General features: G+C 46.3%; 1 protein-coding gene across 4 annotated transcripts; it reads right to left on the reverse strand.

Annotated features, from left to right (window-relative positions):
* Positions 1-7,177: 7,177 nt before the first annotated feature.
* On the reverse strand, positions 7,178-225,777 carry TDRD15 (tudor domain containing 15). 4 transcript variants are annotated; one of them, XM_078647719.1, is made up of 4 exons: positions 225,625-225,777; positions 196,556-196,634; positions 129,822-135,940; positions 7,178-7,980 (listed from the first exon to the last, which is right to left on the reverse strand). In XM_078647719.1, the coding sequence occupies exon 3, from the start codon at positions 135,933-135,935 to the stop codon at positions 129,861-129,863; it is 6,075 nt and encodes a 2,024-aa protein (XP_078503845.1). In that variant the 5' UTR covers positions 135,936-135,940; positions 196,556-196,634; positions 225,625-225,777; the 3' UTR covers positions 7,178-7,980; positions 129,822-129,860. The 4 variants fall into 4 exon arrangements, with proteins under 4 accessions (XP_078503845.1, XP_078503847.1, XP_078503846.1 ...); XM_078647721.1 differs by having other exon boundaries at positions 225,695-225,732; XM_078647720.1 differs by having other exon boundaries at positions 225,621-225,724.
* Positions 225,778-288,358: the final 62,581 nt, after the last annotated feature.

A 288,358-nucleotide genomic window follows, 5' to 3' on the forward strand; every position in this document is an offset into this window, starting at 1 on the left:
CTGAAGACTCAGGGACACATAGACCTCGCCCAGTCCCCCTGAACTCTGCTGCTTTGATTTCTGACCTGCCAGGAGGTGCCTTTTCCAGTTTTGGGCCTCCTGAGGTTGTTCTGCTGTTGGGAGCTGGAAGACACCCAAAGAGCTGAAGAAATGGACGCATTGCTCTTCTTGCTGCTGTTTTTCCGATGCAGCACCGCTGTGCTCGAAGAATCTCCATGCATCGCTGCTGAAACAGACGCAACGCCTGTCGCCGCTGCAAGAGCCGCCGCATCGAGGGAATGCTGCTGAAAAAAATGATGCAGCGCGGCTCGCCGCTGCATCAAACACCGATGCATCCCAGATTCCCACGCATCGTACCTGTGCAGCAAGTTTTCCCAACGCATCACCCTCGGACCAAAACCATCTTGGAGTCGATGCATCACTTCCTTCTACAGATCAGATTTGAAACATCACTTCTGCTTGCAGCAGAACTGTTGTATTGCCTCCCCATAGTCTCAGGAACTGACTCATCTGTTTCTCAACGCTTCCCCTCTCTGCGGCTGTTTGGCCTTGTGAATTTTGAGGCATCTACAGGTACTTTATGAGAAATCGCACATCCATAATCTTCTATGGACCAAGTTGTTTGAAACCTTTCTGAAGTCATATTCTTATTACATGTATGTTGGATTTTTGTCGTTTCAGCCTTATTGAGTTTAGATAAAGATACTTTATTTTTCTAAACTGGTGTGGTGTCCATTTGTGGTGTTATTACTGTGTGTTTTGAGTACACATATTTTACACGTTGCCTTTGGGATAAGTCTGTCTTCTAGTGACAAGCTACCCAGGAGATGGGCAGGGTTTATATTAAGAGTCTATCCCCCTTACCCGGACTAGAAGCAAGGGTCCCTATTCTGACAAAGGTACCTACCTCTGCCAATTAGAGACCCCCATTTCTAACAAGAAGCCTCTAGGGAATGTCCTTGAGCTGGGTGGGGTCGCTAGCGCGGTGTCTCCAACTAAAAGGTCCCAAAAGTAGTGGTGTGGGTTAGTTTAATCACATGGGGATCTATGCATATATGCAATACCTCTCAGAGTTGGCTCTGTGTGAAGGCATCTCAGTAAAGTGTCACACCAGTGCTGAGATATCATGGCATTCTCTCCATGCAGAGGTTTCTTGTAGTGTGTGTTTCTGTGGGTCAGGGACCAGGTCACCAGTGGAGAAGCGTGGCTCAGTGGTTAGAGGCGGCAGACCCGGAAGCTGAGATCGACCGTGGACCAGGGTTCGATTCCCCGCCTCGGCGGGTCTCGGGCCCAAAATTCCACGGACACGACAATTCTCGCTCTGGTGCCTACTCAACTCACGGGGTCACACTCTGCGACTCTGGGCAATAGCTTGCTTAATCTCCACTACGGCCCCACGCGGCGGGATGCCTGGCTTTCACCTTGTGGACACCCTGCCGGGGTTTCTCACAGGGGAATACCAGGACGGGTTCCCTAAGCAAGCGCTGGGACGCTTACGGGCAGCTGTGCGCTTTACAAGTCCAACACATTTACATTTACAACTACTCTACCCTGGCACACAACTCTGTGGAATTTGGTGGAGTTTTTCAGCAACTGTGCGAAGTGAAACTCCGCGGACTCTGCCCAGGCCGATTGAAAATGCTCAGAGGGGGGAAACTATATAATAAATGTTTTGCCTATGGATGTGATACTACATACTTGCATTAAACATTCGCTACTGCATCAGCGTTTTCTAAGAGGTTTTTGTTAGAGCTATGAAGTGCAGCCCCGTTAAAGCCCGCAGCCGAATTCCTCCAGTACACTGAAAGGTACATGGCATGCACCTCGTCATGAAAGACTCGAGTGAGCAGACTCTGATGGACGGCCTTTATTCTGTGTTGCTTATCATGGACAAAATAAAACATGTTAGAAGAGAAGGGCTGTGTGAGAACACTTTTGAAAGTAAAAATCAAGTTTTAAGTATCTTTTTTTAACTTTGTTCTTTTTTGCCATGGTTTTTGTAAAACTTTCTTTTTGGGGGACTTTCCAGACTGCTGGCATTATCAAAAAAATAAATGTCTAAAAGCAAAAATAGTTTTTGGTGTCATAAAGCACACACTGGCATAATAGTCCCTGTTACAGAATGGAGCTACTCTCTGTCGATATTGTCCTTGTGAAAGCTGGTGAAAAATCACAATACCATCACTCACGGTGAAGTTAAACAACGGCTGAAGTGAGCCAACCCTTTGCCCAATGCTGAAGTGGGTTGAAGAAAAATGTGAATGATATAACAGACCAATGGATGAAGAGGGTAAACTGAAAGTGTGTGAGTGTGTGCGTTTTAGTAAAAACCAAGAGGTCTGCGAAAGCCAGACCTAACAAGCATTGGCATAGCCAATAGGCCTCGCCTTTGGAAACTTATAAGTGTTTAGCCAGAGATATTGACTTTGCCTATGTCTTTAAGCTGTGCAGAAGTCTGCAGCATGCTGAAAAGTTATAATAATGAAGTGCCAGAAGCATTTTTGTTACCTTAGATATGACCAAAAAAGCATTATTTACAACTGAACAACCATATTAAAAAAGTATTAAAAAATAACGTCTTGATTTTTTTCTCCTTTCAATGCTAGCAAGTTGTATCTGCCTTGTGTCTTGTTTGTTATGGGGGGCATAAATAACAGGAGGGTGAAGGTCAGTCAGTCAGGTATCTATTGAGTTAGTGAGAGTAAGTGAGAGAGTCAGTCAGTGAGAGTCTGTGAGTGAGAATGAGTCAGTGAGAGTGTCAGTGAGAGTCAGTCAGTCAGTGAGTGAGTGAGATAGAGTGGGAGATTCTGTCAATGAGAAAGTCTGTCAGTGAGTGAATCTGTAAGTGAGAATCTGTCAGTAACAGTGAGTCAGTCAGTGAGAGAGTGAGTCAGTCATTAATGCAAGGCATTTGCAGTTAGGGTGAGTACTCTAAAGCTCAACTTTCATTGTGACAATGGTTCGAATATAAAACCCGTACATGTTTGCCCAGATACTGAACCTGTGTGCTGCTGTAACCAGGTGTTCATTGATAGGAGGACATGGTCACACTGATTTCAGTACAAGATTTGTGTGAGAGAGCAAGGGCCCAGAGCTCACCAGTAACGGCGTGCTCTGGTCAGCGAGAGAGCAACTGAAGGCGAGGAGGACCACAAGAGGGCTGGGGGTGTGGTTGAGCACACAGAGGAGTTGAAGGGTTTGTATCCTATAAAGATGACTACCCAGTGCACCATGGTACAGAGTAAAGTGCTTGTAGGTTATGCCATCAAAAGGAGACGGTGGCCGAACCAATATTTGAGACATCTTCTGCCAAAATAACAACAAGTCAAGTCAAGCAAGCTTTATTCGACGATTGTCATAAAAGCATATAATACAAATACAGTTCATTAAAGAATAAAAGAATAAAGTTAAAATTACAATCAGATAAAAGAATTCTCTTAATATATATGCAAGGTAATTATACAGAGTTATTCAAGGGTACTAAAGTGCATACACTGGGTTGGGGAATTTGTTTGTTAACCTGTAAGAAAGGTTGCCCTGACACCAATTTACTTCTTATTGCCCAGGCCCACCCAAAAAACTTCGCCACAGCTACAAACACAGGTTGATCAGTACAGGTACAAATTATTCTAGCAGCCACCATCCCGCTCCTGGTGCCCAATAGTTTGCACATGGGGGTTAACCATGGTCTGCGAGGTGCTGCCTACACAGGGCAAACAAACAATAGGTGGTCAATGGTTTCTCTAGGGGCAAGGCAACCAGGACAAGCGACCTCACCCCCACTAGACCAGCGATTAGTAAAATCTCTGACCGTTAAACTTCCGATTCGAAGTTGAAAATAAAGCAAAATAATAACATTGATATAACAGAAGACAAACTGAACGGGTTCCTGGCACTTAATAGGTGTGAATTACTACAGATTTTGAATTGAACGGCACTTTTCCAACCTCTGTGTCATTTAAATGAGCCATGTGGGATTCAAGTGGATGCCCCCTCCCCCCGCCCACCCCCATTTACAGGCATGTCTGTGCAGTCGGCTCAGACATGTACTCACTTATACAACCAGGATTGTAACTTGTAACCCGAAGGTTGCACACCAACCCTGCGAGCATCTTATGACGATTAAAGCCTGTGTCATGCACACTACACACACGTCTACAGAGGGAACTCAAACCCACTGAGGAAATGCAGCCAGTAAGTCAGCACAGTGAATTAATGTTCCTACTCAAGGTATGTTGTGGGGGCAAATTCGTTTTTCTTTCTCCTGCACTCAATAAAAAAAACTGCTGAAGTGTGAAGTAATGATATTATGTGTAATATTTACAGTGTTTGTGGCTGCTAAATGCTGGCAAAAAGAAACAAAATACAAATGTGTGCGTGTACCTGTTTATGTGTGAAATCATGTGCACTTTAATGTTGTGGGGTGTGAGAGCATGCAGGCAGCATAACAATTTCAAACGCAGGCCTCACTGAGTGACGGTGTGACATATACATTGCTTCTACGGTGTTGAAGGAAACCGAATTTAAACATGATTTTGTAAAATAGGGGTCATTGCCTGCGAATACTGGCTTAGTACATTTCAGAACGGAGCTTTCGGGTTGTGTTACCGAGAAAAAAAATAACACGATTCGTTGGTGCACTAAATCCCCACATAGGCGCTGGTTTGGCGATCACAACAATAGAACTAGAACCTTCAATTGTACCAGGTTAAATTGGTTTCTTTTCAAACAAAAACCAGTCAAAAATTAGGATACCCGATACCTCGATCACTGCCACCCAGAGTGCAGTAAAACTGAGGAAACGGCACACATTGTGTCCACGCAAGGTGAATTATGCTGCCAAAGGAGCCTTATATTTGAATCAAGGGTCCCTTCTGTATTAGGGGGCGCAATCATACACCAGTCTTCCCTAAAAACAAGACAAAATAAGTGAAAACTTATTTTTACCTTGTATACTCAAAAATAAGGTATTTTTCCCTATGAAAAGGAAATCAAAGCGTTTTAGATTACCACGAGGACACTGGGTATGCAGATTTTAAACAGAGGATTGTGGGCATGATGCACACAAAGCCCTCTCGTTCGTCTCTGTCCCTCGCTGAGGTCTGCGCCCAATGCTGAAGCACGATCGTGGGATGGTTCAAAGCACACTGCTGCCGTATGGGGAGCCAGGAAATACAAGTTTCCAGACAGAATTTGTGTACAATTATACGCATGCGCATGTGAGGCAATAGGGCACAAACAGACGGGGAGGTCCAACCAACGGAGCGTCTCATAAGTCAACAGTGGAAGCAGTGACTTCTGCAATCCCTCAATCCTCAGGGTGGCAGTGATCGAGGCATCAACTTCCAAGTTTATGCAAGATTTGATACTAAAGCAACCTTAACGACTTGTTTATGAAATAACATTAGGAAAAGTAAAAACTGATTCAATACAGAATTTAAAGCTGATTGAAAAGTTACCATATGTTTTCTAACAATGTCGCTCTGAATAAACAGGTACAGAATGTCAAAAGAAATAGATGCATTCTATATTAGTACAAATATTTGCTACACACTTTTCTACAAATGAATTGTGTTTGCCGCTATTTTGGCAGAAAAGCGCATTAAATACACAACAACCGCGCGCCTCGCGCTGACGAGGAGAGAGGAGGAGTCAGCAGGGGTAAGGGAAAGAGGAGGGGGGCAGCGGCTGTTTCCTTGTAGGAGCCAGCTTTGAAACCATCTGTTAATTACTAACAGATGGTTTTAAAGCTCGTTCTCCCAAGGGGATAGCCAAACGTGCACGCATTGCCATTAAAAGCAATGCAACGCGTGCACGTTTTTGCCTGAAAACGGCAATCCATGGCTTAAGGTCTTTTTCCTAGGCAGCGCAAGCGCGCTGCTAGGCAAGACCTAAAAATGAAACATGATCATGCGGCTACTGACCCAGTGCACTCCGGGGAGTTCCTGGTGCCAGAGCGGGCCTCTGAAGCAACTTCACAGCAAGGCATTGTATGTTGCTGGAAAGATTACATACTGTGTGGCACCTTAATGAAGCCACTTGCACAGCCTGACAGATGCAAAATAACGTTCTGCTCAATGAAGTTCAAGTGTTGAGAGTGGAGAAGGACTTGCGTACTCTCCTTCCTTAATGTGAAATCATATGTGAGCTAGCTAAATAATGTCACTAACAATGCCTGACACTGCAAGCTCCAAATGAGTGTGATTTAGGCTGACCTCATATGTAAATGACAGTCAATGGCTAAAGAGGGTGGATCTATTTCCAATTTTTTATGCATGCTGCCTTGTGCGTTGACACATTGTGAATGACACTTCAGCAAACCGCTAGGAAGAAACGCCAGCAGAGAGCTAGCCTAAATCCCTTTAATGGATATATTACAAAGTATAAATTACTATACGTTTGCCATGAATAATGCAAGCACCATTACATGCCAAATCTGAAGAAAAACAGGGCAGGGAAGCACGTGTACCCAAATTCAGGCAGAGGACTTTTCTCCGAAGATATGGGTGCTCAAGTCTCCAAGGGAGGGCCAGATTATATGTTGACAAATACGATTGTACGAGATTGGCACTGCAATTCGTACTTCTGCCTTTTGCTGTATTTGTAAGCCAGTGCATTGATAAATTAAGATTGCCAGAGATGATGAAAGGATTTGAAAATATAGTCATTTCCAAAAATATTGTTTCCATGCCTGGGCTTGCTTACCTGAATGAAGCCAATGGTTGCCTGGTGGTGCGCATACCAAAATTGGACAGTAAACCAAAGGCAGATAAATCAAACCATTTTACCACTATTATTGGCTTTAACATCACGAGGACCACTATTCTAATATTAGTGGTTTCATCAGCGACACAGCTAATGCTGGTTGGAAACTGGTCCCAAATTGTTGGATGAGTTTATGCTCAAATATGTGTGTGTAAACTTTCAGCATTCCATGATCTCATTTTAGTTCTATCCTTTTAATTCCAGTGACTGCTAAACATGCTCGTTCTCTTCCACGTAAGCTTAGTCTAGACAAGGACCACATCTTTGTTCTTTCTGAAAGCAGCAGTGACCATTTTTACAGGTATGTCCATACGGTGGGTATTCTAGGTTTATACAGTTACTAAACACACAAGTGATTTGCTGTAGGCATATAGTATTTTTAGTAACATAAGAGGCGTTTTCTGATTACAAATCCGATCAAACCATGCTTTATTTAACAAGTTTCTAGTTAGACTTGCGTTTTTTTGTTTTACAATGGAACCTGCCTTAGTTTTTATATTTAAACTTGATTCAATTGAACAATCGACAAATTTTAAATAATAAATAAATGTTAAAATAATAACAGTCTTTCCACAGCACTAATAGGAGTGGACTATGTTAGCGTATGTCCACCCAACAGTTCTTGTGAGATAATCTTTTTAGATAATCTTAAATGGTTACAATATCATACCAAAACATAGAAATTCAAACTCGTTCCATTTATCTTAACATCAGAAACATAAATTCCAATCATTTTGGAAACGCAGCTATTTAAAGAACATTATTCCTTCTCCAAATAGTATTTTACCATTCACAGTAACTTTGAAAGCTGAAGGACGGCGAATTAACTGAATATACACCTATGAACTCCTGCTCTTCACTGCCAGCATTTTTCAAAATCCACACCTAAAATGCCTTTGTGAGGTAAATCGTGTCACGGAGTCTTCAGAATTAAACCCAACACATATTTCAGTCGGAGGCCAACATCAGATTATGAACTGACACCAAATGAAATAACTGTTTTGTCGTAATAGAATGACAGTTTATGAATTCAAAGGAGTCACCAAAATCAGTATAATAATTTTATCTTCCCATTTTTTCTTGTTGAGTTATGCATTTATGAGGCAAACATTGGATCCTACTCATTGTTAAAATGAGTAAATCAAATAAAGTGCTAATGACACTCGGACTTGGTATCCACCGGTACTGCAAATGGATGTTGTCAAACGTAAATTCCTGGAAAACAAAAATAAAATCTACTTAGCAATTTCTTTGTCAAAAGCTATGTACTAGAAAATGATAAACACTGCGTTCTCAATGTTTATTTTGCGGTTTACACTTTGACTTCATGTGTTTTTTTAAACAGTTCAATGGTATGAAATTAATAGCACTAATTTCCCTTTTGCTACACGTTTGGTGGGATATCCAGATTGCACCACATACAATTCTGCTCACAACATAGGTTGTAAAATTCAGCCCCAACACGAAAAGGTCGAACTTCTAGTGATTGTGTGGGATGAACACACTCGCATACACCTCATTTACGGAAGGACTAAAGCACAGGCACCATTAAAAGTGGCTGTGTTGTCTGGGGAACAGTCAAATGACCACACATATGTCTCGAAGGGTGAAAGTGGAAGGTTTGTGCTAACCAATTTCCAAGCAACCAAGTCTGCAATAGAAAGATGGCTTCATTCAACGATTGTTGACCACCTGGGCAGACTGCGGTTAGCTGCAATGTTTCAGTCAAAGGAGATTTGTGGGGTGAATCTATGTACAGTGTCACACAATTATCACACTTGCAATAATGTAAGAAACTTCAGCAGAGGTTGTTTGCTACACCGCTTGTTCTCCGGCATCTCATATTCATGTAATACATTTACAGTGTGGAGGGTAATCAGAAATAAAATAATAAAAAAACAGCGGAAAAGAATTCTCCCCAAGCCATAAACCCTTCCCTTAGGAATCAGGCCATCATCATTAGCAGAAAACACTATTAGAGGTCCTATCAGTCACACCACAAGCAAATTCTCCAGTAGTAGAGGGAAACAGAGGATCCGCATTAGATCCACAGATAAAAGGACTACCAGGTCTAAAATACTGAACCAGGCCAGACAGGGCTAGTCCTTTGCATCGCAACCCTAATATCCTTTCCTTGAGCTAATTCAATAGCAGATACCATAGGCGCTAGAAGGATAAATTACTTACCTGTAATCCTGGTTCTCTTCCAGGGGTATACTCATCAAAGCCATAAGCACTGAATAGTCCCGCCCATTCGCAGGAACGCCAGAGCATTTACAATAATATAAACATATATACACACACACACACACACACACATATATATATATATATATATATATATATATATATATACACATATATATATTCACTGAAAAAAACATAGGTTATAGACCATATATAGTTAGGAATTAGCATTTACAAAACCTTATTTTACTCACACAAAACCATTGAAATTCCATATATAGTTAGTTGCACTAACTATATATCGCGCACCCGCAATCCACTGCTGATGATGTCACATATTACATCATTCATGACATGGTCAGTGACATCACTGATGACATCACTGATGACATCTCAAATGACATCACTGATGACATCACTGATGACAACATCCAGTGACTGTATGTTTCTGTAAAGTTAAAATATGTCTTACATATTGAAGAATGAGTGGATGTATAAGTGTCTGGATGAAGGATTTAGTAGGTGCATGACTGACTGTATAAGTGAGTGATTAAATGTGTCTCACTGAGTGCATGGGTTAGTGACTAAACTGTTTTAAATTGTGCATCATTGTGTCTGTTGTTCTGTAATCTGATGCATGTGTTGAACATTAGCTATATGACTAACTATATGGGTTATTGATTGGTTGGCCAAGTATTTGTATGGGAGACTGAGTGTGTGTGTGGGTGTCTGGGAGGTGTATGACTGTGCATAGATGTGTGAGCAGTTGATTCACTAGATGCATGGGTTCAAAAGTGCATGTGGAAACAGCTGTATGGGCGGTTGACTGTGTGCATGAGTGTATTGGTGAGTGAATGGATATCTCAGTGCTACATGTCAAAGTAAGTACATATGTAAAACACAGTACATGTGAGAGTTGACATATATAAATAACTGTGCATAAGAGCCAGTGAATGTGTGAGTGGCTGTATGGATCATTGTGAACTTGTATCAGGGATTGTATAACAGAGTAAATATGTGTTAGTATATGTTTCAATAAGTAAGGTGTGTATAACTATATAGTTGAGGAAATGGAGGTGTGATTGATTCTTTGCAAGACTGACTAGGTGTGTGAGTAACTCCATGGATGAGTGACAGTCTGTGAGTGTCTGTTTACACTGAGTGTATCTAAGGTTATATTAAGAGTCTGAAGAGGTTCATCGTATCATCACATGAATGATGTCATCAGTGATGTGATCAGTAATGTCAAATGAGATGTCATCAGTGATGTCATCAGTGATGTCATTTGAGATGTCATCAGTGATGTCATCAGTGATGTCACTGACCATGTCATGAATGATGTAATATGTGACATCATCAGCAGTGGATTGCGGGTGCGCGATATATAGTTAGTGCAACTAACTATATATGGAATTTCAATGGTTTTGTGTGAGTAAAATAACGTTTTGTAAATGCTAATTCCTAACTATATATGGTCTATAACCTATGGTTTTTTCTGTGAATTTTCAAGGTTTTGTAAATGCTAATTCCTAACTATATATGGTCTATAACCTATGGTTTTTTCAGTGAATTTCATAGGTTTTTTAATAGCAAATCTTTATAGTTTTAAAAAATAATAAATTTTAAAGCAAATTTTATATTGTATAATTATGTCATTTTTTTTTTATAATTCTTTTCGGTGCGCTCCCGGGGCGCGGACCGGTGAACGCACGGGTAAGCGCAATCGTGCGGCGCACCCCGGGGCGCGTACCGATGAGCGTCCCGATGGCGCTATTGCCGCAAACGAAAACAACATCGTGACGTATTGCGTAGCCACCACGCCTTGCGTCATAAGACACGTATCGCGTAGCCGCGAAATGAGTCTTATGACGCACCGCGTAAGCGCACCCGGAAGCGCAGACGATCGCGCAACGTAAACGCCCTGATGCGCTTATGAAACACGCCCCGGGACGCGCCCCGGGGCGCGTAGCGTAAGCGCGTCAAACCATGTGACTTTAAAATAACACTTTTCATTGGTTCAGAACTTTTTTTTTTCCAAATTGTGTGAAACCCACCCATTTCTCTCACTATTGCTTTGTACTTGGAGAGAGCAAGAGCTGTTCTGTGTACTGTCTTCATCTCCTACTTTCCCGATCTACAGCAATGGCTGCAAGAGAGTCATCCAGCAGTGATTCCGACGGATTTTTAGATGAGGACCCTCCTCGGCAGAAGAAAAAAGACCATTTCATCTGGAAATTCTATGACATCCCTGAAGGACAAAAAAAAGTCAACGCTCCAAAAGTAACCTGCAAAATATGTGGTAGTACTTTATCCAGAGGCAATCCTCTGAAAAAATATAGTTTTGGAAATGCCAATTTAATCAGGCATGTCAAAAGAAGACACCCAAACAACTTTGCCAGGGAGAGTGTCAGAGAGCTGGCACGGAATTTACCCACAGATGGCGGCAGCACCTCCACTGGTGGAGCAACACCTTCGGGACCACCCCGTGGAAGAATGGTCCCTAACATACAGCCGGTGTTTGCAGGGATCAAATTTCTGTGCACGGAGTGTGACGAACTGCTCTGCTATGGGGAGCAGAGTGTTGAACTCATTGCCATAAAGAAACAGCAACACCGCTGCACTGCCAGTCCCTAAATTTTCACATTTTTTTGCTCCTGTTGAGCAGTTTTGGAATCCCTGTTTTTGTTTTTCCCCTGACAAAAATCCAAAAAAAATATAAAATAGTTTTAAAAAGTCTAAAAAAATATAAAACAACAAAAACAAAAAAAAGTTCTTTTCAGAACTACCTCCAATTTATAAAAAAATGCTATATTTTTTTTTTTTTAAGTCTGTCATTTTTAATCTCCATGGTACGCTCCCCCGTACGCTCCCCGGTGCGCGTACCGGGCACTCCGCCCGCGAAAATAGAATTTTTTTTTTTTTTTTTTTTTTTTACCCGCGGGACCCTTTTATGGCCCCCACATCAAAACTAGGGGGTCAGGGGGGTGTACCCTGCCCCCTTTTGCTCATTTTCCCCCTTTGATTTTTGCCACCTCTTGTGTCTCAATCCTACCGAGACACAAGATGGCGGCCGCTGCGGACTGTTTCAAATGTTTACAGACACCCGAGAACCAATCAGCTTGCCGTGCGCAAGTCGCGTGGTGCGCCCGGAGCGCTCCCCGGTACGCGCACCGGGGCGCGGCTCTAGATATATATCTTTTTTTAAACCTAATTTACTCAAAATTCACAGGAGCACATATCTTGAGACCTAGCAAAGGCACATCGGGCAAACAATATCTACAATTTTGCCAAGTTTCGTGGAAATCCATTCAGCCGTTCGAGCTAAAAGTGAGTCCAACCGCCCTATGGAAAAATGAATGGCAAAAACACATTTTGGGACCCCCCTTTTTTCTCGGCCCCCCCTTGACAAAACCACCCCAAATTTTCAGGGGCTGCTCAGAAACAAAATGTTCCATTTTCCTGAGAATTTCAGCCAATTCCGTCCACAAACGCCAAAGTTATTAGACATAGAATTTTCAAAAATCCCATAGAGAAAAAATCCTAACTATATATACCTACTGGCGACCGCCAGTAGGTAATATATATATATATACATATATGTATGCTGTCGAAAAACATACGTAGTATCCTCAAAACAAACATACATATGTACATACACTTAAACATGCAGCCTAACACCATACAACAGGCTAAGATGCCAAAATTGCATTGCATTTTTCATTTAAAATAGGCACATGTTTACAAAGCATTATAATATATAAAAACATGCACTCCTTAGGGTTTGGACATAGCCCTTTATTTTCAAGGAAAAAAGAAAAGTAATGGCAGGCAACTAGTCCATAGGCTGCATAGAAAGAGTCACAACAGTAATCAAAACTGGCACCGTACCAACGGGGATCTGATTGGTGGGTAGACTTTTTTTTAAAACCTCAAGGAAGTCTGTATGCAGTAATAGCCGCTAAATTAACCTTTATAGAGGAAAACTGAAGGCCTGATTTGGCCAAGTGCAATAGATATGGTAAGATCAACTGCGCCTGCCTCTGAATGGCATCATAATTATTAATGATGCACCATAAGTAAAACCGCTTCCATTTGAAAGCGTACTACTCTCTGGTGGATGGTCTTCTTGCCTCCTTAAGGATGTTCATACAGTCTGCAGACAAAGCTAGATGCCCCTACTGGAGAACCTCAGGAGTCATGCCGTCAATCTCAGAGATGAGAGGTTGGGGTGGAACACCTTCCCCCAGTGCTTGGATAGTAAGTCCGGTCAGCACGCTAACCTCCTGTGTTGGGTCTCTGATAGTTGAAGAAGGTCTGGATACCACCACTGGCGAGGCCACTAAGGTGCAATCAGTATCATTCTGGTCTTGGCCCTGTAGAGCTTGTTGATCACTAGAGGAATGAGTGGAATTGGTGGAAAAGCGTAAAGTAATGTTGCAACCAGTTGATCAAAAGTGTATTCCTTCTGGAGCCTGGTTGGTGGAACCTGGACGCTATCGGGGCATTTTTCGTTTGTTGCGTCCGCAAACAGGTCGATGTCTGGTATGCCCTATCACTGGAAGGTGCTCTGTGCGACTTCGTTGTTTAGCACCCAATCGTGAGCTTCGACGAAGTTCCGACTTAGAGAGTCTGCATGGATGTTGAGAGTACCTGGGTGATGAATTGAACTTCCTTGCGAGTAGCCACTTCGATATGGTTGAGCCTCCTGTGAGAGGGCCTCAAACTGGTTCATCCCGTTTTTTTCAGGTAATACATGGTTGTGGTATTGTCCGTCTAAATCAACAGGGAGCGTGTGTGAATGGACAGGAGCAATGCCTTGAGTGCAAAATGAACGGCTCTCAGCTCTAGCATACTGATATGATAACTCTGCTCCGTCTCTGACCGCAACGCTTGTATTGAAGAGGACCCATGCGAGTCCCCAAATCCTGGAGGGAAGCTTCTGTGGCAATTGTCTGACTGGGACGATCCTGATGAAAAGAAACTTCTTTCCGCAGATGTGATCGATCCATCCACCATTTGAGTGAATCCCTGGCTGACTGAAGTAGAACCACACAGTCTTCCCAATAGGAAGAGACTTGCGACCACTTATCCTTCAGAGCTTGCTGCAGAGGACACATTTGTAGTCTGGCATTCGGGACGATGAAGATGCAGAATGCCATTGAGCCCAGAAGTGAGGACAGTTGTCTGACCCTGGGAAGTTGGGAGCTGAGCAGAGTGTAGCACTTGCCGTGTATTGAGGATAACCTCTCCACTTAAGGACACAAATTATTTACACTTACGGTATCCAAAGAAGCCCCCAAGTAATGAATCTTTTGAGTTGGGTTGAATATGGACTTCGCGTAGTTGATTTGTAGCACCAGATGGCCTAGCACAAGTATAAAGCATTTAAGGTTATTCTGCAGCGAAGTGGGTGACGAGCTTTTCAGTAAACAGTCGTCCAGATACGGGTAGATGAAGATCTTCTTGCGTAGAAAAGCCGCTACTACTGCCATGCATTTTAAGAAGGTGTGTGTGTGTGGGGGAAGGGGTCTGATTTGAGCCCAAATGGGAGGACTTGGAACTGCAGTGTTGAGATGCTACCTGAAAACTCTGAAAAGTTTTCTGAAAATATGTGTCTTGAAGATCTAGGGAACACATCCAGTCCCCTTGATGGCGTTGGGGAAAAATGTGGTGCAGCGCTAACATCCGAAATTTTTCTTTGCGGATGAACTTGTTCAAACGTCTCATATCGAGTATTGGTCTGTAATCTTGGGTAGGACCCCTTTTTAGAACCAAGTAGTATGGGAATAAATTCCCTGTCGCCGTTACAGAAAAGGAACTTCCTCTATAGCGTCTTTTATTTAGGAGAGTATTCACCTCCGACTGTAGCAAGTGATGTTGTTGGACATACGTTCCACGAGGTGGTACTGATGGAGGTGGGGATTTGAATCTGAGCAAGTAACCATTCTGCATAATATTGAGCACCGAAAAACCAAAGGAAACGATGGACGGAGCGTTGACAATACAAGCACTCACCCCCAGTCAACTGATCTGGGTTTAATCCATCACCGTTCTTTAGCCCACTCTGCCACCCCAGTTCAGACATGGCCATATGCAAATCAGTCTGACCCTGTGCCTCATGGGAACAGTCCAGCCCGAACTGCCAAGCCATGAACAAAGAAAAACCAAAGGAAATGCCGGAAATTTCCTTTGGTTTTTCTTTGTTCGCCATAAGTTGGCAGGGTATGCTCAGACGTGAGTCCCTTGCTCACTTTGCCACTGGATTCTAGCAAGCCGGGCTGAAGACGGCTGAAATGCCAGAAACCGGTCCTCGGTAGCTTGTTTCCAGTCCAGGGAAGGCATGGCTTGGCAGTTCGGGCTGGACTGTTCCCAAGAGGCACAGGGTCAGACTGATTTGCATATGGCCATGTCTGAACTGGGGTGGCAGAGTGGGCTAAAGAACGGTGATGGATTAAACCCAGATCAGTTGACTGGGGGTGAGTGCTTGTATTGTCAACGCTCCGTCCATCGTTTCCTTTGGTTTTTCTAATATTGAGCACCCACATGTCTTTGGGATCTTTCTCCACTCGTCCAGGTGAAACATGATACTTTCCCCACCGGAGTGGGCAACAGGGATAGGGGAAGCCAGTGCTCATTGTTTTGCAGGTTGCTTTGCCGAGGAAGGTGCTGGTCTAGGGGCTCCCCTTCCTTGTCGACGGTGGAGATTCTGCAACCTGGGCTGTTGTTGCTGAGTCGACCAGTGAGGGGCTTGAACCCTCGGTCGTATGATCGGTACTGGAGTCGAAAATCCTTATGCTTCTCAAGGTCGACCACCCCCAAAGTGTCCAAGTCAGATTCCATCTTGGACATCTCATCATCGGCATGAGCACCGAATAAGGAGGTACCACTGAAAGAAAGTTTCATAATCCTGTGTTTTGCTTCCGGTTTAAGACCAGTGAGCCACAACCAGGCTGAACGCCTAGCACAAATTCCGTGGGAGTATCCATGTGCTGCTGAATCAGAGTCATCTGCACCTGCACTGATTACCTGGTTTGCAACAAGACCACCTTCCTGCAAGATCTCATGAAAGTCTTGTTGGTCTTCCTTGGGCAGCTTATCTGTGAATCCAGCCAAAGAGTCGTACAGAGCCCTGTCGTACCTCCCCAGGAGTGCCGCAAAACTAGCCACCTTCATGAAGGATGCAGACGTATTGAACATTTTCTTTCCCAAGGAGTCCATGCGCTTACTCCTCAGGAGGGACAGAAGAGGATGCTGCTCCCGGATGTGTCCACCTGGCTGCCGCCACTATAAAATTATCTGGTGGAGGATCTGCTCTTAGGAACAGTGGATCCTGGTCTGGGGCCTTGTATTTCTTTGTGATGCGTGGGGGAGCGGATTCTGCAGTAGCTGGAGTTAAGGTCTGCAGTGCTGGTTCAGGCAGCCCAGAAACCAGAGGAAGCAAAGGCCTTGCCGAAGACCTTTGATCCTTGGTCTCAAATATTACCGATGAAGATGTAGTGGGCACAGGCATATCAATGTTCAAATTATTGGCACCTCTACAGAGGACTTCATTAGGTGATCATGTCGTCCACTGGAGACACCCTAGCCAAAGGAGTAGCAGACAGTCGGCGCATAATCTCTCACAGATGACTGTGATCGTCGTCTGCTTCTCCGTGATCTGGAGAAATGATGAGATCTCGATGGTCTAAGTGGTGTTCTAGATCGAGATCTTCGAATTGGAGGAGACCTCGTTCTCCTTGGAGACCTGTGTGGAGATCTTCCAGTAGACTTAGCAGGTGGAGAGCCAGCAGACACTCTGGAAGGAGAGTACGTTTGCGAGAAGTCTGACCCCGGACTTCTAGGTTGAACACTCCAATGCCGAACACTCTGCAACCATCTTGCAGACAGATTCACAGGAGGTGTTTGCTTTCCAGGAACCAGAGATCCCTCCGGCGTATTTTGCACAATCTTGATGCCTGGAGAAGAAGATCGTCTGGATCTCGACGTCTATCTCTGCCTTCCCAGTACCTCCATAAAGGACTAGGAGGGCCCCGACGAAGTGATGCTGGTCACCGCTGTAGGATTCTTGAACGGCAACGAAAGTCTACACCGTTGCTTCTCTGATGAACGCCGCAGAGAAACTGTCGAAATGTCTCTTGACATCGAACGTCGGACTGGAGTCGGTGACCCCGACTGTGACGCTCTCAACGTCAACCGCCTATGTGACTGTGGCAAGATCCTCGACATCAACATTCTGCAATACCTGCTGCGACGGAGGCGGAGTACTGGACACCGACCTATACATCGATGCCAGTGAATGGAGATGCAGGAGTTTCTTCGACATCGACCCAGGATCACTCTTCAACGTTGGCTTGCGCTTCTCAGGTCTCAAATACTTAGAGCCTGAAGCAATAGGTCTCCACGCGAACTCACCCTTTGACGGCGGAGGATATGACCGCCTCAATGTCGATCTGTCTCTCGACGAAGTCGCATGGCGTGTATGTTTTTCTGATGTTGACTCACTCGCCAAAGGGGAACAATCAGGTATTTGCTTCTTTTTTGATTTGGGTGAAGCAGAACAACGTCGTTTCTTATCTGATCTGCCCATGTGTTATTTTTCATGAGAGGAGGGCTCTTTAAGAGCATGACTGCTCCCAAGGCCACTTTTTGATCTCTTTCCACTCTCCAGCAAGGCATGCAGTTTGATCTTTTCTCTGTCTCGAAGTGTACTCTTAGAAAACTGCTGGCAATAATAGCAATTCTCTGGATTGTATGAGGATGGCAAAGACAGAATACACACAGAGTTTGGATTTTCTGACAAAAAAAGATCTCAAAATTGTCAGAAAAAACTTGTAAAGTTAACCAACAGCCAAAAAACGTCGAGTGAAAGTAGAAAAAAATACCAGGAAACCAGTTTTTGAAAAGAAACAATCAAAAACGGATGAGCTCAATGCAGCAGGATCCTCACAGAAGAAGCCGGAAAAAAGAACTGGCCTGTCAGCTATGGTGCATGATGGGAGCAGGGAGGTTTTGGAGGTCTTGAAGGCCAGTTTTTATTACTATTGCGATTCTTTTTTTGCAGATTATGGGCTAGTTGCCTGCTATTACTTGCCTTTTTGTTTGATAAATAAAAGGCTATATCAAAACACTGAGGAGTGCATGTTTTTATATATTACAATACTTTGTAAACATGTGCCTATTTTAAATGAAAAATACAATGCAATTTTGGCATCTTAGCCTGTTGAATGGTCCTAGGCTGCATGTTTAATTGTATAGGTATACATATATTTGTATGTATATATTATATATAGATTTAGATATATATATATATATATATATATACATATATATATATACACACACACACACACACACACACACACACATATGTATGTTTGTTTTGAGGATACTACGTATGTGTGTTTCAACAATATACATATATGTATTATATAAATATATGTATATATTGGTATGAACAATAGTTACTAAACTGTAATCTGTGGTTCTCCAGTATTGGTGTCTTTCATAGATTCACATGCCTGAATCATTCCCCGCCGTTGGAGTGGGAGTCCCACGGTACATAAAAAAGCATTATGCCATATTAACATAGCAAAAACCTGGTACTAACCAACCAGGAAGTAAAGTAGCCCAAGCTACAGGAGAAAAAACTTCCACACATGACTATCCTAGTCATTTTGTATAGCCCAAACTGCAGCCAATCAGGTGACAGCACACACCAGAAAGTTGTCCACAGAGGCTCAGGCTCTCAGATTTTCTCACACAGGAGTGATGGTAAACCAATCTAGCCCATGAGCCTCTGAGGGGAGGTGGGCGGCTTGCATTTGAATCTATGAAAGACACCAATACTGGAGAACCACAGATTACAGCTAAGTAACTATTGTTCTTCTCCAGTATTGGGGTGTCTCATAGATTCACATGCCTGAATCAGAGTAGATAGCAGTATATATATATATATATATATATATATATATATATATATATATATATATATATATATATATATATATATATATATATATATATATATATATATATATATATATATATATATATATATATATTACCTACTGGCGGTCGCCAGTAGGTATATATAGTTAGGATTTTTTCTCTATGGGATTTTTGAAAATTCTATGTCTAATAACTTTGGCGTTTGTGGACGGAATTGGCTGAAATTTTCAGGAAAATGGCACATTTTGTTTCTGAGTAGCCCTTGAAAATTTGGGGGGGGGTTCGTCAAGGGGGGGCCGAGAAAAAAGGGGGGTCCCAAAACGTGTTTTTAACATTGAGTTTTCCATAGGGCGGTTGGCCTCACTTTTAGCCCGAACGGCTGAATGGATTTGCACGAAACTTGGCAAAATTGTAGGGACTGGTAGCCCGATGTGCCTTTTGTAGGTCTCAATATATGTGCTACAGTGGATTTTGAGAAATTAACGTTTAAAAAAAGATATATATCTGTAACAGCGGACCGGGCAGCGCTCCGCTACGCGTACTTTTCGCGCAACGGAGCTTTGTGAAGCGAAGCTGATTGGTTCTCCGGCGTCTGTCAACATTCCAAACAGTCCGTAGCGGCCGCCATCTTGTCTCTCGGTAGGATCGAGAGACAAGAGGAGGCCAAAGCGAAGGGGCAAATGACCATAAGGGGGCATAGTACATTGTCGCTCACCCCCTAGGTTTGATGTGGAGGTTTTAAAAGGGCCCCGCGGGGCAAAAAAAAATAAAAATAATAATAATCGAACAGCTGAATGGATTTGCACGAAACTTGGCAAAATTATAGGGACTGGTAGCCCGATGTGCCTTTGCTAGATCTCAATATATGTGCTCCAGTGGATTTTGAGAAATTAACGTTCAAAAAAAGGTATATATCTGTAACAGCGCACCGCTTCGCGTACTTTTCGCGTTACGGAGCTTTGCGAAGCGAAGCTGATTGGCTCTCCGGTGTCTGTAAACATTCCAAACAGTCCTTAGCGGCCGCCATCTTGTCTCTCGGTAGGATCGAACAGCTGAATGGATTTGCACGAAACTTGGCAAAATTGTAGGGACTGGTAGCCCGATGTGCCTTTGCTAGGTCTCAATATATGTGCTTCAGTGCATTTTGAGAAATTAACGTTCAGAAACAAGATATATATCTGTAACAGCGCTCCGCTTCGCGGAGATAAAATTATATGTGTATTACCTAGCTGTTGCTAACACCAGTTAGCGACGGCTAGTAGAAGATAGCGACCATCTTGGGCCCCACTTTGCATGTGAGTGATATTTATCACTAATGACATGCAAAGTGGGCATGCCAAGATGTTAGCGACTGGAAACAGTCGCTAACATCGCTATCTCCTATTATCAACTTTTGGAAATATTCGAGATAAGGGCGAATATCTCCAAAAGCTACCACCTGCCCTGAGCAGTTCTTAGCCATGTTATCCAATGGGAGGTGGATAACATGGCTAAGAGCATTAGCTCGGTAATGCATGAATATCGCTGAGTTTTCAGCGATATTAATGCATTGCGGTCGTTTTTTATCGTATTTCCGATAAACCTTGATAATAGCAAGGTTTATCTGCGATAATTTCTGACGGTAAAAAAATCGTTGCTAAGCATCGTTAGGGATAAATATCGCTTAACTTTGGTAATATGCCCCAACGTCTGTTAACCTTCGATTCGAAGGAAATCAGGAAGTGTTGAAAAACATTGTCTGCGCCATCTTGTCTTTTTTCAAATGCCACACTTTTGTCGTGCACGGCAGCCATTTTAGATGCCTTGACCAGACCCACTCTGTGCACGCTGTCGATCCTTAGCATGGCTCCCCACCCTCGCAAGCATCTCCCCCAGGCAGTGGTCACCCCCGCTCTCTGTCTTATGCATGGGTAATAAACCTCCCCCATCTGCGCTGCTGTTCCCTGAGAATCACACCCTGTGCCCGCCCGACACCTCCCTTTCGCCCTATTCACTACCGCACCCTCTGACACTCCTTTTCCTCTGTGTCCGATTGTCCAGGCTGGTCCTAGGGTATCAGCTAGCCCTGCAGATGTAGTTTATGGCCACAGCTGTAAAGAATCACCCCTCTTCAAAGGAGTTATAGTAGATCAAGGCCCACACTCGATGAGATCCGTCACAGCAGAAGCGTTGCTATTATCTGAAAACCATCCTGTATTGTGATTGGGGAGGGGACCGAGCCTGAAGCGGAAGATTCCAGGGATGACTGTTTGTACATCAAAGTTTTTACAATTATGTGTCACATTAAAAATATATAGCACTCCGACAAAGTAGTAAGATTATAAAACTTTAATAATTTATAAATATATACAAGAAAACAAAAATAGTAATAACATATAAACATTTTTAGGGAAAAACAACGAAGTAGCGGTCGGCTGTGCGAATAGTCCCAACGCAGCACAACGTCCAGATTTCCGGCGTGGGGCGTCGCGGGGGGTGGGTCATCAGTAGCAAACTGTTGTGCGAATAGTTCCAAGGCAGCAGAACGCGCCGAAATCTAGATGACACGAAAGTGATGTCTAGTAAGTTGCCACCCAGCAAATAACGGCATGGGGCGTCGCGGGGGGTGGGTCATCAGTAGCAAACTGTTGCGCGAATAGTTCCAAGGCAGCAGAACGATGGCACCAAGGTGATGTCCAGTAAGTTGCCGCACTGGTTTTGGTATCCTACAATGCTGCTCCGAATAACGGCGTGGAGCGCCCCGGGGGAGGCGGCGTGATCGGGCCTCTCCAGGTGGAGTGTCATCTGTTGTAGTGGGGCGCCCCTTTACCGTTTCAGTTGCCATTCCGTCCGTTTTTGGTCCACTGTGTCAAAAGCCGCAATTCAGCTGAGTTGCGCCCACTCTTGCGGTGCAGCGATAGGCGGCTGTCACAGGACTCTCAAAATGGCGGCAGGCTGTTTCCTTTTTGGGCCTGGTCCACTGAAATGGCCCTGGGACACCTTGGAAATCGGACGCTTGTCTGCTAGGTCTTGGACCCCATTCTCGAAAGCGTCCCCTCCGCCTTGAGAATTCATCAAAAGTTTTGGGGGCTCCGACTCCTGCAGGCTTCTGGTGGGGAGCGGCTGCCATGATTGCTCGCGGAATGACCACGACTGAGCTACGAGATGGTGGTGCTTTCATGCTGACGCCAGCTTCAGTCTGAAACATCCAGAAACAAGGTGGGGCTTTCATCGTTTGGGAAAAAAAAAAGTTTTCATCCTATGAAAAGTGTTGTTTTTAGGTCACATGATCAAGCCTTCCATCATTAGGAAACCAAAAGTAAAATGAACCAATGAAAAGTTTTATAAACAAGTCACATGACCTGTTATGCGGCATAGGGTGTAAAATGCGGAGAAAATACGTTGGCACGTGAGGCGGCGTCAGTAGCGGACCGATGTGCGAATAGGCCGAAGGCAACACAACGCGCCAAGATCCGGATGGCACCGAGGTGGTGTCCAGCAAGTTGCAGCACTGGTGTGGCCATCCTACAATGCTGAAAGTCGGCGTGGGGCACCCCGTTGGCCTGTGAGTTTGCGTCAGTAGCGGACCGATGTGCGAATAGGCCGAAGGCAGCACAACGCGCCAAGATCCGGATGGCACCGAGGTGGTGTCTAGTAAGTTGCCGCACTGGTGTGGCTATCTAACAATGCTGAAAGTCGGCGTGGGGCGCCCCGTTGGCCTGTGAGTTTGCGTCAGTAGCGGACCGATGTGCGAATAGGCCGAAGGCAGCACAACGCGCCAAGATCCGGATGGCACCGAGGTGGTGTCTAGTAAGTTGCCGCACTGGTGTGGCCATCCAACAATGCTGAAAGTCGGCGTGGGGCGCCCCGTTGGCCTGTGAGTTTGCGTCAGTAGCGGACCGATGTGCGAATAGGCCGAAGGCAGCACAACGCGCCAAGATCCGGATGGCACCGAGGTGGTGTCTAGTAAGTTGCCGCACTGGTGTGGCCATCCTACAATGCTGAAAGTCGGCGTGGGGCGCCCCGTTGGCCTGTGAGATGGCGTCAGTAGCGGACCGATGTGCGAATGGGGCCAAAGGCAGCGCAACAATATTTTCTGATTTGAAGACACCACAAGGCGCTGAGATGCCAAGATCCGGATGGCACCGAGGTGGTGTCTAGCAAGTTGTGGCACTGGTGTGGCCATCGTACAATGGTAAAAGTCGGCGTGGGGCGCCCTGTTGGCCTGTGAGATGGTGTCAGTAGCGGACTGATGTGTGAATGGGGCAAAAGGCAGCGCAACAATATTTTCTACTATATTTTCGGAGTAGAAGACACCACAAGGCGCTGAGATGCCAAGATCCGGATGGCACCGAGGTGATGTCTAAGTTGCGGACCGATGTGCGAATGGGGCCAAAGGTAGCGTAACAAGATTTTCTGTATGGAAGATACCACTAGGCGTTGAGATGCCAAGATTCGGATGGCACCGAGGTGATGTCTAGCAAGTTGTGCCACTGGTGTGGCCATCCTACAATGGTAAAAGTCGGCGTGGGGCGCCCTATTGGCCTGTGAGATGGTGTCAGTAGCGGACTGATGTGCGAATGGGGCCAAAGGCAGCGCAACAATATTTTCTGACTGACACCACAAGGCGCTGAGATGCCAAGATCCGGATGGCATCGAGGTGATGTCTAAGTTGCGGACTGATGTGCGAATGGGGCCAAAGGCAGCGTAACAATATTTTCTGTATGGAAGATACCACTAGGCGTTGAGATGCCAAGATTCGGATGGCACCGAGGTGATGTCTAGCAAGTTGGTGTGGTCATCCTACAATGCTGAAACTCGGCGTGGGTCACCCCATTAGCCTGTGAGATGGCGTCAGTAGCGGACCGATGTGCGAATAGGCCGAAGGCAGCACAACGCGCCAAGATCCGGATGTCACCGTGGTGGTTTCATAGTTGAGAGGCACTTCATCTGCAGTGGGGCGCCGAGATCCGGATGGCACCGAGGTGATGTCTAGCAAGTTGCTGTACTGGTGTGGTCATCCTACAATGCTGAAATGTAGTGGGGCGCCCATTTACCGTTTCAGTTGCCATTCAGCTGAGTTTCGGCTGCTCTTGATGCTACAGCGACAGGCGGCTGCAAGAGGACTCTCAAAATGGCGGCCTGTTCTTTGGATTTGGGCCTGGTCCACTAAAATTGTCCTGGGACACCTTAGAACTCGGACGCTCGATTTTTTTTTCCTTTCCTGTACATGCAAAAAAAGGTAAATGCCCGGTATGTTACACGCTTCATCTGCCACGATGAACTCTCCAGAGGAACCGAAAAAATATATAGTTGTGGTAACTATACCATGCATCGTCATATGGAGAGGTGGCACCAATTAATTATAGTGCTGCATAAAAGAGAGATTTGGAGGAGAACCCCTGACCTGCTAGTACATTCATCAAAGAAGTGGCACTGAGAGCTTCAGAGGCAAGGGAAACGGTCCCAAATATTTAGAAGAACTTTGGAAAGATTAAAATGACATGTTTAGATTGTGGTAAATTAATTTCATGTGGGCAGATGAGTGTTACTCTAATAAATACAGCATATGAACATCATCATAGTCGATGGTTGGTAGAGACATTTTGACTATATCCTGGACCTGCCCGTCCTCGCCCAAAATGGCGCCGGAATGAATGGGACTCGTAACTCCTTGTTGTGTACTGGTTGCAGAACCTTGAAATCACGAGATACGTATGCAGTTTTGAAGCACATGGCGGGCGGGGACGAGAATTGATTGAATATTTCGACATCCCTATTGATATTAAGTTCTGATGTGTTATTGATTACTGTACTGTTGAAAATTCGAATTAACGTCACCCATGGTACTTGCCCGCAAATGTATATCTAGATAATTTTATTGTAACTGGCCCTGTCGTATTTTAATTATAAAATGTACGTCCACCGATTCCGTAACTGTTAGACACCTTAGTTTTTGCAACCTAATGGCCCGCCCGTTACGTTCCTCTACAGTGTAAATGTCTATTCATCATATACGATTACAGTTTGCTCCGTGGCAGGCCCACGTGGTTATAGGCTCGTATTTGTATAATGAAATTTTCACAATAAAGGTTTTTAAAAGAAAACATGGTAGTAGTGTATACATTGGTAAAGTTTTTAATAATAGTCACTGTTTTAGAATCATTAAAAGGCAAGTGAAATAAAGCAGACCAATTACATGAAGGGTAAAAGGTATAATACGAAGGAACGCAGTAAAGATAAATGGTCAAGGGCTGTTGTGTTTTCTATTCCTGCAACATAAAGTGATCGATAAGAATCTCATATTCAGGCGTATCGGCGACTAAGACAGCAGGTCGACCCTCTTTTGCTCAACGGCTCCGTCATGGGACGAAGAAACGCTCTTTTTCTCGAAAAAAGAATATATTTTACTTGCAGGACAGTTGTAAAATTTCCGGGAAAGTACATTAGCCTGGAACATTATAACATCTATTTAAGAGAAAATAATGTTCGGAAGTAATTAAAAGCGTAATTTTTAGGTGATATGACCAAGGCTTTCATCATTAGAATAAGAAAAGTAAAATGAACCAATGAAAAGTTTTATTAACAAGTCACATGACTTGTTATGCTTACGTTACGCGCTGCGCGCCCCGGATGACTTCCGGATGCGCTAACGCGGCGCGTCATATGACGCATTACGCGACAACGCAGGTCCAGAATATAGTCAAAATGTCTCCACCAACCAGCGGTCGGAACACAACCCCTTTCAGCAGGCTAAATAGTTCTGTTAAATGACAACAGAAGGGACAGGCAACAAGAACCATCAGTCAAAGAGGGGAGGGCTAGTTCTTCTCTACCGGGTTACATTGGGGCGCTACCGGAACTGATCGAATTGGTAGTCTACAGTGTTTCTGGATGTTTCAGACCGAAGCTGGGGTTAGCATGAGAGCAGCACCATTTCGGAGCTCCGTTGTGGCCATTCCGCAACCAATCATGGCAGCCGCTCTTTATCGTTATTTTGGGCGTGGTGGGTGGCGGAGCCGAGCTGTTTTGCAGCCATCATTGTGTGGAGTTCAGTTCATCTCACTAGTTTTGTATTTGTCATGAGGGGTTGTTCCTAATGTTTCTATTTTAGCGAGGTCAAAAAGAGATCCCATTAGTGGCCTACTGATTTTGCTCGATTCTTTTTCTTTTTTTTTACACGATTTTTCGTTATCTGCAAAGACTAAACAGAGTATTGCGACTCTGTGTTTGTTTGTAAATAGAGAATGAACCAAAGAGAACTAATTCTAAAACAGTAAATACTTGGATAACAATCAATCAAATGGAGAGAGAAGCAGGCACGACGGATTACAACGGGGGCAAAGGCCTGCGTTAACTACCTTTCACTATCTGCAAAGAGAGAGTACTCCTAATAGAAATGAGGGGGTGGGGGGGGCACCATTCAAAGCAGATCAGTGTGCATAAACACGAAAATGTTTTCACTTACCACGTACTTGACATTCGACAGCTTATGATATTTGGTATTAAAAAACCATTGAAATTCACTGAAAAAACCATAGGTTATAGACCATATATAGTTAGGAATTAGCATTTACAAAACCTTGAAAATTCACTGAAAAAACCATAGGTTATAGACCATATATAGTTAGGAATTAGCATTTGAAAAACCTTATTTTACTCACACAAAACCATTGAAATTCCATATATAGTTAGTTGCACTAACTATATATCGCGCACCCGCAATCCACTGCTGATCATGTCACATATTACATCATTCATGACATGGTCAGTGACATCACTGATGACATCACTGATGACATCTCAAATGACATCAATGACCACATCACTGATGATATCATTCATGTGACAATACAATGCATCTCCTCACATTTTAATATAACCTGTTTCACCTAGTGTTAAATACAGAGTATAATTTTTGAAACCATTGACACACCAATACTAGTTACTACATACGTACTCACTGATTCCTACGTCTACACACACATTCACTCATACAATCATTCATACATACAATCACTCATCTTTACAACACTATCATATGCACTCATACACCTATACAGACACTCACACTCTGCCACTCATCCATGGAGTTACTCACACACCTAGTCAGTCCTGTAAAGAATCAATCACACTTCCATTTTCTTGTCTATACAGTTAAACATAGAGCACCTTACATTTTCAAACATATAGTAACACATACTTACTTTCTTATACAATCATTGATACAAGTACACATTGATCTGCACAGAGTCACACACCTCCCAGCCAGCCACACACACACTCAGTCTCCCATACAAATACTTGGACAATCAATCAATAACCCATATAGTTAATCATATAGCTACTGATCAACACATGCAGTAGTTTACAGAACAACAGACATAATGATGCACAAATTAAGACAGTTTAGTCACTAACCCATGCACTCAGTGAGACACATTTAATCACTCACTCATACATTCAGTCATGCACCTACTAAATCCTTCGTCCAGACAGTTATACATCTACTCATTCTTCAATATCTAAAACATATTTAAACTTTACAGAAACACACAGTCACTGGATGATGTCATCAGTGATGTCATCAGTGATGTCATTTGAGATGTCATCAGTGATGTCATCAGTGATGTCACTGACCATGTCATGAATGATGTAATATGTGACATGATCAGCAGTGGATTGCGGGTGCGCGATATATAGTTAGTGCAACTAACTATATATGGAATTTCAATGGTTTTGTGTGAGTAAAATAAGGTTTTTCAAATGCTAATTCCTAACTATATATGGTCTATAACCTATGGTTTTTTCAGTGAATTTTCAAGGTTTTGTAAATGCTAATTCCTAACTATATATGGTCTATAACCTATGGTTTTTTCAGTGAATATATATATATATGCTTGGAAGACGCTATTTGTAGCATAAATTTGTACATATGAAAAACACAATCATATAATAAAATGTCTCATTTCTAAAAGCATGAGGTTTGCAGTCACATGAGAATGTACATAATAAGCATGAATAGGCGTCTGAAAAGCAATAAGAGGAGGAGGGAAACAGAGGCTCACCTTATCTGAAAAGATTCCGCAGAACTGCTTGACCCACTGAAGCATCAGTCTCGCTGGCTGCATCCAAACAATAGTGGTTGGTGAATGTATGCCTGCTGGACCAAGTCGCTGCGAAGAGAGCAGTAGAGGAAGACATGGCTCTTGTAGAATGAGCCCTTGGAGTTGCCTGTAAAGGTCTTCCTGCTTGTATATGGCAAAAGTCAATAGCTGCAGAGATCCATATAGCTATTGTCTGTTTAGACACTGCATGTCCTTGTCGAATTTTTCTATAAGCGACAAACAATTGATCGGATTTGTGTATTGCAGAGGTTCTTTGCAAATAGAACTTTAAACATCTCTTGATGTCAAGTATATGCAATGCCCTTTGCGCAGGGGATTGCGGGTTAGGAAAACATTTTCTTAAGTTAACTGGCTCATTCAGGTGAAAGTCCGAAGGCACCTTAGGTATAAATTTTGGGTTCGTGCAGAGCACTACTGAATTAGACGTGAACTGTAAGAAAGGTGGATGGACAGCGAAAGCCTGGACATCACTGACTCTTCGAGATGAAGTCAAAGCTAACAAAAGAGACACTTTCCATGTTAGAAATTTTAAATCCACTCTGTGAATTAGTTCAAAAGGGTGGCGCATGAGCTGCGCTAACACTATATTGAGAGGCCATGATGGAGGTCGATGACGTACCGGAGGAAACATTCTGAAAAGTCCTTTAAAGAACTGCTGTATTATTCTTGAAATGTAAAGAGAAGTGTACCCATCCTGACGATATCTTGAAATGGCTGCTAGGAAAACCTTTAGTGTTGCGTTAGATAAACCTGATCTTGCCAGGTGTAAGAAAAAAGGCAATATCTGATCCGGCCTTGCTTGAAAAGGATGAATCCCAGCTGAATGACACCAGATACAGAATCTTTTCCATTTAAGTCTGTATGTCTTTATTGTAGCAGGTGCTCTTGTATGTATGTATGTATGTATGTATGTATAATCTTTTATAGCGCGTATCTGTCACCCCACGGGTATCCTGGCGCTTTGACTGATGAAAATCCTGATAAAACATTCTACTGGAAATTAGGAATTAAGAAGATACAGTCCTAGGAAAAAGATGTGTTTTTAAGATTTTCTTGAAAGAGGCAAGGTCTTGTGTACTTCTCAATTCAAGCGGAAGAGTGTTCCATAATCTGGCTGCCGTAAAGCTGAAAGAACGGCCACCCAGCCGAGCTCTCAAGACTTTAGGCACCACAACAAGATGAGCGGAAGCCGAGCGAAGGGATCTGGACGGAGTGTACCAATGAAACATATTCTGAAGTGGTACTGGACCGTGTCCGTGGAGGGCCTTAAAAACAATACATACAGATTTAAAATCGATCCGTTGAAGGATCGGTAACCAATGAAGGTCCCTTAATGCCTGGGAAGAGGAGTCATAGCGGCGGCGAGCAAGTGCCAATTTGGCTGCAAGATTTTGCACCCGTTGTAATTTTCCTATCAGGGTGGCTGGTGCTCCAAGAAATAGGGCATTGCAATAATCCAAACGGCTTACAATAATGCTCCTCACCACTTCAGGCCTACTGTCCTTAGGAAGCATCGGGAGAACCTTTCTCAACATGCGAAGCAGTCCCATGCAAGTGCTTACTGTTTTATTAACCGCTGCATCCAGTTGAAGATTGGACCCAAACATCACTCCCAAATTACGGACCGAGGTGGTAGGCCCAATCGTACTTTGGAAGGAAGGTGGCCAGAAGTCCGGTGGAAGAGGTCTAGGGATGCGATCAGTGGTGCAGTGTAAGACTTCAGTCTTGGAGCTGTTAAACTGCAGCGAATTCTGGTTCAGCCAGTCCGCAGTTGCGAGCATACAGCGGTGGAAGGTGTCAAGAGTCACTGCTTCCTTGCCCTCAAGTGAGAAGACAAGTTGAGTGTCGTCTGCGTAGTTCGTCACCGCTATGCCAAAGGATCTGATCAGCGCAACTAGGGGCCGCAGGTACAGGTTAAAGAGGATAGGGCTAATGGCCGACCCTTGTGGAACACCTTGCGCCACTTTTTTGATGTTCGATTGAAACGGTGGCAGTGCCACTACCTGGTGACGGTTTCCAAGGTAAGATGTCAACCACTGTAGGGCAAGGCCAGTTACCCCTACTTCCTCTAGTCTTTGAATCAGAATTGCGTGACTGACAGTGTCGAACGCGGCCGACATGTCGAGCAGCACTAAAAAGGCTGCTCTTCCATGGTCGGCTCGCGTTCTGAGGTCGTCAAGTACAGTCACCAGCGCTGATTCCGTCCCGTGGGCCGGTCTAAATCCGAATTGGACTTCATCCAGACAGGACCCAATCTCCAGATGTTTTGATAGGTGTTTTGTAACCCATTTTTCCAGAATCTTTATTGGAAACGGGAGCAGGGAGATGGGTCGATAATTTGCAGGATTAGCCGGATCCAAGGTGGGTTTTTTAAGTAAAGGGGATACAACGGCAAGTTTCCAGCAGTCTGGTACCCGTGCTGAAGCCAGGGACTGATCGCAGATGGTAAACAGCGGAAGGAAAAGTTCATCCCGAAAAATCTTCCAATACTTATGCGGTATTGGATCTAAAGGAGATCCCGACGATACACTGTTGGCCAAGGAGCAGAATTCCTCAAAGGTTGGGGAAGGGAAGCAGTCCAACTTATCACTGTTGGAGGTACCGTCTATGATAGACCCAGCGTGCGTTTCCGTACGGCTCTCAGGATTACCGCTAGATGTTGTGCCAAGACTGTTCAAAATGGCCGCAATTTTATCCTCGAAGGCCTGTGCCAGTGAGTCGCACAGGGACTGAGATGCAATGATGGTATTTGTCGTACTAACAGGGCATGACAGGTCCTTCACGATCTTAAATAAGGTCTGTGATTTATTAGCTGCTGCCCGCAGGGACTCTTCCAGAAACCTGGCCTTCGCACATTTGATCTGTGCTTTATAGATGGACAAGGCTCGTTTGTAAAGGTTCCGGTCTGAGTCCAGATATTTCTTTCTCCATGTGCGCTCAGCCCGCTTGCATTGGAGTTTTAGCTGAAGTAGCTCCTCGGAAAACCATGGCATCGCTGGTGTGGGCCTATTTCTTAGTTTACGTATAGGGGCCAAAGAGTCGAGGGAGGACACAATCCTTTGACTAAGTCTTTCATAGCTCAAATCTACGTCTTCCTCTAAAATGAAACCCTCCGAAAGTAAAGAGGGTAAGGGGGACTGGCGCAGGAGTTTAGACCATTGTCTGGTGCTTTTAGCTCCACCTGAATTCCTGTTTCTCCCCTGCTCCAACTTGGGCGTAAAGGAGAAAAGGATTAAAGCATGGTCCGTCCAACACTGAGGCAGAACATTTTGGACAGTTGCAAACTCTGGGTCGGCAAAGATGAGGTCTAATATATGGCCCTTTTGATGGGTGTGAGTAAGGACCAACTGCTGCAGTAAGATACTCTGACAGGTCTGGGTCAGGTCTGCAAGTGCGGTATCTCCAGAGCCGCCCATCCAGAGATTAAAATCGCCCAAGACCATTAGCCTTGAATGCGAGGTGGATAAGTCGAGAATTAACTCAATCAGCCCCGTCACAGCAGATAAAGGGCTAGATGGGGGTCTATAACAAAGTAGACCAGTGAATAGGGCGCCCCCCTGTCCATTCAGAGAGAAGGCAAGTAATTCATAACCGGGAATGGTCTTAATATCAATAAGAGAGAGATTAGTAGACTCTCTAAATATAAGTCCTAGTCCACCCCCTCTAGCACCAATTCGAGGGCGGTGCCGGATTTTGTATCCCGAAGGGCAAGCCAGACCCAGCTCTACAGCACAGTCCGTGTTCGTCCATGTCTCCGTCATGAGTAGAATATCTAACTCATGTTGTTCGATCATGAGGGCAATCTCTTCATGATGTGAGCAAAGCGACCTAACATTCAAAAGGCCACATCTAAAAGATTCTGTCTGTGATGTAGCAGGTTTCCTAGACGGGAGACTAATATTAAGGCCTAGCAGTTCGTCGCGAGTATAAGTATAGGTATCTTGCGGACGGGATCCAAAGATACCGGCCTCCGGCACGCCCGTTGCGCGAACGGGCGCAAACGGGCTTACCTCTGGCGCACCTCCGGCGCCCCTACGGCGCCCCCGCTGCGCACCGTTGCTGCGCACCTGTTGTGCAGCCATCTTAAATGATCAACGTGAGAATCACGTGGGTCCTGGCAGGGCGAGTGGCTCTCCCTCACCCAAAATGGCGCTCCCTGAGGAGAAAACCTTCTCCCCACTCCAAAATGGCGCTCGAAACCGGCGCGATGCTTGAGCAATGCCCCCGAGTCCCTTCTATCCCACAAGATGTGGGAGTGCAGCAATTATAGTGAGGGTAAGTGCTCCCTAAAATTCCCCCTAAGCGGCAAATACAAATTAAAATACAAAGCGCGATTGCGCGGCGCAAATCAAGATTAGGATAATATTTTTAAAAGTTTAAGATACAGGAGGATCGATTTTCACGCAGCGCTTAACAAGAAGTTCAGAGTCAACCTGAAAGAGGTAGGAGGTCCTACTTTTATTACCTCCTCCTCCAATGCGTGGGTCCTGGCAGGTCGAGTGGCTCTCCCTCACCCAAAATGGCGCTCCCTGAGGAGAAAACCTTCTCCCCACTCCAAAATGGCGCTCGAAACCGGCGCGATGCTTGAGCAATGCCCCCGAGTCCCTTCTATCCCACAAGATGTGGGAGTGCAGCAATTATAGTGAGGGTAAGTGCTCCCTAAAATTCCCCCTAAGCGGCAAATACAAATTAAAATACAAAGCGCGATTGCGCGGCGCAAATCAAGATTAGGATAATATTTTTAAAAGTTTAAGATACAGGAGGATCGATTTTCACGCAGCGCTTAACAAGAAGTTCAGAGTCAACCTGAAAGAGGTAGGAGGTCCTACTTTTATTACCTCCTCCTCCAATGCGTGGGTCCTGGCAGGGCGAGTGGCTCTCCCTCACCCAAAATGGCGCTCCCTGAGGAGAAAACCTTCTCCCCACTCCAAAATGGCGCTCGAAACCGGCGCGATGCTTGAGCAATGCCCCCGAGTCCCTTCTATCCCACAAGATGTGGGAGTGCAGCAATTATAGTGAGGGTAAGTGCTCCCTAAAATTCCCCCTAAGCGGCAAATACAAATTAAAATACAAAGCGCGATTGCGCGGCGCAAATCAAGATTAGGATAATATTTTTCAAAGTTTAAGATACAGGAGGATCGATTTTCACGCAGCGCTTAACAAGAAGTTCAGAGTCAACCTGAAAGAGGTAGGAGGTCCTACTTTTATTACCTCCTCCTCCAATGCGTGGGTCCTGGCAGGGCGAGTGGCTCTCCCTCACCCAAAATGGCGCTCCCTGAGGAGAAAACCTTCTCCCCACTCCAAAATGGCGCTCGAAACCGGCGCGATGCTTGAGCAATGCCCCCGAGTCCCTTCTATCCCACAAGATGTGGGAGTGCAGCAATTATAGTGAGGGTAAGTGCTCCCTAAAATTCCCCCTAAGCGGCAAATACAAATTAAAATACAAAGCGCGATTGCGCGGCGCAAATCAAGATTAGGATAATATTTTTAAAAGTTTAAGATACAGGAGGATCGATTTTCACGCAGCGCTTAACAAGCTTAACAAGCTCTTGCTTTGGCTAGTACCTCCTTACAATCTACAGAGATATTCAGATGAGCGAATTCAAGGTACTTAGGCGCCAAGCCGCTAATTTCAGAGAAGCCGAATGGGAAATCTGACCGTCCTGAATGGAGAGGAGATTCGGTATTGGTCAAAACTGAATTGGTTCGCACTCCGATAGGATAAGGAGCTCTGTGAACCAGTATTGTTGAGGCCACCGGGGGCGACGAGAATCAGGCGACACGGTTCTTTCTTCATCTTCCGGAGAACTCTGGGAACCAATGGTATCGGAGGAAAGGCGTAAGAATATATTTGAGACCAGTTGATCGAAAACGCATTCCCCTGAGAGTCTTTGTGGGGATGCCAGCTTGCAAAGAACAGGTATTTGCTGTTCTTCTTGGTCGCAAACAGGTTTAGATCTGGATGACCCCACTGTTGAAAAATCCGATCCAACGTTGGTTGATGAAGTTCCCATTCGTGGGTGGACACCGTTGACCTGCTGAGGGCGTTCGCAAGAACGTTTGCAGTTACTGGTACATGGACAGCCAAAAGATTGATTCGGTTTCAGGACTTGTGCAGGGCTTATACTTACCTTGCTCGCTTTGCTGTTGGGTCGTTGGGCTTCCAGATCCCCCCTCCAGCCGCCGCCGCCACTTCACAGCTGCGGCCGCTGAGAGGAAATGAGGACTACGGGTCCCAGGCTCCTTTGCGGCCGAAGCCGCCACCGCAATTTCCGCGCCGGGAGGCACCTTAAATTACAGCGCAGCCCATGCGTCGCGGGAACGAGCGTGGGACGAGCCGGGCAGAGCCCGGGCCAAGGTTGGGCCCATCTGAGCCCGTCCGAGTTCGATCTGAGGACGGGACGGGCCATCCTCTATCACCGACGTGGCAAGGTCGGTAATTTTCGTATCTTGGGTTCCCCTATAATTTGTGCCGCGTAGTACTTAATCGACTGAACTAACTTTCTTCATCCGGGTTACGTACTGAAGGAAAAGTCTACCTATTGGAAAATGCCCTCAAAAGTACCAAAGGGAGGGAAAGCAACTGCCACAGGTTCCTTTATGGGAACGATAGACCAGTTTATTGTGCCATCCTCGTCTATCGTGGCTCACGAAATAGATAGCACAGAAAAAAGACTCTCACTGGACCCATTATTTAATAAAAGGTCTTCATTAGGAAGGTTGGCAGGGGCGGCATCCCCTTCTACCCTCCCAGGCTCAGATGCTCCCACAAGTGATGGTGTAGGGGTCCTAGGGGCCTATGGGGTTCACCTAGTACAAATCCATTCCGCCCAGGATGCTTCTGGACGTTCAAGTCCCGTCGAGGGTAATATGTCTGATGCTCGAGATGGGTCTCCCGAATGCAGTAGTGTTACTCCAACTTCGAAGATTGCTTCGGATATCACTGCCAGGGCCCCACTTACTTGTGGTGTGAAATCTGGTCAACCGTCAATGGTCACTAAAAGGAAACGGGGAGGTGTAGCCCATACTGGTAGAAAAGCTAAAGTCAAGAAGATCCTTCTGGAATTGCATCGAAATCACAAAATAATAGCATAGAAGATATGACTCCAACGGTCGTTGAGGAGGGCTCAGTTTTGCTATCTGGGAGGGAGTTACCTTTGGAATGAAGTGAGGAAACGTGGGACAAACTTGAACAGCTTTTTTATAGGTCCGGTGCTCCCATTTATAAAAGATTGGACACTATCGAAGAGAGACTTGTAATTTTGGAATCTGAAAGTTTAAAGTCCAAGGAAATTAGTAAACCTGGGTCTGTGGGTGGGTGCTTGGGCAGAGCCGGGAACGGGGGTGATTCTGTGGCCAGATCAAGCCCCATTCCACCACCACAACCAGTCAAGTCTGTGGCGCAGAAAAGTAATTCTACCACGACAGCTAGGGACCAAAATGCGCAGACCAGTAAAAGTGTTACATCTGGTGTACGGCCTATGTGTGATAATGGAGACAGGGTGGGAAGTGTGGGTCCAGGGACACATCACCCAGATAATACTAATAGGGCATCTAAAGATTTATTTTTAAATTATTTGCCATGTATAGACCTCCCCCCAGCATCCGAACCATATGTGTCTATCTTAACAGGGGTTCCTCCACTGAGGCCTGACAAATGTGAAACCTATGCTGAATTGAAGAACAAATGCATTCACGCTAATCGGTCCCTACCCCCTATGGTGTCGTCAGAAATTTTATTTGTAAGACGGGTGGACTGGGTCGGACCAAGGCGTAAAACTGCTAAAGGTGACAGTGTCATTATAAATTTTAGGGATGTTAGGGCTGTTGAATATATATGTGGGTGGGAATACCAAGGTGCTAATTCCCAAATTAAATCACTCCCCTGGACATATTTTTATCCATCCTACTACCAAGTTCTCTGAATGCTCGAGGAGGGGAGAGTGGGCTTGCCTCTAGACCTTGGGGAGGTCCCGGTGTCTGCACAGGGAACAGGTATGAAGCCCTATCAGGTCTAGAAGAGTGCGATTGACATCTAACCATGCGTGATAATAACGCCCCCACTAACGCCTGGAAAACCCGCATTCCCCATAGCTCTGGAAGTAGATCGGATGCTCGAGGATATGGTGATTCTATTACCCCTATCTCTCCATTTGGTAGAGTTCCCTCCCGCACGGAGAATGCGGATAAAGCCTGTTCGGATTGGCCTCTATCACCCAGTAACTAAACTGATGCTACAGTTCTTTTAAGCAAAAGGGGGGGGGTGTGGGAGTTCTGGTTCACCTCCTATGAGGGATGGCAGTTCTGTAAGATCGGATCCTGGGATAATAAGGTCCAATATTGTGTCTCTCTTATCTTGGAACATAGCAGGGCTGGGTTCCAAACTGGCGATTCCTGAATGGTCAAATGTTATAGAAATAATTGACATCTGTCTCTTTCAAGAGACATGGGCGGTAGCTCCCGTACACCGCCTTGGATATCTTTCGTTCCAGGTCTTGGCCGAAAAACAAGCCAAAGGCCGACCATCGGGTGGCTTAGTGATCTGGGTTCGGCAGGCCTTACGGGGCAAAGTATCCCAAATAGCTACAAACAACGCCGATATTCTTGCAATAAGAATCACACCGGAGAAGGGCCATGGTATAGACATTTATAATGTCTATGCCAGGGGCTTACCTGGTGGGCGGCGCTCAGAAGTGGTAGCAGCCGTAGAACGGTTGCTGGACGATATACCAAGTACCAATCGTTCAATAGTTGGGGGGGATTTTAACACCACGTTTGAACCCCTAGTATACGAGGACAAATGCCTTATGGAGGAGGTAAACGTAAAGTGGTGCGTTCCCATTCTTGAGCTTGCCCAATCAAAAAATGGACCGAGGTGGCCATCCAAATGAAGGGGATGTGTATAGGCCACCAACTAAGGGCCGCAAATGGGCGCACACCGTCCGATAGGAGGGGGGCTGATACTTACAATAATGGCCACAGGTCTAGCCGCATTGATTACGTGTTAGTGAGCTTATCTCTGTGGCAGTCCCTTGAAGATATGGTGGTCGCCACTCGAGTTGAAAGTGACCATAATCCGCTTATCACCACATTGGCTGGGCTATTAGATAAGGCTCTACCTAGCACAGTAGAGACAGTGGGCAGTGACCTGGTGCTGTCTAATGATAGTCAACATCTGAAATGGGGCCACGTTATAGAACATCCCGAAATTCTGCTAGCTATGAACAATGAAGTAGATAAGGTACTGGATGCATGGGGTACTAGAGAGGGAAATCAGACTCTAATGCCACAAATAATCGAGAGCGGTACAAAAGGGGGTGGTGCTGGACGGAGCATCTGAACCAATCAAACACTCACACCCAGTCAAAAGACTGGGTCTGATCCATCACCGTTCTTTAGCCCACTCTGCCACCCCAGTTCAGACATGGCTATATGCAAATCAGTCTGACCCTGTGCCTCATGGGAACAGTCCAGCCCGAACTGCCAAGCCATGCCTTCCCTGGACCGGAAACAAGCTTCCGAGGACCGGTTTCTGGCATTACAGCCGTCTTCCGCCCAGCTTGCTTGAATCCAGTGGCAAAGTGAGCAAGGGACTCACGTCTGAGCATACCCTGCCACACTTATCGATGCATATTGAGCTCTTTGAATGTTTAAAGCTATTTTTTTGCAAACCTGGTAACAGTAAGAAAGGCATGCTTAAAAAACCAGAAGGATGGTTCAATAAGGATTGTCGCCTCTCACGAACGTCTTTGGGGATAGCCTTGAGATCGGGGGACTCTGATATTGTAAGATTGGCACGGGACCGGTATAAAAAAGCTGTCAATGAAGCTAAAAAGCATTCGGACCAGGAAAGATAGCGGGAGCTCAAAGAAGCATGCGAGTCACGAAATCCTAGGTTATTTTGGAATACGTATAAATGGGACAAGGGAGGGTGTCCAGATCTCCCGCAGAATAACGTAGCATATCATTTGTGGGTGGATCATTTTAAGCCACAGTATGCTTCCTTTGAAGAAGAGCGGAATATTGTACCGTTCGATCACACCTTTTATAATAGTGGAATATTCACCTTAATGGAGGTAGACCGGGCTTTAGAATCAATTTCTCCAGGACGTGCTCCTGGAATTGATAGCATCCCTGCGGATGTTTTTTTAAATTATAAGTTATCTTGTTATGTTATGTTATGTTAATTTGGATTTCTATAGCGCACGGCAACTCCATTGGAGTGTCCCGGCGCTTTTATTGGCAGCTTGTAAGCAGTGAAACATAACACAGTACAGTAAAAGAAAAACAGTAAAACAGAGAAAGAAACATGCTTGAGGGCAAAAAGCCAGGTTTTCAGGCCCTTCCTAAAAGCCATCAAGTTAGAAATGCCACGTAAAGCCAGAGGCAGCGCATTCCAAAGCTGCGGTGCCTTCAGCCTGAAGGAGCGGCCCCCTAAAATGGCCCTTTTTACTTGAGGGACCACCGCAAGAAGCAGAGATTCGGATCGCAGAGAACGAGCCGGACGATAAAAGGCAAGCCTCCGTTGCAGATATTTCGCGCCAGAGGCATGAAGAGCCTTATGAGCCAGAGTCAAAGCCTTAAAAGCTATCCGCTTCCGGATGGGCAACTAGTGAAGCGACTGCATCTTGGCGCCTTTATATTAGACATGTGGCAAATGCCATTGCATGTGGCGCACTAATCCCGCCTTCCTGGAAGGGGGCGGAGATTATTCCAGTATTTAAGAAGTGTGATAAATCAGTGGCAGCAAATTACAGGCCAATTAGCCTTATAGATTCTTTCCAAAAGATCATGGGCAGGCTGATTTAAAAAAAGCTCCAGACATGGATGGAAGAAGAGCAAATTTTGTCCCCATTGCAGGCGGGTTTCCGAGCTCTGACAAGTACCATAGACCAGGTCTTCCGTTTTGTAACTATTTATTGGAAGACAGTTGTCTTAGGGAAAGGGTCGTTGTACGCGGTATTTGTAGATTTGAAGGCAGCCTTCGATCTGGTACCACGTAGTAAGCTGTGGTGTGTCTTGAGGGAGATGGGGCTGGCTCCTGAGTTGCTTTCCCTTATCGTCCGCTTACATCAGGACAGCCACGGGCGGGTTCGGTGGGGGGCCAGAGGTGAGGTTACAGAGTCATTCCCCGTGAACAGGGGAGTGCGACAGGGTTGTGTGTTAGCAAGGACCCTGTTCTCTTTCTTTGTGAACGGGGTGGCAGAGTAACTTTCATTGGTCCCCTCCGATGCCCCCGTGTTGGCTGGTGAACATATTCCTATCCTCATGTTCGCGGACGATACCCTGATCATCTCGAGGACACCTAGTGGCTTGCAAAAACCCTACGTAGGTTCATGTCTTTTAATGAACATAAGTCATTTCGGGGAAAGATTTAAATGGACAACGCACACCTCGAAAAAGTTGACGCCTTTACTTATTTGGGAGTCACGCTGCAGGCTGACATGAGATGGACAAATCAAATGAACGTGGCATTACTAAAGTATAAACAACAGGTAGGGAACCTTGCAGTTAAATTTAAAACATCCCTCTCCAAACCGATAAGTCCATTACTGGAGATTTATACCTTGAAGGTTTTAAGCTCTGCGTTGTATGGAGCCGAGATATGGGTTTTTTTAGAAATATAAGCCCCATTATCACAGCTGAAAATTCCTTTTTAAGATATGCAACCATGGTTCCAAAGAGCACCCCAATGCATCCGTTATTGCTAGATCTTGGTAGAAGATCAGTAACGGATCTGGCAAAACTCCGTCCCCTAATGTATTGGCGAAGATTATGGAGTACGGTTGAACTGTCGCATTACGCAAAGGGTCTCAAGGATGTAATGAACGCAGATCGCTTTCATAAGGTTAAATGGTTGAGGGAGATCAGGGCATTACTGGCAAAATTGGGTCTGAGTGATTTATGGGATGACCCTCTTAACGCTGTTTTTCCCTCTAAGAAGTCCCTGAAGGAAAAGTACTGGGAAATGATAACGATTACTGCAAGTATTAGTGGACCAGCAAATCACTTAACAGGCCGGTTCCTAGATATTAAGTCAAGGCCTGCTTTAGAATTATACTGGGATGCCATTGAAAAACCCTTGGATAGGAAATTGTATTTCCAGCTAAGGGTTGGTACTTTAACTGTTAGGTCCTTCACCAGTAAATGGAGAGGGGCCACCAAGCATGCGTGTCCCAAATGTACAGATAGTCAGGAAACGATTAGTCACTTGTTTTTTGTTCCTTGTATAAAAAACCTCGCTCAAAATGGGTTATACCCATCTGTAAGCGATTAGGCTTCAGAAGACATGAACTGGCGCTAAGAGTCCAAACTGCAGACTCAACCCTTCCAATAGCAATCGCATTGGCTAAATTCTTGGGATGGGCATGGTGTATTCGATCCTGGGTGCTCCTCCAGACATGTATTAATTGATTATTTTATGAATAGTCTATTTATAAGGTAACTGGTGACTGTGATCTTTGTAATGTGTCGGAGGCTCATGTGTATCCCATGGTACCTTGTATCTTTTTTAACAATTGTAGATTTTTCTTATTCGACATATCAATTGTTTAATATTTTCTTAAAATCTGTTTTTAGGCTTCTCATATTTATATTTTTAATGTCTATGTTGTATTGTGTATGGTTGTGCTTTTATGACAAACTGTCGAATAAAGCTGTTTGATATGATTCTGTGTCATATTGCCCATGCCCATATTTCCTGGGCTTCTTGAGAAAGACGCACCGACCGGGTTCCTCCCAGTTTGTTAAAATAATGCATGCTTGTAGTATTGTCTGTGCGAACCAATACCGTGGCCCCTTTAATGATTGCGCGAAAGGACTTGAGGGCTAGGAAGATAGCTCGGAGCTCCAATAGATTGATGTGCCAGACTTTCTGTTGAGGGCTCCATCTCCCGCTGACCGTCAGCCCTTGAAGATGTGCTCCCCAACCCTCGAGGGATGCGTCTGTGATGATTGTGAAGTTTGGTGCGTCTTAAAGGAACGCGCAACCCTGTTGTAAATTTCTCTCCTGAATCCACCAGAGAAGAGCTCCTCGGATGCGAGGGGTGATTCGGGTGAGATCTTCGAATGAACCGGAGACCTGCAGCCATTGCAGGTTGAGTTCTTCCTGAAGAGGCCTCATCCTGAGGCGGCAATTCGGTATCAAAGGAATGCAAGAAGAAATCATCCCCAGAAAAGACTTGAACTGTCGGACTGAAACTGACTTTCTGTATAGTAAAATCCGACCCTTGTCTTGTATCCTTTCTTGTCCCTCGTCCGATACGAAAGCTCGGACCAGTTGTGTGTCCAAAGTTGCTCCCAAGAAAGCTTGTCTTTGAGACGGTTCTAGCTGTGACTTGCTGAGATTGATGGAGAGACCAAGTGATTAGAAGAGAAACAGACACCGTTGGACATGGTTGTCTGTGTTTTCGTAAGAACTCGCTTTGATAAGGCAATCGTCCAAGTAGGGAAATATTTGTATTCCCTCCAGCCGGAGGTGTGTTGCTACTGGAGCCAGGACCTTCGTAAACACTCTGGGCGCTGAACGCAGCCCAAAGGGGAGGACCTTGAATTGAAAATCCCTGCCAGCCACTCTGAAACGCAGGAACTTCCTGTGACTAGGTAAAATGGGAATGTGGAAATACGCATCTTGAAGGTCCAAGGTGGCCATGTACTCTCCTGCCGAAAGAAGATGCAGTATTTCTTGGAACGAAGATCTAGAATTGGACGCCATTCCCCAGATTTCTTCTGTATTAGAAAGAATCTGCAATAGAATCCTGTTCCTCTCTGAACCTGAGGGACTTTTTCGATCGCTCCTTTTTTTAACATCAGATTAATCTGGGAAAACAGCTCTTTGAGATGCGCTGGCGGTGGGCCTTTTGGGGGAACATTTGGAGGAAACTTTTTGAATTCGAGGGCATAGCCCATGGCCACAATGTCCAAGACCCACCTGTCCGACGTGAATGAGGACCATTTTGAGTAGGATTTTGAGATTCTTCCTCCAATTTTTATGTAGGAATGCGGCAGCAGCAGTGGCAGGTGATGAAACTCATTGTCTTTTATTTGAATCATTTCCGCGGTAGACAGGCTTTCTTTTGTTTTGGGAATAATTTGTGTTGCGCTTGCCGTAAGACTGGAAACGTTGAGATTGGTAACGTTGATTCCCTTGTCTGTAGGAAGATTGCTGACTATAACCTCCTCTAGTAGTGGACGATCCACGTCCTCTCGCACCCCGAAGGTCGGCTTCCGAAATTGTAAGGTGCCAAGGGACCTGGCTGTTTCCGTGTCCTTCTTGATTGTCTGCAAGGCTTCCTCTACCTGCGGGCCACACAAAAATTCCCCATCGAAAGGCATGTCCAATACCTTAGCTTGCACCTGCTGGCGGAACGAAGTCGCTCTTAGCCAGCCTTGCCTGCGCAGGACAGCAGCCCCCGCTAACTGTCTGAATCCAGTCGAAGCCACATCAACTGCAGAGTCAATAATCTCAGCCGAGATTCTCTCACCCTCCTGCAATATTTTAAGAGATTCCGCTTTGGATGGTTCTGGAAGCATGTTGATCTATGGCGAGATGTAAGACCACATTTGCCGGTCGTATCTGCCCAGAATGGCTAAAGAGTTGGCAGCCCGGACTGTAGTTGCTGCCATTGTAGACACACGCTTCCCGATAGCATCCAGACGCCTGCCATCTCTATCCGGTGGGGCTGCGATTAGGGAGGAAGGATTTCTGGATCGCTTCTGTGCAGCTTGTACGATCACTGAATCTAACTTCGGGTGTCCTGTAAGGCAAACTGTGGACTTTTCAGGAGCCTTATATTTTGTATCTATTCTTGACAGTACTGGAGGGATAGATGCAGGAGTGGACATCACCTTAATTCCCTCTTTCCAGATTAAATCAATAATTGGTATTGACTTAGTCTGCTTCCTTGGCTGGTCCTTGAAATCATAGAGGAAGCATTCCTGTTGTGTAGTTTCCATCTGAATATGGAAACGATGTGTAGCTCTTTCCATAAGAAGATGGAATCCTCCAACATCCACTGGAGGTGAATCTGCGGTAACCGGAGGTGAAGGAGAATGTGTTTGGACCTGATAATCGTCCCAATACGACAAGGATCTGTCATCAACTTCACCATCTTCTCTCTCTTCTTCGTCAGAAAATTGGTGTTCTTCAGCTACAGGCGGAGGAGGCCTTGGATGCCTGAAATCAGACATGGACGTTTGCACCACAGGCGTAGGAGGCACAGAGTCCGCTGACTCAGAAAATGGAAAACGCCTGTAATAGTCATACAGCATGTGCTGTAAATTCGTTAGCAGTGCTACAGGCATCTGAGCTGTGGGGACACTAGTAATGGGTGATGTCACATGCTCAGGTGAATGTTGGCCATCTTGATCGTCCTCTTCTTGGTACTTGATGTGCAATTCCGAAGGACTTGTTGCTGTTTCAAACCTTTCATCCAGGTCAGAATCTTCCTCTCTATCCCCGGAGTCCAACAACTTGTCAGGGACCTATAAGGGTACTGTTTGAGGTGACAGGTGTAATGGAGATAAAGGTTCTAGTCCAGAACCGTGAAGCAAGGAAGGCTTCGGCGTTGATGTAAAAGCCGTAGAAGGGGACCAAACCTGCATGGTGGTACATGTAGACAGCTGCGACGTCCAAGTAGGCACCATCGAATGGCTCGTCGACGGAGGCTTGGATCCTGACGATAAGGTCTTCGCCGACGATAAAGTTGTCTTCGCCAATGAGGAAGGTTTCGTCGTCGACGCCGGAGTCTTCGTCGATGATGGAGTCTTCGTCGACGATCTTGTTGTCAACGGTGTGGTTGTCGTCGACGAGCTCGTCGACGACAGATGGTCGTAGATGACTATGGAGCAACCGTCGACGGTGGCATCGACAATGAAGCCATCGTCAACTAGATATTCTTAAGCTTGGCCGTCAACGGGGCGCTAACTATGGCAGATGAAGATTCTCTCGTTGACGAGATAGGCTTGACTGAGACATAGACGAACGTCAACGGAGAAGACGCTGTTGACATTATCATCTCTAGTTTAGGCGAAGAGAAAGTTACCGTAGACGCAGATGTGGCGTCAACGGAAATCTTCGTCGACAAAGGAGTCGTCGACGACAGGGTCTTCTTCTGAGGTAAAGTCTTCTCAGAAGTTGATTTTTTAGGTACATTTTTGGTCGCTCTTCTCGGGGGTGTGGATGGCAAAAGTTTGCTCTTAGCAGGGGGTGTAGCCTTAGCAGTAGAAGGCCTCTCAGTCCCCTTAGAAGATTGTTGCTTCTTCACAATCTTGGCCCCAGGAGAAGATAACACCTCTTCAGCAGCTCTCTTCCAAGAAGCTGTAGTAGACCCAGAGGCAATACTGCCTACCTCAGAAACAGGAGTATCTTGATCCTTGAGCTTTTGTAGCCACAAAAGCAAGCGGCCCTCCCTGTCCCTGAGGGTCTTCTGAGGGAAGGCCCTACATATCTTGCAGTCCTTCACCTGATGGTTTGGGTACAGGCAGTAAATGCACTTCTTGTGGGGATCTTCTTTGAAAAGCCGGTGCTTATCACAAGAGTCACAAGGCCTGAATAAAGATTTTTTAGAGGAAGACTTCCTAAAATCCAGGATCTTGAAGGAAAAAAGAGAAGTACTGAGCAGAGCTCAGGGAGACTCCCTTCACACGACGTGCAGTAGAAAATCTGAGAGCCTGGGCCTCAGGGGAGAACTTTCTGGTGGGTGCTGTCGCCTGATTGGCTGTAGTTTGGGCTATATTTGGGGCGCATTTAATTTGAGGAAGTCTGTGCTTGATTTGCAGCCCGCCCGCCTCGGTCCGACTCGGTAATTAGTACCGTAGAGCGGAGGGCGGACAGGCAGAGCCAGACACTTCCGCTTGGACGAGCGGTCAGCGCTCTAGTTGTTTTACAAGAAGGGCTATTTAGGCAGCGAGGAGCTGCGGGTCCAGCGCGGTAAGGGAGGACGGTGGCAGTGTCTCCCCTGAACCGCTTGGATACTTGTAAGCACTTTGAGATTACAGCATTATATGAAAGTGTTTAATTGATGCCTGAAATCACGTTTTAAAATTAGAAAACATTTTAAATTGTATCGTCGCTTATTTTTTAAAAGTACTCACTATCACTGCAATCGCGGTGCCAGTAAGGATATTTGGGGCGCATTTAATTTGAGGAAGTCTGTGCTTGATTTGCAGCCTGCCCGCCTCGGTCCGACTCGGTAATTAGTACCGTAGAGCGGAGGGCAGGCAGGCAGAGCCAGACACTTCCGCTTGGACGAGCGGTCAGCACTCTAGTTGTTTTACAGGAAGGGCTATTTAGCCCTCTCGTCGCTCTGAGCGCGCAGCGGTCGCGCGCAGGGGTGCACCTAAGGGCGCTCCTAAGACGAGCCAAAGAGGAGCCCGTCTGTGCCCGTCCGCGACCGGACGTGGCCAGGGGCTATGGTTCCTACATCTTTACAGGTCCTTGATGGTCATTCTGTGAAAAGGGTGAGTTACTCTGCGAAAGTTGTTAGATATATATATATATATAGCCCCACAGATTGGCTGTGTGAGAAACGAGGGCCTACCACCGGAGGGACAGTTCCCATGCCGTTATTGTAGGTTTCAAACCCAATATAGCTGTGACAGCATAGAGTTAAGTTTAGAAACGCCAAATAGAAAAATACATCAAAGGCAATTAGGGTGGAAAAACCTACTTTGTAATGTAAGATCATTATCTAAACATAATACGGAGGTTTGGGATCTTATTTCAACTCATGATTCTGACCTCTGCTTTCTTACGGAGACATGGCTCAAACTCCACTCAGTCCCTGTTATTACTCTGGGGATCCCGGGGGGGATATAAGATAGCAAGATTAGACTGCCCCATTAAGATAGGAGGCGGTGTAGCTATAGTATATAGGAATGATATTACCCTCACTATTCTTGATCAATATTGTACTACAGATCTAGAGATGATGATTTTTAAGATTGGCACCTCTGAAAAGAACAGCTGGAAAGGGGCCTTAGTATATTGCCCCCCTGCTCCCTGCTCCAAATTTTCTATCAGCTTAGTAGAAGCTTTGGTCCCACATGTCGACCCAGGTAAAGATTTCCTTTTGTTGGGAGACTTCAATATCCATAGCGAGTCTAAGGATAATGTGGAGACCCAATCTCTTAACAGACCTTTCGCGGTTAGGCCTCACACAACGTAATACTGGTCCCACCCATCAAGCGGGACATACTCTAGACCTGGTTTTCTCCAACTTTCCTGCTATCACATGTTATACACCAAAACAAGCTAGCTGGACAGATCATTTTATCTTAGATTTTACTATGCACAACTCCTCTAAATCCTCTAATAAACCTTCTCTATTACCAGAGAAGAGAAGACAGTGGCATAAGGTGACCTATGAGACATTTAAGGAGGTTTTTATCGCACCAAACATAGCACCCACTGAAAATATTGAAGCAGCCTTACACAAGTATGAGTCAGCTATTCATATAGCTGTGGAGTGTATTGCCCCTATGAAATCTTTTAAACCACGTTTAGCCCAAAAACAAGAAGTTTGGTTTTCAGATCACTTACGAGCCCCCAAAAGATCAGCGAGGAAGTTGGAAAAGACCTGGAGATCATCACACCAGGAAATGGATAGAATGTGCTATTGGAAAGCACTAAGTTTCTATCATAAAGCGGTTAGAGCAGCTCGCAAAAACTATATCGCCTCCCAACTTTTAGCTGCTGGGAGCACTCCCAAAATATTACATCAGATTCTGGAGACTTTTGTTAAGCCAGTTGCCTGCGAAAGCGCGGATATGTCGTTGCAGCAGTTATGTGACGACATTTCATGTTTTTTCACTGAAAAATAGACAAAATCTATGAAAAAATTATAGACTCCAACTTATCTAGGACACATGTCTGTCAGCCTGAAATACCAACTTCTGATACAGAAGGGGACAGATCTGATATTCTCACAAAATTCCCAAACATCTCTCTGAAAGAGGTGGAGGATATGGTGAGTCAAATAAAAAGTGAAAGCCCTCTAGATCAGATTCCAGCCAGAATTATGCCTATGGTTGCTAGAGTGCTTGATCTCAAGATTCAGGGCCTTATCAACCTCTCATTTGGTGCAGGCTGTGTATCACAGGAGTGAAAAAAAGCAATGGTGAGACCAATTCGGAAAAACACCTCCATTCCATGGACGGTCTTATCCAATCTGAGGCCTATATCTCTGCTCCATTTTCCGAGTAAGATCATGGAGAAATATGTGAATAAACATCTTTCAAAATTTATCGAACAGACTGGAAGCCTGGATTTTTCACAATCCGGCTTTAGGCCAAAGTACAGTACTGAATCGGCCCTCTGGTCGGTAATGGACAATCTCCGCATGTACCAGGACAAGGGTTTTTCAGTGGTCCTGGTACTGCTGGATTTATCGGCAGCGTTCGATACCATAACACATAACATCTTAATGGGACGTCTTGCAGAGATTGGGTTAAAGGATAGGGCACTGGCTTGGCTGAAGAGTTTTCTGTCTGAGCGCACCCAATGTATTAACATTGGTGACTTTCGATGTCAGAGGTTAACATCACCAAGGGGGTACCACAGGGCTCGTGTTTGAGTCCAACTCTTTTTAATATCTATGTGGCCCCCCTGGCAAGGATTATGAGAACCTTTGGCTTTATACCAGTGTCCTATGCAGATGAAACCCAGCTCCTTTTCCAGTTCAAATCTCTGACATCAGAGGTGAAACAGTCTTTCTCTGATGGTATGAAGGTTGTCTCCCAATGGATGTCATCTAACTTTCTCCAGTGTAATGTGGGAAAAACGGAGGTCATGCTGTTTGGAGAGGTTAAACTGCAGTGGAATCCAGACTGGTGGCCTTTAGCCCTTATAATTTCCATGTTGTTTCATAGTCAGCTCCGGCTCTAGACGAACCCCCAGGTTCTTGATTACTAGTTTTGGTACGGGGACTGGTCCTAAATCTAACGGCCACCAGTCAGGGGACCATAATACCTTGGCCTCATTGAAAAGCATCACCTCAGTCTTACCAACGTTACACTGAAGAAAGTTGGAACACTTCCACTGGGATACTGCTTTCATCCCCTCGGAGAAAGATTGTATAACCTCCGGGTCAGTGATTTAAAAGGAAAAAGCAGCTGGGTATCATCAGCGTAAGACACTGGACAGAAACCAAAGGCTCTGGTTATATCTGCCAGGTGTGCCACAAAGGTGTTAAAAAGAGTTGGGCTCAAACATGAGCCCTGTGGCACCCCCTTGGTGATCTTAACCTCATCCGACCGGAATTCGCCCATGGTGACACATTGGGTGCGGTCGGAGAGAAAGCTCTTTATCCAGTCCAGTGCCTTGCCACCCAGTCCATTCACAGTCAGTCGTTCGATCAATATCTTATAAGAAATAGTATCGAACGCTGCCGATAAGTCTAGTAGCACCAGGACAACGGAAATACCTCTGTCCTGGTACCTACAAAGATCATCAGTTATCGACAGCAGGGCCGTTTCAGTACTATATTTCGGCCTGAAACCAGACTGTGAAGGATAAAGGCTTCCCGATTGTTCCAGGAAGTTGGACAAATGCTTATTAGTATGCTTTTCAATGATTTTACCCAAAAAAGGCAGCAGGGAGATGGGTCTGAGATTGGACAGGTTAGTCCAGGGGGTGGCGATGTTCTTCCGAATAGGTCTAACTAGAGCCTTTTTCCACTCCCGTGGGACACGTCCCGTTTTTAACGAGAGGTTTACTAGGCTCTGAAAATCCGGGCCAAGCACTTTCCCCACCGCTCTCATTGATCTTGCTAGTAATAGATCAGAAGGGCTCCCACTTTTGATGTTATTGATCAACATCTCTACCTCTGGCAGCGTGATATTCGGAAAGTTAAGGAACACATCCGAGTTAGCAGCAACTGCTTGCCCCGGTGTGTGAATATCATGATTATTATTTTTAGATGGAATAGATGCCTCAATTTTTTCATAGATGACGTTAATCTTATCGGTGAAAAAACTTGAGATGTCGTCACATAGTTGTTGGGACGACATATCCGCACTTTCACATGCCACTGGCTTTAGAAAGGTGTTTATGATTTGATATAACACTTTCGGATCGTTACCTGTCCCCTCCAATTGTGAGGTAACCTAGCTCTTCCGTGCAGCTCGGATGGCTTTGTGGTAAGTGCTTATTGCCATCTGATAATTGGTTTTATCCATCTCCAGGTGAGACTTTCTCCAGACTTTCTCAAATTTCCTGGCAGTACGCTTAAGGCACCGCAGCGCTTCTGAAAACCAGACTTCCTGTTTTCTTGCAGGACGGCTTTTAAATATTTTAAGTGGGGCGATCTGCACCACTGCAGAGCGAGTGGCAAATTCATATTTAAGTAGGGCAGAATCAATGTCTTCAGCGGGTAGAATTTTCGGGGCAACATACACCTTCTTAAAGGTTATATCAGATATTTTATGCCATTTCCTTCGCTGAACCGGAATCTGTACAGGACGGTTAGAAGATATATCAATTTTAGGCATTGAAAACTAAAATAAAATGGTCTGTCCAGTTCGTTTGTTTGGGCACATAGCACTTTATGTCTGGGAAATTGGAAAGAATCAGGTCTAAAGTATGACCCGCCAAATGCGTGGGCCCACTATTACACTGTTTCAATCCCAGCAAAGAAAGATCCATCAGGAAGGATTGAGCCTCCCATGCTGTCTTTTATCTCGCTATGGATATTAAAATCTCCGAGCAATATAAAGTCTTTATCTGCGTCCACATACGGAGCAAGTGCTTCCACCAACATACTAGAGACTTTTTTTTATAGGGCCTGGAGGGCGATAGACTAATGCTCCCTTCCTACTATGTTTGGCTGACGTATCAATTTTAAAGACCATCATTTCAAAAGCAGAGTTGCACCACTGATCTAAAACAGAAACAGCAATGCTGCTTTTATGCACGATCGCTATACCCCCTTCTGCTTTCTTCGGTCGATCTAATCTGATGATTTTATACCCTTCCGGGATCCCAAGAGTGATGGCCAGGATAGAGTGGGGTTTAAGCCATGTCTCTGTGAGGAAGCACAGGTCAGGTTCATGTGTAGAAATAAGGTCCCAAACGTCAATGTAATGTTTGGGAAACGACCTTATATTGCACAACAAGTTATTTCCGCCCTGAATAGTTTCAGTGGTCATATGTGTAACATGATGTTGAATTTGGTCATTCATCCTAGGACATATATTACATACAGCCTGAAAATGGCATTGCCTGCATGAGAACGGCCCTTCGGGAGGGGGATGTTCATCTAACCCACAGACTAGCTGTGGATAGGGTCTTAAGCACATCAGAGCCTGGGAAGTATAGCTCACCATAGATTTATTATGGTCACTTACTCCAGAACATGTTAATGTCATAGCCCCTGGCCCCGTCCAGTCACGGATGGGCACAGACGGGCTTCTCTCTGGCTTGTCTCAGGCGCGTCCTCTGGCGCTCCCCTGAGCGCAACCCCTGCGCGCAACCGCTGCGCGCTCAGGGCGACGAGAGGGCTAAGTAGCCCCTCCTTGTGGGAGACTAGACCGCTACCGGATGGACCTAGCGGAAGTGTAGTGAATGTCATGCTCTTACCTGTCCGCCCTCCGCTCTACGGCACTAATTGCTGAGTCGGACCGAGGCGGGCAGGCTATACCATTGAGCGCGGACTTCCTCAAGTGCAAGTGAGTTTTTATCACCCCCAATACACCAAACAGCGAGTGAAAAGATTATTAAAAATGTATAGCAAAACTAATGCGTTTTAAAATGATGCAAGTAGCGTGAATATTAAAACCTCAAATTCCAGAATTCAGAAACAGACTGGTCATTCCGTTTTAACTGACCTGGTGAAAACTGTCTGGCGTTAAGCGGTTCGGGGAGACACTGCCACTGTCCTCCCTAGCCGCGGTCAACGGGCAGCTCCTCGCTGCCTAAGTAGCCCCTCCTTGTGGGAGACTAGACCGCTACCGGATGGACCTTGCGGAAGTGTAGTGAATATCAGGCTCTTACCTGTCCGCCCTCCGCTCTACGGCACTAATTGCCGAGTCGGACCGAGGCGGGCAGTCTATACCATTGAGTGCGGACTTCCGCAAGTGAGTTTTAATCACCCCCAATACACCAAACAGTGAGTGAAAAGATTATTAACAAGCATTGGCATAGCCAATAGGTCTCGCTTGTGGGACCTTATAATTATTTTGTTTTGCAGCACAATATCCTTGTAACTAAATACTTTTAAGGTCCCACAAGCGAGACCTATTGGCTATGCCAATGCTTGTTCTGCTGTAGCTTCTGTGTGAGAGTGAAGAGTGCTCTGCTTCTGGGTGTGCTGTAGCTTCTGTGTGTGAGAGAAGCATGCACTGCTTTTGGATGTGCTGTAGCTTCTGTTTGCGAGAGAAGCGTGCACTGCTCCTGACTTGTACCTGCTTTGTGAGAGAAGACTCCACTGTCTGTGTCTGCTGTAGGTGCTGTGTAAGCATTAAGCTTGCACGTCTTCTTTCTATGGTGTAATTGCTGCTGCTTTCTGTGTTGTACCAGTTCTGTGAGAGAAGCATGCACAGTTTTTGTATGTGTTGTACTTGCTCTGTGAGAAGCCTCTGCTGTTTGTCTCCTGTAGCTGCTGTTTGAGAGAAGCTTGCACTGCTTCTTTCTATGGTGTACCTTCTCTGTGAGATCGAGTCGTGCACTTCTGCTCTCTGCGTTGTACCTGTTCTGCGAGAGAGGGAGGCTTGCATTGCCTCTGTTGTACCCGCTCTGTAGAGGGGCAAGCCCCCACGTGTCTGTTGTATCTGCTCTAGGAGAGCTTCTGTATGTGTGCACCTCCTCTGCGAGAGGGATGTGGCTCTGATATATCCGTACTCTACACCTTACTTGATAAACCGTATCCCACTGTGCGGCGGCCGGATGGATTGGCGCTGGGTTTCACTAGTGTCGGAGGTCAGGCCGGTCACCTGTGCGGGCGAACTTGAAAGCACTGTGTCCCCGCTTGCACTAAAGGAGCCTAGTCTGCGTTGGGCGAGAGTCCGGCCCCCGCCTCCACTCGCTGCCTTCCCTTCCCATGTATGGATGTCTGTACATAGGCAAGATGTGAGCGCGCCTCCATGGCCCAAAGCGGCCTGCCAAGCTCTCGGAATTCCGGACGTCTTTTCGAGATAAGATAGTGTAGCTCCGCAGTCGGGGGGCTTGTGAGCCTTCGAGCATTACAACGCGTCCCTCCAAAAATTACAAGTGAGCATGTTACAAAAGCAAACGTTACGTTACATGAGACAATAGTGACAGTTGTGCAAGTATCAAGAGCAAACAAAATACAAGAGGTAGCAAACGATATGTTCTTAGAGGAAACAAGCTTCTCGGCATTGCTGGTTGGGGGAGTGGGGGGGTGGGCGGGGGAGCAGCAGGCAGATGCGAGTGGAGCGCGCGCTGGAGAGGGAGGGGGTGGGAGGACTAGGCAGCGGGAGAGAGGGAGAAAGGAGCGCGAGGGAGGCGTTTTTAGATACATGAAGCCAAAATTACAAGTGAGCATGTTACAAAAGCAAACATTACGTTACATGAGACAATAGTGACAGTTGTGCAAGTATCAAGAGCAAACAAAATACAAGAGGTAGCAAACGATATGTTCTTAGAGGAAACAAGCTTCTCGGCATTGCTGGTTGGGGGAGTGGGGGGGTGGGCGGGGGAGCAGCAGGCAGATGCGAGTAGAGCGCGCGCTGGAGAGGGAGGGGGTGGGAGGAATAGGCAGCGGGAGAGAGGGAGAAAGGAGCGCGAGGGAGGCGTTTTTAGATACATGAAGCCAAAATTACAAGTGAGCATGTTACAAAAGCAAATGTTACGTTACATGAGACAATAGTGACAGTTGTTGTTATTGTTATTGTTATTTTTAATTTATACCGCGCTCAATCACCTACAGGCCTCTAAGCGCATGGGACTGGATGGTAAACAACAACTTAGACAGTACAGAAGTCTCCACTTAACCTGAAGTGGCTCAGAGGGCTCTCCTGAATAATAGCGTTTTCAACCCCTTTCTGAAGCGTAGGAGGTTTCCTTCCTTACGTAATAGCTCAGGTAGTGTGTTCCATAGATGAGGAACCAGCACCGAGAACGCTCTTCCTCCCTTGGTGGTAAGTTTGTAACGGGGGCACACCAGTAGCTGAGAATTTGAGGATCTGAGAGCTCTCTTTGGGCTGTACACTGCTAGACGATCTTTAATGTATGCTGGCGCCATGCCGTAGATGGCTTTATGGGCAATGCACATATTTTTAAATTCCACTCGCTCCTTAATAGGGAGCCAGTGGAGACTCTGCAGCAGGGGGGATGCTCTAGTACGTCTTGGCAGCCTGAAAATAAGACGAGCAGCATCGTTCATCACCACCTGTAGCCTGTTTGTCAGGGTTTGTGGTAGGCCAAGGTAGAGGGCATTTCCATAATCTATGCGTGAGATTACAGTATTTGTGACGATGGAACGTAGCATAGATTGGGAAATGATAGGCACTAGTTTCCGCAGCTGTCGAATAATATTAGTGCAGCTACCCACTACAGCGGAGATTTTGTTGACCATAGTGAGGTCACAGTCCAGTTTGATTCCCAAACTCTTCACAACCAGGCTGGGTTTTGGAGCTGGACCCAGCTCTGCGGGCCAGTAGAGGTCACCCCAAGGTGAGGTGGTAGATGAAATCACCAGGACCTCAGTCTTGTCTGGGTTGACTTTTAAGAGGTTTCCTGTCATCCACTGGACCGTGTGTCTCAAAATGTTCTGAGTGTGAAGTTGGGCGGTGTTTGTATTATCAACACTCAGCAGCAACTGCGTGTCGTCTGCGTAGTTGTATACTGTGCAGCCCATACTCGCCAAGGAGGCAATCAGCGGCTGTAGATATAAATTAAACAGCAGTGGGGATAAGGCCGAGCCCTGGGGCACCCCACATTCCAACTCTCCCACTACGGAGATTTGTTCTCCCAGTTGTATTCTTTGTGTCCTTCCTGACAGAAAGGACTGCAACCAACTAAAAACCAGGCCCTTGATACCAAAGTCACCCAGCCTTTCCAATAGCAGCGCATGGCTGACGGTATCGAACGCCGCTGAGAGGTCTAATAAAATCAGGGCGCTCGGTTTTTTTCCGTCAGCCAGGCCTCTCAGTTCGTCCAGCACCGAGAGCATCACCAACTCGGTGCTGTGATGTGCTCGGAACCCTGCTTGTCGTTCATGAAGCAGGGAGTTGGACTCCAAGTACATAGACAGGGTTTTTAGTACGTGTTGTTCCAGTACTTTTGAGAGGAATGGTAACTGGGAGATCGGCCTGTAATTTTTTAGTATAGCGGGGTCTGCACCAGGTTTCTTCAGCAGCGGTCTAACACGCGCTTCCTTGAAATCTGTCGGTAATTGTCCTGTTTCCAAGGATCTATTTAGGAGAGAGATGACATGCTCCTCCAATAGAGGGCGGGCTGCCTGAAAGACTCTAGGTGGACACGGGTCCGCTGGGGATCCAGACTTAATTCTGCCCATCAACTGCTGCAGACTCAAGATGTCAATCTCTGGAAACAGTGTGATGGAACAGTCAGTTTGAGTTCGGGGGCCAGTGGATGTGGCCATCCCGTTTGGCATCCCACTTTTTATGTCTTGGATGATGGTTTTTACTTTCTCCAGAAAATATTCTTGGAAGGAGTTGCAGTTTATGGAGGACTGAACACTGTCCGACTTTTTAGTCAGCTCCGACAGGATCTTAAAAGTCTCTTTCTGCACGTTGGCTGCCATACTTAAGCGGGATTCGTAGTACTCAGCTTTGGCCAGCGTAATATGTTTTTTGTATGCAGTCAAGGAAGTTCGATAGAGGTTTCTAGCTAAGTCATGTTTAGTTTTCCTCCATCCTCTTTCTAAGGCTCTTAGTTTCTTTTTGTGGTCCCTCAGAGCTGGCGTGAACCAAGGGGCATCCTTACCCGGGCCTTTTAACACCTTTGTTTCCATTGGTGCTATCTGGTCAATAGCTGATATCAGACAATGCGTTAAATCCGCATATTGCTGATCCAGAGAATGATCTAGGCTCAGGAGACAGTCTCTTGGCGGGAATACCTTGGACAGGGTCCTCAGATCGACCTCTGCCCATTTGCGGGTTTGTCTAGCCGCCAATGTTGGTCTAATTGTTTGGCCCTTAATACGTATCTCACAAGAGATTAAATGGTGGTCGGACCAAATACATGGGGCTACTTCCTCCAGTGTTAAGGAGGGATCTGTAGTCCACACCAGGTCAAGAGTGTGACCTTTGATGTGCGTGGGGACCTGCACAATTTGTTTAAAATTTAATGCTGACATCAAAGTGTCCAAATGACGCATAGGGGCATCCCAGTGGGGATTATCCCAGTGCAAATTAAAATCTCCAGTGACTACAATTTTCGTATAGCGAGAGCAAAGGTCTGATATAATGGGGGCAAATAGGTCCTGGAAGGTAGGGGTTGCATTGGGAGGGCGGTAAACCGCTAGCACCACCCAACATAGGCTATTTACTGTAATTTTCACTCCAAGCAAATCAGCCAGGTCAACAGTCTCAGATAGTAAAATTTCCACTGACAGCGTTTTTTTAAAAATCACCGCTACCCCTCCTCCCCGTGTGCTTCCTGGTCGATTTTGCCAAAAAGCATCATAACCATTAGGAAGAGCAGCCAGAATGTCCGGCATTGAGCTCTCACTCATCCAAGTCTCAGTTAAGGTCAATACATCGGTATCAGTATTTTGCAACAAGTTATAGACCGCGACGTGATGACAGTGGAGTGATCTGGTGTTTAGGCTTACTACTTTCAGGGTGGAGTATGGGTCTAGAGATATCGTGTTTAGCGGTTTATATAGTGCATATGTTTGTAGTTTCTTCAAGGTATCAATATCCAGGCAGGTCTCACCTTTATCCAGGTTGCGCAAGTCTTCCGAGGTATAGGAGCGCATTTGTCCGGGGGACCCAGCCCCCGCGCCCGTCCAAGCGCGGACGGGCGCAGACGGGCTGGACTCTGGCGCGACTCCGGCGACGCTCCGGCGAGCCCGCCGCGCGTGCCCGCTGCGCGTCTGCATGGATGCCTTAAATACTGTTCTAGCGTCCTTCTGACGACTAGAGCAGCCAATCCTTGCCCTCACCAAAGATGTCCGCCGTTCTGGCGGTGTGGTGCCCTTCCTAGCTGACAGTAATCCGCTCTAAACGCGGTAGTGTGGCGATTTCGAGTGCAGGTATGCGGTCAGATTCAATTTTAAAATCAGGGTATAATGTAAAAAATAATTACAACAGTTGTGCAAGTATCAAGGGCCTCATGCTCCCGAGCGGTTGCCGGGTGAGGTGAGGTCGTCACCCACATAATGCTGGGTGAGTATCGCTGTGAGGAAATGCCTCTAAGTGATGAAGCTACTATGCTTATTTCAAGAAGCAGAATGTCAATTATTCTGCTGGTGTGTATGGTCTATTCTGGTTTTCTGGATTTAGGGGGTTGTGTATGTGCTACCCAGTGCTGTTGGCTAACATCTTCTTTGTTTTGTTTTGTTTGGTTTGTTTTGTTTGTCTTTATTGATAGGAAGAAGAAATGCTTCTCTCCCTTTAGTGGACGTCTAACCATAAATGTTCTTGGTAGACATGTATCCTTTTACTAGTAATTGCTTTGCTAGTTATCATCTCTTGTGACTGTTCCAGTCACAGCGGCAGTAGCCTATCCATTTTCGAGGTCCTGAAGAATGCCGGGGAAATCCCCCATGGGCAGAAACATGTCGACCACATTTCACTAGCGCCAGAGGGTAGTCACACTACCTAGCGCTGTTTTTATCCCCTGACACACGGACTGTTATATACATGCCCTTTCAGAGCCAGTGTAGTAATTTTATTTATCACTTTCACTTGAGCACTGCGCACTATCTAGTCCACAGTATGGCAAACATTTTGACTAGTCTTCTGACAGCCACTTCAAAAACTGGCACTATATGGCCGGCCAAGAGATGGATTGATCAGCAATTCCCACATGACGTTTATTCCACCAAAGGGGTGGTCTGATGGGATTGAGACTAGCTCTTTTTGTTTCCCAACGAGCACTGGTTCGCATTTGCAGCCGGCTGGACCCTAGTTACTGTTATAGTCACACACCACTATCCTGACCTGTTCCACTCTTCGTGTTTTTTGTCTATGAATTGGGGAGCGAGTGGACAGGTCGTTAAATATTCCCTCTGACCCTCCACACATCCTGTTGTTTACTAGTATTTTGTGCAACTTTCAAGTTGCGGGTCTTTATAATAAAAAGGATGCAAACACAATGAGTTTGCACCATGAATAGCTCACCAAACTGGCCTGTATGTGTGATCCTCCTGGTCGCCTAGTCACCAGTATACACTCCTCTTTTTACATTTAAGAGAGGAGAGCACACGGAATCTCTCCATTTTTTACAATTGTAATAATATCGATGTTTGTCCTATGATAGTTCTCTTACTGTAAATTGACATGTCTGTGACTGTTTTTCTAGTTAAGTAATTGTGAGTCTGGTATTGTGCCATTCACTCAATGTCAGGGATGTGCAATAGTATTCTCCATTCAAGTCAAGGGTGCTTCTTTAGTAAGGAGTGGACAGGCCAAAAGACGGTGTCTGTTCATTTTGGAGTGAGGTAAGGCTGCACATGCGTCCTTTTCCTGAGTGCCTTTACCGATGGCGATACCGATGCAAGGTGTTTTGAACACACTAATATTTCTCTATGCCTCTGATTTGTGTGCGCATGCGCTATGGAATAGTGTCTCTCTGGCGTTTTGTCCGTATAGCTTTGCTGGGGCTAGGCTTTGGTGAACATTATATCACCAAGGTTCGCTGTGACTAAGCTTTAATAAACACTAATTAACGCCAATACTACGGAGGGAGGCTTTTTTATGAACATTTCAATGTAAATGCGCCATGCAGAGTATGCGCATGCGCAATGGAGTAGTAGCTCACTTCGCGTCTACTACTAACAGGTCCATGTTCCGGAAAGACTCTTGCTTTGCCGCCCCCCCTGGCGGGTACATAAGAGCAGAGGGCGGACTTATGGGTGCCTCCACTTCCGCTCGTCTGATCTACCGAGGTACCGACGGACAGGTGAGTGTCCTCACGGACTCTCTGATATTCAGCCACAACCTGCATGCAGACCAGTCCTGACATGTTCTCTTTAGGATAGAGGTGGCTATATTACGTTTTTTGAGACCCCTCGATCAATCAGGGGTCCGTATTGAGGTTAGCATGGTGATCTGTTCTCATTTTGAACCCCTCTTACTAGTGCTTATATACTGATTTGGGATATTAATACAAAATGGATCCTAGATATCGAAGGTATCCTGCTTTCAGGCCCATCTAGCCTATCCTGATTAATTTGCTTTAACCAGCGCGACTAACAAACTGAGTGTTGGTATCTGAATAAAAGATTTAAGCACATACATAGGACGTCTTTTGAACCAGCGCCAATTTATTGTTTATAATGGGGGCAACTTTTTTACAGAAAAGGTCTATACATCATGTGTGGATGTTTTAGAGACATTTTTTGGAATGTCTATACTGTGCTATCCTTTATGTAATACACGGGATTTGTTGCTATATGTGTACTTTGGTAGATCAGCTGGGTACCTATCACAAGTCTGTTTGGTTTTGTGTGTAGAGCGATTGGCTGGGGCACTATAGGGCAGTGTGCTCATTGTGTTCCTTTTTCTACACCACAGAGCGGGGCCTCATGCTCCCGAGCGGTTGCCGGGTGAGGTGAGGTCGTCACCCACATAATGCTGGGTGAGTATCGCTGTGAGGAAATGCCTCTAAGTGATGAAGCTACTATGCTTATTTCAAGAAGCAGAATGTCAATTATTCTGCTGGTGTGTATGGTCTATTCTGGTTTTCTGGATTTAGGGGGTTGTGTATGTGCTACCCAGTGCTGTTGGCTAACATCTTCTTTGTTTTGTTTTGTTTGGTTTGGTTTGTTTTGTTTGTCTTTATTGATAGGAAGAAGAAATGCTTCTCTCCCTTTAGTGGACGTCTAACCATAAATGTTCTTGGTAGACATGTATCCTTTTACTAGTAATTGCTTTGCTAGTTATCATCTCTTGTGACTGTTCCAGTCACAGCGGCAGTAGCCTATCCATTTTCGAGGTCCTGAAGAATGCCGGGGAAATCCCCCTTGGGCAGAAACATGTCGACCACATTTCACTAGCGCCAGAGGGTAGTCACACTACCTAGCGCTGTTTTTATCCCCTGACACACGGACTGTTATATACATGCCCTTTCAGAGCCAGTGTAGTCATTTTATTTATCACTTTCACTTGAGCACTGCGCACTATCTAGTCCACAGTATGGCAAACATTTTGACTAGTCTTCTGACATCCACTTCAAAAACTGGCACTATATGGCCGGCCAAGAGATGGATTGATCAGCAATTCCCACATGACGTTTATTCCACCAAAGGGGTGGTCTGATGGGATTGAGACTAGCTCTTTTTGTTTCCCAACGAGCACTGGTTCGCATTTGCAGCCGGCTGGACCCTAGTTACTGTTATAGTCACACACCACTATCCTGACCTGTTCCACTCTTCGTGTTTTTTGTCAAGTATCAAGAGCAACAAAATACAAGAGGTAGCAAACGATATGCAATAGCATATCTGAGGGAACACGGCCTGGGGGAAGCTGGCTGGGGAGGGGGAGGAGAAATGAAAGGAAGGCTGTGTTTGCGGGGAGAGAGAGGGGAGGTGCTGGTGTGGGAGGTGCTGGTGTGGGAGGAGTGCTGCTACGGCAAGGCTGTGTTTGCGGGGAGAGAGAGGGGAGGTGCTGGTGTGGGAGGGGGGAGTTGCTGGTGTGGGAGGAGTGCTGCTAGGGGAGGAGAAGCCCTGGCCGTGAATGCTCGTGCATGTTCACGTGAACTGCAAGAAAACGCCGGGCTGAAACCCCTTAGTTTGAAGAGGATTTTGCCGACATGAATTCGATCCTATCCATTCCTGCGGAATGGGACAGGCTCGACCTAAAAATGTATAGCAAAACTAATGCGTTTTAAAATGATGCAAGTAGCGTGAATATTAAAACCTCAAATTCCAGAATTCAGAAACATAGAATGGTCATTCCGTTTTAACTGACGTGGAGAAAACTGTCTAGCGGTTCGGGGAGACACTGCCACTGTCCTCCCTAGCTTGTAGCTGCTTGTAGCTGCAAATGAAGAAGTACTAGACAAACTTCAAGTAGTCCAAAATACTGCTGCCCGACTAGTCCTGAATGTCCCCCCCAGAACTCCTTCTAAACCGCTCTTGGAAAAGCTGCACTGGTTGTCAGTCCGCCAAAGAGTGAAATTTAAGATTGGTTGTATAGTCCATAAGAGTTTACATGGACTTGGGCCTTCTTATTTGACAGAGAAATGTGTCCCGTATGTTCCTGTCCGCACTCTGAGGTCGAGTGATCAGCTTCTCCTGCAAGTTCCTAGAATAAGAAAGGTAAGACAGGGCGGCAAGGCCTTATCAGTAGTGGGGCCAGCACTATGGAACACTCTCCCTTTTATGTTAAGACAATGTCCTGACCATTTGATGTTTAGGAAAAAGCTGAAAACCTTTTTGTTTAAGGGGTAATATGATTTTATTCTGCGCTCCAATATTTCCTTACTTATGATTTGCTGTGCTCATATGTGTTTCTTTGTGTGTCCATGGCGCAGAGATACTCCTCCGGGAGTGGATTCAAGCGCGTTACAAACCCACAAATGAATAAATATACAAAATTACTAGGATAGCTTGGGCTACTTTACTTCCTGGTTGGTTAGTACCAGGTTTTTTCTATATTATTATGGCATATTATTGCTATTTCATGTACCGTGGGACTCCCACTCCGACAAGGGGAATGATTCAGACATGTGAATCTATGAAAGACACCCCAATACTGGAGAAATACTATTGCTAATATTGTTTATGCTCCAGGGTCCCTGCGAATGGGCAGGACTATCCAGTGCTGATGACTATCGATGAGTATCCCCTGGAAGAGAAGTAGGGGTGCAGCACCCCCAGAAAGCATTTTAGTTCAGAAGTTGAATGAACAATACAAATGCCTCAAATTATGTGCGTATCTTGTCACATTTGCTGCTCCTTCAAAGATCAAATAGCAGGCTAGATCTATTGACAAGTTGCTACTGATTTGGAAACTGGAGTGCAATTTTATTTTTCTGACTGCCAAGTGAGATGATTTTGTAAAAGTTATCTAGGCGGCAATCTTGCTGGTGAACAGGAAGCAAAAGGAAAGGCTGTACCATGTCAGTTTTTTCTAACAAGCTACAACATTTAAAGATCGGGCAAATAACTATATACATTTGAAATTATAGCAGTAATTCGGGAAGTACAAATGAAGCGTCTTTTCTAATTCTAAAGTGTGATGGAAACAACGATTTTAATAGGATCAAAAGAAATCAAGGCACTTTACTCGGTGATGTGCAAATGATAAATATTAACAGAAACCAGATTTCCATGCATTCATTTTAACTAGTAAAACTGCATGTCTATGCAAATATATTGGCCATTTCAAAGGAAAATGGAATGTTTGTAAATGAGTGTGCTACCTCACCAGTGCTCCAAAATTCACCGCCTGCTACATGCCACATCATTATCGTTCTCCTGCTGAATACGTATGGCAACATTTTCTACACTTGTTTTTTTGTAGGACTCTTGGGTCTATCACAGTTCCTAGGATTTCAGCAATTTAACAATAATGGCAGAACGCCCACTCTGAAAATTGTTCCAGCATCACTGGTTGATAAAGGCCGGAAGCAGTTCCCATAAGGCTGAGGGATTTAGCAGAACATGCACATCTAGTACAGACTTGAGCCCGCAGCCTCTACACAATGCAGAGGTGATTTCCTCTTTACCTATTGATCACACACCTGCTTACAAAACAGACTTATCACCTTACATGTAACTGCTAAGAGTAATCATTTTGTGGTGGGTGCAATATCAGGGTCTATGGATGTGTCCCAGAATCGAGAACTCGAAGAGTGAAAATCTCAGGATGCCGAATCCCTGTTCCTGTCCTTCTTGTGGGTGACAGATGGGCTCAAGCAGTGCTCATAACAAATATTCCTTGTGGTTTAAAACTACTTTCAAGAAACTACAGTTGACTTCTGGTTAAACAGCCAGATAATAAATTACATGGTAGCATCTTGTAGTGTAGTTCCTATTATCCCAATAGGCTCTGTGCATTGGAATAATATCTTCAATAGTATAGACGTAGGACAGAGGTTAACTAGGTCTTCTACTGACGATATTAGACTTAAGTTTTGTGTGCCAGCTAGCTCAGAGTTCACTAGAAACTTTCTCGTATAGGCGAGGAGGAGTTTAACCTCCCTGGATAGACAAGAAGGGATTTAGTTTCTGACAACCATAGAACATGACAACTTTGCTCTCCCTGATCAAGAGTATATCTCTAGAGCCGTGTGAAAACAAAAGACAACTATTTTACTCAGTCAATACGTGCATACTTAGTTTCACCAGATTGTAGAGAAAAGAAGAGACGGGCGTGTTCAATAAAAGGTGTTATTTATTAATCAGTCTCTTTTCTCATACAAGAGAAATGTATCGCTACAATTGCAATACTTATGGTTAAGTAAAGTGCATACAGTAAAAGCAGGATTATAAAATAATACTGTAAAAGCATTGATATGGTTTCTTAGCCATATGATACCTTAAAATGGATAAAATAGATACATACATATATACATTGACTAATCGTACTCAACTGGTGCTTCTAACTACGCCTACCCCGGTGTACCTGACCTAAGCCTAATACATGGGAGGGAGTAAGTAAGTAAGTAAGTAGCAGTTTAAGTTAAGTTTGTTTTGCCAAGAATCTGACTCAAGAATTCTCTGTAAGGGTTTAGTCAGTTCAGTACCTGGGGATTTGAAGGCAGGAGGGCTGGTATCTCTCTCTCAGAGCTCGATATCCCAGTTCACCCGCAAAGGCAAGCTGGAAGCGCTGGAAGCTGGATTTCTCGGCAAGAGAAAAGACAGCGTCTCTCTCAGCGCGTCAAAAGGGAGGGGCAGCGTCCGTGGGCTCTCATCAGCTGGGCTCTCCAGCAAGTAGTCGCTGCTCCAGGTTCACCACCACCGTGTGTTTGCTTAAGGCAACGTGGGTATATTTATACCTGAAAGGTGCCGGGTTTGACGTAAGGATGGACATAAGACGTCAATAAGATGTCATTAAGAACTGGTCGTTCTTGCAGTGCTTTCTTTACAGGAGTTCTTGGACGAAATCAAAACAATAGCAGGCGGGGATTTCCCAGGTTGCTGGAGGTTTGGATTTGTTTAAGAACTCGGTGTGCTTTCTAGGGGGCTGGAGGAATAGTGCTTGCTTAATGTGACAGCATGCGCTATGACTAATTTATGAAACGGGTTTCTATGCCGTTGTAGGGATAGTATTGATTTATAACCGGACAAGGGCAAAGAATAGGATATTGATTCAGGTACCTAGATAAAACACACTACACCCACTCCACGAATTCATGTCCATAATTACTAAACTAAGCAATAGTAAACATATCTAACGGTGCATGTGTATACCTATCCACCCCAAAATACATTAATTTGCATCTGAAATGGTATATGCGAAATACACAAAAATGAGTATAGGTACTGTATGCTTTCAAGCAGTGTAATCATTCAAAAAGATGCACAGCTATATCGGCATGAATGATTTGCGAAAATTACACATGAAATGGCTCTTAATACAGAAAGAAAAAAAAAGAGGTGCAAGACCATTCCATCACATATAAATACAGTTTCTTGTAAATATGCAAGAGGTTGAGTTTAATTTATTGTCTCTAGAGTTCCTAATAATAGAAGGTCTGTTCTCTAATAATAGTTCTACTTTAAGCAGAGGAGGAGTGCCAAATAAAGTAAATATTTTGGAATCGGGGAAAATATAATTTCGTTTTCAGGAGAAGAAAAAAGTTCCAAATAGTCCCAGTAGCTTTTGTTTTGAAAAGCTGAAGGCCAAATTCAGAGTTCAGGGAATGCTGTGTGTTCGTTTGCTTAAAGTTATTCTCTTTGTTCGGGGGAAAACATCATTTCAGACAGACTTTCAAAAAAACAGTCTACTGCCTCAGGTGAAAGTTCGACCAAGTTGGAGAATGCTGCTACCATGCAGTCGTGTGCATGATTGCTTTCATTGATGTTTTGATCAGCATTGCTTACAGAAGGTCGTACCTGTCTGATGCTGCTCTCATCTTGTACTTCACTACTCTTCAATCGTAGTGGTGAAGTTTCCACGAATGCCGTCATCAGGATAGGTAACCGCTGGGGACAACACAATGCATGAGCCTTTACTGGACTGAGCAAAGTATCTGTATCCAATGGTACTTCTGATTGTAGTGAAAGACAGGTGTCCAACACGCATTCTTCGCGGCACAGCATACATCTTAACACAGGTAAGATACAATTCTGCCAGGTGGGTCTGAATGAAAGAAACCAGGTCATATTCAGATCTCGTAGCCGGGCTAATCCAAGGACTTTAGTTATGCGGTCCCGATAGCGTATAGCTAGGATCGTTTCTTCCATTGATGCTGGAGTCTTGTCTGTGACATGGCTTGCCATAGCGAAGCAGGAGTAGCAAAAATAAAATGCCTGTTACGAGTCCCAACAGGAGTGGAAGTCCGCCAAAGACAGAATGGACAAAATTAGGAAAAATACCCAGGACTGCTTTGAAGGGTGTTAACAGTCCCGAAAAAATGGTCTTAAATACACTCGCGATACCATTCGTATCAGAAATGTTTAAAATTTCGTTTAGCATTTCTGCGAAGTGTAGGGGGCAATTTGTTGATAATAATGCATGTATCTCTGTCGTTGTCCTTGCAACTTGGAGATCATACGTTTCTTTCGAAGACGTCAAGTGCACTGGCGTCTGTAAAAGAACAGACTTCATTCTGCTTAAAGTATCAATTCGAATAGAAGAGATTTTCAAACTGGGCCAAATATTTCCGTCCCTATCTGGAGTGTCGTTTGGAAACAATACTCGCTCACAGCAAGTGACCATGGAACTCACGCTTACCAGATAAGTTTTTCCTGGCAGCAAGCCACAACATCTGTAGTGCTATTACTGTCAGGTGTTGGCTTTGGAATGGACGGTTTGTTCAAGTCTTTTATTTTGGTTAAGCCAAGACAGGTTGTCTGTTGAATTGTGTCATTCAAAAATATAATTTGTTCTGGGATCATGCAGGCTCTAAATAATGATTCTATACCTTGGACCTGCCAATCTTTGGTACCCCAGATGGTTTTCGTTTCAATATTATTGTTCCAGAATTCAAAACCAAATGTATTCATTTTTTCAAAAAATGTTTCTGAATAGATTAATTTTGTGTTTGTCAGCATGGTTTTCATTCCTGTCTTATTTAACAGTTTGAAATAAAATGTTTCTGCATCACTTGTGTTAAACCCTGAGAAGAATGAGAATTTATCATAAAATGTTTTTGAACTGCCTTTTGGTGGAGTTGCACAATGTTCCCATTGATTATAATTAAAAACATTTCTAGGTTGAGCAGATTTATGCAAATAATGGTTAGCATAGTGATTGTAACAGTACATCTGGTCATAATTAGACGAACCCTGTAAATAATCATGTTTTTTAAATTTTGCTGACATAACTAAGTCTGACATCATATCATTAATACTTTCAAAGTCCTAATCATCAGAAAATGTGCTCGGTTTTACAAAGTCACTTAAAGAAATCTTACATTGATGAGGATACTTCAAGAGCTCGACCGGCCCATATATGTCATAGTCTGTTTTGACCCATGCTACCCCACCGGGTATAGGATTGGCTGTGAAGTTTACTGAAGAAAGTTCTCTTTTCTCGATGTGTGAAGACTTGTGCGGCTTTAGGACCAAGTTGATATTCTGACTTGCTGTGTCCATTGTAACATATTTTCCCTCAATGAAATGTCCCAAGCATATCACCATGATGAGCCAAAGTATGAGGACAAATACACCTTGCGCCACCCAAAATTCAATCCATGGGGAAATCAGATAGGTTGCTTTGAGTTGATGAAAGAGTTCTTTTGCTTTGTCTTTAAAAGTCTTTGATGTTGTCGGCTGTTCCTCAGGTTCACTTGGATCCTCAGAAAAGTTATCGAAGTTGATGAAATAGCCTGATGCAGTTCTGTCAATTGTTTCAATTGCTTCTGGATTTCTTTTTGCTTTTGGAATTTTCTTTAGCATAGTCCGTGGCTACATCATTGTAGACTGGTGTTTCTTGATGCATTATTGCGGTTTGGGTTTCAAGAGGTTTAAGTTCCATGGCTTTGTTGCATAGTCCTTGTTGATTCACTGTATGTTTATCAAATGTGATTAGTCTTTCAGTTTTAACCTCTTGTTTTGTAGCAAACTTTGGTGTTCTGCTACTTCTTGGGAGTCCACTTGGCCTACTACTTATTATTGGCCACATGATTGTGGTTTAACCAGGTCGATGGATACAACTCGGTTCTCCTTTTTACCAGCAAGGGGCGGTAGTACAACTGATCTTGTTCCGTTGATAGCTAAGACAGGTACTGCTTTTCCGTACGAAGGCCCAAATTCCTTCTTCACCGCGATTTTCTCTCTGACCAGATCCCCAATCTTTGGAATCTAGACAGGCCTTGCTGGGACAGGTGGTTTCTCTTCAGTGGCTGTTGGCTGTTGTTTCAACTTTATGTTGCTCAGGTTTTTTCTTTTTTCATTTAAGTCCTGTAAAATAGCCAAACGATCTTTGATATCAAAGCATTTTTCTTTCACCACTGAAGTTTGACTATTGAGGTCCTTGATTCGCATTCTAGTCCCGAACAATAGTTCGTACGGACTGAGACCTTTTAGAGAATTTCTTGGCAGATTATTAAGACTACGTTGGACACTTATTAAATGTTTGACCCACCCAGCCCCCGAACCTAATACTTTTGCCAATATAGATTTGCTTTATGCCTCGGTTTTTTCTTTCCACCATCCCATTTCCCTCAGGAAGGAAGTGATCAGAGTCCCGCAATGCAATGCCCATGCTGGCGATTGCCTCCCCACAAGCTCGAGAGCTTAAAAGCAGGACACTGGTCAGAATGTAGCATGCCAATCGCGTATATGCCGCTATAGATTCGCGAATCTTTTATAACAGTTCTGGCGTCAGCCGAGAGCTGGGGTCTACATTTTAAGTGTATCTAGTCTCTATATGTTAATACGACGCACTATTCCTACTGGGTTTTGCATGTAGATAGCCTTATCCTATTTTAAGCGGAATGCCATGGTAGTACACCGTTTCGTTCGCCACTGCGATCTCTGTTGCAGTTTGGGCAGTTTATTGCGAATTTGGTATGTTGCAAGCTCATTCCTGGCCACCAGTATATTGATTGTAATTCTTCCAGAGATTCCTTAATCTTAAGGTGTCTAAGACCCTCACCCATGTGTGCGTCTGCTATTAACAAGACTCTCCTGTTCGTGTTTGGAATTACTCTATCCCCCACTCCAGGGATTTGAGCAAGAGAAACGGAGTTTGCATCGATTATGTATGTATAATTGAGTGGATAGTTGACGGGTAGCGCTGCACAGTCGCCTTTTGATGACGTTTTAACTTCCAGCATTGTTTCCCAGTCTATGTATTTTCCTGAACGCTTTTTTGTAGCTACGGAAGCCGATTTAGTTGCTTCCGCTGTGGCTGTCTCAGCCAATGAATTCCCTGAAACGTGAACGCCATCACGTGCATGACTCAGTGAGTGTATCACGTGAGTCTTTTGTAGTTCTTTCTGTAAAAGAACTACTTGTTCCCAAAGCGATTTTTGCTCGATTGTGGCACCTTTGTCATCTTTGTAACCGTTTTCAACCCATTTCTGCAAGTCGTTATAGTATGATTTGACGCAGTAATGCGAATCGCACACTATTAGTGTCGGGAATTCACGATCTGCAATATCTAGCGCCATTTTTAACGCTATTATTTCAGTTTGTTGTTCTGAATTATTTTCTACCGAGTGTGATTTTGTTACCAGAGGTCTCAATTTACCTCCGCGCCACACGTTTTTTATAATCTCGCATGTGGCGTTATAGGCTTGTTTTCCCCAAACCGAGGGTTGTGCATGTCCGGCTGTATATATTACACAGGCGTACTGTTGTATGGGCAGAATGTCAATTGGCAGAGGATATTGTCTTTCATATTCTAGATTTTTTAGTTTTTTTCATGTTCAGGTCAAAATAGTATTTCACTTTGTCTGTAGCAAGAGAATTTTCCCATTTAATCCATTTTGGATTTAATGCCACGTTAGTTAAGTTACATGGGCTTGTTAATGCCTCAAAGGCTGATTCTGCTGTTAGCACAGTAATTCGTTTGCCTTGGGCCTGGGCTCTTTCTTTTACTATAGCTGTTTGAACCGCATGTACAATGTTTTCCTTAATACTGAATGTTTTTTCAGCTTCTGTGTACAAATGTGATTTGTATGCTATTGGTACCGTTTCTCCCTCATTAGAGGTTAGGTATGTGAATCCGCATCTTCCTGGGATGACTCGAATCACAAGGTTGCGTGTGTTATCACGTGTTTGCAATTTTGTTTTAGCTAACATGTCTGTTTGCAATGATCTCAAAATTTCTGTGTGTTTTTGAGTCCAATTGATTGTTTTAAAATCCGGTTTTATTAGTTCATAGAGAGGTTTAACCCTCTCCGCATAATTTAGAATGTAAGTTCTTCCGAAATTCAGGAAACCTAGAATTGATTGTAAGTTTTTCAGCGTTCTTGGTGCTTGGATTACAGCACATTTCTCTAAGAAATTGTCTGCCAAGCTTTTGCCTTTACTTGATAATTCATATCCTAAAAACAGGACTGTTAGATGGGCAATTCTTGATTTTTTAAAGTTGAATTTGTAACCCTCTGCTGCGAACCCAAGTATTATGGTGTTCACTCTTTTCAAGTGAGTATCCAAGTCATCGTCTGTTAGATAGATGTCATCGACATAAGATAATGCCTCATCATCATACATTTGTAGTAACTCTGTTACTCTTGCTGAGAATAATCCTGGGCTGTTCTTGAACCCCTGTGGCAGTCGACAGAAATTTCCTGTGCGAGCCGTTTATTGAGAAAGCGGTCAAATATCTGCTTTCAGGTGCTATATTTTGGCAAATGAATCCATTAGAGATGTCTAATGTTGTTTTGTATTTTTTGCGCACAATGTTATTCATTAATGCTGCACTGTGCGAGTTTTGTACTACAAAAGTTTTGCAACATGAGTTTAGATGTCTGTAGTCCAAAACTAGACGATATGAATCGTCTGGCTTGGAGACAGGAAACAAAGGATTGTTCATTTGTAAGGTGCAAGTTTCAATCACCCCCTGGTATTCAAGTTGATCTAAGATCTCCCTGACCTGTTTTTTAGCTTCTTGCTTAATTGGGTGCTGCCTTTGTGCAGTTGGTTGGTTTTTTAACTGGATTTTGTGAGGAGGAGAGTCCTCATCCCATCCAACATGATTTTTATATAATGCAGGAGCCTGGGCTACTGCCCACTTTCTTGCAAGTGTATATTTTTTTTTGTATTGGAATGTGATTTGAGAAGGCAGGCATAATCATTTCTTCGCCATGAGGGCACTCCCTGACAAACTCCGGTGGCCAGTCTTTTTCAGCTAAAAGTATGTCATAGCCTTTGGAGGTGTTATCCCAAAATAGACCCTTTATTTTCCTAGTCTTATCTCCCTCTATACGTAATGTTATTTCGTATATTTTATGAGGTTTGCTAACTCTGGTATCTGCAGTTTCCACCTGAATGTATTCATTCGTGTCCACTGTCTCCAGATGATTCATCAGGATCTTGCGAGCTATGCTCACTTCTGCTGCGCTGTCTAGCATTGTCTGTGCCTACTCTCCGTTTTTCAGCTGTGTCCTCAGTATCCTCGGCATGTTTGATTACTTTAATACTGGCTACCTTCTTTTTGGAAATTGTAATTTTTTACTTTGATGAGCCGGTTCCTTGTCTTTGGACTTGACGTGCTCTTCCCTGTGTTCTGACCGTCCTCTTCTTTCCGATTTCTGCGAGGAAGTCTGAAAAGATCGAGAGGGACGTGTATCAATATCTTGCTATCTATCAGGTTTTTTCAAATTATCCCTATTTCTAAGGTTATATCTTTTCTCAGAGGGCTCCCTCTGGGGAGACTTGTGTCCTTGGTCCGGAGATCTTTCTCTCCGCCGAGGAGACCTTCCTCTGGACTGGAATATTTTTTTCTTTGGGAGTGGATTGTTTATTTCCATCCCAGCTCTTTTTTGGAGTGTTTAGATTATTCTTAATAAATATCTTTTCAGGATTTTCAGTTAGTTGGGGTTTTACTGGTTTCCCACCCAAACTATCTCTTCCTAGTTCTTCATAGGATTTTTCTATGATTCTGGCAAGTTCAAATGGTTGTTCTGCTATATCTGTCTCTTTCAGTTTCTGGCGGATCGGCACAGATGCCGCTTCATCTTTTATATTGGCTAGTAATATAGCCGAGACCTGCTTGAAGTCTTTCAGTAATTTCATATCTAGAGTTAAAGCAGGTTCTGGACTGTATTCATTTTGAATCTGTCTTAGCACATCTGGTATTACCGCCATGGACGGAACACCATGTGTTTTTGTGTAAATGGAAGCAAAGACTGTGCCCCAAGTGTCACAGTCCTCCACATGTGGTGCGATCCCCATTGGAAGACAGATAGTCAGAATTCTGTGTTTCTCAACAGGGGTAGTATCCGGAAACACCGCCTCTATTTGAGTGATTTTTTTGTGCTAACCAGAATGGAATTTGTTCCAGTTTTATGGGTACTTTACCTAGACATGACTGTATGTTCTGTGGTGTGATTTTATTTGTGTTCCCCTGATGAGGGGTCAGCTGTGGAATTTTAATAGCTGGTTGGACTGTTGAAGTCCGCATTACATATTGGACTAATTGTCTATGTATTTTAATCAGTTGTTTTAACTGTACCAAAAGTTCTGGTATTGACATTTTTTCAATGTCGGGATGTGATGTGTAGCTGGCTAGAACCGGCCACGTTGCTCCTGGTCTACCTAGTGGACCGAGCCTGGTGATGTAATCATTATGTTTTAGGGCGCCTTCAAACCAGAGCAGGTGCTCTTGGTATTTTAATGGGATTTCCACCTCCTCGAAAGGAGTGTACGCATCCGGTGGTTCCTCTACTTTGTAATAGTGGAATTCATGTGTGACAGCGTTTGCTGCTGGAAAGTTTATCCATGAATAGAATACCTCTGTCTGCCGATATTCGTGTGCCTCAATTACGAATATGACTGTACCACCTCTCGTTGTCAGTCCATTTTCTATAAGTTTAATAGTTATAGTTTTCCTTATGTTGACCGGGATGAGTATTGCGTCCGGGTCAGTCTGCAGGAGACTTGTGTCATCCGCTAGGAGTTGAGCTGCTATTCTAGCTGCCTCCCTTTCTTCCTCATTGTCTGACATTTTACTGACAGGAAGGTTTTTTGTTGCAGATCAGGTTTCCAAGGAAACAAAGATTAGGTGCACAATATTTTGGAACACTGTATCCTTCAACGTTGAATAAACCAAAAACTATACATAGAAATCTCTTCCTACTAAGTTCCGGCGGATTTTAACCTTTGACCCACTCCAGACGTCTTTGGAGTATTTATGGGAGAAAGGGTCTGTGTGAAAAAGCACGACTGAGTTACTCTAATGCCTTGCGTTAGATTTATCGCCTTACCAAACCGTTGGGCGCCATGTAGTGTAGTTCCTATATTCCCAATAGGCTCTGTGCATTGGAATAATATCTTCAGTAGTATAGACGTAGGACTGAGGTTATCTAGGTCTCTACTGACAATATTAGACTTAAGTTTTTGTGCCAGCTAGCTCAGAGTTCACTAGAATAGTATAGGCGAGGAGGAGTTTAACCTCCCTGGATAGACAAGAAGGGATTTAGTTTCTGACAACCATAGAACATGACAACTTTGCTCTCCCTGATCAAGAGTATATCTCTAGAGCCGTGTGAAAACAAAAGACAACTATTTTACTCAGTCAATACGTGCATACTTAGTTTCACCAGATTGTAGAGAAAAGAAGAGACGGGCGTGTTCAATAAAAGGTGTTATTTATTAATCAGTCTCTTTTCTCATACAAGAGAAATGTATCGCTACAATTGCAATACTTATGGTTAAGTAAAGTGCATACAGTAAAAGCAGGATTATAAAATAATACTGTAAAAGCATTGATATGGTTTCTTAGCCATATGATACCTTAAAATGGATAAAATAGATACATACATATATACATTGACTAATCGTACTCAACTGGTGCTTCTAACTACGCCTACCCCGGTGTACCTGACCTAAGCCTATACATGGGAGGGAGTAAGTAAGTAGCAGTTTAAGTTAAGTTTGTTTTGCCAAGAATCTGACTCAAGAATTCTCTGTAAGGGTTTAGTCAGTTCAGTACCTGGGGATTTGAAGGCAGGAGGGCTGGTATCTCTCTCTCAGAACTCGATATCCCAGTTCACCCACAAAGGCAAGCTGGAAGCGCCGGAAGCTGGATATCTCGGCAAGAGAAAAGACAGCGTCTCTCTCAGCACGTCAAAAGGGAGGGGCAGCGTCCGTGGGCTCTCATCAGCTGGGCTCACCAGCAAGTAGTCGCTGCTCCAGGTTCACCACCACCGTGTGTTTGCTTAAGGCAACGTGGGTATATTTATACCTGAAAGGTGCCGGGTTTGACGTAAGGATGGACATAAGACGTCAATAAGATGTCACTAAGAACTGGTTGTTCTTACAGTGCTTTACAGGAGTTCTTGGACGAAATCAAAACAATAGCAGGCGGGGATTTCCCAGGTTGCTGGAGGCTTGGATTTGTTTAAGAACTCGGTGTGCTTTCTAGGGGGCTGGAGGAATAGTGCTTGCTTAATGTGACAGCATGCGCTATGACTAATTTATGAAACGGGTTTCTATGCCGTTGTAGGGATAGTATTGATTTATAACCGGACAAGGGCAAAGAATAGGATATTGATTCACGTACCTAGATAAAACACACTACAGTTTAACATATATTCCTTCCTCTGCACTCTTTTTTGGCATCTAAAGGCGCGCAGCACTGCAAAACTTTGCTGAGCTGGTAAATCAACACATTGGTTTATTTTGGATGTAAACATAATTTCTAACTCCGGCTTAATGAGTCTGTGGCCTGCTCTCCCCTTCTTTCTCACACACTCTTTCCTCTCTTCTACCTGGATTTCATTCACCACTTTAAGCACAAACTACTTATCCCTCTATCTTTTCCTTGCTAACTAACCTATGTAGCTCTCACACCCAAGTGTTCCCCATAATACATAATTCCACTACACAAATACACTACACACCACACAATTCCACAACTAACAATTCCAATTCAAACCAAATAATTCAGCTACACACCACTTACATCCACCCCACTCCAAAAAAACATGGGTAAAAGGCATTATCATTTACAACGCCAATAGCTCTAACTCTCCCAAATGTGAGACCTATTGCATTGCAAATGCTTGCTTTTTTACACTGGATTTAAATTACAGAGAAGACAGGATGTTTTAAATATACCTGCTTGTGACGGATCCTTGCAAACGCAACATGATGATGGATTGATGGAGTGTTGAAACTTTTCAACCACTTACCCCCAGCCAAGAAATCTGGGTTTAATCCATTGTTCTTTTGCTCAATATGCTACCCCAGTTTGGACCCAGCCATATGCAAATCAGTCTTGACCCTGCAATCCTGGTAACAATCCTGCCCGAACTGCCAGGCAAGGTGCTCCCTGGACCGGAAACCAGCATCCTGGGAGCGGTTTCACCACGAATCAGGCTGGCTAGCTTGAATCCAATGGCACAGCGAGCTAGGGACCCAAGTCTGTGCATACCCTTGGCCGCTTAGGGTGAACGTAGCAAAATCAACAAGATATTGGACGGAGTGTGGAAACCTTTCAAACACTCACACCCAGTCAAGAGATCGGAGTTTAATCCATCATTCTTTTGCTCCCTATGCCACTCCATTTAGGACCCAGCCATATGCAAATCAGTCTTGAACCTGCTCCTCATGGGAACAGTCCAGCCTGAATATCCATCATACTTGGCAGGTAATGCAGATTACAGATCTGGTTCTATCTGGATTCCATCTGGCTTGCATCTTGTGTGGTTCTAAACATTGTGCAAACCTGGTGCTTAAAGTCACTCTCCACAACAAATTAATTCTTCATAGTGCTGGCACTAGTAGACTTGGCATCCTTGGCGTGGTTTCCCCAGACTTTTTGTCTCTACCTCATGTATTTTTTACTGTGTGCTGGATTTCGTTTTTGCTGGCATGGAGTCTTAGGGCAATTTGCCACAGCTGACCAGTGCCAAAGTGCAAATGCTCCCTGTGTAAATTGTTATTTTAGCTATCCATGATTGACATATTTGATTTACTAGTAAGTCCATTCCCAAAAGTAGAGCACTGTGTGCACCCCCCGGCCATGTACCTCGAATGACACTAGTCATCCTGCAGCACGGATTGTGCCACCCACGCCAGTAGCCTTTCAAATAAGTCTCAGACCTGCCACTGCAGTGTCTGCGCGCGCAGTTTTGACATCCATATTGAGCTGGCAAGTACACCCATTTGCCAGGCCCTAACCTTCCCTTTTCTTACATGTCGGTCAACCCTATGGTAGGCCCCAGGTATCGTCATGGGTAGGGTGCAGAGTATGTTAAAGGTAGGACATGCACTGGTGTTTGTTATATGTCCTGATCGTGAAATACTGTGCATTAAGTTTTTCACTATTCTCAGGACTAGCTCCCACATAGCCTATCATTGGAGCTGCACTGAAACATTTTACATGTGTAACTTTCAATTGGGAACAGATAGAGAGTTGGAGTTTAGGCTCTCTGAACTCAGAATTTAATAACACATATTTTAATAAAGGTGATTTTTAAATTGTGTTTTTGAAAATACCACTTTTAGAAAGTGGGCATTTGTTGTTTAACCATCCTGTCTGTCTCTGCAAGTTTGTGTATTCACAGTCTGGTTTTGGAGTGACAGGAGCTGGGGATGTGCATTCACTCTAGACAATCACAAGGGGGTGGGGGGGTGAGGTGTGCCCTGCCTTTCCTGGGTGACTCAGCCAGGCTGAATAGGCCTTGCTGCATTGAGAGTGATGGGAGTTTTCACTAGCCCCTGAATAGGCTGCGTCTGCTCTGCACAATGCTGCCTCCACCTCCTGTAGTGAAGCTGGTCTGTGTCCGTCTGAAACCCGACCGTGACCAGACCAGGGACTCTGGTCCTCTGACCCGCCGCCACTTCACCTCCAGCACTCTTCACAAACTCAACCCCGGAAGCAACAACTGCCAGCTCTTGATGGCGAACAACACCCATGGCCCTCTCTCCTGTCTACACTGCCGCCGCACCTTCACCCACCCCTGTACCCAAGGAGCATCCTTCTCGACTTAAGTTCCATACACAAGTAAGCCATAGAAATCTGGGACATCCTCAACACCTACTCGCCCGAGGTTGCCTTCCTCACAGAAACCTGGACCAACGGCAACCCTGCACCCAACATAACCACTGCCATTCCCTCGCATCCAGTGATTACATCCTATTTGGAGACCTAAACTTCCACCTGGATAACCACGATGACTCAAACACCACCTCCCTCCTAGAGAACCCTGGCAAAATATAGGTGAAACAACTAGTCATTGCCCGCATGCACACAGCGGACCACATGCTTTTTCCTCCGGTGAAGACGTGTTCAAGTATCTCCTACACCACGAAACTCTCTGGACAGATCACCACTGCATCCCTTTCTCCTTCAAAAAAACCACCGTCGACAAGCATGTCCACTGCCTCCCCCGCAGGAGCTAGAAAGTTACTAAAGACCAGCTCTCCTTCGCCCTCGTCAGCAGCCCACCAAAACTTCATCAGACGCAAACATCGCAGCACGCAAACCACCACCGCTGGATCACGAACTACGTTGAAACACTCGGTCCCCTCAAGAAAGCCACCAGAGGGGTGGCAAAGCTTGGCAGCAGCCAGGGTGGCTGTATAACCGAAGAGCTCTGTGGCGGCCCATCCTGCATAATTCTGCCTGATTTTGCCTCACAGAGAGGAGCGGGGTGTCCAGTCCAACAATCAACTGCCAGGAGGCCGGTGCTGGGTTCGCGATCCCGCTCTGGGATGGCAACAGAGACCGGGGCCTACACCAGCACTGGATGGCACTCAAGGAGCTTCGCTGAGGGCCGCAAGGTAGGCCGAATGACGACTGCTGGGAGCAGGCTGCCGCTATCCGGACTGGTGCCTATGGTGTCCACTGCCTGGGGCATCGACACTGGGCTGGAACAAGCTATCTCTTCTGTCTCCCCCGGGGTGCGGACGAGGAGGGCCGTGGTGAAGACGCCTAGAGCGGGCTGCAGGGCATGACAGCAAGGAAAATACACTGGCTTGGAGGATTGGCTCGAGGGACCGCCACACGAGCAGGTGAAGAGATGCCCCAGGAGGCCATAACAGCTGAGGGATAAGACGGCTGTAGAACAAGGATGAACAAAACCCTGCAAGACCAGGAGAACAAGAGCCAGCAAACAGCTAGAGGTTGAGGCCTATTGGGCCCAATCTGTGATCCCTGGGTGGGGCAGTGAAGCCTGGTGACAATGAATTGGTGGTTTGGAAGCACTGCATAAATGTTAGTCTACACTGGAAGTGATGAGGCCTGGCTGGAAGCGGGGCTTCTATTGCAGAGTAAGGAAATTAAAGCCTGGGAAGAATCATTCTGGGCCCTTCGGTTGAGCTGCCCTGGTGTCTAATCAGCAGGTGCTGCGGATTCCAGTTCTTAGACCCAGAAGGGCGTATTGCAGGGGGCAAGCCCAGAGGTTAACAAGCTCCATACTAGGACCACCAACATGCGGCCGAAGGGAGTACCCCCTGCCCCCACCCAGTCCAATAAATTGGACAAATAGGCGGAGCCCACGCAGGCGGCTGCTGACGGATACGCGGCTGGATGGCAGGAGGAGGTGGCAGAACCCTTGCTTGGGTCTACAATGGCAGCCATTCATGAACTAAGAACAACCCTAGAAACGAAAATGGACAAGGCCATAGAGAAACTGAAAGATCAGGTACATCGGTTAACCCACCAGCATAAAATAATGGACGTGAAACTCTAAGATCAGGAAGGAAAGGCCGCACAAACAAAATTAGGGTGGTGCGGGTCCCGGAGTGGTTAGAGGGCCCATCCATGGATCTCTTCTTGCAGGATCGCATACTGAACCATCTGAAAGGCCTATCGAGTTTTTTCTCAGTCGAACGAGCACACAGAGCAACGGTACCTACGCTGAGGTGAGGAGCCCCACCCATGACAATTATTGCCTAGACCCTGAATTACTGAGATCGCAACCCTATCCTACAAGCTGCACACCTTAAGGGAGATCTACCCTATGAAAAGGCATTGATCCGGTTTTTCTCCAACTTTACACTACTGGTGCAACGACAGAGACGCACACATGCGACGAAGGCAAGAGGACACTCTGGCCCGAAGGCCTAAAATACAGGATGCTGTTCCCGGTGAAGCGCAGGGTGTTGGACAATGGCAAGTCTTGGTACTTTACAGCGCCCAGGGAGGTATGAGACTGGCTTGTAGATGGACGAGGAAACAAGCAACAGCGACTGCACTTCGGGGATCAGAGTGGCGATGTCCCTCATGGGGCACAAGATGATATTTCAGGCGGAGGTCTCTCGCCAGGTGAGCGTTTTTGGAATCAGAGGACACTCAGCCCTGCTTGTAGGATGGGGCAGAAAAGAAACAAACTTTGCTGAGCAACGAGCCCCTGTTGATTCTTGGGCAAGATTAACTAGCTGTGGACTTCTCCACATTTAAAGGTCTCATAAGTGTTGAGGTTCTTGTGAACAAATGTAGGGAAAGAAAAACTTTGGGCACTAGAATTCCAGGGAAGATGGGAGAGGGCTGCTAATGATCTACAGGAAGTGGCGCCAGCTGACCCCAGCATATAGTGACAGTTTGATTGGGCGACAGGTGCTCTGAAAATTGGGGATGAGGGTAGTTTTAGGCCTACGGAGCCGGATAGCAGGGTGAGGGGGTATTATGAGGGTACTTATTTCTGGTATTATGTTGTATGAGATGCATGTTTCCTTGATTTAGCTTCAGAGACATCAATATGTAACATATGTGATATTCAGCCAAAGGACGACAGGGAAGATGAGGGGACAATCGGAAGGACAGGAGGGCTGTGACCTATTCCACTATGGCTATGACATCGCCACATAAAACGGCACTGAAGATCATTACCTGTAATGTCAATGGCCTGGGAGATAAAATCAAGTGTTGATGGTCCTACAATACCTACACAGACAATCCGTGGACCTAGTTCTCCTACAGAAGAAGCATTTAAAGGGCAACAACTACCTGGGAGAGAATCAGTTTGGATACACACTTCTAGCTCATGCGGGATTCACATCATGCTCTAGGGGATGGCAATCCTCACCACAAACACAATACCTTTCCTACCGCAGCCTACGTGGCAGAACCCAACGGGCAGGTACATGGTGCTCACAGGGTCGTGGGAGGGCCAGACTCACAGAGCACAATAAAATCCTATTAGATATGCCCCAAGACGTCCTCATACTGGAAGGGGATATGAATGCCAAAAGGTCAGTAGAGAAAGATAGGGCAACAATGCCCCATCAGGGTACAGGCACACAGTCATTGCAAACATTTGCTGAAGAAATGGGGCTTTCGGACTTATGGAGGGCTCACAACTTGACTGCTAGTTAATACACGTGCATCTTGGCGGCACATGGTAGTGGCTCCCGTCTAGATTACTTCTTCACTCAGACCATGTATGCAGGGCAATTTCGTGAAGCATGTCACAGGGCAAGGGGCATATCAGATCACTCTCCAGTCGAGGTGCTTCTACAGGGTCCTGCTCAAGACTAAACTCTCCCACTGCGCATAGACCCCAGGCATTTTAGAGATCGCGAATTTCAAAATAAATGTCGGGAACTAGCAAAACAATACTGCGATGAAAATACAGGCTCAGTGAACTCACTTAGCACTCTCCAACAAGCATATAAAGTGGTGGCCCGGGGTTTTGTAAAGGCAGTGGCTGGGGGCAAAAGAAAAAAGGGCCGCGCTCCAGCTGCGATAAAATAGAACAAGAAATATCAAACTTGGAGATGCTGTTGGGGCAGGAAGGGGCAATCGACCCAGCACAGACACAAGTTGTGTCAAACAGGCAGAGCTCATTGACTTGGAGGAGAATGTGGCACGTGCGCATACGGTTGCCAGGCAGAGACGAATATATGATGTTGGTGATAACATCAATAAGTTAATAGCATGGCTAGAAACGTGAGATAGGAACCGAAACTGGGTGTCAGAGCTCCGAAACCCAGGTGACTGCACCAAAGAGGACCGGAGCAGAAATAGCAGGGGCTTTTGCAGCCTACTATGAGGCAATATACCATCCGGTCTCTAGCAGGTCGGGAGAAGATGGCGCCAAACTGCTCAAATACATTCCCCTACCGGTGCTTACCGCGGAGGATAGCGAAGCAATTGATTGAGACTTGACGACAGAAGAGATCGTGGGGACCACCCGGGATTTGCAATCCGGGAAGGAGATGGGTCCGGACGGTCTCCCCACAGAACTATATAAATGTGTAGAACAGGGAGTGGCCCAGCCAATGCTAAACATGTTCACTGCTGCAGGTAATGAGGGACAGCTGCCAGAAGATCTAAATGAGAGGCTGGCTTAGTATATGGTGCTCACTTATTTAAGGGAAGCACCTTGCACTAATCCAGGAAACCCTTATGGTTATTTTAGTTGTCTTAGACAACCTTAGAAAGCCCTCTAAGTGGTAGCTGTGGAGAGAAGCCTTCAAGTCTTAGTCCAGAAAGACTGCTTGTTTTAACAGTACTTAATCTTATGGTTTAGGTTAAGTGAAAAAGAATCACACAGTGTAGTTATAAAAATGTGTATTTAATTACAAACAATCCCTAACATATTGCAATATCTCCTACCCTGAGATATATTCACAATACACATAATACTATGAGAACAGAACACATAAGTAGCACAAATACAAAGTGGTCTCTAGGGGGAGACCAAACCATATAATGAACCCAGAAGACGTAGAAGTGTTGGGGACCCACAGAACTACCCAAGGGAAGTACCCATGAACCCCACGGAAGCCCGGTGCAGCACGTGAACACAACCGCTTGATCAACACAAGTCAATGGGTAAGTCGCGGATGCAGTTTTAAAGAAGAAGGACCTTTCCAAGTGGACCCTGAAGAAACCCTGTGGAAGATGGAAGAATGGAGAGTCAACCCACTCGTGGATACCCCAGGAACCAGTATACCTACACCAGGGAAGCCAAGTGCATGAAGTGACCTCAGAAACCGGCATAGACCACTATGGAGGACTTCAGGAAAACGTGCAGCTGGAGAAGAAAATGAAGGAGTCCGGAGGAACCCAAAGGTGGATTCGAGATGAGTAGAACCTGCAAGCACAGGGGACATAGTCTATGCCATACAGGAGTAACCAGGAGGCACGAAGACGAATGCCCGTGGGTGTTGATAGATGCATGAAATTTGATGGTGTCCTTGAAGTTGCAGCTGTGCGGACCAGGCGCCGCTTTGGAAGACCAGAAGCCATTCACGACCTGTCCTACGTTGGATGTCAGAGCCAGGAAGGGGGGGGGGGGGGTCAGTGTCCGGCAGGGGAACCAAAAAGCTTTGACAGCAGCAACCAATGTAGTCGTCAAAAATGGTGCAGTGTCATGGCGAGCAAGGTCCAGGTGACTGACCACGAGCAGGTAAGACAGAGTAGGCCCCAAGCAAACAGGGGAGCCCACTGGAGCCAAAGAAGACTCAAGTGGAGCCATGGGCCTAAGACACAGGAGTGGCAAGAGGACCTTGAGGAGCTCACCAATGAAGAAGGCCCATGCAGCAGAGGAAGCGGTGAGGGCAAAGATCTTGGCTGCAGGAGTTGCTTAAGGTCGAAGCTTCTTGGAGGCTGAAGAACTTTGGAGGAGAGAGTCAATAAAGCACAGGGGTTATGTTCCAGTTGTTCCAATGAGGTAACTGGTCGCAAACTCAGTATGAAGACAGTGCAGGCCCTGAGGGAATTGCAGAACTACCACCTGTGTTGCTGAGCCTTTTGGTGTCTGTAGGAGCCCAAAATCAGAAGACCAGTCAGTTGCGTTGCATTGCCTGTGGATGCATGGGAGTGACTCTTTCACTCCAAGGGAGATTCCTTCGGGTGTCTTGGATGTTCACGGGCTTGGTAAAGAACCTGTAGGGAGCACGGGCACAGATGTTGCAGAAGACCGCAGGACAATGAGACCAGGAGCAACAGGAATCTTCCTGTTGCAGTCTTGGTTCCCAAAGCGAAGTCCAGACCGGCGAAGTTGAAATGGGTTTCAAACTGAATCTTGTCCCAAGACAAATCTAGGGACCCACCCACAGGTAAGCACTTAAGTAGCCTTAGGAAAAAGTTGGGACAACTAAGGGGTCCCTCTCACAGGAGGGGCAGGACAGTGGGGAGGATACTTCCATGTCCTTTGTCCAGTTTTGCACCAGAGTGGAAGCCAAAACTCCCTGAACTGGTTTGAACTGGAGTATGCAAGGAGGGCATCAAATGTCCCCTTCAAGTAGTCTCAGTGGCGCTGTTAAGTGCCCCCACCCTGCCCCAATACACTAAACCTTGTCTGGGAGGTGGTCACACCTCCCTGTGACAGGATATCTATTGTTCTGCCGTCCCCTGCTAAAGCTTGGATCAGCAGCAGGAAGGCAGAATCGAGTCTCTAGTCGGCAGGAGCCCTAGTTTGCTGTCTGGTTCTCGAAGACTGGTACTGGGAGCACTGAGGGCCTCCCGAAGGAGCTTTATAGTGCATGGAATCATAACTCCCACACGGTTTACGGTGTGGGGGTATGATTCCAACATGTTCGATACCAAACATGACAGGATTCATTACAGCCAGTTTAGAGATGGTCATTGCGTAATGACGCATGCCCACTCTATATGTTGTAATGGCTGATGCTCTAACGTGGTAGAATGGACTCAGAAGGTTGTAGTGGTGCTCCGCTAATGCAGAGGTACCCTCAAACTTCAGACTCAGCACCCTGTCTTCAGGATTGAAATACCTACCTTAGGAGTTACTTATGAGTTTTAAGTGTCACCTCAGTTATAGGGAAACCTATATTTGTCTTAAGTGGCGCTAGCACCAGCTTGCACAGGCAGCAATGGCAGGCCTTAAATCACAATTTGAAGGGTCATCAGCCCATGGGGGACCCCGGTGTACATATGCCTTAGGTATTTTAGTACCATTTACTAGGGACTGACAAGGGTACACCAGTAGCCAATCTGGAGTGTACCCAAGTACTCACTATGTCCAATTTAGGGAGGAAGCAAAAGACACACAATTGATGGACGGAATGCAGAACAAATCAAAACATTCACCCCCAGTTAAGAGATCTAGGTTAAATCCATCATTCCTTTGCTCACCATGCCACTCCAGTTTAAACCTGGCCATATATAAATCAGTCTTGACCCTGTGCCTCATGGGAACTGTCAAGCCCTAACTGCCAAGCCAGACCCTCCCTGGACCAGAAACAAGCATCCTAGGACTGGTTTTGGGGAAGCCCGATAACAGTGCTCCATAAACTGCAGCGGGGGGTCTTTGAGGGCGGTCTGGTAGACTCGAATATTAGGAGCTACTAGTTGGCATCACAGCTTGTCAACGTAAATGACAGGGCCTATGCAACATACAATGAACCCGCCTATCGAACAGACCGCCTCATCATGGGAAATTGTGGATGCCCAGCTGTGCTGTACAGTAAAGGCCAGATAGATCATCCCAAGTACATAGAAGGACAGTAGGGCAGACATGACACAAAGCCACAAAACTATTGGGATGGGATCTATTTGGACCACTGCGGCCCCTACAAACGGACGGGGCTTACAGGTGCATTCTGGTGGCAGTGAATTATTGCTATAGATTCCTGTGGGTTTAGCCGCAGCTCTCGGCTGACGCTCAAATTGTTATAAAGGATTTGATAGACTTTATAGGGACATGCACAATTGGCACATTAAATTCAGACCGTGGACCTACGTTTAGCTCTCTGGCTTACAAAGAAGCTATGGGAAGTTTGGGTGTGGTCTTGTGGTATCTCGCTCTGTATCATCCTGAGGGAAATTAGATTGTGGAGAGGAGAAACCGGGACTTAAAGCAATCCTTAACAGCAAGGGTATTCGGCTCAGGTGGCAGTTGGGTCAATTACCTATATGGGGTCCAGAGGGCACTTAACATGCCAAGAAGTTCCCCAGGGGCCGTGCTCCATATGAAGTCCTGTTTGGGACTAAAATGTGGGTACCCAACCTCGATTGTGGCAGCGCAGTGGCAGATGAAAAACCATTTGACATCAATGATCGTTTGGCTGTTTAACTGGAACTCAATGAATTCTGGGCATTACAAAGCAACGTTCAAGTAAAACGCACAGCCATTGGGGAAGTGAAAGGCAGGATCTGCCTGGGTCCCAAAGATTGGAGACCTTGTCAGAGAAAAAAACTGTGGCAAAAAAAGAATTTGGGCCATCTTACAGAGAACCTGTACCTGTCCTGGCTGGCAAAGGAACAAGAACAGTACTTAATCTGCGCCTTGCTGGCAAGAAATAAAAGAGATTTGTGTCCATTGATCTGATCAAACCACTATGTGGCTGATACCGAATAGTAGGCTGCATGGGCTCCTGGGTAGCCGTCGATCGCCTCTTGCTACCATCCAGGAAGTTCAGACGGAAAGATGAATAACCTTTGAAGATTCAACTCTACGCACTGAAGAAGTTACCAACAATGGAATGGAACTTGTGCCTGTTGAAATCGAACAGCAAAACAATTCAAATGAAACACAAATCTCAATTCGGCCTAATACCGGCATTTATGTTAATATATCTTGAAGGGGGAAGTACACAGCACAAACTACTCATCCCAGGCACGAGGGGGGCTAATATGGATAAGGGCAGGCGCCCACACGTCGTAGAGTAGAGGTGGTTACAGACCCGGAGGGGAGATATGTATTAGTGAAAGGCAAACTGAATGGGCTATTGCTTCTTATAGGCTCTGTATATGCCCCGAATGTGGAGCAAACCGCATTCCTCAGGAAACTTACAAGAGTACTGGCCAGATAGAGCGGGCTCCGCAGGCTTATCGGAGACTTAGACTCAGTCTTGAATGTAGGCTTAGACAGGTCATATCCACCCCTAATAAGCACCACTGCAACACCCAACGCACAGGCCCCGTTGGCATGGCTAACAAACTGGTCGCTGACAGACGTATGGCGGACCCTGAACCCCATCACACAAATGTGCTTGTTCTATTCCCCAGTGCATTACCTCCAAGTCCGACTTAGTCACAAAGTTGGACCGCCCACCCTCCTCCCCCATATCAAACACACTGAATACTTGGGATGCACACACTCCGATCACAACCCCCATTTTCGGCACTTCACATGGGACACAGGACACCCCCTGGTAGCCACATGGCGCCTACAACCAACAGTGATGGAAGACCAGGCATTCCGCTCCTCCCTGTGGACAACCTTACTAGAACACTTTGAGGTAACCGATCATCCCACAGAGGACTCCCTCCTTGAATGGGATACCTTCAAGGTGGCCCTGAGCAAATCACTGCTTGGGAGCCAGCTGGAACACACGTAAATAACTGAACACAGTAGATTGACAGCTGCTCCATCCAGAGAAAGCAGTCAGCGAGAAGCAAGGACATGAGAAGGCTAGACACACTGCGGGCTGAACAGGCGGACCTGTTAGAGCGGCTCCACTGCCACACCTATGAAGCACAGTTAGCACACACACATGCCACTGCCGACCGCACAGGTAAAATGCTAGACTGGCTACTGCGCCAGGAGCAATAACACCATCCCATAGGCACCGTAAGGTCTGAAAAAGGACAGGTTGTGTACACACAACATAAAATACACCGAACAATGACACGCCGTTACACCCCACTGCACCAATCCATGAGGTCCCATGATGAGAGGCAACTTACGTTTCTAGAGTCTCTGCACCTGCCTGAAACATCAATGACAAAAACAACAGTTGATGGTCAGAATGCAGAACAATGTCATACACTCACCCCAGTACAGAGATCTGGGCCTAAATCCATCACTTTTTTGCTCACCATGCCATTCCAGTTTGAACCCAGCCATATGCAAATCAGTCTTGACCCTGTGCCTCATGGGAACAGTCCAGCCAGAACTGCCTGGCCAGGTCCTCCCTGGACTGGAAACAAGCATCCTAGGACCGGTTTCGGGGTTTCACCCCTCTTCAGCCAGCAATGAAGCACAGGCGTCTCCTAAATGAGGATATAACACCTGTGGAAATCTGAAGCGCAATAAATCAGGCTAGAGAATGGGAAACCCCTGGCCTCGACATATTCCCAGCGGAATTCTTTTAGGCAGAAGTCAAAATACTTACTCCCTGCTTACATGCGCTGTACACAGAGGCACTGAACGAGCAGCAACCCGCCCATCCATGTGAGAGGCGAATCTGGTGTCCCTGCCCAATCCAGACAAAGACCCCACCGAATTGGGATCATACAGGCCGCTAGCTCTCCTTAACGTTGATTACAAAATACTAGCAAAGCTACTAGCAGACAGACTCACACAGGTGGTCTCCAATCTGGTGGACGCAGACCAAAATGGGTTTGTGTCCATGAGCACCTCACTAAACTGGAGGCACTTCTTTAGATACGTAACTTACTCAAAAACCCACTGGCTACGCGCAGGGTGCCTGATACTAGGTCTCAAGAAAGCTTTTGACTCCTTGGAATGGGGATTCCTCTTCGCGGTGCTGAAGAGATATAGACTGAGTGATTCCTTCCTAAGCAGGGTAAGTTTATTGCATGATGCCCCAATGGTACTTGTAAAAACAGGTCCTTACATATCGGACCCGGTGAGTGTACCGAGGAGGACTAGGCAGGCAAGCTCCCTCTCCCCGCTGCTATTCTTCCTAGCTATTGAGCCACTGGCAGAGGCACTTAGATTGGAGATGGGGGAGTGTATCACACTCTCTGCTATGGCACGCACGCAATCTCTATACTGAGACGATCTCCTATTATATATAAAAGACGTCCACCACATTCCCCAACAATTAGACGGTGAACATCTCCAAGTCCTGCCTGTAGTAATTTAACAAACACTGTGAAGACCCAGGCTATACATTCAACGGGGTGCAGGTCTGATGGTGCATGGACATAAACCCGTCATCTAAGAAATCGCATATACAGGAGCCCGGCGGACCTGTTAGATGGGGGGTACAGGATATAGAAGACTAGTATCGTGGGGTGCACTAACCTTGTACACTACGCAGGTAGAGGAAGATTAATTACCCCCTGGCCAGATTCTATTTCACCGCTTCCTCCAGGCAGTGCTTACTGCCAAATGGGGCAACATGTCCACCGAACCAGCGATGCACCTCACTGTACAATACATATGAGTCATGGGACAGTGGGGACACCTAACCAAATGGTTCCCTGCCTCGTTTGGACACCACACAGTGACCAACTTGTCGCAACTCCCGCAACACTGGGAGAATGAAATGGGCCGGAATGGCCCTCGGTTCGGACGAGCCAAATACAAATCCCCAGGAACGCATGCCTACGCCAAATTCAACTCTATATCGCCCACAGAGCATATGCCACACCAGCAAAAATCTATCAATACTTAAAGTGCAAAGACGCTGCATACCCTACATGCTCATTTGCTGAAGCAGATTTATTACATAAAATCTGGGGATGCCCCGCCATACTAGACTAGTAGAAAGCGGTAGCAGACACCCTGTCACAACGCACTGACCTAGCCCTCTCACCTGAATAATATACGTACATTCTACATCTGTACCGGAGAAGCCGTAATAACAAAGTCAACTCCCGGTTCCTGGGGATGGCGGTAGCAAAAAGTCTGATCACCAACCAGTGGAAAGCCCCTGACCCCACCCAGCATAATAATGTGGAGACGCTCGATGCTCACTTGGGCCAAAACGGAGAGCGCCACACTCCACGGATAATCCACGCTGGGCCTCTGTAAGGTCTCTATAGCCACCAACTGTGACACAATCCTGGCTGTACTGACCCTCATCCACAACAACACACTACCCCTAACCCCAGTAACAGTTGTGTCTTAAAAAAACTTACACCGCAAGCAGACAGCGACACAGAGCAAGACACGTTATGGAGAAAGTAAACAAAAAGCACTCGCATGCCTACTCCACAGCAGACCAAGAATCATGACCAAAACGCAAGTCACTCACACTAGTTCACAGAAAACAGCAACCAGGGTGACAACGTGCCAGCTTTGCAGTTCAGTTTTATATCCTATTAATTTGTCATAGTTCCATTATAACCCGCCTCCAGTTTATGCTGCTTTGAACACCATGCAACCAAAAAACGGAAGTAGAGTGCATACCTCAACAACTCCAGGACAGTTGTATTAATCAATAATTTGCATGATAGTTAACCAATTGTAAATGTTATGAACTATATATATACTGTGACTGTAATGTTATGCAATTGGCGAACCAATGAACAACCTGATAAATGTATGTAATGTTGACATGATCGCTGGAAGATCTATGTAATAAGCAGCTACGTAACGCAGCATTTTATCTAATCTGCATAGCTCATGTACATCTGTAAAAAAAAAAGCAAAGAAAAACAGATTTAAAAAACCAAAATAACTTGCTGAGCTACCAAAGATAGATTGAACTGCATCTGGCTACTTCATCCATTTTGATACATTCTCGCTGGATCCAAGAGAACCAGCTCCTGTTTCCCACAAACAAAAACTATGTAACTTCTACCTTTGGCTGAAAAAGACTCACTTTGTTACTCCCTGGCTACAGCTCTGGATTGCAATTGGTCTATTTTTCCTGGTGCTTTGGATAAGAATAGTCGCTGTCTTTTTCTTGCTCCTGAATGGACATTATCTCCCAGAACACTCTGCAGTACAACGTGAACTTGGTCCTGAAACTGCATGCATTATCACATAGTGAGCAAAGAGACCTGTGAACATTACAGCAGTTCCAGAGGGAATAGTTTGGGATAGGGCTGCATATGATGTATATGGTCCAACTGATATTTTTAAAATACCACATTAGTTTAACATTTCTTCAGTTGAGATCATCACATCCAGTACTTTCTCTGATGATTGAGACTTTGAAACTGTAAATACTATGCTGTCAGATTTAGAACAATCTGCTGCGTTTTCAAGTATTGAGTTGTATGAGGATACATCCGATTTTGACACCATGTATTGTTACCAACACTCTAGTCATCTTTCCTGCACAAAGCAAGTATCCCAAATAATATTTTCTCTTGCCACCAATGGGAACATTGTCCAACACCACCTAAAGGGAGTTCACATATATTATGCTTCCTTCATTTCCCAGCTGTCTTTACAGGGTTTGGACTTTTGGAAGGACACCATAGACACAAAATCTGTCTGGAGGACTAGAGATTGGCAAATTGAGGGAACTGAGACCTTATTTAGTGCATGCCTCATACCACAGTAAATTATCTTCCTGAATAATAACTTTTGGAAGGACACCATAGACACAAAATCTGTCTGGAGGACTAGAGATTGGCAAGTTGAGGGAACTGAGGCCTTATTTAGTGCATGCCTCATACCACAGCAAATTATATTCCTGAATAATACAGTGCAACAGACTTCCGATCTTGGGTTAGCCAAGATAAAGGACTTGAACACGCCTTGGATTCCCTCACTCATACACTTTGAGGGGTGACAAAACTATACACAACATATTAAGATGACCTAGATGACCTAGATGACATTCTACGTGATGGTTCATACAATTCATCAGAACTCAGATGGAAATGATGGTTGCTTTGGCCTATCGACACAAATAGGTATCATTCAAGATTCAGGGGTACCACTGAAGGATTTAGTACCCATAGGCCTGACCTACGCTACGTACAAACAGAACACTCGGGAAGTTATGCTTAGAGTGGCCGAGACCTAAACACTGCCCCAGGTGAAACACTTGTCCTTGCTCTCTGATGACATGTATCTAAGGATTTCTTGTTAGGTCCCAGAAGCCACGTCAGAAACGCTTCTTATGCGCTATTTACAACGAAGTATGGAAAAACTCTCAACAAGAGGCTGCTGAGAGATTGCGCGAGATTGACAGGGTTTACCTAGAAAAGGCTTTGGCAGTTGTCAACACAGCTATGAACACACTGACCTTCAGGATCTATTCACTGGGCAACAATGTGTCTTCTGCGATAGCTATAATGGAACATGATCTGTCTAGTCTTCAACATGGGCAATTGCAATTCATTCAATTATTGAACTGGACGCTACAATCACTGTGTTCTGGTCACGTGCTCTGGCGGTATATTAACAGTTCGTCTCCGTTTTCTGCATACAACTTAACAGAAAGACAGACAACAATGGCACTAAGGGATGCAAATTATACAATGCTGCACATTGAATAATTGGACCAATTACCTATTACCGTGGCTGAGTCACCGTCCACAGAATGATTAATCTATGACTATATTACACTGCCAGTCACGACATTCCAATGTTAGTACTGTCTGCAGTATCACCAGGTAGGCAGGTATGAATATGAAGCATTGGGAGAGGGGTACATACATGAATTTTGGGAATTGCCATACAGATTTAGATGCAGGAATGGGGACACTTAAGTTTTTCTCAGCCATTCAGACTGTGAGAGATCCGTAAGTAGGTCTCAGGAAATTGTGCTTTACGGAGCATGTAATATTTCGGTTGCAAACCTATTGTGTCACTTGGAAGGATCCCCAGCTGCTGGGAGTTATCCGGTGTTCAAACTATTCTCAAATCGAATAAGAGCTATTTGATGTAAAATGATCAAGGTTGCTGTGGGATGCTGCCAGGCATTGTATATCTGGTGACAGTAAGTTCCAGGATTACTTGTTGTATGCAAGTATTGTTTCCACTGACCCAAATAGTAAGGGAAGTGCTGTTAAGGCCTTCATTGAATGTTTCCCTTATACGGTTTGATTCCCTGAGCAGGCTGACAGCCATGCTTTTACAGAAGGATGAGGCCTTAACCTCAGCCCGAGAGACTTTTTATCTCCAGGTTGCATTGTCTTTAGCTGAAATACAGGCATTAGTCCGAACAAACATCCCGCTCCATTTCGGGGAAATGGTACATCTTATCTTTAACATGTCTGATAGATAGGTTCTGGACTATTGAGCACCATTCGGATGATCTTCAGAGTTATCCCTTTATTCATACACTCCATATTAGGAAACACGTTTGGAGGGCTTCCACTGGTCCTACACCTTGCAGTGGGTATCCTGGTTTTAATTTTCCTGCTACGCAAACAGCGTCCCAGCATCCAAAGAGATGGAGAAAGCACTCCTAGTGCAACAATGCCGTGAGCGCATTGTACTCTATCTGGGCACACCTTGGCTTTGGGAGCTAAGGGAGCATTGGTTCCCATCAATCAGATAGGTCTGGGTTAAGTCGTACTTGCCTGTGCACCGCTGACTATTCTGCGGATACGAATGCGTGTTAGGCATATGTCTAACACTACCATCGGTTACGCCATCGGACATAGACGTCTTACTGGACCTTTTAAAGGCCCACGTATTAGTGTTGTCCGCATATTCCCATGTTGATTCTTAGAGCCACCACGGGTTGCTTCAGTTCCTGTCGGAATGGGCATCGGGTCTCTGCAACAGGCTCACAGGTGTTGAGAGCTTCCTCAGCGGCTGCTGTGGGTACCGGAGACCACAATTGCTCCACTGACCTGATCCAGGAAGTGTAACAGGGACCGTGGTCTGCGAAGGCAAGCAGCAGTGATGGTGAGTCTCCCACACAGGACACAAACATTTGGCTCTCCGTGTGAAGCGAACAATTCGGCCTGATTCTAAAAACAGGCCAAAGTGGAATACGGAAACATAATTTTGTTGTATTTTTCATTCCTTGCTCTCACTGAGCACCATGGCTTTCGATCTGCTCAGTTAATCTAAACAGTATATTGACTAGAGGACATCTAGGTTTTTTCCTTTTTACATCATTTTTACATATACCATGTTTTTTTTAGATGTATTTACATTTGTTTTTTAACAATGTTTTTATACTTCTTAGACTGGCATTTTTTATCATTTGTTTATCTTATCGTAATTCGGATGAGAAGTGGGTGTTATAAGACCCCATGTACTCATATATAGGCCAAATTAGCTGCACAACCTTTTACCTACATTTGTCCTAACTTGCTCTACATAACGGCTCTGGTGCAGACCGTTAGTCTAGTTACTTCCTGAATAAATGTTGTGTGGTTTTCTACGAAAACTAGCCTAATTGATTATGCATGAGGATTCTTAGTATCACACAACAGGATTAACATCTTCTATAAAAATAACTCTGTACATAAGTCATCAATATCGTCATCCTTAAACGACAGGCCCACAGTATCATTACACATCTAGGTAGAACCCCGAGGGTACCTTTTGGGTATATAAGCACCACATCTTCACTGGGCTAACCAGAGGAGAAGCTTCCATGCTGACACGAGACACTGAAATACCTGCATGCAGAAACTCCAGCATGAAGTGGTCTACCATCCCTTGTGGGGTGTCCTTTGTTCTTTCCCATCAGGTAATGGGGTTGGCTCTTTCCTAGGGGGATTCTTGGATTAACACCTACATACATGCTAGGTACAATTAGCTAGGATTTGCATCTTAGGAGTACTCTTGATTACTGCTATGTATTCATATGCCTGCATATCCTCACTGTTTTAACACCATGGTAGAATTCTACCTTTTATTTACTCTGTAGGTGCTTGCAGTCGCATATATCTGTTTCTGGCTCATGGTTGTGGCAGCCCACGTACGTTGTACTAGAATGACCCTGGTTCAATAAATGCTTATTGAAAACATCCCCATAATTTATTCAGTGTATTTCTCTGAGACTAAGTGAGTACGAGTGACTGAGCGAAAAAATAGTACACTGTTTCCATGATCCCTTAAGGATCAAGGGTTGTCATGTTCGATAGTTGCTAGAGACTATTCACTTCTTGGTAAAGTTAGGGGGCTTATCATGGCACTGTGAGCTAGCTGGTCTAAAGGCTAATATATCTTTCGGAGGTGTCTGGAATTAGTCTGGACTCCAATACTGTAGTTTATGTTATCTAAACGTGCAGATCCAATATAAATTTATAGGAACTACATAACACTACCTCGCTACCTAAGCCTGGAATACCCTTTCTCTTCCATCTCCGGCAATCTCCCACATTGCCCCAGTTCGAAAGGACCTCAAGACCTGGCTTTGATGACCCCAGCACTCAACGCAGCACCCCCCCCCCCCCGTGCCCTTAGACCCTCACAAGTGAGTAGTTGCACTTAACCAATCCTGATTGATTGACTGATTGACCATGAGAAGAGCTGAAGAGCTGCCAGGAAGAGTACTGCCCCTTTGCTGTGCGTTGCTTTGTTGGGTTGGTCTGCAGTTGCTGCTTCTAAAAGGATAGAAAAGTTTGCCCTGCTGTGGTATCCTACTTAAAGTAGATCTCCAAGGGCTTGATGCAGAGCATGCCTCCTGTTCTAAAGTCTCAGGGACAAAAATATTTCACTTGCAGCATCCATTGCTGGGAGTTCGGACCGGCCTTGTGGCACCAACTCAAGTTCTGGAGGTTGTTCCTGCTGCAAAGAACTGAAAAGAACTAAAAGAAACCTGAAAAATTGACTCATCGCCCTTTCAGTGCTTGTTTTTCTGATGCGGTACAAAAGGAGGTGGTGATGGACGGAGCACCTGAACCAATCAAACACTCACACCCAGTCAACAGATCTGGGTTTAATCCATCACCGTTTTTTAGCCCACTCTGCCACCCCAGTTCAGACATGGCCATATGCAAATCAGTCTGACCCTGTGCCTCATTGGAACAGTCCAGCCCGAACTGCCAAGCCATGCCTTCCCTGGCGAACGGTGATGGATTAAAACCCAGATCTGTTGACTGGGTGTGAGTGTTTGATTGGTTCAGATGCTCCGTCCATCACCTCCCCCTTTTGTACCGCTTTGGCCGCCATAAGTGTGGCAGGGTATGCTCAGACGTGAGTCCCTTGCTAACTTTGCCACTGGATTCAAGCAAGCCTGGCTGAAGACTGCAGAATTGCCAGAAACCGGTCCTAGGAAGCTTGTTTCCGGTCCAGGGAAGGCATGGCTTGGCAGTTCGGGCTGGACTGTTCCCATGAGGCACAGGGTCAGACTGATTTGCATATGGCCATGTCTGAACTGGGGTGGCAGAGTGGGCTAAAGAACGGTGATGGATTAAAATTCAGATTTGTTGACTGGGTGTGAGTGTTTGATTGGTTCAGATGCTCCGTCCATCACCACCCCCTTTTGTACTGTTTTACTGATGCAGCACCACTGTGTTGAAAGAATTTCCTTGCACTGCCGCCATGAGGCCAAAGAATCGATGCAGCATCTTCCAGCAGCTGAAAAATCCATCCACTGCATGCAGAGTCCGGGCCACGACCTCCAAAGTCAGATGTCACCACACCGACTCAGACGCAGGCCCTGCTATGCAGTTAAAAGAATGGACGCACCTTGGTACCGCGGCTGAAGAAAATTGACGCAGACCCAGTTTGCTGCCACATTAACCTCCAGTGCATCTTGGATTTCCAAGTCGTGCCTGGGCACCATACATCTCCAACGCAGCACATGCAGACCAGAACCGTCTAAAAATAGACGCCTCACTTCCCCCTACTGTCCAGATTTGACACATCACTTCTGTGTGCAGCAGAACTGTTACCACGCCTCGCCTCACAAAGGACTCAGGAACTGAGGCATTGCTGTGTTTTCCAACGTTTCCCTCCTCTGCACCTGTTTTACCTTGAGGAGTTTGCCACATTCGAGGAACTTTGTGTAAAAATTATGCATCCATAGATTTCAATAGACAGATTTTCTTGAAACCTTTTAAGTCATATTTTGAGTACGTTGTATTTTTGTAGTTTTGGTCTTGATTGGTTTAGCTAAAGATACTTTATTTTTCTAAACTGGTGTAGTGTCCATTTGCAGTATTTTCACTGTGAGTTTGGGTACAAATACTTTACACATTGCCTCCGAGATAAGCCAGTATGCTCATGCCAAGCTACCAAGTGGGTGAGCAGGGGTTAGCTAGTTGTGTGTAAATCCATTATCCTGACTAGGAGGTAGGGTCCCTACTTGGACAAGGTGAATAACTATGCCAACTTGGGACCCCAATTCCTAACAGGCACAGATTGTGGTGGCCACATGAAGACTGGTAATGAATGCCCACTTTTGATTTCCGGCATAGCTAATAAAACTGACTCATATGTCACAGAGTATATGATTTGTGTATAAATTAAAACCCTTGATTTAGCATCCAGATCAGCCCCCCAGCCCCCAGACTAGAACTGCCTTTGAATTTTCCGTTGGATTCCGCATACTATAAACATAGGTTGCATCTAACTCATCTCATATGCAAAGCGTGTTTTCAATGTCAGTTTGTTATGGTTCATGTTGTCTGCCTGTAGATCTTTCATTATCCACAGGAGGGCATTTTTTTTTTTGTAGAACAAACTCGGCTGGAAGGTACAGAAGCACTTTTTATGAGCACAAGATGACTTACAAAAGGAAACATTCCTTTTTTTGGTAGGCACAGAGAGAATAAGTAATTTGCCCAGTATCACAGGATGTTGAGCTGGCACAAAGACTCAAACCCGGTTACCCCATTCCAAAGTCAGCATCTGGGACCGTTAGGCTACATGCTCTCTAAGGGTGGGCTTGGTCTTCAGATCACATCTGCAGCATATCGAGCGGAGGTGTTTATCACTATTTGGGTATCAGCTTAAACTAATATGTGAAGCAGCTAAGCTCAGGGCCATAGATTCCCACTATGGACACATCACATGTATTCTTTTATCCCAACGTGCATACTTTCAACGCCAGTATTTTGTGACTAGAGCAGAGATTTTTTGGGGGCATAATTAGCCCATCTCAGTACAAGCCCAGGGTGATTGCTCATTACAACAGACTAGTGTGTGCTTTTTTTTCCAAATAGCCAAAATAACAACATGTGTATTCCTAATGTGGCATGGCACAAGACATCAAACGGCAGTGATACACGATGCAAAAAACACTAAACTTAAATAATACATGACAGAATGTGAAGTAAATGCAAGACAAATGGTAGATGTTCATGTTGACCAGTTCCAAGGGATTCCGATTCTTTTATATTGGTATATGAACCTCTGCAGAGAAAATGCCATTTGCATCTTAGAAAATGCTTATTCGTGTCTATTGTTTTCAATTGGTATTTTTTTACAGTAGAGCCTACCCGGTTTTGTAGCATATATAATTCTGTGTCCAATTTCGCATTACTATGACCCAGGGGAACCAGTTTGCACAGCAAAGCTGACCTTCTACCGGTGGTGGCAGCAGTAGTGTTCAGCAGGACCAGATTAGAGGCTACAGTTCCACCATGCACACGACAGAGTGTGTAACATTTTTAACAGGCAGGAAGGAAAAGAAAACAATAGTGAAAACCCAATACATTTAGATTGTTTCGGCAAAAGAATGTTGCATAACACCCAGAACTGCCGACTTTGGTACAGGGAAACCGCTTTGAATCTATGCACTCCCCTGCCAACAAAAAAAACAAGCAGCGACACCAAAGAGACAAGCAGGAAACACATTTCTAAAAAAAAAAAAAGTTTATCAAATCTAACCAATAAACAGAAAAGAGTAACAAGACCAGTAAATGTGGCGGTGATCTTGGGAGTAAAAAAAGTCACAAAGGCTGGACAAAAAGAGAGGTATAACCTCTAGTAAGAAAGCATTTCTAAAGAAAAATGGATCAGCCAATTAAAATCAATGGGTGGGCTGTAAGACCACATAAGAGATACAGTATGTCTCGAAGCCCGCACATGCGCTGCCCAGGCCCGACCTAAAAAATAGGAACGTCTCGCATTAACTATGCTATCTTTTAAGCTTACTTGTTTAACATGTTACACATAACATTTCACTGTAACCATTTACCTCTTGTGGACCACTCTATAATTTGGAGATGTAAACAATCAATCAATCAGGATTTGTAAAGTGTGGCAAATGACAAGTGAGGCTCTCAAGATGCTTGAGTTGCTAGATGCTTCACAGTGCTCTCTGTTCATTCATTCAAACAGCCAGGTCTTGAGTCCTTTCCTGGAGTGGTGGGGCGGTCCTAAGGTGCAGGGGAAGGTCGTTCCAGTCTTTGGCACTAGGTGAGAGAAGGAGAGCCCTCTGCTATTGGCTTGGCAGATCCAAAGGGTGTCTGCAAGGAAGGAGGCGGATGGCAGGTGTCTGGCTGGTTGCTGGTCTTTTGTTGTGCAGGGCTTTGTATTGTGTGGGTCAACATCTCAAACTGGCATCTCTTCTGGTTCCGGATCCAGTGTAGCCTCTTGAGGTGTGGAGGAATGAGAGTCCATCTGGGGAGGTTGAGGATGAGTCTTGCAGCTGAGTTTTGTAGTGATTCCTATGTACAGAGTGTTCCCGTAGTCCAACCTGTTAGTGATGAGGGCCACAGTGACAGTCCTTCAGGTGTTTATTGGGAGCCACCTGAAAATCTTATGTAGCATGCATAAGGTGAGGAAGCAGGCAGATGAGAATGCATTTACCCGTTTCTGCATAGAAAACTTGCTGTCCAAGATGATGTGGAGGTTGCGGGCAGGGTCAGTCAGGGTAGAGGAGGGCACAGATCAGCAGGCCACCAAGCACCGTTGTAGAGCAAGGTTTTGTTCCCAAAAGGGAGGACTTCCAATTTTTCCATGTTGAGCTTGAGAGAGTTGTCCTTCATCCAGTCGGCAACGTTCATCATACATATGTGAAGTTGGCTTTAGTAGTGGAAGGGTCTTGGACAGCGAGAGGATGAGCTGGGTGTCATCAGCATGTGAGATGATGCTAAGTCCATTTGAACTGATGGTGTCTGTCGGGGAGGGGGGGTTATGAACACGTTGAAGAAGGTGAGGCTGAGGGACAATCCTTGTGGGACACCGCAGATGATCTTCTTGGGTTCTGAGGTGAAGGGTGGAAGATGGATTCTCTGGGTTCTTCTAGAGAGGTATTAGGTGATCCATTTGAGGGCATCTCCCTAGATTCCGATTTGGTGGAGTCTGCTGATCAAGATGTGGTGGGAAACAGTGTTGAAGGTGGCTAACAGGTCCTGAAGGTTAAGGGCTGCTGTTTCTGCAATGAAGGCTGTCTTGGTCCTGTGGTTGGCTCGAAATCCGGTATGAGAAAGTCCAGGAGTTAGTGGTGTTTCAGGTGTTTGGTGAGTTTAAAAAAAAAATTACATTTATACAGAGTTTTATATAGCACAAACTTGACCCGAAGGTGTCGGGTGTCGGAGCGCTTAACAAGAGCACCAGTTGCGTTACATGAGGACACATTCATTTTTGTTCAGCACAGTGAGATTAAGTGATTTGCCCAGAACCACAAGATGTTGCGCGTCCTTGCCAAGACTCAAACCCAGTTCCCCGGATTTGAGGTTGACTGCCCTAGCCGATAAGTCAACTCCTCTCCCCAGTTGCTGGTTGACTGTCTTTTTGACAACCTTTGCCAGAAAGGGGAGTAGGGAGATAAGCCATTAGTTATTTGGTTCTGCTGGGTCAGAGGATGGTTTCTTCAGGACTCAGTTTACATCCACGACAAATTGAATGCGGCAAGTGAGGAGTGGGGCTGCATGGGGGTGGGGGTATGTTTGGTAGTTTTGCTTGAAAAGCCAATAAACATATTTCAGAAATAAACCTTTCCCAAATATATTGTCCTGGATGTGGTGGAAACCCCACAAATGAAACCTACTATTTATGCAAACAAAGTCATGCAGAACAATTTTACTATTTACAACACACAAACAGAAAACGCTGATGTGAGGGAGACAGCAATGCAGCGAACAATTACATATATAACGAAGGTTAGGGTGGATGGTGGGGGTTTATGTTAACGATGTTGGTTTGTTGTCAACATGCAAAACTGAAAATGGCCCAATGATTAATAAGCTATTAGATGCCAATAGCATACTACAAAGCACATCCAAAAACATAGGATTGCAAAGGGTTCTGGTGAACATATGTAACCGATGCAATAAAAACATTAATAAGTAATTACAGCCATCATTATCCTGACTGCAAGTGACACCGTATTACCAGATCTGAACACTCAAACCTGCACACATGAAAAAAATTGAACAATTCCCTGTGATCGATACCACATGTACCAATCGATGCTGCGATATTATGTCTTAACAAACCACATGCACTTGCACACTTTTTTTTAGTTTTTTTAAGATGCCCATATGATTTATAAACTCGAAGTACAAAACAAATCATACATGGTTCAATCACTCATTTTGTTTTGTACCTGGACCCTCATAAATATTGCATGAAACAACTTCATTACTGAATTGGTTTGCTCTATCTGACCCCGACCACCTCCCTTTATTTAGGAATGAGATATGAACTCCATCAAAGTGTTCAACCATGAAATGGATAACATTAGGCATGAGTTCCATTTTATCTAGTAGACAAGTGCCCCATGCCACAACAGGATACCCCTACAGTATGACTTTGGTCCTTGCACCAAATAAAAAAAGGTACAACCATTATCAACAGTCATTCACAGGGCAGGATCCCTGCACCTAATTCATAGGGCAGGATACCTGCACCTATTACACAATAAAATGAAGAGATGATGTACCCCTCCGCCGGTCTAAACTTAGCATCTGATGTTTCGTCTTTAAAAACCCTGCAACCAAATTGGGAGTACATAATGGGATATGGTAATAGTGAAAGAAATCTTCATCAAATACTATGCTAAAGGATATGAGGAATGAAACCTCTGATCCACAAGCAAGCTTCCGGATAATATCCATAACGCACATGGCATGGCCAATGGCAACAAGCAAATCTGACTAATACGGAGCCACTTCATCGCACCCGCAGGAGGGCCGCGACATCATGGCATCAGTGCACAGTGAATCAACGGCAGAACCTCTAGAAGGAGCTCAAGCCCGAAGCTCAATTCCAAACAACGCCGCCAACTGAATATAGACTGGGTACACGGGGAAGAAAAGGGAAAGGGGTACACAGCTAAGCCTCCACTCAAAAAGGCCCCTCAGGGCAGCTGCCAACAGCGGTCTCAAAGCTTGGATCTTACTGGAGGGCCCATATGAGTGTAGTACTCAATCCCTGACCAGCCTCGACAGCCAGCTGTAACAGAGGACCATTCTGTGGCGAAAGTGCTGGCAGCTTTAATGGGAAAAGCGACACACCAGAATCTATGGAATGGGCATGGAGGAGAACGTACAAATTACAAAACTAGGCCGATTTGGGACACACCGCTCAATGAGGGAAACCAGGCCCCATTGATTAACGACTGCTCCAGCTGGCAGCATGCCCGCAGCCCAGGAAGTACAGAACATTGTGCAAGCCTCAAAGCAGGCATGTTCGGGGCTAACAACCACCAACACAAAGCCAAGGAATGCAATATCGAGATCAACGATCAAGGGAGCAGAAACCCAGCCAAATGAAGCAATTAGCGTAATTCGCCAACCTGGAATAACGGCATTAGTCATTGCATTGACCAACCACAGCGAACCATGCAGCAGGAAACACAGGCTACGCTTTTACAGGCTAAGCTTTTTCACCCTACGCTTTTTCACCGCATGTATATTTCCAAAGGTCACCAGGATACTCTGAATAGAGGTAACATCATAAAGCTATTACAAGCAATACCAACCTTGCTGGCCTGAGCTCAACTGACTTACTCTGTATAGAGTTCATCCGCACAGTGAACCCTTCAATGCCAGAGACCACTAAGGCCACAAGGAAATCAACTAAAATCACTGAGAAAATTCTAGCAGAACAGTGCATCTTTCAAGCCTGGGGCTTTGACATAATCCCATACCAAACACCGGGGTACCTCCTAGCCCCTACCCCTTTAAGCCTGCAATACAAGGCCTGCATCAACACAACCACACAGATGCACAAATTCTGTGCTTAGAGGGGTGCTGGGAAGAACTCCACAATTGAGGGCCAAGGTGTTGGCGGACCTACAAGATAGAGCTTGGCAGCACAAGCACCTCGGAGCAGATCGTCATATATTGGGCCAATCACACGGACCAAGACCACCTCCGCGGAGGTGTATGGACGTTTCACACAGAACGAAGGCGCTACAAGTGTTAAGGATACCCCACTCCACCTATGGTCATGGACCAATAACGGCCTATCTACAAAAAATAAGGTTCCGGATTTCCTGCAATACGTCAAGGCCTTTGACATAATCATGCTTCAGAAAACCTTGGCTCACCAACCCACACCACTTTCAAGGTTCCATGTGCTTCACCACATCTGCCACAAAGGGAGGCAAATTTAGATACCACTCTGGGGGGCTGGCAACATATGTTTCCACGACGAACATAACATTGGCAGCACTTGTGGGCACTACTTCAGCAGCTATCACAGCATTTAAGCTTACCATCTCCCTCCAGGGAAAACAAACAGAGGTGGTTTTAGTCAACTCTACATTCACCCAAAACAAAAAGCGAAAGATTCAAAAAGGTTAACTGACCAAGTATCAAAGTACGCAACGGAGATGGAAATCTCAAAATGTATCCTGCCTGGAGACATAAACCAATACCTCTGCAGTACATCGGGGGCAAGGAGGTTTGCATCCAATCCGCAATTTTTAACATTCTGACCCAATGCGCACCAACACACGGAAGCAAGAGCCGCAAAAAAAGTCGTCACCTGGAAGACTTAAAACACCTAAACCTCAGAGCTCTCAATGGTAGATTCCCAGAAGACTAGCCTCCTGTTTCATCATATTACTCCTCCACAACAAGCTCCATATTAGATTATATGTTTGCAAGCCTCTCTCTGTTTTCAAACATCCTTGGTTTCAGAATGAGGAACAAGGAGGAAAGAAATCACCGTCTACAAGAAATGCTGCTAATATCCACTGTACCTATCTCCATCCAGCGAGAACTAGCCCTGGGGACCATTTACACCTCAAATTTAAGGAGGATCAAATGTGCAGCATTTAACGCAGAGTCTCTGTCAGGAGCAGCAACTGAACTCTTCAAATCACAAGCAACAAGCTTAAAAGACCAAATATCCCAATAGAAACGTTTTACAGCCACATTTCTGGAATGTGAGGCTGCACCCTCAACTAAAAAAGATCACTCCCAGGTTTCAAGCCGGAGAAATAGGATTCCGAAAGCACATAGAGACCATCTCAAGCTCCTCTAAAAATCAATAAACAGCACCTTAAGTACGTTGAGAAGACAGCTAGGAGCCTCAAGTACCCGGTAACTTTTGTGGAATCAAAGGATCTCACTCAAAAAAACTGAAATGGGAAATTATCAAAGAGCAAGAAATTGCAACTTGGGCGAAACTTCTCCATGACCAAAACCATAATGCTAGCGCCAACTTCTGGAAAATGGTGAACGAAATAATCCACCTTCACCATGAGAGAATTTCGGCACATATCAGAAGAAATCTGGGTTGAATTTTTAACTAAGCATTATAATGAACAAATGGGAGGCGCCGGCATACTGGACATTAACAGATGGCCAAAAGAAAAACACTCGGGAGCGGGCCACAATGAGACGCCAGTGCAGAGCACGCCAGATGCAGACGTCAAACCGGCTAGTGAGGCAAGTGACTCACCGCTACTCCTAATAAAAAAGCAGACCGTAAAAGGGAGAAAAAAGGGGCTCCGGGAACGAATGACATTCCACCCGGACTGTTCAAAGCTAAGGTGGCTGACTGGGCAGACATTCTGCAACCTCTTTTCCTGGGGGTTAGGCTACTAAGCAGACTACCAGAATCATGGAAGGGCTTGACAATTGTTCCGATTCACAAGAAAGGAGACAAGGCCCAGCCGAGCAACAACCGTCTGGTAGCACTGATTGACAATGAAACAAAATACTTTGGGGGCACTGTCTTAGAGGATCTCACAACCTGGGCAGAGGAAAATGAGATATTACCGCTAAACCAGACAGGCTATCACAAAACTGCAGGCACAACAACAATATCCTCGCAATCTCCCTACTCATCGACAAAGCCAAGACTGCCAACCTCTCACTACATCTATGCTTCATCGACTTTAGTGCTGTATTTGATAACGTTGAAAGGGGCAGACTGTTGGGGAATCTGGCGCGCTGGGGAATCCCACAGGCCATTCTAAACATCCTGTCACTTCTCCACACAGACACCTGGGTTCAGGTGAAACTGGGTCGGCAGGACTCACCCCTCTTGAAAAGTCCCTTCAACCAAAGGTTTGAAGCAGGGTTGCGTGGCTGCACCCACCCTGTTCATTCATGGCTGACCTTCTGCAAGCTCTTAACACCTGCACCTCACATGCGACTAGGCGGCAAAATACTGACCAATCTTATGTACGACGATGATGTAATGCTGCTCAGCCATATCTATGTTGGTCTCCAACATTTACTCATCAAAATGCAGAACTATGCTACAGATAACTTAAAAATGAACCTTAGTAAGACACTGACAATGGCGATAAATAACAAAAGGAATCGGCAGAGGAGATGGCACGTGTGAGGCAGACAGCTTGAACCAACAACTGAATACAAGTACCTAGTAGTTATCAATGATCAAGAAGGGACCGTTGCTCGCCAGAAAGAATAAATCAGAAGGAGAGGGTTGGTCATAGAGATATCGAGGAAAAATCTCGCAAATAAATTGACAGGGCCTACACTGAGCCAGGTCCTGAAGGTAGCTCAAGCCAAACTACTCCCTACGATAACCTATGGCAGTGAAGCAATGTGGGGTAGAGATGCCAATTTTCTTGACAGCACGCTGGTTAAAGCATACAGAACTATGTTTTGCCTTCCGTTCTACACCTCACTAGCTCAAATAAGGCTGGAGTTCGGCATATTAAAACAACCCCTGGCTAGGCATGGATCTTATATTATTTGCTGGAACACAATCAGAACTTCCACCTCAAACACCTTAAATCAACTCCTATGGCAAGAATTCCAGCACAGAGAAACATCCTGCGCAAGAAGTTACCTACAGGAATCTCTGGAAATCGCCAGCCTCACCGAACTCTGGAACACATAACTTCACCATTTAACTTTAAAAATTGGTCTGGAAATGCGTAAAACAACTCTCACTGGTGGTCAAGGCAATATTCTCAGCCATATTTAACACCTGGATGACCCTAAATTCCTATAAAACACTCACACCTCAAAAATACTTCAATCAGGGTTATCCTAAACCAATAAAAATAAAATTCCTAAGGCATAGATTGGGCATTCTTCCTTGTACTCGGCACCTTCCACCTTGGCTGAGGTTTGCAGGCTGTGCAATACGGAACAAGGACTTAATCTGCACATGCAAGAAGCTGCAGCAAGAGAGGTCACTGCTGTTAAAGGCCCCCTTCAAGCAGAAAGGAATTTGCACCAGGAGGCAAGAGGTGCTGGCATGTTTTGACATGGGGGCCACACAACTGAAATGCAGAACAGTAAAATTTCTCATGCTGGCCGAACAAAAAATGCCTAAAATGGCAATCCAACTTTAGCAATGTTAGTAATAAGCTGCCTGTGTAGCCATTGGCTCACAAGCCGGTCGCTGCATCTCTTTGTTGCAAGAAGAAAAGAGCACCTTAACACCGTCTATTTTAACCACTTTACAGCATTTTTAGTATGTAGATCATTGGTTTAACAGGGGGTACAACACCAGCACTATTGGCTATTTCAAAATGTTGCAATGGTTTTCAGTAATATGCAAATAAAAATAAACTTCAAACTCATGAAAGACTCTGATGTTGAGTACTGGAGTCTTTCTGTACCAATACCTAACACCACTGGTCTTGCTATCTTTAATCAAAGTAGGTCACAAAATTTAGATTTTTTATTTTATTTTGCAGAGTTTTATATAGCGCGAACTGTTATACTACAATTACAAACCACTTTATTTAAACACTGAGCAGTTTATTTCTCTTCCCACCAGTTCTGTATGATTGTTTCACATTTGCAGTGCTTCACTGACTGATAGTCATAGTATTCTGATGCATATCTTTGGGCACAGGTACCACAATACATCTCTAACGCCGTTGTTTGTAACATCACAAAAGGAGAGTTTTTTCTGGGGGTCTGTGTGACTCCATGGCTGGCCTGCGCACATCGCAGTCAGTGGAGTATTTGGATTTGTACTCGTCACGACGTCGTGATAGCCTTAGTGGGAGCTATTGTTTTCTGAGAGCTAAATCTTTGCGGTGTGTATTATGCATTTTTGTTGTTTTGGTCTTGTTTAATTTAGATAAATATTCTCTATTTTTCTAAACTGGTGTGGTGTCCAAGTGGTGTTTTAACTGTGTTATTGTGGGTTATATACAAACACTTGACATATTCCCTCTGTAGTTTAGTCTTTCTGCTCTGTGCCAAGCTACCAGAGGGAAAGCATAGAAAAATATATGTGTGTACTTTACTCATCCTGACTAGAAGGAAGTGCCCCTACTTGACAGGGTGCATACTACTGCCAACTAGAGACTGTAGTGAGGGCTGGGCCTTGTTGCCATATTGCTATGTTAGCATAGGCTTATTAGAAGTTTAAACGCCATTTTACCTTTCTGCTGCTTTTGCACACAACACTGCATATAACTGCTGTTTTTAATTAGGCTGCATGAAATGCTACACATGAGAATGGCTTGTTTTCAGCATCCCTTGACTTACATTGTGACTCTAGTCTGCACACGGAGTGCTAAAGCCTCCAAGGTTATCATAACAAGGTAGCTGTTGTTCGGGCTGATCGGCTCACGTTTCAGCCATAACATACATGCACTGCAGCAACGTGATTCTGGTGCCTTTAATATTGCACTGTAAGCATGATATCAGACACTTGAAAGAATCCCGTTTTTCCAGAGAGACAGAGAGCTTTTGCAGATCCTGATGTGATTCACACCTGCTGATCTTGGAGCCCCAAACAAGCCTAAGAGACCTTCTATATTTTATAAAACATAGTTCCTAGGTAGGGAGGGTGATATACTAGTTACGATAAGACCTTTTTTCACCATCATTGTAATATGATTTCTCCGTTTGTGTTTTATGGAATTGTAACAATGCTGATCATAATATTTCTAATCATATGTCTGCTTATGTTAGCAAAGGTACTGCATCCTAGAGCATGTCGTTAAAATAAAATATTGTAACCTTTCCCGTGTCTCTTTTTTACTCCTGTTGTGGACTGGTATGAGAGTATAACGAAAGAGTGTTCTTGCTTCCCACCATTCCGGAGTATAACCTAAGTCGCAAGTTCTGGGTTGTCTAATCATTGGTTCCTTTGCTATAGGACGAAGAGCTAATGTGACACTGATGCTAGCTGGTTAGGGTTTCTAGGCACTAAGGTGAGTTCACTGGGTCTCTGAGCACAGTTCTGTGTAGGAGCAGAATCCCTGCAACAAGACCTCCATTTCCAACACTACTTCCAGCAGAAATGCAGCTCATTTTCTCAACACCAGACTGTCGGTCAGAAAATGTTCTGTAAGGCGACTGGATCAAGAGTGTCTGCAGCTCACTCATGTGACAAACTGATGTTATTGGGACCAACATTACCATTTTCAAGGGTCAAGAGGCATAATGGACAACTGTGAATTGACTCAAAAAGGGGTGCACATTAGGAAAGTGAGAACCCAATTCAAGTCCCTCTGTGGTATCACAAAAGGTTACAACAGAAGAAAACAAGTTACTTACCTGTAACTTTGGTTCCCCAGTATTGGTAACTTTCATAGATTCCCATGCTTTGTATCATTCCCCGTCGTCGGAATGGGAGCCTCGGTAGTATAAAAACCATAGAAACAAAAGAGAAACCTAGGCCTAGGCCTAGGCCTCATCTCATTTTGTATCCCATCACCCTCCTTTTTGTAAAAAGAGACCAGACTTTTGCCAGGACCAATCAGAGCAGCCTCACCCTCTAGAACCTTCCTGAGAGAGCTCAGAGCCTCAGATTTTCGTAGCCGTTTCCCCGGGGAGGCGGGTGGACGCATGGGAATCTATGAAAGTCACCAATACTGGGGAACCAAAGTTACAGGTAAGTAACTTGTTTTCTTGCCCCAGTATTGGAACTTTCATAGATTCCCATGCTTTGTATCAGAGTAGCTAGCAGTAAATTATCAAGAACACATTTTGTAAATACATGGCATCACATAACCATATAAGCAATACATATAGCATAGCAAAACAAACAAAATGTGCTCACCAGGATGGAGGGATCGTAGGGAAAGCTCACCTCTCAATGAAAAAGATTCCGCAGGACTGCTCGACCAACAGCCGCGTCGTCTCGTCCTGCAGACTCCAGGCAGTAGTGTTTCGTGAAGGTATGAGTACTGCTCCACGTTGCTGCCCTGCATATGTCCTTAATGGCAACTCCCGAAAAGAGAGCCACTGATGATGCCACCGACCTCGTGGAATGCGCACGGACTCTTCCGTCCAGCGGCTTGCCTGCTTCCTGATGACAGAATTGAATCGCACTGGAGATCCAGCGGGAAATGCCACTCTTTGTCAAAGGCAACCCCTTACGTGGTGCGCTGTAGGACACAAACATCTGAGTTGACTTCCGAAAGGGACGTGTGCGCTCCAAGTAAAACTTTAAGCATCGCTGAACGTCCAAAGAATGTAGTGTGCGTTCCGCAGGTTTAGAAGGGTGCGGAAAGAAAGATTTCAGAATCAAGGGTTCATTCAAGTGGAACTCAGATGGCACCTTTGGTATGAATTTGGGATTGGTCCGAAGAACAAGACCCTCTCTTTTAAATTGCAGGAATGGATGCACTATGGAGAGTGCTTGAAGCTCACCCACTCGTCTTGCTGATGTTAGAGCCACAAGGAGGGCTAGCTTCCAAGATAGGAACTTTAAATCTGCTTTGTGCACAGGCTCAAACGGAGCCTTCATGAGTTGCGCCAAGACCAGGTTGAGCTGCCACACTGGTGGAGGAGGACGGACTGGCGGATACATCCGGAATAATCCCTTCAAGAATTGTTTAACAACCCTAGAGGACCATAAGGAAGGACCTGAAGAACTGCGTCGATACCTTGATATGGCTGCCAGATGTACCTTGACCGATGAATGTGCCAAGCCAGACTTGGCCAGAGATAGCAAATATGGCAACAATTGATGAGGTTGGGAAGTGTAAGGATGGAGACCCTCCCGTTGACACCACAAGCAGAATCTCTTCCATTTTGCCTTGTAAGTCTTATTGGTACTTGGTGCTCGGGCTTGAGCCAAGACCTCTCTGCATTCCTGAGAGAGTGTTAGAGGACTGAATTCTCGGTGTTCAGGAGCCACGCCGTCAAGTGGAGCGATCTCGGGTCCGGATGGTAAACCTGCCCCTGACTCCTGGACAAAAGGGACGGAATGGGATTCAAATGAATTGGAGGAGCTTGGGAGAGCCTCAGAAGCTCTGTGTACCAGAATTGTCTGGGCCATGCTGGAGCAATTAGAATCAACTTGCAGGGTTCTGCCTTCAATTTCTTGAGAACTCGAGGAATGAGGGGAATTGGAGGAAAAGCGTAAAAGAACGCGCTGTACCAAGCCATCGAAAGAGCGTTCCCCAGGGACCCCTGATGGTGAACTTTGCTTGCGTAGAACCGGCATTTGGCGTTCTCCGGCGAAGCAAAGAGGTCGATGGCTGGCGTCCCCCAAACCGAGAACACTCTGTCTAGAATGGATTGATTCAACTCCCACTCGTGAGTCACTTCCGTCTGTCGACTCAAGGCATCCGCCTTGACATTGAGAGTTCCCGCCAGGTGCTCGGCTCTCAGAGTGATGTTGTTTAGAATCGCGAAATCCCAAATCCGTTGAGCTTCTGCGGACAGAGTCTGCGATTTGGTACCCCCTTGTTTGTTGACATAGTGCATGGCCGTCGTATTGTCCGTCCAGACCAGCACTGAATGGTTGCGAACTCTGGGCAGAAAAGCTTGCAAGGCCAACCGAATGGCCGTCAGCTCCAGGAAATTGATATGGCACTGGCGCTGTCCTGGACTCCAGTGGCCACTGACCTGAAGCTCTCGGAGAACTGCACCCCAGCCCTCCAATGAAGCGTCTGTGGTCACTACCATGGGTGAAGGCGAAGTCCTGAATGTCAGACCTTGGGCGATATTGCTTTTTAGAAGCCACCATTCGCTCGCCTTTCTCATTGCTGATGTCACCACCACCTTGTCGTTGAATGACCCCTCTGCCTGGCGCCATTGCTTGTCTAGCTCCTCCTGCAGAGGACGCATTCGCAGCCTGCAATGTGGTACCAATGGTATGCAGGATGATATCGACCCGAGAAGGGATTTGTATTGGCGGACCGACAGGAATTGTTTGTGGCAGAGTAGTCGAGCTGAAACCATCAACTTTTGTTGTCGTTCCGCCGAGGGACGAGCTGTACATTGCGTGGTGTCCAACACGGACCCCAGGAATCTGGCAGTTCTGGAGGGCAGCAGGACTGACTTGCGTTCGTTCAACTGAAGGCCCAGGCAATGGAACAAATGGATGCAAGTAGAAACTGCTTGAGAAGTTTCCTGGAAAGATGGTGCCTTGACGAGCCAGTCATCCAAGTAAGGGAAAACTTCCAGAGATTGTTGCTAGGTGTATCGGAATATGGAAATATGCGTCTTCTAAATCCAGCGACGCCAAGTAGTCGCCCGGATTCAAGAGAGGAAGAATTTCCTGGAGAGTGACCATCCTGAATGAGAGCTTTACGAGATAGGTGTTGAGCTCCCGAAGGTCTAGGATGGGACGCCAAGTTTCTGCAGTCCTCAGCACCAGGAAGTATCTTGAATAGAATCCCCGGCCCCTCTGAGAGAGCGGTACCGGTTCTATCGCTCCTTTGAGGAACAATTGATGGGCTTCTAGATGGAGTAATCCTAGATGTCCTGTGCGGATGGCGCCCGGAGCTCGCGTTGGAGGAAGGTTGTGGAACTCCAACGTATGGCCACTCTCTACGATATTGAGTACCCACTGGTCCGATGTTATTGACTTCCAACTGTCCAGACAAAGGGATATCCTGCCCCCCACTGATGTGATTGGGAGGGGAGGAACAGTAGGTAGAGCCGGGAGGCCGCTATTGTCGTTTGGTGTTGTCACGACCTTGTCGATGTTGACGGCCCCGCGGAGGGTTGCGAGAGAAAGACGCTGATTGCCCCTGTCGCTGATTTGAGTATTGGGGTTTATAGGACTGGGAAGACTGTGAGGAATATCTCTGCTGGTTTCCTCTGTAAGACGTAAATCCTCTACCTCGTGCGCCCCTAAAGGGGACCTTGCGATAGGTGAGTGAGCCAAAGGACTTTGCCGTGTCTGTGTCCTTCTTTATATTTTGCAGGGTATCGTCCACATGTTTCCCGAACAGCATCTCCCCATCAAATGGGAGATCTAGGATTCTGTTCTGGACCTCCTGACGAAACCAGGTGGCCTTTAACCAACCCTGGCGCCGTAGCACAGCGGAGCCTGCCAAGGCACGAAACGCCGTGGAAGCAATGTCCATTGCACAGTCAATTACTTCTGCAGAAGACTTTTCCCCTTCTGTAAGCACCTTCTTGGCTTCCTCCTTTGTGGGCTCTGGTAATAGTTCCACGAAGGGTTCCATGTTGCACCACATCTGGCGGTCGTAACGGCCTAAGTTGGCAAGAGCATTTGCCGCTCTAACTAACAAGCTGGCCATAGAGGAAAACCGTTGTCCAACATTATCCAGACGTCTGCCGTCCTTGTCCGGGGGTGTGGTCAACGGTGTGGATGGATTCTTCGACTTGCTTGGGTTGCCTAAGAAATCACTGAGTCAGGCTTCGGCTGACCAAGAAGGCAAGCTGGACTGCCTTCCGGAGCATTATATTTCTTTTCCAGCCTGGGGAGCACTGGAATCACCGTGGCTGGACTTTGCATGATCTTCATGCCCTCCTCCCATACATGCTCAATGATGGGAATAGACTTGACAGATCTCCGGTATTGTTCCTTAAAGTCATAAAGGAAACATTCCGATTCCTCTCTCGAAATAGGTAAGCCAAACCTCTTTGCTGCTCGCTCCATCAGATGATGAAAACCCCCTATATCCACCGGAGGGGAGACGGACGTGTCACGACCAGAGGCGTCCGGATCTTGTGGCCCACTGTCCCCCTGATCCAAGTCTGGGTCCTGTAATGGATCAACCAAAGGATCCACCTGCATCACTTCCTCATCCGAAGAGGTATCTTGATGGACCGTCTGAACTGGTAAGGGGTCTGGTGTACGGACCCGCACCAAAGGTGTCACTGGCGGTGGTGAAGAGGACACCACTGGAAGACTAATAGTTGGCTGCACTTGTGGCTGGATTTGAGATGGAGGAAATGCAGATTGTCCAGGCGGTTCCGACGGAAACCTTTGACGATAATCCTGAAGCATCATCTGCAAATCAGAGATAAGCGAAGAGGGCATGGCCACCATGCCCTGTCCCAAGACCGGCGTGAGTCGCTCATCCGGAACATACGGATGTAACTGCTGGCCATCTGGCTGCTCACAATACTCTTCCGTGTCCGTTTCCTGCATCTTGACATGCAAGTCTGAAGGACTATATGCAGGGCCATAATTATCATCATCCTCCATCTCATCCTCCTCAGATTCATCATCCAGCAGCATTGTCGGTGGATGTGAAGGAACTCGTCGTGGAGAAGTTATCTCCGGCGTAATTTTCATCTTCTGAATAGGAAAAACTACTTTTTGACCAGTCGACGGTCTCGTCGACGGTGCCGTCGTCGCCTGAGCAGCCGTCGTCGGCGGAGCCGTCAGCGGAATCGTCGACGGTATCATAGTCTTCGCCGACACAATCTTCATAGTCGACGTCATCGTCGACGGTCTCGTAGACGAACTCGTCGTCATCACCATCATCGTCGGCGTTGAAGTGGTTGTCGTCGTCGACGTAGTTTGTCGTCATCGACGCGGCCGTCGACAGTAGTTTGCCTGTCATCGTCGTCGACGTGGAAGACGTCAGCGTCGACGAACTCGGGACCTTGAACGTCGACGAAGTCGTCGTCGTGGACAAAACTGCCGCCGTTGATCCCGTCGACGGCGGAACAGAAACAGCGGGAACTTTCACAGATGCAACTGTCGTCGACGTACCTGGTGTTTTCGTCGTCGACGGACGCTGTTTTTTGTCCTGACTAGATCCTGAAGTGACAGTAGAGTGTTTGTCCCTGGATTTACTCTTTTTAGACGGAAGAGAAGGGAGAGCACCCTCCTTTTTGTCCTTTAAGGCTGTAACACCTCCAGCAGCCTGTCCCTGCCTCTCCTTTTCACTTCCGTGAGGAGATTGAAGGGGACTAGCCTTCTCAGACCTATCAGAGATCTTGTGAGAGGCATGAAGAGGGGCCTCAGATGTAGAAGCAGCAGTGGGAGACCTACCCCTCTTTCTTGATCTGTGAGAGGAAGCAAAAGATGTGGAATCCTCCTCATCTGAAGAGATCACCTCCTTGCGAGTCTTCATTTTCTGCAGCCAGGTTAACAGCCGACCTTCTCTGTCACGAAGGGTCTTGTTGGAGAAGGTCCTGCAAATCTTGCACTCTGTGGCCTTGTGGTCCGGATATAAGCAATAAACACAATTCTCATGCTTATCTTCCACAAACAGGCGTTTTTTCCCCACAAGAGGCACAGGGCCTGAACAAGGCCTTCTTCTCCTTGTCAGACATATCGATGTTTTGAAGAAAAAACTGAAGAAATAACCAGAAAGTAGAGAAAACTGAGCAGAGCTCAGTGGAGACTCCCTAGCACAACGTGCGGTAGAAAAATCTGAGGCTCTGAGCTCTCAGCTCTCTCAGGAAGGTTCTAGAGGGTGAGGCTGCTCTTATTGGTCCTGGCAAAAGTTTGGTCTCTTTTTACAAAAAGGAGGGTGATAGGATACAAAATGAGATGAGGCCTAGGCCTAGGTTTCTCTTTTGTTTCTATGGTTTTTATACTACCGAGGCTCCCATTCCGACGACGGGGAATGATACAAAGCATGGGAATCTATGAAAGTTCCAATACTGGGGCAAATATACGCAGGTTATATGAGCAAACAAGAATTATCCCCCCACCACAAGAAAAAGCTGGGAGAGCCAACAAGTAGCCTTTAACCGTGTGCAGTGCAAGTCTTTACTGGGCCAAGGCTAAAACTAAAGATAATATCCAATAGATTGGCTTGTAATGGGTCCATCAAACAGTTGCTGCACCAATCTAAACGTGCCCCAGCATCTGGCATACACTGACTTTGCGGAAGGGCATCTAGCTGCCTGTCTAACTTCAAACACCATAGAAAGAGAAACACATGAAATTAACTGCTGCTGCTCAATTACCACTCATGGAGGTGCAGGTGCACATAACCTGCTACTGTGACAGAAGATACTACGGAAGAGGTAGCTTGATCAGATGACAGATGTTCATGGAAAAACTCTCCTGGCCCAATCCGGAACCACTAAGATGACTTGAGCCCAGTCGTTCCTTCACTTCTTCAGAACTTGAGCCAAGAGAGGAAACAGTCCCAATCAATGAGAGAGAGAGACAAAGAGCGATAGAAACACAGAGAGAGGCAGAGAGAAAAATAGTGTAATTGTGGGAACATCAACACGCAAGTATTGACATTGCATGTTCTTGACTTTGGCGAAGACATTGAGCCAAGGTTCTCCTTGTATCTGGAAGACGTCATACTCCATTGTTTGGTGTAACCACCATATGTGATCTGCTAAGCATTGGCCGCTGAGTTGGCCTGCCCTGGTGTTTAAAGATCCCGCCAGGTGTTCCATGACCAGAGAAATGCCCCATCAATACAGCCAGGTGCAGAGGTGCAGAGGTGTACAGCACCCAAACTGAGGGCCCAAGTCTCCACCTAGCCCCGCTTGTTGAAGTACCACAAAGCGGCGGGTTGCCTGCGGGAACATGTACTAGCTTACTTTTGCTAATTGGCAGGAAGGCCTTCAACGGCAAGTGGATTGACATCAACTCGAACAGACTGATGTGGAGTAAGGTTTCAGCCGGAGACCAGAGTCCTCTGATCTCCACCTCTTCCAGAGACCCTCCTCCCAACACAGCAACGAAGCATCCATCACGACCCTCAGCTCTGAGTGGGGTAGGGAGAGGGGCCTGTTCTGGCCCAAACACGGTCGAACAGCTGGCACTGCAGATCTTTCACAGTCTCCTCCAAACACCTTGATGTAATACAATAGATTACCCTGGCATTGCACTCATTAGGACTTCATATCCCACTTCAGAGCCAGCATGAGCCATCTGGCGCAATAGACGAGCAGGAGACAAACAGGCTCAGTAGCCTCAGAAATCCTCACTGCAATTTAGGGCATAGGAGGAAATTTAGGAATGATACCCAAAATGCCTTGGACTCTCCACGCTAGGAGAAAGGCACAAAAAGGCACTGCATCCAGGATGGCTCAGATTAACAGGGGCATCTGTCAAGGAGTCAGGCGTGAATTTAGCACATTGAAAGTGACCACCAATGACGTTAGAAGGTTCAATGTTGTCTGGTGGTGGTCTACAGCAGCCTGGGGCGAGTCTCCATTCATTCAATCATCAAAGTAGAGGAAGACTGGAAAACTCAACTTCCAAATATGTGCTAGAACGACAGACATCTCTTTCGTGAACACCTGAGGGGCACTGGTCAGACTAAAAGGGAGCACCACAAACCGAAAAGTCTTATGGCTCACTATAAACCACAGAAACTGCCTGTGAGCCTGCAGGACACAATTCTGGAAATAAGCATTCTGCAGGTCCAAAGCTAACAACCAGTATCTGGGTTCAAGGACAGACAAAATGTGGGCTAGCATGAACACCTTGAATGCATTATTTCACAGGGCAGCATTAAGATACCAAAGATCGAAAAAAGGACAGGTACATTCATTCTTCTTCTGCACAAGTAAGTAGTAGGATAAAGTTAAGTCCGTTGTATCCCGAGCAAAGGAAGAGGTACAATTGTTTATAGTGAAAGTCCAACAAAAGGTTTAAGTCCACACATCTACTTTTTCGTCTTCTTTTATTTTTTTGATAGCAGCATTCATGTGGATCCTAGCCAACACGTGTTTTGTCTAATACCGGTATACGCAACAGACTTCATCAGGGCAATTCCAATAAGGTGTGTTCGTACACCGCAATGAAATGCCCATATCGAATAATAAATACAGTGAAATAAAGATCTCCAATCCGGTAAATCCGAATTCCGACCCCACGTAAGGGGCTTAGGTCTCAAGGTCCTGAGATCATAAGCGTAGCAGTAAATTGTCACTATCACGAGAAACCGGCGTCTAGTAAGTAGTAGGATAACACCTAGTTCCTGCTCCCAAGGCCAGAACCCTCTCTATAGTGCCTTGGGTCAAAAGGTTCTGCACTTCCTGCTGCAAAACTGACATGGCATCCCAAGTCAGCTGCCCTGATGGGTGTGGAAGGTGCAGTGGGGTAGACAGAAATAGAAGGGCACAGGCACATTGTACAATTTGGAGGGGCCATTTGTCGGACATTATGTCATGCCACCCCTGGAGGAAATGGCGGATTCTTCCTTCTACAGGGTGGTTGTGTGTCATAAAGGGGATACATAAGCTGTAAAAAGGTTGTGATTCCTTGGAGAGACTTATCTGCGTTTTGCCCCAATGTCCTGGATATTGTCTCTGGGAGCTGCAGCCCCCAACATCGAAAGGACTGAGTAGCTTGGTGTTTTATATATGCCAAACTTCTAGTATACCAAAAATAGGGTCAATATTTTGGAAACTGCCTGGCAGGTGTGGAGAGAAAGGACAAGCTGTGGTGTGTCTCTTTGAACCGTTCAAGGGCAGATTCAGATCTCAAGAAATGAAGATATCACAGAAATCAGTCAACGGATCACACATAGCTGTTACACAGTACTAGCATGAAGGCATTAACCTAAAGAAGAAAAGAAGCACCAACAACAGAGATCTTAGAAGCACCTAAAAGCCATGAAAAGGAGCAGACTATATTGAAATGTGTACCACAGAATCTAAATGGATATCCTGCCAAAGTAAACTGAAAACAACTGTTGAAAAAGCTGTTGCAAAAGAAGCAAGAAAGATGAGGTCCAAAATGTTTCTTCCAAATGTATTTTTGTTGGTTTCACCAAAAAATATAACACAAACCCTGAAAGCCCTATTCGGACCAGTGTTAATCTCCGAATTACAATGATACACATCACCTTCTATCCACTTCCTAACACCCTCAAAATAAGGAAGAAACATTTCCAACTGGAGCTGGGTCTATTAATAGGTTTTCCAAACTTTGGATGATAGAAGGCAGTCGGGAGACACCTTCATTCAGTTCAGAACTAGGTCTCCCAGAAGAGATGAAGGGCTCTTGGTGATCTACAACATTTACCGTTGTGAATTCGGCCAGTAAAACTAGGCGTTTTATACCACCATTGCCAACAATGCCATGAATTATTAAATCACAAGTTTATTGTGTGTAGAGCAGTGCTCTCCCATTTACAGTCTCCAATTCAGCTGCTAATATTACACAGGAAAAACAGACTGAAACCAGTCAAATAGGGAGATTGCTTCACAAGCGTTATATACATATTAGAGATGGAAAATAAAGGGGTACTTTTCCTTTATCATAAGCCTGCAGTTGGCATGAATACATCACTTCACAAGGGCTAGTTGCATATTACAGATGGGCAATAAAGGGGACGTTTCCTGTTACTGTAGACCTGCAATTGGCTGGGCTGTGAAAAACTATTCCAAGACTCCAAAGTCACTGTCTCTCACACATGCAAAACGGATCTTACAAGACATCTAATGTGTAAGCTCATTTTTAAACAAGCATCGGCGAAGTCAACTGGTCTTGCTATTCTGTAAGTTAAAGTGCTTCTTTATTGAATGGAAAGTTTGCATGGTTGTAAATATGGGTGGGTGCATAGAAACATGGCTCAAGCTTGGATTGATTATTGAGTAGATGGATGGATAGAAAATAGTTTCCAAATGCATGAAGTTACTGGGTGAGTGAGTACATAATGTAAATGTACTGGTTCGGAGTCACTCAACTGAGGATTTCTACATGGTACAAACAATTCTTGAAAGATATTTTCCACAGAATACATACAGCTCGATAAATTAGCTATTTTATTAAACATATGAAAATCTGAAGCATATCAATGAATGGTTCAAAACCTGGTTATGCACATAACTGACTCCAGAAACTATTAGCAGGTCTAAGCTCTTCTTCGTCTTGTCATATCATCTCAGCTGCAGGCACTGCTGTGTTGTCCACTCTATTAAGATGATACCTTGAGAGGTCTTAGAGGAAGGATTCAATCATAGTACTTTTCTGGAGCTAATTAACCGTGTAAAAAATTACAAATAAAGAGTTTTTTTGATGATTTATGATCCTGGTGTGTAAAGCACTAAACAACAGCTATCAATCACATGTAATTCGCATGCCATACAGTCTTCAGCTACACACTGAGAACAATAAAATGGCAGGTAAACCAGAACAATGGGCTCTGGTAATACTTGTTCGTATATTAGTTTGATACCATCAGTACACAAACCGATGCTGTGTTCCATGTACCTATATGCAGTACTCCTAGGGGTGTTCTGGACACCGCTGGGGAGTCCGCTCTGGATATTTGTTCTTGCACAGTTTAAAGAATTAATAGATAATAGCCTTGTTCCATTTTGGGGTCGCTTGGAGCACTTGGATACTGCAATGAGTAAACTGATTAGCCAAAAAGAGTCACCAGGGAACGCTGTAGTCACAGGGGAGGGTTTAGGCCCAGATGTTCCTCATATACCTGCAGGCGAGTATAGACCCCCCCAAGGGAGGCACTTTCAAACATACCAATGGAAACTATCAGAATAGATGCCCATAACTGAGTTAGCAGTAACCACTGTTCCCCATCAAACAGGGTCTGACTCATCGGAATCAAGCATGGAGGATTCCTACTGGCCCCAGGGGTTCTATTACTCTGAAAGGGACCTATGACCCCGTCTCCCACATGATGTACCTAAATGCTAAAGGGCCTGTCCAAATAGTGCTAGGGGTGGATGGGGTACGAGGGGATTCTCTGGTGGCTATTAAGGAAGGTACTGGAGCTGTGATGCTTCCGACTATCAATCTATTCCCAGCCTCACTTCCATATGTCATTATATTAAGTGTCTATTCTGGCTGGCTAGATATGAGCAGTTTTCCTACGACTGTGCAGGAGAGATTCTAATGGTTCGTAGAGTTGGCTGGGTGGGCATCAGACCCAAAACAATGCAAGGGGACTGTATTGTCACTAACTTTAGCAACCCACAGATTGCTCGCATCTTGGCTAGTCACATCCTGAGCTCACAAGTGCTATCAACAAGAGTCAGGGCCCACACTTTGGACTATTTCTATCCCCACAGTCGCAATCATAATAGGCCCACTAACATTGGTGTCCCAGTCAATAGGTTCTTAGGGCAATCTACAGTGGCCCATTAGCCCAGACCTCTCTTCTTTACCATCCCAGTGGCGAACAGGTATGGGGTTTTAGAGGAGGTGGATTGAGTTACGTGGAATGGTGGATCTGATCAGAAAAGTGGGCATAGGTAGGGAACCAAGGGGCTCCAACAGTGGAAAGACGATTCAGGTTATTTTGTGTGGTGTCAGGGATGCTCCAGGGGTCCTGCTAACTGATTACCAGCAGGGAAATCCACAGTCTGTTGTGCACGAGTTTCCATTCTCTGGCACATCTAGCAGCGGTTCCCCTAGGGAAGGAGTGGAAGCAGTCCCTTTGGCCCGGCATGAGAATACCCTAGGCCCAGATTTTAATAGTCATCTCCCCTCTGGTGAATACCCTAATTCTGACCATAAGTTGCGGATCCTATCCTGGAACATCGCCGGAATTAAAAACAAACGGGACTCCCCAGAATGGGGGCTATTCTTAGGTAGATATGATGTGTGTATGTTCCAGGAAACTTGGGTCAGGACTGATATTATGAGGACGGGGTATGCAACCTTTACCATCTCAGCTACAAAGGGGGGGTGGGGAAGGAGGTAGACCCTCTGGGGGCCTCTGTACTTGGGTTGCTACACATTTGGACTGCAGAGTGGACCACTTGAACACCTTGTCTAATGACATCCAGTGCCCCATACTTACTTTTCCACCTAGCCTCAAAATTGCCTTTATTAATATTTACTCTCGTCCTGTAAGTATTTGCCATTTATTTATTTATTTATTTTAAGGTTTTGTAGAGCCCGTAGTAACCCTAGAGCATCCCAGCGCTAGAACCTGAACTCAGGGGGGGCTAGCAGCGGAGGGGGTTAAGGGTCAAGGGAAAAGAAGGGTCTTCAGTGCCTTCCAGAACTGGAGGAGATTGGGTTCGGTTCTCAGTCTCCGGGGGAGGTTGTTCCAGTGTTTGGCCGTGTGGACTGAGAAGCGGCGTCCTCCGGACCGGGCTTTTTTGACTCTGGGGACAGTGATGAAGTTCTCTCCGCTTGAACGGAGGGCCCTACTCGCTTTGTAAGGGATGATGAATTCCTTGAGGAGGGGCGGGCCTTTGTTATGGAAAATCTTATGGGCCAGACAAAGGGCCTTGAAAGCAACCCTTTCTCTGACTGGGAGCCAATGGAGGAGCTTCAAGGCTGGTTTTGCCGAGGATCTGGCGGGGGTGTCGGTGAGTAGGCGGGCCGCGGCGTTTTGAATTTTCTGCAGGGTATTGAGTGTAGTTTCAGGGGCACCCAGGTAAATTGCATTACTGTAGTCAAGCCTCGCCAGGATGAGGCCCTTAATCAGTAGTTTTTTGGAGGTGGCGGGAAGACCTTTCTGCAGGCCCTGAGAAGTCCGAAACAGATGCCTGCCGTCTTTTTTGCCTGTGTTTTAAAGCTCAGGTCCTTATCGAGCCATATGCCCAGGCTCTTGACCTCCTCCTTGGGTGCAGGGGGGTCACCTAGGCAGTCGGGCCCGATGTGGGGCGGCAGGGAGGGCCCTTTGTGTCCGAGCAGCAGAATCTCGGTCTTGGCCCCATTTAATTTCAGTGCTGAGGAGTTCATCCAGCTGTGGATTTCAGTGAGACAGCTGTGAAGGTCAGAGGGAGATTGGTGCGGATGTGAGAGGGTTACCACCAGCTGGGTGTCATCGGCGTAACTGATGATCGAGACGCCGAACGGGCTGACCAGTTTCTCCAGCGGGGACATATACACGTTGAACAACGTGGGGCTAAGGGATGAGCCCTGCGGTACTCCACAGCGGAGGGGGATTGCGGGGGAATGGCTGTCATTCTCCCAGACTTGAAAGGAGCGATCCTCTAGGAAAGAATTTAGCCACTTCAAGGCCGTGCCCCTTACTCCGATATCTCCCAGTCGTTGGATTAGGGTGTGGTGGCTCACAGTGTCGAAGGCCGCACTGAGGTCCAGGAGGATCACTGCCACTGATCCTCCTGTGTCCAGAATGCTTCTGGCCTTCTCCACTGCTGCCAGGAGGGCGGTGTCGGTGCCCTGGTCTGGCCGGAACCCTGTCTGGGAGGTCCCGAGTAAGTTGTTGCTCTCGAGAAATAGTGATAGTTTTTTATTCACTAGCTTCTCCGTGATCTTACTGTTTCCTGGGAGGAGGGAGATGGGTCTGTAGTTGGCTAGGTCTTGGGGGTCTAGAGAGGGTTTCTTTAGGAGGCCTTTGACCACTGCCGCTTTCCAGCTGGGAGGTACTAGGCCCTGCGAAAGGGAGGAGTTTATGAGGGACGTAAGGGGGGGGATGATGGTGCAGGCCACTTTTTTCAGATACCGGAGAGGGGCGGGGTCGGGAGGAGAGCCACTTTTGATTGTGGCCAACATCGCGGCTACCTCTTCCGTGGACACTGGGCCAAAAGTGTCAAGAGAGGGTGAGGGGCTATCGGGGGAGTGAGAGAGGTGGGGGGGAAGGTTAGGGGGATCCCCGTCCATGAGGCCGGTAGCGATGGGGGGTAGGGCCGCGAGAATTTTTTGGATTTTCTCGTCAAAGAAGGTGGCAAGTTTAATACATTTGCTTTCCGCTTCTTTGGGATCCAAGGGTTTTGCTGGGGGGTCTGGGGCATGGAGGAGTTCTTTAAGAACGGCAAAGGTTTCGTGTGCCGAGCAAGAGGCGTTTTTGATTCTATCTTCGTAGAAGGCGCTTTTGGTATTGAGGAGTTCCGTTTTATACGATTTTAAGGAGGCCCGAAATAAGTCTTTTTTGTCTGCCGTTTTATCTTTCCTCCATAAGCGTTCGTTTCTCTTGCATTCCTTTCTCAATAAATTTAGTTTGGGGGTGTACCAAGGGGAGGGATTGACTCTCTTGGTACGTTTAAGTGTGCTGGATTTCGGGAGGATGTCGTCCAGAGATTGGGTGATCCATGTATTGAATTCGGAGTCGGCCGTGGTAGTGTCTTGAGAGGGGGAGGGGGTAGCTTCACTTAGTTTGGCTGCCCATTCATCTGGGACCAGTTTGTGCCAGCGTCTGGTGTGGGTTCTGATTTTGGGAGGTTGAGGCCATGAATCACAGACCTTTGAACAACTGAACACCTTCATTGGTACTGTTCCCCCGAATAGAAGATTGGTTTTAGGGGGTGACTGTCAGTTTGAGCCTCTTGTTGCCTCTTCTGATGCACTCTAGTGCTGAGGATCGGTTATGGTCAATCCCCGACCCTCAAATTCAAACTATCAAGACCTGGACACCGCTGGCACTTCAGATTAATGCAGTTACACTAACCTACTCTCTGATAGCTTGTAATGGCAGCACCAAGTCAGACAGACCAGGGACGTGAACCTCTAATCAACCTGAACAATCCTATTTGCTCGATTACATTTTAGTTAAAACTAGATCAGGGAAATGGGTGGCTGAATACTGCCACAGCAGCACAGAGATCATAATGCCTTGAAACTGGAGCAACGGCTCCCAAATTTCAATAACCCTATGGAAAGTAGTACCCCTGTAGCTAGCAATCTAATTCTCGCTAACAATAGGAGGAGAATTAGATGGGGGGGCTGCGGGGAGGGAGACACTAAAGCAGTCTCCTGACAAGATAGCTGCACTATTCTCTAACCATAAAGCCCATTCAGGAAATGGGGGAGATTGTTAGGGAACTGAAACCTCCACAATCTATCGACAGAATAGAGGTGCTGCAGATAGAACTAACAACTAGTTTGGTTAACATATTTGAACCCCTGTCACATCCCAAAGCAAAGCAGGGTTCCAAATCAACCTGGTACAATGACACTTGTCGCAAGGCTAAGAGAGCCCTCCTCAATGCTATCAATAGTAGTGAGAGATACCTGATTAAGCAAACAAGGTGCTGCTATCGAGATTGCATCCAACAAGCAAAGAAGGTCTGGGAGTCAGATAGGTGGAATGCTATCAGATTACCCCTTTCAAATAGAGACATGAAGCTGTTCTGGTCACACGTGTACTCATATAGCAACGAAGGCCAGCCAGCTCTAGAGCCCAATATTGCTGCAGCGGCATGAAAGTCCCACTTCCAAGCTTTATACTCCACGGAAGTAGGTACTGATCTAGAACCTGGCAGCTTCTCAACAATCCCCGGGATAGCAGCTGATGAGGACTAAGGGATCACCCTAGCTGAGGTCCTAAATGCAATTAGGAAGCTCTAATGGCATATCACTGGGTTTAGACAAGATTCCAGGGGACTTATTTAGGCAAGAACCAACAATATGGGGACACTACCTCTGGGTAGTCTTTAATGCCATCCTGCGAGGCATGGTGATCCCGGACACCTGGCTGGGGGCTGAAATTTTACCTGTTTTCAAAAAGGGCTCCCCTCTTTTACCGACCAACTATAGGCTGTTCAGTCTGATCGATGTCACACAGAAACTGGTTGCTAGGGACCTCCTCGATCACCTTCAAGTGTGGATGGAGGAGTGTGAAATCCTGAGTCCCTACCAGGCAGGTTTCAGGAAAAACATCTCCACTATTGACCAAATATTAAGGTTACATCTATTATATTGGAAGACTGTATCAATGGAGGGTGGCAGCCTCTATTTGACATTTGTCGACCTGAAAACTGCCTTCGATTTGGTACCTAGAGACAAATTGTGGAAGGCACTGTAATACATGGGGCTGAGCTCTGGGGGGCACTGCCACCCGGGTGGTCTGTCTAAAACTGAGAATAGCCTCTTGAAGCAGTTGCTGGGTCTTCCACAAAGTACCCCTCTTATTCTTTACGCATGGATCTTGGTATTAGACCCATAGCAGAGGAGATCGGTCTCCGACCACTAACATTCCGGCAGAGACTTTGGGCTACCTCAGAACTCGCAGATTATCCGGCAACCATTCTACGCTCCGACTCAGCGGTGACAGACAGCCATTGCTCTATAGACGGCATTACCCGCACGTCTTCCCCTCTCAAAACTTTGGACCTAAGACGATATTCTCCTGAGAAACGACTAAATCGGTTTGGTTTTAATACGTAAACCCGACTTGGACCGGGTTGGAAGTATCACCGGTCGCCCGCCCTGAAGAGTCATGGATAACTATCCGCTGACGAAACACGTGTCGGTTGGCAATTTTCCCTGGTTGATCTCCTTCTGATAGGAGCACCAGCTGTGAAAAGGAATAAAAATCTTTGAGAGAATACTTTCTGGTGACGATCTCATCCTTTGTTGCTGTAATATGTGATACACTTCACAATATTTTACCCTCTTTGTGTGTGCTCTGGACTTGGCTTGACATTAGAAACATTGATCAAATTCAAAACGGCCTGCCTTTCACAGAAAGTGGGAAAAGTGGGAGAAGGTGTTGCAATTGTGCATAAAGATGGGTTTAAAGTCTCCGTTATTGACTCCATCTCCAACACTGAAATGGAAATTTGTATTTTTTTAAATTGGCTTAACCCCCCAGAACAATCTAAAGGGTGTTCTTACATACCGCCGTCCTGGGCCACTTAAAGATTTTAATCTAAAGATGAAGAAAAAGATTGCCCCTCATACAATTACCTCTCAACACTTTCTGTTACTGGGGGATTTTAATATCTATGGCGAAGACAATGAAAATAGAGATACAGCTAGTTTCCTTCCCAACATGGAGGCATTGGGCCTTGTAAAGATCAATACGGGCCCTACCCATTCGGCAGGTCACACGTTGGACATCTTTCTCACTAACTCACCCTATATATATTTACCGATTCCCCCCACCCTGTGACTTGGTCTGACCATCCTTTGAATCCATGTCAGATTAAGGGCTGTGTTAGTACTCAAGGCCCTGCATACTACCAACACAATCATAAAAGACAATGGCATAGAGTAAAGCTTGACGCCTTTAACAAAAACTTTGAACCCCCTACATCTGATGAGCATATGGACACTGAAAAAAAGCTTAGGGTCTTTTAAGAGGCCTTAACCACAGTGATAGATACTCTTGCCACCATGAAACTACAACAAACTAATAGTCATAAACAATGTGCAGCTTGGCACACCCAGGACGTACGTAATGAAAAACCTAAAAGCAAAAACCTTGAGAAACTCTGGCACAAAACATATACGAAAGAGGAAAAAGCTCTCACATCGTACCATAAGAATTTAAGAAAGGCATGGAAAGCACATATAATTTTAAAGCTCAACAAAGCGGGCAATTCAACCAAGTAATTTTACAAAATTCTAAATACTTTCACTAATCCTACTGATTGTAATGTACATATTCCCCCTTCCCAAGCACTTTGTAATAACATAGCAAACTATTTTGATGAAAAAAATAAGCCTTATATATGATCAATTCCCCCAGGTCTCTAATTCCTTGGATTCCCTAAATTTGCTGCCTTCTACCACGGGATTGTCTGCAACTGGCCTTCAACATTTTAACTACTTGGATGCTATGGAATGTCCAACGATTTCATGTAATTTCCATTGAAATGAATGGGCACTCCATGACGAGTTACCCTTGTCATTAGCATTAATGTGATGCAGATATCCCAGGCAGAAGCCATGCTAAGAATGGCTAAATCAGGCTCTGCTCTTGATGTTATGCCAGCATATGTGTTTGCCCTATTTGCCCCTGTCCTAGCTCCCATAATTTTTAACATTCCCTCACTTCTTTGAGCGAGGGGGTACTCGCACTTGAGTGGAAGGCCTCTCAGGTGCTACCTATTAAGAAAAAAGCCCATATACCCGCTGAGATGATTGCTAACTATCACCCTATCTTTCTTTTGCCGCTTATGAGCAAAATGGTGGAAGGGTACGTCAACACCCAGCTGATGGGTTACCTTGAATCTTAAAGAACCCTTGACCCCTTTCAATCTGGATTCAGACCCCATCACTCAACAGAAACCACTCTCATTGATGTCACAGACTATATTATAATGTCTCTGGATAACAACAAGGCACTGCTGCTCGTGACAGAAGCCTTTGACACGGTCTCTCACCAGAAACTGATTCACCAATTGGGAGAATTGGGTCTGCAGGGATAGACACTTAAATGGCTTGCCAGCTTACTGGATCAAGGTACACATACAAATAACTTTGGTCCATTTCGTTCCCATACTCTGAAACTCACTAAGTGGGAGGTGCATGGCTCTTGTTTGAGTCCTACATTGTTTAATATTTATGTGGCCCCCCTCGCAGACATTGTTAGGGAATATGGTAGAACTCCATACTCGGATGCGAACGACACTCAACTACTGCTGTCCTTCGATAAGGACACAGAATTAGTTGATAAACGCTTCGAGGAGGGCATGGTGGCCATATCGGACTGGATGACTGAAAATGTCCTTCAGCTTAATGCATCTAAGACAGCGATTCTTTTATTTGGCTCTGCTCAATCCATTTGGTCCCCTAATTAGTAGCCCACAACGTTGGGCCCCGCTCCTACAAAGCAAAACCAAAGGGGATGAACGGGGTGGCAGAGTGAGCTAAAGAATGATGATGGATTAAACCCAGAACAGTTGACTGGGGGTGAGTGCTTGCAATGTTCAACACTCCATCCATAATCCCCTTTGGTTTTGCTTTGTTTGCCCTAACTTGGCAGGGTATTCCCAGACGTGGGTCCCTTGCTCACTTTGCCACTGGATTCAAGCTAGCCTGGCTGATGACGGCTGATTGGCCAGAAACCGGTCCCAGGATGCTCGTTTCCAGTCCAGGGAAGACATGGTTTGGCAGTTCGAGCTGGACTGTTCCCATGAGGCACAGGAAAAGACTGATTGCATATGGCCATGTCTGAACTGGGGTGGCAGAGTGAGCTAAAGAATGATGATGGATTAAACCGAGATCAGTTTAATGGGGGTGAGTGCTTGCAATGTTCAACACTACGTCCATCATCCCCTTGGTTTTGCTTTGGGCCCCGCTCCTACTCCATCTCTTACAGCAAAAAATGTAGGGGCCCGTTTGGATAACTCTTTGTCCATGAAAGATCAAGTCAGGACTACAACAGGGACTTACTACCACACCCTGAGTCTCTTGCACAGAGTGTTTTAGTGGTTGCCCTTATCAATTTGTCTCACTCTGATTCAGGCTTTGGTTATTGGCGGACTTGATTATTGCAATGCTCTTCTAGCATCTGCAAACAAATCACTCTTGAATAGAACGCAGACTGTCCAGAATATAGCTGGCTCTCAAAATGCCCTCCCCCAACTCATCTAGGCCTCTGCGGAGACAGCTTTGCTGGCTGCCGATTCGACAGTTACATTTAAGCTATGCTGCCTAGTACATAAATCACTTTATGGCAGATGTCCCAGCTATTGGTCAGACAAAATGAAATCCTACCATCCGAGTAGGCTTCTTAGATCCGTAGGGAAAGGGCTGCTAGTGGTCCTCCACTACAGGAAACTATGAGCAGGACCTTCGCTTATCTTGCTTGAAAATATTGGAAAACTCTGTCCGAGGACTTGCACAAATGTCCCAGTCTTCTCCGATTCAGGAAACTCCTGAAGACTGAATTATTCCGGGACTGATTTGAGCTGACAAGCATTTAAACCATATCTATGTGCCTTGTGAACCTTGTTTCTCTACTGCAGGTTGCTAAATGACTGCTTGTCTTGTAGTGTGTTATCTAGGTACCTGAATCAATATCCTATTCTTTGCCCTTGTCCGGTTATAAATCAATACTATCCCTACAACGGCATAGAAACCCGTTTCATAAATTAGTCATAGCGCATGCTGTCACATTAAGCAAGTACTATTCCTCCAGCCCACTAGAAAGCACACCGAGTTCTTAAACAAATCCAAGCATCCAGCAACCTGGGAAATCCCCGCCTGCTATTGTTTTGATTTCGTCCAAGAACTCCTGTAAAGCACTGTAAGAACGACCAGTTCTTAGTGACATCTTATTGACGTCTTATGTCAATCCTTACGTCAAACCCGGCACCTTTCAGGTATAAATATACCCACGTTGCCTTAAGCAAGGACACGGTGGTGGTGAATCTGGAGCAGCGACTACTTGCCTGAGAGCCCAGCTGATGCGAGAGCCCACGGACGCTGCCCCTCCCTTTTGACGCGCTGAGAGAGACGCTGTCTTTTCTCTTGCCGAGAAATCCAGCTTCCGGCGTTTCCAGCTTGCCTTTGAGGGTGAACTGGGATATCGAGTTCTGAGAGAGAGATACCAGCCCTCCTGCCTTCAAATCCCCAGGTACTGAACTGACTAAACCCTTACAGAGAATTCTTGAGTCAGATTCTTGGCAAAACAAACTTGACTTAAACTGCTACTTACTTACTCCCTCCCATGTATTAGGCTTAGGTCAGGTACACTGGGGTAGGCGTAGTTCGAAGCACCAGTTGAGTACGATTAGTCAATGTATATATGTATGTATCTATTTTATCCATTTTAAGGTATCATATGGCTAAGAAACCATATCAATGCTTTTACAGTATTATTTCATAATCCTGCTTTTACTGTATGCACTTTACTTAACGATAAGTATTGCAATTGTAGCAATTCATTTCTCTTGTATGAGGAAAGAGACTGCTCAATAAATAACACCTTTTATTGAAAACGCTCGTCTCTCTTTTTCTCTGCAAATCTGGTGAAACTAAGTACGCACATATTGACTGAGTAAAATAGCTGTCTTTTGTTTTCACACGACTCTAGAGATGCACTCTTAATCAGGGAGAGCAAAGTGGTCATGTTTTATGGTTGTCAGAAACTAGGGGCCTGATGTAGGTCGGTAACGGCCGAAAATCGGTATTTTCGGCCGTTACCGACCGGTATCAGAGAAATGGTATGTAGGGACAGTCATTTTAGAGAATCGGTAAATTTACCTATTGGTAAATTTACCGATTCTGTAAAATACCGAATCGGTATTTTTACCGATTCGGTAAATTTGAAATGTAGGTAGTCCCACATGCCTTACCGAATAGGTATTTTACCACCAAATCAATTTGATGGTAAAATACCGATTCCGGTGTGCATGCACATGTGTGCATGCACACCTGTGCCATATGACAGGCAGACCTGCCCTTAGGGCAGGTCTGCCTGCCACATGGCACCCGAACCTGTTTTGGGGGTGCTAGAGGGTGTCAAAGTGACACCCCCTGCACCCTTGTGGAATTCGGTATTGACCGATTCGGTAAATACCGAATCGGTAATGCCCATTCATTCCTATGGGCTTCAAAGCACATAGGAATGAATGGGCATTACCGGTCGGTATTTACCGAATCGGTAAATTCAGATTTTTACTGATTCGGTAAAAAAAAAACATCTGGATGGTCCTACATGTCCCCCCTTCATATTTACCGATTATTAATTACCGAATCGGTAAAATTCGGTAATTAAGAATCGGTAAATAAATCCTACCTACATCTGGCCCCAAATCCCTTCTTGCCTATCCAGGGAGGTTAAACTCCTCCTCGCCTATTCGAGAAAGTTTCTAGTGAACTCTGAGCTAGCTGGCACAGAAACTTAAGTCTAATATTGTCAGTAGAGACCTAGATAACCTCAGTCCTACGTCTATACTACTGAAGATATTATTCCAATGCGCAGAGCCTATTGGGAATATAGGAACTACACTACAGTCTGTTGCTCAGAGGGCCCCTTCTCCCAACAGCTGTGGTTCAACATTCCTACCAGATATTTCTCAAATTGGTTTTGGGATTATATGTTGATTATTATATAAAGCCTATCACATCAGATACACAGGTGTTACAGACGGTACAAGGGTTCCAGATAGAGTTCTAAAGGATGCCACATCAGGAGTCCAGACCACATCTCATCTGTATATCTCAGCATGCCATCGAGCTCATAGACAAAGAGGTAGGAGAGCTCTTCCAAAAAAGAACCATATGGTGCTCAACCACGCATCCCAACAGCTTCATCAGCGACATATTTTTAGTGAACAAAGCGGATGGTGGGTTGATACAGGGAAAAACCTTAAGGAGAGCGACAAGTGGCTGGCATACCCCCACTTCAAGATCAACAGCATCCACCTCCTCAGGAATGCTCTCCTGCCCGTGGATTACAAAGCCTGATCACTGCAAGAGATTTATTTCAGTGTGGAGTTGCCGAGCAATCTTTTGGGGGCATTGGGGCTGCAGTAAAATGTCATCCAAATAGAAGAGTCGTATACCCAGGGCCTGAAGTAACTCTATTATTGGTGTGCGGACCTTCGTGAAACACCACGGGGCAGGCGAAAGCCCGAAGAGGAGGGTGGTGAATTCGAAGGTCTGGGTGCACCAGACAAATTGGAGAAACCAGCAGTGAGGAGGGAAAACAGCAATAGTCACATAGGTGTGCCTATGTGATGGTGCGCCTGGATCTGAAGGACACCTATGAGACTATTCCTGATTTCCCTCCTCACCATTGGTTTCTCTAATTTGTCTGGTGAACCCAGACCTTCAAATTTACCACTCTCCTCTATGGGCTGTCGTCCGTCCGTGGTGTTTCCTTCCTCAGCTGCAGCAGGAGTTAACACTAGGCACATTTTAATATTATTATTATTAATGGCCCTCTCATTCTGATCTTTGACTCCTAGGTTTCAGATGAAAAGCTAATAAATGTAAGAGGATATGATGACAGACCTGCAGGCGATGGAAATTATGAGAAATTATGAAACTGGCAAAGGAAAAAGTGGGAGAGGAACTTGAGCTTCAGTAAAAAAATAAGATTGGAGGAAATGTGGCAGGAATGATGTAAGGTAAGGAGGATAGAAGAAAGAAAATTAAAGAAAGCATGGAATGATGGACAAATGTAAGTAAAAAAGAAAATGAAAATAAAGTTGGAAGAAAGGAAATTAAATTAAAGATGAACTCTAACAGGAATGATGGACAAATAGATGGAACAATGGAAAGAGGATGTCACAATGGAAGGAGGGACGGAAAGAAAGATGGAAAAGAGACATAAGTATTCAAGAATCGAAGGAAAAAATAGATGGCTGGAAGGATGGATCAGTGGAAGAAAAGGTGGAACAATCAAAATTTCCTTTGGGTTGACTCACAAACTCTTCTTCACAGGTGGATGCTGGTTACTTTACTACCATTCAAGATGTGGTTCATGGTGGGGGTATTTTATTTCTATGGCTACCCCCTTGACATGGATTGTCCCTACACCCAACACATTTTAAGACCTCTTTTCACCATTACTGCACTGAAAGTCAGTGCCGCTCTTGCTGCACTGGTTTTGTTTGGGCCATTCTCTTAAGTTATGTATCTACTTACTGTGCCTTTCTCCCCAACAGAAAAAACTCTATGGGTTTGCCAGTTACTTCTGAAGGATACTGATTTCTGTTTGTTGGGTGCATGGGTAGTGCAAAACATACCACTTGAATTCAAACAACTAGATGTCAATAGTTTTATATATCAGAATTTAGTACGTCTAAAATCAGTAAAATTTACATGACCGGCTGTAACAACACAACAAATCCTATAGGGAAACTCAGCTTTTAGATATCCGTTGATGGCTGAATAACATCGAACTCTGAAATGCATACAAATGTATTAAGAAAATGATTACTTACAATTTGAATAAACATTTACCAAACTTCTCCATTCTCCTTTTATGTTCTATTTGTTCTGATCATTGCTTTCGAAGGGCCAGACAATCCACGAAAGGTAGAAGCTTTAGCTGGGTCTTGAATTCTTTCTTTATTTGACTGCTGAGGGCAATTAACACTTTCACCATCTTTTTTACTGTTGTATGTGCTACTTTCATCTCTTAGATTCAAAACATTTAAAGTGGTACTACCATGTTTCAGATTGTCCAGCCGGGAATTCTCTGAAAGGTTAGTCTTACTAGTGCCATGTTTAATATGTGAAAGTCTTAAAGCAGTATTTTTTGCCCAAGTCATCTTAACTGGCTTTTTAGAGTTATCACTGGGTTTTGTGCCCACAGGTGTATCAAAATCAGGGGTCTTTCTTTTTGATCGGACAGCATGCCCCGCAGCTATGAGGTCATCAGCTAAATTGCTTCGTCCACGCGAAATATCCACATCTAGTGTAAGACCATGTTGGTAATTCTTAAATTGTATCTGAAGTTCTTTTTCTTTCAAGTAATTTTGAAAGTAAAGGATTGCTTTTTCTGTCCATTTTTCTAAATTAACAGGGACCACTTCACTTAAGGTGCATGGATAAGCTAGTCTTGGTAAACAAGCAATATTTTCGGGAATAATTTTCAGTTGATCCATGTCCTTGGACAGTACTTGAACAGAACATCCAAAGTCGATAAATGTTAGTAACACAAAGTCAGCAGAAACATTAGAAACCTCTGCTCTGCACCACTGTTCTTTCAAGTCAGATGTTATTAGGCAGTGAGAACCAGGAGTGACCTGTTCCAATGGTAATGTTGGTAAGTTGTCTGGTAAGTCACACAGTAGCAGACACAACTCAGTCATGATGTCAAATGAGTCTTCCAACTGAACGAAGAAATTGAAAGGGTCTCTGGCTTCACTTACAAACCCAAGGTATGATTTAGCGCTGCTGCGTGTAATCCATGGAATAGAATGAACAGGTTGAACTGGAAATGATTGAGAGTCCTCCAAGTTGAGTGGTTCATTTTTCGCTGTAGGATAAGGAGTCACACCTGAATACTGCATAAGTAGTTGGTCACCTACCAGAATCTCAACTTCCCATGTAGAAATGGCTTTAGAGTATCGTAGAAAAAGGATTTTCAAAACTTGAGAGGATAAGGAGTTCATTACAGATTTGAAGAAACACCTCCCAGTTCTTTTAAGCCATACCCATATGCAAGCAACAGTTTGTTTGGGTATGCTTTTCAGAGTCCCGTTTAATATCTTTGCATTAGTCATGGACACCTTTTCAGTTCTACCATTATCCACATACTCAACTAACATCATCTTCTCTTCAGAGAATACTTCCTTCACTTCAGCCCTGAACCATTTGAGGCTTTCTTCAGATTTTGTCAAACACATGATTCCATCCTTGATGTTTCCAACAGGCAGTGAATTTTCTTTTAACTTTGCTGCATTATCAAGGAGCACAGACAAGTATGTTGATTGGTTTTCTCTTGCCAGTAATGTCACATAAAAAGTTCCACAATCTGAAATACTGCTCAATTTCACTTTTTCTAACTGTCCAGAAGGTACTGTTTGATTTGGAATATAGCAGACATTGATGTGGTCGTCACTGGCCACCTGCAGATTTGCTTTGTCACATACATCAGGCAAAGTGGACGTGCTGACTTTGGCCGATTTCATTTCACTCTGCTTTAGCACAAACGTATTTTCCCTTTGTTCTTTGGTCTTACCTAATGGAATGTTCTCTGGCACTATGTCTTCTTGGAAGGACAGACATTCCTCACCAACAATCATGTCATAATTTATGTTAACTTCCCACCCATGTTCATACTCCTGAACAAAATGAAAACGAACAGGTTCATTGCTGATGGGCAATTTTTGGGAATCACATGGCACATTATCCACAAAAGCAGAGCCATCAGGATTTCCACACCTACTTCCACTAAGAAATGCTGGGTGTGCAAGTCTTGGAGTGGTTAGGAATTTCACTGGAAGGTTGTACAATTCTGAACGACTTACAACTGATGAATTTCCATAGTCTATAAACTCTACATCAAACATTTCATCTGATTTTACTTGTTTAACAACTGCTCGATATAAAGCAGCATCTTTTTCATACTCTGCTAAAACCAGATCGCCTGCTTTAAATGTTTCTTCCTTAGAATGTATTAGAGTGAGAGACTGAGAATTAAGCTCTTCTGCTATTTGTACTATTAAATGTTCATCCTCCGCAAGATGAATGTAGAAATTTGATGGACTATTTACGTGAGACACATAGCCTAACGCCTCAGAATTTGACTTAACATTTGGCTTAGGAAGATTTGTATATTGTGGTTTTGAGGAATTCCTACAATCTTGCTGAGACTTGCCACATTTCTTTGATGTAACCATGTTTGTATGTGAAACACACTGTTTTCTAAAATTATTGGAATGCCTGTCTGGTGGATCATTGAAAGAAGCATTAAAAGTATCCATGCCAGTGCTCAAATTCATAAGATTACTCTTATATTCACCATCCTTGCTTTCATCTTTTTTTTCAAAAGGGTCTACGTTTTGTAACCCTTCACTTTCACAATCTACTGCTACATACACTGGAAATTGAACAACATGTTTTATTTTAGTAATTGAATTACTATTGGTTTTTTCCTGCACTTCCACACAACCGGCCGAATGCATAGTCATCAATTCTTTAATTTTTTTATTTATGTTTAGACATCCATCATAAAGTTCCAAAGACAGTTGCCCATCCATTTCCCTAGATATGATAACTGCCTTCAGAATCTTCCCCAAACAGTTTTCTTCGAACCACTTCACTACTTCTAGAGGAGGCAAAGTATCTGTGAAATCTGCGAGGTAACATTTCAAAGCTTGCATTGGTGTGTATAGTAAATCTGTGGCTTCTTCTGGAATAGGCAAGACTTCGTGTCTTTCTACTGTTTGCTTGTTTCCAAAGTCTACAAAGTATACCATTAAATGTGAAGATGATTGCACCGGGCATGCCAGTGCTCTGTAAAAGTTACCATCTTCAAAATACTTTGCTATACAGAGTCTTAAATTGCTGTCTAGGGAAGAACCAGCTGAACTTCCAATCTGTGCAACTCTACTCATCAAAGCATCTATAGTTTCACTGTTTCTAACAAGTTGACAATAAAATTTCTTTGGGCTGTATATGTGAGTTATATATATTTCCTCTTCAGTTCCCATTTTAATGTTGAAAGAGGAGTACATAAAAGTAAAATTAGAAACAGAAGGTGAACGTGGTTTTGAAGAATCAAAAGACTGAGCAAAGCCTTTATCTATAAGAAATTCTTTTGCACTATGAAAAGGGGTCTCTAAATCAACCACATTGCATAGGAGTTTAGGTGTCACAAGCATCAGGGAGTAAATTGTGCACTTCAGCGAACCACTACTTACTGAATCAAGGAAACTTCTAAAACCTGCACATGCCTCTTTAGTCCAATTCATAGGATCTGAATTTAGGGACTCTACTAGGTTGTAAAGACTGCAACGGAATGCCTGGCCTTCCAAAAGAAGAAAATCAGGGATGACACTTTTCAGATCTTCAACTTTAACTCTTTCTTGGAAACCATAATCTATGAATATTACATCTACTTCTTTTGTTGAGATGTGTTGAATTACAGATGCTCTGTACCACTTCCCATCCACTAATCGCTTAGCAACACAGGCCATCTTTCCAACTTCATATGGTTCTCCTTGAACTCTATAGTGACTTTGTATTTGCTTCATTAAGCTTCCCAATGCTTCAGATTGAGCCTGTAATTGACACCAAAATACTCCTGGTGAGCACACATAAGAACAAACAACTTCAATAACAGATCCGGGTTTAAAAACATGTTGATCATAATGGCATATGGGTTCTTTATCTCTTAGAGTACTGATCTTTTTTGAAAATATATTTCCTGAACTTGGAGGAGAAGACAAAGGCTTTTCTGATACACAAACATCTTCTGATAATATATTTTGTTTTTTAGTCTTTGTGATATTGATTTGGGCTGATGTGTTCTTTGTGGTTTTCACTCCTTTTAAGTCGGATATAGATGTGTGTTCAGCTTTGGACAGAGGAGGACGATCTGGAGTGGATTTCCAATATTCAGCATATCCAGCTTGAACCATCAGTGTAACAACATTAGGTTCCTCAGAAGTGTTTGTAAGGTGCAGGTCTACAACATATTTTTCATTTTGTTTTCCAAGTACATGAACCATGAGTGATTTTCCAAATACTGCACTTTTAAAGAAGTCAGTTGCACTCTTTACCCACACTTCTTCAAGAGAGCATGCATGGGCAAGTGTGCAACACATAGCTACTGCTGGGAAGTCCTCAAATTCTTCAAACAATTTTTTCACATGACTGTCAGGGATGGTTTCGGTGTTGCCAAAATCTAAAAAATAAACTGTAATTTCCATATCATGCACTTCAGATATGACAGCTCGGTAAAAGTTCATGTCCTTGCTATACCGTGCACAACAGAGCATGCCAGGCTGTGGATTTTCAAGAAGCATGTCACAAGCTTCACACACGGCATACTTTTCTCCAATATTTTTTATCATTTTTAAATATGCAACTTCCTGTTCATCAATCCGAACCCAAAAGTTAGAGGGATTTAGTACATACTGAACATAAGCTATATAGACAGAATCTACTTTCATTTTCATTCTGGGATACAACACTTTTAAACCCATTTCATTTTTATTTGTGCAGTCTCTTTCCATTTCTTGAGGAGCAACAATCTCCACTGCAGAAGGTTTCTCAGAACAGATTTTCTTTTCTTCCTCATTAGAGAAGATTTTATATGGAGATTTAGGGGACCGCAATGGGGGCAACTTATTTTCATGCCTAACTGGAGAAGGAATTGGTACATTCTTATTCAGTAAAGTAACATGATATAAATGTTCTTCCTTACAAAACTTGTCTACATGAACTAAAACAGTTTGCCCTAATAAAGCATGTTTAAATTCGCCAAGTTGGAAAATTCTATGATTTTCATCTTGCAAAGTTAGACAAGATAAAGCACATGGAAATGACATCATTGGAAATAAACGAAATTCAGGCTCAAGCTTGTGGACAGACTTGGAAGGCACTGATTCACTGTACCCAAAGTCCATAAACCACACTTTCAATTTATCATCAGAAAGCAGCTGTTGTATAACTCCTCTGTGCCACCTTCCATCTTTCCGCTTTGCAGCACACAACAATCCAAAATGGTCACATACAGCGTCTTTACTAATTGCTTCATAATGTAAGAGCATAGCTGATGTTAAATTCTCTAGCTCTTGAATCCATGGTGAAATTCGGCAGTGAAACTGAAGTGGACTAACAGCAGCAGTTATCTTGACTTTCTCTGCTGTATCAACAGAAAGACAAGGTCGTAAATGATCCACAATTTGTTGAAAGGTTGGAATAGTCTCTATGTAATCTGCTTGAATATGTTTTTGCTGAAGCAAATCTGGTATTTGCTTTTGGAAGGACCCTATTGGAAACTCCTTCAATATTTCTACAATGAGATTAAATGTATCTTTGTCAACATACTCTGCTAAACTCAATTTGACTACATCGCCAATTATTTTTGGTACTTCAAGGAGGACAACTTGATTGGGTAAAATAGCTTGAACATGGCCTTTCACATGTATTCCTAGGAGTGATGAAAAATAATTTATAGCCTTTGAGCTCCATTTTTCTTCAGGTGGAAGAATGTTGGAAAAAATACCACAGACTATTTTTGGAGGCAGCTGGAAAATTTCACCACAAGCGGATGCAATATGGGTAATATCAACCTTCAAAACATTTCCAGTATCTATGAGGAAAACCTCAAACATTTCTCCTTTCTTTTCCAAAATTCGTCCTCTGTGCCATTCCATAGAATCTTTATCTTCCACTAAGCAGAAGTCGCCAGCCACAACACTGTCCTTTACCTTGGGAACGTTTTGTATCTCTTTCTGTAATATGTGGTAGTCAAATTCAAATTCAGCATTGTATTTGCCCTGAAATTCTACTAACACCTCCTTTGGTTTGCACTCTACTACAGATATCTTAAGGTCCATATCTAATGGAAATTTTGGCAGCAGAGGTACGGAATCCATGAGGTCTGAAAGACAAAACAAAAAAAAGTAAATGTTTGAAAGACTTCAGTCATGAAATACAAACTACAAAGATGAGTACAAATGCTGAAACATATCAGAAATGCTGAAACATATCGGAGAAAGTTACCTAGAATAGCACCCTCCAGGGTGTGTGCGTTTTAAAAAAATCCCTATTGTCTATGAACTGTGCTCTTCTTAGGGGCAGTTTACCTTTGTTTTTACCTTTGATACATCTGAAGTCAGAAGGATTCTACATGACAACAAATTCAAAAATGTATCCCAACGTGTTACAAAATAAACTTTCATCCTAACGTGAGCCACGGCTAAATTGTTGACACTCGCACTGGGAAGGAAACCCAGAGTTCAAATGTCAAGAAAACACTGTAATGTCACAAGGTTTTGCAATTCTTATCTTCCACAGGCCCATGAAATAAGAGTACCAGCGTGTGGATCTCCAAAAAAGTGCTAGTAATCCTTTCTGTATGTCAGGGTCACCTGCTTCTTTTTAGACTCTGTTCAAGGACTCACAGGTACAGTTGTCTTTTGCTGTGACAGGTCAAGAAGGGAGTTATTAACGGGGTTAACCCTAAAAACTCTCTGACCTGGGTCAGTGATGTAGGTACACAAGTATTGGTCAGAGTCTAATGATTGTTACACAGATTATATCATAAAAATCTTCACATTAATGAATTATTTAAAGCTTCTTCTGTGCAGTACAAAAGTATTTATTCACACATATTCAGTGTTCGATATCATTATCATAAGAAGTGTTAAAAGTAGAAAGTTAACGTAGGCCAATTGCTTCATTGGGTCATACATATACTGAGGAGCATGAGTCTCAGTTGGATCAGTAATAAACTTTCTAGAAAATTCACATGTATTATCCACATAGTGACATTTCGACGCGCTCAAAGTGACAAAGAAGGGAGACAGTTAAGTGGGATAGGTGTGATTGGGAAAAGGTGAGGACTGGGTAAAGGATGTTGTGACCATACTACAATCCAAGTAATATTCAGTACAGCCTTTACAGACTAATTTAGTTCATTAGTTCCAATAAATTCTTTAACACAGGGTCCGTATTAATCCATAGGTTGCTTCCTATGTTAAGAAGGTGGGTACAATCCGGTGTACGTTTCGACCCCTGGATTAAGGGTTGATTGAAGCCTCATGCTGGGGTCTTCATCAGGACTTAAAGGTGCGGGAGCGCTTATTAAATGGCCGTCCAGTGGCCTTTACTGTTGGACCGTCATCGGTTCCATTGTGGCTGTTAATGACTGGGAATGTTTAGGTTTTTCAACGTTGTATGATTGAGCGGCTCGGCAGCGCTGATGATTACACGCGCCCTGGAGGGGCTGTGATGAAAGTACTTGTTTTTTTTTTTTAAATATTCCCCACATCTGAAGTAAAGGCTGTACTGAATATTACTTGGATTGTAGTATGGTCACAACATCCTTTACCCAGTCCTCACCTTTTCCCAATCACACCTATCCCACTTAACTGTCTCCCTTCTTTGTCACTTTGAGCGCGTCGAAATGTCACTATGTGGATAATACATGTGAATTTTCTAGAAAGTTTATTACTGATCCAACTGAGACTCATGCTCCTCAGTATATGTATGACCCAATGAAGCAATTGGCCTACGTTAACTTTCTACTTTTAACACTTCTTATGATAATGATATCGAACACTGAATATGTGTGAATAAATACTTTTGTACTGCACAGAAGAAGCTTTAAATAATTCATTAATGTGAAAATTTTTGTGACAGGTCAAGAATCAGTTACCAAAGATACAACTGTAGCTTTGACCCCAATAAGGTGAAGTAGATGCTTAGCTCAAGCAGAATAATCGATCTGATCTAGAAAATAGGAGGTACTTTTGGAGTGGTGTGGCAGCATTGCTTTGTATGCACAACATGTGCAGTATTATCAAAGCCAAGCAGCCGCAAAGCTCAGTCTAACATTTATTTGGCACATTAGCTGGCAAGTTAAGACCCAACTCCCAAAAGAAGCAATTCAAATTCAAATTCAAATATCTTTATTCGGCACTTAAAAAGATACCATTAAAGAACATGAAAATACATACATACAATGTTTAAAAACATTTTTTTAAAAGGCATGTTAAGAACAATAAAAATAGGTCTAAAAAGGGGCGAAACAAACCGTAAATCATTGGGAATTTTGTACAAACATTCATTCAGACTATAAATTGATGTGAGCCGATTTTCCCCTGATATTCCTTAATCTCGTGGCCACCTTAATAAAACTTATTATACATAACAGAGTATATGGGTCTGAGGCTTTTTGTAAAAAAAGGAGGGCTGCTTTAGCATGTCTCAGTCTTTTATTTTTCAAAATCCTTACTAAAAACCTCCGTCTAGGGTCCGAATAAAAAGGACATAATAAAACAAATTGAAGGGTATCCTGCGGAGACCTAGTGTCGCAGCCGCAGGTACCCTTCAGCTCTACCGAGCATGTAAATCCTGCGGGAACAGCCAATAAATGGTGGAGAAGATTAAGACGGAACCTAGTCATATAAAATCTTTCCTGTGCATTGTGCATCACCGCTAGATATGGTTCCATACCAGGCTGTGTTTTTAGTAAACTATGGGCCACCACGGATGTTTTCCCGGTTTCAGCGTGGGCCCTTCTGGCGGTTGCCCGGGCAGTGAAAAGTTTTTTTACCAGATTTTTATTCAGGCTGGTCATAGACTCCGGCTCAAGGAACAGATTCTAACAACCAATTCCTTCCAGGGTGTCTTTTACATATTTGAGCCACGGAATCTCTCCCCCTTTGTCCCTGCTCAGGCAATCCTTAATAATCTGTCTACTAAGGCCGGCCTCTGGATTAGCCCAGACCTTGATCCAAGCCAAGATAGGTCGGACCATATTTCTATCCTCAATATATGGTTCACCCAATTCCATATGTGTTATATATGAAGGGGTACTATGCGGGACCTTTAATAATCTTTAAAAAAAATTGTTTTCCTCAGCTTGTATCTGATGCACATAGTTTGCTTTGCAGCCCCAGACTTCTGCCCCGTATGTCACCTTGGAGCAGGAAACCGCTCTATATAAGTTTAATATCTGTTCCGGTGACCATCTGCCTAGCCTCCTCCCATATGCCATTATGGCACCCGTTGAAGCCACCAGTTTAGCTACATGCTTTTCGGCCAAGTCTCTGAATTCCAGTTTCTCATCAAAAAGTACACCTAGATAGGAAAAGGACTTAACTCTTCCTAGTCTATGTGATCCTATGCCGTGTAAAAAATCCTTTTTAGGATTTGTGCCTGTAGACATAACGTAGGACTTATCCAGGTTAGCTGAGAGGTCCAAGGAATTCATAAAGTTGACAAAACCATCAATTAATTTTTGTAGACCTAGTGGGGTGCGGGCTAGCAACACTGCGTCGTCCGCATACAAGAGGACTGGTACCGGGCGCTGGCCTATTTGGGGGGAATCTACACCCAGTTTCATAAGTTCTCGGTCCAAGTTGTTAATATAAAATGAAAATAAAAAAGGAGCTAATATACAGCCCTGTCGGACTCCGCTTGTACAAGGAAATGGTTCTGTCTTCATTCCTTCCTTGTTGTAGCGAACTGAAGCTGTAGTCTCCCAATGCAGTGCCTTCAATGTGTCCACTAGCCCTTGATCCACCCCCAGAGAGATCATCAGGGCCCATAACTTCTGTCTGTTAACACGATCAAAGGCCGCTGAGAGGTCCATAAAGCCCATGTGGATGGTCTCTTTGGCGGCAATAGTGTATTTAGCAATTCAATTATGACCTAATATGTAGAAAGGAGGGCGCTTGAGAAACTGCCACAATAATTAAGGCTCTTTACTCTAGGTCCATCACAACAAATCGCACAAACAGTCAAAAAAAAAAAAAGCATGAATTCACTTCTTAATACAGCGACTGCTGCAATTTCAGCCAGGTTGTAGGCTAATTAGTAAATTTCAATTAATGTATACTAATGTACAATAGCCCTTCTCAAAACCATTCTAAGATGCAGTAAAAAGTTCTACACTACTAGTTTAAAGTCATCTGTCAAGGTTATGGATTTCTATGTTCATGCGATATGTTCCCAATATAAAAATCTATTTTGTACATCTTACTTACCTTTACAAACGATGTCTGAACTACAAGCTAAACTAGACAATGCATTTGCTGCCTTTGATTCCTGAAATGGAAACCTTGGATCCCGCCTCAAACCAACATCACTCAATAACCTGCCCTAACAGACACCAACTGGATACTCTTGTTAGTTCAACAGTGTTAGTAAATTATTTCAAACCACTTTTCATTGTTAGGAAAAAGAGGACTTTTAAGACTGAACACAAGTTCGATAATACTGTTCCATTATCTTTGAAAATGGGCATTGCGTCACATGTAATCCAGAAAAAACCTGTTTTAAGTCCCTCCCCATAGATTTTTTCACCTATGTGTTTAAGCCAGCTAGTCATGACTCTGATACATCTAAAGAGAGGAATGGTTTAGCATCAGCTGCATTAAGGTTGTGGATGTTCATAATCATTCTGTTATCGCTCAAATTGAGCACTCTGCATAGTTGTGCATTTGAGATGATCTCTCACTGCCTACAAGGCATTTCGATTCTACATTGTTCTCAACTGACCTCACCACAATCAACTTGCAAAACTCTTTAGCAAATCTCCAAATACCTAATAAACAGAAAAAGCTTAATGCTAATTAGATTAAAACAGAGTTGGTGAATAAAATATTCAATTTTGGAAAGTCTTTATGTCAGAAAGACACCAATAATACAGCAAATAAGGAGTAATATTTGATACTCTAACATGATTAAAAACATGGTGTTAGACCTGTCTGGATTTTTTTGCGCAGTCCCTCCTCATTATTATTTATTTTGTCCCCTTTTTGCCCCTCATACCCTTAATATTTTTCTGTCTACTATTTTTTTTAGGTGTTGGTCAAGGGGATAGGTGTTCTTTCTTCCCCCCATAATCTTTTACCTCAGGCCCAGAGGCCTGTTCTGACAGGAAAGTTGGAACCACACAAAATGGTGGCTTCCAACTGCCCCAACTGTCGCACCCAGAACTTGGCCATAGCTTAACATAGGGCATTCCAGAACCTTTTGGTCCATGCTGGACCATTGAAGGGCAGCCTATAAAAGGCGGAATGCGGGGCAGCCATTTTGTCTACCTGTGGAAGTCAGCAGGAGGACAGGCTGTAGCTAAGGGTGGGAAGAGGTTAGACTGAGAGGTGATCTCCTGGACTGGAAAGCTGCCTTATTGGTCCACCTCACTACTCCCCTTTTGGGTACTTGTCCTGGCCCCGCTGTGGGAAGTTACTGGAGAGACCCTGGGCGCCTAGCTGGCCCCCCTGTCTAAAATTATACAGGGACAGCTTTAGGAGAAGGAGACTGCCGCGCTGCGGAGCGCAGTCCTCTGCCCAGTTTATGAGACTTATTAAGGAGTGCGTCTTCTTTTACCCCCAGCCCCTGTCCAGGGACTGGCAACTGCCCCAGGACTGCTAGTCGCCCCCCCTGGGGTTGGTGTGTGCCAGTGGGTTTTGATTAGCCCAGCTTTTCATCTGCCTTTCCCTTTCACCATCTGCCCCTCACCTGCCCTTGCTGTCGAGTGCTCGTTATCCTGGTGAGGCGTGTGAGGAAGGAGACGCGATCGCCTTGAGGAAGCTGCTGGCCTTGCAGCCCTCCTCCTGGTAGCGCAGACAGGGGGTGTTTGATTCACCGACTGAAGAGGGAAGAGAGCGCCTGCACGGGATACCGACTGAAGAGGGAAGAGAGCGCCTGGAAGGGATAGCGGCCCGGAGTCTGCAGCGGTAGTGTTGTGGAGCCGCTAGCTTCCCGCGCATGCTCCGTGAGTAGGCCAGCGAGTGAGAGCGAGGCGGCGCTTCCTCAGAGCCGCTAATCCCCTGCGCTTGCCCCGTGAGCAGGGGATCGGTCTGGAGAGAGGCGGCGCTTGCGTAGAGATTCTATCTCCCGCGTTTGCCTCGTGGTGCGAGCGACTGAAACCCCCAGCGGCCCCCCCCCCTTACTGAAGAGCCTGAAACCCACAGCGGGCCCCCCCCTTACTGAAGAACATCAGCGGGAGCGGATCAGCGCATATGTGAAATCCTGTGTGGCCAGGCTGGTGAGGAGGCGACGCTGACAGAGAGAATATCAGCGGTGAGCTCCAGCTTCCCACACTGTGCCACAAGTAAGGTGGGGATCTGGGGTAGTAGAGACTGGACCACGATAAAGGAAGGTCCCACAGCTAAAGTACTACAAACAAGTCCATAGTGTGAAATCAGGGACAGGTTTGACTAGACTGTGATATTGAGACTGGGGGAACTCTCCCAAAGTACTTAAGCATAATACCAGAAAGCCTCATTGGTTATTGAGGCAAGATAAAGTTGCCAGATTAATTAACTGGGTAATATTGTTGGATATGCTGTCTGTTTCCTTTACAGAGGGGGACAGGTGAAGAAGCTAGTCAACAGTGGCTATAAGTAGCCAGAGTTAATTAATGCTGGAGTCTCATTATACCTTTCAGGAATATTTACATAATTGAATACAGAATACTAATGTGGGTGTCTGATGCAATGTTCTTTTGATAATAGCTCCTGAAGCAGATTCACATTTCTGGAAGTGGCACTACTGTTGTACATGACATCCAAATGTGATGAGAGTTACTGTTAATGTGGATTTTTAATGCCAGTTAGCACTGCTAATTAGGTTGCTATTAATTCCATAACATCTGCTTGTGCTTATATTGTGTGATAGTTTTCTCTCCCAAAACTTTAGCGGATTGTTTTCACTTGATTGATTGTAAAGTACTGAACTGAAAATTCTGAAGTATAAAAGTATAAAAGAACAGAGTATATTATTTTTTATAAAGCAGTACTTATTTTTCCACATTTTTGGTGTAGGATTATTTTTGTGTGATATTGCGTGGATTTACTTTTGGGTGGTCTGCAACCTTAACACTGTGCCTCTGAAATGTATGACTTGCCCTAGGCCAGGCTACCCCAGGTTCTAACATTTGGTGCCTAGCGGTGGGATTACTGACTTGGTTGCAGCTACTCACTAGTAATTCAACGCAATACACTAACCTACACCAGGAGTTTTCTCCTTGCGGCCCTCCTAATTTGAATTTTGTTTTTTTCTAAATTTATTTCTGTGGTGGGTGGAGGTTAACCTGAGGTCACTTCGTGGTTTTCTAATGTGAGTGATTTTAGTCCATGGCAAAGATGGAGTTGAATTTTAAAGAGCTGGAAGCCAATACTGTGGCCCAACTCAGAGATTGGTTTCAGCATCAAGGGGTATTTTTTAATAAAGGTGCCAAGAAAGGAGAGTTGCTGACAAGCATAAGGGCATGGGTGGAAGCTCATTTAAGGGAGGAACCAGAAACTGAAGAGGGTGACGGGGACACTGTCACTGAGGCTGCATTGTTAAACCAAGTGGGAGGTGGGAATCTGCTGACAGGTCCCAGGATACCTTCAAGGGCAAGCAGCAGCGTCTCAGACAGGGGTTTAACTGAAGCCGAGCTGGAAGATAGGAGGGAGGAGAGGAGAATGAAGCTGGAATTAGCTAGGATGGATATGGAAAGGGAGGAAAGGAGGTTAGCTCATGAGCGAACCATCAAGGAGATGGACCTACAAGCCGTCCTAAGAAGGTCTCCCAATCCTGATAATGGTGGCAGCGAAAATAAAGTGAACACCAGGGAATCCAGACCCTATTTACCCAAAGATGTCATTGCTAGCTACACCCCAGGTGATGACATTGCCAAATGGTTGGCCGCCTACGAGGTTTCTTTAAGGGCTCACGGGATCCTAGAAACTCACTGGGGAGGTGGGCTGTATAAATACATGCCACCTGCTGGCAGAGACACCTTGTTGGCTCTGGAGCAGGATGAGCAAACCCACTACCCTGCCATGAAGGTGGCACTGGTGAAAAAGTTTGGACTTACCCCTGAAAGGTACAGACAGAAATTCAGGGAAGTCACAAAATGAGTACCCAGAATTGGGTAGACTTTTTAGACTACGCCAAGAAAGCTTTGGAGGGTTGGGTCAAGGGCAGCGAGGTAAAAGACTATGAGGGGCTGTACAATCTATTTTTGAAAGAACACCTCCTCGAGAAATGTTTTCCCGAGTTGCGCCAACACCTGGTGGACAGCAAGCTGACCGATCCCCGGAAGCTTGCAGAGGAGGCGGACACTTGGGCAAGTACCCGGGTGTCCTCCAAGGGGACTGGAGGGGATTCTCAAAAAGCCGGACAGGGCGCCCCCCAGAAGAAAGAGGGAGGAGATAAAAAGAAGGAGTTCTCCAAAGGTCCCCAAAATAATTTCCAAGGTAAGGGAGCAGGTTTCACCCCTAGGGCAAACCCGCCCAGAAACCCTAATCCTGGCCAAAGCCAGCAGCCAAGGGTTCTCCACTGTTTTGAATGCGGTGGTGTTGGACATTATAAGGGAGATGTCAAATGCCCAAAGAGACCACCCCCTCCCACCGGAGGAAAGTCACCGGGAGTAGCTAGTGTAGCGCTCGGGGAGGAGTTGCCCTTAGATAAGGGGGGTGAGTGGGCGGGTGTCACCTTAGTGTCCCTGGGAGAGCGGGAGATGGTACCAAAGATCCAGGTGCCCCCAAATACTACAAAGTATGGGCAATGGGTTACCATCAATGGCCAAAGAGGGGAGGCTCTGAGAGATACAGGAGCCAGTATGACTATGGTGAGAAGTCAACTGGTGTCTCCAGGGCAGGTTGTTCCTAATGTACTCCACCCCACCGCGATGGCTGACGGCAGAATGGGCCACTATCCAGTGGCTGAGGTTCCCTTTGAGTGGGAAGGGGTTGCAGGTTCACTTCGAGTTGCCGTAAGCCCTGCCGTGCCAGTTGATTGTCTGTTGGGGAATGACATGGAGCACAACACTTGGAGAGAGGTGGAATACCGGACGCATTCTGCGATGCTGGGTACACTTGACTGGGCCTGTGTAAGCACACTGTCTGCGACTGCCCGGAGAGGGAGTTCGCCTGGGTTGGAGCCTGGAACAATGGCCCAACCCGCTGCCAAAAAGGGTCAGAAACGGAGACAGGGACAGCCTGCTTCGGCTTCCACGCCCCATGTGACAGATCGGCCACCTGCAGTGGTAGGCCAGGAGTCCGTGGAGGGGGGAGTAGACTCTCTGGAGGATTTACCCATCCCTGCTGAATGGCATGTGGAGGGAGGTCCTACCAGAGAGGAATTCTGTAAGGGGCAGAGGGAGTGCCCTACCCTTGAGGGACTGAGGCGTCAGGCTGAAGCCCAGGCAGCAGGTGATGCTACGGGACACCACCATATTTACTGGGAGGATGGCCTCCTCTACAGTGAACCCAAGGTACCTCTACCTGGCTCATCAAGGGCCTTGGTGGTCCCGCAGCAATACCGAGCCTTTCTGCTGGAATTGGCTCATGCGATACCACTGGCAGGACACTTAGGCCAGGACAAGACCTTTGCACGGCTTAATCTCCACTTTTACTGGCCTCAGATGAAAGCGGCGTCCAACACATACTGTAGGACATGTGTATCCTGCCAGGCCAGTGGGAAGACAGGGGTGAAGCTAAAGGCTCCCCTGGAACCACTTCCTGTCGTTAGCACCCCCTTTGAAAGGGTGGGCATCGACATTGTAGGGCCATTGGATCCACCAACAACAGCTGGTCACAGGTTCATCCTGGTTCTGGTGGATCATGCCACACGGTACCCAGAGGCCATCCCTCTGAGGACTGTTACTGCACCTGTGGTAGCTAGGGCCCTGATGGGAATCTTTACTCGTGTAGGATTTCCGAAGGAGGTTGTGTCTGACAGGGGGACTAACTTCCTGTCCGCTTACATGCGGACCATGTGGAAGGAGTGTGGGGTGACCTACCGGTTCACCACTCCTTATCACCCCCAGTCCAATGGACTGGTTGAGAGGTTTAATAAGACCCTGAAGGGCATGATAAGAAGTCTGCCGGAGAGCTTACGGAGGAAGTGGGACGTCCTCCTACCTTGCTTGCTGTTCTCCTACAGAGAGGTGCCGCAGAAAGGAGTGGGCTTCAGCCCTTTTGAATTGTTGTATGGGCACCCTGTGCGTGGGCCTCTCAGCCTGGTGAAGGAAGGATGGGAGAAGTCTCCCAGAAAACCTCCCCAGGATGTGGTGAGCTACATGTTGGCCTTCAGAAGCCAGATGGCCAAGTTGTGGAAGCAGGCTGCTGACAACTTAGAGGCCAGTCAGGCAGTCATGAAGGAATGGTACGACCAAAATGCTCACCCGGTGGAGTTGGAGCCTGGCCAGAAAGTTTTGGTGATGGAACCTGGAGAGCTAAGTGCCCTTCAGGATCGTTGGACAGGCCCATTTGAGGTGTTGGAGAAGAAGGGTAAGGCCACTTACTTGGTGGATCTTAAGACCCCGCGGCAGCCCCTACGGGTGCTGCATGCCAATCGCCTCAAACCCCACCATGAGAGGCCAGAGGTCATCCTGATGTTGGTGACTGATGGTGCTGAGGAAGCAGAAAGCGAGCCTCTCCCAGACCTCTTTTCATGTCAAGAGAAGGATGGGTCGGTGGAGGGAGTGATTCTCTCCCCGTCTCTCACTCCTGAGCAACGAGAGGATTGCTGCCAGGTATTGGGGCAGTACTCTTCGCTGTTCTCCCTTGTCCCGGGAAGAACCCACCTGTGTACCCATGATGTGGACACAGGAGACAGCCCCCCCAGTGAAATCCAAGACCTACAGGCTGTCGGACAAGGTGAAGGCTAGCATCCATGGCGAAGTTGCCAAGATGTTGGAGCTAGGAGTGATAGAACCGTCCAGCAGCCCTTGGTCCAGTCCGGTGGTGCTAGTCCCAAAAGCCGCCCCACCGGGCACCACACCAGAACTGAGGTTCTGTGTGGATTACCGAGGACTGAACTCAGTTACCAAGACTGATGCTCATCCAATTCCCAGGGCGGATGAGTTAATTGACCGGCTAGGAGCTGCCCAATACCTAAGTACCTTTGACCTCACTTCAGGGTACTGGCAGATCTCCTTGACAGATGGAGCAAAGGAAAGGTCAGCCTTCTCCACGCCTGAGGGACACTTCCAGTTCTGTGTGATGCCCTTTGGGCTCAAGAACGCCCCTGCCACATTTCAGCGACTGGTGAACCAGGTCCTCTCTGGAATGGAGGGTTTCTCGGCTGCTTACCTGGATGACATTGCTGTCTTCAGTAGCAGTTGGGAGGACCACTTGCAACATTTGCAAGCAGTTCTCCAGGCGCTGAAACAACCTGGATTGACCATCAAGGCCAGCAAATGCCAGATTGGGCAGGGGTCGGTTGTGTACCTTGGACACTTGGTGGGTAGGCGGTCAGTGCAGCCCCTGCAGGCGAAGATTGAGGCAATCATGGCCTGGGAACCCCCCAAGACACAGACTGAGGTCCGAGCTTTCCTGGGCCTCACAGGTTACTACCGTCGCTTTGTGAAGGGGTATGGCACTATTGTAGCGCCCCTCACAGAGCTCACCTCTAGGAAACAACCTCGACGGGTAGTTTGGACAAAGGCTTGTCAGCAAGCCTTTGAAAAGTTGAAGCAGGCAATGTGTGAAGCACCGGTCCTGAAGGCTCCCGATTTCTCCAAGGAGTTCATTGTTCAAACAGATGCATCCGAACATGGCATTGGGGCAGTGCTATCGCAACTAAATGAAGAGGGCTTGGATCAGCCTGTAGTCTTCTTATCCAGGAGACTGCTTCCCCGGGAACAGAAGTGGAGTGCAATTGAGAGGGAAGCTTTTGCGGTGGTGTGGGCTCTGAAGAAGCTGCGGCCATACCTCTTTGGCTCGCACTTCCTGGTTCAGACTGACCACCGCCCCCTTCGTTGGCTGATGCAAATGAAGGGGGAAAATCCCAAGCTGTTGAGGTGGTCCATCTCCCTACAGGGAATGGACTTCCGGGTGGAACACCGGCCTGGAGTGGACCACGCCAATGCAGACGGTCTCTCCAGGTATTTCCGCCTTAGTGAAGAGGACTCCCAAGGGGTTGGGTAGTTCTCCCCACTTTCAGCTGGGGGGGGACGTGTGTTAGACCTGTCTGGATTTTTTTGCGCAGTCCCTCCTCATTATTATTTATTTTGTCCCCTTTTTGCCCCTCATACCCTTAATATTTTTCTGTCTACTATTTTTTTTAGGTGTTGGTCAAGGGGATAGGTGTTCTTTCTTCCCCCCATAATCTTTAACCTCAGGCCCAGAGGCCTGTTCTGACAGGAAAGTTGGAACCACACAAAATGGTGGCTTCCAACTGCCCCAACTGTCGCACCCAGAACTTGGCCATAGCTTAACATAGGGCATTCCAGAACCTTCTGGTCCATGCTGGACCATTGAAGGGCAGCCTATAAAAGGCGGAATGCGGGGCAGCCATTTTGTCTACCTGTGGAAGTCAGCAGGAGGACAGGCTGTAGCTAAGGGTGGGAAGAGGTTAGACTGAGAGGTGATCTCCTGGACTGGAAAGCTGCCTTATTGGTCCACCTCACTACTCCCCTTTTGGGTACTTGTCCTGGCCCCGCTGTGGGAAGTTACTGGAGACCCTGGGCGCCTAGCTGGCCCCCCTGTCTAAAATTATACAGGGACAGCTTTAGGAGAAGGAGACTGCCGCGCTGCGGAGCGCAGTCCTCTGCCCAGTTTATGAGACTTATTAAGGAGTGCGTCTTCTTTTACCCCCAGCCCCTGTCCAGGGACTGGCAACTGCCCCAGGACTGCTAGTCGCCCCCCCTGGGGTTGGTGTGTGCCAGTGGGTTTTGATTAGCCCAGCTTTTCATCTGCCTTTCCCTTTCACCATCTTCCCCTCACCTGCCCTTGCTGTCGAGTGCTCGTTATCCTGGTGAGGCGTGTGAGGAAGGAGACGCGATCGCCTTGAGGAAGCTGCTGGCCTTGCAGCCCTCCTCCTGGTAGCGCAGACAGGGGGTGTTTGATTCACCGACTGAAGAGGGAAGAGAGCGCCTGCACGGGATACCGACTGAAGAGGGAAGAGAGCGCCTGGAAGGGATAGCGGCCCGGAGTCTGCAGCGGTAGTGTTGTGGAGCCGCTAGCTTCCCGCGCATGCTCCGTGAGTAGGCCAGCGAGTGAGAGCGAGGCGGCGCTTCCTCAGAGCCGCTAATCCCCTGCGCTTGCCCCGTGAGCAGGGGATCGGTCTGGAGAGAGGCGGCGCTTGCGTAGAGATTCTATCTCCCGCGTTTGCCTCGTGGTGCGAGCGACTGAAACCCCCAGCGGCCCCCCCCCCTTACTGAAGAGCCTGAAACCCCCAGCGGGCCCCCCCCTTACTAAAGAACATCAGCGGGAGCGGATCAGCGCATATGTGAAATCCTGTGTGGCCAGGCTGGTGAGGAGGCGACGCTGACAGAGAGAATATCAGCGGTGAGCTCCAGCTTCCCACACTGTGCCACAAGTAAGGTGGGGATCTGGGGTAGTAGAGACTGGACCACGATAAAGGAAGGTCCCACAGCTAAAGTACTACAAACAAGTCCATAGTGTGAAATCAGGGACAGGTTTGACTAGACTGTGATATTGAGACTGGGGGAAACTCTCCAAAAGTACTTAAGCATAATACCAGAAAGCCTCATTGGTTATTGAGGCAAGATAAAGTTGCCAGATTAATTAACTGGGTAATATTGTTGGATATGCTGTCTGTTTCCTTTACAGAGGGGGACAGGTGAAGAAGCTAGTCAACAGTGGTTATAAGTAGCCAGAGTTAATTAATGCTGGAGTCTCATTATACCTTTCAGGAATATTTACATAATTGAATACAGAATACTAATGTGGGTGTCTGATGCAATGTTCTTTTGATAATAGCTCCTGAAGCAGATTCACATTTCTGGAAGTGGCACTACTGTTGTACATGACATCCAAATGTGATGAGAGTTACTGTTAATGTGGATTTTTAATGCCAGTTAGCACTGCTAATTAGGTTGCTATTAATTCCATAACATCTGCTTGTGCTTATATTGTGTGATAGTTTTCTCTCCCAAAACTTTAGCGGATTGTTTTCACTTGATTGATTGTAAAGTACTGAACTGAAAATTCTGAAGTATAAAAGTATAAAAGAACAGAGTATATTATTTTTTATAAAGCAGTACTTATTTTTCCACATTTTTGGTGTAGCGTTATTTTTGTGTGATATTGCGTGGATTTACTTTTGGGTGGTCTGCAACCTTAACACTGTGCCTCTGAAATGTATGACTTGCCCTACGCCAGGCTACCCCAGGTTCTAACACATGGTAATCGGTAAAGCGAGATATGGACCATCAATTGCCCCTGAGGATGTTTGAAATAATTGCAGAGGATTTTCAGTTTTATCGATCACACTAGTTCATGAAGCTGAAGTGGCTCCACCAATTGTATTTTGTAGGGTTTATAAGAAAGTAAAGGTATTGGATGTTTGAACAAGAAAAAATAGATACATTCTATTGATAATCCAAGACTTTCTATTGATGTTAGTTCATTCGATAGTCCAAGCTACAAAAAAAAAAACTAACTGCTTAGCACAGACGATTAAGATAAAGGTCAAAGTGAGCAAGTAAGTGGTTTTTCAAATAGAATACACACGGTTTCAGGAACCTTGCAGCCAATCAAATGTTGGGATAGAAAGGCAAAAAAGATGATATAATCAATCGTTAAATAAGCAAAATAGTTTATTGTACACAGAAAAACAGAGGTCTTTCTTAATCAGTATCAGAAAACTGTATACAGACAGGTAGGGAAACAGCAGTTAGTATACATCTCCTCTTCGAGAAAATATTTCATTTCTATTTAGCATTCGAAAACCTGTACAGTGGGTGCTACAAATATCTTCAAACTGAAGTTAAAAGTAAAGCAAAAATCATTACAAGCTATAACTATGTGAAAATGTTGAATCAAATAAAAAAGCAGCCAGGCTGTCTCTTGAGGACAATACCAGCTAAGGAAGCGAATTGGATAATACACTTGATGTATTATAATATGGTGTTTTCCAAGCACCTTAAAATCTTAAAATTAACACTTACAAAGTAACGTGCAGAACAGTAATTTGAATACACATAGCTTATAATCTATACTGTTATAAAGGTGCAGAATTTTTATTGCACTTTGAGTTTGTAATAGTTTTGCATTATATTTTGTGGAAAATGTAATTAAAAATACTTGCAGCTACACCTTACAGAACCCTCATAGAAAACCATCAGTTAAAAAAGACATGACGTCGGCAGACAGTGTTCAGCAAAATAACAAAAAGTGAGTTGTCCGTTACACTGGATTCTGAGTCTTTCAGAAATGGGGAAAAAAGTGCAACTTCCCACTGTCAATTAACAGCTGAATTGCGCTGCCAATGGAAAAAAAGTGATCCTTGGAATAAGTGTTCACAGAGAAATCATTTCCAAAAACAAGTTATAGTTGCATAGACCATACTGTGTAGAATCAATCTTTATGTCAATATTCTCAATTCAATCAACATTGATATTTGATGAAGGATTGTAGAGAATATTGAATCACTGCCAGTATTTATAAATAACTACAATTGAGCCAAACCAAGTTTTATTTGAACAACATTCATGTATTTTCAGGAAATTCATAAAAAAAAAAAATCAATGAGTGATAAGGCGTTTCTTTCAAAAAAAGAGACGAAGAATTAATAGACCCGAGCTGTAAAGCAAACCAAAACCGAACAAAGGAAAACACAGTGAAGGAGAATGTGGACATCAATGGTACATTGATTGTTGTTTATCAAAGACAGCAGTTTATAGTCAGTGCAATCACAGACACAGGGAATTACTCAATGTATCACCTGAGGTTGGCTGGTATTGTGGAGTCAAATCCACATGGTAGGGACCCATTCTGGGATTGTAAATAACTATTAGGCCTGTTTTGTGAAGGCGGCTCCGATTGTGGACTGGGAAGTGGCGAATTATCCCCAATAGTTCTGTGAAGAGTTTAAGAGCAGCAAACGTGGGCTCCCAGCAAGAGATGCTGTCTATCAGACAGCATCTCCGACCGTGAGAGTGGTCTTCAGGATAAACGGGAAGCAGTGCAAATAGGAGCCTACACGGACATCATTATATTGGTCCTACAAGGACATGGTTATATTGATCAGAGCATCTCCATTCCAAGTGATGCACTGATTAATTCACAGTGTCCGTGATTGTACTGAATATGAACTACTATCTTTGATCAACAACAACCAATATACCTTTGATGCTCACATTGTACTTCACGGTTGTTTCCTTTGTACGATTTTGGTTTTCCTTACACCTGGGGTGTAATCATTTTTCTTTATCTCCTTTTATGAAAGAAACTCCTCATCACTCAAATTGATTTTTTGATTAATTTCTTGAAAAAAAATTGTGTATAAAAAATAAAAAAACTTGTTTCGGCAGAATTATAGTTCTCTATAAACAATGGCTGTGCTTCAACAGTATGGTCTGTGTAACTGTAACTTCTTTTCGGAAAGGAGTCCCAATGTGAACACTTGTTTCAAGGATCACTTGATACCCATGTTCACATGGACATAAGGGTTGCTCTGGTTTTTGTTTTAGCATGCCAATAGAAAAACAGCATTATTTATCAGTATTATTAAGAGAGACAGACATTATCATATCGTTGATGTTCATCTTAGAGGATCAAGAGTCGTAGTAGACTTGCTGATAAACTGGAAATAATTAGATTACAGTGAACAAAAATGTATTTGTTTTGGAGGTAACCAAGTATAAGAAAAGATTCAGGTGTCAAACATACTGACATGACCCATATCTTAAAAAGTGGCCCAGGATGTAATACCAACAGTGAGAGATAGTAACCATTACCTCAGACTACCAAACACTGACAAATCCTCAGTTTTTAAATGTAATTTAAGAATTACTTTAGGTACTTTTTCATCTATCTGTTTTGCTGTCATGGATCAGACAACCTATATTTATATTTTATAAAAGCAGTAGCTCTAAGATTAAATAACCTATGAAACACTGAAACAGTCTATGATGCTGGGATGAGCTACAGCTGGGAGCATATGGCAGCACCATGATGGGAAGCATCAGGAGCTCAATAGGGTGGAGAGCCACCAGGCCGGGATTTGCACACAAGCATCTGGAAGGAACTTAATGGGGAAGCAAAATAGGGCAGCGTCGTAGGAGGTGCCGTGCACCAAACGTGAATGAAGAGGTCCAACCGCAGAAGAAGGGCCATAAGGAGGGTAGGGTGGAGCTGGATCCAAGATCGCTTGAGATGGTAGGACCAATATGGAGTTCAGTCGTCCTAAACTGTGAAAACGAAAATGCATTACGTTTGCTCTGGAGTCCTGACAAAAACATTAAACAATCATTGGCAAAATCAATACTTCTCGCTTAAGCCAGCAGTTATGATTGTATTTGCTTTGGCAAGCATGTTACGTTACAGAAATATAAAACAAAAACAGGCCGCTGCCTAAACATGGGGGCCACTTGAAGAAACACTAGCCATTGCGTAAAATATTAATTGAATAGAATGGTTGCATCCTCTCAGCCATGGGTACCTGGACAAGGTATAAAAATCCTTTTTAGTTTTAACGCACATCATAGGAAAATATGATTCTTATGGGCACAAAGTAAAGTTATTATTGACTTTGAATTGCTCTAACCCAAAGACATAGTTTAAAAACACATGGAGGATTTAAAATATTAAAAAAGGATATAGAATGGAAAGAAATGGTACTGGCAAAATAAAGTATTGGGTCAGCAGCCTGGCATTGAAGTGCACTTCTTTACAGGCAGATGAGCAAATGATCAGGGGAACTGCCATCTCTCACAGAGCACGAGAGCCAATTATCTGACCCATTTTATCATGCTGTGTTGGGCTGTCATTTATCTATCTATCATAGCACCAATGGGCAGTATGAGACCGTTCTCTTAGTAGAGTTGATATCCACAATTCTATCAATTACATTATATCTAAACTGACAAGAGAACATAAATCAACAGGGCTTTTCATGAATCTCCATACACTCATCGTTGAACCCTAGAGAACTGCCAAATTCAGTTTTTTGTTCTCCTCACAAATATTAGGTACACCCAATGGTGCAGTCAACTGATGTGGAACCATCCATCATGAGTTATAAACCTGTGGTTCATGCACTTGATTAAATAAGTGCAATCCAGGTGGGAAAAAAATAAATAAATTAATTTTTCATTGGGATTCGGTTTTACTGAAACGATCACAAATAAACAGCAGCTTCACGTTGTCCTTTAACTGATAAAATTGAGCATATTTAGAAATGGGTCAATATTAAACTCAAATGAAAACATTTGACATCTATCCTGTGCTGGAAACTATCAATTTCAAGAGTGAAGTAATAGAATAAAAAAGAAAAATTTATATTAAGCTACTATAAAGATGGGGTAAGGGGACCTTTTCGTCAAACCCAGCTTCCGATTTGAAATCCTTTGTGATTCTGAGCAAACGTTGAGGTAAACTGTGAAAACAAAAAGTAATACCCTGAACAACAGCTGGAATGTGCCCAAAACGGATATAAGTGGGATCCTTCGCTGCTGCCCTACATGTTAGTCTGCATAATGGGTAGTACGTGATTTGTCCTGATTCAGTTCTTTCTGTATGCTTTTAGTCTGAACTGGACTTTGTAATCAAGTTCTACCTTACAATAATGGAAAACTGGGTAGAAAAAAGGCTAAACAAAAAAAATTATCTACAACTATACCACACCAGGTTAGCCTCTTTGCATTCTACATCATAGTTTTCCCAGATGTACATACGGTCTGTGTCATGCATGGTCTACCAATGCCACCCTTAAATCCTTTGCTCGATTTCTTTCTTCAATCCTTAGTAAAAGGATGTCTTTCTACAGTCACAAGCACAACGAGACAGACAGAGTGAGAGACAGAGTGAGAGACAGAGTGAGAGACAGAGTGAGAGACAGAGTGAGAGACAGAGTGAGAGACAGAGTGAGAGACAGAGTGAGAGACAGAGTGAGAGACAGAGTGAGAGACAGAGTGAGAGACAGAGTGAGAGACAGAGTGAGAGAGAGAAAATAGGACATTGATGGGGTGACTGAGAAAGGCATACAGAAAGAATGACGGGTGAAATAATACAGAGGTGGCAAAGAGTTAGAGGTTTAGATAGAAGAACAGCTGTAATAAATTGAAGGCACTGGTTAAGAGGGGGACGGGGGAGAGGACCGACCTCCAGTAATAACTCCAATCCTCTTCACAGTGAGGCGGTATAGTCACTAAATTAACCTGAGCTTAACCCGTAGTAGCTATGGCACAGAGTAGATAAGCATACTTTTTTTTTACTCTATTTTGTATTGATTATCAAATTTTACATATCCATCTCAGTTGTTATTGGTCACTGTAAATCACACATGTTGTCAATATGAAAATATCACGTTAATATTGAATAGGAAACATGCATCATTGTCCAGTCTCGTGATAAAAATGATATACCATACATATTAAACAATTGAAATATACTAAGCATTTGTCTAACAAGTCCCTCCATCCATACCCATTCATGTAATAAGCTACGCCCCGGGATCTATAGGGGTCCTGATCCCAAAAACATAGAACCATATTGAGGTGGTGTATAAGCAGAAGTGATAACACCTGCAGTGCTGAGAGATGTCCAGTATGACTTGTTCGTGCATGAAGCCATTAAGATATCCTACCCCTGTTGGTACCCTACCCGAGCTGGACTGTGACGTGGCGGAATTGCGTAGAGTATCTATGTAAACTTTATATGAGCCCCAGATATCTTTGGGACACGCTGTGCTCGGTAATGTGCTGGAGTATATCTCGCTATTTGTGCTGCAGTGGGCTAAGTTATGTAAGCAACCTTGTAGTGTGGGGGGAAGTCTTGCTGCCCCAGCGTAATGCAATTTCTCGCTTCGGCAGCAGTAAGCTAAGGGATGCCAAATTCCAGACTGCTTTAGGAAAATTCACCGTGAAACCCAGCAGCGCCACCTCCGGCATAGGAACAAAAGTAAGTCCAAGGATCTCACCTAGCGTTGAGTGTACTAGGTCCCAGAAGCGGCATATGCAGTGGCAGGGACAAGCATAACTTAAAATGCATTGTGGAAATTATTTAAACAGTATTACATCAGTAATAAAGTAAAAACACAATCCAATAAGGGAGTTCGAAATCTCACCAAAAAGAGTCAAGCTCCAACTGAGGTCATCAGGCTGTGCTCGATTGGTACCTATGCATGAGTTAAGGCTGAATGGGATGGAGAATAGGTTGCATACAGAAACAAGGTTTTACACGGACAGAAGATTTGGCTTCAGGCTAAGTCTCTGAAATGGAAGTCCAAAATCTTCAGAGAGGCAAGAAATCAGGCCTTGAGTGAGGAGGGAGCCACAACATCAGGTAGCCATGAGACGAAGTCCGGTGAAGCCACTGACTATTGGCAGGAAAGTTCCGAGCAGGAGCAACAGATCCCTCACTGGCTGGATACTTTTGGAACCTACAGCTGGTAAGGATTTCTGTGTTTGGACTCAGTCACAATTTGGATTCTTCCAGAGGGGCAGAATGCAGGCTGTAGCTAGAAAGAGCTCCAGAAGGCCTTTCACCTTCTCCAGGAGATCCTGCTGAATCGTATTTGCTACTGCGGAAAAGCTCAGAGTGGGAATAAACTGAATCTTCAGCCCAGTGGCACTGCACATTTGTCAGATCAGTTTGGCATGTTGCTCCTGGTCCTCTGTGGGTCTTTGGAGACAAAACGTTTCTACGTCTCAGGAATGATAAAGAGTACACTTTGACACAGCCATGGGTCCCAAGACCCTGGGGACAGTACTTACGGGTCAAGACTCACTCCAGTGGCTCCCAGCAGCAGGGTCCAGGAAAGGTCCAGTTACAGCGAGTCAGCTGGGCACTTGCAGGAAAGGTCTTTTGCAGTTTGCTAGGTTCCTATAGCTTTAAAAGGAGGTCAGCCTTTATGACACTTGGAACCCACCTCTTTGTCCGGGGTACAGGAAGGAGAGCAGGTCCAGTCGCCTCGGCTCTTCTGAGATCTCAGACAACAGATTCAGTCCTCTTCTGAACTACCATAGGCCAAGTGGGGTTCTTAGATGGGTGCTGTGGGCACCACATTTATACATGGCACCAGCTTGTCGGGGGAGTGACTCCAGGACACACCCTTCCCAATAGGGTGAAATTTCCCAGGGTGAACTCTCCCAGGGTGCCCTAATGAAAGCTATCCGACAGATTTCCCCTCTACCCAATCCTAAGTGGTAAAACATTTCTACTCTTGTGTAGAGTGTTACACCAGACAGCCTTTGGTGTGGTCTTCCCCCAAATGTTTTACCTTAACCGGTTTGCTGAAATTCGGTTTTGTTGCCTTTAGGACTCTATGCACTTTACTACTGCTAACCAGTTCTGAGGTGTTTCTGCTCACTCCTTCAAACATGGTAACACTGGCCTACACCATACTGGCACATTTTATTTACTTGAAAGTCCCCAATAAAGTTTTACAACATGCATGAAGGGCCTGTAAATGAAATGCTACTAGTGGGCCTTCAGCACTTTGTGTGACCCACTTATGTTGCAGGTGAGCCATTGCAGCCTGTGTGCAGGTAAAAACTGCCAATTTGACCTGGCAAAATAACCGTTTTGCCAGGCCTAAACCACCTTTTTTAAAACACATCTGCCACCCCTTAGATAGGCCCTAAATGGTGCACATTTAAGCTTTACATGTTCTGGTCGTGAACAACCCCAACATTTGTTTTTCACTTGTGTGAGGCCTATAGCTCCCATAGGATAACATTGGGTTACCTTATTACATTTAATATGGGCTAACCTTTGATTGGGCAACAGGTAGAAATGTCATGTATCAGATCCTTTTTAATGGTAAATTCTGATTTTAAGTCACAATTCTGAAAATGCCACATTTAGAAAGTAATATAAAAAATGCTTACATATGATTTGTACAAAGATACAATTTTATAATGTGTCAGTTGTGTGAAAAAACACGAACAAACAAATTTGTGAACAAAATTAGTACACCAGAAGATTAGCAAATGAATTAGGATTAGGACAATCAATGTGTAAATCCTTCTGGTGTACTAATGTATGCAACTGTTTGAAATGGGTAACAATTAGCGATTAATTGATCTTGATGTATATCACAGCATTGAATGTTTTAAATTCATTGTGTATGATTTAATTTTGTTCACAAATTTGTTTGTTAGTGTTTTTTCACACATATGACGCATTACAAAATTATATCTTTGTACAAATCATATGTAAGCAATTATATGATCAAGATCATAAGAGCCTAAGAATTAAGTAATTGAGGTTCTAAGTCTGCTTTACAATAAATAGCAGCTAGTTGAATTCGGGACCAGGTCTCCATTTTTTATATAACTTGATTGTCCTTCCTGGTAACGTACGGACAAGACCCCCCTTGTGTTTAACATTTAGAAAGCTGGCATTTTCTTGTCCTAAGCATTTGGTACCTACAACCGGTCTCATGTGACTGAATTGTTGGCAGTTTGCCTGTGTGTTTGTTGGAAGGATAGGCCATCCTGCCAGTATGGGAGGGGTGGAGCTGTTCCCTGACCCACTTGCATTCAAAGGAGCTGCCTCAGCACACTGAAAAGAACATCAGTTATTGTCACCCTAGACCTGTTGGAGTTTAGGCAAGGTAGGAAGGAACATTCCAGTACCACATTTGGGGGGTAAGGTGGATGAGGGAAGGGGTGAGGGAGTCTAAACGTCTTTCCTACTTCAAAGGCTTGACCAGGTATTATTATTCAACACTCAGACCAACTTTCCAGTACACTCCTAGATCTGCAGAGGGCCCCCAGAAGAACAACCAGGGCTCGAAAAATCTGAAAAATTGTACTAGTCCTGCAGGTCTAGTAACTTGGAAAATCCCCTCGACCCAACTGCAACCTACTTGACCTCTGTCTCTGAAAACGGAGCAAAAGTGACCAGTTAACAAGATTTAAATGCATCTTTATTGCTCAGTTCCTTTGTGAGCAATAAATATGCCTTTAAATCTTGTTATGTTGTCACTTTTGCTCCCTTTTCAAAGACAGAGGACAAAAGTTAGTTTGTCTTCCTACTCGCCAGAAAGGGCGAGTAGGACCTAAAAATAGCTCGTCCTCATCCATTCTCCCTCGCGAGCGGGCGAGTGGATTTGTCGAGCCCTGACAACCTTGTACTTCAGAGGACTACTCTGCTGCTTGAGGCCTGCTTTGTACTTCTGAATCAAAAGGTACTGAGGAACTTTGCACTCCTAACCTGTCAATTAGGCCTGGGTGGTAAATTCCGTTCCCTTAGCGGAATTTGGGCAATTTCGCGTTCCGAGGAGAACGCAAAATTGCCCAAAATTCTGCGTTCCGCAAAATGTGTTGCTTGTTTGCATTCTCAAATGTGTGTTAGCGAAATATTTTCCCCTCGAGCACGCAAACCGCGATTGCAAACAGTAAAAAAGCATCGCAAACAGGCAATTCCACGTATTGGCGGAGTTTCTGCCTGTTTGCAGAGATTTTTTTATCGTTTCACGGAGATTTGCGTAACGCGATTACGCAAATTAGGCCCACCCCTACTGTCAATGAGTTCATCAGCTCTGGTTATGGGATAAGCATCAGTCTTGGTAACTGAATTAAGGCCCCTGTAGTTCCCATAGAATATCAGTTATTGGATGGTGTTGGGGGCTGAAACAAAGATCACTTGCTCAATCACCCGCGATTCCAACATCTTCAACACCTCATCCTTGATATTTGCTTTCACTTTGTCACCCCTCATCTGCAGCTAATTAAAGCGGGTGACTAGATGGTCAAAGGCTCTGGCCTCTCCAGATGTCCCGCCATGGGAATACGATGAGCCAAATCTATTAGGAAGGCCCTATAGCACTGCAGGAGCACCTGAGCTGGATGGGTGGCATACTGCAGAAGGACCATTCCAAGCTGATTTTTTTGCAAGGCGCAGAGGGAGTACCCCACCCTTGATGGTCTTAAGCCACTGGCTGAGGCACAGAAAAATGGTGACACCGCTTTCATTAGGAGAATGGTCTCTTCTATAGGGAACCTGAGGTCCCTGACCCTAGGTCTGGCTCAGGGACCTCAGGTTCCCTATAGAAATACCTACGAAGAGAACAAGGCTAATACATACAAATATTATTGCCTTCTGTATAAAATGTACAAGACATGAATATATGATGAATGCCATACCAATGGCTAGGGTGACAGTGAATGGGCTGATCAGAATAGCTAGTATTTATAAAAACAAGGGAACCCAATAGGCAAATATTCAGGGACCTTTGGTGCGTATGCAATTTCTAAAGACAGGAGTCCCTAGACAGTTATGAAATCTTTACATATGATAAACTTAGGCTGAATAGACTATGTTCTTTGTCCAGCCAGAGTTTTAATATTCAATAAGTGCATAGGAGGAGTTTAATATACAATTTCAAGTGGGACACATCCTGCATCCAACTTACAAACAGACAAACAACGAGAATTGGGGAGGGTTTCAGGCAAGGGGAACGTGTCTGCATAACATACAATCTAGCAGACATGAATAGCATGAAAATACCATTGCACAATATAATCCACAGTGTTTTAGATGCATATGGTATATAGAGTTATGTTATTTTAATCATATGTTATAGAGCGCACGGGCATCCAAGGGTTTCATGGCGCTAACAGTGAGGGAAATTGACGGCAAATAACCTATACAGATGCTTGCTTAAAGAGCCAGGTCTTCAGGCTCTCCGGAACACCATAAGATTTTCACAGCTCCTGATTGTCAGAGGGAGTGCATTCCAAACCTTCGGGGCAGGGTAAGCAAATCGACACCCTCCCTGTCGCTTCAGCTTGAAGGAGGGGAAAGTAAGCAGAGAAAGATGAGCTGAGCGGAGATTGCGTGAAGGCTCGTGCTTCACAATCATGCTGTTGATAAACCTGGGACTCTTTCCATGAAGGGCCTTAAAGGCCAAACCTCCGACCTTGAATGCCACCCGTTGAGCAATAGGTAGCCAGTGAAGGTCGGCCAGCAGCAGTCTTGCCGATCGCCAATTAGGGTGTTTGAAGATAAGTCTGGCCGCTTGATTCTGGACAATTTGCAAGAGCTTTGATAAAAATGCAGGTAGTCCTAAATAGATGGAATTAGAAAAGTCCAGTCGAGATAGGACCAAAGCAAGCACCACCTGTATAAGCGCGGAGTGGGTCAGCAAATGGGCAATATTTTTAATTTTGTGCAGTTGATGGAAGCTGGAAGAGATCACAGCTCCCACCTGTCCTTTAAGGGAGAGATCTGAGTTAATAGTGATCCCAAGGCTTTTCACCGAGGGAGAGGGTAAAGGAGGTAACCCCATTTTTGACGGCCAGAAGTGCGTGCCCCAACTGGCCTCACTTTTGCCAGGGAGCACCAGCTCGGTCTTCCCTGGGTTAAGTTTGAGATGGTTTTGGTCCATCCGCAACTGAATATGCAGCATGATGGCCTGGAATTCAGTGGCAGAGTCCGGGAGTCCAATGTGAATTTTAATTGCAGGTTGTAGGCATAATTAAAGGTTGTGACCTTTCTGTTTTTTAGAGAATGTATAAGGGGTTTAAGATATAAGTTAAACAGAAGCGGAGACAATGACGAGCCTTGCGGGACACCGCAGGTAGTAACCAGCTTGGGCGCAGCGAAGTTCCCAAGCCTGACCGCCTGGGTAAGGTCAGTCAAGAAGGAGTTCATCCAACTGAGAGCGGTGCCCCACACGCCGGCCTGTTCGACACGGTGCAATAAGATGGTGTGATCAACCGTATCAAACGCCGCCGACAAGTCCAGGAGCACTAGGGCCTGATGGATACCCCTATCAGCATTGGATCTCAGTTCCAGGACCGCGAGAATCACACGACTCGGTTGAATGCGCCGGACGAAAGCCGGCTTGGTTTGGCTCCAAATAGTCTGAAGATTCAATGAAATTGGAGAGACATCTGGCCACATGAGCTTCCAGAATTTTTGCCCCAAAAAGAAGGAGAGATATGGGCCTATAGTTAGAAAGATTGGCAGGCTCTGCCCCTGGTTTTTTAATGAGCAGTACCAATGTCGCATTTTTGAAAGCACCAGGGACCCTACCCTGTGCGAGTGACTCGTTGAGGAGGGGGAGTACACTGAGTGGTAGCGCCGAGAAAACGTCCTTTAGGACGTGAGGGGGGGGCAACAGTCATTGGGTGAGCCTGATTTAACCCGAGTCATCAGTTCGACTAACAGAGTGGTCGATGGGAGGGATAGCATCCAATTCAAAGGAGTTGCTAGGCATATCCTCTGTGAGAATCAAACTAGAACTTTTCGGTATGCTCTCTTAAGAGTGTCGACGGCGTTTCAATCCCTAGGGCAAAATGGGGGGAGGGGGGTCATCTCAGGACATTATACATTTACATGCCTGTGTACGAGTAACTCTAGACAATACTTTATTCATCTCTAAGTACATTAAACAATTGTTAACATATATTAAGGGGGAAAAAGGTAAAAATAAGGAAAATACATTGTTACTGTGGGCAACGACAGACCATACATGTTAAAGATATTTTTGCCAGTGTAGTGACAGAAGCTAAATAAGAAGCTAAATAATCAGGTGGTTAACGCCATGTTAAAATGGCTTGGTTTGGGGAAAGCTAACACTAAGGTAAAGGGTAAGGAATAGGAAGAAGCCAAGTAGCGAGCGATTTGCTTAGGCGAATAAGGAGGCGGAAAATAGGTTGTGCGGGTTGATTACAGGCCGTGCAGTATACCGCCTGTGAGACTAAAATCGCGAGCCATATATGCGGCGCTAGCTGGGGTTCTTTACCCGGGTTACAGCAGGTGGGAGTGCAGCACACTGCGCAGTAGATGACCGGGGTTGAAGTTCAATGTATCAGGACCTGGCAAGGTACTCTGCAACCAGAATGGTAAGGATGAGACCCATATACGTGAGTAGATTCCTCAGTTAAGCCAGAAGCGCGGGAATATTACGGAATCTTCAGTGAATGGACTTAGTCATAGGCGTCCCGTATTAACGCTCCGGGAAGGTGTTTTAAAATAGATAGCCACAATATGCTTACCGGGGTGAACAACTCGTGGCGCAGCACAAAATGGTAACTTTCACAATAGAGGACCAGTAATGGAGACTATCCGTTATCTCGGGGGAACTTGCGTGAGCTAGCAAGGTTATAATCAGCGCTACGCGTAAGTTTCACTTACTCTGATATAGTCCATGTGGTGCGGTCGCGGTGAGTGATTCAATGCTCCTTGTGCAGTGGGGTGGAGTGGCGAGAAGGATTGCATTCATCTAGGGGATAGTTATGTGATAAGTGATACGTGTCATGTGACCGGCCTAGAGAATGCAAGTGAATTACAAAGGGAAACATGGCGGCAATCTTAAGCCGGTGTAAGTAGGGATGAAAGACATGGGTCCTGGGCTCACTGTGCCTCTGGAATCAAGCTATCCTGGCTGAAGAGGGGTGAAACCCCGAAACCGGTCCTAGGATGCTTGTTCCCGGTCCAGGGAGGACCTGGCTTGGCAGTTCAGGCTGGATTGTTCCCATGAGGCACAGGGTCAAGACTAATGTGCAGATGGCCAGGTCTAAACTCGGGTGGCATGGTGAGCAAAAGAATGATGGATTTAACCCAGATCTCTTGACTGGGCGTGAATGTTTTGGTTTGTTCTGCATTCCGTCTATCAATTGTGTGTCTTTAGCTTTCTCGCCCTAAGTGCGGCAGGTATGCACAGACATGGGTCCTGGGCTCACTGTGCCACTGGAATCCAGCTATCCTGGCTGAAGAGGGGGGAAACCCCAAAACCAGTCCTATGATGCTTGTTTTCCAGTCCAGGGAGGACCTGGCTTGGCAGTTCGGGCTGGACTGTTCCCATGAGGCACAGGGTCAAGACTGATTTGCATTTGGCCAGATCTAAACTGGGGTGACATGGTGAGCAAAAGAATGATGGATTTAACCCAGATCTCTTGACTGGGGGTGAATGTTTTGATTTGTACTGCATTCTGTCCATCAATTGTGTGTCTTTTGGTGTAAGTAGGGAGTCATACGTGCAAGAAGTTAAACCCATGGAGAATAAGAAATAAAACCGAACAATGTAGACTTGCAGAATTAAAAAACAGACTTGTGGAATTAAGAATCCTAGCATTCTAGGACAAGCGTAGGGCAGTTAATTACATTGGTGAACGTGCACATCTGGGGCAAAAGCAGTTACATTGCAAGACACGCATAAATTATAATAGAAAGGTCCAATCCTCACGGCGGTTCAAACCATTGCGGATACTGTTTGTTTTTAGTATCCATGTCAGTTCTTCCTTGTTTAGCAATTAATGGATATCTGCTCCTCTCGGCTGAGGTTTGATCGCAGTAATGATTGCCCATCTGAAATCTGTTACAGTGCGCCAGCATGCGATAAAGTTATCCACCAATGGTGCGTTGGGGGTCCTGCAGCGTAGTCTGCTCCGGTGTTGACCGATCCGGAGTCGGGCCTTCTTTGTCGTCTTGCCACCGTATATTTTCTTACAGGGGCAAAACATTGCATAAATGACATTGGTAGTATTAAAATTTGTAAAGTTTCTCCTTTCAAACTTTATTTGTTCATGTACAAAGTATTTGCCTTCAATAGTAGTGTCACATACGATACATTAGCCGCACTTGGCATGGCCAGCAAGACGTGCGAACCCCCAGAAGTCGTTCAACGTGCCCTTGGTTTCATTAGCTGGAAGTGCTGCGCGTACCAAGTGATCTTTTGTTCCTTGCCTTTTTGAAAGCAAAGATGGGCCGTTCAAGGTTTAATAAACCTGCATTGATTACCTTCCAATGTTTCATTACACTTTTTCTTATGGCGTGTGACACAGGTGAAAAAGTGGTGACACAGACCAGCTGGTTTTGTAATTTCTTTGTTTTAGGTTTCAGAAGAACTTCTATAGGACAATACCAGGCCCTTTTTGATGAACGGTGAACAAGTTTTCCCGGGTAGCCTCTGCTACATAGCTTGTCGCTTAAAGTTTGTGCTTCATGGAAGTAGTCTTCATTTCGATATCAATTCCTTCTTATATGTTGGAACTGAGAGTAGGAAAGTGAGTCACGGAGGGCACAGGGTGGTGGCTATCGTCACTAAGTAATTTGTTACATTCGGTCGGTTTCCTATATAGGCTAGTTATCCGTTTCCCCTCTTGGTGTTGGATTTTCAAGTTGACAAAAGGGATTTGTTTGTTTTCAGAAAGAGTGAATTTGAGTCTGCTGCAGTTATTATTAAGCCAATGGAGCAGTTGTAGAGTCACTTTACTCCAACATTCCTCAAATTGACTCGATGCTCGTCATTGAACGGGTACTGAACTCCTCGGTAAGGTTTTTCTTCTACCGCCGCTCACTCAAGTATCTATTAACTCACGTATATGGGTCTCATCCGCACCATTCTGGTTGCAGAGTGTCATGCCTCGAGGTCTCTATCGAGGCCCCTGATGTTTCTTTCCCTGTTAAGGGCCGGGGTTTCTATATAAGGAGCATCAATACACCAGAACGCCGCTTTGCGTTCTAGCGTATTGCTCATTTCCTGTTCTTCCGTCCTACTAGCGTTTGCCTGACTTCCGTTTAAGTGTGTGTAGTGTTTCCGGTCCCTGAGTGCCCTTTCCTCCGTATCGGCGTTCGGCTCCTCCGCATCCTGTACAACTCCCTGACTACTCGGAACACGTTTGCTGTAATTCGTGTTCATTGTTTTATTTCGTTTTCCTCCCGTTGTTACCCTCTGCCCTGGTGCTCCGCCAGGTTTGACTCTGTGGTCTGGCCGGGTGCTGCTTTATTATCCCTCCCTATCCTGGTGCTCCGCCTGGCTGCCGGGTTTCACTCCGTAGTCCGGCCGGGTACTGCCTTCTCCAGAGACCTTTGGCATTGCTGCTCCGCTCGACGGCCTGGTCTTGCCCCGTCGTTTGGCCGGGTAGTATTTGCTGAAACCTTCAAATTAGGTTCTCTGGCCGGAGCGGTCTCCCGTTTAGAGAACCTCCCTACCTGATCTCTACCTTGGCCATTTTTGCTGTGATCCTGCCTTCGGGGCACTTGCGTGGACCATTGATTGGTGTGTCTTGCTTCCCAGCGACTAGAATCACTGTAACAGGGTATAGCGCTGCCTCTCATATATATTCATATCAGTTTTGAGCAATGGATGTAACATGTGTGTGACACTTTTTGGCAGGTATGCTGTGTATATTACATTGGAATAGGGTGAGGTCCAAGTCCAGCGTTCCTTAAAATTCACGTGGTGAGAAGCACAGAGATACTCATTCACATATTAGCTTATGTTTGAGGACGAATGTCATAATCAGTGTTGTTGTAATTACACAGAGAGTCAACACCACACTTCTCCACCTTTGAGCTTCTGAACGACTTACACTATTACTGTGGTAGGTTCTGCATATGTATTTCAGATATTCGCGAGCATATAGTGGAGTATAGTGGTAATCTTATTCTTTCCTTACAGCCTGTTACCCCATCCAGAGTCTACACGGAGGTGCCACCTTCAGGATCTACTATTGTTTCCCCCCAACCTTTCCTTGTTTTGTTTCCCTGTTTTCCCCAGGCGGGCTAACCGATCCTCTAGTCTCCATTAGAGTCGGAAGGCACGTGGGGGACGGCTGAGGACTCTCTCCGGTTCCTGACGCTCCTGCAAAACCAGCCTGGAAATCATTACACAGAGTACCTCATCAGGTCCTGATACATTGAACTTCAACCCTGGTCATTTACCGCGCCGTGTGCTGCACTCCCCCTTGCTGTAACCCGGGTAAAGAACCCCAGCTAGCGCCGCATATATGGCTCCCGATTTTAGTCTCACAGGCGGTATACTAAACTGCCTGTAATCAACCCGCCTCCTTATTTGCCTAAGCAAATCGCTCGCTACTTGGCTTCTTACTGTTCCTCACCCTTCAACTTACCGTTAGCTTTTCCACAACTAAGCCACTTTTACACCGCCTTAACCAACATATTATTTAGCTTCTTATTTAGCTTGTGTCACTACACAGGCAAAAGTATCTTTAACATGTATGGTGTGTCGCTGCCCACAGTGACAATGTATTTTTCCTTATTTCTAACTTTTTCCCCCTTAATATATGTTAACAATTGTTTAATGTACTTCGACATGAATATTGTAATATCTAGAGTTACTCGTACACAGGCATGTAAATTTATAATGTCCTGAAGCTGATCCCCACCATTTTGCCTTAGGGATCGAAACGCCATCGACACTCTATATACCATATGCATCTAAACCACTGTGGATTCTATTGTGCAATGGTATTTTCATGCTATTCGTGTCTGCTAGATTGTATGTTATGCAGACACGTTCACCTTGCTTGAAACCCTCCCCAATTTGCGTTGTCTGTCTATGTTTGCGAGTTGGACGCGGGATGTGTCCCACTTGAAATTTGAAACACATCCTATGCACTTATTGAATATTAAAACTCTGTACAGCTGGACAAAGAACATAGAGTTTATTTAGTCTATGTTTACTATTTGTAAAGATTTCGTAACTGTCCAGGGACCCCTGTCTTTAGAAATATCAGAATAGCTAGGGCATAAGTTAATAGTCTTTTAGCAGATAGATTCTCGCAAAGTCAAGGTACCCATCAAGGATCCCTCCTATCAACTGTTTTTTTTCAATTAACAATTTGAGATTTTTTAGCGGCCATTAGGGTCCGTCCTATGATCAAATTTATCTAATTCAAGTTATTTAATAACAAGCCTGAAACTTAAGTGGATGATCTTATGCTACATGTAATGGTAAGCGAGCATACGCATAAGCCTCTTGCTGCTATAGAATCAAACTTCATAACTAAGGCTAAGAAGATAAATGGTCCTACAGCACTATTGGTATAACATATCTACTTACTAAAAACCCAGGGTCTCAAATGTTTCATAATGGAGGTTAGGCAAAGGTCAGCACAGAAGCGTAAAGGCATCTTATTATTAAACTTAGGAGCAGCAATTGAGAAAGCTCCAGCTCCAAAAGACTTGTCTGTATTTGGGGATGTGTAAACAAAACTAAACAGCTGTGCATAAAGGTCCTGGGGTGGAGATGGTTAGACCATGTCAATTTAGAAGCTAACATTTCAAGGATTTATGGACAATGCTTATTGCCTGATGATGATTCAGTTGTGGATAGGCAGCCCATGGGGTGACAGGAGGACAGGTATGATATGTTCATTGTTAGGTCATAAATATATCGCAGTGCTTCATTTTGAACAAGCTGTGGATGCCGTAACAAGTTTCGGAAGCTAGGCAGATGATGGAGCAGGGTTTTCATAAAAATAGAAAACTTGCTCAGATTGACCCCTCAGTAACATTTACTAACTGTGTGTGGTGAAAATTATACGAAAACGGCTTAACATGAGGGAAAATGCTACTGGGCAAGCGCGAACTAAAGTACTAAGAGTAGGCTGCAAATGTTTCTTGACTAACGAAAACAATGTGACACCTATAGCATTTGTAATGCAATATGTGTTGTATTTACGTGACTTCGATGTATTGATATTACAAATAACAATGGCTTTTAATTCTTTTAATAATTAATACTTAAATAAAAGTTATTGTAATTTTTAATGGCAAAAGCTTAAACTTTTGTGAAGAATATGTTCATTGTATTTTATTGTGACGAAAATCCCATAACAGAAGTGAAATATTAATATCTTTTTGTGACATTTGTAATAAAGCTTGAAACATTGAGAGAACATTTTTGAACCAGTTGTTGAATGGTTGCACAGATTGATGCTGTGGTGACGCTGAGTGATGTTGTGGTGGCGACGAGTGATGCTGTGGCGTTCAGTGATGCTGTGGTAGCGCATAGTGATGTTGTGGTGCCCCTGAGTGATGCTGTGGTGGTGCTGAGTGATGCTGTGGTGATGCGATAGATAGATAGAGTGAGGGCGATAGATACATAGATAGATACATAGATAGATAGAGTGATGGCGATAGATAGAGTGAGTAAATGCGATACATAGATAGAGTGTATTTACGTTGCATTGAGAAGAGTGTAATTATGTGGCGTGTAATTATGTGGCACTGAGTGGTAATATGGGGAGAGTATGTTGTATTCAGTAGAGTGTAATTATGTGGCGTGTAACGATGCTCAAAAGACGCAATTCAAGAATGGCTTAAAAGCATGACAGGACATCAAGCCGGGGCACGCATACACTACTTACCCCAATAAAACATGGTGTTCTCACTGCATACGTAAAAGGTGTGTCAAAAGCACGGCATGTAGATACATACTAACAATATGAGAATCAACATTCCACAAACTGCCACCCAGTCCTAAATTTATGGGGCCGTAATAGAGCCTAACATTAACTGTGGTTTGGGCTTTATCGTGGACTAAAAATCCTGCTATTTATTGAACACAATGGCAAGTGCCATGCATGGTACAATATATTCAATGTATGAAACCCTAAATATTCTTTCCGTTTTAAACAGGCAAATGCATGTTTCAATGAAGCAATTCAGGATGCTCAGGAAGAGTGCAATTAAAGTCTACTTATGTGCTAAGCACTTTGTATTTCGCACTCATGAGTATTGCGTCATGCGTTCACCCAAACTAGCACGATCTGATAATTTTGTCCATGTTTTTTGTTGTTTTTAATCTTTTGAATTGAATATTATATTTCTGTTTAGGTCTGACTACTTTCTGGACTGACTTTGCTCAGTACAACCAAAGTGTCTATATGTATAAATCATTGTGTATAGTTTATGCCGTTTCCCATTCCTTTGCACATTTGATTATAAATAAAAAATGAACAACATCAATATCAGGTCTCGTTTTATGGCAGAAGGAATCCTTTGAATTCCACTACATTGCGTCAGTGTAATAAGCTTGAACTCGGACTGACCTCTCCTCCCTCCCTCCCTCCAAGCAGCAAACAGGCCCGATCGAATTTATTGCCAGAGGCTGGCGCGCGCCCCCGGGCCCGTCTTACCAATGCAATGATTACATGTTAGCTTCACAACAGCGTCATTACAGTGGTGGCAAGCTGGAAACCAGAACAGCAGAGTCTTGTGAATTTGTCGCTGAGTTATCAATCTGTGCATTCGTTCTCCCCCCACCCCCCTAACCCCCCGTCACTGCAGTGCGCTCCCATTGTGGCTGCATAGTACTTTATAGCAGCTTCACAAAGGCAAAGCCAGCACGCCGCCAGCACAACGTGCACTCCATTCTATCCCTCCAGTGGTTTGGATAATTCGTTTTGTTCGGTTAAAAGTCTCATTTGCATGGCGAGAATATTCAGTGCTTTTAGGCTTTCGCCGTGTTCTGAGAGGAGCGTGACCGGTCGGAACAGATAATATCAAAATGAATAAATAGGTAGGTGCCTAGAGACATGCACATCACGCTCTAAAGTCTATACACTTCTATGTAAGACGGTGAATGGTGCCCAGCCAGAAGGAAACGTGAACATGGCTGCTCTGCATGATTAGGTGATGCAGTTCACCGTCTGCTAAGCCCGGCGCCTACCGGGGCCCGAGGAGACAATACGGACACCTACAAGCCGCCGCCAGGTTCCGGTTAAAAGGAATCGACGCCTCCTGCGTAAATGGACTTTGTGCTTACCAAGGCTGCCGCCCTATCATGAGTCGCGCATGCCGCCTCCAAAGCGGCGAAATGAAATACAAACAATATGTGCGCGTGCACTGCCAAAACCTGTCGTGGGACGGGACTTCCGTTTTCTGCTGGAAGCCCGCGCCCACGGAGTGACTGGCCAGAGGAGCAGTGGTGACGCGGGGCTGCCATGCCCGAGGGAGAGCCCCATGGAGGCTGGTGAAGTCCGGAGTGGCGCCGATGCGGTGAGTGGGGCTTAGTTGTACTGGGGGTGGGGGAGGGGAGGTGTGTCTGTGCGCTCGTGTGTGTGCGGCGGGGGGTGTCTCTGTATGTGTGCGCTTGTGTGTAGGCGTGCATGTATGTGCACTTGTTTTTGTGCGTTGTGTGTGTCTCTATGTGTGCGCTTGTGTGTGTGCGAGAGCGTGTGCGAAAGCAGGGGGAGGTGTGGCTGTGTGTTGGAGCTTTCTATAGAGACAGGAGATGGTGAACGCGCGCGCGAAAGCAGGGGGAGGTGTGGCTGTGTGTTGGAGCTTTCTATAGAGACAGGAGATGGTGAACGCGCGCGCGACCTGATCCGATTCCTGAAGCTGCGCGTGCCCATCTCCTTGCCCCTTTTGGCGCCTTGTAAGCAGAGCTGACGGCTATAGGTCTCGCGGCGAGAACGCGCTTCGCGCTTTCGCCAGGACGAGACCTAATAAAAAGGACTAATGCTGCTTATGTGCATGTTACTAACACCTGCTAGGAAATTGGTAAGTAATAATATGGGTTGTGCAGGGGTAACTGCAGCATTGAGTTGGTGCGTAAAACAAAAAGCATTACAAGTGAATAATAATGTCTGTGTTTGTTTTCCTAGAAGCATGACTTTCGATTCTGCATGACAAGTACTGGGTTTAAGTGCTGTCAGGATCAAAAATACGTTAAATAATGAAAAATGAGCATGAAGAAGAAAGTGGAACATTAATTTGTCCTTCAAGTCCTGAGTATCCCTGTCAAAACCAGTCAAAGAACAATACAACAAATGGAGGGAAGCTTCCTCTGCAGAGAGGCCAAGGGTGTGGAATTTTCAAAATAATCTACTTGTCCAAGGGACAAAATGCCACTGAGCTCTACATGTCCTGTAAAATCCACTTGCCCCATCTACTCCCGTCCATACATTAAACACAAGGGCTGACAGAAAAACTGAATATATTTTTGTTTTATTAAAATTAAAACCATTAAATGCTTTGCAATAATAATGTAAAGAAAAACTTGACTAGCAATATTATCCCATTTATCCAAACATAGAAATTGTATCTGAATACAATTTACAACAATAAATGATCTTGCATGGCAGGCTGCTGTAAGACTCATATTAGCAATACTTCAGTAGTTATGATAGATGTGGCCTTTTATGTCTGCACACATGCGTTGTGTCGCCTGTTGTAAGCCAGAGATCAATAGCTCTGCTGGGGTCATAATCCTCAAAGTTGGGTCCTTCTACCTTAAGAAGCATTATGTCGTGGAGAATATCTTGATTTAACCGTTTTCTTCGTGGTTTCCTAATGATATTCATTGTTGAAAACACACGTTCAGCTTCTGCTGTAGATATGCTGAATGTGAACATCATCTCCACAAGCTTCAACATATTACTAAACGAGGAAGGCTTTGTTGCTAGCAGGATGGAGTATGCAGGCAATACAGGAATGCCTTTGGCCTGAAAGCTTTTCCTATGGGTTTTAAGTCCACAAAACTCCTTATCTGTGGTGAAAACTACGGGGCGTGGCTGGGCACGCGATGGCGGAGGTCGCACTCGGGTAGAGCTCCGAGCAGAGCTCCCCTTCCCTGAGCTGATTCTCCGCTATTTCTCCTCGCAGCCGCCCGAAACTGCGGGCGGAGCATTGCAGAGCCAATACCGTCCCACTGGCTGACTTTTGTTCTGAGGGATCGATCCGGTCTGCACCGACCTTTCCTAGAGGCTTCCTGCGGGATACCCTGCAACCCGACCGGCGGAGGTGGCAACGTGAGGCCGCGGCTTGGACTGATGACCGGGCCCACACATGCGGCCTACCAACTGCTGAACTCGGCCTCTCTGCCAGCTGGAAACGGAACCGGGAAGCCCTCTGGCTGCCCCGGATCAAGATCAGCGGTGTCTCCTGGGCGCTGTGGAGGGACTGAGCCAAAGACGAACGGGGCCCTGATCAGCGGAAGCCACCCGATGCGCAGGTAGGGGCCCGGCCAGGGAAGACGCCGCCCGGCTGCTGAGTGCCGTAGAACACTGCCAGAAGCATGCGGGCGGGACCGAGACGCCGGGGGAGAGGGCCCCCCCCTCCAGGACTCACTGAGCAGCCGCGAACACGCGGCGAGGCTTTTCTGCGCCCGCAAAAGACCCCGTTGTGAGCGGAGAGCCTGAATTGGGCGCCAAGGCCCACACGGAGAAGGCGTTAGTGGCCCACGAGGACGATATCCCAGGAGTGAGGGCGCATACCCAACTGGTGGAGACACTGCCTGACCCCGGTCCACGCGGGCCCTTCCCCTGGGACTTTCACGATCGGCTGACGAGGGGAATCACTCGGATGTGCCTTCGCTGAGGGATTGGAATCGCTGAAAACGCACGGGACGCTGAGAGACGACCTCGGAACTGGAGGTGAAGACAACGCCTCGCACGTGCAGTGCAACACTGAGACGCCGTCCCAGACACCGGACAAGGCCTGGCCCCCTGCGGCGAATCGCGGAGCATTTACACCGGAGACCCAACACAGATCTCCCGTCTGCCATGGCTGCCCCGAAACCGTTGGGACCACTAACTGCCCGATACACATGCCGAAGCGGAGGCGAGGACTGGCACCCGCTGTAGCACGTGAATGCACCTGCCTGATCAGAGTAATGCCACAGCTGGCACGTGAGACGCCGCCTGGCTAACTGCGTTGGGACCATCACGCATCCTAACGCCCCGCTGACCTTGGACATCGCCAAGCCTCCTCACGATCACGAACCAAAGACCGACTCACTGCTGGAGCCTCCTGTAAGCTCAGCAGGACTGATAGCCAAGTAGCTCTGCCCATGTCCGGAGGGGTGAGGACGCGCACTGGAACGGGAGGTGCCCCACCAAAAGGGAAAACTGATAAGACGCTAAAAAAAGATGGATGCTGACCAGGTGACCACGAGACTGGATAGCGTGCTCGCCGCCATGGAACGCTTGGAAGAGTCACTCCAGTCGACTAGAACTTCACTGGAAACCAAAATCGACAGCGTCGCCATAGATCTCACCCACCTAAGGGACGATCACAAAAAATTGGCAGATCGAACCAAGACCCTAGAGGGAACAGTGGCGGAACTTGAACATCGAGTCAACCACACGGATAAACAAGTACAGGACCTCCTGAACAGGGTCGAGTTTCTAGAAGACCGTGCCGAGGATGCGGAAGGGCGGGCACGACAGAACAACATCAGACTCGTGGGGATCCCGGAAAAATGGGAAGGCAACGACCCGGCCCAGCACGTAGAGGACTGGCTGAGGGGCATACTTCCGGAAGACACGCTTTCGCCCTACTTTGTGGTGGAACAGGCGCACCGAGTACCCACGAGACCACTTTCCACGGGCTCTAACACGAGACTGCTGCTCCTTAGGATACAGAACTATCGTGACCGAGATTCGGTCCTGCGGGAGGCTAGAAGGCTTGGAGAGATTCGCATAGACAATGCCACTGTGATGTTCTTCCCGGACTACACTATCCAGGTGCAACGTCAAAGACATTCCTTCCTGGAGGTAAAACGAAGGCTCCGCACAGCGGGCCTCAAATATTCCCTCCTCTTCCCCGCAAAGCTAAGAGTGGTGGCGCAGGATAAAACTTACTTCTTTAATAACCCTGACGAAGTAAACGCCTGGCTCGATAGTGGCACTGGCGTGGCGCCCAGACAGCCACAGGGCAATGAGACGAGACCACGGACACGTGGACCGAGACGTCGTCGCAGGAACAAAGAACAGCAGGCTCGTCGACCGGAGGAAACGGCGCGCCACTCTCCGCCAGCGGACCAAATTCTTGAGGAGCAGAGGGATGCACTCCGCAGGGTCTCTCAGCTGAGCAGCTCCCCGACATCGGAAGCCGCACCGGGCGCTAGCCCTCGGATAGTCCCAAGCGATGATGAAGCCATCTATGGTATTGAATATGCTACTTACCAGTATGCATCTGTTCTTGGCATGTAGGGCTGCTAACATTCATATCTTAGCATTAGATCGCCGCCTAGTGTTGGGCTCGGATGATCGCACATTGTTGTCCTGGAAGAGTCTTCGAAGTATCCTGAGATAGGTGGCTCCTCCCCTGGACTACAGTGCGCATGGGCATCGGCTCCATCCCCAGATTGTTTTTCGCCATTGTGGCAGAAGATGGAGTGAAAAGTGTAAAGGATGTCCATGCTAATGAATAAATACAATAGTATATCTGCAGCTGCGACAGGCACCGGGGAGGAGGGCGGGCGATATGAATGTTAGCAGCCCTACATGCCAAGAACAGATGCATACTGGTAAGTAGCATATTCAGTTCGAGGCATGTGGGCTGCTAAATTCATATCTTAGCATAGAATACATAGCAGTCCCTCCATCAGCGGCGGTTGCCCGTGCCAGCTGCAGAAACCTGAAAAAGTGTCTTCAGAACAGCCTGTCCTACAGCAGCTTGCTGCTTGGAATGCACATCAACACAGTAGTGTTTTGTAAAGGTATGTGGTGTAACCCACGTGGCTGCTCTGCAAATATCCTCTAAAGGAATGTTCCCTAGGAAAGCCATGGATGCCCCCAGTTTGCGTGTGGAGTGCGCTCTGGGGGGTATTGTTAAAGTGCGCTTGGCTTTTTGATAACATATCTGGATGCATTTAACAATCCATCTGGCTATCCCTGCCTTGGAAATCGGGTTGCCTTTGTGTTGTGGTGCGAAGGCAACAAAGAGTTGTTTTGTTTTTCTAAAGGGTTGTGTTCTGTCTATGTAGTACATCAAAGCCCTCCGTACATCTAAGGTATGGAGCATTCTTTCCGCCACCGTTTGCGGGTTTTGAAAGAATGCTGGTAAGTCAATAGTTTGGTTTAGATGAAACTGTGACACCACCTTCGGAAGGAATTTGGGGTTAGTGCGTAGCACTACCCTATTTGGATGAATTTGAATGAATGGCTCTTGGATTGTGAGCGCCTGCAGCTCACTGACACGCCTGAGAGACGTAATAGCTACAAGGAAAGCTACTTTCCACGTAAGGAACTGGAGTTCACACGAGTGCAGTGGCTCAAATGGTGGTCCCATCAGTCTGGTGAGAACGACATTGAGGTTCCACACCGGAGCTGGCGGTGTTCTTGGGGGAATGACTCGTTTCAGACCTTCAAGGAAGGCTTTAATGGCGGGCACTCTGAAGACAGAGAGGTGCTGCCTGTTCTGGAGATAAGCCGCTATGGCGGATAGATGTATCCGAATGGAAGTGTACGCTAGATTGCACTTGTAAAGATGCAACAGATAGCAGATGATGTTGGGGATAGATGCATCTAGCGGGTTGATGTCATTGGCTGTACAGTAAATGACAAAACGCTTCCACTTTGCAGCATAGCATGCTCTAGTAGTTGGTTTCCTCGCCTCCTTGATGATGTTCATGCATTCCGGAGGTAGGTTAAGGTATCCAAACTCTAGGACTTCAGGAGCCAGATCGCCAGGTTGAGCTGTTGCGGATCTGGATGCTGAATTTCTCCATGGTTCTGCGTCAAAAGACTGGGCGTGAGGCGCAGTCTTTGATGCGGCACCACTGAGAGTTCGAGGAACGTGGTGTACCAGGCCTGGCGCGCCCACGTTGGAGCAACTAGGATGAGAGTCATCTCGTGCTGCCTTAGCTTTCTTGCGACCAGCGGTATTAGAGGGGCTGGCGGAAAAGCGTACGCAAATTTGCCTGACCAGTTCATCCATATCGCATTCCCCTGCGACTGTGGGTGAGGGAACCTGGCGGCAAAGTGTTGGCATTTTGCGTTCTCTTTTGTGGCAAACAGGTCTATCTCCGGATGACCCCACTGCTGGAAGTACGGGTGGAGGACAGATGGGTGTAACTCCCACTCGTGCATTTGATGGCGGTACCTGCTGAGCAGATCCGCCATCTGATTGTCCTTTCCTGGGAGGTGTTCTGCCATGAGGAAAATGTTCCTCTGAATGGCCCACTTCCACATGCTCTGAGCCAGATGAGACAGCTGTTGCGAGTGGGTGCCTCCCTGCTTTTGAATATAGTACATCGCGGTCATGTTGTCCGTCCGGACTAGCACGACTTTGTTGCACAGATGTACAATGAAGGACTTGAGCGCCATGAAGATTGCCATCAGTTCCAGATAGTTGATGTGCATCTTCTGTTGCTGCGTCGTCCGTAGTCCCTGCACTGTGTAAGTGAGCACATGAGCTCCCCATCCCTGGAGAGATGCGTCCGTTGTCAGGACAATCTGCGGCACAGGCTCTTGGAACAGTCGGCCCTTGCAAAGGTTGTGTGGAGTCCACCAATGCAGAGAGTCGTATGCCCGACTGGTAACCAACACTAGGTCTGTCAATTGCCCACGAGCCTGTGTCCACTGATTCGCTAAGCACTCCTGGAGCGGGCGCATATGTAGCCGTGCGTGAGGGACTATGAAGATGCAGGAGGCCATCATGCCTATCAACTGCATGAACACTCTCGCTGGAAGCGAGTGTTGTGGCCTGAACCTTTGGATCAGAGCCTGCATGTTGTCTATCCTGACTTGGTTTGGCTGAGCCATGGCCGTCAGGGTGTTGATCGTCGCACCTAGGAACTGCCGGACAAGTGCCGGCTGAAGATGCGATTTTGGGTAGTTCAGGGAGAAACCCAGATCGTGAAGAAGGTGAATTGTAGACGACATGTCTGCGGCGCACTGTTGCTCTGACTTGGCTTGCACGAGCCAGTCGTCTAGGTAGGGGTAGACATGGATGTTCTGCCTCCTGAGGTGCGCCGCTACTGTCGCCAGACACTTGGTGAACACCCTCGGGGCTGTGGTGACTCCGAAGGGTAGGACCTTGAACTGGTAGTGCCTGCCTTGAATAGTGAACCTGAGGTATTTCCTGTGTGACGGGTGTAGTGGAATGTGGAAATAGGCATCCTTGAGATCTAAGGTTGCTAAGAAATCTCCCTGGTTTAGCAATGGAAGAATCTGTTGCAGTGTAAGCATGTGGAAATGTTCTGACAGTATGTACAGGTTGAGGGGACGTAGATCTAGAATGGGTCTGAGAGATCCGTCCTTCTTTGGAATAAGGAAGTACAGGGAATAAACCCCCGTGCCTTCCTCTCCCACCGGCACGAGCTCGATTGCTCCCTTTTGCAGCATCACCACTACTTCCTGCTGCAATAAGAGCAAGTGCTCTGCGGACATAGGCCTTTGCCTTGGCGGGATGTTGGGTGGAGTGGACCTCAACTCTAGGCAATAACCATACTGGACTAGTTGTCGCACCCACCTGTCTGTGGTGATGTTTTTCCAGACGGGCAGGAACTGCCGTAGTCTCCCCCCGACAGGTGTTAGGTGGTCGGGGGGCAGTGACAGAGAGTCACTGTTTGCTTGGAGCAGAGGAGCGGGAGCGGTTGTTTCCTCTGCCGCGACCTCTGTTGCTGTTATTTCTGTAACCTCCCTTGTTCTGTTTCGTGAACAAGGATTGTGCCCCACCTTTAGAGAACTGGGATTGTTGACCCATTTGTCCTCTGGTGACTCCACGTGCACCTGAGCGACGAAAATTGCTGCCACGAAACTGTTGTGACTGCAGGGCCCCCATGGACTTAGCAGTTTCTGTGTCCTTCTTTATTTTCTCTAGGGTGGTGTCAACATCTGGACCAAACAGACTTTCAGGATTGACTGGCTGATTAAGGATTGTTGTCTGAATATCCGGTTTAAACCCTGAGATGCGGAGCCACGCTTGTCGTCTCAGCATAACGCTAGTGTTGATAGCTCTAGCAGCTGTGTCCGCAGCGTCAAGTGCACACTTGATGGCTGCGTTTGAGATTAGCTTTCCTTCCCCAATGAGCAGTTGGGTGGCTTCTTGGAACTGTGGAGGCAGGTGTTGTACAATCTGTTCTAGGGTGTCGTAGTGCGCCCTATCGTAACGCGCCAAGAGTGCCTGTGTATTGGCGATGCGCCAAAAGTTTGATGCCTGTGCAGCTACTCTTTTGCCCCCTGCCTCTAGCACTTTGGACTCCTTATCCGGGGGAGGAGCTTCACCCGTTGTCTGGGAGTTGGCACGTTTCCTGGCATTGGCGACCACAAGAGAGTCCAGTGGCAATTGTCCCCGGATGTATGCGGGGTCCGCAGGTGCAGGTCTGTACTTTTTTTCAATGCGAGGGTTGACCACTCTCGCTCTTGTAGGCTCCTTAAATATGTCCCCAGCATGCTTGAGGACTCCTTTAAGCATAGGCAGTGTCTTTACTGTCCTTTCAGAGACTGAAAAAGTGTCGAAAAGGAAGTCTTCCTCAACCGGGTCGGCATGCATGTCCACATCATGATTGGCTGCCGCCCTTTCGAGTAGTGCATGAAAACCTGCTGAATCCTCAGTCGGGGATGCACGTGCATTAAAAAGCTGCGGGTCCTGCCCCACACCCTGGGTGTTCTGGTCACCAGTGTCATCATATGAATCCGGTTGTGCATCAGGTTCATTGATAGGGAAATTGTACTGCTCGTCTTCATCATACCCCTCACCCGCAGAGTGTTCTGGGGAGGGAGTAGGGCTCCGTCTCGGAGGAGGCTGGATTGGTTCCGTGAGGCCTGAGGCGTCAAGGGGCACCCTCTTCTTCTTTAGTGGGATGACATAGGAGTCCACTGGCTCCGAAGTGATTTTCCTCAGTCAGTTTGCCTGTGTCAGCGTCGATGAAATGCTCCGAATCGTCCTCTGATTCGAGTACCCGACGTGGAAGCGGGCCAGCCGGTGAAGAAATCACCTGTTTCGGTGCCGACTTGGTTGAAAAAGCTTTCGGCGCCTCCTTCGGCGGCAAAATAAAGAGAAGTTTCCCAGAAGGCTTCGCTGGAGTGTCCTTTTGCGGCTGCGGCGATGGCATCGGAGCCGACGGGGCAAAGGCCTTCTCCCTGATTCTTTGCAGTGATTCGGCTATGAGGGACGGCTCACTCACAGTTTGTTTCGGCGCTGACGAGGATGGTCTGATCTTGCCCTCGGATCCGACGTCCTTGTGGGCCTTGTGCGCTTTGGGCGCGGATCCTGTCGTAACCGCCTCCGATTCCTGTGTTCGGGGCGCAGACTTCTTTCCGTGTGCCTGCGTAGCCTCCTTGGAGCCGACTTTGGCGGGCTTGGACGGCGTCGTAGCCGCTGACCCGTGCCGACCATCTTTTTTGGAGGACCCCTCCTCTGGCGTCGGTTTCGATTTTGCAGCATCGGAATCGACGGACTTCTTCGACTTCTGCGGACCGGAGGTCGACGGAGTCGATGGGGTAGCGGGCACCGTCGTTTTCACCGGCACGGCAGCCATCTTAGGGACACTCGAGTCCTTAAGTTTCGGTTTCGTTTTCGGGTCGCCATTTTAGGTGTTGTCGATCCCGATGGTTTCGGTTTCGAAACAGTCTGCTCAGCAAGTAAGTCCGTGGCCGGGCCCGAAGGCGGGGCTGTGGCTTGCGGCAACGGGTCTTGGGTAAGGCCGACAGGCGATCCCGTGTCCCGGTCGGTATCCTCGTAACCTTCGGGGCAGAGCTCGTCCCCCGAGCTGTCTGCCGCGGCCCCATAAATCTCATCGTCGTCTCCTACCTCGTCGACGTAGTCAAGGCCTTGACCCGCGACTCCGTCGTCGTCTCCCGGATCCGCCTCGACCTCCGTCTCGGGTGGGGAGATTTGGAGATGATGACCCCGGTCCTCTTCGTCCTGGTCGCCGAAGATGTTCTCCGGATCCGGGGCCGCTTGTTTAGCTTCCATGCGCACCGCACGCCGAAGCTTGAGAGTCTTCTTCGAGCGGAACTGTGCACACAACTTGCACTTGCCGTCGTCGTGGTCAGGCGAAAGGCATTTGTTACACACGGGGTGTAGATCGATGTGTGGGTACTTGGACCCACAGAGCGGGCAGTACTTAAACGGGCTCCGCTCCATGTCTGAAAAGGTTTGCAGTCGTGTCGCGATGAGAAGGCCTCAAAGTTCCGAGAGCGAAGAAAACTCCGCTTATTCCGGCTCCAAGAGACGGAAGACTCGAGACCGAGCGCAGACAATACCGACGCAAGAAAATCGAGGCCTTTTGGCCGCTAAAAGTTAGTTTTTCTTGGTTCCGACAGTAAGACGTCGAGACCACATCCGAACCCAATGGCGGAAAAAAACAATCTGGGGATGGAGCCGATGCCCATGCGCACTGTAGTCCAGGGGAGGAGCCACCTATCTCAGGATACTTCGAAGACTCTTCCAGGACAACAATGTGCGATCATCCGAGCCCAACACTAGGCGGCGATCTAATGCTAAGATATGAATTTAGCAGCCCACATGCCTCGAACACCGGATTCTCAGCTTTCGGTAGACCTGCCGGATGTCACACCGCAGACAGCTGACTTGCTTCATTGACACCGCATGAGGAGTCCTGGCAAAACCTGCCAGAATGGCAGAGACAATAATGGGGGCAGGATGGACGCTGTGGCACTGCTGGAGCTTGGTGACACCGGTGACGACTCCCTTGCCCCCGGGATGGACGGTGGAGTTGAGGCACAGTGACTATTGCCCCAGTCAAATAGACGCTGAAATGGTGCTGTAATGGAGAGGCCGCCCTGTAACTCCCCCCCCCCCCCCCGCCAACCCCCCCTTTGCCCGCAGGCCCTAACACGCAGGGGTTGAACTATGCTTGTGGCCTGGGATGTGCGACACACTTTGCTTTGCCCCTACATGGCTGGCTAGACTGGAACCCCTGCATCGCAGGCTACGCCAAATCTCCGCACTATGACTTTGGCTGCAAGACGCATATATCATGTGGCCCAGGGAGGGATACCGATTTCCTTCTCTATCCAGATAGATACGCCGCTGAGACTGTGCCTAGCACGTGACACCCCCTAGACTTGAACGGCTGTCCCTCTCAATCGAGAGTATGGACGGTGGCACGTTTCGCTACTGCCCTTTTGGCATTCATATATGGTTCACCTACAGTTGGTTACATTTGTTAATTGTTTACCCCCCCCTTTTACGTAATTCTGGGATGTGAGGAGTGTGTTGGTGGGAATAGATGTGGACGTACTTGGTGGAGGGATGCATTGGGCCCGGTACTGGTTAATATGTATGGGGAGGAGGAGAGGCTGCATGAATTGATAATATGTCTGAGATAAAAATCTGCACCTGGAGCATCAGAGGCATGCACACGCCAGCGTGCCGTTCCCAAATATTCACATACCTTAAAAGACAGCAGATCCAAATTGCACTCCTGCAGGAAACACACTTGAACAAGGCGGAAGTGATAGCGCTGCGCCGCCGGTGGCGGGGGCAACTGTATGCTACAGAGTACTCCTCATATGCCCGTGGGGCGCTGCAGTGGGTGAGGCCGGGCACTCCCTTTGTGATGACACACTCCCATACCGATCTGGAGGGCAGAAATGTGCTTGTAAACGGCCGCCTTGATGGGCAACCCGTGGTCCTGGCATCCATCTACTCTCCCAACATAGATCAGGGGGGCTTCCTTGCAGACCTCTCAGAAAAACTGGCACCCTGGCATGGGGTCCCCTGGATACTCGGGGGTGATTACAATAACATACTCGACGCAACACTAAACCGCTCTGCCCCACCCCGACCTGATGCACCATCTTGCGGAGCGATGAGGACGCCCATTCAGTGGGCGACGCAATGGGACTTACAGGATGCCTGGCGCGCCCGTTATCCCAACACTAGAGTGTACTCCAACTATTCAGGAGCACACGCATTACATGTATGCCTAGACAGATACATGGTATCATCGGAACTGTTGCCCCTCATCACGAACACACAATACCTTGGCCGAACCCACTCAGACCACAATCCACATACACTGGGAATAGTTTGGGAACGCCCGCACCCGCCCATCCCCACTTGGCGTTTACAGCCTGCCCTGCTGCTAGATGCCCCCTTCAGGGACTCCCTACAGGCATGCGTGGCACAATACTTCACAGATAACTCAGGCACAGCTTCCTCCCCGCAGATTGAATGGGACGCCTTCAATGTCGTAGTCAGGGGACACTGTCTGGGCACACAAGGTAACATGCAGAAAAAACTGGAGGCTGACCTGCGCAGGGTGGAGGCTGACCTACTCCGCCGAGAGCAGGAGGCGGTGGCAGGGACAGATGACCAACTGCTAGAGGCCCGTGAGGAACACACGGCGCTTCTGGAAGGGCTACGCCACCTTAATTACGCAGCCCACTCGGCGCGTGTACATCAATATAGCGACAAGCCCGGGAAACTATTGGCCTGGCTTGTCAAACAAGAGGGCCACACTGCACCGGTGTCCGCCATTCAAACGGCTGAGGAAGAGGTGGTGTATACTCCGAGCAAAATTCCTCAAGCCTTTGTGCAACACTCCCAAGGCTTTTACCGGTCGCAGCTGAGAGTCACACCAGAGACTATCACAGACTATCTCACGGATATTCAGCTGCCGCCCCTCGCGACTGTGCAGCAACGGGACTTGGAGGCGCCATTCACGCTGGAGGAAATGCGCAAAGCCATTTTTGCTCTCTCCAACGGCAAATCACCAGGCCCAGATGGGCTACCCGCCGAATTTTTTAAAACTTGCTCAGAAACTTTGATCCCGGAACTACTCAAAGTATATAATGCTGCGATAGATGACTCGGCGCTCCCGGCCACACTCAATGAAGCTACCCTGGTCTCGCTCCTGAAACCCGGTAGGGAAGAGACAAGTATGGTCTCATACAGACCCTTGGCCCTGTTAAACACCGATTATAAAATCTTCACCTCTCTATTGGCCCGGCGCCTGGCCACCGTGGTCCCGACCCTGGTCCATAGTGACCAAAATGGGTTGTGGCCTGCGCAAAGCCCCTCTCGCAATATCCGTCGCCTCTTCCGGATACAGGAAACCGCCACGATGCACTGGCCAAGATCGGGATGCCTGGTACGGGACCTTGAGAAGGCCTTTGATTCAGTGGAATGGCCCTACCTCAGAGCGGCACTAGAAAAATACGACCTAGGTGACGCGTATGTAGACATGGTTGGGTTACTCTATCAAAGGCCCAGTGTGAGAGTGCGAACGGGTGGATTGCTCTCGGAGACAGTACAGGTGTGCAGAGGGACACGACAGGGTTGCCCCCTGTCGCCCCTTCTCTTCTCACTGGCCATAGAGCCCCTTGCGGCGCTGTTGCGGACGAGGGGAGAGGGATGGGGGATCCCACTGGCTGACCGCACGCATGTGGTCTCGCTTTATGCAGACGACCTGCTTCTTTATGTGCGTGACCTCGCCAGTGTGCCGTGTTTATTGTCGGACATATTCCGGACGTTTTAAGAGGTATCGGGTCTTAGGGTAAACTGGGCCAAATCCGAGTGTACTCGTTCAGTCCGGACACACAGGAGTGCGACGTGCACCTTGGGGGTGTCAGGCTTACTTGGTATCCCACCACATTTAAATACCTTGGGATCCACATCTATAGAGACCCACCGAATATACTAGAGGGTAACCTGATGCGCGCTATTTCCTCGTTGCGCGCCCAGATGGCATTCTGGAAGACGCTGCCTCTGAACGTACCCAGCAGAGTAGCGCTAACTAAAATGATAGTGTTGCTGAGACTGCTGTATCACTTCGCCAACATCCCACAGTATGTCCCTGTCAGGGTGTTCCACGACTTAGAATACATGACCCGGAACCCGATTTGGAACGCTGGGCGCCCTCGAGTAGCTTTGGCAAAACTCTATTCACCCACTGCAGAAGGAGGGTTAGCGGTCCCCAACTTAGAGCTGCACTACCTGGAGGCACAGCTGCAATGGGTGACACACTGGCTGAGTGGCACTCACCTTGATGACACCGCCACTGACGTCGCCATATGGACCCATGCGCAAATATGCACGCTGTTCCACCCTCTGACTAAAGGACCCCGCCCGCTACCACTGCATGTGGCAGTGGCTCGCAAATGCTTCCTTCGTAGCCTAAAACTGACCAGAGAAGTAAAGCCCTATGCCCCTGCGCGCCCCCTGCTGGGTACCCCCAGGAGGGGCGGAATGGTGACATTGCGCATGCTGGAAAGCTGGAATACGGCTGGGGTAGAAGCCATGGGCGACCTCTATGCGGATGGAGCCATGCTCCCATTTGCAGACCTGGTGGAGAACGCGGGCCTGCCAGCTGGACAATTCCTTCTCCATGCGTCCATACTACGCGCGTACACGGAGTCCTGGGGTGACAAACAAGAGGAACTGCCGACACACCACCTCGTGCAATACCTGCATGTCATGAGCAACGGTTCCCATATCATCCATTGGCTGGCGCAGGCCCTCCTCATACATACGCAACGATCCACACAGCCACTGCGAGACAAATGGGCGGCCCTCCGAGGGAAGGAATGGACAGACAAGGAATGGACCATGGTCCTAGCTGGCCCAGTGAATATCCCACGTAACTCCCCTTTCAAAATAATACAATTGTACATATTCCATCAAGCATATTTATCGCCGGATAAGATCAATAGATATTTCTTGATCAATACCACTAGTTTTCCCAGGTGTTACCTGACAGGCGCAGACATTTTACACATGCTCTGGCATTGCCCCACACTTGCTACGTATTGGAATGGGGTGACATCTCTTCTGACACACAGCGCTGGCACAGGCCTGACACACACGTGGGAGGCTTGCATACTGGGATTATATAAGAGGACCAAATTTAACAAAATACAGGCCAGGTTCTGGGACCTAGGACTTATTACCGCCAAGTGGATGCTCACTAAACACTGGAAAAAGAAGGAACCACCGCTTACAAAGTACTGGTACATTTCCTTTCTTAACTGGGCTAGGGCGGAAAGCGTCGCATTACATCGGGAAGAAATAGCGGGCTTGAGAAAATTCCCAATTGCACAACTTTGGGATGACACATTGGGCTCCCTCCAGCGGGAGGGCGCGACTAGAGGGCTCACTTAGAGGCTGCTATATTTGAGGAGTCACATGTAGTGAAGACATGACGATACCACGGACTCAGGCAACAATACCCCCCCTGATGCCTGCATGACCAAGGCGCTGGCGGCGTGGTGTTTCCAGGTTAGAGTGGGCTCGACACCCCCTGCTTAGTCGAGTAATGATTGAAACAAGCCTCCGTCACACTGGCTGCGGGTCCGGGCACCCACCCACACGACTGTCAAACGATATACGGCGAAACGCACAACCCCCCTGACACGTCCCACGGCCCCACTCCCCCTATACACTCTCCCCCCCCTTGTTCTTCTGCATACTACCCCTTTTTGTTCTTTTCTTTCTGCTTTTTCTTCCTTCCTCGTTTCACTCGGGGAGCGCACAGAGGCACTTGCCACATCCGTACCGTCGCTCCATAGTTGATTACCCTTTTTGGGTTCTTTGCGCCCCGATTGGACCTGGTTTAGGAAATTGATCTGGCGGGTTAAACTGCCATACATGCTAAGAAATGGAATGTATTAATCGAGGGGTCTAGACACACACCTTACGTGCTATCCCTGGCTATCCGACACACCGGATGATACTACACACTGCCAACTGGACATGAGGTGGTCACTCGTAAGAGATGCACTTCCATGCCACCTCCCATAGGACACCAATACACAGTGTCCTGCGAATATATAGCCATACAAACGGGGGGTAAAAAGAACAAGCACAATGCAGCTATATTACAGAGCAGAACTGCTCTTGCCTTATCACCATAGGGCCTGACATAAGTTGACTCACTTCCGCATAAACTTAGGCTGTACTACTTACCTGTGTTGCAATTCTCTACTGCATTGATAATCGGAAAATGTTTACCGAGAATGCGTGAACCTACGAACTCTATCCACATACAGCAATCATAGGGTCTGTCCAAGACAGCCATGGGTATCAATACAGCGGATAACGGAACAATACCCCGACGACACTACAGAATTTCTGAGTAAAACGGATAAGAACTGTTGAGTTAATAGAGTTAATTTCTTTAGTTATAAAATGGAAAAACAAGACGTCATTTGAATGTAAATACGAAGTGTGAGAACACAGGATGAGAATAACGCTTTCTATGCCGATTGATCTGTATTTATTGACATGAGAGCTATGTATACATACTGTTTTTTCATAACTTGAAGTGTTGCAGCCGGCCCCAGGGTTGTAGGCTCTGCATTGTGTACTGCTTACAACTGCTAATAAACGCCTTTAAAAAAAAAAATCTGTGGTGAAAACTACGTCAAAATGTTGATATATACATATACATATACTACCAGCCCAGGTATGGAGTATTCTGGGAGTTGCAGTGCAAACAGTCCTGCATCTCAATTGACGATCACAAGGTTGGGGGAGGCGTGCACTCAGCAAGTTAAGAGTGCTGCAGAGACTGATTTCAGGTGGGTGTTACGGACTTTCAGTTGGGCAGTGGCGTCTGAGGAAGGCTCACGCCGAAATGCATTACGCCTTACCGGCTTTCTAATAAAGAACCTTGCAACAAATCCCCGCTTGTGGCTCCTTCCTTCTGCATCGTTGGAGGCAACCACTCTCGCACCAACAGCACTAGCAATCCTTGCTCCACCAGGATACTGCCAGCACAGGAAACGAGAGCCGACCCAGACTTGTGGTGAATAAATATTCTTTTAATTTTTTATATTGCCACCAGCATAACGTTTCGGCCTGCCCAGAGGCCTTGATCACATGACGCCACAGGAGAGGCATTTCATTTTTAAAGTGCAAGTGCAATTGTAACATAATTGGTAGATTTACAAGGGAATATATATATATATATATATATATTACCTACTGGCGGTCGCCAGTAGGTATAGATAGTTAGGACCTAGTTACCATAGGAAATTCCGAACATTCTATTGGGAATAACTCTGGCGCCGATTGAGGGATCGGTTTGTAATTTTCCTTAAATTTGCCTCGCTCCGCTCTTTCCCTGCCTGCGAATCAACGCATTTTACAACATCTGCGAGCAATGGTAAATTCGGAAAGCAATTATCCAGTGGCTCGCCACTTCAAGGCCGTACATAATAACAAATTGAAAGACCTTCAGTATATCCTGTTAGGTTCGGTCCCCAACCCCGGACGGGGCGGTGACCGCGAAAAACTCCTCAGACAAAGGGAGTCATACTTTATCTTGTTGCTTGACACCAAGGCCCCTAACGGATTGAACACCATTGATGAATTGCATCACTTTTTGTGATTATTATTATTATTTTTTCTTTGTGCTAAAATACAGCAAAAGCATGAAAGTCTAGAATTGTTAAAATAAGATAGATGAAATCTTTTGCAAGTTCTCTTTGGGGACTTTTTTGAGATACACTGAGAATATTAATATTGAGCCTCATCTGAATTCGTTGTCCTTTAGTTTTTATATGTATGGCACTATTTTTGAACATATTAGGCACCAGCACTTTAGAGCTTTTGTTATATAGCCATGTGCAGTCTTTAGAATGGCTCCTTATATTATACATGATTTTTTTTAAGAGGTCGGCTATCATGTTTTTTACCATACCAGCACTTAAAAGGTTGTAATATACTGATTCAGTTTTCTTAATTTACAAGCCTGAATAATTGAGCACTTGCACTTTATGCTCATAAAGATGTTTCTTATGATGAACTAACTTTTGGCTTTTACAACCCAAATTTGTTTGCTGGCGCTTTTTGATTGCCAGGCACTTGCCATCATTTGTTACCATTCTTTAATGGTTGAAGGATAGAATGTATAATGAAGCACTATGCTGTTATTTTCAGTAGACATTTAAATTCTATGTATATTAGATTGCCATTCATATTCGTAATGCCTAGGCTATAATGCACTTCACTGCACTTTTTTGCCTGTCGTCCCTATTTCTTTGGGGGATAGTGCTTTTAATGAGGATAAATTAACTCACCTGCTTGTCTCGCGTCATGTGATCAAGCTCCATCAGGGAGAGCACTTGCTCCATGATTTGCACAATAAATTATTCCACTGCTACAACTTTCAACGTTTTGATGGCGTTTTATTGAAGACAAGATTCGTTGTGGGGGAGAGAGGTCGGCACCTTTCCAAATCCGCAGTCATAGCGGACAGGTCTTCTTTTTGAGATAGATATATATATATATATATATATATATATATATATATATATATATATATATATATATATACACACACATATACGTACATACATACATACATATATATCGAGCTGATCGAGTTATTTCAACTCCACAGGGCGGTGTCTCTCTACTTGGCAGCCCCTGCTCTAAGGCGTGTTTGTGTGAACTGGTTGCTGTGGCCTGAGGGGACTCAGGGGTACGGCGGTGGACTTCACCTGAATCAGAGGCAATCTATCCCACCCTCCAGAGTGCTCACACAGACCTATTGTCCATTGTCACCCCCCCAACGCCAGCTACCTAGCTCGCCGCTACAGTGCCTGATGGGAGTTCCCTCATTTGTTACGAACTTCTACAGGTGTTGCCGATTGCATCAAGGGGAGGGGCACACTGCGTGAGCCAGTATTTTACAGGGAGGAGCAAAATTTTGCAGAACTCCGTACAGAGCAGGGCGCTGAGGAAGGCAGACTGAGCCGAAATGCATTCCCCGCGCTGTACATTTGGTGAATAAAACTTGCTGCAATTCCGGATACCCCCTCTGGCCTCCGATTTCTTTTCTTGAAAGAAATGTTTGCAGATATATATATATATTGGGAAAACGCCATTCTTTTCTCCACAGTTTAGACCAAAGAATAACGAGAGTGAGCCCAGATTTTGTGCCAATTTCTCGGTGATTTATTTATTAATCACACCAGCCATCCGCCATAACGCGTTTCACCTCCCAAACGAGGCTTGATCACATGATGTTAATTGAAACAAACAAAAGGTCTTAAATACACAAAATTGTGGGAGCGACATTGCGCTTAAAGTGATATGTGCATTGAGTGAACTTCCAACTACCGCAAAACTAGTACAGAAAGCGGCAATAAAGGAATTAGAAAATACATGATTGAGGGCAAGTGCCCAACATATTCAAATCAAGTTCATTAATGTTCAACGGTATAGGGGACATTTTCATCGCTTTACTACATAATTAGATTCGTCAAAAAAACATTCAATATCAATTGATAATCAGTTGTTACAAAATCAGTCTATCAAAAATATATATATTAACATTATACTACATATGTACAATTTGATATACACGAGAATGTGCTACAAAAATATATATCTTTCCAATCCAAAAAAACCCTATTTACATATGTACACATAAGTCTCGTCATCTGTGAGCCTCAGTATAGGAACCTCCAAATGCATGTGCATTCCTGCAACGACCTAGACTTAAGAATCATTCAAATAATACAATTGATATTAAATAAAAGTGTAAAGCTGAAGGCCCTATATCGATGTTGATTACAAAATGATCAAATCAGCACTGCACTTTAGTTAATGTGTAAGACCCTTGCTAGCAGCTGTGAATTACAATTCAAAAAGAAATATAAAGTGCCCTTGTTGCCTAATAATTAGAAAAAGTATATAAAAGAAAAGGTTACTCTTTCACAGAAAAAGAGGAGGAAATGCTGGGGAAACCCGGAGGGTAAGTTCCACTTACAGGTAGATAATGTTAGCTGGTACTCAAATAGATATCCTACATTTACAAAAACATAAGTGGAAAAACGCATGACCAATAAGACAGCCTGGGAGGTCATATTATCCTAAGAAATTACAGATCCAGAGATGTTGCATGCCCAAATAGTAGTGGCATATGTATAGAGGCATATGTACAGTTATTGATGGATATTAAGGATTACTGACTCTTGAGACAAGTATAAAGATCCTCTCGATCATTCAGTCCCATTGGACTCTTGCTATTCATCTCTAAAATATATCTTGTCTCAAGGAGACGAAGTTTACCGTCTCTATCCCCCCCACGTTTAAGAGGTAAAACCATATCCACTAGGTAATACTGTAGAAAACTGGGGTCGCTGTTGTGTATTGCCTCGAAGTGGCGTGCCACAGGGTATGCTTGATCCTTACTGACTATGGCTCTGATATGCTGGAGAATGCGTTTATGTGCCACTGGACGGGTACTGCCCACATAGCTCAAGCCACATGGGCATTGTAGCACATAAACCACAAACTCCATCTTGCATGTCAGCCTTTTCATGATGGGAATCGGATGTTCTCTGAAAGGACTAGTGTAATGGGTTTTATTTACTCCATATTTGCAAGCTTTACAGGAAGCACATTTTCTAAAAACGGTACTGAGGGCCGCCCATGTCCCTGATATGGTGGTTTCCAGGGTATTGCTCACCAGTGCATTCTCCATTGATGGAGATTTGCGAAAAGTAATCGCAGGTCTGGGTGAGACATTGCTGCCAATTATAGGATCTCCCCTTATCAGATTCCAGTTTTTAAGAAAAATCTTTTTGATCTCCAAATGCTGCCTACAAAACGGAACTATAACTCTAGAGTTGACATGTAGGTTATTGGGAATCTCTATGGGTTCATTGCTCTTAGGTGTTAGAGCCACCTCTCTAGTAATGGAATTAGTTTTTCTTATCGCTACCTGAAGAATGTTTATCACTGTAGCCCCTTTCTAAAAAATGTTTCCTACATTCCTGTTGTGATATCTTAAATTCAGCATCCGTGCTGCAAATCCTTCTTATTCTTAGCATCTCCCCATAGGGGATGCTATTGATTAAGTGGCGCGGATGCTGACTGGCAGCATGGAGAACTGTTGCCTGCTGTGTCCTTTCCGTGTAACCTGGTTTGCAAAAGATGATCTTCGACATAGATCTGGACGTCAAGAAAATTTACAGTGATTTCATCTACATGAGAGGTAAAATGCAGATTATATGAGTTGACATTTATTTGTTCCACAAACTGCTCTGCATCGGATTTCCCACCCTTCCAAACAAAGAAGAGGTCATCGATGTACCTCAAATATAGTACAACATGTGAGTTCATAATGTCACCAAATGTACCCATAAGGACCCGCTCCTCCCATAGCCCCATATGAAGGCATGCAAAACTTGGGGAGAAGCAGGCCCCCATGGCGACCCCTCTCAGCTGTTGGTATGCCTGCCCATTGAAAAGGAAATAGTTCTGTTCCAGACAGAGTCTTAGCATGTCCAAGAGCATGCGGTTGTGATTAGAACAAAAGTCTGGTCGTTTCGACAAGTAATAGTTAATTGCCCCAATCCCATCTCGATGTCTAATGGACGTATATAGGGCAGTGACATCCAAAGTCATTAAAATATAATCATCTCTCCATGCCAGGTTATTGAGTTTGCAAATGAAGTCAGTAGTGTCTTTTACATAGGATGGTAATGTTGATACCCATTCCTTCAGAAAAAAATCTATGTACTTGGAGATGTTTTCGGTTGCACTATTTATTGCCGAAAGTATTGGTCTTCCTGGTGGTGAAGAAATGTTCTTGTGAACCTTCGGCAACAAGTACAGCGTTGGTATAACGGGACAATCCTTTTTGAGGAATTTAAATTCATCATTCGTAATTAGACCTGCACTTTTCCAAGCCACCAGTTTAAGATTTAATTCAGACCATGCGGTTTTGATTGCCATGGGGTTGCTCTTTTTGTAGCAGTCCAAATCACTGAGCTGTAGTTCGGCTTCTTTTATGTAATCGTCCCGATGCCATAAGACGATATTCCCCCCTTTGTCCGCCTCTTTCACAATTATATTCTTATTAGTCTTGAGTTTCTTTATAAGGCTGTTATATCGTTGATTTTGTCTACTCAGAACAGCATGTTTTTTGTTTGTGGCTGTGTACAGATTCTTCAGATCTTTGATGATGAAATCTTGATACAGGTCTATATTGTCGTGGGTCATAATTGGAAAAAAGGTTGATTTTTTCTTAAACGGTGTTGTTATTGGAGTGTTATTTCTCTCTCCGTCATTTTGCTGAGATGATAAATTCTCCCACCCCTCTTGTTGCAAACTCCACAATTCATTAAAGGTTGTATTTGCTCCAACTGAGTGTAGTGAGGGACTGGCTCGTGGAGACAGAGAGTAGAGTGTATTGCAGTAGTCAAGGTGGCTGGTAACAAGGGCCTGGGGAACTGTCTTTCTGGTGTTGATTGGGATCCATATGAAGATTCTGCAGAGCATGTGAAGAGGAGACTGCTTCAACTTGTCGTTTCATGGGCAGTTTTGTGTCGAGGATGATGCCAAGGTTGCGTGCATGGTCTGTCGGTGTGGGTGTTGGACAGAGTTTTGTGGGCATCAGCTCACTACTTCCATTTTGTCGGAGTGGAGTTTGAGGCAGTTGTCTCTCATCCATTTGGCTACATTGGTCATGACATTGCAGAAGTTGGTTTTGCCACTGGAGGGGTCCTCGTTGAGCGAGAGGATTAGTTGAGTGTCGTCTGCATGAAAGATTACATTGAGTCCGTGGGATCTGACGACGCCTGCAAGAAGGGGGGGGGGGGGTCATATAGATTATTAACAAGGTGGGGCTGAGGGGATGATCCTTGAGGTACGCCACATACAATGTCCTTGGGTGAGGAGGCCTACAATAGCAGTCGAATGCTCTGTGAGCATGCTATAAGGAAAGAGGTGATACACTTCAGGGCGTTTGCTGTATACTGATGTGGAGTCTGTAGATGAGGGTGTGGTGGGAGATGGTATTCAATGCAGCAGAGAAGTCGAGGAGGATCAGGGCCTGTTTCTCGATGGTTGAGAGAGTTCTGATGTCATCTGTGGCAGCAATCAGCGCGGTCTCAGTGCTCTGGAGAGTATGTAATCCTGATTCTGAGGAGTTGAGTAGGTGGTTCAGTTTCAGGTATTCGGTGAGCTGTTAGATGGCTTTCTCGAGTACCTTGGCTACGTAGGGTAGCATGGAGATCGGTCGGTAATTTTTTAGGTTACTGGGGTTGACAGGGGGTTTCTTTAGAATGGGTCTGACCTCTGCGTGTTTCCATCTGTCTGGGAAGATTGCTGTGGAGATGGAGGTGTGGAGGATGCAGGTGAGTTCCTTGCTGATTGGATTGGTTCAGAGGTTGAAGAGATGGTGGTGGCAGGGTTAGTGGGTGCCCTGGAGGGCATGGACTACATGAGGACTGTGGTGGTCCGAGTGGTGAGCGGAGCCCAGGTTGTGATTGTTCAGCTGGTGTTCTCTGGTTGGTTGAAGTTGTTGAGGCGGAGAGTAGTGGGCTGGTTGTTGAAATAGTTGTAGATGGTGGCGATCTTGCTGGGACAGTAGTTCGAGAGGGTGTCACAGTAGTTCAAGAGGGTGTCACAGAGCTCTTGGGAGGGGTAGACTGTGCTCTGTAGCTGTGGGGTTGGAGAATTCCTTGGCTATTTTAAAGAGGTCCTTTGCGTGATTTGCTGCGGTATCAATGCTGGCAGTGATTGCTGTTTTCTTGGCTTCCTTGATGCGCAGGTGGAAGTTGCGGAGGGCTGCTTTGTGAGCAGCCCTGTCTGAGGGGTTCTTGGTGACATGCCATTGCTTCTCGAGTAGATGACAATTGCACTTGGTGGCTCTAAGGAGTACCGGCTCTAAGGAGTACTGGCATTTTGGGTAGTGTGGCACTGAAGGTCTGTGTCCACTGAGTCAGTTACCTTGTCCCAGCTGCGGTGGTTGGCGCTGTGGTGTTTGGCGATGGCATGATGGGCGTAATAGATGGAGAAGTGAATGATGGTGTGGTCGATCCAGGTGAGATCTGTGATGTGGGCAAATTTGATTCTGTTGCTGGATGTGGAAGAACAAGTTCCCACTGGATCTTCCAGCCCTGCAATCAGTCTTACCCATTCCTGCAGGGGTTGCACTACTGGAGTCTTAGGAAGCATTTCACTTTGGATGCTGCAGAAGGATTTTGGACAGTTTAAACTTAGGGAGTGTTTCCCGAATTTGGAGCAGCATCGCTCTATTCCCGATACAAGTTATGTACAAGGGGATCACTACATGTCCCCTCGGAATTCAGACTAGGAAAATAGATGATACTAAATTATGACATATGATACTTTTTGGATCCATTGTTACTTCGCTCACGCATTGTTGGTCTCTTAGGTATCCCCCACGGACAGAAGTACGAAACGGGTAAGAGCCTTAGGCCTCACATATGTGCATTGTATGCATACATAGCCAGGCAGGGATACATTTGCCCTTACAAAGGCCCCGGACCCAGTTAGGCTCCCAGAGCGGGCAGAAACATGTTGGCACTTACATACGAGGGTTAATTTAACAAACTAAATCCAACAGAGACCCTGAAATAACTTTTTATTTATACCCCCGGTTCCCTACAAATAAAGGAATTTCTGGGTTTATCTGTAGAGATTTTTAGCTCTTTACTTCCCTTCTGGACCCCTGCTTATCCAGTAAGATTTTATCTAAAAACTCCCATTCCTTGGTTGCGTCAATCAAGGTGTTAGCACCATACCAGGGTGTGAATAGGCTCCGATGATGAAGCATGAAACGATAAAGTTGGGGCGCCTACTCCAATATCTTTGGATACCCAAGAGATGCTAGAAGTGTAATCTTCCTAGAACTGGATCCATATTTTCCTCCTTCAGATCAGTCCAGTTGCTCTTGTGTGTGAATAGTGACTTTGGGAGAACGCAACTGGTCTCAGTCTTGTGAGAATAGTTCCGGTAATTGCACCAGTTACGGCACAGGCAGAAACTGCCAAAGCAGGGCAGCTAGTGAGAAAGTCAAACACAGGTCATTCAATTTTGGTTGTGGTGTCACGGATGTGGTGGAGCGCAGAATTTCCTACTACCAGAGTTTGCCCCCTCGATGCTCAGCCGGAGGGCACGAATGCTGTGATGATTGTGAGCCAAAGCTGACCTCACAGGTTTCAAGGGGGCCACACAGACTGCTCGATTCACCTAGATGGCGGCAAAGAGGACCGGTAGCTAGCGAGAAGTAGGTAAAATTGTGTTGCCAAATAGCAATAAAAAAAAGACTTGAGTCAATAGATAAAATAGGGCAGAGCTGCAGCCAGACAACAAAAGCAACTTTCCTTACTGAGGAGAGGTGGCCGTGACACCCTGCGATATCCAAAATGTTTGAGCCACAATACTAAACCAGACAGGTAGCAGTATAGTGATTTTGGCCAGCGCTTTTCTGTAATCTCCGTCCACATTGAATTACCAATAGGATGAGAGACAATAAAAAACAATTCGATTCCAGATATTATTCGTGACATATATGACAAGCCTACTTATGCTTCAAAGTTCCTTAAATTCTTTTTATTGATAATAGGTCAGACATAGGCAACCAACGCGTTTTACCCAAACATGGACTGCAAACATTTAAAAAGAAGAGTACAAAAATCAGTCTAAAAACAATTACTTAAACAGACATGTATTGAATACAGACAAACGTTATACCTGTATGTGTTAAACTAGAAATCAGCGGAACAGGATTTAAAATATTAAATACAACACAATCACTATAAAAACAGAAAAACAAAAACACCATGGCAAATATTAATTTTGCTAACTCAACACAGTGTCGACTGCTGCAAACTTCAACTAGCGACAATCGCACAGTGAGTTTCACATCGAAAAGGAAACTGTGTAATCAAACAATAGTTTATTAAGTGAGGTTATTACTACTTCTTCTCCATGTACAAGATAGACAACTGAACTAGAAGTCTGAGTGCAGAACAGAAAGAAGTAATAATAATAATAGAGCACAAAAGTGTACAGACCAAGAAAAAAGTGAAGAGTAAAACGTAAACCTAGATTACTACAAAGAGTTGTTAATACCTGTTCTTCATGTACACGATAGGCAACTCAGCTAAAGACGTAATACAAAGCAAGAAAAATTATTTTACAAGACAAGATGTATAGAAAGGAAAAAAGGGGTAAAAAGGGGAAAGAAGAAAGCCAAACAGATGGGATGGGTAGACAAAAGTGATAACAAAATGACCCAAACAAAGAGGAAACAGCACCTATCGCTCGTAAAGGCATAAAAGCATTCAAAATAGATGAAAATTTGTGCCAAAATAAAACTCTCTCATAAGAGTAGTACCAACTCTAGTCCTTAAATTAACAATGTATACATTACATCAATAATAAAAGTACCATACCAGATCGATTATTGAGACAACTGTAGTGTACATATATCTTGAAGCACTCCTGCCGGTGTTCTACGTCTTTCGTTCACAGCTGGTGAGAGACAACAGAAAAAGCCAAAGTTTGACTATGTTCAATCACCAGTGAAATGCTCACAGTAAAGAATAGTACATACACGGAGAGAATTAGTACCCAGAAAAACCGGGTGTGATATCTTATGAATAACAGGTAACCCATGTGTTCTATACTGGAAAGCTACCCATTATAAACTGTTGTAGGTACCAGCTACAAACCCTGTGATCCCCCAAAACTATGTGCCATTTTCATTAAAAGTATAAAAAAATAAAGTGAAATGGTAGACACATCCCGTGCCCACAACGAAGCAATGTGATCACATCTACAACGAGCAATACATATATACTGCCATCGGTCTACTGAATTTGTTGTCTTAAACGCTCCCACACCAAAGTTGAACAACCCCAAGTGGATGGGAGTCTACTAAAATACATGGTTGTATACAGCAAAGTCCCCAACAGTATATACGGTACAAATTATTCTGAATTTCACGACTGAATCAAGGTAGTCCTTCAGTCCAATTTGTAAACTGACCGAACACAGGGAAGGAACAGATCACGAAAAGGTGAAACCATTACTGGTAAGCAGCAAAAACGGTTGCAAACGAATGTAGCCATTAGACATTTTGAGTCTTAGATTAATGAAAACCCTGCCATCTATTTCTCAGTGACTCAAATAAACCAAGTCCGACTGAGCTCTCACTTCAATTTCACCCATAAACTACCAACCCTATATGGGGTATAGATTGATTAAACATTTGCCGACACCAAGTCACTGTACGTGGTCAAAATAATGTGACTCTGAACGCTGGTATGGCATCATTCAGTACGGAGTATCACAATGTTGAGCCAGAGCGGGACCCCCACAATGTAAAAACACATCAATAGCATCTTATATAAACAGCACAAAGCTGTATAAACAAACGCCCAGTACGCATTACCAAGACATCAGAACAAATATAATCAAATGGTACCAAGTACCATGAGGATGTGCATGAGTAGAACTATTCCTACAAGTTGAGTCGCTTAAGAGTGTACAGCAAAGCCGTCCGGGCCACCGCATCCGTGTCCATGCATATCTAACCCTGGCCATTTCTGGAAGCTCTCCTTAAGCGGAACAGCCACTCCCATTTTGCAGCACTAGAACGCATCTCTCTCCCTGGAGCACGCATGCGTCTATGACCGTGTTTCGACACCAATAAATCTCGGGAGACCAGTACGGAGTGTGGTGTAAGAGTGTAATCATGCAACAAATCATGTTTTTCGAGTGTACAATAATCAGAAACCATTAACCTACTAACGGACGTTGAAGACCACGTGTCTAGACTACTGAACACATTCCAATGTGGTAACCCATAGACAATGACGTGTGAACCAAAGTCTTCCTATTGAGTGAACACACCATATTCTCTAGGTGAGGACTCACTAGGATACTTTTACAAACAACGCAAGATTATCTGTCCAGCATACCAAATGTACCATTAGCTAGTCAATACACAAAAAACTAAGAACAAAAACTCGTCCATACATCTTATATGTGAGAAAGAGGAGAACCCTCAGCACCCGCAAATGAACGTTAAGTGAATCTTTTAGGATACAAAGCCCCAGAGCATGTAACACGGAGAAGAACGTACACATTACAACAAATGATTTAATATTTTGATGCAATTCATGGTCCACACTGAGTCCCATTTTGACAGCCCTATTGGACCCCACGCGCATTCATGTGATACTAAAGAGTATTACATATCTTGGCTGATACATGATCTTTGGTGTTACTGAATGGGTGTCTTTAATTGGCATGTAGTACTGCCAGTGCAGATTGTTTTGCAAGTGTATATAATAATGTACATCACATAGCAAGATGACCAATTTATGAAATGATGAATGTGTTTCTTGTCTATGTTGTAACTGAATTCTTTGATTTTGTTGACACCCATATGGCATTAGTTATAATACCCACATGTGTAGAAACCCCTTCGGCCTTTTTAACTATGTTTCTGAATCCTGCACCTTAGGAAAAGTTTAACTAGGACATAGTGTCTCCCTTATGGTCTCATACCTCCTATATGTAATCAAGGATTTGTTGGAGCTCAGATTACCGACCCCAGGTACTCCTTTCAACAACGCCCAATGTCTATTTAAAATTTTAAAGACCTCCGGGTTAAGCCCGGAGTGTGTTGTTATGAACGACAAGTGCTCCCTTGTGTTTGTCCTCGGTTTGGTTTTCAGTGCGTCTTCCCATTTTTTGTTCTTAGCTTTGGCCACAGCCTGTTCGAGGATGTCAATTCTGTACCCTCACCTTTTCAATCCCATGTTAGTCTATCTGGCGTGATACTCAAAGTTTGTATCTTTGCTACAGTTTCTGCGTATACACAACATCTCACCAAATGGAATAGCACGCTAGGTGAATGGTGGGTGTGCACTTTCATAGTGCAATACGCTATTTACAGCTTTATCTTTACAAATTCGAGTACTTTGTACTGTGTTAGAGATATAAATTTACACATCTAAAAACTGTTTGCCCGTTTGGGACATGCAAATGTAAATATTAGATTAAAAGTGTGGTCATCTAAAATCCAAAATATTCTTTCACGTGGTTCTCACTTCTGTTAGAAATGGGATTTCTGGTTAGGGCATGCACCTAAGCCAGGTAGAAACCACCACTCCAGTCACGGAAAGGGAGTTACACGCTGAAGATAACCCCTGTTCACCACCTTGGTAGCTTGGCACGGGTAGTCAGGCTTATCCCAGAGGCAATGTGTAAAGCATTTGCGCAACACACAGCAGCGACACACTAGGCACACCACAAAAGACACTCCACACAAGGTTATATAAAAATAGCCGTTGTATTACTCATAAAGACACTAGAACGTAATCACATATGTACACTGTGCCACCTGGCACTGGGTATTACTTTCCAGGGGAGTATATGCTTTACAGGGCCAGTCGGGCCACGGTCAACCATCAATCAATCAATCAATCAATCAGGAATTTGTAAAGCGCTCTACTTACCCGTGAGGGTCTCAAGGCGCTGAGGAGTGGGGGGGTGGGGGGGGGGGAGGGGCGGGGGGAGCTGCTACTGCTCGAAGAGCCAGGTCTTGAGGAGCCTTCTGAAGGTGAGCAGGTCTTGGGTCTGCCGAAGATGGGTGGAGGGGGTGTTCCAGGTCTTGGCGGCGAGGTAGGAGAAGGATCTGCCACCAGAAATGGTTAGTTGGATGCGTGGGACGGCGACGAGGGCGAGGCTGGCGGAGCAGAGCTGGCAGGCGGGGGTATAGAAGTTGAGTCTGTTGTTCAGGTAGGCTGGTCCGGTGTTGTGAAGTGCTTTGTGTGCATGGGTGAGGAGTTTGAAGGTGATCCTTTTGTTGACGGGGAGCCAGTGCAGGTCTCTCAGGTGGGAGGAGATGTGGATGCGGCGGGGGACGTTGAGGATCAGTCGGGCTGAGGCGTTCTGGATGCGTTGTAGTCATTGCAGGTGTTTGGCTGGGATTCCTGCGTAGAGTGCGTTGCCGTAGTCCAGCCTGCTGCTGACAAGGCCCTGGGTCACTGTTCTTTCGGTTGGGATCCACTTATAGACCCTGCGGAGCATGCGGAGGGTGTTGTAGCAGCAGGAGAAGATGGCGTTGACCTGCTTTGACATGGAGAGGGAGGGGTCGAGGATGAATCCTAGGTTGCGTGCGTGGTCCGTGGGTTTCGGGGATGCTCCCAGTGCAGTCGCCACCAGGAGTCGTCCCAGGCTGAGGGAGTCGGTCCGAGGATGAGGACCTCCGTCTTGTCAGAGTTCAGCTTCAGACGGCTGCTCCTCATCCATCCATTCGGCGACGGCCTTAATTTCCTCGTGGAGGTTGGTTTTGGCTGTGTGCGGGGAATGTTGAGCTGGGTGTCGTCGGCGTAGGAGATGATGTTCAGGTTGTGCTGGCAGGCCACTTGTGCGAGGGGGGCCAACTTGGGGGCCCGACTTGAACAAGGTCGGGATGAGCCTTGGGGTACGCCGCAGATGATGTCGGTGGCTTCGGAGCGGTAGGGCGGGAGCCGGACTCTCTGGGTTCTGCCGGAGAGGAAGGACGTGGTCCAGCCGAGGGCCTTTTTCTGGATTCCGGCTTCTTGGAGGTGGGTTCTGAGTGTGCGGTGGCAGACCGTGTCGAAGGCGGCTGATAGGTCCAGGAGGATGAGGGTTGAGGTTTCGCCGTTGTCCAGCTGGCATCTGATGTCGTCTGTGGCTGCTATAAGGGCAGTCTCGGTGCTGTGGTTGCGTCTGAATCTGGACTGGGACGGGTCTAGGATGCTGTTATCAGCTGCATGTTGGCGATTTTCTCGATTACCTTTGCCGGGAAGGGGAGCAGGGAGATTGGCCGGAAGTTCTTGAGGTCTTTGGGGTCCGCTTTGGGTTTTTTGAGGAGTGCGTGGATTTCGGCGGGCTTCCAGCTTTCCGGGAATGTAGCGGTATCGAAGGAGATGTTGATGATTTTTCGCAGATGGGGTGCAATGGTTGCGTCAGCTTTGTTGAAGATGTGGTGTGGGCAGGGGTCTGATGGAGAACCCGAGTGGATTGAGTACATGAGCTCCATCACCCCTTTCATCCGCCAGCTCCATTGGCTTCCTATCAAAAGCCGGACTAAGTTCAAGGCACTTTGTATCGCCTATAAGGCTATTAACAACTCTGGCCCGCAGTTCCTTAAATATGCTTTCCGTCCACTTGTACCATCTAGTACACTTCGCTCAGCCTCAGCACACCTTCTTAATGTTCAAACAAACAAAAAAAGCCAACTGGGGCGACAGGTGCTTTGTGCTCTCCACAGCTAGACTGTGGAACTCTCTCCCCCTCCTCATCAAAACCTGTCCCAGCCTCCTCAGCTTCAGGAAGCAACTAAAAACCTGGCTGTTTACACACTAATGTGTACTCCACTTGTCCATCTTCCGAATCTTAAGCACCGAGACTCCCCCGGGTAGTTGCGCGCTATACAAATTGCCAAAACATAAACATAAACATGATCTTTTGAGTCTCTTCGTCGTTGACGAGGGTCCAGGAGGTCAGCTTGTTGGGGCAGCTGGCGTTCGGGGGGTGGTGTGTTGCGGTCTGGGAGGGTGAGGAGTTGAAGCTGTTGTGGATGCTGGCGATCTTGCGGTGGAAAAAGGTGGCCAGAGGTCACATAGTTCCTGGGAGGGCGGGATGTCGTTGGTGTTGGCGCTGGGGTTGGAAAGTTCCTTCACTATGTTAAAAAGTTCTTTGCTGTCGTGTGCGGTTCTCCAGTCGGGATTTGAAGGACGATCTTTTGGCTGTTCTGATGAGGTGGTGGTGGTGGTGGTGGTGGTGTCTGCGGATGGCGTCCTTGTGGGCTGCGTGGGTGTCTGGTGTGTGGTCGTGAAGCCATATCTTCTCCAGCTTCCGGCATGTCCGTTTGGAGGTCTGAAGTTCTTCGGTGAACCAGGCAGCTTTCTTGCTGGGGTGGTTGATGGAGGATTTCTTGAGCGGGGCGAGAGTGCTGGCGCAGTCGTTGATCCACTGTCTGAGGTTACGGGCAGCGCCGTCAGGGTCGGTGGGTTCCGGTTGAGGGTGGAGGTCAGCTGGTCCGCGGTGACTTTGCTCCAGCAGCGGCGGGGCAGCTGTTGGGTGCGGTGGTGCGTTGTTGGTTTCATGAAGGTGAAGTGGATGCAGCGGTGGTCGGTCCAGTGGTGTTCGGTGTTGAAGGCGACGTGGTTGCTTGTGGAGAAAACGGGGTCGAGCGTGTGGTCTGCGGCGTGGGTGGGTTCGGTGTCGAGCTTTTCTGAGGCCGAGGTGTTGTAGCAGCAGGAGGAGATGGCGTTGACCTGCTTCGACATGGAGAGGGAGGGGTATAGGATGAATCCTAGGTTGCGTGCGTGGTCCGTGGGTTTCGGGGATGCTCCCAGTGCGGTCGCCACCAGGAGTCGTCCCAGGCTGAGGGAGTCGGTCCGAGGATGAGAACCTCCGTCTTGTCAGAGTTCAGCTTCAGACGGCTGCTCCTCATCCATTCGGCGACGGCCTTCATTCCCTCGTGGAGGTTGGTTTTTGCTGTTTGCGGGAGAGGATGAGATGGGTGTCGTCGGCGTAGGAGATGATGATCAGGTTGTGCTGGCAGGCCACTTGTGCGAGGGGGGCCATGTAGACATTGAACAAGGTCGGGCTGAGGGATGAGCCTTGGGGTACGCCGCAGATGATGTCGGTGGCTTCGGAGCGGTAGGGCGGGAGCCGGACTCTCTGGGTTCTGCCGGAGAGGAAGGACGTGGTCCAGCCGAGGGCCTTTTTCTGGATTCCGGCTTTTTGGAGGCGTGTTCTGAGTGTGCGGTGGCAGACCGTGTCGAAGGCGGCTGATAGGTCCAGGAGGATGAGGGCTGTGGTTTCGCCGTTGTCCAGCTGGTGTCTGATGTCGTCTGTGGCAGCTATAAGGGCAGTCAATCAGGGTGGCGAAGTTGGCATTGTTGTTGTTCTCGAGGTGGAAGTTCAAGTCCCCGAGGAGGATGTAGTCTGTGGAGGCGAGTGCGTGGGTGAGCGGGTGAGCGGGTGCTGGCAAGGTCGGCAAAGGAGTCGCTGAACAGGGCCCGTGGACCGGGGGGGTCTGTAGACGAGTGTTCCTCTGAGGGTGAAGTTGGGGTCGGTTGGATCCGGAAGTGGAGGTGTTCGGCGGAGTTGAGGGAGTCGTCTGCGAGGGTGTGGACCTGGAGGGTGGATTTGTGGACGATGGCTATTCCTCCTCCGATTCCGTTGGTGCGGTCTCTGCAGGAGATCTTGAAGCCGTCTGGGATGGCTATAGCGTTGTCCGGTGCCAAGGAGTCGTTCCACCAGGTCTCGGTCAGGAAGGCAACATCTAGGGCGGAGGTGTCGAGCAGGTCCCAGAGCTCGATGGTGTGTTTGCGTGCGGAGCAGGTGTTGAGGAGTATGCCTCGAAGGTGGTTGGGTCCGGTCCTAGGAGGCTTGGTGGTTCTGTCGCATGTGAAGTTGCAGGTATGGCAGGAGAAGGGTCCGTGGGAGTGTTTTGGGGCGGCCTGGATGCAGCGGGGGTCTCGGCTGGTGTGCAAGGAGAGTGTTGGCGTCGTATCTGAGTCTGTCGTTGTGGAGTGCGCGGGGTCCAGGGGTCCTGGCACGGTCCAGGCGGGGCAGACGGGCTTGCCTTTGGCGCGCTTTGGGCGTGCAATCGGCACGCCCGCTGCGCGGCAGGTCGGCGGTTGCCATACAATCCGGAGAGGGAGGGAGGGGTAGCTGGGAGCGGGGCGGCGAGGGGGCATGGCTTCAGGAGGAGGCAGCGGGAAACTAAGGGAAGCAGAAGGAAAAAAGGGGGGGCGTGGAGCTTGCGAAAAGTGCGTTAATGAACAATAGAAAAAATACAAATTGAGAGCATACAGAACAGTGAACAACCAAAATTAAGAAAAATGAAGATACAGTCAGACAGCCAAACTTTCTAGGAGGCAAGGAGCATAAAAGTAGTAAAAAAAAAACAGTAACTTCTGGTAAACACTGTACGTGGCTTAAACACATTATGCATAGATCACCTTAGGCACACATCCTAAATCACTAGTGCACCACAGTAACACTAATATGGTGCACCCATCACCTCAGGGCCTTACCCCCAACCAAAACATGAGGTGAACACCAGGCCGACAGGCCTGCTCCTCTGCGGCCCGTCTTGGGCTACCCCACACTGCCCTTTGGTCCAAAGGCAGGTCTCTCCTTCTCTTGTGTCCATCTGATACAGGGCTTTGACTAGCCCCCTAGCTGCAGGCGCAGGCGAAACCATGCCCCCTAAAGATCCGCAGAGTAATCGGGGGGCAGGGAGCAACTCACCATCGTCTCCTCTTAGAAAAGAAATGCCCCCATGTTGCAGCTGCTGCAATCCGGTAATGCAGCTGTGACCACAGTTAGGCACCCATAGTGTGCCTCAAAGGCCCCACTCACCATGGCCTCTCCTCTACTGGGGGCCATTTTACTGTGCCCGGGAGGCTCTTTGCTTACCTCCCTCGCTGGATCCTCTTCCGGTCTGGGCACTGACCGCCAACCCGGTGTTACGTGGGAGGTGGCCCTGCTTCCTCAACCCACCCCTCCACGCTCCAGAAACAAAGGGGCAGACACTTGGGGAGGACTCTCGGGGCCTTCCACTCTTGTTAAGGCTGTGACAAGCTGGGGCTATCTCACCTGGAGTCTCGCCGCAGATGACCACCGGGTGCCTCCTCTTCTCAACCCGGTCCTCTTTCCAGGAGGGCGGGACCGCGATGGCCCGTAGTCTTCCTTCCGTCAGTTTTCTCCCCACGCTGCCACACTCTGGCAGCGCACCGCTCACGCAAACTCACGAGGCTCAGCTTTTTCTTGACGTTGGGCCACGCCAACAATCAGGCGAAGACTATACCTGACTTCCGCCGGCTCCGCAGACTCTCTAGTCAATCTGGCCCAGAGTCAGACACTAGTGGTCATAGCTCTGCCCCAATCAGGCAGCATGGATGAATCCACACGTCGGGATTCCTACTCAGTGGAATTCCGCAATGAAACGAGCTTCGCAGCATAGCACTTTCGAGCGCAAAACACCTGGCAAGTTCCTCACACCTTGGGGCAGTGTGAGTCCAGACCTGGGGCTCAGATCACATAGGAGAGGGTGGTGCTGCCCACGAGTAGGGAACAAAGCGCCCCTCTCTAGATCAGCCTTCTCTGCAGGATAAAAGAGCGCTCACCAGGCACTCGCATAGGGCAGAGCTGGGCCCCCGGAAGGCCAGCTGACAGGGCCCTCCGGCGGGAGGGAAGTCCTTTGTGGCGGTTTCTCCTGGCGCCCAGCAATCCTTCAGCTCCAAGCAGGTACAACTTACATGGTCATATCCCCAATACTTATACTACATGTCCTCTTGGTTCTGCCCGGGCTTGGGACCCAGTTCCAACCAGTTCCGGGGGGGGCACATAACAAGTGCACAACAGTCCCAATTGATAGTGTAGGTCCTGGCCTCAGACACACCACAGGGAGGCGGAACCAGCATTGTACAAGGCAGGCACAGATCTATTCAGGGTCAGAGCTACCCCTTCCACTACTCCAAATGCAGATAAGCCTATTCAGCTTAGCACGGACTCACCCAGCCCCTCTGGAGCCACTGCACTGCTCCAGTCCCTGTGATTCCAGAACCAGACATGCAATACACATCACATAGCATAGAAATGCCCACTTCTTAAAGTGGCATTTCTAAAATAGCTATATTAAATCTGCACACACTATTATGCAGCATTTATTACCACTATTCCAAACATACCAAACGTGTTCCCGCTACTCCTCTCAGATCAGGAATTACCACTGACACACTCACCAGGGAAACCCCCAATGCATTCCTATGAGAAGGCAGCATCACAGTAGTGAGAAACTGGCCCTGGGTTTCTGAGATACAACTTTACAAGGGACTGATAGCTCAATTAAATGCTGCAAACAGGTGTAGACCAATCTTACCATGTTTTACCATAGAGAACACATGCAATTTAAACTGCACAGCAGTGATAAAGTGGCAAAAGTCCTAAAACCCCCAACACCATGTCAGAAAAACAGAGTAGAAGGAAGGCAAAAAGTTCAGGGATGACCCTGCAAAAAGGGCCAAGTCCAACAAGTTTCATTCCAAATGACAATCACGTCATCTACATAGCGGCCCCAATAATAGATAGTCTTCGTCCATTCAGCAGCTGCTGTGGACCAAGCATGCATATGCTCCACCGACCCCATAAACAGGTTCACATATGATGGCGCGAATTTAGGTACCAGTTTTTATCATAAACAAAATAGTTGTTAGTAAGAATTAATTCTACCATTTCTAGTACCATCTTTTTGTGCTACAGAAGGTTTGCTCCTTGTGTTGACAAATAAAAGTTCTTGGCCTTAATGCCAACAATTTTACTGAATTAGCAGAAAATGACAGGATATATCGGAGGAAGAGGGCACATTCAGCGGTGGCGAGAAAGCCAGGACAGAATTAAGTACAACATTATAGCCACAAGGTGACTTGTTTGGCCATTCAGCCTGCGGCAGGTGGAGCAGAGGGAAACCAGCTATCATCAACTTAGCAGTCGGCGTCCTTTAGACTGCAGAGAGGAACATGTTAGAATGCACCAATGTTTGCGAATTCAGGCTCGAAATGTGGTGCAAGAGTTGATTCAACATGGTTACTGGCCAACCCATAATAAAGGAGAAATTATAGACCTCATAATCACCAAAGAACACACCATCACGTTGGATACCATTACCCCCTGTGATTGGTCCGACCACCACAGCATCTTCTTTTATATTAACAGGGAGGTGTCTCTGAGGAAGGCTCAACCAACGGAATCAAAGATCTGGAAAAGGGACCTCAGATCTATCAATACAGATGAACTAGCAACCCATTGAAAATATGCCCTCTCCTCCCAAGCGGACATGTCTGAGATTCAGGTACTCACTGCATTCTAAAACTCTATCTCTATCATGGATTCCATTGCACCACTCCAACAAAAAAATGCCTCAACTAAAATATCCAAACCGTTATTCAACGACAATTTAAACTCAGAAGGCCGCAACCTTAGAGCAATTGAACGATCTTGGAGTTCCAAACCTTCCTCGGGTCAGCTAAAACTCCTTAGAGATGTTAGGAGCTCCTACAACAAACAAATCAAGAGCGCTAAGGCAGACTACTTCAGATCCGAACTTGATCAAGGCGCTAATCGTCCCAAGAAACTTTTTCAACTGGTTAAACAGCAATCGGGGGAAGCTCTGAACCAGTCTGACTTTGGAGTCAGCCCACCCTCATGCGACAAACTGGTTGCTTTTTTTACTGAGAAATCAAGACTCATCAACATTGAACACGCTTCTAAGAAATCTCTATTGCCATCATTTGGGTACGTGCCACCTCCTGCCCTCTTAGAGAAGGTCAAACCAATCAGACTGAGCACCGAGTACAATGCATCATGGGGCAACTTTACTCCCTTCAGTGAAAAAGACATCAAAAAGATTCTTAAGAGTATTAACCCATCTACTCACTTCAGAGACCCGTTGCCTCCTTCCATCTCCAAAGAAATCAAGGATATCATCATCCCCATCTGGAGAAAGATTGTCAACGCCTCACTGTCACAAGGCATGATCCCAGATTACCCAAAAGCAGCTCCGGTATCACCTATACTAAAAAAAACTAACGAAGATAGTGCTGACTTCAACAACTTCAACCCTATCTCCAACATCCCCACCCTAGCTAAACTCCAGAAAAAATACGTCCAATCACAACTCTGTGCTCACATCGAGAATTTCCAACTCCTGGACCAGCATCAATCTGGCTTTCGGAGTAGGCACAGCACTGTATCGGCTATCACTCATGTTATAGATGACATTTTAAAAATGCTTGACCAAAACAAATCCTGCCTCCTAATCCTCCTTGACCTCTCCTCTGCGTTTGACACTGTCAATCACGACAACCTTCTATTCATTTTGAAGAACAGGATGGGCCTCTCTGGCCGGGTGTTACAATGGTTCTCGTCCTTCCTCCACCACAGATCACAAAGAGTCAAGGCGAACCACTCTCTCTCTTAGCCCTCTCCAGTATCCATGGGGGTAACCCAAGGGTCCGCCTTATCTCCTACACTCTTCAACATGTTCTTGTAACCATTACCTAATGCACTAAAATCCATGAACATTCTCTTCCATATGTATGCGGACGTTACAAAACTATATAATCGTAATTCGCATTTGTACAGCGCGTTATCACTGTCAGGTCTCTAAGCGCTGTAAGACAGAGTCCTACCCTAGCATGTGAGGAGATATTAAATTGATTAGGTTTTGCCACCGTGAAAAATACTGTTTTTAACTTCTTCCTGAAAGGTAGAAGGGCGTGTTCCTTGAGCAACTTCTCCAGCAGCTTGTTCCAAAGTAGGGGAATGGAGGTTGAAAAGGCTCTTCCTCCTTTAGAGGTCAAGCTAAAGCGGAGGCAGGCCAGCATGACAGCCTCTGAGGACCGTAGCAGCCTGCTAGGAGTATTGTTGGCAAAACGATCTTTAATATAAGTTGGGGCTTGGCCATAGATGGCTTTATGCGCGATGCAAAGGCCCTTAAACTTGGTTCTCTGCCTAACCGGAAGCCAGGGCAGCTGACTTAGGAGGGGAGCGGCGTGGGCCCTCCTAGGCAGTCTAAAGATTAATCTGGCAGCATCACTCATGATGACCAGTAGTCTGGCCAACACATTTTTGGGAAGCCGATATACAGGGAGTTCCTGTAGTCTAGTCGGGATACTATCATGGCCGATACAGCCATTCTGAGTGTGGCAAATGTGAGAAGGGGGCAATTTTTCGTAGCTGTCTCAGCAGGCTGACATGTGTTCCTACTACTGCCGATACCTGCTGGGTCATAGAGAGCTTGGCATCAATTTTGATGCCCAGGCTTTTACGGCCAGAGCTGGTTCAGGATTTGAGCCTGGCTCTTGTGGCCAAAAAAAGGTTCCTCCAGGGGTTGGAGTCTGTGATGATGGCCACTACCTCGGTCTTCTCGGGATTAATTTTGAAGGAATTGACAGTCATCCAGTTGAGAGTAAATTTTAAAATGTTTTGCTTTCTTGTGTGGGCGGCCGGGGAGCTATCTATCTGGATGATAATTCAAGTGCCGTTGGCGTAGTTATAGATCTGACACTCCGTGAGCTTCAGTGCGGCTATCAGGGGCTGGAGGTAGGCGTTGAACAGGAGAGGTGACAACGCCGAACCCTGTGGTACCCAGCACAAGAGTTTGCCGGAATCAGACACATGGTCAGCCAGCTGTACTCTCTGGGATCGATCATTGAGGAAAGATGTGAGCCGAATAAGGGCCGTGCCCTAGATGCCCAGCTCTGAGATCCACAACAGAAGTTGGTCATGGTTGACCGTATCAAATGCCGCGGTTAGGTCTAGCTAAACCAGGGCACATGGCTTTTTCTTATCGGCCCTTAACCTGAGTTCATCCAACACTGACAGCATTACCATTTCTATGCTGTGATGAGCCCTAGACCTTGCCTGATTATTTTGCAGGAGATGGTTTGCTTCTATGTGGAATGACAGGGATCTCAGCAGGTGCGGTTCCAGCACTTTCACCAGGAATGGGAGTTGGGGGATTGGCCTCAAATTTTTTAGGTTCTTCACGTCAGCCACCGTTTTTTTTAGAAGTGGGTTGACACAAGCTTTCTTAAAATTGGTGGAGACGTGGCCGGATTCTAGAGATTGATTTAGTAGCAAGAGGACCTCGCTTTCTATCCCTGGTAGTGCCAACTTAAAAGATCCTCGGTGGGCAGGGGTCCGCAGGTGACCAGGACTCAACTCGCCCCATTAAGGGAGACAGGGAGTCACGGGTGAGCCTGGGGAAGATGGTGAGTAGTTTCACATAAGTTAGAGGCAGAGGATGGGACGCTAAGGGACAGAGGACAATAGGAGTAAGATGAATCTCCGTCAGTAGGTCCTTCACTTTCTTTACGAAGAAGGACTGGAACTTGTTGCAATCTTCCAGACAGAAGAGGGGCTTCTGTTCCTGAGCTGGTCTCTGCTCTTTTAAAGTCCGAAAAGTTTCTTGTAGTGTATTGTCAGCAGTCAAAATCCTAGTTTCGCAGAATTTTGCTTTCCTTGTTAAATTTGCTTTTTGTAGACTGCAAACAGAGTGATATTCTAGCCATGCACCTGGGTCGGAAGCTTTACGCCAGGCTCTCTCGCGCTGGCGAAGGGGTTGTTTCATGTTTCTTAAAGCTTCGTTGAACCAGGGGGCCCCTTTGCCTTCGTCCCTTACTCTTTCCTCACGGATTGTGGCTTCCACGTCGATAGCACTCTTCAGCCTTATAAACAGGGTGGCGCTTTCTACATCAAGGTTTCCCTGTTTTGGACTTGGGGTGGCTGATTTGTGTAGGGTGTTAACCAGGGCGTCAGCTCTAATTTTATTCCAATCCGCAGCACTTTCCACTCAAGGGAGGGACGGGCTGCTTGTTTTGTGGGTGGGAACCAGCCTCTGATTAAATGGTGATCATACCAGGCGCAGGGACCGATATCTATTGGGCTGGTAAATGGGTGGGATGTCCAGACCAAATAGAGTATGCGGCCCTTCTCATGATTAGGACAATTCACTAATTGTCTGAGTTCCAAAGAGATCAGTGCCTCAGCCAACCGTTTAGCCTGGCTGTCTTTTGGAATCTGATCCCAGTGGAAGTTAAAATCCCCCATCACCAGGATACATTGATACCGTGAGCGGATATCGTTCACTAATTCCGTAAAGAGCTCGACAAACTTGGGTGGCGTTCGCGGGGGACAGTACACTATCAGAATGACTAGACAGGTGGTCTGGGAGCAGATCTTAGCCCAACACATCTGCCCCCTCAATGCTTTCTGCACATAGAGTCTCTGTGTTTAGCTGTTGATTATACAGAATCAGGACTCCACCCCGGCTGGTGCTGCCCGGTCTGTTGTAGCAAAGGGAAGCATAGTTCAGGGCATGGCAGTTACCAAGTCCGGAGCGGAGGACTCCTCAAGCCAGGTTTCTGTGACACTTAGGATGTCCAGAGGGTCATCTTGGAGGAGAGAGAAGACCTCAAGTTGGTGTTTCTACAGGGAACGTGTGTTAAGGTTTTGTGTGTCGATTTAGATACAGTATATAGGTTTCCCGATGTATGCCCTTATGTAGGCACAATTCACTTTGCCCTTATTTAGGCACAGAAATCCATCCCTTATTTAGGCATTATCCATGCTAACCAAATCCAGGCATGGTCACCTACATCCGTCCATAAACGTCACAACGATTTCTTGGAAAACCAGACTATTAAGCCTTTAGGACTTCCCCTGCTTGGATTATTGATTTCTCGACAAACTCATTTATTATGCATGAACATCTATTCCTTAGTGGTTCATTCATGACGTTCCTCTGCCAGACTTGTACGAAAATACTGGCATTCCTAAACACCTTCAAGGTATAAATATACCTTAACTTGCCATGGCAAACCACGGTTCGGCTGCATGCTTACACAGCTCAGCTACGTGGATCGCCACGGCAAGTACGGAACGAATTAGCGTCTCCGTCTGACGGACTGACCAGACGCGGTTATCCTCATCCCAGAGAATCCAGCTCCAGTGTTTCTGACTCCCCTTGCGGGGTGCTAGAGACCGAGACCCGGAAAGAGATTCCAACGTCTCTCATTCTAAGGTATGGCGCAGACTAATACCTAGAGGGACTCTTGACAAATCTTGACAAAACTAAACTATAGCTAGCTATACTTTATAAAACAGCACCTACTTCTTACCTCGTACTACACTTAGGTTAGGTACATTGGGGTAGAACTATTTAGAAGCACCAGATGAGTATTTACATTTTAGCCTGTGTTATTTATGTATGTATTTTTATGAATATATGCCATAGCTACAAGCTATGCTATTGCAGTATTATTTTATCTTACTGCTAACGCTGTACATATTATACTTCGCATTCGATCTCTTCTACCAGACAGAACAGTTTATAGTTTCCTTTCCGTGTTGGGCAATCCATGAGTCTACCAGCTCAGAGGAGTAAGTCTCTATCAGTTGAACCCCAAAAGGGGTCTAAGTTATTGTATAGATAGGCCCAAAACATATCCTTAACCACATCCTTCACAGACAAACTAGCACTACACAACAAAGGATTGTTACTTTTAGCAAATTTGTGGACCCTCTCAACTAATCCATTACCTTGGGAATTATACAGTAAAGAACATGCATTCCTCATGTAGGAGAGTAGGGTCTGCTTCCTATGGTTACCCCGACTTTTAGCTTTGATTCTCTGGTTTTTCGACTTTAGTGTGGCTGTGGACCTGCAATGCAGGCCCACAGCCCAGCTGTTCTCTCTCTAAATTGATACCATGTACTTTAGGTACATACCAGATTGGTTACTGGGTCACCCTTGTGAGCCCCTGTATAATGTACCATAGGTACCCAGGGCATAGGTGCACCCTAGGCCTACCAGGGGCTGCAGCATGTATTGTGCCACCGCTTGTTTGCCTTCCAAACTGACACCACAGGTCTGTTGACACAGCCTGGGTACGGTGGTGTAATCACCCCATACTTAGATTTAGTATACCTACATCTATATATACATATAGACACATATACACCTATAAGTCACTTCAATGGCAGACCTTAACAATCCTGGAGGCAGAGTGCTTGGTTGTATGTGAGAGGGTGCCCTAGCATGAGCTGAGCCCCTCTGCAGTTTTCGGAACCATCTCCTTATAGCGGTTCTATGATATAGCCATACCATATACTCTTAAGTGCATTATAATCCTCGCGGTTAATGCTAACTTTGGTTTGGCTTTATCAAAACATGTTGTGTAAGGAGTCAAAAACTTTGGAATACCACCTCCCCCAACCCCCCCCCCCCCCCGCCGCCGCCAGGGGTAGCATTCCACCCTTCTAGAGGGAGAAGACATGTAGTTACTGGTTTACCCAGTTAAAGTTAAACAGAGCCCCAGCTTCACAAAACGGATGCTGCTGCCACAGACACGAGTCTGACCTGAGGTTGCTGGACAAAACTCTACAAAAGGGGGTGGTGATGGACGGAGCATCTGATCCAATCAAACAATCACACAGTCAAAAGATCTGGGTTTGATCCATCACCGTTCTTTAGCCCACTCTGCCACCCCAGTTCAGACATGGCTATATGCAAATCAGTCTGACCCTGTGCCTCATGGGAACAGTCCAGCCCGAACTGCCAAGCCATGCCTTCCCTGGACTGGAAACAAGCTTCCGAGGACCGGTTTCTGGCATTCCAGCCATCTTCAGCCCGGCTTGCTTGAATCCAGTGGCAGGGTATGCTCAGACGTGAGTGCAACTATTTGCATTTCATGTGCCATCAGATGTATGCTATTTTCTGTGAGTAGAATAGAGGGTCTGCCTCCCTTTTAAACATCTCACTCAGAAAATCAATGGTAGAAGTAGTTGTAAATCAATAGAGTGGCGGGTCCCGCACACTGTTGGGGTAATCCAAAGTTCAGATAATCTGTGCGTGGAGAACATATACTGTTTCACTGGTGTACAGAGAGGTATTGTCCTCTGAGCCTGGACGTGGAGTTCAATGAGACTGTCGAGTTTCCCCACTGGGAAACATCCTTCAGGTGCACTGCATGTGTCCAAATTGGAATCGACTTCAATCAAAGTTCAAAATGTTGATGCAATAAGCTTTTTATTTGGTCATCATAATCACCATCTTTGCGATTTCATTAATTAATCCAGTCATTCATGTGGTGATGTGTATTAATGAAGTATCATACAATGAGGAGCCCTTTGTCAGGGGGTATGCGCCTAAAACAATAATCATAAAAGCAGAAATGAAACGACATTCCCAGGAAGTGGGTTTACCATTTATTCTCGATTACCAGAGGAAGTTTCAGTGTAGGTGAATCACAAACTCCTATGTGGGATAGCATGCAAAATAAAATGAGATTACACTAGAAAGGAGCAAAGAAATGTAGTATACTTAGTGAGTAATTAATACACACATTCTCAAAACAACGAATGTAAAATACTATTGCCTAGACGAGTCGATAGCGATGTGGAATTTTTCACATGTCAAGGAAAGCTTTCCACTTGAAAATTGCCATACGCTAAGTGACTGGTTAATAATAAACTATTTTCTTGTAGAGAATTTAGAACATGCGCTAGGTGACAAAGATGTATGCGCGCCATGGTGAACACCTCTGTTCAAGGAGGCAAATGTGGAAAGTGGATATCGAGTGAAGCCGAAAAAAAGAAGAAGATCAAAAAAGTGCTTGTGCGGGTTTATGGCAATTGGTGAAGTATCATTTGTGCTTAGTCCAATATTATTAGCATATCAAAATTGAACATGCATTTAACGGTAAAACGTTTGGGTGCGCCGTGGTTGGGTATATACCCCTTGGATAGTGGCTGCAATTAGGATGACCAAGCCACCCTTCGGCCTTCCCATGTGAGATTTGACCGCAGGAATGTGGTAACACGCGTAACCATCCAGGCTCAAGATGTCACCCGTGTCCCACGTTTCATGAAGGCCTATTATGTCGTGCCGATTAATAAACTCCCTCCATGCTGGATCATTAAACTTGTTTTTAAGACCAGCTACGTTCCAGGTCATTAATTTTAGAGAACGGTCTCGATAACCTGGAGTTTCTGCCATTCTGGATATATTAGGATCCCTGGAGCCTATAGGTTCTGCCGTTGTCGTAGCATCATGAACGTTAATCTCGACAAGAGGAGCAAGATTGATTTTTTGACTACCAAGTCATTCACTGTCGTCCAGATTTGAAAAAGTATCGAATCTATTTAAAACGGGGACAGTGAAGTCGTAGGGCAATCTCCTTTTGCCTAAATCACTATTCGCTTGCATGCTCTGAGGTGGTGGGTAAAAGAAGCCCAGGGGGAGAAGATTTACATAATCTTTTTAAATTCTAGATGACCCCGCCTGTCTCAAAATATCCTCAACCAACCTTGGAGCTCTAATGCTTATGACCACACTCCCACTAGGCTTTTATTAGTGTTGCCCACCCAAGGGACCCTTCTGACCATTAAAATATTTTCTTCCAGGTATTCTCCCAAGTCTGTTTTACTAGACAAAAGAAAAATGTTTTATTTTTTAACAAAGACCAGTGTTCGTTTTGACCCACCTTAATTTTTGGGACATTGGCAAGAATAATGGTGTGGGGGCAAGCCTCAATTGGTAAGGTTAAAGCTAACTCTCTCTTTTTGAGGGGCTGTAAATGTGGGCCCGATCTCCCTTCTGGGACCTTGGAACCCTGATTCACCCCAGAGGTAGCACCAGTCACTTTTGGGACCTGAATAGGGATATGTGGAGCTTTGTTTGGGGATATCTCTACAGAAACCAGAGACTCTATAGGGACGGCAGTACATACAGAGGGTGTAACCGGACTTTCATTACTAACCTTGCCTAGGACAGGAGCGTCATCAGACACACCTGATACTCCCTTGTGTTTAACCAAGAGGCACCCCAATCTTTTTATTTCAGCGGACATCTGGTCTAATTTAGACACTAAAGGTTTTATGATGCCCTTTATCTTCAGATCAATCAGAGCTGCCAGTTGGTTGAGCTGTTCATCATCCAATTTAACGGTATTAGATCCTACTGGTGCATCATCTACCTTTTCTGAGTTTTTAATAGGTGTGGTGGGAGTGACTGCTTTATTTTTTGTTGAGCGGGTACCCATGCGTTTCAACTGTGTTTTTCTACAATTTCTGACCACTCTTGGTGCAGGGGTAGGAGGATGTTGTGCTATAAAATCCGGTAAAGCCTCCAAGTCCAACTCAACAGATTCAGGCGGTTCCAGAACAAGAGGATCGTTATTATCACCGATGTTAAGATCACCTTGGCCCGGCGCAGTCGGAGAAGGGGAGCACATGATGGAAGGCAAAGATTCACTGCTTAGCCCTAAGGACTGTCGTCTTTCGGTATTCATTTTCTTGACCACTTTTACTAAGTAGTTATCCAGAGTACCATGGACAGGTGGAGCACTTAGTGATGACATATTGCTTCCTACTATAAGACAATCCCAGTGTGTGTTAGATGTATTGCACCACCACTAACCGTTAGAAGAAGAAATACGTAGCGGTACAATTTACAACCTTAGTTCACAAACATAAGTTAATAATATCTCACTGTGACTCTAGTAGGTGGGATTCAAGTCGACCTCCTCTTCCTGGGGCCAGGGGCTGTGGCCCAGCCCAGCCTCGTACTGCCACAGACTGTCCCGTCCTTGTCCCGAGCGACTCCCGGGCGCGACTCCCGGGCACGACTCCCGGGCACGACTCCCGGGCACGACTCCCGGGCGTCTCATGGGCGCGATTTGCGGGCGACTCCCAGGCGCGACTCACGGGCGACTCGCGGGCGCGACTCGAGAGGCGCTCCGGCCTTTTCACGCGCCTCCGGGCGCTGCGCTGGCGTCACTGACGCGCCCCAACCGCCAGGGCACCTGGGGATTGCAGTCCCTGCCCTCGCGGTACTGGCGCTGACAGCCGTTCACCTCATGACGCTTGGGACCCCTGATGTAGCGTTGAGTCGTTCCCCTCACGGCTATGGCCCTTCTGCCAAAAAAACGACGCTCCCGTTGAGCGCTCGGCGCTCCGGCATTTTCACGCGCCTCCGGGCGCTGCGCTGGCGTCACTGATGCGGCCCCAACCGCCGGGGCACCTGGGGATTGCAGTCCCTGACCTTGCGGTACTGGCGCTGACAGCCGTTCACCTCACGGCGCTTGGGACCCCTGATGTAGCGTTGAGCCGTTCCCCTCACGGCTATGGACCTTCTGCCAAAAAACGACGCTCCCGTTGAGCGCTCGGCGCTCCGGCATTTTCACGCGCCACCGGGCGCTGCGCTGGCGTCACTGACGCGCCCCAACCGCCGGGGCACCTGGGGATTGCAGTCCCTGCCCTCGCAGTACTGGCGCTGACAGCCGTTCACCTCATGGCGCTTGGGACCCCTGATGTAGCGTTGAGCCGTTCCCCTCACGGCTATGGACCTTCTGCCAACAAACGACGCTCCCCAATATGTCAGGCCTACAGCCTTTATCATAACTTTTCTAGTAAACAATAAGACATATAGCCTTTGACTTTGGCCTGTCACCATAACCACCTTAGCCCCATTGTACGTAGCGTAAGCTTTTCACAGGCCAACCATCTGGCATACAGTCAAAAAAGTACAAGCATATACAACAGGGGTTGACATCCTTTTCTATAACAAAAGCTAATTATGTTTAATGAAAGTCATCACACGCTAATATTTAATCGGAGCTTTAATAGTGACATTAGACAAGATTGCACTAGAAGCCACACCACCATATGAAATATTATCAGAAATGATCACATCAGTGCATCAGGCACGGGTGCCACATTGGTTTCCTGTTTAAAAGGCTCCCTTGAGCCGGTTGAGCAGATGAGCTCGTGAAGAGGCACCTGCGCGCCATGAGAGGTACTGTGACCTGAGAATACTTTTGCAGCCTGCTCAGGAACCCCAAATATTTGATGCCTAATCTCTACTGACGACGGATAATGATCCAGAAACACGTGTATAGAGATGGCCAGTACAACTTTGTAATTACTCGATACAATCCTGCAAGCACACACGCTTGGTGAACTGCATTGACCACAATACTCAGGGGCGACCTGCTGAAAGGTGAAGCAGTGTGATCCCACATTGGTTATTTATTTATTTAAGAAGCTTATAAAAGCGCACAGCTACCCCCAGAAGGGGGTGTCCCGGCGCTGCAGATTACATGCTAGAAAAAGAGAGCTGCTTATAAGGTGGAAAACAGCCAAGTTTTGAGTTTGCGTCGGAATAGAAGCTCCGACTCAATGAACCTGTTCCAGAGTTTAGCTGTAACTACTCCAAACGCTCTTCCCCCACACCTGGCACGGCGGAATCTAGGTACCACCAGGAGGCGAAGACTGTTTGATCTCAATGATCTAACCGATTGAGAGAGTTTAAGTCTCTTTCTCAGGTATGCCGGGCCAGACCCGTTGAGAGCCCGGAAGGCCAGGATCAGAGCTTTGAACTGGATGCGGCGGGAGATGGGAAGCCAGTGCAGCTTTTTACAGCAAGTAAAAAGGTTATCCGTTTATAAGTTCGGAAAATACACTTATTTACGTCTCAAATAACCACTTCTCAATTTTGGGATACTTCTATTAAATGAATCAAGCAAAAACGTCTTATTTATTACAATGGGCTTCAAACTGAGGAACTACTTACAGGCACCTGGAGAGCTACGAGTAGCTCACAAGCTACTTGATGGAGAAGCAAGTATACAACATGACAGTAGGCAAAGACGACTACTCTCTCATGAGAGAGCATAATAAGTATTATTGTAGTGCATACCTTACATAACAATTTGTTTAGGTAGATTTCAAACCACTGCCTACTAAAGCAATCTATGAAATTCCATATAACAGTGAACCTGCGAACACACAGGCTTTAGCACAGTGTAATAACAACCCATCCTTAAAAGCCTATTGTCTTAAATACATGCTTTTCACCATCAAATCAACTCAGTCCTGCTGCTCGGAGTATAAACTTTTTGACAAGTCTAAAAGTGTAAGATAAGCAGGTGTTTTACTGAAAGCACACAAATTCATCCCTATCAAACCCTGTACTCAGGGAACCAACATGTGGATGGGGCATACGCCCCTCTCTCAGTAGGACTCTGAAAGTTATTTTTTGCTGATCACATAAGCTCAGGAGAGTTGCAATGTTAAGCTAGACTAAAAACCCATTTAAGTTAATGACTTCCCATCCCGCAATCTGTGCTGCTGCCGGAGAAAAACACCATAAATTATCTACCTATCTAAAACACTTTGGGGCATATGCACAAAGAAGTGGCAGAGTGAGGCGTTAGCCGTCATGGCTTAGCGCTACACTCCACCACTTCAGAAATGCAAGGCTGCACCATATTTACAAAGAATATGGTGCAGCCTTGCATTTCCCCTTTCGCTGGCGCTACACTTAGGAGCCTAGTGCCAACACAAGCACCCTTGCACCATAGCGCATGGGTGTCTGCGTGAAGGCGGAAGATTATTTATGTGCAGGAAGGGACACTTTCCTGCACATAAACAATCTTAAAATGCTGTTTTGTCAAATCTAAAGTGTACTGCTTAATGCAGCACACACAGAAGTTACAAAACGTCATTTTTTTAAAGATTGTTTATGTGCAGGATGGATCACCTTCCTGAACATAAACAATTAAAAGTAGCACAGATGGAAAAAGAAAAAACGAGGTGAAATAGAGCATGTCTCTGTGTTTCGCCAAGTTAAGACCACGTTTTCCCTGGTCTTAATTTTGGCGCTGCCTCCTATTTACGCCATCCTTGTATATAGGGGGTAGCGTCAAAATGAATGGGTGTTGTGGTGGAACGGCCACCACAACGCCCACTGCCCACCCCTTTCACACTAAGCATAGCGTGAAAGGGGGCCTTATTTACAATGCAAACTTAAGCCGTAACGCTACATTGTAAATAAAGCAAGGCACCTTTCGAAAACAGGAACGTCGGGAAAAGTGACATTCGGTGGCAATAGGAGCTTGTCCATATGCCCATTTGTGTCTGTGCTCCTGAAAGTCAAGCCGAGGCAGCTGGATAAATAAACAAAATGATCACAGCTGCCTGGAGGGCAAGCACTTTTTTTGAGGAACCATACAACTTCTGGCCCATAAAAACATGTACTTCTGACTCCGAGCATGTGGGGTGAACCAAATCCCCTTTCCTGGTGATTATTATTATTATTATTATTATATTTGGGTTTGTAAAGCGCACAGATACCCTGGGGTTTCCCGGTGCTGGCAGAGAAAAAGAAGCAGAGAAGACAAAAGAGGGGGGGGGGAGGATTAGGCGGAGAACAACCAAGTTTTCACACCTTTCCTGAATTTGAGATGACATGTTTCATAACGCAAAGGGATAGGAAGGGTGTTCCAGAGTGACGGCGCCAGGTAAGAGAAAGAACGGCCACCGACTCTAGTGCGTTTGAACCGGGGAACTGAAAAGGTACCTAGGGAGGAAGATCTAAGAGTGCGTGATGGGCAGTATGGCTGAACCAAGGTGGAAAGGTAGGGGGGGGGGGAATTGCCAATTTTAATCTTATGCATATAACATAAGGCTTTGAATTTAGCCCTAGATTATATACGCAACCAATGTAGGCTGCGCAGAGAGGCGGTGGCCGAGGCAGTTCTGGGCAAGTTGCATAGTAAACGGGCAGCCATATTTTGCACCACTTGCAGTTTACGTGTCACCTCCTAACAGGCACCTAGGAGGAGTACGTTGCCGTAATCCAGTCTGGATGTCACTAGGGCCTGCACCACTGTTCTTTCAGTGTCAAGAAGAAGCATCCATGTGATTTTCCTCAGCCACCTGATGATGTTTGTACAGGTGGCTGAGACTTTCACCACATGTTGCCTCATGGACAGTTGGTCATCGAAGGTGACCCCAAGATTGCGGGCTGTGGTACATGGAATAGGCACGGAACCCATTTGCTGCGGCCAGTGCTGTGGACCCCAGAGAGTGGTATCAGGGCCAAACAGAAGGAGCTCGGTCTTATCGCCGTTGAGCTTCAGTCTGTTGGTCTGCATCCAGTTGGCGATGTTAGTGAGCCCAGTGTGAAGAGATGAGGTGGGGGAATGTTTATTAGAGGAAAGAGAAAAAATAATTTGGGTATCGTCAGCATACGAAAAAATGGATAGACCAGATTGCTCTGCAAGAGAGGCAAGGGGGCTGAAGTAAAGATTAAAGAAAAGGGGACTAAGAATGGAACCTTGGGGCACACCGTGGGGGGAGGAGTGGGCCAGGGAGGAAGAAGTGGGGGAAAAGACCTGAAAGGTGCGTGCTGAAAGAAAACTGGCGATCCAGGCAAGGGCTGAACCGCGAATGCCCGTCAACTTTAGGGTGGAGAGAAGGATGTCATGGGAGACGGTGTCGAATGCGGCGCTCAAATCCAGTAGGATGAGCGCCACCGTCTCCCCTCTGTCCACCTGCTGTCTAATAGTCTCCGTGACTCCTAAGAGGGTGGATTCCGTGGAGAATCCTGCCCTGAAGCCAGACTGGGAAGGGTGAAGGAAATTAGTGGCTTCAATATGAGAGGTGAGGCAGAGGTTGATGTGTTTTTCTAACACTTTGGCAAAGCAGGGGAGCAGGGATATGGGTCTAAAGTTGGCGGGGTTGTTAATGTCCGCATTGACCTTTTTCAGGAGGGGAACCACCATAGCGTGCTTCCAAGCTGTTGGTACAGTTGATTCAGAAAGAGAGGCATTCAAAAGGGCTAAAATAGGAAGAAATGAGGGAATGGCTAAGGTACTGAGGATTTGAGGAGGCATCGCATCCAGTGGGGAGCCGGACTTGATCCCGGCCAGAAGTTTCAGAAAGTGTGCAGAGGAAATAGGATCCCATTTATCAATTAAGGGATAAGGGGACAAGGTAGTAACCTGGGAGAGAGATATATCAGAAACTTCTTGCTGGAGGGGGCTGTATTGGACCTGTGGAGAGGCATTAAAGCCAGCATAGATATGGTCTATTTTCTCCGTGAAAAAATTGGCAAGTGCGTTGCATTGAGTATTATCCAGACAGGGAGCTTTAGGCGCGCATGACTGTCCAGAGAGCTCTTGAACTGCTCTGAATAGGGCCTTTGGGCGGTTTTGGGCTAATAATATGGAAGTGTTAACATAGTTAGCCCTGGCTGATTTGCATAGGGAGTGGTATTTGCGAAGTTCCGTCTTGTACTGTTCCTTATCAGAGAGGGAGTAATTGGATCTCCAGATGCACTCCAATTTTTTGCACATGGACTTAGCACATTTTAACTGCTCATTAAACCAGGGGGCGGGGGGTGGGTAAAGTTATGTTTACCTTTACGGACTGGAAGACAGGTATCAATGGCAGAAGACAGCCAGGTATGGATTAGCCTTTCATCTTTAGTAGTGATGATAGTGGGGAGGGAAGGTAATGTCTTAGCAAGCTGGCCGTTAAGTTGCGAAAGATTGAGTTTTTTCCAGTTCCTACTGGGTCTAGAAGTCTGAGCATTAGAAGATGGGTGAGGGATAGCACTAGTCTTAATGTGGAATTCTACTATGTGGTGATCTGACGAAGTGATGGGTCTGGAAGGGAGGCAGGTAATTGTGCCAAGATTGGAGAAGACGGGGTCAAGTAAATTACCTGCCTTGTGAGTGAGACTAGAATTATGTAAATGTAAGTTGAGGGCAGCTAGATCTTGAAGAAGGTGAGTGCTAGTGGGGCACAGCATATTGTTAAAATGTATGTTCAGGTCACCAAGTAAGATGAAATTCGGAGATTCCATCAGCAGAGGAGCTATGTTGTCCGAGAGAGTAGTTGCCCATCCACCAGCTGCACCCGGCGGACGGTAGAGTAGGGCACCTGACAGGGTGTAGTTAGGGTTCAGTAAAAGTTTAAAGCAGCATGCTTCGCAATGTGGGATGTCTAAATCCTCCCATTTACATGCGTAGATCCTTTTGTAAATGATGGCAATGCCACCTCCCTCCTTGCCAGGTCTGTTGCGACCCACGTAGGTGTAATTATCAGGGAGGGCTGTCGCAATATCAGGTCCGGAACAGTTGTTCAGCCAGGTCTCCGTAAGAAACAGGGCAGAAGGACTGTCGGAAACAAGGAGGTCAAATATGTCCCTCTTGTGCTTAGGCAAGGACCTGCAGTTCAGGCTCAGGAAGTTAAGATCAAGGGAAGGATAGGCTGGAGGAGGTATCACCTGTCGAAAGGACGAGCTCCAAAAGGTAGAATTAGAAATACAGGTAATCGATGGTTCAGAGATCAGGGCCAGTGTGCATGCTTGACAGGATGTAGGAGCATCCATCCCCCGTAAGCGAGGACATATATTATTGGGAGGGGGGCGGAGGTTCCATAGTGTGGAGCTGGAATAGGTGAGCCTGGAAGTTGTCAACTCAGGAGCAGGGGGGGGTGGCCCCTGGTCCCGGTCGGCCGCGGACGGGCGCAGACGGGCTTAACTTAGGCGCGAAGTCGGCGCCCGTCCGCTGCGCCTCCGCCACTCCCCCATGTTAAATAGTTCCACCGTAGAGGGCGGCTAGTCCAATCACCTGCACCGTAGCACTAAGGGCGCAAGTGCCGCTTCCAGGGACTCGCCGCTCTAACGGCACAAAAGCCGAGGCGGATCGAGTCAGAGCGGGGAAAGAGGTGCACACACAATGGTATTTGCCAAATCTATTAATCAGATTTAAAATCACAGAAATATACAATTAAAATTTTGTCCTGGGAGCGAAGTTTAGCGTGGCAGCCTGCGCTGCTTCTGAAGTCTCATATATTTGTCAGGCGACAACTACGCTGTCAAACCAAACCATAAAGAATGGCAATGAATGACCAGAAAGGGCAGGGGTACAAAAGGGGGTGTGATGGACGGACAGAAAGGGCAGGGAGCATAGGGCTTAGAGGGGAGCAGCTGGCATTTTACGTAGTGAAAGTCACACATTTCCCACGTGGGTAAGCTAGAAAGACTACTGTACCGCCTGACATTCTTCCCAATTTCTATTCAAAAATTGGACCGTGTGATCTGGGCATCACAAATATTTTTCTGAACCTGGCTCCAAAGTGAAAAGGCACATGAAATGGGAAACTCTCAAAAGGCCGAGACAAGACACCTTTTGTGTTAAATATGGCGGCTGAAATCATTTGAAAAAGTTGTTCTTGTCTGTTTTGGGGAGACTGTGGGCACCCAGGTCAAACAGGATTACTTTAGAAGCCATCCCAGAGTCATTGGATGATCATCCAACTACCTTAGAAGTCATTTACACGTCATCAGACATCATCAAGCTCTTGAAGTCATCAGCAAGCTGCAGAAGCTCAGCCTAATGATTTGAGGATGACTTGAAAATGAGTATCTGATGACTTAAGAAGGTGTCATTATTCGTGATGATTAAAGGATGACTTGAAAAGAAGTACCCGATGACTCTAGTAGGCGTCATTATTCGTGAAGATTTAAGGAGGACTTGAAAATTAGTATCTGCTGACTTCTGAAGGTGTCATTATTCCTGATGATATGAGGATGACTTGTAAATGACTCTCCGATAACTTTACAAGATGACATTGTTCCTGATGACTTTGGGGTGATTTGAAAATAAGCATCTGAATACTTCAAAGGTACTATTGTGTTTTCAATAAGATGTTTTTGCGTCTGGAGATTTTAACAGGAATTGTTTGTCTATTTAAAGAGGACGTCCACCACTTTGGTTTCAGTTTTCCAGAAAAATGCAAACTGTTGGATGATTGCACAATGAATTGCAGATAAACGTCTGACCTCCTGCAGCTGGGAGCCCCAAAACCCAAACACACCCTGAACCCCCAAAGTAACCCTTGCACCCCAAACACACCCTGAACCCCAATATTAACCCTTGCACCCCAAAACCCAAACACACCCTGAACCCCAATATTAACCCTGGCGCCCCAAAACCCAAACACACCCTGAACCCCCAAATTAACCCTGGCACCCCAAAACCCAAACACACCCTAAACCCTAAAATTAACCCTGACACCCCCAAACCCAAACACACCCTGAATCCCCAAATTAACCCTTGCACCCCAAACACACCCTAAACCCTAAAATTAACCCTTGCACCCCAAACCCAAACACACCCTAAACCCTAAAATTAACCCTGGCACCCCAAAACCCAAACACACCCTGAACCCCCAAATTAACCCTTGCACCCCAAAACCCAAACACACCCTGAACCCCAATAGTAACCCTTGCACCCCAAAACCCAAACACACCCTAAACCCTAAAATTAACCCTGGCACCCCAAAACCCAAACACACCCTGACCCCACAAATTAACCCTTGCACCCCAAAGCCAAACACACCCTAAACCCTAAAATTAACCCTGCACCCCAAAACCCAAACACACCCTGAACACCCAAATTAACCCTCGCACGCCAAACCCAAACACACCCTAAACCCTAATATTAACCCTGGCACCCCAAAACCCAAACACACCCTAAACCCTAACACTAACCCTGGCACCCCAAAACCCAAACAACCTGAACCCCCAAATTAACCCTTGCACCCCAAAACCCAAACACATCCTGAACCCCCAAATTAACCCTTGCACACCAAACACAAACACACCCTAAACCCTAAAATTAACCCTCGCACCACAAACCCAAACATGCTCTAAACCCTTAAATTACACCTGGCCCCCCAAAACACCAACCCACCCTCAACCCTAAAATGACCATGTACACCCTGAAATCCAAAAGCCCTACAACCCCCAAACTTTTTATGAATACGGAATGCCGGGAGGCGCTGCTGTGATATGATGCTTTCTGTACCCCCAGGCTGCACTTCCTTCATAGAGTATTTCCATAAACACATAGTTTAGTGGAATCCGATTGTTAGACTCTTTAAACAACTGCGGACAGAACTGCTCATGGCCCGAGGAATAGGTCTTGCAAAGGAAAACAAGCTTTGTCGTCATGGTGACTGCCGAATTCACTCCATCACAATACTAAAATATATTTTTAAAAAGCACAGCTGCCTCTAACACAATGCCAAAATCACCTACTGTAAACCATCAGTCTGCCGGCTGGCTGGGACTCGAACCGCAGATCCTCAATGGAGAGCAGCTCTCTCACCTTTTCATATACCGGAAGCCGGTGGATTCCTCTAGCAAAAGCCTACGCACATCCGGGAGCGCCGGAAGTGACGTCATTGTCCTGCGGCAAGAACGAAGACTGCCGTGAGTTCAATAGCCATGAAAGGGACAGGTGGATTGGCATCGGTCTCTTTATTTTTCCAACTCCATTTCCTTCATCGATTCCTGCGTATACTCAGGTAAGTGCTGCAGCTGTTAAAAAAAGAGCAGCATCGATCCTCCGCTCTCGGACCCAGCTGCTCAATTTCCGTCCCAGACCAGCTTCCTCAATTTTCGGAAAGCACGAATTTTCATTAAGGGGGTACATTCAGACGCAGCTCCCTGCATGTGTGTGCTTCGTACGTGTTATAATTAATGCCTGCCTTGCAATGTGTGTGTATTATGTGTGTTTGATGTTTGTCTGTATTCAGCCTGCCTGCTTGTTTAATATGCACCTTTTGTGTTTGAGCATGTGTATTTTTGTGTATGTGTGACGTAGTGCGTGCTTGTGTAAGTTGTGGAAAATTGCAAAAAGCCTAAAAAATGTGTTTTACAGCAAGTTTTTCGCCGTAAGGAAAAATAAATTACTGCCCGTATATTGTAGGTCCCATGTTGGTTCCAAGTGCACCTGCGTGTATTCAAGATTCTCGACCAAATGGAACAGTTTTCGATCTACTGAAAAGGTGTCAATCAAAGAAGACTAAACACATTTATTTATGTGAATATTGTATATTGTTGAGCATTACTTGTGTCCTTGCAACTTGTAGTGAGCTTTCATTACTAAATGAATGTGTGCTATATTGTTGAATCCTGGTCACGTTCCCCAAGCTATGTAGTGTGCAGAGCAGCACATCTTCTAAAACACTGGCAGTTTTCATGGATGCGTTTCGAAGCATAAGGTTAAATGCTTCAAATAACTTAGCCGTTGTAATGCTGGATCCTTATTTTGTTTGCGATTTGTGTAATTGAAAGGCCTGGTTGCCTGTGGCGATTGAGGTTTACGCCCTATTTAGGAAACGTAGTCAGACGCATTCCAACATCTTGCAATATCTACTTTCGCAAAACAGAATATCATTCTGGTTTCGTTCCATGTGCATGCAATGTTTTTAACTCGTTTGTATATATTATTGAGACCGGGCCAATTACGTATTCCCTGTTTGCGCTAATGTACCTTGTATGTATTATTGAGACAGGGCCAATTACGTATTCCCTGTTTGCGCTAATTTACCTTGACCGCTAAGATCTCTGTAAAAATGAAGCAGGTCTTGTTACATCTGCCACTACCAACTAATTGACCATCCTATTTGTTTGACTGGCATGTGTTGTGATGCTACTAAAAAAGATGACAGAAGCAGTGGCTATACTCGTTAACTGTCCAAGAGCACGTGCACCAGGGCCCTTTTATTTGCAGGGTAACGTCACTTGTGACGCCTGTGGTGGATGGGTGTGGGGTAAATGTGTGTCTAGCTCTCTAGGGTGTGCCTGGTAAATTCAGTGACTGCTGAGACACTAGAAGGTGTCCATCAGGACACTACATTCCTCCAAAACTTTATTGAAAAATAAAACATACACCAGTCCAACTTGTGGAGGTAAACAACAATCAAATAAACACCACAGGGTCCATCAGCCTCTAGAATTGTGCAGTGGGAAGAGAGCCGACATGGGGCTGGTGACTCAGACTGCAGCAGGACATGTTCAGCAGCTCCTCTGCAATGGCTTAGGAGTGTCGCCACACTGCCTGGCTCAGAGCCAGCAAATGTAAAATAAAATACTGCTCTAGCATCGTTTTATCTTACATTTGCCGGCTCTTCCACTGGTGTTGGAAGGAGCAGGGCTTAGGCATGGGAGGGGGAGGGGGAGGAGGAGAGCTATGTGCATTCCACTCCCTAAGTGTGCATATGTGTTTTGGCCGGCTGTCTCAGGCAGACTAAAACACACATGCGCAATTAGGGTTTCATATGGTGCATATCTCTTGACTGCAGTCGTTAGAGGGAAATTCTGTGACTTGCTCCAGTTGATGGTGACCTCCGAGTACCCTCCCAACTGCAGAAAGGCCTGCAGTATAGGGTTGAGACTATCCTCCGGGTCACGTATGTATAGAGTTAGGTCGTCGGCATATAAGAAAATTTGGATTTGCCTTTCAGGGTATTCAAGAGCGTATTCGTGATGGTGCTGTCTGAGTTTAGCTGCCAGTGGCTCCATGGCCAGGGCAAACAGTAGGGGGGAGAGCTGGCATTCCTGCCTCATTCCCCTTGTAATGCGGAATCTAGGGGAGCACATCCTGTTGATAATCAGCATGGCCTGTGGCTTAGTATACAATAGCTGTATCCAGGTCCAGAAAGGGGGTTGAATCTTGCCAAGTGGTTCCATCCAAGGGAATCGAATGCTTTGGTGGCGCCTTGAAAGACAGCCACTGCAGCTAGGTTAGGGTCAGTGTCCTGCAGGAGAGCGAAGAGAGTTCGTAGGTTATGCGATGCCGCTCTGCCCGACACAAAGCCGGACTGGTCTGGCAACACTAGGGCGCTCATCAGGGGGCTTATTCGATTGGCTTTTAGTTTAGCCACTATTTTGGTGTCGCAATTTATGAGCGAGAGCGGCCTGTATGAGTCGCTTCTATCACCTGATTGCCCTGGTTTCAGAGGGGAAATAATAAGCGCCTCGCGGATCGTTTGTGGAAGTATGCCTGTCTCTAGTCTCCTCATATAAGTTTTTCAGCATCAGAATGATGCTGAATGAGTGTCGCAGTATGCTTTATAGAATTCTGCAGTAAGGCCGTCCGGGCCTAAGGTCCATCCAGACCGTAGCTGCATAAATGCAGTGCGTTAGACCTGTCAGCCCTAGGGTGGTCTTTCCCTATTTTTTTCTCCCTTGCCTTATTTTTCCCATCTTCTTTTTGTTGGCCTTAGGTCTCCGTGCACCTTCCCATTGCCAATCAATGCTAAGGTGCAGGTGCTCTCTACTTCAAACATGGTTGCCACTGGCCCCTGCTACTGCAGCGTGGTCTTTTTCTAGTAACACCCTAGTTGCCAGGAGCTGGGTGGGACCCCAAACATTGTTGCAATGCCAGCCTTCCTTCGCCTGCCCATAGTTAGAGTGGGGAAGCTCCTGGAACCTTCCAGAATAGAGGCGGAGCCTATTTTTGCCGCCTTGGAGAGTGGTACAAAAGGGGTGGTAATGGACGGAGCAACATAGTCAGTTTGGGTATCACTGACCTGGGGGACCCACGCAGGAGACTTAGGCGGTAGGGCCTAGTCAGGGGCCTATGCCACTGGGAGTGAGAGGGCTTAGGTGCTGCCTTCCAAGTAAGTGACCTGCTGACAAGCCTTCAACTCGCCCCCCCCTCAAGAAACCAAGGATCTGCTTCACAAGGGCGCAGGAACCAGCAAGCGCCGAGAAGACCCCCTTCTGTGGCCCCAAGGACTACTGGGGATCAACCAGGTACAGGGCTGTGTCCACTCTGCGCCCTTTTCCTCAACCTGGGCCCCTGCGCTGTCCTGCTCAACTCCCCCTGATTGAACAGCCTGAATTGCTGTCCTGCCTGACCATATCTGGCTACCCCACGCTAGCTCCCTGAGCTGACTGAACTGCCTGTGGTCTGAGGCACTGTGTTAATTGCCCCCTGAGAAGCGCTGAGAACCTAGAGACTGGGGCTACCTGAAGCGCTGTGATCCTACTAACTGCTCCCAGCACTATATCTGCTCAGCGCTGTGTGTGTGCCTGGGAGCACTGCCTCCTCGAAGCGCTAACTGCCCTCCAACTCACCGCCGCAGCCCAGGACGTCCGTGCAGCTGAGGCTGCCTTGCCAGGCGTGGTGAATTCCCCCGGGCGGCCCTCGGTGCCAGGAGAGGGCCGCAGCCGTGGTGCTGTGGGTCGCGCCTGTCTTGATCGCATGCAGATCTTGCGGCAGCCCCTGGAGCCTTGGGGAGGCCGCCGCGATCGTTTAAGTCTCCTGCCCCGTTGAGTGACCCGTTGCGGCGGCCCCCGGTGTCAGGAGAGGGCCGCCGGAATTCCTGTCAGGCCGCACTAGGCCTGACAGGGCCTGAAGCCACCTGAAGCCTTCCTCCCGCCGTCACGTGACTGGGGACACAACGTCATCGGTCACGCCCCCACCACCAGTGCCCCGTGATTGGAGGAGAGGCTGCCTCGCCCGCAGGCAGCACTGCCATTGGCGGCCGCGGGCACGCCTCCCCTCCGCCTACTGCAATTGGTCCTCGGGCCCCGGGAAGGCTGAGAGAAGCTCGGGCTCGTTCTGCTGCTGCCTCCTTCAGTGCTGTGCCCCCGACTGGTCCCGAGGCCCGGGACCGGTCCCCCTAGCAGCGCGGGGACCGTCTGAACATCGGAGCCCCACCTGCCAGCAAAAGACCATTGCAAGGGGCCAGAGCAGGCCCAAAGACTGAGGTAACCCCCCGGGTGGGCGGGCGAAAGGCCTGTGACTGCCCCACCTCCGGGGAAGACTGTGTTTGGTGCCCCATGGGCCCCCCCCTCTGTTAACTGATAAGGGCCCGACTGGGCAAGAACATGGGCAAAGGCCTTGAGTGACAATCTGGGCCATAAAAGTTAAACCCTTGCTAGAGAGAACGATATTAGCTGACGTGCCCTGCTCAGTTGAAGGGCTGATTCCTGTTTCCCGCAATGAATAGTCTGGCCTAATGCCCCCCTGATGAAACGTTGAGTAACTTCTAGACGAAGGGGGCTACCATTGGTTAATGAAAGAAAATGGTTACTGCGACTAATGAAATGTTTTACATTTTAATGAAATGTTTATCCTCATTTAATGCACTGCTTATTCCCGCTTAAGAAAATGCTTTATTCTTGCATAAGAAGTTATATTCCTGCCTAGTGAGAAGTTACCTGATCTTTAATGGCATACCCAGACCTGCGTCAGGAAATGTTTGGTTATACCCTAATGAAATCAGTACTGCTGAGTAATGAAATGTTTACACTTGCAAAATGAAGTGCTAAATGAAAGCCCACAGTTATGCCATGAAATGTATTAATGCAGTGAGTAATTGATCACCCTGATTTTGGTCCTAGATAAAATTAATTGTTTTGAATCAAAAACTTACTGGTGTGGTCTCCGTCATTGCGTGTGCATTTATTGTCTCAGTGGCTGTGTGTGCTGTGTAGTCACTTAACACCTGAGCTTTCGGGTGCCTACCTGCTCGTGCCAAGCTACCCCCGGGGAACTGGTGACCCCAGTTCTTACACAGTGTGTATCTCTGCATCTTCTAAATCTGCTAGTAGGAATTCTCTCTGGGTGTCTCCCAGCCATCCCAGAGCTATGTCCTCAAAGTACGTCTCAAACTCTATTGGCTGTGTTCCGTGCATTGTATATAGGGTTTTGTAGAACGTATGAAATGATGTCTAGAATGTCTGTGGTATCCCTATTTATAAGGCCATCTGAGTCGACAACCTCCAGTATAGTGCTGGAAAATCTCTGAGTTCGAGTCAGCTCAGCCAGTGCCTTCCCCGGGCGTTCCCCTTCTCCATATTGCCTGGCGCAATAGAATTTACATTCCCGCTCTATTTCCTAATATTCCGTCAGCTTGCTCTAATCTTTTCCTGCAAATCTGGACCAAGTGTAGATTGCAATTGTTTCTTTAGTTCCTTAAGTTCTGGCTCTAGCTTCCTCAGCGTACTACAGATATCCCTCTGAATACCTCCCCCCCTTTGGCAATGCAGATCCCCCTTATGGTCACTTTAACTGCCTCCCATACGGGGGAGAACTGAGTCACTGTGTTAATATTACGCGTGAAAAATTCAGTGATTGGGAATGGGTACGGAATGGGATATCAAGCAAGGCAGTCGCTGGTAATCTCCAAGACTGATATGGTGTCAGTGCTCAGGGGGGTGAGGGCAATAAGCACAGGTGAATGATCAGCATACTTGTGCTGCAAGTGTCAAGAAGCAGTTAGCCACACTTTTAATCCACTGGTCAAGAACCAGCCATCTATGCGTGGCCATGAGGAGTGCACCGTGGAGTGGCAAGTGCCTTCCCTATCAGTTGGGTGTAGGCTTCTCCTTGCATCTAGTAGTCCGTTTTCTGTAAATATCTCCTGTAGCTGTCTTTGAGCGTTCGTGTAGTGGTGGGGTTGTGGTTGCTGTCGATCCAGCGTCGGATCCAGGGTGACGTTGAAGTCCTCATCCAGATCACGTGTGTGGAGCCGGGTCTGGTGGCGCAGTGGACTAATGCATCCACTGTAGGGGACTGTGTTCGACCTCATGGTCACAGGTTCTAATCCCGGCAGGTCCACACAGCATTTCAAGCATCTGAGGCCGATAAAATGAGTACCTTTGAGTTGGGTAACAATATATATCTGTTATTCAGCGCCTTGAGACCATTGGGTGATACGTGAGCTTTACAAATACACATGTTATGTTATGCAATATCTACAACCTTCCCCCATATGATATTGAAGAACTCAGTCGTCAGCGTTGGGGCCATAACAACATGCAATTATGGTCGGAGCTGCCATTCTCCCCCACATAATGCAGTACCGACCATGCGGGTCTATCAGCTCCCCTATGGCTACATGTGGGATATTCTTTTTGAGAAGGATAACTGTTCCTCGCGCGTCAGTGGAGTGTGCCCAGAAGCTTTGATGCGAAGCCCATAGGGTCGCAAAGGTGGTCGGGGCAGAGGGACCAATATGAGTTTCCTGTAATAGTGCACAGTGTATGTTATGTCTGTCTAAGTAAGCCAAGATATGGCGGCGCTTCCTGGGGTTCCCAAGGCCTCGCTCATTCCATGTGACAAAGTTGGAACTAGGCAGATCAGGGTGGGCCATTCATTTTGTGTATTCCAAGGAGTGCATAGTACATGTGTCGAGCGCTGCTTTTTGCTAACCTGCAATTTTGCCTGTGATCTGCGGTAATGTGAGTGTCGCTAACTCCCGTTCCTTCCCTCCCTCCTCAAACATCACCAGCCCAAACCTGCTGTGGTAGTTCTCACCCGTATCCCCACCCTGTAGCATTCTAATTGGGATCCTCCCAACTTTAAACAGATCTTCCCCTTGGGTAGCCAAGCTGGGAAGGACAGAAAAAATTGGAAAATAAGTCCTTATAGGGATGTTCTTCTGGGAATGCGCAGGAGGGCACACCAGGTCTACCTCGCGGGCATGGGGGTGTACAGGACAGTAGTTTGATGCCTCAAATGTCCAGTATACACAGGTGTAGTTAAGGAGGTATCCGTGGTTATTTCTGATCTCAAGTTGCGATGCCCCATTAACGGCTAACAAGTTGGCATAGTCAGTCCATATCTTCCGTTACGCTGTACTGCAGCCGTTATAGCTTTTTGTCTGTTCGCAGACTGATTGTCTCGCAGCCTTTTCACTCTGGGTCAGATAGGGCTGACTGTGAATGGGAAGGGCTCAGAGTCGCCTCCCACTGCAGCGAGCTCCTGGTGATAGTCTTTAGAAAGTCTGCCACATGCTGTGGATTCATAAAGAAGTGTTGCTTCCCTTGATGTGTTATGTGAAGGCGGGCTGGGAAGAGCATTACATAGGGTAGGTTTGCCTGCTGAAGCTTCTTCTTGATTGGACCAAACTTCTTGCAAACCTCTTGGACCGTCAAAGTGAAGTTCGGGTAGATTGCAATGGCGGAGCCATCAAAATATTTGCTGCTTGTCAAGTGCCAGGCGGAGGGCGGTGTCTCGATCGCAGTAGTTCAACAGTCTTGCAATTATCGGGAGCAGAGGGGCTCCCAGCGGCGATCGACTAGCAAGAGATCAGTGTGGCCTTTCCACTTTTAGCATGGTGGAGAACACGCTTCGTTCAAAATCCATTATCAGCTGACTTTCCACAAAGTCCTCCATGCGGCCAGTGTTTGTAGTCTCTGGTATTCCAAGAATTCTGAGGTTATTGCGATGTAATCTCGATTCTAAGTCCGCATTTTTAGCTACTTTCACCTTTAGGAGCTGCTGCATGTTGTTCATATGTTTCGTGCTTCCCACGGTGAACTCCTTTAGATTAGATATGCGTTGCTCGGTGCCTTTTATGCGCTCTTCATGTTGATCTATTTCATGGGTGACATTATCCATGTGGGTGTGCATCGCATCCATCTTGGCCTCAATGGAGGTAAGGCTCGTTTTCACTGCTAGTGGGAGTTCCGGGTGATCTTCAGTCGACGTTCGGCCCCCAGAGAGCAGTCCCTGCGCCATGGTCTGTTCAGGTTCACTGTGCGCAGGGGTAGTTTTCCGGGCCTCAAATGGCAGCTTTGTTTGTCTGCCCTCAGGTTTTCCCAAGCTGCGCTCTCTTTGTGCCTCAGAGTATGAGTGTGATCCGTGCAACAAGTGGGCGTAGCCGGTCATTCCCCTCTTATGCGCAGGAATCGCATTGCAGCTCCTAATACGCGCTCTCCGTCTCGATGGCTTAGTGCTCTTCTGCAGGAGTTTACTGGTAGGTCCTCTTAGGGATGCTCTTCGCCTTGTGCATTTAAGGATACAGTGTCCGCGTTGTGTCCTTTTCCTCCCCCCGTGAGTGTTTCCCTCGCTTGCCTGTCTTTAGTAGTTCCAAAAAACACAGTTGATGGACAGAATGTAGAACAATGTCATACATTCACCCCAGTACAAGGATCTGGGCCTAAATCCATCGTTTGGTTTTTTTTGGGGGTTTTTTTTTTTTGCACTCCACACCACCCTGGGTTAGACACTGGCTATATGCAAATCAGCTCTGACCCTGTGCCTCATGGGAACAGTCCAGTCCGAACTACCAAGCCATGTCTTTCCCAGACCGGAATCAAGCATCCAAGGACCGGTTTCTGGCTATCAGCCTTCATCAGCCTGGATAGCATGACTCCAGTGGTGTGGAGATCCTGGGACTCACGTCTGAGCATACCCAGCCCAGAAAATTGCAAAAAACACAGTTGATGGTAGTAGTTCAGCAGGCTTTTAGGTCCGAGTCGCCCCACCCTCTGGTCTTGATACCAACACCAAGGTCCCAGCGCCTATCCAAATAATGCTGGTACATGTATGGCTTTCTCCCTGCTGTGCTTCCCCTTGTAGTTCAGTCTGTAGGGCGCCACATTTGTTTAAACATGGGTGTGCGCTTTGACTCTGCTTATTGTGTGGCTAGCGTTTCCTTTTGTACGTCTCACGCTGTGCAGCGCGGACACTCAGCGCCACTTACAGTGCACTGTGGTCCGGTCTGTCCGGGTCGTAATATGCCACTCCCGCTCTGGGTCACCTCCCAGTACAGCACAAGGGCCCGGTCTCTGGCAGCAGGCAGTCTCGTGGGCCACGCCCACTCAGAAACCGCCCGCGCCGCCCTGCAGGCCATTATTTACTCACGGTTTCCGAGCAGACAGGTCTTGTCCTAAGCACTGTCTGCTGCGCCGAGCAGCCGAGTTTCCTTTCTCCGCAGCGCTCTTTGTTCACCTGCAACTTGGTTCCCGCGCCATAGCTGCCAGGGAAAAAAACCTCATTGGATCGTCCCTGTTGATCTCACTGCAGTCTGGTGGGGGTTTAACGGCGATGTGACGCGGCCTCTTTTTTGTCTTCAGCATGGCCGCCGGCAGTTTCAGGTCACGTTTCTTGGTTTCCCAGGCTCCAAAACAGCCGATGTTATCTTCGCAATCGGCAGCGGGTCCTCCAGTTCTGATTCCCGCTTAATGCAGATCAGCATGTGGGCATTTGGGCAGGATTATTCTGCTGCTCGGTCCCGAACTGCAAGAGCCTCCCGCAAGTGCAGCCAAGCTTGCTTGTGCACCCTCTAGCGCCCCCCAGGAATGGTAATGTTTGATGCACTTGACATGGACTGGCGTGATGGCATTGCCAGCTGTGTGGTGACTCTGGACGACATTTGGTGACGACTTCGTTCTTGAGTCGATCACGGGGAGTGGGGGTGGCCAGGCACTTCCATTTCCTTTGGGGAGGCATCTGCATCCTTACGCTTGGATTTCTTGGGTTACCAAGCTGTCGGTGACAGTGGCTTGATGGACACTCTTAAGAAGCGTGAGGCAGAAACTATGTTTGCAGCTTACTCTCGATCTCCCGCTGGGCAGTCCCCAGGTCGTTATAGTTGGCTTGCTGTTTGTGTCTGTATACGCTCCCTCCGCAGCTCGAGTTTGCTTCAGGTTTGGTCCTGGCCTCCAAAAACATTCCCTCCTGAATGTATTCATCATCCGGTTCCTAGAGTAGACCAGCCAGTTACACTTCCATATCTTCCGCTGGGCGTGGTGGCATGCTCATGACAATGATATTGTGGCTGCCATTAGACCTGGATGACAGATAGTGATGATTTACTTGGAGTAAGGATATTCTTCTCCCTTGGCATCTGCGGTCGCAAGCAGGTTTGCCATTTGACTCAAACTGCCAACTCTCAGGAACGGACGGTCGCACTGGAAAGCTTAGGGAAAGAGACGTGGATTACGCTTTCTGGCGGCTTACATGTGGTTCTCCCATTGAGCTGTCTCAAGGGACGTCGCTCCGCCTTGGTGGCTGTCTTGTGTCTGTGTGTGTACACTTGGCTTGTGGTGGTACGAGTCTGTGTACTTTTCCCCTTGTTGTTCTCTCCAGCACACTTGTGTTCATCCAGTTCTTACTGGTGACGGGATTATCACTCTTCTTTTCAGTTCTTCCTCCCTAGGCAGTGGCATGCACCAACTTCCATGCAAACCAATAGGGCCTATCAACTTCAATGATCTCTGGACCATGCGGGTGAGACTTCTTGCCTCTCATCTTTCTCCTGAATGCTGGGTGATGTTATGTGTTTCTTCTTCAGGGAGCTTCTTGATGCTCCTACTCCGGGGGGTTCACTCTTCTGGGAATGGCTTCCATGGGCAGTACAAAAGGGCGTGGTGATAGACGGAGCATCTGAATCAATCAAACACTCACACCCAGTCAAAAGATCTGGGTTTAATCCATCACCGTTCTTTAGCCCACTCTGCCACCACAGTTCAGACATGGCTATATGCAAATCAGTCTGACCCTGTGCCTCATGGGAACAGTCCAGCCCGAACTGCCAAGCCATGCCTTCCCTGGACCAGAAACAAGCTTCCGAGGACTGGTTTCTGGCTATCAGCCATCTTCAGCCAGGATAGCTTGACTCCAGTGGTGTGGAGAGCATGGGACTCACGTCTGAGCATACCCATCCCACTCGGGGTGACATATGCAAAAAGGAGACGCATATGGCGCCTCAAGCGACATCACACATAGGGCATAAATGGGCTGAGTCCATACACGGGGCAGCCTATTCGTCGTACTCGCGTGGGGTACTGATATTAATAAGAAGGGGACTGAACTTTCAAGTGGAACAGGTCTTCTCAGACAGAGAGGGTAGATATGTACTGCTAACAGGCACACTCAGAGGTCAGAGGCTCCACTTGCTAAACATATACGCCCCAAACACGGATGAGCCTGATTTCTTTCACACACTCTGGCGGCAGCTGAACGAACTCCCAGATATTCCACTCATATGGGGGGGCGATTTCAATATGGCCCTAGATGATGCGGTGGACAGATCGCCCAACTCCTCAGAAACACACAGGAGAGCATTGGATACCCTGCAGGATATTATGCATGATAAACACCACATTGATATTTGGAGATCGAGGCACCCAACGCAATTAGCAGCAACACACACTCCAGCAGCATTTGGCAGTTGGTCGAGGATAGACTACTGGCTAGGGTCCCCGGAAATATCACAGTGGGTAGATTCCATACAGCATTTACCATGCACCTTATCAGACCATAATCCGGTATTATTGACTCACACTCCCAAACTATGTCCCTCCTCCATTCAGCTGGAGATTTAACAGGAAGGCACTATTAGATCCTATTTATGCGGAAACCATCAGGAAGGCGATAGTGGATTTCTTTGATCTGAACGCCCCTACCACGGAAGATCCTGGGATATTATGGGAAGCTTGTAAGGCCACTATTAGGGGGGTGTGTATTAGCACAAACGCGGGGATCTTGCGCGACCTGAGACAACAATTGAAACAGCTCGAAACACATATACAAGAGTTGGAGTCCGACTATGCACGCGCGCAAGACCCCGCTATTTTAGGCCAGATCAGAACAGAATTGTCTGAATATCAGAAAAGTGCGGACGAGGAACTGAGATATATCGCGAAACGTCCTCTGGCGAGGAAATTTGGGGAGGGTGGCAGACCAGGAGCGGCATTAGCGACAAGAATATGCGAACAGAAACCACCTGTAGTAATACAGGCAGTGAAAACATCAGATGGGGAGTTGCGCCATGACACGCAGGGTATACTGCAGGAATTTATGCTCGTATTTGGTAAATTATATATGGCGTAGGACACAGCATCTGCGGACGAGATAACGAAGTATTGCGATGACATAGCTCTGGCTTGGCTGTCAGATGCGCAGAGGCAGTATCTGTCTCTCCCTGTCACAGTGGAGGAGATCACAGAGATCATTAGCTCCTTGCCCAATGGTAAAGCACCGGGGCCGGATGGCTTCACGGGGAAGTTTTACAAAAAATACTTTGACCTACTAGAGCCCCACATAGTGGCGATGCTGGGGGACGCCCATGAGAAAATGCTCCTGCTGCAAACATTAAGGGAGGCCATGATTCTAGCACTTTTGAAACCGGGCAAGGACCCAGAATCCTGCGACTCCTACAGGCCGTTATCCCTCATGAACGTGGATACTAAAATTCTGTCCAAACTATTGGCTACTAGGCTTCAACATCTGATGACTAAATTAATCCTACCCGACCAATCAGGCTTCATCCTGAACCGATCCACACAGGACTCCATTCGCACTCTCGCACTATTTGGTCCCCTCCACGAAGGCAGCAGCTGTACTATTAGACGCTGCCAAAGCGTTCGACACGATAGCGTGGACATGTATGCAAACGATACTGGCGAGGATGGGGTTCCCACAGGTGTTCCTCCAATGAATCAAACTACTATATACCGCACCTACAGCGCTCATCCGAATAAACAAATTTGTCTCCGATATCATCCCCATAGAAAGAGGAACAAGGCAGGGATGCCCCTATCCCCCCTTTTTTTTTGCCATAGCTTTGGAACCCTTGACCCGTAAAATACGGCAACTCCACCACTACTCGGCATTGCAGTTCCCCCAAAGACCACTGCACATATCATTGTATGCTGATGATATATTGCTATATGTGCGAGACCCCGCTGATAATTTAAACCCGTTATTGCGAGAATAGGTGAAGTTTGGGCGGCAATTGGGGCTTAAAATAAATTGGGCCAAATCAATTATCATCCCACTGTCTGACACTACCCTTCCCTTCCACACAGAATTTCCACTAGAGTGGCAGACGGACCCCGTGAGGTACTTAGGGGTCTGGTTCCACAGGGACCCTGAGATAGTGATTCGCACGAACTACGGGAGAGCTATAACTGGGCTGGAGGTGAAAATTGATCGCTGGATTCGACTACCGTTTTCTTTGGCGGACAGAATTGCGATAGTTAAAATGGTGATCTTGCCGAAACTGCTTTATCTATTCAACAATGTCCCGATAAAACCGCCCGCGGCGGTGTATAGAGCACTGAAGTCGATGACACTGAAACTGATCTGGGCGGGTAAAACGGCCCGCATTGATCTGCACTCCTTGACTCTGCCATATGCTAGTGGAGGATTTAGGGTCGCAGATTTCCTTTTGTATTATCTGTTCGCCCAGGCTCAATACGCACACTCTTGGTACCACACGGTCCCCTTTCTCACCCATGTGGCTATTGAGGAGGGGGATGCGTTGCCTGTCCCACTGAATGCAATTATAACTCACAAACGTCCCCTCTTACATAAACGTGACATAAATACAATTGACGCTACCAATGAGGCTTGGCGCTTGATGGCCCGGAAAGCCAATAGGATTCCGATCCACGCTCCTGACTTGCCACTGGACCATCACCCAAACCTTTCTGTAACGCAAGAAAAGGTGGAAATGGAGTTACTTAAACAAGTGGGGATAGATACAATGGGTGATTTATATAACGAGGGGGTATTCAAAACACAGGAGGGTCTGGCCTTTGTGCAAAATCAAACCTTGCTGTTCAGATTTACTTATTATAGATTGCAAAAGGCGATACAGGCACACTACACCAGATATCCGGAGGAACCCCAAACATTTTTGACCCTGCAGCTCTTGCTCAAGACACCTGTGCCCAATCATTTAGTATCGCTACTATACACAGCCATCCAGGCCGAAATAGGGGACATAGCGGTAAAAGCAAAGCGGAAATGGGACAGTTGCCTAGACACTCCACTTAGTGAGGAGGACTGGGCTGCAATAGGCGCTGTGACAGGATTGCTGACACCAAATGGCAACCTGCGAATGATTCACATAAAGTATATACACCAAACTTATCACACACCAAAGAGGCTTCATAAATATGGACTGCGAGATATTTTCCAATGTCAAAGATGTGGGACTGCAGACGCTGATTTTATACACTTGGCCTGGTATTGTGGGGGAGTCGCTGAGTATTGGCAAAAGGTGATACGCATGTTGGGGAAGATGGTGGGTACACAAATGGAATGTACTATTCGGGGATGCTTGTTGGGGCTGTTGCCAAATGTGTCCGTGCCTTAAAGTGAAAATTTTGTGTGATAGCTTTATTAATGGCGAAGCGTAGGATATCGATGGCATGGAATAGTAAACGACCACCGCAAACTAAACACTGGATACAGGACTTGGTGTATTGCAAAGACACGTTGCAGACGTATGAGGAAGAGCTGCCATTGAGCTCTAAACCAAAAGACTACTGGAAATATTTAACGAATTATTTAACTGACACTGATGAACAATTGTAATATGCAGTTGTAGATACGAGATGTTGTCTCTTATAACATTTGCCTATGCATACCCTGTCGGAGGAGGAGTGTTGTAATGCAGTGTGGTTGCTGTAGTTGTACTTGTTAACTGTTGACACATACTGTCTATGTATGTTGACGAAATGCTAATAAAAAAAAATAAAAAAATATAAATGTTTGTGTCCGGGTCCACTTAGTTGTCACTTATTGGGAAAATAGCTCCAATTAAATGCGGTCACTTTTTGCTTGATTTGATCTCACTCTGTTAAATTATATCGAGTAAAGTAAACCAGACTATGATGCACTTGAAGCAAGCGCTAAAGGCCATCTGGAGGCTCAAAGTCAGAGAGTACAGGCTCCTCTAGAGCCACAGTATTGTGGTGAATAATTGGGGCCTGAGGTAAAGCAAGAAAGGAAAGTCCTCCACCCAACATCAACCTATGAGTCAAAAAAAGACCACAATTAAGATAAACAGTTGTCCTGGAATCAGTTTCAGCACCATATCGAAGGCTGCCTTCAAGAAGGAATCTGTGATATGGATAGACAGAGTCAATTACCATAGGCTGATTTCTTTAACATGATATGGTGCTGTAACGCCATTACTAAATACTGGTCAAATATATACTGAGCAGTGGGCTGTATGCTAACGTTGTGTCCCATAGAAGGGGAGGAGACTAACAGTAGGGCTCCGCTGAGTGGTAGTCATCGGCTTTATAGGGGCAAAAAGCGGTATCTTGAAATATTGGATACGGTCTGCTCCACAGACCATCGAGGAATGTACACGGGGTATATACATGTGAGCAACAGCAGAAAAGACAGTTTAAAAAAGCACACAATTGCCTGCACAAGTACCATAAAATATGGGATCCTTGGTGGGACCACAAGGACTAAATTACACTGATTCGAGTAGGAAGTGGGGATGTTAAGATGGTGTGAACCAAAGACTTATTTGTCAGTTATCTTAGTATTTCTTATGTTAGAGCTGTGATGAAACAGGTTTCTGTTGATGTTGTGTAAAAAACAATGAGTTAGGAACATGAACAAAGGTAGTCTGCTGAAAGGGTGGTGATCCGAGATGGTCAATAGTCTCTTGCATTTAACAAGTGGTTGTACGCAGGGGACAAGGTGCAGAGATGGGGGTAGGGTTGGAAATTATAGCTCGAATCCTCCAAAAGTGCCATTAATACAGCTGTGCGTTGACAGCATGAGTAAAACAAAAACAATTTACTCACTGGAAATGCTTACATTTTGTCAATTGCCACTGTCATGTCATTTTATTAGCCATTCTAGCTTGTTGAAACCATTGATCTGTGAAGTCTTGAAATCCAGGAGACAGCCTATCTAATTCTGTATAAGGAGAGCCTCATATTCAATCAGAAAGCGTAGCGATTGGTCTAGGCAGCATTACTGAAAAGATATATCTTTACTAAACACATCTTGCACTGACGGAGCACCTTAAATGAATGAAGTGAATAGTTTTTCTTTCATGGGGGAATTGGTGACAATACTTAACTGAGCTAGCTTGAGATTGAAGACTTTGGACTACCTGTTAAGGGCTGAGTAGGTGCTGGAGCACCTGGCAGCCATGAAGCTAATAGCCCAATATCTGATCCATGAAGAAAGGGAAGAAAATCACCTTTGGGACATGGCTTTTTTCTGCAGCTTCTTTCCATTGATCAGACACCCCCAGATCTGGATAAAGTAGAAATGTAAACAAGTTTACTGAAGCAAATTTAAAGGACCATGACAATGTCTCAACTGGGTCTACAAGAGCCAGCAAAGAATCCAAAGACACAGATGTAACCTAACGAAATTAAACTACATCACAGGAGACTTCATAGCATAAAGACTAAGATAGGTGTTGGATCAAGGTATGGGTTGCACATTACAAGAAAGTCTGCGGCATTGTGAAACCATGAGTGCATAAAGTTAATAAGGACAACATCCAATATGCTACTCAATGTCCTGTGTATGTAGAATACCTGTCTTACAAAAGCAGAGGGCTCCTAAGCTTTGGAAATCCAGTGATCAAAGAGACCAAAGCAGAAATGGAACACCTACGTTTAGCCAGTGTGACTATTTTCTCTGCAGACACTTCAAAGACTGGTTAACCCCTTCGATGCTCATGATGAGCTCAGCTCGTCATGCAGTACACTGCTCGTGTGACAATGGGAATAAATCAGAAGCAGCGCAGTGGGGGAATTGCTGCAGCACTGATGGTGTTAAGCATAGCATGGACCTGGGGAATCCGCTTTCGGGGCCTGGTCCTTTTTAGGGAACAAATCTCACGAATAGTCCTTTTCCATAAAGGGAGAGTCTGGAATATACCAAAGGCAATCTACATGACACACATGGATATGTCTAAACCTTCATGTGGACAAGCTATGCAACTAGAACGCAGCACACAAAGGTCTAATATAAAAGGGGGGTGATCTCAAGTGACCGATAAGAACTCTCAAACAAAGAGGATCCTTATGTAGCAGATTGAACAGTGGGCATGGTAACGAATGTGGTTGTCTTTGCAAGGTTTGAATACACTTCAGGTTTCATGCTTGACCTAGGTAACATAGGAGACTCCCGCCGTTCTTTGAGGCAGTATGCTTTTAAGTGCGGTATCATATGATCAATGCCTTGGAAATAGGGAAAGCAATGCCACATGTTGAATTAATTACTGCTGACACAAGACGGACAAACAGAGCTTCACATGTTCACTACTGGCTGCTGGTGATTTAGGGAAGGTCTGAATTAACCCATTATTTAGTTAGAAAGCCAATAGGGGTGGGTCCTGAAGGGTATGTGGAGTTTATTCTTTGTAAAGAGTTTACACCAGCAAGGCCTCTTTCAATAAAATGATAAACCAGTCTGAATTACCAGTACTGGAAAAGGAACTGGAAATGCAGATGCAAAGGTCAAGAAATCCCAATTCTCTCCATCCACTGATGCAGTATCAAAAACAATAACTTAATGCTAGGTATAAAGCACTGAACTGTAAGCAATATTTATAAGAGTGACCTACTAAGAAAAGAGATTGAATGGATCTGAATTCCATTAAGCAAAGCCCTGCAACACTAGCAACAGGAAAGCAGATAGGCAAGTGAAAACTTCTTTCAACCATCAAAAGAAATACCATACACTGAGAATAACTAGTAAGCAGGTAGATATGCACGTTGTGCAAACAGTACCCGTTCCCCCATAATGAAAAGAAAGGAATTTAGTATATCAAATCTGGGGTGCTTTGGGAACAGGGAAGCACATTCTCGGCTACAGCCATATTATTCATGACATCCCAGGGAACCAGTGGAAGGGAAGCTTGAAGGTAGATGTTATTCCGCTAACTCCGTCATAGTGCTCCTAGAATGGGTTTTGGTGCACCTTGGACACTGTGCCATTTAACTGTCCATTACCATTAACGGAAATGCCTTATTGAGAAGGTGATTTAGGTCTAGTGCAGTGGCATAAATTAAAATATGTCCCAGGGGTTCTGGCTCAATGACCCACTCAAGAGACTTGAAAAGGTATTTGACCAGCCTGCGACTGCATCATGAAGTGGAAAGGAATTGCCAAAGTGCTGCCCCTCCCGTTATTGCTGTAGTCTCCAATGCCACATAAAAATCTAGCCTGCCTGATAATGGCACTTCAAATGTCAGAGTACTGTGAAGGTTGGGAATTCAAGCATATGAGCTACAGCTCTTGTTCAGCCACTGACGAGAAACCACCTCACTCTAGCAAAGATGGAAAAGCTCGTTTCCTACAAATGCAGAAGACTGTGGCTGACTTTAAATAAGAAATGTTTTACTGAATTGAACACGGAAAAGTGAAACTAACATTCTGCTCTGTTTTGGCACATTGAATTTACACTTAGCTTTGAAAAACACTCCCCTCCACTATTCAGATTACTAAAAGGGTTAATGACATCTCCAAAGTGAACATAACAGTACAATACTACAAAACAGGTAAATGCCTGTTGTCCCTGTGGCCAGCTTTGTTTTTAGGTCGCGCCTACAGCATTGCTTTAGCCATGCTTGTTTGGCGAGATTATAGTAAGGCTTTCAAGTGAGGCAAATGGGTAATTTGGTACCCGGCTTTCCCAGAATCGCGAAAACTGTGTGATGTTGCTTGCCTTAAGGCTTATGAGAAGATGTCAGAAGAGTTTTGCTCTGCTGGGGAGCGTTAGCTCCTGATGCCATATAGTTACTGCTTATCTATATACTGTGTTAAGTTAGCATAGGCTTATTAAATGTTTAAACGCCATTTTTCATTTTGCTGCTTCTGCACACGACACATAATTGTTGATTTAGCTTTCAACCTAGAGGAGCGTTGTGATTTACATGAGAATAATATGTTATTGCTCTGATATCAGCTTTGCTTAATAAACTATGTCTGTACAGAGAGTGCTGAAGCTTCAAGGATAACACGACACAGAATTGTTATGAGGTCTGATCTCCGCACCTTCATAGACATAACATAAGTGCAGCTTTTGCCAAATTCAGGCTTTAGGCGGGTTTTATATTGCTTTGCTTAGAGCACACAGACACACTTGATGCGGTTCGCATGCAGAGAGCTGGTGGAAGTTGATGTGATCTCTTCATACTAGGATCTTGAGGTATGGGCCCGCCCTGCTAAAACCCAAAGAGACCTTCTTAGATATTAATATAATATGCTAGTTAGGGAGGGTGAGAAAATTGGTGTTGTTAACGCTTATTCATTACAGCATATTAGTATGCTGTCACCTTTTGCTTTCTATGGACTAGTAACTATGCTGATAACTTTGCTTCTGATAATATGTTTCCTTGTATTATCTAAGATACTGCGTTTGAGAAAACGGCATTAGTAAATAAATATTTCAAATGTGCACATGTCCTCATTTACTCCACGTTCTGGTTTGAAATGATTGTATAACGAAAGAATGCTCATGTGTTCCACGTGACTTGAGGTATCGTAAGTTCATGTTCTGGTTTGTCTAAATCATTGGAGGTTCGTTATGACCAATGAGACACTGTAGCTAGCCTGATAAGGGGATTTTGGGTACTGAGGTGAGTTTTGGGTCACCCTAATTCGCCGAGGTTCCAAATCTCTATGCACAGTTCTGTGGGAGAACGGAAACCCTGCTACATGGCGCCCAATGTTGGTGGTCCTATATCATGACACTCGTGTAGTATATCATTCAGACCTTAACCCCTTCACTGTCGTTTCCGGAAAACGGTGGTATCGGAAAAACCTACCTATTTTTGAAATAGGTCTTTTCAAGCTTGAATCTTTCTAAAACGGTTTCTTTGAATTACTACCCAGTTGTGCTACAAAGTTTACTTTGTTTTTCTAAGTTCCCGTGCAGTCATGGCCCAGCCTGTGGACATTCCGCAGCATAGTCGCATTGCGGTGCGCAATCATGTGCAGAATTACCAGGTCCCATTGGAAGGCTTGGCTGTGGTTTTAGTGGTGAGTGCGGATGCAGCTTACCCATACGAACTGTTTTATTCGTGGGTGACGTTTCCGGCTGTGGACGCTAATTCTGGTGTGTTCCACAACTACACTGCCTCTCCTGTACCGGCTGAATATACTCCGTACAGGGCACTGGAAGTACCTATTGATCATTGGCAGCATCACGTTTGGTTTGGTGGCGCCCTACCCCATTCGTTAACCGCTCCGAGGTTAGGTCATTTGTCCATTCCGGGTGCAAATTGGCCTGTTCTTGCAGGATTTACTCCTCATCTTCAACACGGCAATTGTACCCTGGCGGAGGTTCGTAGACTACATGTAGTTTCAATTGCCGTGATTCGTGCGTTCGTGCAATACATAGGTCGTCATCTCCCGGGTGGGCCCCGGGAGGTCCGGCTCTTCCAGCGGGACAGGGCGGATTGAAGCTCAGTCCTGTAATGGTCAATGCTGTTATGGGTATGCGTCCCCAGGACAAGGATGAATTTCCTGTCTGGCTTGCCGAGAAATTTGACCAGCTGGAAGCAGTATTTCCTAATACAACTCCTGGAGATAAACATAGAATCTTAACGATTAGTTTACCGAAAGATTTAGCACCCGAACTCGTTGACTGTGAGACCTGGGGCAGAACTTTTGCAGCTGTTTATGCGAGGTGTTACGGCACTCCATCTATGGCTGTACTGCCTACGATCATTAAACGTGTTCAAGATGATCACGGACCGGAGGCGGCGGTTGAATTGGGTATGCGCCTGTGTGGCTCCTTTGAAATAGTTTGCGATCTCATACTTGCTAATGTCAAAGGGGAAGCAGTGAACTTTCAGGTGGCTAATGCTTTGGCGGCTCTCCCAGATGCCGCAAAACCCCGCCAGTTAGCGAGGATTGTTGTGGCTGCTTATAAAACAGTAGGTCGCACTAGTAAGGGTCTAAAGCCTTTTTCTGTCAAAGAGAAAAAGCAACCTCAGGGTCAGTCTTCTGAGACAGAAGTCCAGCCCAAGTCCAAGAAACAAAATTGGCCGAAAAAGCAGAAACAGGGTAAGCAACAGCAGCAGACTCAAGAATCTATTCCTGCGCCTCCAGGGCCTGCGCAGCCAGAACGTGTTTATGACTTGCGCGATCGCGCGACCATTAAATCACCTGATCGATTTCAGGTTTCTGATCAACGCTCTCCTCGTTCCTTTCAGGACTCATCGGCCCCGAAGACCGGTGGTGGAGGAGGTGGAAGAGGTCGGGGTGGTCAGCAAGGACGTGACCAGCCCCGCCAGACAGAAGGTGCTGGGAAGCAGGACGGCACTACGCCGAAGAGACCGTAGTTTGCCAAAAAGAAAGTCGCGGCTTTGACAGCGCATCGATATGCCACAGATAGTGAGAACGCGGCTTCGGAATCGGACGTGGGCTCTGACCTTGCTGGACAGCGCGGCGAAGATTTCCATTGTGAGAGAGGTCCTGCGTCCACTACTGAAGGTGACAGCGACTGAGGTTTTTGTTGTAATAGAGACAGCAAATACGAGAGTTGCTCCCCCTGATAGACTTTTTGAAATTGTCCTGTTGATCGAAGGAGACATACAAGGTACTGTTAAAGGGGTATTTTGGGTAAACCTTTCGTCTACGTATGACATTTTGCTTTCTGAGGCTGACTGGCCCCCACCTTTTGTGCTCGCGGCGCCGCGAGGGGAGGAGGTAATCCTCCCCAGGTTCGCGAACACTGTCTCGAAAGAGCATGCGCAGCATTTTGCAGAAGAGTGGGCTAAGTCTCTAGCGCCGGCTCTGTACCGCAACCAGTGTAGTTGGGATAAATTGTCCCCAAGCCACGAGATTCCTTTACGGTCTCAGCCACAGCCTCAACCTCAATATCCCATACGGCGTGAAGCCAAGGCTTCCGTCGCGGCTATCCTTGAACAATTGGAATATCAAGGAGTGATTGAAACGTGCGTGTCTCCGATGAACAATCCCCTTTTTACTGTGAACAAGCCAGACGGAACGTATCGTTTGGTTTTGGATTACAGGCATTTAAACTCGGACTGCCGTAACTGTGCAGTACAGAATACACACGGCTCTGCACTTGTGGATAGTCTTGTGCGTAAGCGTTTTAAAACCACACTAGACATTTCCAACGGTTTTTATGCCCATAGATTGGATGGTCTTAGTTCCCAGTGGACCAGCTTTACTTCAGCCGGGGTCCAAAAACAATCTCGGCGTCTCCCGATGGGCTATAAGAATAGTCCTGGGGTTTTCACAGTGCGTATTGTCTCTCTTGGAGAGGATCGACCCGGATGCTTGCTCGTATGTGGATGATATTTATCTCACAGACGACGAAATTTGGGAGCATCTGTGTCGAGTCAACAGCATAATTTGTAACTTTGCTGACATGAAGGTGTGGCGTCTGCGCATGCGGGCGTCTCGGCCACTGTAACTCAATTACAACAGCGTTTCTGGTGGCGGGGACTGTACAAACAGACGCGTGATTATGTCCTTCAATGTGACATTTGCCAGCAGATTAAACCTTCGACTGCTACGCGTCCGCCACCGACACAGTTGTACATATCTAGTAAACCACTGGGTTGTGTTTATTTAGATCACTGCGGTCCTTTTTCCTCTGATACTGCGTATAAGTACATCTTAGTAGCAGCTGATTCATGCACACCCTTTGTGTGGGTATGGCCCCATCGCAGCGCTGATTCACTGAGTGTCATTAGAGATTTGCTTGTCTTTGTAGGGATTTTTGCCTGTGGTACCTTCCATTCGGATCAGGGTCCGGCTTTCGCCTCTAAGGCGTATAAGGATGCCATGACTTCGATGGGGGTCCAAGTCAAGTTTTCGTCTCCCTACAGACCTGAGGGTAATAGTGTAGTGGAGCGAATGAACCGTGACTTAAAGCAATCTTTGACAGCTCGAGTTATAGGCACTGGCAGAAACTGGCTAGCCCACCTCAATGGCGTGCAGCGTGCTCTTAATAATCTCCCTAGAAGGTCTCTGGGTGGGCGAACCCCATACGAAATGTTCTTTGGCATCAAGATGTACGTCTCTGACCTTGATGGTCTAGACTTCGGGGTTCGCGCCACAACCTTTGATGTAGATGAACATTGCAATGTTTTACAGGATCTACAAAAGACCAGAGACAGTCTTGCAAAGGAACATTTGCCCTCCACATCGGATGTTGCGTTGCAGATCCCGGTAGTTGGCTGGCTACCCCAAGTTGGAGAACTGGTTCGAGAGAAGATCGATAACAAGAAAGAATTTGGACCTTCCTATCGAGCGCCAGTTCCAGTCCTTGGAGTGAAGGGCACAAGAACAGTCATTTTACCCCCTCTTCCAGGTCGTAAGAAAAACAGGTTTATCTCCATTGACAATGTCAAGATACACAGAGTGGCCGATTCTTCTTAGTATGACACCAGCAGTTTCCTGTCCTTCCATTGTGAGAAATTCTGTTTTGGCCACAGCTTCTAATCCTGAACCTGAAGTGGCCATCGCATTACCTGCGCTTTCCAGTCCTTTATTAAGTACTTTGCCTGGTACAGACCATGATGACATTGATTACACTTACCCCACTGACTTATCCATGCCTGACCTGCAAGCACGTTTGGCCAATAGTTCAAGTTCAAGAATTTATATAGCGCACTACTCACCCAGAGGGTCTCAAGGCGCTTAGGGAGGGGGTTCATTATTTATCGAATAGCCAGGTTTTGAGTTCTTTTCTGAAGGAGATGTGGTTCTGTGTAAGGCGGAGGTGAGTGGGGAGTGAGTTCCAGGTCTTGGCCGCCAAGTAGGAGAAGGATCTGCCTCCCATGGTGGATCTTTGGATACGCGGAACTGCGGCGAGGCCTTGATTGGAGGATCTTAGTTGGCGGTTGGGTGTGTAGAAGGATAGTCGAGTGTTGAGGCATTCGGGCCCTAGTTTGTAGAGGGCCTTGTGTGCGTGGGTGAGGAGACGGAATGTTATTCTCTTGTTGACGGGAAGCCAGTGAAGGTCTTTCAGGTGGCCGGTAATGTGATCTTGGCGAGGGATGTCCAGAATGAGTCTCGCTGATGCGTTTTGGATGCGCTGGAGTTTTTTCTGTAATTTGGCTGTAATTCCAGCGTAGAGGGTGTTTCCGTAGTCTAGTCGACTCGTAACCAGTGCGTGGGTGATCGTCTTTCTTGTCTCGGCGGGGATCCAATGGAAGATTTTTTTGAGCGTACGAAGTACGTTGAAGCAGGAGGATGAGACGGCGTTGACTTGTTTGGACATCGAGAGGGAGGAGTCTAGGATGAAGCCAAGGTTACGTGCGTGGTCTGTGGGTATGGGTGCTAATCCCAGATCCGAAGGCCACCATGAGTCGTCCCAGGCAGAGTGGGATGATCCTAGGATGAGCACTTCCGTTTTGTCTGAGTTGAGTTTTAGGCGGCTGTTTTTCATCCATACGGCTACTTCTTTCATGCCTTCGTGAAGATTGGTTTTTGCGGTGTTGGGGTCTTTGGTGAGGGAAAGGATCAGCTGGGTGTCGTCAGCGTAGGAGATGATGTTAAGGTTGTGTTGACACGCGATGCAAGCGAGTGGACTCATGTAAACGTTGAAGAGGGTGGGACTGAGTGATGATCCTTGTGGTACACCGCAGATGACTTCGGTGGCCTCTGATTTGAATGGGGGAAGTCGGACTCTCTGAGTTCTCCCAGCTAGGAATGAGATGATCCAGTCCAAGGCTTTTCCTTTTATGCCGATGTTGCTGAGGCGTTGTATGAGGGTGCTGTGACAGACAGTGTCGAAGGCGGCGGAGAGGTCGAGTAGAATGAGGGCCACTGTTTCTCCGTTGTCCAGTAGTGTTCGGATGTCGTCTGTTGCTGCGATGAGGGCGGTTTCGGTGCTGTGTTTGGCTCGAAAGCCGGACTGTGAGGGATCGAGGGAGTTGTTGGATTCGAGGAAGGCGGCGAGTTGGCTATTGACGGCTTTTTCAATGACTTTGGCCGGGAATGGGAGGAGGGATATGGGGCGGTAGTTTTTAAGTTCAGAGGGGTCTGCTGTGGGTTTCTTCAGGAGGGCGCTGACTTCGGCATGTTTCCAGCTTTCTGGGAAGCTAGCGGAGTTGAAGGAGCAGTTGATGACATCACGGAGATGGGGTGCGATGATGGAGTCTGCTTTGTTGAAGATGTGGTGGGAACATGGGTCGGTTGGCGAGCCAGAGTGGATGGAATTCATTAGGCGGATGGTGTCTTCAGTGGTGATTGGGTTCCAGGCGCTGAGGTTGTTAGAGGGCGGTTTAGGTTCTGAGGGGGGTGGGAAGGATTGTTTGTTGGAACTGTTTTCGAAGCTGTTATGTATGTCGGCAATTTTGTTGTAGAAGAAGGAGGATAACGAATCACAGAGGTCTTGGGAGGGAGTGATTTCGTTTGAGGCTGCGGTAGGGTTGGTGAATTCTTTGACGATGTTGAATAGTTCCTTGCTGTTATGGGCGTTGTTGTGGATCAAATCAGTTGGTGGTGTTTGCGGGTGGCTGCCTTGAAGGTGGTCATGTTGTCGGTGGTTGGGGTTTTTTCTCCAAGTATTCTCGAGAGTACGGCATATCTTCTTGGATTTCTTAAGGTCATAGTTGAACCAGGGGGTCTTTTTGATGTCTTGTTTGGTGTGATGTTTTTTCAAGGGTGCTAATTCGTCAGCGCTGTGAGTGATCCATTGTTTGAATTTGATGGCCGCTTGGTTTGGGTCCGATGAGAGGGCGGGTGAGTTTTGGTTGAGCGATGTGAGGAGTTGGTCGGTGGTGATTTTGTTCCATTTTCTTCGGGGAATAGGTTGTGGGGGGTTGTGGGTCGAGGTGGTTTTGTAGCTGAAGTGAACACAACTGTGGTCCGTCCAGTGGAGAGCTGTGGTGTGATCGAAGGAGATGTGCTTGCTGGAGGTGAAGATTGGGTCGAGCGTATGTCCGGCTACATGGGTGGGGGTGTCAACAAGTTGTTTGAGACCAAGATTGGCCAGGTTGTCCAGGAGGGTGGTGGTGTTGCTGTCGTTTTCCTTTTCCAGGTGGAAGTTGAGGTCTCCCAGTAGAATGTAGTTCTCGGAGGTGAGGGCGTGTGGGCTGATGAAGTCAGTGATGTCTTCGCTGAATTGTTTCCGGGTTCCTGGTGGTCTGTAGATGAGGGTGCCTCTAAGTGTGGTCCTGGGGTCGGTGTGGATCTGGAAGTGAAGGTGTTCGGCGGTCGCGAGGTTATCGTCGAAGCTGGTCGTGATTCTGATGGTGTTCTTATGGACGATGGCGATGCCTCCTCCTGTTTGGTTGGTGCGGTCTTTTCGGATGATCTTGTAAGCGTCCGGGATGGCTATGGCGATGTCGGGTGCTGATGATGCGTTCATCCAGGTTTCTTTAAGGAAGGCGATGTCCGGTGAAGCAGTGTCGAGTAGGACCCAGAGTTCAGTGGCGTGTCTGTGCACCGAGCGGGTGTTCAGCAGGATGCACTTCAGGTGGTTAGAGTCGGAACTGTTTTTGGGGTTGGTGGATGTGGTATGGGTCTTGATGCTGGTAAAATTGCAGGAGTGGCAGGTGAAGGGACCGTGGGTACGTCCTGGGGTAGCTTCATAGCATTGCGGTGTGCGTCCGGGGTTAAGGGCTAGAAGGGTGGCGGCGTCATACGTTATGCAGGTGGAGTGGGGTTTGCGTGGACCAGGGGGTTTGGCGCTGGGCGCAGTCCAGGCGCGGACGGGCGTAGACGGGCTTACCTTTGGCGCACCTTCGGCGCGCATGGGGCGCGTCCGCTGCGCGTGAAGCTGCGCGCAAATGCATCTGTCATAAATGGATGGTGGAAGGGGAGGGTCGAGGGGGGGTAAGCTGGGAGGCGGGAGCATGGTGGGGGGACGGGCTGGGATACACAACAACAAAATGGCCGCGAGCCAAAAGGTAAACAGGACGCACTGAGTAACTAGCCACAAAGCGCTATGGCAAACAATGCTGGCAGCAGAGCGCTATAACAATTACTGCAATTATTGATATGACAAATTAATTCAGGCACCAAAACGCTGCTTGGAAACACAGCGCTATGTCTAATTAATGCAAGGCACGCTCAGCAAATCGCTACGATACCAGTCGGTAGGGCGGGAGGGGAGCGACCGTCTCCGAAGGAGTTAGGAATGGTCACCACTGAATCGAGGTTTTCATTTGACACTGTTTCCATTGCCTCAAAGAAACCCTCACGGTTTGCAGTATATGCCGCTTTATTTAAAAAACATTTTTTGATTCCCCCTTGGGCATACATTTGGCTGGTTCTTTTTTCCATTTACCTTTTTATGTCAATTGGTTTTGTGTTTTATTTTTTTCGATTCATCAATGGACACTATGTCGAGGAAAGAACATGCATTCGACATCTTAATGGAACTTTGGCCCCCCTTTCCTCGTCCCATTCAGCGCACAGATTGAAAAGAGACTTGACATTTGTTAACATCACTGCTTGGCCAGTCCTTGATGGAATTGTGTGGGATGCAGTTAGGTTTCAAATTCATGGCCCTACAGAGGTTGTTAATGTCCCTAATGTCCTTAGAGTTAACATGGGGGATGTAGTGAAACAAAACATACGTTCTGATGATTGGGATGTTCAGGCCGTGGAGAGTTTGTTTTCTGATTTGAAATACTATGCTGCCTTTGATGCTGAGCGATCCGCGGCTCCAGCCGCGCTCCACAGGCCCCGCGGCTCCCACCAACAGGCAGCCCAGTGCACCGCCTCCCGCCCAGCTCCTGGTTTAGAGGCGGGGGGGCTGAGTGTGCGACCGGCTTGCAGACTGCGGCTCTCTGACTACCCGCTTTCTGCTTTCCAGTGGCCCCCTGCTGCAGCGGCATCTGCACTCAGCTGCAGCTCCTCGCAGTCTGGCAGTTCGGTAGTTCGGCAATTCGGCAGTTCACAAGCTGCTGCTTCCCACACCTCACACAGAATCAGGATGAGTAATTCAGGAAAGGCAAATAACAGACAGATAGTTCTCATGTAACTCAAATCTGAGAACAGTATTGCATTACCAATGCGAGGCAGGACACCAAATTAGTGTGTGCATTTACATTCACAGCACCACCTGAAACACAGGAATCAATTGCAGAAGGTGAGGAAGCATCCAACACTGAAGACAAGTCAGGGCAAGAGGAGCAGGAGGAAGGCAGACAAGCAATCCCTGTGCCATGCAGACGGCGCCTCATAGTGCCACCACTCCCACTGCTGGAGGCCGGACCACAGGACACAAGTGGAAAAGACCAGCCAGTCCAGGGCCAGCGTGCAGTACAGAACACAGCACAGTACCCTGTCCGTCCTAGTGAAGGAATTGTTTCCAGGCGCAGGGCAATGGCCTGGTGCAAGTCACATATGCCGTGGACCAGCAGCCACAGGTAGCACAGGACCCCTGAGAGAGAGTGAGAATCAATGCAGCAGGAGCAGCATTACTCCACCTATTCCCCAGGACAGACGGCAGGGTAGAACACCCGATGACTCAAGGGAGGGCAGTTGAGCGAGGGGCAACAGGCCGTGCCCGCAGTAGATAAAGTGTCATCAGTGGCACATGGCAATGGGTGAGGCAACACATTGCATCTTGACTCCTGTTTGAGCGACATACTTGCACTGTGGGTTTAACATGTGCAAATAATTGGGACTCACATTAGGTGCACGTCAGGCTGTGTGACAGATATGTTCCTGCACCCAAGGAAATAAAAAACACAGTTTTGCACCAATCTGTAGCATTGTGTTATCATTACTCACCTAGATATAGTTCTGTGTGATCTCATCTCGTCTCTGGCACCCGACAGCCGCCCCAACACCACCGGCCGGTCTGCATTCTGGAGCTAGCCCCTCCTCATCTGATGAGTAGGAATCTGTGAGCTCCACTGGGGTGCCTATCTTGGTGGTGATTTTGTTTAGCATGGCACATGGCACATGTGACCTCCATTTTGCAGCATGTCTCGGGCTGTACAGTATTGCTCCTCCACTCTTATGTAGGCAGCGGAAGCGGCTCTTAAGGATTTCAAATGTTCTTTCAATGGCACAGCGGGTGTCTCTGTGGGTGCTGTTATACCTGTGCTCCCCTGCAGTGGCTGGATTCAGGTAGGGAGTCAGGATGTAGTCATGTACAGCATACGCACTGTCACCTGCAGGGTGACAAGAATAAGGTTAAACACAGTCCTGCCACTTCTGACCTTTACTGATAATGTGTTTGAAGGCCATGCATTTACCTGCCAGATAGCCCTCACCAAACTCCCCATCTGTGAATCGTCGGTTAACTCCACTGTGGAAAAAAATGAAGGAGTCGTGTGTGCTGCCCGGGTATTTTGCAACAATATCAGTGATGACATGTCTGGCATTGCACACTACCTGTATGTTCAGGGAATGATAGGACTTGCGGTTCCGGAACACAAACTTATTCTGTGAGGGGGGAGATAGTGACATGGGTCCCATCTATGCAGCCAATTACATGGGGGAATTGGGCTAGCTGGTATAACTTCTGCTTGGTCTGATCTAGTGCCTGTTATGTGCTGGGGAATTGGATGTGGTGATGCAGCCTCTGCACCATTGCATCAAGGAAAGCGTGGAAGAAGCGCAACAGTGCACTCTGAGAGATCCCTCCTGCTGTGGATATCACCCCCTGAAAACTCCCTGATGCCAGTAAGTGCAGTGAGCACAGGACCTGTACATGGGTGGGAATGGTGTGTGTCCTGCATGTTCTTGTATGGGTTTGAGCTTCTCTATTAAGCCCAGGATGCTGCCTACTTCCAGCCTGTAGTTCACATGGGTCTCCTCCACAGTCCGCTGGAACAGGGTGATGCACGCTCTGAAGATCCTTTCCTGGCGTCCCCTCTGAGCAGCAGCTCTGATTCGCAGCCTCCTGGCTATCACATACAGACCAGCCATTGTGAAACCCCCTGTAGCATTGTGGGCCTGTTTAAATAGGTTGCACTTGGTTTCCACCTGCTCAGAGTTGGTGGTAATTGCAATGTGCTAAATAGCAAATTTAGCAATTGGCGCTTTTTACCTGCATCTCATTTTGCAAATTCGCAATTTGCGAGCATCTTATTAGCGAATGTCGCAAATGACATGTCGCTGATTGCGAGTTTGCAAATTAATTTGCAGATTCCATGCCTTGCAAAATTGGTAATTGCTAAATTTGCAATTACCGTTTTTGCCCACTGGAACCTTTTCCTACATAGGAACACTGTTTTGCGATTTGCAGTGTTTGCGAGCGAAAAATTGCTTCATACATATGGTCCTAACTACTTGTTTTGAGTGGTCATTGTTTTGCTTATTTGCAGTCTTAAAAATGCATTTTCTTGCTCTGCAGTTGTTATGGTCCTTAGCTTCTTGTTTACAGGTTTTAATCCTTAGCCATGGCAGTGATCTAATTTGCCTTCTTTGTTTCAGGAATTGATTTGAATAAACAGGATGCTTGAAAGAATGGACTTGGCTAACTACGTACAACGAAAGAGGATGGGTGGACATCGTTGATGGACTATATCGGGTTCTGGTGGCTCCTGATTGGCAAAAGAAAGACTTTCGCCATGTGTAACTCTATGGTTTTCTTGTTTGTTGAAATTCCCAAGGCATCATGGGAATTGTAATTTTGTTAAGGTGTTTTTCTAAAATGGCTGCTATCATTAAAGTAAAGAAAGAGGAGCATAATCCTCTCCTCTGCATCCTTAATAGAATTGAAACTTTCCGTTACAATAGCTAGGAAATTTTTCATTATAACACGAAGCTGGGAATAATGTTAATTAGTCCTCATTAGTCAGAAGCAAAACATAAATGACAGCATGTGAAATACAATGAAGAGTAAAGTGACAACAAGCGTTATTGTGCACAAGGTATAAATGGTGATTTTGAATATGCGGCATGTATTAGATACATTTTTTGTGTATTTTCTTCTAGCATTGGAGGGTTTTGTCCTATCTGCTCTTCCGAGGTCAGTGTATCAAACCCTTGAAGAGCCTCTGTTACCTTCCACCTTTCCATGTGATTAAAAGACTGGTCATGCTGATAAAACAATGGCTAGGTGACAACCATTCAGAGGTGGACCATGGCAGACCTGGCATGCCTTTTACGATCCAGGCCCCATTCCATAGGTTCAGCTCCCTCCGATTATTGCCAGACTGGGCACTGGCCGTGGCCTGGTAGTATGTGGGTTGGGAAGTCCTTAAGGAAATCTGGCAGTTTTAGAATTCACAGACATTGTGTATTCGCTTTGTTATGGAACACTGGTTCCATTTGCAGTCTGCTGCTACTTTGCTTGGCGCCTGACATATGGTATAGCATGACAAAGTTATGGGCAGGTCCCATTCATTCCTCATGGTGCCTACGTTTGTCCAGTTCCTCTTGGCTCCCATGTTTGTGGCATTCTGCATGGAGCCCATACACAGATTTTCTTAGTTTATTCAGGGTTTGTTTAATTGGAAGTTATATTATTTGAAAGGAAAACATTTTTTATTGCTAAATAATTAAAATAATTGTAATATGAGACTAAATATGTATACAAACTTGGGGCTAGATGTAGGTAAATCATATTTACCGACTCTTAAATACCGAATTTTACCGATTCGGTATTTAAGAGTTGGTAAATATGAAGGGGGGACATGTAGGACAATCCAGATGTTTTTTTACCGAATCGGTAAAATTCGGTATTTACCGATTCGGTAAATACCGACTGGTAATGCCCATTCATTCCTATGGGCTTTGAAGCCTCTGGCCCCCCCCAAAACAGGCTCGGGTGCCATGTGGCAGGCATACATGCCCTAAGCAGACCCCCCAGGATATAGCGGCATGGATTGGCAAATTTAGCGGCACAAAAATGAAAATTTAGCGGCACAAAAATGGAAATTTAGCGGCATTTAGCGGCATTTTATTTTGGGGTTTTTGCAACACCAAACACAGATATCTTACTGTTTGACCTTGCCCACGTAACGCTTGTTCCTGTGCCTGAGTGTCTAGCACTTATTGCAGTACTATACCTCAAATTATACTCTGTTTTCTCTTATAACTGCACACTTGTCACTTTCATCTCCTCTTGTGCACTTTTGACTACCTCATGCATTTTTGGTTGCTCACAATTTTTACTCAAGTATTTTGTTTGCTCACGATTGTCACTATTACCTTTACTACCTCATGTATTTTTGGTTGCTCACAGTTTTTACTACCTCATGTATTTTGGTTGCTCACAAATGTCACTATTACCTTATGTAAGTAACGTATGTTTTTGCAATCTGTCCTTTTGTAATGTTTCTCATTATGTTTCATCTCTGTTCCTAATGTGAAGCGCTCTGACGCCTTCAGGTAAAGTCCGCGCTATATAAAAATGCATAAATAAATAAATAATAAAAACTTTACCCAAGGCCGGGCGAGGCCTGCAATAAAAGATTTTCCCTCTCTCCTCTTCCACATCTCCCCTGCCCCCCTCCCACCCGGGCAGCGCTTCTTAACGCAGCTGCTTTTAAACTTGCCTACGGACGGTACCTGTCTGTTCTGTTCGCCGCCGGCCGGCTTTCCTCCTGCTGCGAGTCTCTGAGGAATGAGGAAGAGTCTTCCTGTGTGTCGCAGCCGCTTCGTGCTCTCTCCCCCTCTTGCTGGTGTGGTGCTGGTCTTCTCCCTCTCTCGGCCGCCGTGGTCTTCTCCCTCTCTCGGCCGCCGTGGCCGCCGTGGTCTTCTCCCTCTCTCGGCCGCCGTGGTCTTCTCCCTCGCGCGTCCTCGACCTCCTGGCTCCTTCTCTTCTCGCCGCGCAAGCCGCAAATCAAATGGAAAATGGGTGCGGAAACGGGAAACGGCAAATTTCGCGGGCTTTATGCCAAATATCGCGGCATTTGCAGAGATCGCGCGATAAGCTGGAGGGTCTGCCTAAGGGCAGGTCTGCCTGTCATATGGCATAGGTGTGCATGCACACATGTGCATGCACACCGGAATCGGTATTTTACCATCAAATTGGATTTGATGGTAAAATACCGATTCGGTAAGGCTTGTGGGACTCAGAAGAGTCCCACCTACATCTCAAATTTACCGAATCGGTAAAAATACCGAATCGGTATTTTACAGAATCGGTAAATTTACCGATCGGTAAATTTAATGATTCTGTAAAATGAATGGCCCTACATCTCAAAATCCAATTACCGGTCGGTAACGGCCGAATTCGGCCGTTACCGACCGGTAATTGGCCACCTACATCTGGCCCTAGATTATTAAAATACACAATAGGTCAAGTTAAAAACGATAATCATATTAAAAGATTGAAATGGGGCGTCAATGAAGACTGCAAAAAACAAGTTAAAACAGATGAATACATTAAGACGTTCAAATAGGGCAGCAATGAGTGCGCAAATGGTGGAGCTGAATGCCACAGTTGGAACAAGAGACAAGTTTAAGGATCAACTTTCCAGAAGTCTCTGCTTGAGTTGCGTGTGGGTATTAAGTAGCCATTGCTTATTAACGGATACAATTGGAACTTTTAGATTACAACTGTGACCTGTAATGTTTATAGTATAAAGTGAGTATAATAAATGGGATACTGATTCCATAGGGACCGCCATCTTGGGACCAGTGGAGTGTCGGCCTGGGCTTCCCGGTGGGGCTCGGGCGGCTCTGAAGCTACTACAGCGGCCCTGGGAGCCGGCGGATCCTTGCTGGATCGAAACAACACGACGAATGGAGCTGAGGGGCCGGGGGTGGCCCGGACCTGGACGGCGGCCCGGGAGGCAGCAGCAGACCCACGGTGAGCGGCCTCTGCCCTAGTCGCGGCCCGGAGTGGCCTTTCTCTGCGCGGGGCCCTGAGGGACGAGGCGGAGGCGGGGACCGGCTTGGCCGGGAGGCTGATGACGCCTGGCAACTGGAGAGTCTGGGCTGACGCCGGTTGCTCCGGCCGCCATCTTGGGTTTGCCAGCCCGGGAGCAGAGGACGTGTGGAGCTGGTCAGGGCCCCCATTTTGATACCAGGGAGACTACTGAGGGACGGCTGTGCCCCGGGGAGAACAGGAAGACGCCTGCTGTGCGGTGAGCAGAGGAGGGCCCCTTACCAGGGAACTGTGGAGAGCTAGGCGGCAGGGGTTGACGAGAAGTGGACGCCCCGGCCTGCAGTTGGGTGGCGATCGCGCAGGAGGAGGTGTAGGCCTTGGGTGATCTCAGCAGGACCTGTGAGAGAAGACGAAGTCTCCGGAGCTGGCAGGACCAGGGCGGGCCTGCGCAGCTTGTGCAGCCGAAACGCCCCGGAGGTGAGCTGTGTATGCGGTGCGGTGTCTGGGTCTGGCAAGAACAGGTCGACTGGGCCGTGAGGTGGCTAGGGGGTGCTACACGGGGCGCCCTTGACGTGGGCATTCCCGGCGGACTGGCGGCCTGGGAGTTCAGGAGCACACGGAGACTGCTGCGGGGGAGTCCAGGCAGAGGGTGAGCCCGAAGGTGAGTGCACTGGTGCGTCGAAGGCCACAGGCACCCACGACAGCGAGGAGCAGAGGCTGGGAGACGGTAGCCTCGCGCGCCGGAGTGGTGACGACAGGTGACGGAGGCTGCAGTGGGGTGCCGGGGTGGGGTGCCGGATCCCAGGCTTGAGCTTATAGCGGCTGATGAGGTCGAGTGATGGAGCGGAGTTGCGCAGGAGGTCCGGGGGAGGTCTGGGGCCCGACCCCGGCAGGCTAAAAGCGGCTGGAGGTGCAGGTATACAAGGGAGCGAGTTGAAGGCGAAGGTAGCGGCCCGATCGGAACCGCGCCAGCAGCAGCAAGGTGACCCTTGCCTGGGGTTCGGAGCCTGACATTGTCTGGACCATCGTGCTGAGCGAATTGGTGGGCTGGGGGACGGTGCTAGAAGTCGCTGCGGGTGATGTCCACTACCAGAGGCCGCAGGGAGAAGACTGTGAAGGAACTCTTCGAAAAGGCTCAGGCCGCCCAGCCCAAAGACGTGGGATGTCGGTCTCAGCAAGGATAGGACCGGAGAAGGAGGGCGGCTCAGAGCCCATAACGAACGCGTTTTTGGAATCCCTCTTCACGACCTTGAGGGAGGATATTCACACCCTAAAATCTGAATATGCTAGCGAAATCAAGGAGGTGCGGCGGGAGATGGACAGGATAGGTGAGCGAGTAGCGGGCCTGGAGAACAAAAGTGATAACAAGGACACTGAGCTTGCGGCCCTGCAGCAGGAAATCATAAGCCTCCTTGATCAGCAGGTGGACCTCCAATTGCACATGGAGGATCTAGAGAATCGTTCCAGGAGGCATAACATTCGCATTCGAAACGTCGCTATGTCAGAGGCCACCAAGGTCCCATTTCGGTACGCCAGGGAGCTCTTTAATCATGTGCTGGGTCGCCCGCTGGACTCGGAGATCCGCCTGGACAGGGCACACAGAGCGGGTCCACAGAGGGCTTTGACATCCCCCCCACCCCCCCGGATATCCTGGTCTGCATCCAAGACTACCGTTCCAAAGAGGAAATATTGCAGAGGGCAAGGCGGATGCACCCACTTTCGTTTCAGGGAACGTCGCCGCTGTTGCTCAAGATCTGTCGGCTCTTACACTGCACAAACGCCGTCTCTTCTGCAACAAAAGAACATCCCCTACAGTTGGGGACACCCATTCAGGCTGATCTTCAAGATGGAGATCAAGCAGTACCAGCTGCGGTCGGTCTCGGAGGCCTGCCGTTTGTTGGGAATTGAGCCACCCGAGGAGGAAGACGAGGGTCAGAGGGCTGCGACGGAGACAGACGAGCCCAAGTCTCCGTGGCGCCAACAGAGGAGGCAGCAACGGGTGAAGAAACCCCTGGCAACGGAGATAGCAGCAGGTCAACGGGCGACGGTGGAGGCTGTCGCCACAGATGGCAGTGCGGCATCTACGGGGTGATGGACCTGGAGCTTCATGATGGCCTTGAGTACTTGTTCTGGCCGCTAGGCCGTTGGCGGGAGGGAGCACTGTGACTGTGGAAGGCTCGTTGGACTATCCCGTAATACCTTCTACCTTGCATCTGTGGATGAAGGACTTAATGTGTGTGAAGTTCAAAGGAGGGGTAAGGGGGGATGGCGGGGGTATGATCCATGGTTCGCCCAAAGTATGGGGTTATGTTTGGTCCTTTGCTTCAGAACTTGTGGAGATGGCGGAGACTGGGAATGCGGTGGCGGTGGGCTCCTGTGACGCTACTAGGGCTGGTTTGCGATTGCACCGGGTAGATGCCGGCGGCTGATCTTGTACTGCTCACGCTTAATATACGTGGGCTGAATAACCCGGTCAAGTGTAAAGCGGTCTTGCTTTATTTGGAGCAGTCCCAAGCGGATATTTGTCTCCTTCAGGAGACTCATCTTCTCCCTAGGGATTGCCACCGGCTGCAGTCCCATAAATTACCCCTTCAATTTTTCTCCTCGTACCCTACTAAAAAGGCAGGGGTGGCTATTCTGGTGGCCCAAAAGTTCAGGGGCAAGGTGTTACATAATGCGGCCGAAATTAAAAGGAGGCTGTTGGTGTATAGATTTGTGATGGGGGACATTATCTTCACGATCGGCGCAGTATATGGACCCAATGAGGGAAAGAAAAGTTTCTGCACAGGGCACTCACAGAGATCACCGACACGACTGACCGCTATATAATGCTGGGAGGGGACTTGAACTTAGTTTTCGACAATGTGTTAGGAAGGTCTTGTCAGCGCACCCCGCAGGCTGGGGTTCTCACGACGGTGGGTTTGGCCTGCTTGACGGACCTGGGCCTCCTTGATTTGTGGCGTGTGTTCCATTCAGGGGAAAAGGATTACACATACTACTCTAATGCACATGAAACATATGCGCGCTTAGACTACTTGCTTGCTTCTTCACCCACTCAGGCACATGTCACTAGGGTTGACATTGGAACAGCCTCTCTCTCCGATCATGTGCCGGTTACCGTGGTCTTCTCTATGCCCGCAGCGCAAAGTTCACGCATGGTTTGGCGATTACGGGAGTCATTGCTGTATCGGAAGGAGGTGGTCTCTAAAATTCAGCGCGCAATAGTGGACTTTCTCTCCCATAACAGCAATGCTGACACTACGCTGGCTACACAGTGGGCCGCATTGAAAGCAGTTATTAGGGGGGAGTTCATCTCCATTTCGACGGCGGAGAACGTGGAGCGTCGGGCTTAGAGAGAGGAGCTGACTCAACAGACCAGAGAGCTAGAACAAATACTTAGGAGGACGGGAGCTCCGAGAATCTGGAGGCAACTGAAAGCTGCGCGTCAACAGCTCACAGCTTTAGATCTAAACCGGGCGGAATTCGCGGCCTTGCGATTACGCCATGCATACTATACCGGAGGAGACCGATGTGGGCGCCTACTGGCACACAAATTGCGAGAAGTGACACATCTGCGGGAGGTTCGGGAGATACGTTGGGTAGACGGCACACGGGTCACTGAGGACCAAGCCATAGCCAGCTCTTTCAGCTCTTTTTACGCAGACTTATACTCTGCAGATCCTCCAGTGCCCAGAGCGGAAGCGGATTTCCTGGCTTCGGTTCCACTACCAGCGCTCTCACAAGACCAGATGGAGTGTCTTGAGAGAGATATCCGCCCGGAGGAGGTTATCTCTGCCATTTCCCGCCTCAAGGTAGCCAAAGCTCCCGGGCCGGATGGCTTTCCGGCGAGTTTCTACAGGACATTCTGTGCCCAAACGGCTCCGTTGCTTGCATGCCTCTTTACCTCCTTCTCGGAATTGGGGGCGATATCAAGAGATTTGCTAGAGGCCTCTATTGCTGTGATACCCAAACCGGGCAAAGATCACACGAATGCGGGGCATACAGACTTATCTCCCGACTAAATGTGGATCTTAAGCTCTACACCGCGACCTTGGCCTCACGATTGGGCCCCTACATGGGGGGGTTGGTTGAGCCGGACCAAGCCGGGTTCATCCCGGAGCGCCAGACCTCTGACCATACCAAGAGGGCCTTCCATCTCCTCGAAAAGGCTGCTCGCACGGAGTGCGAATATATGATGCTGGCCATCGATGCCGAGAAGGCATTCGATAGGGTCCACTGGCCCTAATTGGAGAAGGTTCTGGAGAAGGCGGGTATGGGCCCGAAGTTACGAACTCGGGTGATGAACTGCTACAGGTTCCCCACAGCCACGGTCTGGGTCAATGGGTTTACATCCCCTCGATTTGCGATTGAACGGGGTACGAGACAGGGGTGCCCTTTGTCCCCACTGCTGTTCGCCCTTTATATGGAGCCTCTAGCTCAGCTGCTGCGACTAGATCCAAATGTGCATGGGATCAAGTTTGGGGGTGACGTTCACACCATAAGCCTGTATGCTGATGATGTGCTGATATCGCTTTCCAGCCCCAAGGACTCCCTACCGGTGTGCTTTGAAGACCTCACGAAATTCGGCTTCACGGTTAACATGACCAAATCGGTGGCCCTCGATTTGTCTCTCGCGGCACCCACTCGTGCCCACTTGCTGGAGGCGTTTCCCATTCAATGGGCCTCGGAGGCAGTTCCGTATCTTGGAATACAGCTGGCCCCGTCCCTCTTGGCCTCAGATGACATCAACTACACCCAATTGCGACAGAAAATTAGGCGCAAGTTGGGGCAATGGAAATACTATCCGCTGTCCTGGTTGGGTAGAGTGGCGGCAGTCAAGATGACGGTCCTCCCCCAAATCTTTTATCTCTTCCGGACGATTCCTCTTCGGCTCCCTCGGGGTTGGATAAAGTTGGTACAATCCGAGCTATCGTAGTTTATATGGAATGGGAGGAATCCACGTTTGAAGCTACGCGTGGCAATGCTGGCCCCAGAACAAGCCGGGATAGGAGTCCCGGATCTGGCTGCATGCTTCCAAGCGGCACAACTGTGCTTCCTGGTGGAGTGGAGTAGGTGGGAGTCCGGGAAGCATTGGTTATTCCAGAACCAGGCCGTTGCAGGGAGGACACTGCAGGAGATCCCCTTTCTGAGTAAGAAGCATAGACCCCCTAATCTATATGCCTCCTTCATTACGCGGGTTCCACTGGAGATCTGGGAACGTGTCGGGGTGAGTCACGACCTCACAACTCTTCCATCGCCCCTTAACCCCATTGTGGGGAACCCGGACTTCCAACCGGGAATGGATGAACGGGCCTTCGCACGTTGGAAACCGGACGGCTGCCGGTCTCTATACCATATGTACACCCCGGAGGGCGGCATCACCTTTTTACAGCTTCACCAGGAGTTCGGACTACCGGAATCCGAAAGACTTCGATATCTGCAGGTGAGGCACTGGTCTCTCAATGATAGTGTGATGTCCTCGGCGGATAGACATTTGAAGCCTTATGAACGCTGGCTGATTACTCGCAAAACGGAGAAACAACTGATCTCAGATCTCTATAAGATGCTCATGCATAAACACACATACACATACAACTCAGGCAGAGCGCAATGGGAGCGGGAGTTGGGGAGGTCTCTTACGCATAAGGAATGGGAGGGGATATATTATAGAGCGCGACACTCAGCATACCACATGGGACTTACTGACACCCTCACGAAGGTAGCGACTTATTGGTATTACACCACCGAGCGCCTGTACGAGATGGACCAAACCAATGACCCCCTGTGTTGGCGTGGCTGCGGACAGGTGGGTACATTGGTTCATTTACTCTGGGAGTGCAAGCTGCTCCGGGAGTACTGGGGCCAGATTCTAGCGGATGTAGACACCCTCTTTGATACAGAGATCCCTCGCTTCCCCTCCTATGTCCTTTTGGGACTCCCTAACGCACTGACCTACCCTTTGCCGTCCCGTAGGGGGCGCCTAATTGCTATCGCGTTAGGGGCTGCGATGCAGAACATTCTGGTGCTCTGCGCAGATTTCCACATACCTGGGATGGCGTGATCGCCTTTGGATGATACTTGGAATGGAAAAGCTCTTGTTGTCTAAGGCGGGGGAGGGAGCAAAATATGCGGCTTTGTGGCAGCCCTTCTTGTCCTTGCTGGCATCTGAGTTCATAGAGGTGACTTGTCCTAAATATCTCCGATTGCTGCGACTTATGGACACTGGGGAGGTGGGGGGGGACGAGAGAGGTTCAGAAGACTGGGTAAGGCCAACGGATGGAAGGGGGTGACGACCATGGACCATGAGGGAGAGGGGAAGGTGGCGATGGGTGGGTGAGGGACTGGGACCCGGGCGGGGGGATTGTTGGGTTATGGGTGGGGAGGGGGTCAGTTTGGGGGTTTCTTTCTCTTCGTTTACTCTACATGACAAGATCGAGTAATTACCCTGGCTGGCTGGGGGGGTTGTAAGGCAAGAGTTCTGTTCGGGGGAGCTGTAGGATTGCTTCTAAGGGTTTGAATGTAGTGATTGTCCTATGCCAAATCCAGGGGAGCTAGTGCTGCGGCACCACAGCGGGGCCCGTAATGGGTTGTAGGCGGCTTGCTGTGTTTAACAATGGTTCCCCCTGATTTGCGACTTGCAATTTCAATGTGCACTGTCCCTCCCATGCCTGCCCGTTGTGTTGTAGGCGAAGTGGACAGCGGTCTTTTCCTTTGCTCTCTTCTTCTTTGTCAATAAAAACATTTAATACTAAAAACTGTAAAGCCCAGGGATGTCTGATTTACCCTGTTACGTAATGTTTGTTCTCCTCCTAGTACACTATGATATTAGCTAAATATGATATTCTCTGTTACCCCCTTTGCCATTTTCCCTTTACTATGTCCTTCCCTTCCAAAATGTGAAACGATCTGAGACCCTTCGGGGTCATGTTCGCGCTATACAAAACTTTGTAAATAACCTGTCCCTCTGTCACCACTGTTTCTTAGTGTCTACTGCAAACACAAATCTATTTTTTCAGAACACTTTATTAAAAATGCAATGTGCAGAGTATACATATAAAATGAAGTATGTTTATGAATGCAAAATGTGTACTAGGTAACCATACTTAAATACCATAGACCTATAATACAGCAATGAAGTATGTGTTATTTCTAAGTTTTTATTTAATTTGCCGCAGATGTTACAATTTTGGAAACTACTGTTTATTAGTTAATGAACTGATGTTTGTTGTATTAGACAACTCATAGTAAGCTTCTCACCACAAAAGATGTAGATGACAGGGAAGATGACTAAAGGGAAGATGGTTTGTGAAACAAGGAAGGATGTGCCGCAGCATTTAAGGAAACCTGTTTAAAAGACGATTGCATCCTGATGAGAAAATGGGGAGTAGACATGTTCCCAGTAGCATGCGGAAATCCTATTGGTCAACATAAAGAAGAAAGAATATCTATGCTGCAACGTAGAAATTGTGTGTTTTATATGAGTGCATGTTCCTAGACTAGTAAGGCGTATTGATTCTTCCTCAACTCCAATTCGAACAGCACATTAGTTGTTCTCTTTCCCTGATTTTCTGAGAGGAGGTTCTATACTGAGTTTCCAGGATATCTCTTTTTGAAAAGTCTTATTTATTTATTTAAAAAAAGGTTTTATATAGTGCTGGCTACACCCGAGGGTATCAGAGCGCTTTACATCAACATTGGAGATGAGAGGAGAGCATAAAATAAACAATATATGAGGCAAATAACAACAAACATCACATGAGAATAAAAGTATAAATGGAATAGCATAATGATCATCGTGCATAAATCGTAATAGAGAGCAAATAGCAATGATCAGTGGGTTGTTGTTACGAGTAAACTATACAATAAAGTAGGGAGGACAAGTAAGACAGTCTCCCGAGGGGGCGGTAGTATGATGAGGGGGGACCTAGGCTCTAAGTTACCCCAAGAATTTGGTGAGGAGGTGAATTTTATGGTCTCTCTTGAAGCGGTCATAGGAGGGGTTGCATCGGAGGTATTTGGGGAGGGCGTTCCAAATGGTGGGGGTCTTGCCAGAGAAGGAGCGGGATTTAGTTGAGATTTTTTTGAGAAGAGGTGGAATGAGAAGAAGGGTGGTGGAGCTTCTCAACTATGTGGTGGTGCCAGCTTTTTTAGAGTTTCGTCGAGAGGTATGTTGGAGTGTCCTGATAGAGGGCTTTGTGTGTGATACAGGCAATTTTGTAAGAGGATCTGTCTTCAATGGGGAGCCATTTGAGGGTCTTGAGGGTAGGGGAGATATGTTCAAAACGTTGACTGCTAGTTGTTAGTCTAGCTGCGAGATTGAGGGCGGATTTGATGGGGATGAGGTGGATTTTGGGAGTACCAGAGAGAAGGGCATTCCCATAATCAATTTTGGATAGGACGAGAGATTGGATAATTAGTTTGAAGTTGTTGTCTGGGATAAAAGGTTTGATTTGTTTGAGGAGGCGGAGTGTGAAGAGTGCACTTTTTGCTGAATTTTTTACATGGGAGTTGAGTGTGAGTTGATTGGTGATGGTGATACCGAGTGATTTGACAGAATCAGTGAGGGAGAGAGAGCAGTTTAGGGCGTTAAGGTCCGCGATCCATGCTTGGATGGGGAGAGGGTTGCTTTTAGGCGAGAAAAGGATGATCTCGGTTTCGTTAGGGTTGAGTTTAAGATGGTTGTAATGGAACCAGGCTTAGAACTTGGTTAGTGTAGAGTTAAGGTGAAGGATATCGGCATGTGATCTGATTTTATAGTACAGTTGGGTGTCATCAACGTAAAGGTGGTAGTTGATTTTAGCTTGTTTAAGTATGATGGTAAGGGGTTCCATGAAGAGGTTGAAGAGGGCGGGGGAAAGGATGGATCCTTGAGGGACGCCTAGAGAGCCAGGAGTAGGTTTAGAGAGGCTGTTTTTAATTTCTAATTTGTTGAGTTCGATGTTGGAAGTAGGAAGTGAACCAGGTAAGGACAATGACATTAATGCCGAAGCGATCTTTGAGTGTGTTGAGTAAGGTAGGGTGGTAGACTGTGTCAAATGCGGCGGTAAGGTCAGTAGGTAACTCTCGCCCTTATCCAGCGCTAAATGAATATCATCTACTATGTTAAGCAGTGCGGTTTCGGTGCTACATCCTTTGCAGAAGCCACATTGAAGGGTGTCTAGAAGGTTGAATGTGTCAATGTGATTGTCCAGTTGGTGGAGAGCACATTTTTCGAGGGCTTTTGAGAGGAGAGGAAGATTGGAGATAGGGCGGAGATTGTTCGGGTCATTAGGATTGGCCTTGGGATTTTTGGGGATGGGGTGATTTGTCAGAGTTGAAGTGAGGTGGGAACATTTCCTGTAGCGAGGAAGGTGTTAATGATGTTGGTCCAGTAGGGGACAATAACGTGTTTGAGATCTAGGACGAGTGCAGACGGGAGAGGGTCTTTAGTGTGGGAGAATGGTTTGAGTTTAGTAAGGATGCTGAAGACTTCCTGCTCAGATACGTGGAGGAAATTATGCCATGAGGCATTATTTTTAGGCAGTGGGATAATGGGGAGAGGATCAGAAGAGTTGAGCAATGAGAGGAGGAGAGGAGGAGTCAGAGGGGTGTTCACAAGGAGAGGGAAATAGGGGGTGGAAATGCGAGGGAGTTGGGGGGTGGGTGGCGGTTGAGGGTGGAGGAAAGCGCGGTCAATTTTTGCAATTCCTTCACTGAAAAAGTTGGCGATTTCTTCACATTTGTTACTGGAGGCCTTCGGGTTAGGCAGTGCAGGAGAGGTTTGATTTCTAATAATATTGAACAGTTCTCTGGGTCTATTTTTGGCGTGAGAAAGTTGGAGACGAAAGAATGAGGCTTTCTCGGAAAAGATGTGTTTCTTATAGGACGATCTGGCATTTCTGAGGAGAGCAAGATGGGATGGGGAAGGGTGTTGTCTCCATGTTCTTTCAGCCAGTCTCAGAGAGCGCCTTTCATTATTAAGGTCAAGGGTGAACCATTTTTTAGAGGGGACATTTTTTTGGGTCTTTATTTTTAGTGGGGCGAGTTTGTCTAGAACCTCTGAGATAGTTTTATTAAAGTGCTCGGTGAGTTAATTTGCGTTGGAGGAGGGGGCAGGGTGACCGAGATGAGATTGGAGTTCATGCGCTAACACTCCAGGGGGGATTTGCCTAAGATTTCTGGACATAGTTGTAGTTTTAATGTTTTGTTTAGGGGCGGGTGGCACTGGGGGAGAGTTGGTAAACGGGATAAGATGGTGGTCAGACCTGTCAATGGGGACGATGTTGGATAATGAAGCTAGATCAGGTTTGTAGATGATGGCGTCAAGAGTAGCTCCTTTGGCGTGGGTGGGGCCATTGCAAATCTGCTTGCGGTCGCTAATCTCGAGAAGGTTATTGAGAAGGTTGGTAGTAGGTTCATTGTGTTCATTCAATTGGAGGTTGAGATCTCCAAGGAAGAGTTTGTTAGAGTTGGAACTCAGTAGTGAAGAGGAGATAAGATCGGAAAGTTCTTCTGCAAATGGGAGGTGGTCGTCAGGAGGGTGGTATATGTTATGGAGCCGTATTGGGGGGGCGTTTTTTATTTTGAGTTCGGCTCCTAGGTATTCAAAGGTAGAATAGTTAGGGTTGTTACTTTGGGCGAGTTGTAATTCTTCTTTGAAAATAATTGCTAGGCCTACCCCTATTTTTTCAGGTCTATCTTTTCTGAGAATAGAGTAGCCAGGGGGGGGGGGTTAGAAGGTCAAGGATGGGTGTTGAGTGGTCTTTGAGCCAGGTTTCCATAAGGAAGGCAATGTCCACATCCTCATTGAGAATGGTTTCTGAGATTTCGGTCATATGACGGACTGCTGAGCGGCAGTTAACGAGCATGCATGAAAGGGGTTTCGGTTTGGAGTTAAGGGCAGGGCAGAGTTGAATGCTGGTGAGTTGGGGGGGGCCTGGGGGAACTCGGAGACTCCGGGTTTCTGCAGGTCCCCAGAATGACAGGGATATTGGAGTGAGGGAGGGAGGGGTCAATAGGAGGGGGGAGTGTTAAGGTAGTCGTAGCATAGGGCAGATAGATCGGGCGGAGTAGGTATTTGTGGAGCGAAGTGGTCTGTCAGAGCGTGGGAGGAGGGGCGTAGTGGACCAAAGATTAGGGTTTGGGTGCTTTCTCTGAATAGTGTTAATAGCATGGGGCCAGGTGGGGCGCACATAGGGTTTGATGGATTTAATCCGATTGAAGTCATTTCTGAGCAGTGTTATTTCAGCTGCTAGGGTCGAAAGATTGAAATCTAGGTTGCGAAGTAGCTGGAGGAGGTTGGGGAGGGGGGGGCGGTGTCGGGGCTAAAGGAGGGGTTATGGACGGAGTGGGTAGGTAGTGAGGATTGGAGGCATGGAGTCGCAGTTATAAGAGGGGGTGGTAATGTGAGAGGATCTACGTTGGGAGGATTGGGGAAGGCCAGGGGATGGGAGGGGAATATGAGCCTGGGAGTGGTGGGGGGGTTAGGTGCGATGTGTGCTGGACTGGAAGGGAGGGGAAGGGGGGTAGGTGGAGGCAGGGTATGCGGGCCAGGGGGGGGGAGCGGTGAGGTGGATAGGCGTGCAGTTTACGAAGGCAGGGCAGAAGATATGCGGGGCATTGTTCGATGAGGAGCTAGTAAGACGGAGAGGAGGAGTAATAGGGAGTGTCTGAATTGGTCGATCATTAGGGGATGTGGGGGTTTGGCGGAGTGAGTTGTGGGGCTGGCTGGGGAAGGTTCAGGAGAAGAGGGAAGGGTAGGATTAAAGGTGAGGAGAGTGTTGTTACGGGCAGGAGTTTCAAGGCGGAGTGGAGTAAGACTCTGGGAGGCAGATGAGAGTTGGTGGGGGGTCTGGAGGGGACCAGGTGAGGAGAGGTGGAATTGGATAGCACTAGGGGGTGGTTCGAGTGTGGCTGACAGGGTATGAGCAATTGCCAGTGGACTGTCATTTTGGAGAGGGTTGGGAGTAGTGGCGGCCGAGGGGGGTCCAGAGGGGGATTGGGACTGAGGGGATGTTGGAGGGGGAGTAGCAAGTGAGGGGGATTGGGACTGAGGGGATGTTGATGGGGGAGTAGAAAGTGCCAGGTGGTCGAACAGAGTGTTGAAGAGGAGTTCGAAGATTAGGAGGTGCTTCTCAGAGGCTTGGATCAGGATATTTCCCGTTTTGTAGATGGAAATGGTTAATTCACCAGGAAAAAGAGAGGAGGAGGAAGTGGCGAGTTTATGACCATGAGGGATTTTAATCGAGCTAGACACTGGAAGGTGTTGTAGGAAGGTGCTCTTCCATTTAGATGGGTGTTTGGTGTAGTTTTAATGGGGGATGTGAGGCTGTGATAGTTATCTTTAATGAGGGTTTCAGGATGACGGGTGAGGAGTTTATTTTTGAAGTTCTCTTTGGCATTTTAGAGAGGATTGGGGGGTATGGAATTGTCCAGGAGTTGGTACCATGTTTGATGCGTGAGGGGGGATTATTAGTTTGATCCTAAGTGGGGGGAGGTGTGTAGGTGATGTTGAGGTCAGACATGGTGGTAAGGCTATATTGGGTGAGAAGAAAAACAAAAAGGTGGGATGTGGACAGGGAGGGGCAGGCAAGGAGGTGGGGTGTAATAGTGGAGGGATCTTATGATGAGTAGTGATGCGTGGGAGGTTATGAGAGGGGCGGGGGAGGGAAGTTCTATCGGGTCTTTAGCAGGTGGGGTGGTGAGTATAGGAACGGCAGATGCAGTGATAGCGTGTATGAAGGTCGGAGAAGTGCGGAGTGATAAGGAGAGTACGTGAGAGAATTGTGCAAGATACCAGGGGGGACTGGATATCCACTGATTTCGTTAGAGCTAAGATCGTTCTAGGCGGAGAACAATGACTAGGTCTAAGGTACAGGTTGCGTTGCAGGGGTGAGTTGAGAAAAAATTGAATGCGAAGAGTGATGCAGAAAATTCTATGTCTAACAATCAATATACATGAACGTGCAGAATTAAATAAGCATAGTGTGGCGGTGTAGTAACAAAATTCTATGACTATATGGTCAACACAGTCAATATGCATGCACGTGCAGTATTAGATAAAAGTAGTGTACAAAGGAATAAGAGCATAAAAAGGGGGGAGTGGGGAAATAGGAGAGAGAAGGGGGGAGTATCAAATGTGTGGGGTAGGATCAGAGCAGGTAGGGTAGGGGTGCAGGAGAATGGGGTTAGAAAGGTGGAGAAGAAGGGCTTAGTGTGAAACGGAGAGACAGAAAGGAGGACAGGGTAGGGCGGGAGCATAGGAACATTGAGAGGGGTGGGTAGGCGAGAATTGGAATAGGGGTGGGGCAAGAAAAAATCAAAATGGAACTGCGGGTAGGAAGTTCACAGGAGTGATTTAAGGAGAGAGTCATAAAATCACACCCAGGATAGACAGGTCATTCTGATTGAGGATATACTCTGGAAAGTTCAGGTTTCCTGGCGATGGCGTAAGGTAGTGGCCTCAGAAATTGGGTTTAAGGTATTGTGTATTGACTTCAGTCATTGTTAGAGGTGAGTCCGTTTTCCGGTGGAAGTAGGAATTCTTCTTAAGGGCCACAGCCCGGACCCACCTGGTCATGTGATGGTAGATTGAAACAAGTAGATAAAGGTACAGGCACTGTGAGGCCCCACTCGGTACAATGATGTTAATGCCAGAGATTACAAGGTGACTGGAGGGCTCACCACCTTCATATGGAATAAAAGAGGTAGAGTGGAGTAAGGTCGGCTCACCATTAGTGGAGTAGTGGAGTGCTTCAGGTCCGGGGTTTGCATCAGAAACCCCTCCCTCGCTGGCCTTTGATCATCAGTTTCAACAACTCTGGTGGGCCGTCCTCGCATACGAGGCATGCCAACCGGCCATCTTGGTGAAGGATTAACCTTCGCGGGATCATGTGAAGGCTCCAACGGTGAATTAAGGAATTAAGGATCAACAGGTGGTGATTGGAGACAGCTGCCGTGAAATGCTGTACAGAAAACGGCAGGACTGCAGGGCAGGTCAGTACACGCCGCCAGATTCCAGATTCCTTGATTTGCTATTATTAGAGCTGAGAATATTCTCCAGCTTATTCTGCTAAAGCTTTTTGCTTGTGCTTGATTCTCCCATCAGAACTCTTCATTGGTATCTGAACTGACCCCTTAAACTCCTTTCAGATTTATCTGAAGTTAGCCTAGAATAGGGAAGTTTGTTAATGGAACAAGTTTGTTACATTTATTGTATTGATGCTTTGTTTTGATAGAATGAATTGACTTACCTTGCTACTTAATATTGATTGACTGATCCTGTTAACCGTTAATGATGACATGTGGATAATTATATTTCAATAAAAGAATGAATAACAAAGAGATTTAAAATAAAACACTTTATAACTCAACTAAACTATCATTATTGACTGTATTAAATTAATGATAATTGATCATTTATGTTGAGATTTAACTTTTGTATCTCAGCTGACAACAAACATCCACCAACCAGTCTAGTATAGGGTTTTTGGTGAGCAGAACTGTATGCCCCAGCTGTTTAGTGACCACACTCCCTCCCCTCCACTGCCATAGTTGCTTTTTCCTCGACCACTCCATTGTCACTGTTGCTTAGTGTCTGCCCACTCCTGCTGTTGCTTTACCCCACCCATTGACTCTTTGTTGCCACCGTTGCTTTTCCTTGCCCGTCCTTTCTCCATTGCTGCTTAGTGTCCGCCCACCCTCTGCTCCCCCATTGCTGTTTTTGTTTTTCACCACCCTCCCCCTGTCACCACTGTTGCTTAGTGTCTACCCACCCTCCCTCTATTTTCTTAGTTGCCATTGTTCCTTTCTCTCCGATCGTCCAACCTCCTTCAGTTGCTATTGCTGCTTAGTGTTCTCCCACCCTCCCCCACCTCTGTTGCAGTTTCCCTGCCCGCCTGCCCTCTGTTCCAGCTGTTGCTTTTTGCCTGGCCACCCTCTTTTAATTGCAGCCACTGCCTTGTCCTCACCCACCTACCCTCCATTGCCGATGTTGCTGTTCCCCACTGACCCTTTGTAGTGATAGTCTGTTATCTGCCATAAAAAGCCCTTTCACTCCCACCTAAGAACGGACTAATCAGATTGCGCAAAACATTTATAACAAAATTAAACTATCCAGGATTTGTTTGGTATTCCAGCCCTTGATAGCAAGGTCAATTCTGGCCTGCCCTACCAACTGGCCCAGTTGTGGATGCAATCCTCCTGGAGTTTCCCCCTGTTTCTATGGCCACTTAAAATTATGAAGACATTGAAATCTGGACCCCCCTCTGACCCTTGTCCTGCCAAAACTCTGGTATCCATCGCTGAGGTATTGAACCCTGCTGTCAACAGAGTCTTGAATTTATCCCTGTCTGAGGGTTCAATGCCGGACAGTTGGCAACATGGAATGATCCTTCCGCTCCAGAAAAAACCCTCAGCAGATCCCTCGGTAGCCAGCAATTATAGACCGATATCTCTGCTTCCTTGAGAAATATGTCAATGCTGTCACTACTGACCTCATAGGGGCTACCCATGTCTTACATCCAAGCCAGTCAGGATTTAGAGCCAACTTCAGTACGGAAACGGCCCTACTAGAAGTCTCTGAGAAGATTACAACTACTCTTGATAGAGGAGGGAAAGCTGTACTGATACTATTGGACCTGTTGGTGGCTTTCGATACCGTGCCCCACAATCTACTTCTGCGCAGACTTCTGGACTGCGGCCTTTGGGGTGCGGTTCTTAGGTGGTTATCCTCCTTCCTGGAAAGCCACCAGCAAACTGTTTGGTCCCCCCCATTCTCAGCCATCATTCCTCCGTTGAATGTAGGAGTGCCACAGGGTTCTGTTTTAAGTCCAACCCTGTTTAACATTTATATGGCCCTCCTCTCACCCATAGCAGAACAGAATGGAGCAAATGTTATATCTTACGCCGACGACACTCAGCTGCTGTTTACTTGTGAGAAAGATGCAGCGTTAAGAGAGGAAACTAAATCAGCACGTGCTTAGCCAAGGTGTTTGCCTGGTTTAAACACAACCAACTGCTATGGAACTTTGATAAGTCTGAAATGATCTTTTTTGAACCCACTCCTGGTGATGAATGGCGCCAATGGTGGCCCCAGAATCTGTACCCCCGTAAGCCCAGTGACCACCGTTAAAAACATAGTGGTCAAACTGGACGCAGATATGTTTATGAAGTCCCAGGTTCAATCTGTGGCTGGCATCTGTTTTGGACTGTTCCCGCATAGGAAAACAGTAGTCCAAGCCTTGATCACGTCAAGGCTGGACTGTGTCAATGTGCTGTACCTGGGCCTCTCTGAATACCTACTTGGCCGACTACAGGTGGTACAAAACGCGGCGGCTAGGGCTATACTTAGTGTTGGCTCTGGAACCCACATCACCCCTTGTCTAAAGTCCCTGCTCTGGCTTGCAGTGAAAAAAAGGGTTAACTTTAAAGCCCTGGTGCTAGCCTTTAAGGCTCTCCACAACATTGTAGCTCCCTACATCAGGAATAAAATTCAGCCCTATACCCCATCTAGAACTCTGCGGTCGTCGACACAGCACTTGACGATCAGGCCAAAGTTATTTTGGTCACGAAAGGGGGGGCGCTCCTTTCAAGTAGCAGCTGCGAAGCTATAGAATAGCTTGCCTCTCTCTCTGAGACAGATGCAGGATTTCCTCGGTTTTAGACAACTTTTGAAAACCTGGCACTTCCAACAGTAGAGGAGGTGCCTACTGTTTGTTTCTGTTCACCCTGCTTTGTCAAAGGTTTTTGAGATAGCGCCGGGACACTCCCTGGAGTAGCCGCGCGCTCTACAAAGTCCATATAACATAACATAACATCTATCTCCTTTACTGTTCAGTATGCCTGCTAATTTTTAAGGAGCAAAGCATGCACTGTTTACTCTTGTGTTGAGCTCTATGTTCTGTATTCCTTCTCCATGGATATATGACGTTAAAACGCATATTTTTACAACGCATACCGTTACAACGGGACTTTTACAACGCAAATACTATTACAACGCATGTATTTACAACGCTTTTTTTTACAACGCAGGTACCTTTACAACGCATACCATTACAACGTAAGTATTGGTAAGTATATATATATTTTTTATTTGTATATTATTTAAAATTAATATAATTTAATGTAATTGTATTTAATTTAATTTAATTTCATTTAATTAATTTAATTTAAATTTAATTTTATTTTATTTTTACCCTGTACCCCTGTACCCCAAAAACCCAAAACTGACCCTGAACCCAAAAAATACCCCTTTACCCAAAAACTGAAAACTGACCCTAAACCCTAAAAATACCCCTTTACCCAAAAACTGAAAACTGACCCTGAACCCTAAAAATACCCCTTTACCCAAAAACCCAAAACTGACCCTGAACCCTAAAAATACCCCTTTACCCAAAAACTGAAAACTGACCCTAAACCCTAAAAATACCCCTTTACCCAAAAACTGAAAACTGACCCTGAACCCTAAAAATACCCCTTTACCCAAAAACTGAAAACTGACCCTGAACCCTAAAAATACCCTTTTACCCAAAAACTGAAAACTGACCCTGAACCCTAAAAATACCCCTTTACCCAAAAACTGAAAACTGACCCTGAACCCTAAAAATACCCCTTTACCCAAAAACTGAAAACTGACCCTGAACCCTAAAAATACCCCTTTACCCAAAAACTGAAAACTGACCCTGAACCCTAAAAATACCCCTTTACCCAAAAACTGAAAACTGACCCTGAACCCTAAAAATACCCCTTTACCCAAAAACCCAAAACTGACCCTGAACCCTAAAAATACCCCTTTACCCAAAAACCCAAAACTGACCCTCAACCCTAAAAATACCCCTTTACCCAAAAACCCAAAACTGACCCTGAACCCTAAAAATACCCCTTTAAAAAAAACCTAACATATAACATTTTAAATATAATTATATACTTACCAATACTTACGTTGTAATGGTATGCGTTGTAAAAGTACCTGCGTTGTAAAAACATGCGTTGTAAATAAATGCGTTGTAATGGTATTTGCGTTGTAAAAGTTCCGTTGTAATGGTAGTGCGTTGTAAAAAATGCGTTGTAATGGGTGTATACCCTTCTCCATGGATGCCAACTGCGGTTTATCCAGTTGGAGTTGGGAACTGATGGAAAGAGTATCTACATGATGTTGGCTCTTTTACTTGCAATAAAGAAGACTTCAATTTATGTACCTTATTAGTCTCCCATCGCAATCTTTTAGTACACAAACCTCTTCATTTGGCGATGAGCACATTTAAGGAGCCCACGTCATTGTTTTCTACTTTTGGCCCCAGTGGCCAGGATCCTACCTGCTGTCCGGATTTCTCTGAAGCTCCAGAGTTGGGTGGCAGAGTGGGCTAAAGAACGGTGATGGGTCGAACCCAGATCTTTTGACTGGGTGTGAGTGTTTGATTGGTTCAGATGCTCCGTCCATCACCACCCCCTTTTGTACCGCTTTTGGCCGCCATAAGGTGTGGCAGGGTATGCTCAGACGCGAGTCCCTTGCTCACTTTGCCACTGGATTCAAGCACGCCGGGCTGAAGACGGCTGTAATGCCAGAAACCAGTCCTCGGAAGCTTGTTTCCGGTCCAGGGAAGGCATGGCTTAGCAGTTCGAGCTGGACTGTTCCCATGAGGCACAGGGTCGGACTGATTTGCATAATAATAATAATAATAATAATACTGGATTTTGTATAGCGCAACAGCTACCTCGCGAGGAGGTGTCCCGGCGCTAATAGAACACAGATGACCTGGGGCTAATGATGGGAAAACTAACGGGGTTGGATAAAGAGCCAAGTTTTCAGCAGTGTCTTAAAACAGGGTTCAGAAGGAGCCTGTTGAATTTCTTGTGGCAGGGCATTCCACAGGGCGGAAACGTTAGCCGAGAAAGTCCGACCGCCTAATCGCGCCTTTTTCGTGCGTGGGACTGTCAACTGAACACGACAATTGGACCGCAATGCACGGGTTTGGGAGTATCTGGGGAGGCGGCTTTTCAAGTATTCTGGACAGGAGCCATGCAGAGATCTAAATGCCAACGTCAGTGCTTTAAACTTTATCCTGCTGGCAACTGGCAGCCAGTGCAAAGATCGAAGATGCGGAGAGATTGACTGCTTGAGTGGAAGTCGCAGTAGCAGTCTCGCAGCCGCATTTTGAACTACCTGAAGCTTTTGTGTCAGGTATTTTGGTAGGCCTAGGTAGAGTCAGTTGGCATAATCCAGCCTTGAGGTAACAGTAGCATGGATAACCGTTTTTCGGCAGCTCTCTGGTAGGAGTTTGAGGATTTTTCGGAGATTTCTCAGTTTACTCATGCAACAGCCGGCAACTTGTTGGATATGGGAGGTAAAGGACATGCTATCATCCCATCTCACTCCAAGATTTTTTGCCGTGTGACTAGGTGAGGGGGCAGGGCCCATCTCCATCGGCCACCAAAATTCTGACGCGGGAGGGGGACCCTTGCCAAAAAAGATAACTTCAGTCTTATTGGCATTGAGTTTTAATTTATTTGCATTCATCCAATGAGCTACATCTTGGAGACAGCCTTTGAAGTTTGAAAAGGACTCTTGCGTGATCTCGGAATACGGAAATAACAACTGGGTGTCATCGGCATACGAAATTGCCTTGACACCCCAGTTGGCAATTAGCGTAAAGAGAGGAGCAAGGTAGACGTTGAACAGAAGGGGGCTTAGGGCCGACCCCTGCGGAACTCCACAGCCAAGGGTCTTGGGTGCCGAAGAGATCGTCCCAAGTGCCACCTTCTGAGTTCTCTGGGATAGATAAGAGTGTATCCAACCCAGCGCCTTATCCTGAATCCCTATCTCAGCCAGCCGGCTGAGTAGTCTGGCGTGGTCCACCGTATCGAAGGCGGCCGACAGATCCAGGAGTACCAGCATTGCTGAGTTCCCTGCATCCATCGACCACCTTACTGACTCGGCTACCTCAATAAGCGCTGTTTCCGTGCTAAAGCCGGGGCGGAAGCCAGACAGTGTTTCATGTAGGATTTTATTTACTTCTACAAATTTACTCAGTTGGCGCTGTATGACTTTCTCCAACATTTTTCCCGGGGCAGCTAATAGGGAAATCGGGCGGAGATTAGTAAGATCTTCTGGATCCCCATTAGGCTTTTTCTTTAAGGGCAGGAGGGTAGCATGTTTCCATACATCCGGAAATATGCCCGAAACAATGGAGGAGTTCCAGATATGTTGAAGTGTCGGGGCTACGAAGTCGGCTATAGAGATCCATAGTTTTGCAGGGCAGGGGTCGTCGGGTGAACCAGATTTGCATCGGACAAGTTCTTGCCTTACTTCACTCAGAGGGATATTCAAGAACTGGGTGAGAGTCTCACCTAGCTTGCCATTACTTGCGAGGTCCTGTTTCACTGTTTTTATTACTGGTCCAAAAGAGTCATAGACCTTTTTTATTTTTTGGTCAAAGAACTCGGAAATTTGCTCACAAAGCATAGCTGTTGGAGCCACCTCCCTCTCAATGCACTTTGGTTTAAAAAACGACTGTACTACTTTGAAGATCTGTTTACTAGACTGTTCTGCCTGTAGAATCAAGTCTGCGTAAAAGCGTTTTTTACTTTTCCTAATAGCTTTCCGTAGATTTTTTGAGGCTTCCTTATACCTAGTCCTTTCCTCCAGGCCATAACTTGCTCTCCAGAGTCTCTCCAGTTTTTTACAAGCTGCTTTCTCTTTTCTTAATTCCTGCGAGAACCAGGGTGCTGAGGGAGAGTCTCTTTTTGATAGTGCTCGGGAGGCTGGCGCAATGGAGGAAACCATCTTTCCAACCCACTCGTTGAGGAGTTGAGCATCCATATTGGCATTGTTTGTCAAAGATGGGGTGGTTTTTGCCAAGACAGGGCCCATAGTTTCGGGGGTCAGCTTTTTCCATTGCCTTTTTAGAAAGTAACATTTGCTGGGCGCAGAAATGTCGTGCACCAGGTTCAGTGTAAATGGGACAAGTGAATGGTCTGAACAAGTCAGGGGGAGTGGTACCTCGGGCAGCACATTTTTAATGTTAGAGAAGATGAGATCAATAGTATGGCCCCCGTATGTGTAGGGCCCTCATTGATCAGTCTAAGACTGGCCGTGCTTAAAGTAGCTCTGAGTTGCTCTGCCATTGCACAGTCAGGTTTATCCATATGGATGTTGAAGTCCCCCACCACAATGAAATGGGGGTGGAGGAGCGAGCTCTGAACAATCGTGTCCAGTAGGGTAATTAAGTTGGGATCTACGCCGCCCGGGGGGCGATATATCACCAGTCCTGCTAGTGAAAGCTGAGGGCTCGCCTGAAAGCAGAAGTGAAGGCCTTCAATTCCTTGAATAGTCATGGGGGCTGAGGAAGGTAATATCAAGTGCTCTTTAAAAATAATGGCTACGCCACCGCCTCTTTTTGTCCCCGAGCGGTTGACGAGGCATATTTTAAATCCCGAAGGGACTGCCAGTGCAATGGAGGTCAAGTTGTCTTCCTTAATCCATGTTTCTGTTAAAAACAGGATATCCCATTCCTGTTCTTCAAGTAAAAGCCAGACATCATCAGCATGTTTGGCTAGAGATCTGCAATTCAGTAAACCAGCTCTAAGGCCTATCTGAGATATAGCTATGTCTGAACTGGGGTGGCAGAGTGGGCTAAAGAACGGTGATGGATCAAACCCAGATCTTTTGACTGGATGTGAGTGTTTGATTGGTTCAGAGGCTCCGTCCATCACCACCCTCTTTTGTACCGCTCCAGAGATTCTGCCTTTCCTGCCCTGCGAGTATCGCTTTTCTCATGTTGTGTATTTAACACAAATCACAGGATCAGCTTGTCTACTCAGGCAAGCTCCTCTGTGTCATCAGGCAAGTTATCTTCTCTTCAAGCCTGTATGACGCGCTACACACGCTCATAGACACAATCGCAATGGACCGCACACCGCTAGCCCCTCCTCCGGATCTCCCCTAGGGACTCTGGTACATGGTGTTCTTGAGTGGTTCACCCCAGTGGGTGCAAGTAGGTACTTGTTGAACTGATGATCTCTAGACCCGATACATGTCCCGGATTTTTGGATATCGCCCGAGACATGGCTCGGGTTTCGGGATAACTTCCCTCATAGGCAGTGCCTTGGCAACTGATCTTTGCGAGCTGGCACTCTTCTTGGCAACGCATAGAAGTCTCTCAGTGCTTGGCAATCACTAAGGGATCCATCTTTCTGATGTTACAAGTTCAGAGTCTTGTATTCTTTATATTTTAATTTATTCCCAACCATTAAAAGACTTCTGGATTTTTTTAAACTTGAAATGGGATTTGCTTTATTAAGCAAATGTAGAGAGAAATGTGACACTGATCAAGGTACGGATAACATTTGGATTTCTTCTCACTCTGACAACTTGACCTAATGTAATTTTATGTCAGGACTGGAGGCGAGGATTATGCCTTCTTTCCTCACTTTATTGATACAGCAGCGTTTTTAAAATAATAGACCACTTTTCCCTTCAACAATAGAAGTTTAGGGTCCACTTTGAGAGCAACGTCGCTCTGTTGAAATGGTGCAATTGGCATTGCCAAGGAAAACCAGTGCACCTCTGCGCCCAATCAGAAAGGGAGTCTGGAGAGATGAGGGATCCTGACAACTTGGCCTCCTCCGCCATGTCTAGTATCTTCGTCAAAGGGTAATCAACCTTTATCCCGCATTTTTTTCCCGCAGACTTTCAGGCCGCATACTATTAATCCGCAATGTCATTCATCCCGCATACCATCATCCCGCATTTTTTTACAACGCATGTGCTTTTATCACGCATGCCTTTACAACGAAATAAGTTGTAAAGGCATGTATGATAAATGCATTTGCGTTGTAAACTATGATGATGATGACGAGAGAGGTAAGGGGGTTTGGGTTAATTTTTAAGGGTGGGGGTCGTGCTGGGGTAGTGATTGTGTAGTGTAGTGTTGTGTTAGTGTAGTGTAGAGTTGTCGTGGTTGTTTAGTGTAGGGTCGTGCTGGGGGAAGTGTAATAGGGGTTAGGGTAGTGTTGTAGTGTTTGCGTAGTGTAGGGTCATGCTGGGGGTAGTGTTTTAGGGTTTAGGGTAGTGTTGTAGTGTTTGCGTAGTGTAGGGTCATGCTGGGGGTAGAGTGTTAGGGTTTAGGGTAGTGTTGTAGTGTTTGCGTAGTCTAGGGTCATGCTGGGGGTAGTGTTTTAGGGTTTAGGGTAGTGTTGTAGTGTTTGCGTAGTGTAGGGTCATGCTGGGGTAGTGTTTTAGGGTTTAGGCTAGTGTTGTAGTGTTTGTGTAGTGTAGGGTTATGCTGGCGTGTAGTGTTTTAGGGGTTAGGGTAATGTTGTAGTGTTGTAGTGTAGGGTCATGCTGGGGTGTAGTGGTTTAGGGTTTGGGTAGTGTTGTAGTGTAGGGTCATGCTGGGGGTAGTGTTTTAGGGTTTAGGGTAGTGTTGTAGGGTTTAGGGTAGTGTTGTAGTGTTTGTGTAGTGTAGGGTCATGCTGGGGTGTATTGGTTTAGGGTTTAGGGTAGTGTAGTGTTTGTGTAGTGTAGGGTCATGCTGGGGTGTAGTGGTGTAGGGTTTAGGGTAGTGTTGTAGTGTAGGGTCATGCTGGGGTGTAGTGGTTTAGGGTTTAGGGTAGTGTTGTAGTGTTTGTGTAGTGTAGGGTCATGCTGGGGGCAGTGTTTTAGGGTTTAGGGTAGTGTTGTAGTGTTTGTGTAGTGTAGGGTCATGCTGGGGTGTAGTGGTTTAGTGTAGTATTGTAGTGTTTGTGTAGGGTCAATCTGGGGGTAGTGTATTAAGTTACTGTTGTAGTGTTTGTGTAGGGAAGTAAAGTGCTTTATGGTAGTGTTGGGGGGTCGTGCTGGGTAGTGTAAATGTAGACAAAGGACTGTGTGTCAAGGGTGTGTGGTGCAGGGGTACTACATTTGAGTGTAGGGTAGGATAGTGTACTTTTACTTACCTTTACAACTTTTACAACGAGTATACCTTTAACATGCATGCCTTTACATTGTAAAGGCATGCGTGCTAAAGGCATATTCGTTCTAAGAGTTTTTGTTCTTTTAATTTGCGGCCTAATAGTACATGCGGGATTATTTTTGCGGACTGATGGAATGCGGGCTGTTTGTCTGTGGGATAACGTCATATATTCTCGTCAAAGGGCTGAGGACATCCTGGAGCTGATCCTGGCAAGCCCGCCAGGATCTTTTGATTCCTTTCTTGGGATCACTCATGAATTTTTGCAGAAAGGTTGCCATGCGGGCGTCTATTTCCCAGGTGAGAGCGACTTTGTTCGCCAAAAAGGGATGGGGGAACTCCGCCCTGAGGCAATTATGGGCATCTTTATCCAAAGGCTTCCTGATGCGCAAGGCTACATATTCAGCCACCTTGTCCGGCGAGCAAGGATGTACGATCTAGTCCGGATCGAACATGTCGGGATGTCAGGAATAGAAGGGTTGCGCAGACCGGAAGGGCCCGGGTCGGTACCGTCCGACCCAGAGATCTGTGGGGGAGCAGACGATGGCAGGAGTGGAAGGCTGGGTTGCGTTGCAGAAAAGCCTGTTTAAGTCTTTCAAAGGCTGTAGCATCAATCCCTGTGTTTCGAGGGCGTTTGGCTGGCGGGGGCGAAGGATCCAGCAGAACTGCAGGGGGTGGGGTCGCTGGGTGTGGAGAAGCCACCGGGTCGCAAAGCGCGCTAGCGCTTGATCATTTCAATGAGTAAGTTGCTCTTACATTGGGTACATTGCCTCCCCAACTGCTCTATTTATAGAAGGGGCCACCATTTTGTAAAACTCCACATCCCATTGGATGTGGGTGAAGGCGTTTTGCCCTCCTTGGGAGTCGTCATCATACTCGAACTCCATGATGATGGGCCACCGAAAGACCAAAGGCCAGAGGAGGACCAACAAATAGGCAGATCTGGGTGTCCGGAAAAGCTCCAGCGGCTCCCTCAGCGAGACGGGTACGGGTCCCAAAGTCATTGAGATAGCGACAGGATGCTAATCAGCAGAGCCTCTAGCCGCGTTTGAAAAAAACACCGAAACCGGCAGAGAACAAAGGGAGGCTCACATGAGCAGAACACTTCAGAAGGTACGATCAATGACGAAAAAGCAAATCAGCACAACAAAGTATACCAAGAAACTGCAGTAACGTTACCTCAGGAAATACACAGGCAGCAATAGAAGCATATCCAGTAAAGCCATTAAACAGGCAATACATACACAATCAAGAGAAAGCAGAAAAACACTTATCTCAGCTGCTGAGCAGCGAAGAAAGAGGAGGAAGGGCCAGTGAGGGCAGACTATCTGAACGCTGGAGGACCCCGATTGGTGGACCCAGGACTGTGCTGATTGGACAATTTTGTTTGACTACTGTTTTCCCTAGTGTTGATGGGAAAAGTAGTCTGTTGTTTTAAAATGGCTGCTGTATTAAAGTGAGTCCTTAATAGAATTGAACTTTCTGTTACGTTAGCTAGGACATTTTTCGTTCTGGTAAAGAGGATTTAACATAGCAGAATGGTTTTGAGCAGGTATCTGCTGGTATGATGTGAACTTCTGCTCAGGCTGTGTGTTCTCAAGAAGGGTTGACTGAGTTAAGGGACTTAGAGGTTGACCTGTACTGTGATGCCACATGATTCAGGTATCCCTATTTCCGGCAGATATGGTGTTACAACTCATGGTTCTAGAGCATCACGCAATATATTACATGACTTGATTCAAGTATTTTCTTGTACTAAGCGTATGTACCATATTTTCCCACTATTTATTTGCTTCATATTTGTTTTGTTGTTTTGTAAGGAGGGGGATGATGTAATGATAATGTATTATCAATATCCTTTACTGTTCAGCATGCCTGCTCATTGTTACCTAGCAATGGATTCACTGTTTACTCTTGTGTTGAGGTCCATGTTCTGTGTCCCTTCTCCATGGTCACCAACTCCTGTTTATCCAGTTGGAGTTGGGAACTAATGGAGCGAGGATCTACAGGACGTGGGCTCCTTTACTTGCTATAAAGAAGACTTCAATGTATGTACCTTATTAGTTTTCCATCGCATTCTTTTAGTACGTGCACCTCTTCACCCTTCCTTCATGCCTTTGTTGCTGACTGTCTCTTACTCTTCTCTCCCTTCATTACTGGTGTTGATCAGTGACCACCCACTCCCCCTACGTTTCTGCTTAGTGCCCGCTCACTGTCCCTCTATTTCAGCTTAGTTCCCTCTCGTCCCCCCTCCCTCTGCTTTTTTTCCCCACTCATCCTCTATCTTTTGCGATTTTTGCTTATTGCCCGCCCACCCTGTGTTGCTTCCCTATCCATTCTTTCTATCTCCTTTTTCTCCTGCCCATCTCGGAACCATTGCTGCTTCCCCACCCTCACTTGCTGTTGCTTATTTTCCCCACTTTCATTTTTTTAAAGTGCTTTTGCAAAATTGGCTTTGCCTGTAGGTGCCATTGACAAGACCTATTGGTTTGACACTGCTTGTGCCAGGGCTCTGTGGCAATTCATAGTACATCGCCATTGAGAAGGACTTTACATTTGGTCCCAGGCACACAGCACCCCTCTACCTCCCCACGGCTAGTTTAGACCACTTAATTAGTTCCTCTGTAATTGCACATTGGGTAGCATAGCAGCTATACACTTTTCTGGTTAAACATTCATAGAGTAGGTTTAATACAACTAATGTTGAAATTATCTAGGTAATTACTGGACTGACTGCTTGGTCATGTTTTGCAGACAAGTTTCCCCTGACCTTTGATTGGTAATGTTGTATTCTATTCAGTCAAGGATATCTCTGTTCTCAAGTTATTTTATTTTTATTATGTAAAAATTTCCCACAAAGGCAACAGCTTCTCTGTGATTTCATTCTTTAGCTACAGGATGTTTACACCTGGTAATGATGTGACACAATTGATCATGCAGGACTCTAATGAATCTTTAATTGTAGACACACTTTAAAACTACAATCGCCTCCTCTCAGATCACAGGTAATTCCATTGATGTGGATTTACTTAAATTTTTTTCCATTTAATCACTTCTCTGTAGTGTCATGTATGCCCGTTAACATGGCTTTTTCCTTTTCAGAATGTAACTGTTAGTCCCTGCAAATGAGACACATTATGCTGCAACTATAGCGAAAGTCTGAAACGTAGTTGTGCAGACTGCGGTGATTGTCCAGCTTGGCCATGATGACATGCCTGTCATTGTGGTGCATGTCCTTCTCATATCCACCAAGTGAAGAACCGTTAAGTTAACCTAGACAAAGGACTGTGGTCACTAAGTAGAAAACACCTAAAAACAGTAAATTGCAACTCTAACTGATAATATTTGTCCTTAACATTTCCTATTTTACGAAGGAAATGTTGAATGTTGCGGAGTGCCTCAAGGGTTGTCATTCAGCCCCACTTTCTTCAACACATACAGAACTCCACTGGTAAATGTCATCCTAGAAACCATCCACATCGCACCAGACTGCTCATCCCCACCTTCCCCCATTACACACATCACTCCACACTTTTGGGAGCTCAACTGGTTCCCTGTACATATATATGCTTAATTCAGACTCCCCACCCAAACATTCAAAGCACTGCACTACACAGGCCCAGCCTAACTGAACAATCACATCTCTTTCCAGCTCTATTCAGCAGAACCACTACTAGCACATGTCCTATGCATGCACAGAAGCAAAGCCGTAGGTCAAACCTTCTCTTACATCGCTCCTAAAGCACCTCTACTTGAGCCGTGCAAGAAGCTGAAGACCTGACTCTTTGACAAACCCCCAATTTGCCCTATGAGGCAAGTTCCTCTCACCTACTTCAGGATCCCCTAGCAGAAGGTAGCGCACTTTAAAACACATAGCAGAACAATTCTGTGCAGTAGAGGAAATCACTGTATCCTCTACTGAACAAAATAGGAAAAATAACTGTTGAGAGAGGCTATTCAGTGTTGTTCTGGGTTGAGGGAGCACTGTCTGGCAATAATACTTCTGGCATTGAGGAATTTAGCTGCAAAAACCTTGTTGTCATCTTCCACCTAACTGTGGCACAGGATTGAAAGACATCAATGTCCTAAACAATGGGATTTTCTAAACCTCAGTACTTCAGGGGAAAAGAGGTGGGTGAAGGGAAAAATGTACTATTATTGAAGACCTCTGCCCTGTACCCTTAGCTGTCTAAACCATTTTTGGCCTTTTGAATCAATTTACTGGCCTTGTTCATGTTACTCTATTGGCTCCCGTGTTTGGCAAAATATGTATATTACCTCTGCAGGCTCACAAACCTTGTGAATTAGGAGTGGGAGCTCAATATTAAGCTTGCTAATGTAGAGATTAGGTAATTCTGACACTACAAGTTTTTAAAGCTGCACAGCGGATGCTCACTTGCCACCTCAGGGCAGGGGGAGGTATGGGTATCATGGAAATCATCTATTTCATTCCATAAACTAAAATCGTATGTGAGCTGCTGTATGATGTGGTAACATATAGATGCATTCCTGGTCACCCTGCTCAAATTGTTTATTCTTATGTATTGCTGGAATAAATGGTTGGAGTTTGATTTTAGTGATTCTATTTGACTGCCATTCTGATTCTATATATGTTGCTCCTTTTATTTGTAATCTTCTGTCAGTTTTTATTGGATACATCATTTATGTGATACTAATCTAAGGCCTTGCTCCATCTATACACTTTGTTGGGATTGCCATGTTTCTTCCTTAGAAGTATCATAACACTTCCAAGAAGAGGGGAGAGGTACTACTCCTTTTCCATCCTCCCTAACCTCTTATTTATAGGGATGACGACCCACAAGGTGAAGGTATAAATAGCAGAACATAAGAGAAATATAA

Source organism: Lissotriton helveticus, chromosome 6 (genome assembly GCF_964261635.1).
Source record: "Lissotriton helveticus chromosome 6, aLisHel1.1, whole genome shotgun sequence".
NCBI lineage: Eukaryota > Metazoa > Chordata > Amphibia > Caudata > Salamandridae > Lissotriton > Lissotriton helveticus.